The sequence below is a fragment of the Oncorhynchus gorbuscha genome, linkage group LG02 (assembly GCF_021184085.1).
Source record: "Oncorhynchus gorbuscha isolate QuinsamMale2020 ecotype Even-year linkage group LG02, OgorEven_v1.0, whole genome shotgun sequence".
NCBI classification, from domain to species: domain Eukaryota; kingdom Metazoa; phylum Chordata; class Actinopteri; order Salmoniformes; family Salmonidae; genus Oncorhynchus; species Oncorhynchus gorbuscha.
Window position 1 is genome coordinate 98,780,358 of NC_060174.1, and position 288,358 is coordinate 99,068,715.

Below are 288,358 nucleotides of genomic sequence, written 5' to 3' on the forward strand. Positions count from 1 at the left end.
AACATAAAGATATAAAACTGTATTTTTTTGTGAAGAATCAACAACAAGTGGGACACAATCATGAAGTGGAACGACATTTATTGGATATTTCAAACTTTTTTAACAAATCAAAAACTGAAAAATTGTGCATGCAAAATTATTCAGCCCCCTTAAGTTAATACTTTGTAGCGCCACCTTTTGCTGCGATTACAGCTGTAAGTCGCTTGGGGTATGTCTCTAACAGCTCGAGCTCAGTGAGGTTGGATGGAGAGCATTTGTGAACAGCAGTTTTCAGTTCTTTCCACAGATTCTCGATTGGATTCAGGTCTGGATGTTGACTTGGCCATTCTAACACCTGGATATGTTTATTTTTGAACCATTCCATTGTAGATTTTGCTTTATGTTTTGGATCATTGTCTTGTTGGAAGACAAATCTCCGTCCCAGTCTCAGGTCTTTTGCAGACTCCATCAGGTTTTCTTCCAGAATGGTCCTGTATTTGGCTCCATCCATCTTCCCATCAATTTGAACCATCTTCCCTGTCCCTGCTGAAGAAAAGCAGGCCCAAACCATGATGCTCCCACCACCATGTTTGACAGTGGGGATGGTGTGTTCAGGGTGATGAGCTGTGTTGCTTTTACGCCAAACATAACGTTTTGCATTGTTGCCAAAAAGTTCAATTTTGGTTTCATCTGACCAGAGCACCTTCTTCCACATGTTTGGTGTGTCTCCCAGGTGGCTTGTGGCAAACTTTAAACAACACTTTTTATGGATATCTTTAAGAAATGGCTTTCTTCTTGCCACTCTTCCATAAAGGCCAGATTTGTGCAATATACGACTGATTGCTGTCCTATGGACAGAGTCTCCCACCTCAGCTGTAGATCTCTGCAGTTCATCCAGAGTGATCATGGGCCTCTTGGCTGCATCTCTGATCAGTCTTCTCCTTGTATGAGCTGAAAGTTTAGAGGGACGGCCAGGTCTTTGTCTGCAATAGTGTCTGCTAAATGACTTAAATGTAAATGTAAATGCTTGCACAGTGCTCCTTGGGATGTTTAAAGCTTGGGAAATCTTTTTGTATCCAAATCCGGCTTTAAACTTCTTCACACCAGTATCTCGGACCTGCCTGGTGTGTTCCTTGTTCTTCATGATGCTCTCTGCGCTTTTAACGGACCTCTGAGACTATCACAGTGCAGGTGCATTTATACGGAGACTTGATTACACACAGGTGGATTGTATTTATCATCATTAGTCATTTAGGTCAACATTGGATCATTCAGAGATCCTCACTGAACTTCTGGAGAGAGTTTGCTGCACGGAAAGTAAAGGGGCTAAATAATTTTGCATGCCCAATTTTTCAGTTTTTGATTTGTTAAAAAAAGTTTGAAATAACCAATAAATGTCGTTCCACTTCATGATTGTGTCCCACTTGTTGTTGATTCTTCACAAAAAAATACAGTTTTATATCTTTATGTTTGAAGCCTGAAATGTGGCAAAAGGTCGCAAAGTTCAAGGGGGCCGAATACTTTCGCATGGCACTGTACTTTCCACCGTAACACATTTGGGGGGGGGGGGGGGGGGGGGGGGGGGGGTTACTAAGATTGCAATGTAATATGGGAATGGCTGGTAAAAGGAAGAAGTGGGAAATTGTCCATGATCGATATGAATTGGTGATGATTGAATGAATTAAACGGTGGGTGGATATGTAGTAATTTTGGTCTCCATTTTTCTGTATGATTGCAGTTCCATGCCTTGTTGATCTCTAGACATCCCCACCTTCCCACCATGGGTCCTGAGACTCAGAAGAGGCCTTGCTTCCAGGTAGCATTGTGGACCAGGCAGGTGCAGCACTGTATGGCCTGCCACCAGCTGTCGCATTTCAAAGGCTCCACACTGGTCTTGGCCATCATTACCTTGGAGTTGGAGAGACTCACCCCAGACTGGTTCTCCGTCTTCACCGATCTGCTGAGGAAAACACAGGTAAGACACGCAACGCCTCTCTTTGCTGCTATCGCCACCCCTCACACTGTTCAAAACGCTTGAGACTGTTTGGTGTTGTGCTTTAGTGTTTGCTGTGTAATTATTTGACCAAGTTGGTGCTCATGTAAGTAAATATTAGGTAAGTATGTTAGAGGTAGTATATATACAGTAACAGTCAAATGTTTCAGTCAAACCTACTCATTCCAGTGTTTTTATTTATTTCTTTACTATTTTCTACATTGTAGAATAATAGTGAAGACATCAATACTATGAAATAACACAGTAACCAAGAAAGTGTTAAACAAATCAAAATATATTTGGGATTCTTCAAAGTAGCCACCCTTTGCCTTGATAACAGCTGTGTACACTCTTGGCATTCTCTCAACCAGCTTAATGAGGTAGTCACCGGGAAGGCCTTATTAAAAGTTAATATCTGGAATTTCTTTCCTTAATGTGTTTGAGCCAATCAGTTGTTGTGACGAGTTTTTGTGACAAGGTAGGGGTGGTATACTAAACGATATCATAACCGCCATTGATAAAAGACAGTACTGTGCAGCCGTCTTCATCGACCTTGCCAAGGCTTTCGACTCGGTCAATCACCATATTCTTATCGGCAGACTCAGTAGCCTCGGTTTTTCAGATGACTGCCTTGCCTGGTTCACCAATTACTTTGCAGACAGAGTTCAGTGTGTCAAATCGGAGGGCATGCTGTCCGGTCCTCTGGAAGTCTCTATGGGGTGCCACAGGGTTCAAACCTTGGGCCGACTCTTTTTTTCTGTATGTATAAATGATGTTGCTCTTTCTGCGGGCGATTCCCTGATCCACCTCTACGCAGACGACACCATTCTATATACTTCCGGCCCGTCCTTGGACACTGTGCTATCTAACCTCCAAACGAGCTTCAATGCCATACAACACTCCTTCCGTGGCCTCCAACTGCTCTTAAACGCTAGTAAAACCAAATGCATGCTTTTCAACCGTTCGCTGCCTGCACCCGCACGCCTGACCAGCATCACCACCCTGGATGGTTCCAACCTTGAATATGTGGACATCTATAAGTACCTAGGTGTCTGGCTAGACTGTAAACTCTCCTTCCAGACTCATATCAAACATCTCCAATCGAAAATCAAATCAAGAGTCGGCTTTCTATTCCGCAACAAAGCCTCCTTCACTCACGCCGCCAAACTTACCCTAGTAAAACTGACTATCCTACCGATCCTCGACTTCGGCGATGTCATCTACAAAATGGCTTCCAACACTCTACTCAGCAAACTGGATGCAGTTTATCACTGTGCCATCCGTTTTGTCACTAAAGCACCTTATACCACCCACCACTGCGACTTGTACGCTCTAGTCGGCTGGCCCTCTCTACATATTCGTCGCCAGACCCACTGGCTCCAGGTCATCTACAAGTCCATGCTAGGTAAAGCTCCGCCTTATCTCAGTTCACTGGTCACGATGGCAACACCCATCCGTAGCACGCGCTCCAGCAGATGTATCTCACTGATCATCCCTAAAGCCAACACCTCATTTGGCCGCCTTTCGTTCCAGTTCTCTGCTGCCTGTGACTGGAACGAATTGCAAAAATAGCTGAAGTTGGAGACTTTTATCTCCCTCACCAACTTCAAACATCTGCTATCTGAGCAGCTAACCGATCGCTGCAGCTGTACATAGTCTATCGGCAAATAGCCCACCCATTTTTACCTACCTCATCCCCATACTGTTTTTATTTATTTACTTTTCTGCTCTTTTGCACACCAATATCTCTACCTGTGCATGACCATCTGTTAATTGTTTACTCCATGTGTAACTCTGTGTTGTCTGCTCACACTGCTATGCTTTATCTTGGCCAGGTCGCAGTTGCAAATGAGAACTTGTTCTCAACTAGCCTACCTGGTTAAATAAAGGTGAAATAAAAAAATACAGAAGATAACCATATTTGGTGAAAGACCAACTCCATATTATGTCAAGAACAGCTCAAATAAGCAAAGAGAAATACAGTCCATCATTACTTTAAGACATGCAGGTCAGTCAATCTGGAAAATGATGTTAAGTGCAGTCGCAAAAACCATCAAGCGCTATGATGAAACAGGCTCTCATGAGGACCGCCACAGGAAATGAAGACCCAGAGTTACCTCTGCTGCAGAGGATCAGTTCATTAGTTTCCAGCCTCAGATTGCAGCCCAAATAAATGCTTGTTTCTTGTATTTGTTTAACACTTTCTTGGTTACTACATGATTCCATATGTGTTATTTCATAGTTGATGTCTTCACTATTATTCTACAATGTATAATATAATAAAAAGAAAGAAAAGCCCTTGAATGAGTAGGTGTGTCCAAACCTTTGACTGGTACTGTGTGTGTATATATATATTCAGTTCACAATAACACCTTTGTTCTCACTTTATCAATAAGACAGGTCTGTCTATGTTCCTGGTTGGTTCATACCATACTATGTCTATCAATACATGTTATTTTTTTACAGTTGAGTTTAAAACATGGAACCCACACACAATTAACTACATCTGTCATGTGTTTTCATTTGACAAAATCTCTTGATGTTTTGTTTTTCTGCGCCAGATTCAGAGCATCCACTGCAAGGAGATGGTTGACAAATAAGACAGTACCTCACCAGCCTGGAGTTCTCCCTGCCAGCCACAGAAGTGTACATATTTTAACATGACCAAGCAGCACCAGGATGATGAGGGGGCCTGCAGGGAGACTGGGACTCAGGTAGACCGGGAGACACAAGTTCTACGATGGTTTTGGGTGCCTATACAATGACTTGTTGGCTCTGGAGGTCAGCGGGGTTCCCCATGAGGCCCACCAGAATGTGAGCCAATAGCCTGTTGGACTGATGAACAGGTCTGAGTGCATGTGTGGGGGATTGTGTTTATATTTTGCGATTGAGGACATAGAATACCTTTATCATGAATGTGGAACTGCCTCTTCCTTACCTATTTAGAGCTTTTTATATACAATATTTTTAGTTTTTACTTCCTTGTACTAAAACATGTTTGTTCTGTTGACCTCCAAGTTATTCACTAACTACTTTTACAAAATGCTTTATTTACAAGTGACAATGTGCTGCAAAGACATTTTATTATTCATTTAAAGGTGGTCACATCTCAGAAGCAATGTGAGGAAGTGTTAACATGTGCTTCTTTATCCACCACTAGCATTGCACTTAGGTTTGGGATACAGTGGAGTATTGTAATGCTGTCAAATACATTGTCATTGATGTTACGGTTTTCCAAATTGTGTGACGATCTCGTCGGCCGTTTCTGATAAAGCAGCAATGTTACTTTTTTGCCCCCAGAATGAAGCTATAACAGAGAAACATTACATTTCATGATCACACTTGTTAATGAAAATTATCCATAAGCCATCATCCCTTTCCACCTTTTCCAAACTGACAAAATGACTGAATTCCATACACATGATTACGCAATATAGTCTGCCATTTCGATTGGTCATGTTGGTAAATGGATGACAGAGCTCTGTTCTACTTTGGGTTGGGTTTTATAATCATGTTTTTGAATTTGCCCTCAGGAGAAAATAGAATTCATGCTCCAACCTCTTACAATCCAGTAAATAAATGTTCCCCCTCCCAAATCCAATAAGACATGTACAAAGCACATCTTTCATCCCATCATAATACAACTTGTGATTTGAAAAGGCAGTAGCTTAAAGCAAATGACATGGAATGAAATTGACATTTGCTCATAAAGGCCTAACAAATAATATGTTTCAAATGAAGTGGTTAAAAGAAACCTTAAATAGGGAAGTGCTTTGAGGTTCGCTGGGAGGAGTACGACAGGGTCATCAGTGAGCTATCTGGATGACACTGGCACAGCACGAACCTGAGGGCTAACCCACTGCAGAGGTCAGCATGTGGTGGGGTAGAGCACAGAGTAACATCCTCTTTCAACCATTGGTCATGGCCCATTTCCCAAAAGGAAAGGTTAAAACCAGAGGGCTACTCTTACTGCACGGATACCATGAGCTCTCCATTTCTATTGGCCTAAACTTACCTACTGAACAACTTCTCAAAGGGGTTTTGAGCAGATATGCAAAAATAACAGCTGTCGTCTCTCTCGAACTACACACTAGTTCTCTTAACAATCAAATCAATCATGGGATAGGGACACATCCAAGGCGAGAGCTTGCATTTATTTCCAATAAAGTGAGTGAGTACATCTTTCTTCTAGCCTTTCGATGTAAACATTTCTATTGTAAGTCGTGGCCTCTATTAGACGCTGCTTTGCATATGGGTAGTGTAAACTGACTTCTCACATCAATGGCTTATGGTACATCACAAACATACAGCATTATGTGCTTCATCATATACATTTTAATAAAACCACGTAAGCTCAAAATATTACCATACATGTTTCTGGATGAATATAAAAAGCACCAGTATTTATTGTATATTTTGGACTAGTTTACTCGATGGTACCTACATATACGTGTTTGCAAAAATATAAATATACAGGTATTGTACTTATCAGTTTTGTTATCACTATTCATGACTAAGGTCTGGTCTAATTTGGCACAGAATTCAGACCCCACTCTATAAGGTGTATCGCCACTGTCTAACGTCAGATAGCAGAACACTGGTGTATGGCCACTGTCTAACGTCAGATAGAGGAACCCTGGTGTATGGCCACTGTCTAACGTCAGATAGAGGACCCTGGTGTATGGCCACTGTCTAACATCAGATAGAGGAACCCTGGTGTATGGCCACTGTCTAACGTCAGATAGAGGAACCCTGGTGTATGGCCACTGTCTAACGTCAGATAGAGGAACCCTGGTGTATGGCCACTGTCTAACGTCAGATAGCAGAACCGTGGTGTATGGCCACTGTCTAACGTCAGATAGCAGAACCCTGGTGTATGGCCACTGTCTAACGTCAGATAGAGGAAACCTGGTGTATGGCCACTGTCTAACGTCAGATAGAGGAACCCTGGTGTATGGCCACTGTCTAACGTCAGATAGAGGAAACCTGGTGTATGGCCACTGTCTAACGTCAGATAGCAGAACCCTGGTGTATGGCCACTGTCTAACGTCAGATAGCAGAACCCTGGTGTATGGCCACTGTCTAACGTCAGATAGAGGAAACCTGGTGTATGGCCACTGTCTAACGTCAGATAGCAGAACCCTGGTGTATGGCCACTGTCTAACGTCAGATAGCAGAACCCTGGTGTATGGCCACTGTCTAACGTCAGATAGCAGAACCCTGGTGTATGGCCACTGTCTAACGTCAGATAGCAGAACACTGGTGTATGGCCACTGTCTAACGTCAGATAGAGGAAACCTGGTGTATGGCCACTGTCTAACGTCAGATAGAGGAAACCTGGTGTATGGCCACTGTCTAACGTCAGATAGCAGAACCCTGGTGTATGGCCACTGTCTAACGTCAGATAGAGGAAACCTGGTGTATGGCCACTGTCTAACGTCAGATAGCAGAACCCTTGTGTATGGCCACTGTCTAACGTCAGATAGCAGAACCCTGGTGTATGGCCACTGTCTAACGTCAGATAGAGGAACCCTGGTGTATGGCCACTGTCTAACGTCAGATAGAGGAACACTGGTGTATGGCCACTGTCTAACGTCAGATAGAGGAAACCTGGTGTATGGCCACTGTCTAACGTCAGATAGCAGAACCCTGGTGTATGGCCACTGTCTAACGTCAGATAGCAGAACCCTGGTGTATGGCCACTGTCTAACGTCAGATAGCAGAACACTGGTGTATGGCCACTGTCTAACGTCAGAGAGGAAACCTGGTGTATGGCCACTGTCTAACGTCAGATAGCAGAACCCTGGTGTATGGCCACTGTCTAACGTTAGATAGCAGAACCCTGGTGTATGGCCACTGTCTAACGTCAGATAGAGGACCCTGGTGTATGGCCACTGTCTAACGTCAGATAGAGGACCCTGGTGTATGGCCACTGTCTAACGTCAGATAGAGGACCCTGGTGTATGGCCACTGTCTAACGTCAGATAGAGGACCCTGGTGTATGGCCACTGTCTAACGTCAGATAGAGGAACACTGGTGTATGGCCACTGTCTAACGTTAGATAGCAGAACCCTGGTGTATGGCCACTGTCTAACGTCAGATAGAGGAACCCTGGTGTATGGCTGGTGGTGAGTTGAGTTCACCTACACTACCAGTAAATGCTTAGCCATTAACATTACATTAACTGACAACATGGGAGAACAAGGTAATACATGTCAGTACCAAAAAGCATTGCATGTTGAAAGTCCATGATTTGTTGTGCCTTCAGTCACAAAACCAGTGAGGGTGAGCAAAACAGATCAGTAAGTCTCAAACAAGAAAAAGAAAAACCGAACAAAATGTATTTAAAAAAAAGAAGACAAATCATAACATGAATGATCCAGAAGGGAATGGCCACTTTCAGCGAGTCAGCTCTCTCGCTCAATCTCTTCAGATCCTGTCCCATCAGCATCTTTGGTCCATGTGTACATTGTCATGAAGGAATGTATTTAAAAAAAAATGTCGACATCGCTATGATGATGGAAGACAAATCCATGGTTGGCTTGGGCCCATATATTAACTGAAAGAAAATGACAAAGGAAATGACAATGACAAAATAAAGTGAATGAAAACACTGCAGTGAAATGATGCAGTGAAAATGCATACCACATTCACATTCTTTCAGAAAAATGTCTGACTTCATGAAGGTAAAGTATAATGAAAGTGAAATGAAAGAATAGAGAAAATAAGTGGATTGTCCCTCAGAGAATCATAACTTCAGTACAGCAGAATAAATGAAAGAGAGGCAATTCTCAGAGCTCTCAAGGGAGGGAGCCCTTCAAACCCATTGTGAAGAAAAACACTTTATGGCACTGTAAATGTAAAGTTCTAACATAAAAACAGGGTTTCTCAACTAAACATTACTTTGGCCTACAATAATGTAGTTTAAAAAAATCCAAGCACTACCTCTGGAACTATAGAATCTGTCAGACTAACCCCAAAACGGATCAACTGTTTCACTAATATAACTGCCATTGCACATACACTACATGGCCCAAATTATGCAGACACCTGCTTGTCGAACATCTCATTCCAAAATCATGGGCATTAATATGGAGTTGGTCTGCCATTTGCTGCAATAACAGCCTCCACGGTTCTGGGAAGGTTTTCCCCTAGATGTGGGGATTTGCTTCCATTCAGCCACAAGAGCATTAGCGAGGTTGGGCACGGATGTTGGGCATTAGTCCTGGCTCACAGTCGGCGTTCCAATTCATCCCAAAGGTGTTCGATGGGGTTGAGGTCAGGGCTCTGTGCAGGCCAGCCAAGTTCTTCTACACCAATCTTGACAAACCACTTCTGTATGGACCTCGCTTTGTGCACTGGGGCATTGTGATGCTGAAACAGGAAAAGTCCTTCCCTGAACAGAATCATCTAGAATGTCATTGTATGCTGAAGCGTTAACATTTCCCTTTACTGGAACTAAGGGGCCCAGCCCGAACCATGGTCAACAGGCCCCAGACCATTATTCCCCCTCCACCAAACTGTACAGTTGGCACTATGCATTGGGGCAGGTAGCGTGATTCATCACTCCAGAAAATGCATTTCCACTGCTCTAGTGTCCAATTGCGGTGAGCTTTACACCACTCCAGCCAATGCTTGACATTGGGCATTGTGAACTTAGGCTTGTGTGCATGCGACTGCTCACAAAGCTCCCAACCAACAGTTCTTGTGCTGATGTTGCTTCCAGCGGCAGTTTGGAACTCGGTAGTCAGTGTTGCAACCGAGAACAGCAATCTGAGACGCTGTTCCTTCTAGAAGTTTCCACTTCACAATAACAGCCCTTACAAATGACCGGTGCATCTCTAGCAGGCCAGAAATTTGACCAACTGACTTGTTGGAAAGGTGGCATCCTATGACAGTGCCAAGTTGAAAGTCACTGAGCTCTTCAGTACAGGCCATTCTACTGCCAATGTTTAGCTATGGCTGTGTGCTAGATTTTATACAGCTGTCAGCTACTGGTGTGGCTTACATAGCAGAATCCATTCATTTGAAAGGAAGTCCACATACTTGTATATAAACTCAGTACCGGTACTCAGTTTATTAGGTACACCACAGTGTATTATCCACTACTTGATGTTGCCTCACAGAGAACCTGCCTCTCCAACCAACCTGCCTCTCCAACCAACCTGCCTCTCCAACCAACCTGCCTCTCCAACCAACCTGCCTCTCCAACCAACCTGCCTCTCCAACCAACCTGCCTCTCCAACCAACCTGCCTCTCCAACCAACCTGCCTCTCCAACCAACCTGCCTCTCCAACCAACCTGCCTCTCCAACCAACCTGCCTCTCCAACCAACCTGCCTCTCCAACCAACCTGCCTCTCCAACCTGCCTCTCATATTCACATAACGCTATTTCAGTATACAATAAACACTGCACCCTGGTATGCACCTTAGGGGGAGCAGAGAAGAATACCACATGGGATCTCGACACAGACTCAGCCATCTCTTTACAGCTTCTGCTTCTCACATAGTTTAAGTCAATCCACTACTCCTTGCGATCTCAATTCACTCCTCTTGGGGAAAAAGGAAGTGAAAGCTAAACCTAACCTAAGAGAGGTTGAGGTTTGGGAGGAACATAGGGAGAGAGAGTGAGATGAAAAGAGATGGAAAGCACTTACTTTTTTTTGTCCTTGTCCTTCTTGAGTGGCTGGGCTAAGGACAATGTCTCAGCTGCCACTTTCCTGCGGTTGAAGGCGTTCATTTCCTCCTCCAGGTCTCGCCTCTTCTCCTCCACCTTCCTCTTCTCCTCCTGGTGCATGTGCTTCAGCTGCTCAAACTTGTTGTGTAACTGATAGCGGCAGAAAGAGATGCTATCAGGCCAAGAGCAAAAACTTGATCCACAATCCAAACACATATTGAAAGTTCTGCACAGGTATAAACATGCCCTGTTACATTTTACTGTATGTACAGTGCCTTCAGAAAGTATTCACACCCCTTGAGTTTTTCCACATTTTCCTGTGTTACAAACTGTGATTAAAATGGATTTTTTTAATTTATTAATCAACGATCTACACAAAATACTCTAATGTCAAAGTGGCAGAACATTTTTTACTTTATTTTTTTATTAACCTGTTAAGACTCTAGGGGCAGTATTTCATTTTTGGATAAAAAGACATGCCCGTTTTAAGCGCAATATTTTGTCACGAAAAGATGCTCGACTATGCTTGGTTGATAGTTTTGGAAAGAAGACACTCTGACGTTTCCAGAACTGTAAAGATTTTCACTGTGAGTGCCATAGAACAGAATCTACAGGCAAAACCAAGATGTTTGAGTGACCAGGAAATCAACAGGATTTCTGGAGGCACGTTTTCCATGATCTCCTTATATGGCTGTGAATGCGACAGGAATGAACGGACACTTCCTATCGTTTCCCCCAGGTGTCTGCAGCATTGTGACGTATTTGTAGGCATATCATTGGAAGATTGACCATAAGAGCCTACAATTACCAAGTGTCCCGCACGGTGTCTGCGTGGAAATTGGTGCGCAAAAGTCAGGTACCAGTATTTTTCCATCCGAATCAGAGAAGAATGCACGCTTCCAGGGAAGGGATTTCAATGAAGAGATATATGACAAAACACCTTGAGGATTGATTCAAACAACGTTTTCCATGTTTCAGTCGATATTATGGAGTTAATTCGGAAAAAAGTTTGACGTTTAGGTGACTGAATTTTCGGTTAGTTTCGGTAGCCAAATGCATAGTAACAAAACGGAACGTTGTGTCCTACACAAGCATCTTTCAGGAAAAACTGGACATCTGCTATGTAACTGAGAGTCTCCTCATTGAAACATCTGAAGTTCTTCAAAGGTAAATTATTTTATTTGATCCCTTTGCTGGTTTTTGTGAATGTTGCGTGCTAAATGCTAACGCTAAATGCTAAGCTAGCTATCACCACTCTTACACAAATTATTGATTTTCTCTGGTTCTAAAGCATATTTTGAAAATCTGAGACGACAGGATTGTTAAGAAAAGGATAAGCTTGAGGATAGGCATATTTATTTCATTTAATTTGCAATTTTCAGAAATTGCTAATTTTGCGTTATGGTAATGAGCTTGAGGTTGTAGTCACGATCCCGGATCCGGGATGGGGCGGACTAAGAGGTTTTAACAGAAAATTAAACACTCATATCTTGATGAGATACATATTCAACCTCCTGAGTCAAGACATGTTAGAATCACATTTGGCTGCAATTACAGCTGTACGTCTTTAAGAGCTTTGCACCACTGGATTGTACAATATTTGCTCATAATTCTTTAAAAAAGTATTCATGCTCGGTCAAGTTAGTTGTTGATCATTGCTAGAAAACCATTTAAGTCTTGCCATAGATTTAAGACGATTTAAGTCAAAACTAACTCGGCCACTCAGGAACATTCAATGACATCTTGGTAAGCAACTCCACTGTATATTTGGCCTTGTGTTTTAGGTTATTGTCCTGCTGAAAGGTGAATGTGTCTCCCAGTGTCTGTTGGAAAGCAGACTGAACCAGGTTTTCCTCTAGGATTTTTCCTGTGATTTGCCCTTTTCCGTTTCTTTTAATCCTCAAAAAAACCTCCCTTGTCCTTTTTTAAAACCTTTATTTAACTAGGCAAGTAGTCAGTTAAGAACAGATTCTTATTTACAATGATGGTCTACCCCGGCCAAACCCTAACCTGGACAATGCTGGGCCATGGGACTCATGGGACTCCCGATCACAGCCGGTTCTGGAATCAAACCAGGAATCACTGATGCAGTGCCTTAGACTGCTGCACCACTTGGGACCCCACAAACATAACACTTTTATTCAGGACAAAAAGTTAATTTATTTTGCCACATTTTTTGCAGTATTACTTTAGTGCCTTATTGCAAACAGGATGCATGTTTTGGAATATGTGTGTTCTGTACAGGCTTCCTTCAATGTTGTTGATCCATCTTCAGTTTTCTCACAGCCATTAAACTCTAACTGTTTTAAAGTCACCATTGGCCTCATGGTGAAATCCCTGAGCAGTTTCCTTTCACTCTGAAAACTGAGTTAGGAAGGACGCCTGTATCTTTGTAGTGACTGGGTGTATTGATACACCATCCAAAGTGTAATTGACAACTTCACCATGCACATTTTATTTTTGACCCATCTACCAATTGGTGACCTTCTTTGCGAACCACTCACTGCTCGACCTTACATATGTGTGGGGTACAGAGATGAGGTAGTCATTCCAATTGTATTTTTAATTATTATTTTTTTTAAATGTACTCTTTATTTAACTAGGAAAGTCAGTTAAGAACAAATGTCTATTTACAATGACGGCCCTCCGGGGAACAGTAGCTACCTTGTTCATGGGCAGAGCGACAGAATTTTACCTTGTCATCTCGGGGATTTGATCCCCAATGCTCTAACCACTAGGCTACCTGCCGCCCCTAATAGTGAGTCCAAGCTACTTATGTGACTTGTTAAGCAAGACATTTCAGCTTTTCATTTTTTATTAATTTATAAACATTTCTAAAAACACAATTCCACTTTGACGTTATGGGCTATTGTGTGTAGATCAGTGACACCAAATCTCAATTTAATAAACTTTAAATTCAGGCTGTAACACAACAAAACGTGGAAAAAGTCCAGAGGTGTGAATACTTTCTGAAGGCACTGTAGGTTTCAATGTCAAGCTCACCTTATCTACATGTAACTGACAAAATAAAGGAAACCACCACAAACCACCACAGGAAACCACCACAAGCCAGAACAGCTTCAATGTATCTTCCATACATTCTACAAGTGTCTGGAACTCTATTGGAGGGATTCAATAAATTCCATAATTTTGTGTTTTTGTTGATGGTGGTTTCAGCTGCTGCTGTCTCAGGCGCCCCTCCAGTATCTCACCTAAGTGTTCGATTGGTTTGAGATCTGGTGACTGAGACGGCCAGGGCATATGGTTTACATCGTTTTCATGCTCATCAAACCATTCAGTGACCACTCATGCCCTGTGGATGGGGGCATAGCCATGATGACCAAAATAATGGCCTGCCCAGCATTTTTATACATGACCCTAAGCATAATGGTATGTTAATTACTTAACTCAGGAACCACACGACTGCTTTCAATATTCTTTGTATCCCTCATTTACTGCCAAAATAATGTTCCCATTATTTTTGGCAGTTACCTGTATGCACACATATTTACAGTATATGGAAGTGAATCCTCAATAAGACAGCAAACCCATTTACTGAACTACTTCACCCCCCCATTCCCAGCCAGCAGCTACACCCTCACCTCTCTCTCCTTCTCTTTCAGCTCTGCCTCAGTCTCCTTCACTTTGTTGACAAACATCTGTCGCATCTCCTCCTCTTTCTTCTGCAGGTCTCCCATGAACTCTTTCCTCTTGGCCTCATAGGTCTCCTGGAGACTGTGGACAGGGAAGAGAGAGAAGGAGAAATGGATTACTACATCTGAGCCTAACTACAGTACACCTCTGACTAACACAGGGTTCAAATCACTCACAGAAAGAGCATCTTTACATGCTGAAATCTGAGATTATTTGGTCCGCTTCCCCAGTAACATATCAAATCAAAATCAAATCAAATGTATTTATATAGCCCTTCGTACATCAGCTGATATCTCAAAGTGCTGTACAGAAACCCAGCCTAAAACCCCAAACAATGCAGGTGTAGAAGCACGGTGGCTAGGAAAAACTCCCTAGAAAGGCCAAAACCTAGGAAGAAACCTAGAGAGGAACCAGAGAGGAACCAGGCTATATGACTAGCTTGATTGTTAATTTCACAGACAAACTGAAATGGTCCCACCACACAGTGTGGTGAAGGCGCAATAGCGCCTCTTCAACCTCAGGAGGCTGAAGAAATTTGACTTGTCACCCAAAACCCTGACAAAGTTTTACAGATACACAATCGAGAGCAACCTGTCGGTTGTATCACTGCTTGGTATGGCAACTGCACCGCCCTCAACCACAAGGCACTCCAGAGGGTGGTGTGGTCTACACACCATCACCGGGGGCAAACTACCTGCCCTCCATGACACCTACAGCACCTGATGCCACATATCTTACATCATATGTATATTCTGTATTTTAGACCATCTACTGCACCTTGCCTATGCCGCTACGACATCGCTCATCCATATTCTTATATGTACATATTCTCATTCACCCCTTTAGATGTGTGTGTATTAGGTAGTTGTTGGTGAATTGTTAGATATTACTGCACTGTCAGAACTAGAAGCACAAGCATTTTGCTACACTCGCATTAACATCTGCGAACCATGTGTATGTGACCAATAACATTTGATTTGAGTTTGTGTGTTCTGTTCTCAGCCTTGCTGCCTCACCTGAACGGCTGACAGTCAGGGTCTGTATCTGTGAATCCCATCTCCTCCAGTTTGCAGCGGCGGTAGAGCTCGTAGTGTCTGGCATGAGTCTGCTCTCTCAGATCCTCCATGTTCACCCTGATCAGCATCTCACGCAGCTTCACAAAGTCACAGTGGCTCTCGTTCTCCACTGGACGGGACAGCACAGAGACAATACAATGTCAATGAGCCTGTTACTAATGTCTTTCGGGGGACACATGGCTCTTGACCTTCGCCTCTCCCAAATCTGTACTGGAGTTGCAGCGATAAGACAAGACTAACTACCAATTGGATACCACGAAATTGGGGGAAAAAAAGGGAGACAAAAATATATTTGTTTTTATTAATGTCTCGCGGGCCGGATTGAAGTGCCCGGCGGGCCGTAATTTGCCTCCCCCCTTCATCTAGAGGGTAGTGTACATTAATTATTACACTTCTGGATGTTTATGTTCCACTAACTCTGAGAAAAAGCTCTCTCATGCATCCCATTGTGTGGACTGGAACAGGAAGCATTTCCTGCTTTCTGACTGACATAAGTAGGGAAGAATTTGCCCTGGAGAAGACCAGAGGGAGCACATGGGCTACAGTGGTATATTGTAGGATATAGTGGAACTAAATATCAACCCCAGCTGTGAGCGCTGTGCTGGATGTAAGGATGTTGCTAAAAATAGTGCCAATTAGAGAGGCATTTCGCGCGGAACATGATTACATTCCACATGATAGCCACTACACCGTGAGGGTAAAACATCCTTCAGTAAACAGAGACTGTGAAAATACTGTTTGAGGGAGAAATGACACACAAACAAATTAACTCCACTTTGAAGAATTTGAGGAGGAAAAATGGTTGATGACATCTGGCATCTAACAACCTCTCTGGTAAACTCTCCCCGTTGAGATCTGAGGTGATGACCCCTGCCCAAAGCCCCCAGAAATCCTGAGCCGCCAGGGCAGGGGATTCACACATTACACACACTGTACAGAAATAGCTGGGAGGGAAGAAATACCAGCGGTCTGCTATCTGTCATAGTCGTCTGGGCGTCACAAAAAACAGCAGTGAGATCCTGGGGTGAGATTAGTAAAAGCCCTCAAAAGTCATTTTTGTTTTTGTAAAGACTTTCTCTGTTTCTGGGTTATAATAACCCACAAATTACTTAGGAAAACAATCAAAACAGTTTTCCTATGGGGTTCGGACTAAAACTGACTATCTTAGCGACGGAGATTCAATCAAGTAAACACAACATAACATGATTTCGACACCCACTATCTCATATACGATTAGCATTCGTGAAACATTATTTTGTTAAAATATTATTTGAAAATGTAAGTTAATTGATTGCTCCTGAACTGGCCATTTGAATTTATAGGATTCAGATAATATTCAATAAATATAGTACCAACATCCAAATTGGACCAAACTTCTTCCTACCAATGAGTAAGACATTAGGAATCCATTTTTTGTCAAAAGCCACCAACGTACCCCCCCACACCCCATGCCAATCCCACCTCAACAACCAGTACGCAGTATCAGTTCTCTGTTTGACAAGTATGAAGCTGCGGCTTGGAGTATTGCTTCTCCCTACTATGTAATGTATTCCCTGTGAATCTGGTGATGTATCACTCCCACTGAAATTAGTAATTAAAATCACATTTTTGGAGGGAGTCAAAAGCCACCCACGGACCAGACCCTCCACACCAATCTCACACCTACAACCAAATCAGTTCTCCATGTTTGACAAGTATAATGAAGCTGTGGCTTGGAGTATTGCATCTCCATACTATGTAATGTATTCCCTGTGAATCTGGTGATGTTATTTTCCCCTCGTCAGGGAATTAATAATTGAAGTCGCTTGCATTATTTATCATAAAGTACCGTAAAACTTAAATTAATAGCCCCAGCGTTGCCTAAATCACTGAACACAACAGGCGCTTAGAGACAGGCTTCTATTTAAGCTTGGTGTCTATTTCCTTAATGTACACATATTTTGCTCATTTGCATAGTTAACTGTTCAATTCCAGCATTCACTTCCAGCATTTTAATCAATGTCTTCTTTGCACATTGTCACGTTTCTTTTGTATGAGCATGCCTCCATTTCAGAATAATACTATTTTTCCTTGACAGAATAATTATTCTCCTCTGACTGTGCATGTTCGGCGATCTTTCTTTCGCCACTAGAGGGCGAACTAACACTTTCTGGGGGTCTGTACTCCCAAAGCTGTTGACTGTTTTTGTGCTTGCTGTTAGCAACCAATAGCTAGCTTTTTCTTACTGGTTAGTGCTATGCAGGATCCTTGGGACATCCCTACCCTAAACCCTAACCCCATGGCCTTACCCTAAACTCTTACCTAACCATTTACATTTTCAACTTCAAAATGGGGCTAAGGATGTCCCAAGGATCCCGGATAGCAAGGACCAGCTCTTACTGGCGATAAAAACCAACAGATGATAGCCATAATATTTTTGTCATTATTATTATTTTTACATTAAATAATTCAGTAACCATTACACCTCATAAACAATTCATGGTAACTTCATAAACACTTAATTTAGACTGTGTTAATTTGAAACAGGCTTTTATTTTCTGAAATGTGTGCCGTTGCACGGCTATTTAAAGGGATACTGTAGGCGGCTATTTGAGCCTCAGCGTTTAATTGAAGTTTTACTGTAATTTGAAAGAACCATGTTTTAATCACTAGATGCCGCTGTCCTGCTATACTGCCACACTCGTATTTATTAAATAGATCACAACATTTCCTTTTCAACTTGTAGAAAAGGGTTAGGGTTACAATTCAAGCCAGTCATCCATGAAAGCAATTCAGTTTGTCCTAATAGCAACCTGATGCTTCAACCCAACTCTACTTGAATAATCCAACAAGTGGCCGCTCTCTGAGATGGCTATCCCTATGCAATTGTCATATGAAGACTTTTCCTACAAGCTCAACACTTTGATGGAGAAATAGGCTAAGGACTAAAATGTTGTGACAACCTTAAAATAATTGATTGCATGATCTTGAGTTTTTCAATAAAATTATCAGGAAATAGCTCTCTATATGTTTGGTGAATAGTGACATTTATCATTTAACCCAATATCATTGCAAAACACTAAACAGTGTGTGTGTGTGTGTGTCTGTGGGGGCCTTTTACCATTGAAGATCATAACATTTAAACCATTAGAACTGCTGTAGCCTAATGGTTTGCTTGTTTTCCAGGAATGGCCTAACAGTAGCTAATCAATAACTTTTTTGAAGGGAATAAATCACACACAAAAGGGGCCGTTTCTTGGGCACAGTTTAAGCGTGAAAGGATGACATACGGAATTACGTTCATGGGGGACTGGCTTGCGCCACACCATTTCTTTTCATCATGATCCAAATCTATTGGTTCTCTACCCAAAGTTGCAAAGAAAATTGTGATTTATTTAATAAAACACAAGAGACAAGCAAAATAGATAAACGAGTGTAGCAGGTATAGCAGGAACATTGGCATCTAGTGGTCAAAACCTGTTACTTTTACACTACTTTATGGTAAATAACGCAAGTGATTTTAATTACTAATTTCAGTGGGGGGGATACATCACCAGATTCACAGGGAATAGATTACATAGTAAGGAGAAGCAATACTCCAAGCTGCAGCTTCATACTTGTCAAACAGAGAACTGATACTGTGTACTGGTTGTTGAGGTGGGATTGGCATGGGGTGTGGGGGGGTACGTTGGTGGCTTTTGACAAAAAATGGATTCCTAATGTCTTATTCATTGGTAGGAAACAGTGGAGTACAAATCAGATGTTTTGTACTATATTTATTGAATATTATATGTTGCATTCAATTAGCTTCATTTATCTGATATAAAACTACATTTCAACAAAATAATGTTTCTAGGAATGCCAATCTTACTTGATTCTAACTACAGAAGCCATTTTTGAACAATCAGTTGGCGGGCGTCATGGAACGACTGATTGGAATGCTCTCCTACGAGACCGGGTTCATAAATAAAACTAAACCACTGTCCTGGGAGGATTGGGGAATGGAAACAACAGGCACAGGATAATGGAGAGACCGTTCTGAATATGAAAACTCCCAGCTGAGTTAAAATAGTCTACCAGCAGTGCTCTGTGACATAATCTAATTATAACGTTTAGAGTCCCTGTCAACCACAGCTGAAGGTCTATAAACAAAGCAAACAATGTACTGTAGCAGTGTCCCTGTAGTAATACTACCAATAGTGCATTCATCGGCCTATGCCATTTCCCCAACACACTAGGGAATCTGTCTGAGCAGCAGTTCTCTCCTGAAATAGAAAGCCGGAGCCAAGAGGTACAGAAAGAGGAGAGATACTCACCTTGTACTACTCCCCAGGGGTACTGCCTGGCCCTCACCGTTTTGTTTCCCACTTTAACCTCCTCGACGCTCCCCACCACAGCGAAGGGGAGGTGAGCCTGAAGGAGTTCAAAAGGTCAACAGCTCTGACCAAAAGCTGCTTTCAAACAACAACCTGTCTCTCACACAGGTTACACTCCTTCCACAGCTTAGCCAACATATTTATTAGGCAGGTTTAACTGCTTAGACAGATTAATTTGATTTTTTTTTACCCCTTTTTCTCCCCAATTTCGTGGTATCCAATTGGTAGTTAAAGTCCTGTCCCATCGCTACAACTCCTGTACGGAATCAGGAGAGGCGAAGGTCGAGAGCCGTGCGTCCTTCGAAACACAACCCAGCCAAGCTGCACTACTTCTTGACACAATGCCCGCTTTACCCGGAAGCCAGCTGCACCAATGTGTTGGAGGAAACACCGTACACCTGGCAAACGTGTCAGCGTGCATTGCGCCCGGCCTGGCAAACGTGTCAGCGTGCATTGCGCCCGGCCCACCACAGGAGTCGCTAGTGTGCGATGGGACAGGAACATCCCTGCCGGCCAAACCCTCCCCAGGACGACGCTGGGCCAAATTGTGCGCCGCCCCATGGGTCTCTGGTCGCGGCCGGTTGTGACAGAGTCTGGACTCGAACCAGGATCTCTAGTGCCACAGCTAACACTGCGATGCAGTGCCTTAGACCACTGCGCCACTCGGGAGGCAAGATGCCATGTTTACTAGCAGGTGTAACTGCTTAGACAGACAGCCATGGAAGAGAGGAAAAAGACAACAGGAGAGAAAATATGAATGTTTAATTTAGAATACAACTTTGGTTGTAACAACGTTGCCATAGACAACACAAGAATAACTCCAAAACAGTGTTGACATGGGCTGTGTTTAACATCTGGCCAGCAGTATTTAGAGGCATGTCTTGTTGGCCTGATTAATAACATGGTTCTGTATTTCTCCCAGAATTACTCTGGCCAGTGAGATCCTACATCATGAGAAAAACACGTTCATCAAAGCAACCTCAAGAATGAAGTGGTCAGCCAAAACTGTCTAGAGCTCAGGTAATGAGGCCATCTACCCTGAACACAGAGCTATAGGGTGGGTCCCGTAGACACTAGACAGGCCAGACAGACCAGATCAACTGATTTGCTGCTCTACCAATTCTCCATCAATGCGGTACACAGAGGAAGTTTCAAAGGGCGGAAACTATGTGCAGCTATTAAAACCATAAAACCATATATTAAAACCACCTATAGTGAGGGAAAAACAGTGAGTGACTCACATTCATGGAGGAGTTGATCTCTGTGACTGCGTGGTCATCTGTGGGGAACTGATAGATCTGCACTCCGTTGCTCACCAGCTCACTCATGATTTTAATCTTGAATTTATGGAGCTCGCTCTTGGAGATTGTATCGGCTTTAGCGATGATGGGGATTATATTCACCTAAAAAGGAGAGAAAGGAGAGCATTCTGGCCATTAGGATAAACTCCATCTGGTTTGCTTTTTAGGTTTTTCTACAAATTGTACATCTTTAGAAATTCTGCTATAATTTAACAAAGGTTTCATGGCAATTGTATCTTAAAATTAAAGATCAACGCATATCAGAGAATCTGAATTTGTCAGAGTATCATCAACAAATACTTTTTGCCCGCTTTGAGGACAATACAGTGCCACTGACACTGCCCGCAACTAAAAACATGCGGACTCTCCTTCACTGCAGCCGACGTGAGGAAAACATTTAAACGTGTCAACCCTCACAAGGCTGCAGGCCGAGACGGCATCCCTAGCCACGCCCTCAGAGCATGCGCAGACTAGCTGGCAGGTGTGTTTACGGACATATTCAATCAATCCCTATACCAGTCTGCTGTTCCCACATGCTTCAAGAGGGCCACCATTGTTCCTGTTCCCAAGAAAGCTAAGGTAACTGAGCTAAACGACTACCGCCCCGTAGCACTCACTTCCGTCATCATGAAGTGCTTTGAGAGACTAGTCAAGGAACATATCACCTCCACCCTACCTGACACCCTAGACCCACTCCAATTTGCTTACCGCCCAAATAGGTCCACAGACGATGCAATCTCAACCACACTGCACACTGCCCTAACCCATCTGGACAAGAGGAATACCTATGTGAGAATGCTGCTCAGCATTTAACACCATAGTGCCCTCCAAACTCGTCATCAAGCTCGAGACCCTGGGTCTCAACCCCGCCCTGTGCAACTGGGTACTGGACTTCCTGACGGGCCGCCCCCAGGTGGTGAGGGTCGGCAACAACATCTCCACCCCGCTGATCCTCAACACTGGGGCCCCACAAGGGTGCGTTCTGAGCCCTCTCCTGTACTCCCTGTTCACCCACGACTGCGTGGCCACACACGCCTCCAACTCTATCATCAAGTTTGCGGACGACACAACAGTGGTACGCTTGATTACCAACAACAACGAGACGGCCTACGGGGAGGAGGTGAGGGCCCTCGGAGTGTGGTGTCAGGAAAATAACCTCACACTCAACGTCAACAAAACTAAGGAGATGATTGTGGACTTTAGGAAACAGCAGAGGGAACACCCCCCTATCCACATCGATGGAACAGTAGTGGAGAGGGTAGTAAGTTTTAAGTTCCTCGGCGTACACATCACAGACAAACTGAATTGGTCCACCCACACAGACAGCATCGTGAAGAAGGCGCAGCAGCGCCTCTTCAACCTCAGGAGGCTGAAGAAATTCAGCTTGTCACCAAAAGCACTCACAAACTTCTACAGATGCACAATCGAAAGCATCCTGTCGGGCTGTATCACCGCCTGGTACGACAAACGTAAGGCTCTCCAAGAGGGTTGTGAGGTCTGCACAGCGCATCACCGGGGGCAAACTACCTGCCCTCCAGGACACCTACACCACCCACCTACATCACAGGAAGGCCATAAAGATCATCAAGGACAACAACCACCCGAGCCACTGCCTGTTCACCCCGCTATCATCCAGAAGGCGAGGTCAGTACAGGTGCATCAAAGCTGGGGCCGAGAGACTGAAAAACAGCTTCTATCTCAAGGCAATCAGACTGTTAAACAGCCACCACTAACATTGAGTGGCTGCTGCCAACACACTGACTCAACTCCAGCCACTTTAATAATGGGAATTGATGGGAAATGATGTAAATATATCACTAGCCACTTTAAACAATGCTACCTAATATAATGTTTACATACCCTACATTATTCATCTCATATGCATACGTATATACTGTACTCTATATCATCTACTGCATCCTTATGTAATACATGTATCACTAGCCACTTTAACTATGCCACTTTGTTTACATACTCATCTCATATGTATATACTGCACTCAATACCATCTACTGTATCTTGCCTATGCCGCTCTGTACCATCACTCATTCATATATCTTTATGTACATATTCTTTAACCCCTTACACTTGTGTCTATAAGGTAGTAGTTTTGGAATTGTTAGCTAGATTACTTGTTGGTTATTACTGCATTGTCGGAACTAGAAGCACAAGCATTTCGCTACACTCGCATTAACATCTGCTAACCATGTGTATGTGACAAATAACATTTGATTTGATTTGAAGTACTGAATGTCGCCATAAGCAAACCACGACAGGTTGATCTCAGTCAAACCCACACAGAACAATAAAACAAACAGCAATTAAGAAAACAAACTGACCGGGGTCCCATCACAGCACTAAAACAGATGGGAAAATAAACACATTCATTTGACAGTATTGCATTGGCTCCTCAGAGTACTGGGACGATGTAGATGATTATCATAGATTAAAGTCACTGACGTCCTATAGCCAGGAGGTGATGAGAGACAATTTGTTAGGGTCAAAAAGGAGGCCTTGTTCCATGTAACCATTCAGCATCATTTTGCTACAAAGCAGATGTCATGGTTGTTTTGCATAGATGCCTCCGTCCTTTACACAACGTCTATTGAGGTAAAACAGCAGAGGCTCATCTCATCCCTAAACCAGACCACCTTACAATACTATATTTAGGTGTTGGTCCCTCAGTGCTGTGAACCTGTCAACATTCTGCCTCAATAGTCTTTATGGAAGTATAAGTTAAACCCCATTGCCTGTCTGCTTTACATCATAGACATATAGGCTGATTTTCAGTCTGCCCTGTGTCCCCTGTGAAAAGGCTCATTAGTGACAGCTCAGAGAGCGATAGAGCCATGCTGTTGCCTGAGGTAAGCTGCCATGCTGTTGGTTGAGTTATTGGCCTAGACTTGGGCGATATCCAGATTTATACAGGGGTATTTAAAAGGTACAGACCGTATGATTTCCAATACTGTTTAAAAAAACAAAATGTTATCTACACAGTATACAGTGCATTCGGAAAGTATTCAGACCCCCTGAACGTTTTACACATTTTGTTTAGGTTACAGCCTTATCCTAAAATGGACTAAAAATATACAATCTACACACAATAGCCCATAAAGATAATGATAAAGCAAAAACAGGTATAGACATTTTAGAAAACGTATTAAAATAATAAATAAAAATATATCACATTTACATAAGTATTATGACCCTTTACTCAGCACTTTGTTGAAGCACCTTTGGCAGCGATTACAGCCGAGTCTTCTTGGGTATGACGCAACAAGCTTGGAACACCTGTATTTGGGGAGTTTCTCCCATTCTTCTCTGCAGATCCTCTCAAGCTCTGTCAGGTTGGATGGGGAGCGTCACAGCACAGCTATTTTCAGGTCTCTCCAGATATGTTAGATCGGGTTCAAGTCCAGGCTCTGGCTGGGCCACCGAAGGACATTGAGACTTGTCCCGAAGCTACTGCTGCATTGTCTTGGCTGTGTGCTTAGGGTCGTTGTCCTGTTGGAAGGTGAACCTTCGCCCCAGTCTGAGGTCCTGAGCGCTCTGAGCAGATCTCTCTACCTTGCTCCATTCATCTATCCTGACTAGTTTCCCAGTCCCTGCCTCTGAAAAACATCCCCACAGCATGATGCTGCCACCCACGCTTCACCGTAGGGATGGTGCCAGGTTTCCTCCAGATGTGACACTTGATGCAAAGGAGTTCAATCTTGGTTTCATCAGACCAGAGAATCTTGTTTCTCATGGTCTGAGAGTCCTTTAGGTGCCTGTTGGCAACCGCCAAGTGTGCTGTCATGTGCATTTTACTGAGGAGTGGCTTCCGGCCAGCCACTCTACCATAAAGGCCTGATTGGTGGAGTGCTGCAGAGATGGTTGCCCTTCTGGAAGGTTCTCCCATCTACACATCGGGTTCTTGGTCACCTCCCCGATCAAGGCCCTTCTCCCCCGATTTCTCAGTTTGGCCAGCTCGTGGTCCTTCTGTAGCTCAGTTGGTAGAGCATGGCGCTTGTAACGCCAGGGTAGTGGGTTCCAACCACCCATACATAGAATGTATGCACACAGTGGATTCTGCTAAATGGCATATATTATATATTATTATTGGTGGTTCCAAACTTCTATACAGTGGATTCAGAAAGTATTCAGACCCCTAGACTTTTTCTACATTTTGTTAAGTTAGCCTTTTTCAACAGCCTCATTCTAAAATGTTTATCAATAGGTGTATAATGACAAAGCGAGAACAGGTTTTTAGAAATGTTAGCAAATGCATTAAAAATAAAAAAACAGAAATACCTTATTTACATAAGTATTCAGACCCTTTGCTATGAGACTCGAAATTGAGCTCACCTTACAGCAATAAAGTTAATTATAGAAAATGTGTTGCATAAAGCATGACGACCATTTCAGATATGAAAACCTTATTTTCCCTTTATGTAAGGTCACAACTACAGTACCTCTGTATTGGTATTGTTTTACCACAGAAAAGACAAAACAGTGCAGATAAAAACGGGTAGAAAGGTGCAGGTGAGGTTGGAAGACCAAAGAGGCTGATTTGAAAACCACACCACAAATACAAGTAAATCAGCCTAGAGCAATACCAAAGTATTTGATGCAAGAACTGCTAAAACCATGTGAGCCTCACAAAAGACCTCATCCAACATCATCCCATGTCCAGTTTGACATAAAAAGTCAGCAGGACCGTCAGAGAGCAGACAGACTTCGTGCAGCAATTTGATAAAGACTGAGCTTTAGCCAGAGTCTGGAAAGCTCTCAATCTCAAGTAGATCTAAGGATATCAACCATATAGTGTTTTGGATCAGCTACCACACACCCAACTTAAACCGAGAGAAGAAGAAAGCATTTGCTGGTTTGTATCGCAGACAGAGACACACACATTGACAGTTGGTTTCAGCTGTAGTGCTGAGACCCTAGAATGCACATCCTGTTATATTCCACAGACGTAGAGAAGTAATAGAAGAGAGGAAACACGTAGTACTGTCACCAATGACAATGTAGATGCACAAAACATGCATTTTCTTTAATAACGTTACATTCTTTGTTGCATTTATTTGTGTAATTACTACCTTTTAATTTTAATGATGTGTAATTACTTTTATTACAATCTTATGTACAGTTAACTTTCTTCCTGTTGTTCCTGTCTGAAAAACTGTATATAGGAATAGGTTTTACGGGCTGTGATGTGTGAAGCGTGTCAGAGCAGTAACAACTGCTATAGCCTAGCCTTTTCCAAATTCTCTGGGCCAACACCGGATAGCCCACACCTTTTCTACTTTGAAAGTTGCATTTGCCTTTTTTTGGATGAAATAAGTATCAAGTTAATTTACAATAAAGTCATACAATCATCTGAGCATTGATGTTTTCAAATCTGGATTATTTATTGAAGTCAAGTGAAGGAGAAAAGTGAAAGATTTAAAAAATATATATATACAGTTTATAAACAAGTAACTATGGGTGACAGGTTACACCTTGACGAACTCTATACTTTAGTTAGGGCCAAACTGAAAATTAGTATTAGAACAAATCTTTAAGCTAAATTATAAAATGTACTGTGTGTGTGTGTGTGTGTGTGTGTGTGTGTGTGTGTGTGTGTGTGTGTGTGTGTGTGTGTGTGTGTGTGTGTGTGTGTGTGTGTGTGTGTGTGTGTGTGTGTGTGTGTGTGTGTGTGTGTGTGTGGCATACATAATACTATTCCATACAGCTCAATGGCAAAAGGGCCCATTTCCACAACAATAAAGTATTTTAAGCAGACGAGACAATACTTACAGTATTTTTCAACATAGCATCTAAAAGGACTCATGTCAGTCATGTTTGCAAAAGCCCCAAGCTGTCCCAACACTGAATAGTCGTTATAATAATCATCACTCAAAAACATCAGTGATGATAGACAGGTGATGATAGACAGCCCCCCCCTTAAAGTCTAGCCCCATTCCCAGTGTAGAAGTAGCCATCACAACTCTGAGATGAAATGACTCATCTTCCAAGGCAGTGATGATGCACAGTTGTATGTGCTCGGGTATCTCTGAGTGGTACATGTTGAAAAGCCTGTTTTCCAGCCTGCCCTCTACTCCTGCTGGATGCACTGGAGTTCTCCAAGGAAATGCTGAAAAACAGGACCGTATGACAGTCCTTGGGGTTTCAGGCCCCTTTGACTCCACCTCTTGTGAGCAACCATGAAAACATCTCTACAGGGTCAGATGACACCTTCTTTCATCACTGCCTGTCTGATGGTGTCCCTGTCAGGACTTTTCACCACCCCCAACACATTGCTGCATGCCCAGTGTTCACCACCCCCAACACAATGCTGCATGCCCAGTGTTCACCACCCTCAACACATTGCTGCATGCCCAGTGTTCACCACCCTCAACACATTGGTGCATGTCCAGTGTTCACCACCCTCAACACATTGGTGCATGCCCAGTGTTCACCACCCTCAACATATTGGTGCATGCCCAGTGTTCACCACCCTCAACACATTGGTGCATGCCCAGTGTTCACCACCCTCAACATATTGGTGCATGCCCAGTGTTCACCACCCTCAACACATTGTGCATGCCCAGTGTTCACCACCCTCAACACATTGCTGCATGCCCAGTGTTCACCACCCTCAACATATTGCTGCATGCCCAGTGTTCACCACCCTCAACATATTGGTGCATGCCCAGTGTTCACCACCCTCAACATATTGGTGCATGCCCAGTGTTCACCACCCTCAACACATTGCTGCATGCCCAGTGTTCACCACCCTCAACATATTGCTGCATGCCCAGTGTTCACCACCCTCCTCAACATATTGGTGCATGCCCAGTGTTCACCACCCTCAACATATTGGTGCATGCCCAGTGTTCACCACCCTCAACATATTGGTGCATGCCCAGTGTTCACCACCCTCAACATATTGGTGCATGCCCAGTGTTCACCACCCTCAACATATTGGTGCATGCCCAGTGTTCACCACCCTCAACATATTGTGCATGCCCAGTGTTCACCACCCTCAACATATTGGTGCATGCCCAGTGTTCACCACCCTCAACATATTGGTGCATGCCCAGTGTTTCAACATATTGCTGCATGCCCAGTGTTCACCACCCTCAACATATTGGTGCATGCCCAGTGTTCACCACCCTCAACATATTGGTGCATGCCCAGTGTTCACCACCCTCAACCAGTGTTCACCACCCTCAACATATTGGTGCATGCCCAGTGTTCACCACCCTCAACATATTGGTGCATGCCCAGTGTTCACCACCCTCAACATATTGCTGCATGCCCAGTGTTCACCACCCTCAACATATTGCTGCATGCCCAGTGTTCACCACCCTCAACATATTGCTGCCCAGTGCCCATAGTGTGCCCAGTGTTCACCACCATCAACATATTGGTGCATGCCCAGTGTTCACCACCATCAACATATTGCTGCATGCCCAGTGTTCACCACCATCAACATATTGCTGCATGCCCAGTGTTCACCACCATCAACATATTGGTGCATGCCCAGTGTTCACCACCATCAACATATTGGTGCATGCCCAGTGTTCACCACCATCAACATATTGGTGCATGCCCAGTGTTCACCACCCTCAACATATTGCTGCATGCCCAGTGTTCACCACTCCTTATAGTCTTAGAAACACAATACAGGAATTGGTAGGATTGACCGCAGCTCGCCAACCATTCTCCACCACTTCTGAAAAGCAAGCTCCTTCCCCTGTGCCTTACCCCCTTATAGGAAATGGGATACAAACAAGACAATATGCATTAGTTGTCAAAAGGACTAACTAATATTTGTTTAATGACAACATTGTCATGTTGAAGGTAGAGCGTGGCCTGTGTGTTCATATAGAAGGAGGGTTAATTTTAAGAGAAGGTCCAACATTATTGATCCATACTAAAATGCACAACTGATCAAAGAATTAGCAGGTTTCACGCATGAGACAGTAGTTTTACAAGTCAAATAATTACCATACACCACATGGCAATAAAAACACATGGCATGTCTCCCACCCCAACCCACATAGCTGCAACCACATCCCCTTCTCCTGCTCTCACCACACAGCTGCACCTCCATCACCCCTCCTCTCTCCCCCGATATCGATAAGACAGTTTTAGTTAACTTAGCCAAAAAGATGCTCAACACATTTTTAGTTCCACACAAATAACTCACCATTGAACCTCATCGACACCCATTCCAATGAGACGCTCGCGGATCAATGACGTTTGAAGTAGGCCTCACCATTTCTCTGAGCCAACAAAAGTTTCAGGAGTCCTGGAAGACAATCGTATATTCACCCTTGGCAATTGTCTCGTCCTTCTCACTTTGACCAGTGAAAACGGCGGCAATTCCTTGAGAGTTCAGAACACGAACCTGATCCTCGATTATTGACTTCAGAGAACTACTATTACAGACGATTTCTCCACTTTCAATCAATCGCAGACTGTAGGCCACCCTTAATACACTAAACTTGTACCATAGCCTGTAGCTAGACACACCAAAATGTATATTTTCTTCAATAGAATGTTCAAGGAGAGGGGTTATAATGCCTTCATTGATTCGATGTTGTGTATAGAGCACGCTTCTGGCAAAACGGAATACAATTTTTCCTCCATATTTTCTCCACTGTTGAAAACTAGCTAGCATACGAAACAACTTTATACAAAATGTGTCCTACCCGGTTGGAAAACAGTGACGAACACATACCACCCTCTAAATATCCAGATGAAACGACTTCACTTGGAGTAACAAGGACATGCCCAGACAGTCAAGAATTGACTTCTGGTTGATTTATAATTCATTAGATAACACTGTAGTCAAGGTTTCCATTGAACCATCAATTTGTACTGATCATAAAGTTACATTCTTATCTTTAAATATTAATGGATCTGAAGTTAAAGCGAATTGAAGCTATTGGAAACTCAATAGTAGACTGTTGAAAGTTGTATAATATATTTTGCATCCATCTTGATATGATCAAGACAATTGGAGGAAAGCCCATCTATTTAAGTCTCATGGGAAATACTGGGAATTAATGAAGTATGAAATAAGACAAACAGCCATGAAGAGAGGTAAAGAAATTGCTGAACTTAAGATTGAGGGAAGATAAATGTATGTTTGAAATACTTTCTCTAATCTCTATGGAGGACCTTGGTCAGTTATTTTCTTTACAACTAGAAATGGACCGAATGTATGAAGAGAGAGTAAATGGGACATTTGTAAGATCAAGAAGGAGATGGTTGGAGGAAGGTGAAGAAAAAAAAACTTACGCAATTTAGAGAGAAAAAAATAATATCTGAATTTTCCTCCATTCATAAGCTTAATATAGATGACAAAGAAAATGAAAACATTTCAAAATAGGTTTCAGAATTCTATGGTCATCTTTTCGCCTGTCCTACTAGTGACATATCTCCCTTTCTAGACTCTGTCAAAGACTATGCAAAATTAATAGATGAAGACTTCCAAAAGTCTTGTAATACATTTTTTATTTCATTAATAGAAATAAATTAATCAGCAAGTTAAGCGAACAAATCTCCAGGGAATGATGGCCTTTAGTGAAACCTATAAATATCTTCAGGACATTGTTGAATTTATATTTAGTATTTTTAAGGAGGCAATTGATTTAGGGTTCCTGCCTGTTTCTATGACACAATGCCTCTTTCTGTAATACCCACACCAAACAAAGATCCTATGATGTTAGAAAATTGGAGACCAATCACATTAATGAACAATGATGGAAAGCTACTTGCATCCATCTTTGCAGAAAGACTTAAAAAAGGTCTTGACCAAATCATTGATGAAACCCAGTCTGGTTTTATGAAGGGCAGACATATCGGTAATAATATTAGACTAGTATTGGACTTGATAGACAACAATGAGCACATTATGGAAGATGGCTTTATTTTATGTGTACAAGGCTTTTGATACAGTTGAAGATTCTTTTATTTTTGAGACTGATTTTTGGTCAATATTTTCAAATCTGGTTTCTCTCTGAATATTAGGAAATGTGAATCATTTACATTGAAAAGATGTGACAAACTCAGTATGTAATATTCCTATAAAAGATGCGATTACATATTTTGTTATTAAACTTAGAAAAGATCAGAAAGAAAGGGCCAACTTAAATCTTTCCTTTTGTAGAGGACATTGGAAAGAGATTTAACTCCTGGTTATTAAGAGATCTGTCTTTATCTGGACGTGTACTTTTGTCCAAATCTGAAGGTCTGTCCAGATTAGTTCTTACCTCCCTTGGATGTAACTAAAATGGTTGATACTAAATTATTTAACTTCATATGGAGGAATAAACCTCATTATTTAAGAAAAGCGGTAATGTGTAGAACCCAAGGTGAGGGAGGGTTGAATGCTCTGGATATTAAAACCTCGACTATAATCTTTAAGATCAAAATGGATACAAAACTATTTAAGAAATAAGGATTGCATTTGGAATATAATCCCTAATTTAACATTCCAACAGATTGGTGGTCTAGAATTCTTACTCAAATGCAACTTTGATGTGGGTAAGATTCTTATTAAGCTTGCTAACTTTCATAAACAAGTACTTCACAAGCATTAACATCTGCTAAACACGTGTATGTGACCAATAACATTTGATTTCTAACTTGGAACCTCATGTACAAACATAAGTTTTCCCCACATAGGTATACAATCTGGAATAATAGAGACATAAAATACAAAAACAAGTCTATATTTTTCCAGAACTGGTTTGACAACAGCATTATCTGGGATAAACAATTATTGAATAATGATGGACAACTATATGATTATTCACTCCTGAGGAGTATGGAATTGTTGTTAGAGCTGTCCCTACAGGTGTTATTATTCTGTTAGGAGAATAGAGCAGTACTCAAAGTGGATATAACAGTACTGTTGAGGATTTTGTAGAAGGAATTGACATTTTGAACTATAAATGTAATAACACACACACACACACACACACACACACACACACACACACACACACACACACACACACACACACACACACACACACACACACACACACACACACACACACACACACACACACACACACACACACACACACATACATACACATACATACATACATACATACATACATACATACATACATACATACATACATACATACATACATACATACATACATACATACATACATACATATATATGGAAAACAGTCCAAATGTTGCTATTCCCTCAGCTAAAATGTACAGGAATGCAGCCCTAGGACAAGTGAACTGGAATGCAGCCCTAGGACAAGTAAACTGGAATGCAGCCCTAGGACAAGTGGACTGGAATGCAGCCCTAGGACAAGTGAACTGGAATGCAGCCCTAGGACAAGTGAACTGGAATGCAGCCCTAGGACAAGTGAACTGGAATGCAGCCCTAGGACAAGTGAACTGGAATGCAGCCCTAGGACAAGTGAACTGGAATGCAGCCCTAGGACAAGTAAACTGGAATGCAGCCCTAGGACAAGTGGACTGGAATGCAGCCCTAGGACAAGTGAACTGGAATGCAGCCCTAGGACAAGTGAACTGGAATGCAGCCCTAGGACAAGTAAACTGGAATGCAGCCCTAGGACAAGTGAACTGGAATGCAGCCCTAGGACAAGTGAACTGGAATGCAGCCCTAGGACAAGTGAACTGGAATGCAGCCCTAGGACAAGTGAACTGGAATGCAGCCCTAGGACAAGTGAACTGGAATGCAGCCCTAGGACAAGTGAACTGGAATGCAGCCCTAGGACAAGTGAACTGGAATGCAGCCCTAGGACAAGTGGACTGGAATGCAGCCCTAGGACAAGTGGACTGGAATGCAGCCCTAGGACAAGTACTCTGGAATGCAGCCCTAGGACAAGTGAACTGGAATGCAGCCCTAGGACAAGTGAACTGGAATGCAGCCCTAGGACAAGTGGACTGGAATGCAGCCCTAGGACAAGTGGACTGGAACAAAGCCTTGTTGTTGTCTGGCAAATATTGTTTATCTAATAAAAACTCATTCATAGAATCTACCCTGTAATGACCTTTATTATACACAGATTTAAAATAGCTATTGATAACAAATGTGTATTTTGTGGTTGTGACCCAGAAACTCTTGACCATTTATTTTGGGACTGTTCTTATGTCAGAAGATTTTGGAGCGAGTTAGATTTTATTTGAAACGAAACGACTATTAATGTTTATTTGAGAGGCTCTGATATTATGTTTATTTTGATCCAAATGATTTAACTTTCATTGTTAATTTGTTTATTTTTCCTAGCAGATTAGTTATCCATAAAATGTGGGCAGAAAACAAACCCCTCTTCACATTATTTAAAAAATGATCAGTAAGTGAAAAAACTAAAAAGTAATAACATAAAACTTTGACAAATTTAAAATGTATCTAGATATGAAATACCCGTCTGTTAGGTTTATGTACATGTTTGTGTATCTTTGAATTTGTTTTGTTCTTAATACAAATAAACAATAAATAATAAAAATAAAGACCCTTCAACGGGCGTATGGGGGAGGTTCTTAAAATGTAACATCAACTCCCAGCGGACAATTCAGAATGTTGCTGCTAAATTCTCCAGACCTCCAAGGTAGGCGTGACAACAATGTGATTTTGGAATTATGACAACTCCACCGCTTGTAAGTATAAGAAATCTAAGATGAGTCAAATAAATTATATCCAGCTCAGGTCTCCAGCTATTAATTTGGTTTGTTAACTTGCTAGCTGTGGCTAGATGTCAAGATCAAGCGTCTTGGTTACAGCAGAGACATTCAATCCCCTCCTGGACCAAGATCCATGTTGCCTCAATTGTTGTGTGCGTAAAAAATGTAATAAAACATTTATTTAAATACTGAGTGTACAAAACATTAAGAACACCTTAAAAACGCTGCTAGTTTTTGACATTGAGTTCAAATGAATTGAGGCTGTGGACTCGACAAGGTGTCGAAAACATTCCACAGGGATATTGGCCCATGTTGACTCTAATGCTTCCCACATGTGTGCCAAGCTGGCTGGATGTCCTTTGGGTGGTGGACCATTCTTGATACTGTTCTTAACACTGTCAAAACGGTGCGCCTGGCACCTACTACCATCAACCATTCAAAGGCACTTCTGTTTTGTCTTGCCCATTCACCCTCTGAATGGCACACATACACAATCCAAGTCTCAATTACCTCAAGGCTTAAAATTCCTTCTATAACCAGTCTCCTCTTCTTCATCTACACGGATTGAAGTGGATTTAATAAGTAACATCAATAAGGGATCACAGCTTTTACCTGGTCAGCCTGTCATGGAAAGAGCAGGTGTTCTTAATGTTTTGTACACTCAGTGTGTATGTATTTGACAGTATGAAAATCTGGATAACGCCCAACCCTATCATAACCATACCATCTGTTTGATATGAGTCATCGCATTTCTAGACACAAACAAGCCTGGCATTTCCTCTCCACCATTCCTAGAACAGCTTTATAGGCCATACAACTGGCCTGATACAGTGGGGCAAGAAAGTATTTAGTCAGCCACCAATTGTGCAAGTTCTTCCACTTAAAAAGGTGAGAGAGGCCTGTATAATTTTAATCATAGTTACACTTCAACTATGACAGACACAACTGTATATGAGCTTGGTAGGGTCGTAATAGGAGTTGGCGTACTGGATGTATTGTCTGGTTTGTCAAGTGTCAGCCGGAGTATTTCACAGATTTCACCTGCCCTCTTTGGGGTCAATAAAACGTGACTGCACTAGTAACTAGTAGTGACACTCTCTTTCCCTCACCCTCATTCATGCTTAAACTGCAATAGTGACAAGATTCATTCCACCAGTTCACTAATTGAGGCAATGATCATTCAGGTGTTTCCAATAGACCGCAGTCAATTTTAGGGATGGGTACAGTTAATCAATTAATCAAATATCCAAACGGAGGTTAGAATTAGACTACTTCAGTGAGTGTATATTTTTGGAAAATATAAATTGTAGGGCTATTTTATAACAATGTAAAAGCTAAATTATATTCAAATTATCCTAAACTATGGATCTGCTGCCCAATACTCAGTTATTCACATGAAAAGCAATGATCTTCATAGGGATAAATTACAACAAACATACTTGCTTATGTCTGCCAGATACATTAGGGAACGATATGAACCTAAAATTTGATCTGGAATGTCTGTCAGCTGGTCCCCACCCCAACATGAAGAGCTAGCTATTCCACAACTGTGAGAAATCCACACCAGTCAAAGTAAAAGGATTTCAGCATCTATACAAGTCAAACAATAGGATGGTGTGTGTTTTCTGCCCACAAGGCATTGGTGGTAGTGATCCTTTACCTTGCTGTCCAGTTTCTTCATGGTAACTAAATCCAAGGACTTCAGCGAATGCCCCGTGGGAGCGATGAAGTACAGACAGATGTGGATCCTCCCGTCGTGGTAGTTGAAGAGGGAGCGCTTGATTTTCAGCTCTTCCTGGAGGTACTTTTCAAACTGTGTGTCGATATAGTCCACTATCGGTTTATAACTGAAAAAAATTAAATAAATGTTGTTTTACTAAGTGGTTATTGGTTTGACATTTTGGTCCCACTATCTCGTGTTCTTTCTTTGTTTCTTTCAAAGTTGCCAATGGGGATTTCAGATGCCTGTGTGTGTACAGAAATAACCTGCATCAACTCATGTTAATCTGACCTTACACTATCAAGTATCACAAATTGTAAATACTTAAGAGGTCACAGAGAACATTTAATATGCCAGTGTGTTTAGTCTAGCATTCTACAGATGAAGTGAGACAAATAACATAGAAAGTCACTGATCAACCCTGGAAATCAGATGAAATCAAAAACCTAAAGTATTAGCCATCCCTGTGTCCATCATTATACTGTAGTTTGGAGGGCAGGTAAGTGATATGGAGGCTTTCCAAGAACATTTGTACAATGTTTAACCTTCCCCTCTTTACATCTATGAGCTATTTTCCCAGAATGCATCATTGATGACCTTTAAAAGGCTGTTTGGGATGTTTTCCCAAACACGATGAGTTACGGCCTGTTCCTCCCACTGTATTCTGGGGGGGTGTGAGCCCTCTTGCTGCAGAGGTTACACAAACACTCAGTCTGACAGCTGTAGTTCAAACCAAGAATGTCCTCATCATTCTGCACCCCCCCTCCATTCAGGGGGAGATTAAGTCCTCAAAATGACATTAGTTTAACTGTGCTTGTCTTGTCTACATTCCAGGCAATGTAAGCAATTTACTCCAAAAGATGGCATGCACTGTGAGAGTATGAACACGATAAAGAGCCTCCATACATCCAACTATTTATCAACTGAATATCTGATTCTCAGCATCAGCTGCTTACCTCTCCTCTTTGTTGATCTGGTCCCCGAACCCCACAGTGTCCACAATAGTCAGCTTGAGGTGGACGTTGCTCTCCTGGAGGTCATATGTTCTGGGCCGCATACACACGCCATTCTGGTAGTGGCTGGCCTCCTCATTCTCAAACATTGTGTTAAAAAGCGTATTCATTAACGTCGACTTTCCAATACCCGTTTCCCCTAGAAAGCATGAGAGAGAGAAAAGTGTTGTTAGGTCTCAGTAACTCTCAGGAGGGACATTCTGATTACAGCCTCTTCACAGCAGCACAGACATTTGTTCTCTTTCGAGACAAGGGCAGAAACAACCCTGGCTGCATACCAAATGGCACCCTATCCCCTACATAGTGAACTACCTGTACCAGAGCCCTATAGGTAGTGCACTACATATAGTAGGAAATACGGTGCCATTTGGGACACAACCGTGAGACACACAGTTAGTGTTCTAGCATGTGGTTTGACACTCACCTACACAGAGGATATTGAAGCAGAAACCCTGTGTCACCGATTTACTGACCAACTGATCGGGAAGGCTGTCAAAACCAACATGGCCACCCAAACTGAGATTACGCTTTTCTTCATTCTGAAAAAAATACAAGATTAAACAAATAAAAAATGACGGCAAAGCTGGAGATGCGCGAGGTGGAAAACAGAGGAAATGGACAGTACGTACTGAATCTAGAACTTAAGGATTATGGAATACTACTGCCACGCTAAATTGTTTCCCTGTGCATATGAAATGTTCTTATAATTCTACAGACATGTAGCTCCTCATAATGTGCCTTGAATTATGAGATGAGCACTCTGGCCGAGGTTGGTGGAATAATCCTTCAAAACAGGAGCTGGCATCTCTGCACTGAGAACAGGCACCAGAGATTCCAACAGTCAAATGACTTCGGTTTAATTGAGGTCATACCAAAGAAATCTGTCACCCGCAAAGGAAGTTAGCCTGCTACTCTCATGTGAACAGCACATCTCTAATTATGGATGATTTGTGGGGAAGCAATAATGTAGTCCCTTATCTTGATAGCACCTTGAGATCAATGGGTCCATCCATGTCTGGCTTAGCCTTTCCCACTAAGGCTGCATATTTGGGGGCTGATTTCACAGGACACAGCCTGAGAACTGAGCGGTGTAGGCAGGCAGGCCAATGTGTAACTAGAGTCGACTGAGGGCCACAAAGGAAATGCACACACAAAAACTACCCCAGTGTGTCATCTCAAGGATCATGCAAAACTTTGGACGTGGACACAAACTCCCCAGATATGAACTCTGATTGAATTACGCATGTCAGAAAAGCTGAGACAGAGGGATTCATCCTTGCGCTATAGTAAAGGAAAGAGGTCAGTATAGGAGTACAAAGTATGAGAGGAATGAGAAGGTGCCATTCAGAGAGCCTCTGTTTAAAAAAGTCCGTAGGTAAGGAAACAACACTTCCCATGTGAATCACTGGATCACAGAGAAATAGCTGAGCGTGAACGATGCCAAAAAATGTAAATGCTCCTTTATGGGAAACTTTGTACAGTCCCTTGCTTCATCCGTGACAATATATTACACAAATTACGAATAACTCAAACAAGGGCACAACCTGGATCTTTGAACCAGACAGACTGGCAGAGACCTCCAGTAGAGTAGGCCTGACTTGAAAAACTAATTTCCATCCCCAGCTGAAGTCTCTCTGCTTCAGTGAACTGAAACACGACAACCCATCAGCAACATCCGGACACCATTACTACCGTCACTACTACCACCATCACTACTACCACTGCTACCACCATCACTACTACCATCACTACTACCACTGCTACCACCATCACTACTACTGCCTCTACCATCACTACTACCACCATCACTACTACTGCCTCTACCATCACTACTACCACCATCACTACTACCACCATCACTACTACCACCATCACTACTACCACTGCTACCACCATCACTACTACTGCTACTACCTCCACCATCACTACTACCACCATCACTACTACCACCATCACTACTACCACTGCTACCACCATCACTACTACTGCTACTACCTCTACCATCACTACTACCACCATCACTACTACCACTGCTACCACCATCACTACTACTGCTACTACCTCTACCATCACTACTACCACCATCACTACTACCACCATCACTACTACCACTGCTACCACCAGCACTACTACTGCTACTACCTCTACCATCACTACTACCACCATCACTACTACTGCTACTACCTCTACCATCACTACTACTGCCTCTACCATCACTACTACCACCATCACTACTACCACCATCACTACTACTGCCTCTACCATCACTACTACCACCATCACTACTACTGCTACTACCTCTACCATCACTACTACCACCATCACTACTACCACCATCTCTACTACCACTGCTACCACCATCACTACTACTGCTACTACCATCACTACTACCACCATCACTACTACTGCTACTACCTCTACCATCACTACTACCACCATCACTACTACCACCATCACTACTACCACTGCTACCACCATCACTACTACTGCTACTACCTCTACCATCACTACTACCACCATCACTACTACTGCCTCTACCATCACTACTACCACCATCACTACTACCACCATCACTACTACTGCCTCTACCATCACTACTACCACCATCACTACTACTGCTACTACCTCTACCATCACTACTACCACCATCACTACTACCACTGCTACCACCATCACTACTACTGCTACTACCTCTACCATCACTACTACCACCATCACTACTACCACCATCACTACTACCACTGCTACCACCATCACTACTACTGCTACTACCTCTACCATCACTACTACCACCATCACTACTACCACCATCACTGCTACCACCATCACTACTACTGCTACTACCTCTACCATCACTACTACCACCATCACTACTACCACCATCACTACTACCACTGCTACCACCATCACTACTACCACTGCTACCACCATCACTACTACCTCTACCATCACTACTACCACCATCACTACTACCACCATCACTACTACCACTGCTACCACCATCACTACTACTGCCTCTACCACCATCACTACTACCACTGCTACCACCATCACTACTACCGCTGCTACCACCATCACTACTACCACTGCTACCACCAGCACTACTACTGCTACTACCTCTACCATCACTACTACCACCATCACTACTACTGCTACTACCTCTACCATCACTACTACTGCCTCTACCATCACTACTACCACCATCACTACTACCACCATCACTACTACTGCCTCTACCATCACTACTACCACCATCACTACTACTGCTACTACCTCTACCATCACTACTACCACCATCACTACTACCACCATCACTACTACCACTGCTACCACCATCACTACTACTGCTACTACCATCACTACTACCACCATCACTACTACTGCTACTACCTCTACCATCACTACTACCACCATCACTACTACCACCATCACTACTACCACTGCTACCACCATCACTACTACTGCTACTACCTCTACCATCACTACTACCACCATCACTACTACTGCCTCTACCATCACTACTACCACCATCACTACTACCACCATCACTACTACTGCCTCTACCATCACTACTACCACCATCACTACTACTGCTACTACCTCTACCATCACTACTACCACCATCACTACTACCACTGCTACCACCATCACTACTACTGCTACTACCTCTACCATCACTACTACCACCATCACTACTACCACCATCACTACTACCACTGCTACCACCATCACTACTACTGCTACTACCTCTACCATCACTACTACCACCATCACTACTACCACCATCACTGCTACCACCATCACTACTACTGCTACTACCTCTACCATCACTACTACCACCATCACTACTACCACCATCACTACTACCACTGCTACCACCATCACTACTACCACTGCTACCACCATCACTACTACTACCTCTACCATCACTACTACCACCATCACTACTACCACCATCACTACTACCACTGCTACCACCATCACTACTACTGCCTCTACCACCATCACTACTACCACTGCTACCACCATCACTACTACCGCTGCTACCACCATCACTACTACCACTGCTACCACCATCACTACTACCACTGCTACCACCATCACTACTACCACTGCTACCACTGCTACCACCATCACTACTACCACTGCTACCACCATCACTACTACCACTGCTACCACCATCACTACTACCACTGCTACCACCATCACTACTACCACTGCTACCACCATCACTACTACCACCATCACTACTACCACCATCACTACTACCACTGCTACCACCATCACTACTACTGCTACTACCTCTACCATCACTACTACCACCATCACTACTACTGCTACTACCTCTACCATCACTACTACCACCATCACTACTACCACCATCACTACTACTACCACCACTCCTGCTGCCGTCACTACTACTACCACCACTCCTGCTGCCGTCACTACTACTACCACCACTACTGCTGCCGTCACTACTACTACCACCACTTCTACTGCTGTCACTACTACTAATTCTACTGCTGTCACTACTACTAATTCTACTGCTGTCACTACTACTACCACCACTACTACTGCTGTCACTACTACTACCACCACTACTGCTGTTGTCACTACTACTACCACCACTACTGCTGTTGTCACTACTACTACCACCACTACTGCTGTTGTCACTACTACTACCACCACTACTGCTGCCGTCACTACTACTAATTCTACTGCTGTCACTACTACTACCACCACCACTACTGCTGTCACTACTACTACCACCACCACTACTGCTGCAGTCACTACTACTAATTCTACTGCAGTCACTACTACTAATTCTACTGCTGTCACTACTACTAATTCTACTGCTGTCACTACTAAATATGCCATTTAGCAGACGCTTTTATCCAAAGCGACTTACAGTCATGTGTGCATACATTCTACGTATGGGTGGTCCCGGGGATCGAACCCACTACCCTGGCGTTACAAGCGCCATGCTCTACCAACTGAGCTACAGAAGGACCACTACCACCACTACTGCTGCAGTCACTACTACTAATTCTACTGCAGTCACTACTACTAATTCTACTGCAGTCACTACTACTAATTCTACTGCTGTCACTACTACTAATTCTACTGCTGTCACTACTACCACCACTACTGCTGCAGTCACTACTACTAATTCTACTGCAGTCACTACTACTAATTCTACTGCTGTCACTACTACTAATTCTACTGCTGTCACTACTACTACCACCACTACTGCTGCCATCACTACTACTAATTCTACTGCTGTCATCACTACTACTAATTCTACTGCTGTCACTACTACTACCACCACTACTGCTGCCATCACTACTACTAATTCTACTGCTGTCATCACTACTACTAATTCTACTGCTGTCACTACTACTACCACCACTACTACTACTGCTGTCACTACTACTAATTCTACTGCTGTCACTACTACTACCACCACTACTACTACTGCTGCCACTGCCGCTACTACTACTACTGCCGCTACTACTACAAATACCACTACTACTGCCGTCACTGCTGCCACTGCCGCTACTACTGCCGCTACTACTAGAAATACCACTACTACTGCCACTACCTCTGCTGACAATACTACTACTACTACTACTACTACTACGCTGGTGCTGCTGCTAGTGCTGCTGCTGCTAGTATTGCTACTACTGCTGCTGCTACTACTACTGCTCATGCTGCATCTACCACTACTACTACTGCTATGCTGCTGCTACTGCTAGTGCTGACATTGCTGCTGCTGCTCGTGCTGCTGCTACTACTAGTGCTGAAATTGCTGCTGCTGTTGCTAGTCCTGCTGCTACTAGTGCCGCTGCTGCTACGAGTGCCGCTAGTGCTGCTACTACTAGTGCTACTGCTAGTCTTAAAATTGCTGCTGCTAGTGCTGGTGCTGCTACTACTGATAGTGATGGTGCTGAAATTGCTGCTGCTAATAGTGCTGCTGTGCTGCTGCTAGTGCTGCTGCCGCTACTACTACTCGTGCTGCTGCTGCTGCTGCTACTAGTGCTGCTGCTGCTACTAGTGCTGCTGCTGCTACTAGTGCTACTACTGCTACTTGTGCTGCTACTAGTGCTACTACTAGTCTTTCTGTTACTACTAGTGCTGCTGCTGCTCCTAGCGCTGTTACTACTACTACTAGTGCTGCTACTACTAGTGCCGCTGCTGCTACTAGTGCTGCTGCTCCTAGCGCTGTTACTACTACTACTAGTGCTGCTACTACTAGTGCTGCTGCTGCTACTAGTGCTGCTGCTGCTACTAGTGCTGCTGCTGCTCCTAGTGCTGCTACTACTACTACTAGTGCTGCTACTACTAGTGCTGCTACTAGTGCTGTTGCTCCTAGTGCTGCTACTACTACTAGTGCTGCTGCTGCTACTAGTGCTGCTGCTCCTAGCGCTGCTACTGCTACTAGTGCTGCTGCTCCTAACGCTGCTACTACTACTACTACTAGTGCTGCTACTAGTGCTGCTGCTACTACTAGTGCTGCTACTAGTGCTGCTACTACTACTACTAGTGCTGCTACTACTACTACTAGTGCTGCTACTACTACTACTACTACTGCTACTACTACTACTACTGCTACTAGTGCTGCTGCTACTACTACTACTACTAGTGCTGGTACTACTACTACTAGTGCTACTACTACTATTACTAGTGCTACTACTACTACTACTACTACTGCTGCTACTGCTACTACTGCTGCTACTGCTACTACTAGGGGAAAGGGGATACCTAGTCAGTTATCCAACTGACTAACCCAACCACTCTGAATCAGAGAGGTACGGGGGAGCCGCCATAGTCGACATCCACGTCTTCGCGCCCAGAGAACTGTGGGTTAACTGCCTTGCTCAGGGGAAGAAAGACAGATGTTTACCTTGTCAGCTCGGGATTCAGTCCAGCAACCTTTCGGTTACTGGCCCAACACTCTAACCACAAGGCTACTACTGCTGCTGGTGCTGCTCCTACTGCTACTGGCACTGAGTCTAATGGAGAAATCTTAACACGTGTTTTATTTTTTGTCAGTACATATGTAGATGGTTAAGATTGTGGTCATCGCATGGCACCAGGCATCCAAGGAAAGAGAGAAAAGAGAAGTCCATCTTTTCATTTGATCAAACACACTCGTGCACAGAGCTGTCTGTCTGGCAGCAACTTCTCAGTCTGTCTCCCGTCACACGCCTCTGCCCAACAGGAAAAACAGAAACAAGACAGGAGCCAGCAGAGGCCATTTTATAAGACAGAAGCACACCAATCTGTAGGTGTCACAAAATACAAATAGAGAGAATTATAACGCAGGTCACAAAGCACATTTTCATTGGAGTACATGTGCAGCTATAACATCAGAGGGGGAGTGGTGGCCTCCACAGGACAACACAGATCACTGACTCCCAATACACACAGCCTGAAATAATCCATGTTTTCCGACAGTGGATGTGACAGCCCTGCCTCCAGACTGTCCTGTGGTAAATATAAGACTGATGACGCAACAACAAGAAGCCGTCCTCACAATCTTTATCCAGAGACTGTTTGAAACATCATGGGGATATACATACGAGTGGCAAAGAAATAGTACATTTCCAAGACAATAATGGTACCAGTTTTCTAAGCGGATGATTTTATTTAGAGATTGTCTCATGTCAAAGATCTCACACTAACTTGTGGTACTTCACATATCTTTGAATCTAGTATCATATGCATCAATAAAGCCATAATTAGACAAATGTAAAGCAAAAAATTAAGTTCCAAGGAATATTGTGGCAATAAAGCTCATAAGCAACAATCAATGTGGCTCTAATTGCAAGAATATCATGTAGGCCTCATGATACAGCTGATGTTATTAGGGGTCAGTAAGAATCAAACATGCTACAGCTGCTATGGGCAATTCATTCATTCATTCATTCATTACCAGCAGCATACCACCCTGCATACCACTGATGGCTTGCTTCTTAAGTTAAGCAGGGTTGGTCCTGGTCCATCCCTGGATGGGAGACCAGATGCTGCTGGAAGTGGTGTTGGAGGGCCAGTAGAAGGCACTCTTTCCTCTGGTCTAAAAAAAATAATATCCCAATGCTCCAGGGCAGTGATTGGGGACATTGCCCTGTGTCGGGTGCCGTCTTTCGGATAGGACGTTAAACGGGTGTCCTGACTCCGAGGTCATTAAAGATCCCATGGCACTTATCCTAAGAGTAGAGATGTTTACCCCGGTATCCCGGCTAAATTCCCAATCTAACCATCACAGTCACCTAAAAATCTCCAGTTTACAATTGGCTCATTCATCCCCCTCTCCCCTGTAACTATTCCCCAGGTCGTTGCTGCAAATGAGAATGTGTTCTTAGTCAACTTACATATAAAAAAATGAAGGCCAAAATAGATCTCTATAGTAGAATACAATCGATGCACTCCTACTACTCCTTTTGTTTGGACACATTGATTGTTTCCCATAGCTATGTGCACCCTGCTGTGTTCAACCAGACATCCTCACTATCAAAAACCAGTCACAATGAACAGAGAGCCCCAGTTTGGCTGGGGTAGGCCGTAATTGTAAATGATAATTTGTTCTTAAACGACTTGCCTAGTTAAATAAAAGGTTAAATTAAACGATGAACAAAAATAAAGTGGAGAAAAAAATCATCAAAATGGCTATGTTCTGAGTATTTTTGAATTACTGAACAGAAAGATGCCAACCTTGTTTTCTACTTCAAATTATTAGACTGGCTTGCTGTAAATAGCAGTTCAATCTCCATCACAACGTTGACATAGTTAAGTACGTTGGTTAGCCTATAAGCATCATTTTAGACTGCTTAAACAGGAAGTTACAATGTAACCACAAGTCAACACCTTTGTTTTTCAAAAGGAACCATGTAAAACATAAAACCAACTAATGGTTAGTAAACCAATGTGCTATATTGTAGCCGGTGTGGGGTAGGCTAAATGCTTGACATAGGAGACTTTGGGAAAACTACAATTGTCTCTGCCATACGGTGGTAGAATATGTGAGCACCAATAAACATTTGATGCAACTCAATGAGGAATGATACTAATGCACATTTATACTGCCGGTATTAACTATCGACGGCCTATATGTAGGCCTATTCATTCAGAAACTCGCAAATAATTAATAATCCATGTCCTGAGCAGAACCCCATCAGGACCAACCAACGTGAATCCCTATTGATAGTCCACACTTCCAGGAATAATTAGAATGTACTTTATAATTCTGTATATTACTAATAGGCGGAACATTATATCAGTGTGTACTTACAGAAAATATGTCTACGTCCGTAGCAGCCATGGTGCGAAATGTATGCGTTTTAATGCCGATCTGGGCGAAAGGAAACTGCCCTCGTCTCACTCTCTCTGTAAACTAGCTGACACAGTGGAACAAGCTTGATTGCGCTTCCAATATGGCTACTTCCTGGAAACTCCCATTTGCCTTCGGAGCTACACAATCCAGAAGGACAGGACTGCGCGCTGAAAACATGGAACGTTCTTACGGTTGTAATTAAATCATCTTTGACAATTTGCAATGCTGTATCATTGACGTTTACGCGCTGATGATATGAAAAGCCATCGATGAACTATATTGCCTCGCAGGTCACTCATGGGATTTGTAGTTTGCAGAGCCTTAGCTGCCTTTTTAAAGTCAACGTTTTGTTTTGGCTACTTTAAAAACGATTAAACTATATTGAGTTACAAAATGTTACTTCTAGTGAATATCGAGACATGAACCCTAAAATATATTGCCTAAAAACGATAACTCGCATTCTACACCACTTCAGAAAAAGTGATGTGAGCCAGGTCTGAGGTCTTGAAACAGTGTAACCTGGCATTTCTACTGTTTTTGAAACATTGTATCACCTTTTCCTAAAATATTGTAACGCATAATTGTATCAATGTTTATCATTCTATGCATATGATATGTGAAATAAATATGAGAATGGTAACTTTTTGTTAGCTACAGTAACAGTTAATGTTAGACGATTACAGGCTACTGCCCCAGACACCTCTGAGCACCGCCCGAAGACAGAAGTCTGCACACATTATTCAAATTCATTCCACGTGTCACCGGAAACTGCAGGTAGGGCGAAGGTATAGTTTCTGACAGGTATCGCGGATTATATGTACGATAAGACTTTTCACTTTCGGTTGTTCCTTCTGAATTGACATTTTTGGTTGTAGGGTGCTCAAAATGGATTTCACTCAAGAAGCTATTATCTCGCTGTTGATAGAAGAAGGGGGGAAGTTGAAGAATTCCGAGTTGCTGACTAAATTCAAAGATTCCTTGAACTGCACTGATCCCGCAGAGAAGAAACAGAACAGGGATCTATTCAAAAGGTTTGTGAACACTGTTGCTGTCGTGAAAGAAATTGAAGATGTCAGGTATATTGTACTAAAGAAAAAATATCAGCATTTGATACAAGAAACAGAGGATGTTCAAAAGTCTGAAAGTGAAGAGGTCCCCGAGCCAGGTGAACCCTCACCTGTATGGAACAGCGAGAACAATGCACATTCTCAAAATGGAGGAAGTGAGATCAGTTCTGAGAATGTCCAAGAACCTGTTATTACAAGTGTCGGTGAATGTGTCTCAAATGACAGTGACATGCATTCATTTATAGAGCTGGCATTTAAAGAAAAAGTTGATTTCAAACCAAAAAGGTCACTGAATTTCAACATAGACCATACTTCTGATGCGCAGAGAGAATATATCTCCTCTGGTGGGGCTGTGTATCCTGAGAAGACAAAGAACCCTAGTGTGCAGAAGCCATTTGCACTGCCTTTACGAATGCCTCCAAACTTGGCCAGAGTAGAGATCCATAAACTCAAATCTGAGGATGACGATGGCCCTCCAAGGAGAGCTGGATCCACTGACCAGGATGCACACAGCTCCTCTAGAACCAAGAGAAGACCATCCACTATGAGTGTGGGTTTAAGCTCTCTGCTACCAAGGAGGGCTGTCAAGATCACCAACCCTTCTGAGGAGCCCAAGTACACATCCACAGTCCCCCTGGAAGAGGCAGAGCATGAGTGGCTGGTGAGGTCTGCTGCTGGACACTGGAGACGGGTGTACGGCCTGCTCCTCAAAGACACACAGCTGGCAGAGAAGAAGGACTTCATGTCCGGCTTCACAGCCCTTCACTGGGCAGCCAAGTGTGGTAACAGTGAGATGGTGGGTAGTATCATCAACATATCCAGGCAAGGTGGAATGGACCTCGACGTCAATGCCAGGACATATGGAGGGTACACGCCACTGCACATTGCTGCTTTGCATGACCAGGAGTTTGTGTTGGCCATGCTGGTGCATGAATACGGAGCGGATGTGAATATAAGAGACAATTGTGGGAAGAAGCCATATCACTACCTGCGCAAAGGGATTTCTGCTGAGGTGAGGGAGCTGCTTGGTGAAACTAAGGTCCAGCCCCAGGAAGTTCTCCAAGCGGAAAGGGAGGAGATAGATATCTTCCCAGACCTCTCCAAAAGCTTGCATACGATAAGTCGCCTCTTCAATCCCCATGTGGAAAAAAAGAAAAAGCACAAGCAAAGACCCTCTGTCTATTTGCTGGGTGTCAACCCGAGGGATGAGAGAGATGAGAGTTCATCCAATCACAGAGAGACCTCAGATGCATTTAAGTAACATAGTCTGATGTGAAATACAATAATACAGTTTGATATTTTGCACAAAATCTATTTAGCTTTTCATGGTTTTTACTCTGATATAAATACAAGCATATGGGGTTATGAGAGGAACATTCAGTTGTGTTGAACTTCGTTTTTTTATAAATCAACAAGTGCAACCATCATAATTTCATTACTCCCTTTTTAATCAAACAACCACTTACTAGTATGGAAGGTATAGTATGAAATGTGCTACTCTCTCTGTGTCGTGTAATCAATATAATTTATAATGTATCTAATCGTGTTAATATTGAATAAGTAATGCATTTTTTGCTCGATGGGATTTAACATCAATTTCAGCAGATCAACAAAACAAAAATCCATGGACACATTATTGTATGTGTCCCTGTACTAAACCTGTACATGAGAGATGAATATGATTCATGTCTGGATATTAACATTGCCTTCACTCTCAGGGGTCATCATTGGTGTCATATTTTTAGATCGATTTTCTGTCTAAGAAACACATTTGTTTTGAAGAGGTTGCCGCAGTACTGAATAATTGTGAAAGTGAACAATACTATGTGGCCTTACTGTTTAAGATTCCTGTAGTATGAATGTGTTATGATGAGTGAATATTGATACGTTGTTTAAAGGATTGATTTGGTGAAATGCAAAGATATACTCTGAAATATTTATCTGTGATTTTCAAGTCACATGCATCTTGTCTTTCTTCCATGTCGTATACAATACTTACTTTAGTAATAATCTAAGTTGTTAGTTTTAGTAAAGAAAACATTGTTTGATGTACAGTGCCTTCAGAAAGTATTCACACCCCTTGACTTTTTCCACATTTAGTTATTTTACAGCCTGAATTTAAAATGTATTAAATTGAGATGTTGTGCCACTGGCCGACACACAATACCCCATGTGGAACTATGTTTTCAGAAATGTTTACAAATTAATACAAATGAAAAGCTGAAATGTCTTGAGTCTATAAGTAAGTATTCAACTATTTTGATTGTGATAAGCCTAAAATAAATTCCGTAGTAAAAATGTGCTTAACAAGTCACTTAAGTTGCACAAACTCACTCTGTGTGCAATAATAGTGTATAACATGATTTTTGAATGACTACCTCATCTCTGTACCCAACACATATCTGTAAGGTCCCTCAGTCGAGCAGTGAATTTCAAACACAGATTCAACCAAAAACACCAGGGAAGTTATCCAATTCCTGGCAAAGGGCACCTATTGGTATAGATAAAAAGCAGACATTGAATATATTTTATTTTTGAATTAACCTTTACTTAACAAGGAAAGTCAGTTAAGAACAAATTATTATTTACAATGACCGCCTACCCCAGCCAAACCCTAACCTCGACAACACTGGGCCAATTGTGCGACACCCTATGTGACTCCAAATCACGGCAAGTTGTGATACAGCCTGGAAGCAAACCAGGGTCTGTAGTGACAGCTCTAGCACTGAGATGCAGTGCCTTACACCACTGCACCCCTCGGGAGCCTCTTGAGCATGGTGAAGTTATTCATTACTCCTTGGCTGGTGGTTCAATAGACCCAGTCACTACAAAGATACAGGCGCCCTTCCTAACTCAGTTGCCAGAAAAGAAGGACGGTTTCCTTCTCAGGGATTTGACCATGAGGCAACTGGTGCCTTAAAAATAGTTACAGAGTTTAATGGCTGTGATAGGAGAAAACTGAGGTCGGATCAACAACATTGTAGTTATTCCTGGGGCGGCAGGTAGCCAAGTGTTTAGACCATGGGGGCCAGTAACCGAAAGTGGATCAAATCCCTGAGCTGACAATGTAGAAATCAGTCATTGTGTCCCTGAGCAAGGCAGTGAACCCACTGTTCCCCGGGCGCCATGGATGTCGATTATGGCAACCCCCGCACTTCTCTGATTCAGAGGGGTTAAATGCGTAAAGCATTCAGTTGTACAACTGACTAGGTATCCCCTGAACAATACTTACCTAAATGGCAGAGTGAATAAAGGAAGGCTGTACAGAATACAATGTGTTGTGTGGGGCAAATCACTGAGCACCACAGTGAGGAGAAAAAAGCATTTGATCCTCTGCTGATTTTGTACGTTTGCCCACTGACAAAGACATGATCAGTCTATTATTTTAATGGTAGGTTTAATAAATGTTATAAATTGATTTGCATTTTAATGAGGGAAATAAGTATTTGACCCCCTCTCAATCAGAAAGATTTCTGGCTCCCAGGTGTCTTTTATACAGGTAACGAGCTGAGATTATGAGCACACTGTCTTTTATACAGGTAACAAGCTGAGATTATGAGCACACTGTCTTTTATACAGGTAACAAGCTGAGATTAGGAGCACACTCTTAAAGGGAGTGCTCCTAACCTCAGTTTGTTACCTGTATAAAAGACACCTGTCCACAGAAGCAATCAATCAATCAGATTCCAAACTCTCCACCATGGCCAAGACCAAAGAGCTCTCCAAGGATGTCAGGGAAAAGATTGTAGACCTACACGAGGCTGGAATGGGCTACAAGACCATCGCCAAGCAGCTTGGTGAGAAGGTGACAACAGTTGGTGCGATTATTCGCAAATGGAAGAAACACAAAAGAACTGTCAATCTCCCTTGGCCTGGGGCTCCATGCAAGATCTCACCTCGTGGAGTTGCAATGATCATGAGAACGGTGAGGAATCAGCCCAGAACTACATGGGAGGATCTTGTCAATGATCTCAAAGCAGCTGGGACCATAGTCACCAAGAAAACAATTGGTAACACACTACGCCGTGAAGGACTGAAATCCTGTAGCGCCCGCAAGGTCCCCCTGCTCAAGAAAGCACATATACATGCCCATCTGAAGTTTGCCAATGAACATCTGAATGATTCAGAAGACAACTGGGTGAAAGTGTTGTGGTCAGATGAGACCAAAATGGAGCTCTTTGGCATCAACTCAACTCGCCGTGTTTGGAGGAGGAGGAATGCTGCCTATGACCCCAAGAACACCATCCCCACCATCCCAAACATGGAGGTGGAAACATTATACTTTGGGGGTGTTTTCCTGCTAAGGGGACAGGACAACTTCACCACATCAAAGGGACGATGGATGGGGCCATGTACCGTCATATCTTGGGTGAGAACCTCCTTCCATCAGCCAGAGCATTGAAAATGGGTCGTGGATGGGAATTCCAGCATGACAATGACCCAAAATACACAGCCAAGGCAACAAAGGAGTGGCTCAAGAAGAAGCACATTAAGGTCCTGGAGTGGCCTAAGCCAGTCTCCAGACCGTAATCCCATAGAAAATCTGTGGAGGGAGCTGAAGGTTTGAGTTGCCAAACATCAGCCTCGAAACCTTAATGACTTGGAGAAGATCTGCTAAGAGGAGTGGGACAAAATCCCTCCTGAGATGTGTGCAAACCTGGTGGCCAACTACAAGAAACATCTGACTTCTGTGATTGCCAACAAGGGTTTTGCCACCAAGTACTAAGTCATGTTTTGCAGAGGGATAAAATACTTATTTCCTTCATTAAAATGCTAATCAATTTATAACATTTTTGACATGCGTTTTTCTGGATTTCTTTGTTTTTATTCTGTCTCTCACTGTTCAAATAAACCTACCATTAAAATTACAGACTGATCATTTATTTGTCTGTGGGCAAACATACAAAATCAGCAGGGGATCAAATACTTTTTTCCCTCACTGTATATTCAAGCATGGTGGTGTCTGAAAAGAAACAGAATAGAGCTAAGTACAGGCAAAAACCTGGTTCAGTCTGCTTTCCAACAGACACTGGGAGACAATTCTACCTTTCAGCAGGACAATAACCTAAAACACAAGGCCAAATATACACTGTGGTTGCTTACCAAGACGGCACTGAGTGGCCTAGTGTTATAATAAGGATTACATGGAGAAAACCGGACCTGTCTGAAATGAAAATGGATGACCTTCCCTTCAGCAAAATATATTTGACCTAATCCCTTCCTGAACACTGGAAAAAAAGTGCTGTTATAGATCACATTATATAATCGGATCCGTTTTATATTAATCAAAGTCTTCAGCTAACTAGTGCTTTTTGCAAATTTCTTTAATAATAAAAAGTAAGCCTATGGCATACCCTCTCATACCCCCTTAATTTGAGTCTTGGTTTTAACTTAACTGACCTTCACTGCTGTCTGTCGAACAGGTAACGTTAGGCCTAGCTCTTATTCCTTAAATAGGATTAAATAGACTCCAACACAAAGCCCTCTTGTTGTTAGTAAAGTCTAATTAAAATGAGATGGTTGAAATTAATTATGCCTACTCGAATTGTCCTACTTTCAGCACCATTAGCTGTCCATTTGTGATTGATGTGCTACGGCTGCTGCTTCACGTTTCAGCACCACAATATAATTTACTCAAATTTGGTTCATTTTGAGGTGAATAACTCTGATAAATAGGCCTACAACATGGGCAATAAACATCTTGTATTTGAATTTTAAAAATTATAGAAGTAGCAAGCTATCAAAGTTGACCTCCGACCTCTTCTAATCTTTGGCTCTCCTTATCAAACTGAACAAAACATAGGCTATAGGCTAGTCCCCACGCAAGACTAAACCTAATCAACAAGCCTTTGACTCTCCTCCTGAACTGCCACCATAGTCCTACACAGCAAAGCCATTGGTTAGGCAGCACACAAAACAGTTTTTGATCAGAAGAGCAGAGCAGGCTGGGGCTCAGGTTTGGAATATCCATTGCAGTGTGTAATGCAGCCTAGTTTTAATTACACCATTCCAGCAGCTATCTTAGAAATATAACTTTGCTCTGTGTTTCTTCGAGCATGCACTTCTTAGCCTATAGGCTATGGATCATTTGAGACCACACTAAGTAGCCTATAGGTGCACTTGATATTGCGCGCCCAGTGGAGAATCAGAGATTAGGGGCGACACCGATATATAGCCTAATAAGCAACTAATTCTAAAACACTGAGGAATATTGACATTTCATCAATTACAAATTACATGACCCTCTCAAGGACTAGTTTTTATTTTATTTTAAATACTAACCCTCCACTTGACTGAAATTAAAAAACATGACCCTCCCGCATTTTCTTCCAGGTACCCATTATGTAAATGTATTCCATCCCTATCTGTCTCATTTTCTCCAATAAATTTGCTAATATTTCTAAAAACATGTTTTCACTTTGTCATTATGGGGGATTGTGTGTAGATGGGTGAGAAACAAATATATTACATTTATTTTGAATTCAGGCTGTAACAACAAAATGTGGAATAAGTTAAGGGGTATGAATACTTTCGGAAGGCACTGTAGATTCAACCATCTACTGAACTCAGAAAACCCAAATATTAGCATGTGAAATGTCTCCCTGTTGGTTTCGTGGCTTCATACAGGCAGCACGAGATTGTGATTCAGCTAACTGAGCGTGGACACTGAGGCTGAAGAGATGAGAAGTGAACAGACTTACTCAAGCTATGTTCCTGGCATTTTCATGATGTCACCTCCCTCTGTGCCAACCCAGTCCTCACCCCGTGGTCAGAGCAAATGTTTCCACTGCAGCAAGGCCAGGGGCAAGAAGGACACAGTACTGGTTGCTGTTTAATACACAACATTCACTGGACCTCTAGCCACAGTCCTACACTTCTGTAGCCAGAATATTCACTGGACCTCTAGCCACAGTCCTACACTTCTGTAGCCAGAATATTCACTGGACCTCTACCCACAGTTCTACACTTCTGTAACCAGAATATTCACTGGACCTCTACCCACAGTCCTACACTTCTGTAGCCAGAATATTCACTGGACCTCTACCCACAGTTCTACACTTCTGTAGCCAGAATATTCACTGGACCTCTACCCACAGTCCTACACTTCTGTAGCCAGAATATTCACTGGAACTCTACCCACAGTTCTACACTTCTGTAGCCAGAATATTCACTGGACCTCTACCCACAGTTCTACACTTCTGTAGCCAGAATATTCACCGGACCTCTACCCACAGTCCTACACTTCTGTAGCCAGAATATTCACTGGACCTCTACCCACAGTTCTACACTTCTGTAGCCAGAATATTCACTGGACCTCTACCCACAGTCCTACACTTCTGTAGCCAGAATATTCACTGGAACTCTACCCACAGTCCTACACTTCTGTAGCCAGAATATTCACTGGAACTCTACCCACAGTCCAACACTTCTGTAGCCAGAATATTCACTGGACCTCTACCCACAGTCCTACACTTCTGTAGCCAGAATATTCACTGGATCTCTACCCACAGTCCTACACTTCTGTAGCCAGAATATTCACTGGACCTCTACCCACAGTCCTACACTTCTGTAGCCAGAATATTCACTGGACCACCAACTGTCACCCCCAGTAGCTTGAAATGAGATCTCAGTCTCTGAAATGTACCGTATCACACAGGTGTTGCCATCGTTGTATGCATTGTTTGTCAGTGCAGAATCCCAGTTAGTTGTATGTCCTGTTTGCTTCCGTAGGTCTACGCTAGGCGTGATCTCCTCTGGTGACCGTGGGAGTCAGATGAAAAGGTACTTTGTGATGGGAAGTGAGATAGTGGTTGGTGTATTCTGGAGTCTCTCCTTCCCCTTTGTTTCTAGAGTGATGGGACATTCAGCACCTCATAATAGGCATTTGTTGTTGTTCACTAACAAACTTGGTAGCATTCCATCAGAGATGCTAACGAGGCCAGAGAACATGGGGCGATGCCTCTCTTCAACGTGCCGATCCAATCCCACTGAATTAGAGCAACACAGCCTCTCTCCATATAACATGTAACATATTACGGAAGAGATACAGCAATAACTGTTATTAACTTCTATTAACCGTGTGAATCTGTTCAAGTTGTTTCAAAACGTCTAAACTAGTCAAATGTACTTCAGAACATTTTTTATTTAGCGATAGCAAACTCACGGTTTGGTGGAAGGAGAAAGTTTAATGTATTCACAATATAACAAACACCATGGAATTCAAAATTCCAAGCAACAAATGAAGCACTCTCCACAAGGCAAACAAAACACAAAACAGAGGGGTGACAGTCAGTCAGACACAATGAAGACAGCCAGAGGAAATGCAAGTATAAAGGCTCATTGTCATCACAAGACTGGGATTGATTGAAAACCAATGAACGTGTCATTCATTGTGATCATCTCTCTCTTTAATCGGGTCTCTGTCTCAGTTACAAAACCCTACCCCCACTAAACAAACAATTACATCTTTCAAAAACAACCCTTTTGTGGGGATTTTGAAAAAACACTTTTTTGATAAAAGTGATAAGTTAAACAATAACTCATGTTTATATACATAACAGGAAATAGCATGGGTCAGTTGAACGTAAGAATGTGCACTTCTGTTGGTCCTATGCTGTCTCTCTGCTCCCTATCATTGGTCTTTCGCCTGCCTCAGGAATTCCTTCATGCCATATAAAACAAGAAGTCTGAGGCAGAGTCCCACTCACTTAACTGTTGAGGCCTTCCTCTGTACAAAGTTTGTTTTACCAAACCGAAATGGACATCGTAAATCTACAAAGAAATGTTTAGGGTGAGAGATGAGCAGCATAAATCTATTTTTTTAAACTGCATTGTTGGTTCGGGGCTTGTAAGTCAGCATTTCACTGTTGTATTTGGCGCATGTGATTAATACAATTTGATTTGATATAGTACATGAGCACAAGTACACTGCATGACCAAAAGTGAACATCTCATTACAACATTTTTGGCATTAATATAGAGTTGGTCACCCCTTTGCTGTCATAACAGCCTCCACTCTTCTGGGAAGGCTTTCCACTAGATGTTGGAACATTGTTGTCATAACAGCCTCCACACTTCTGGGAAGGCTTTCCACTAGATGTTGGAACATCGCTGTCATAACAGCCTCCACACTTCTGGGAAGGCTTTCCACTAGATGTTGGAACATTGTTGTCATAACAGCCTCCACACTTCTGGGAAGGCTTTCCACTAGATGTTGGAACATTGCTGTCATAACAGCCTCCACACTTCTGGGAAGGCTTTCCACTAGATGTTGGAACATTGCTGTCATAACAGCCTCCACTCTTCTGGGAAGGCTTTCCACTAGATGTTGGAACATTGTTGTCATAACAGCCTCCACACTTCTGGGAAGGCTTTCCACTAGATGTTGGAACATTGCCTCCACACTTCTGCTTTCTAGATGTTAACAGCCTCCACACTTCTGGGAAGGCTTTCCACTAGATGTTGGAACATTGCTGTCATAACAGCCTCCACTCTTCTGGGAAGGCTTTCCACTAGATGTTGGAACATTAACAGCCTCCACACTTCTGGGAAGGCTTTCCACTAGATGTTGGAACATTGCTGTCATAACAGCCTCCACACTTCTGGGAAGGCTTTCCACTAGATGTTGGAACATTGCTGTCATAACAGCCTCCACTCTTCTGGGAAGGCTTTCCACTAGATGTTGGAACATTGCTGCCACAAGGGCAGGTGAGGTTGGGTGATTAGCGAGCCGGTCTGGCTCGCAGTAGGCGTTCCAATTAATCCCAAAGGTGTTCGCTGGGATTGAGGTCAGGGTTATGAGCAGGCCAGTCAAGTTCTTCCACACCGATCTCAACAAACCATTTATGTATGCACCTCGGTTTGTGCACGATGGCATTGTCATACTGAAACAGGAAAGGGCCTTCCCCAAGAAATACCTTTACTGGAACTAAGGGGCCTAACCCAAACCATGGAAAACAGCCCCAGACCATTATTCCTCATCCACCAAACTTTACAGTTGGCACTACGCATTGGGGCAGATATCGTTCTCCTGGCATCTGCCAAACCCAGTCGTCCATCACAATGTCAGAAGAGTGAATCCTAATTTCAGATAACGTGTTTCCACTGCTCCATAGTTCAAGGGCTGCAAGCTTTATACCATGGTGATCTTAGGCTTGTGTGCGGCTGCTCAGGCATGGAAACCCATTTCATGAAGCTCTAGAAATACAGTTATTGTGCCGACGTTGCTTCCAGAGACAGTGTGGAACTCGGTAGTGAATGTGCAACCGACAGACAAGACTATTTTTACGCACTATAGCACTAGGCGGTCCCGTTCTGGAGACCAACCACTTCGTGGCTGAGCAGTTGTTGCTCCTACACATTATCAGTACTTCCAGCTCTAGCAAGGCAGAAATTTGATGAACTGACATGTTGGAAAGGTGGCATCCTATGACGGTGCCCCATTTAAAGTCACTGAGCTCTTCAGTAAGGCCATTCTACTGCCAATTTTCTTCTATGGAGATTGCATGGCTGTGTACTTGATTTAGCCAAATCCACTAATTAGAAGAATGAGTAGGTGTTCCAAGGGTTTTTCCTTTATTATTATCAATATTATTACTAGAATAATAGTGAAAAGATCAAAACTATGAAATCACACATATGGAATCAGGTAGTAACCAAAAAGTGTCTAACAAAGCAAAATATATTTTACATTTGAGACTCTTCAAATAGTTACCCATCGCCTTGATGACAGCTTTACACACTCTTGGCATTCTCTCAACTAGCTGTATGTAGAGTATGAGGAGAGCAATAAAATATTTATCTGTGAATGAATAGGATTGGGAAAACAAACAAGGACCAAACACAAAGAAAACTCACGGTACTGTTACACAACAGGAAAAGGCTTCTCTCATCCTAATCCCCTCACAATGAACACATATCAATCAGAGTGCTGCAAGTAAGCCATGCTGGATCATCATTAAACACAGAATAATAACAGCTCTCTGTGCTTTCACTTGGTCAAATATTCAATAGAAATGAATAAAACCACAACATTGATCATATCAAAACAGAATGACATCACACAAGACATTCATTATTATGGAAATAATGTCTAAAATGAAGATTTATTGTAGTGCAACTCCACACAAGTCAAAACGAATAATACGTTCCCTCATGAGGAGGGCCTTTTCTGGGTAAGGCTGACATTGAAGGTCAGCATGGAGAATCCATATTATTAGAGTGAGAACAGAGTCACTGCTTCTAGAGTGCAGCCTAAAATAAAACATCTGGTGGAAGGAGGTAGAGGACCGACAGGGAGAGTTCTTGGGCATTTAATTTTGAATCATTTAAAGTAAGCATAGTTTGTGAGACCCAAAGGATATTTCAAGCAAATAATCTGGAATGGAAGTGCATCATTTCATTTAAAAAAAGAAAAGAGTTTTACCTCTTTAGTGGAACTTTGTGAGACCACAATACATGACTGTAGCCTAAATAGCACTGGTAATACTGTACATAATCAGCCTCGTTGAATGTGCTTATGTACCATATAAAACCCCATCATGCGGAAAATTCCTCTACAAATCAGTTGAAAAAAATAACATTGGCTGGATTAAGGCTTAGCGTTTGAAATAAGTGTTTTCAAAAGAAAACAGAAATATGCAGTTCCATATCAAAGTGCTTTTTCCATTCACCTTTTTGGTTTTTATCTATAGTGCCGTCATTTTAAATGCATTAAAAAAACTACAAATTTATGGAGATTAAATCTACTGCCTATTTTGACAGATATACAGCATTTATCACCCTCTTTCAGGCTCTGACAAACACATACAGTCTAGTTTGAATGATGAAAGAGACCACAAGGCCAGAATATAATCCTAAAGCTTATTTTATATATATATATATCTTTTATTTTATTTTTTAAATTGCAGGCAGAGGTGAAAAGGACATCAAATGAAAAGTGATACAAGGTGATGTACAGGACATTCCACATTGTAGTCCTAACTTCAAAACCCTTCTAAGACACATATATTCCTTATACATACAGACACCCATGTGATTGTGCTGGCTGGTAACAACCCAGGATGGAGGAAGCAGAGGGGGTTCAGGACTCTAAGCCCAGAGAGGTGATGGATGGCTGGGGGAAATGAGTAGAATGGGGACCTAATGGTGGTCCTCACGGAGGGAGGGTGTTGAGCAGGGACTCCAGCTGCTCTTCCCCCCAGACGCTGCGTCTCATCTAGGTCCTTCATCCTGATGAGGAGCGAGGCCTTGGTCTGGACGAAGTGCCGGTAGTCCTGGAGCTGCTCGGCTGTCAGACAGCGAGACAGGAAGGTAGACACCATCTGCTCCCGTCTGTCCAGGTTGTCCTTCAGGTCTTTGGCGTCCTCCCGTTGCTTACACAGTAGACTGTGACGGTTGTCCAGAGAATCCTGCCAAGGAAAAAAAAAAAAAAAAAGATTGGATGAAATTAAGCACAAGATTCCCTAAAATGTTTACTCATTATCCAATGTGTACTAGTAGTGTAAATGGAAAGGCGTTTTGCTGTTCATGGTGCAGTATTTCTTTAGGTCAACAGAGGGCAGGGTAGATAGAAATGTGCATGGAAACTGGTTGAGTTTCAGTGACTCAATGTAAATCCCAGCACTGCTGATAGCAGCAGAAAATACAGTGCACTAAAACACACTCAGGAGTCAATGTGAAATTCATAGAAAATAATTCAACTATGAGCCTATTGAATGCACATCTGTTCAAAGCATGTCTCTCTCACTTTCTCCCCTGCGTCGGTGTGCTGGTCCACGGTACTCAAGGCGTTAAGCACGCGGGCTAGCCGGGCGGACAGACACATCAGCAGGCTAACCACACGCTCCAAGTCTCCTACAAACAGGCAATAGCGCTCCACTTCCACCGCTGTACAGTGCTCCCGAACCAGGGCCTCCACGGCCTCGCCACGCAACCCGTTCTCCTCCACCTCCACCTGCAGGGCACCACGGGGCTCCTCCAAGGCCAACAGGCGCTCCTCAATACACGTCACTAGCAGCCTCTATAGGAAGGGGAGGAAACACTATACATTACAATACAGTCTGCTTGTTGGTGTGTGATTTGTGCAAGAGAAATAATAATAATAATAATAATATATGCCATTTAGCAGACGCTTTTATCCAAAGCGACTTAAATAGGAGACATAAGGCTTGTCACAGTCAGCTCAAAACAAACAGGATATAAGATAGGAGTCTGACAGTTTCTGGTATCTCAATAATCTGGTCAGACGTTAAACTGATGCCAAACATAGTTCAACTGCATCCAGGGCACAGTTTTTGAAATGTTTTATCCAGAATGATACAGATTCCGTAATCCTCTTTTTTGCTATCCAGGATCAGATCGATCTGGTATTTGAGCCAGTTTGAGGAAATAACCTGATAGGATCCTTTCTCACCCAGATACCACAATCACAGAATCCACATGTTCAGTTCTTTGAACAGGCCTCCACCTCGCCATCTACTGGGCAGGTTGTGGTACTACTTCCCAACTTTCAACAGAAAACAAAGCTGATTCAACTACACGAATAAAGGTTGATAAAAAAAACATGTATAAAAACATACAATCCTGATTAAAGCTCAGATTGGATTACCAAATCGTTATCCTAACCAGAGGATCAGAATATAACTTTTCAGTTTTGAAAAACCCAATTCTAACCTTTAATCCTATCCGATTGCCAAAATCCGATCTGAAAACATTTGAAAAACTGGGCCCTGATGATATTCAGATCACATGAGGTTGGTATCTGGAGCAGAAAAAGTGGAGTGTTATCAAACACATGGTTTCCATGGTTTCCAGGTGTTTGCTGCCATTCCATTTGCTCCGTTCCGGACATTATTATGAGCCATCCTCCCCTCAGCAGACTCAGATGACATCATCAACTGGAAGAGATCAAGTAAATACACTTCTATTACAAAGAAAGAATGCAGATCTAAATTACCTTCTTCTCTGTGACATCCATCTTGCTTTGTGGCTCTGGTTGGGGTTGGACTTTCTCATCAACAGGAGATGTGGGAGGTGCTTCAGGATCATCCACTGTTTTAGAGCTTTAGGATGACACACAGTGATATTGATGTATATGGATGAGATCAACCTTGGAATAATGTCCATGTGTCTTTAGCCATGCATTTGTCTTTACATGGACACATGTCTTTTAATCTGTCCAGGTGCAGTGAGGTAACAGCCGCTGATTCAGGAAGTGGCCATCAGACACCTGAACAGTACAATATAACAGCTGCTGATACAGGAAGTGGCCATCAGACACCTGAACAGTACAATATAACAGCTGCTGATACAGGAAGTGGCCATCAGACACCTGAACAGTACAATATAACAGCTGCTGATACAGGAAGTGGCCATCAGACACCTGAACAGTACAATATAACAGCTGCTGATACAGGAAGTGGCCATCAGACACCTGAACAGTACAATATAACAGCTGCTGATAAAGGGCGTGGCCATCAGACACCTGAACAGTACAATATAACAGCCGCTGATCCAGGAAGTGGCCATCAGACACCTGAACAGTACAATATAACAGCTGCTGATCCAGGAAGTGGCCATCAGAAACCTGAACAGTACAATATAACAGCTGCTGATCCAGGAAGTGGCCATCAGAAACCTGAACAGTACAATATAACAGCTGCTGATTCAGGAAGTGGCCATCAGACACCTGAACAGTACAATATAACAGCCGCTGATCCAGGAAGTGGCCATCAGACACCTGAACAGTACAATATAACAGCTGCTGATCCAGGAAGTGGCCATCAGACACCTGAACAGTACAACACAATGAGATACTCACCCGTCAGCAGCATGCAGTGTCATGATGTCTCTCTGCTTCTTCTTATAGTGCTCCTCCATCAGCAGAGTGTCTTCTGACAGGAGCTGCTCCATCAGCATCAGCGCAGTCTTACGATTGGTCAACGGGTACAGCACCCGTGCCAGCGATTGGTCCGTTGTGACCACCTCCTCCACCAGCTCCTCCCACTTTGTATCCTCGGTGGTGGGTGTCTTTTCTGGGCTCTCCGTCTCTCCTGCTGGGGTCTCCTCCTCCCCCTCCTTCTCGGTTTCCTTGTCTTCTCCTGGGTGTTGACCCTCTCCACTCTGGCAGGTGTCAGTGTCAGGGACTGGTGTGGTGGAGGAAGTTGTAAGGGGCTCACTAGCTGCTGGAACACGGGCTAGAGTTGGAGTCTCTCCCTCGGTCAGATTATCAGAAAGGGCTGGGCCCTCATCCTCCACTTGGCTCCCTGGTTCAGGTGGTATGACCCACAGAGTCGGGTCTGTGGTGACTCCACAGCTCAGGGAGACTTCCTGAGAGGCCTCGGGCTGAGGAGTCTCAATGGGCTCATCCACCGACTGCTCTCTCTCCGTAGTGTGTTGTATAGGAGGGGCGGTTTTCACACTGCTGGAATAAGAGCGATATTAGAAAATGGAATATCAACAGTGATCAATAGCCATTGATACTTTATACAATGCCCTCCACTAATATTGGCATCCTTGGTAAATATGAGCAAAACAGGCTGTAAAAAAATAAATAATCTTTGTTTATCTTATTGGTCATCCATTCAAAATATTCACAAAAATCTAACTTTTAAAAATAAATTATTAACTTCAAACAAATATTTTTCTCAAATATAGGTGTGCCACTATTATTGGCACCCTTTCATTCAATACTTTGTGCAACCTCCCTTTGCCAAGATAACTCAGAGCTGTTTTCTCCTGTAATGGGTAATGAGGATGGAGAACACATGACTAGGTATCTGAAACCATTTCTCCATACACAATCTCCAGATCCTTCAGACTCCCAGGTCCACTGGGAGCTCAACCCACAGGTTTTCTATGGGGTTTAGTACAGGGGACTGGGTTGGCCACTGCAAAACCTTCATTCTGTGGTCAGTGAACCATTTTTGTGTTGATGTGGAGGTGTGCTTTGGATCATTGTCCTGCTGGAAGATCCAACCAAGGCCCAGTTAAAGCTTCCTAGCAGAGACAGTCAGGTTGAGATTTAATATCTGCTGCTACTTGGAGTCCATGATATTATGTTTCCTAACAAGTTGTCCAGGTCCTTTGGAAGAAACACATGCCCACAACAAAGATAAACCACCATAATTCACAGTGGGGATGAGGTACTTTTCTGCATGGCTATCTTTCGGTCTACTCCAAACCCACCTCTGGGGTTTGTTTCCAAAAGCTATATTTTAGTCTCATCTGACCATAGAACCTGGGCCCATTGAAACTCTATTTTGATCTCATCTGACCATAGAACCCGGTCCCATTGAAACTCTATTTTGGTCTCATCTGACCATAGAACCCGGTCCCGTTGAAACTCTATTTTGGTCTCATCTGACCATAGAACCCGGTCCCGTTGAAAGTTCCAGTAACGTTTGGAAAACTGTAGGCGCTTGAGTTTGTTGTTTGATGACAGCAAAGGCTTTTTATGGCAACCCTCCTAAACAACTTGTGGTTACGTAGGTGGCGCCTGATTGTAGTTTTGGACCCAACTAAAACGTCTGCAATTCTCCATGCTGATTGTTAACATCTCCAGTTGCTTTAAACTTCTTAAATTATTGCCCTGATAGTGGAAATGGGCCTTTTCAACCGCTGAGCTGTTTTCTCAGTCAATTTCTGATCTGTGCAGCTCAACAACCTTTTGTCGCACATCATTACTGTATTCTCGGGTCTTTCCCATAGTGATGGATGACTATGGGAACTTGGCCTGTATGTCACCTCATATTTATACCCCAGTGAAACAGGAAGTCTTAGCATACCATTTAAGTGTTCCTCATCACTCAAGTGAACTTAAAAATGTAAAATAAGAATGGGAATATCCTTTAGTTAGGTTTTACTCATAAGATTTTTGAGTTTGAGAAAAATATTTATTTCATAATTTTACCTCAATTAAAAAAGGTTTGATTTTTTTGAATGAAGACCAAGAGGATAAACAGCAAAGACATTTTTTTATAGCCCGTTTTGCTCATATTTACCAATGGTGCCAATATAAGTAGAGGGAACTGTACATTAACTTAATGATGAGAATTGTTTGAGTGAGGGTCACTTTATCATAATATAGTTACATACTTCGAGCCAGTCTTGCTCCCGCCAGTGCCCCTGGGATGGGTATGTATGGAGGGAAAAGTTGAGGTGGACTTGACCAATCTCTCACTATACTGCTGACCGTTGAGGTACGGTGGGAGTGGGACATCGCAGGAGAGCCCAGTGGTCTCTACCACCTCTTTAACCAAAGGGACAAAGTTGTATGATCCAGGGGACCCATCTGAACGAGCCCTGACCTGAGACGATGTGTTTGATACTGGGGAGTTCGACGTAGTGGACTCCCTGGTGCTTTTTGTCATCTCCCTAGTTTTCTCCCTACTGCCCAGCTGTGGTGCAGAGTCCTGCTTGAAGAGGGGCTTCCTCTGGGTCTCGCTGAAGGACGGTACACTTCTTTTTTCCTGGCCTGGTCCTGGGGCTCCCTGCCTGCTGTGGAGCTGGCCTAGCTGCTCAGAGCTCTTACTGAGGACTGAGGAGCTGCTGACCTGGGACACACCCAACTCCTCCAGGGACTTTCCCCGCTTGACCACCATCCGGACCCGCCGACCCATCACCCGGACTCGCTGACCCTCAGGGACAATCTTCGCTTGGTCTCTCCTTACCACCACACTCTCCTCATCCACTGGCCTCTGAGTCTGAGCACTGAAAAGTTATACAGAGATTCTGATGAGCTAGAGATGCTTTGGAGACTTATATTCCTGGTTCCACTCAGATATTCTATGACTTTATCTTACCCTAACCATAGCTGATGAAAAAAAGACTCCCTGAACATAGCTGAAATGAAGTTTGATGTTTTGTCTACATAAGTCATAGAATGGAATGTTGGTATATGGGTGTTCACTTTCAGTGCTGCAATAAATCACATCTGAGCAAACATCCATGTTCAACAGCAAGGCATACAGTAAATCTCACAGGCGCAGATACTCCCACTTTCACAAACAAGTGAGGGCAACATACCTGGACGTGTCCATAGCATTGACTGGTGAGGGATCATTCATGTAGTTGTGACCCTGTAGCCAAACATACCAAGAATCCCCATTCACAACACCCTTTGAACATCTGTGTTACATTCAGTAAAGTGACATGGTCCTCTATAAAACTCAATACAAGTCTACAAATCCTATTCAATTATTTTAAATGCAATAATATCAACAGTTCTGATAAGGCTTACCTGAAATGCATGGGGTGTTGAGTTGAAGCGCTTTCTGAACAACTCAGGTGGTTCTGGTTGGTCCAGAAGACTCTCCTCAGAGGCAGACTTCCCCTGAGAGGGGCTGGGTGACTCTCTCCAGCTCGCCTGGTGGGAATGACCTCCGGACTGAGAGGAGCTGAACTGGGCATGCTTCATGGAGCTGGAGGTCGAGTCCAGGACGCATCCAGCGGAATGGGGCCTGTACAGCTTCTTCTTGGGGCCTCCTTCATTCCCAGACTGAGGCTTGGGACCCCAGTCAGATAGCTTCCCAGCCATGGAGTGCCCCTGTTTGGGGGATTGAGAGGCTTGAGGGGCAGGCTGCTGGGGCTCAGCCACCTTGAGACCCGTCTTGCGCTCCATGTAGGCCACCAGGGCCTTGTGCTGGAGGTGCTGCAGGGAGGTCTTGGAGAGGCTGGAGGTGGATAGGGCCCTGCCTTTGGTCTCAAACATCTTCCTCCTAGCTGCCACCAGGCCCTGTTCTCCCAGCTCCTCATCATCGCCTGAGAGTACCAGCAGTCCTACTTCCCCTGGGTCACCCAGCTGGTTCAGCTTCTCTGGCTCGGAGTAGCACAGCTCCTTCTGCTCTGGAGTCAGACGCCTCCTGCCCCCAATACGAGCCAACTGAGGCTGGGCAACGTTTGCTGGCCTCTCTTTCTCAACCTCCTTCAGCATTTCCTTGATGTCCTCCTTATCTGTCCCCTCAGACGGTGTTGGGGAGGGGGTGAGTGTGTCTGCTGAGGTCTCAGAGTCCTGTGAAGAGGAGACTGTGTGAAGTACCGTGGGCCTGAGCTCACTCTGCCTCACTCTGTGGGGCCAGGACAGCTGCAGGTCACTCCTCTTAAAGGAGGTCTCCCTGAGGACCTGATCCTGTGCGCCCTTCAGTTTCTCCTTGTAGTACATCTTAAAGGAGTCGTCCAGCGTGTTGCAGGGGTGGGCGATAGCCTCCGAGCTCTCCTCCTTGGATGTTTCACCCTGTGATGTCCCATCACTACAGCTAACGGGAGCTTGCCTTTCCTGATGAGCAGCATTGAGGCCTGCATCTTCACCTTGCATACCAACCTCAATGTCATTTTTGGGCATCAAATTCAAATTTAGGGCCGCCCTGTTGGCTCCAGTGAGGTGGTACAGCAGCGGGGTGTTTTCCTTGATCTTCTGGCTGGCAACGCCTCCTAATGGCCGCCTCCTCCCTGCGTTGACCTGTTCGTCTCTCTTGTGGTGGGTGGCCTGCTCCATGCTGATTGGTGGAGGGACTTCCTGGTTGTGGGAATTTGATAACAGTGGACAGTTCTCCTCTGGGCCGCAGGAGAAGATGTGGTGGTTAGGGCTGTGATGCCTGCCGATCTCTCTGCTCTGGATCTTGAGACTTTGTTGTAAAGCATCGGAACTGCGGGAGCGCCGGTTTAAAATGTGAGCGGGGCCATATGAAATCCTACTCTGAATCGGTTTCACCTCATCTTGGCTTCTGGAGTTTATATCTTGACGCTTGGTGTAAAACTCCCTGACATCGGTTTTTGTGGTGTCATGGGTGATATAGTTCCTCTGTTGGGTGTTCCTGAACATGTGGTCCATGGTGCTGTGCAACCTCTCCCTGTCCACAGACTCAGACACAGGGCTCTCACTGCCTTCTGACACTGAACCATGGTTCAGACTGGACTCTGATGACTTACAAACACCTGTAACGAAGTAGAACTGGCCCTTGTGTTGGATGCTGCTGTTGGCCATGTTCTGTGCCACATGCAAGGGGATGGCAGATGGCGGTGGCTCCGGCAGGAGGGACCCACGGGGCTCTTGCACCCGCTTACAGTGACCCTCCGAATGGCCACCACCGGCACTACCAGCCTGCTGATTAGGGTGCTGCTCAGGCTGACTCGTGCGAGGGGGTGATCGGCTTAAGACGTTTGCTGACGTTTGCTGCTCAGGGTTCTTATCCGTGTGGTCAGAGTTGACTGGGTCCCTGTGATAGGGCTGTGAGGCCCTACGACCATAGACTAGGTCAGGCCTGAGACAGGCAGCATCAGGATTATCTGTCCAGGGTCGTGGAGGAGACCTGTCTGCCAGCTGGCCCTCGGGACTGTGCTGCGCCCTGCAGTTCTCCAGGTTCCTGGTGGCTATGAAGCTGTCCAGGCGGTCGGGGGGCGAAGGAGGAGGCAGCTTTTCTTGATTCTGATCACAGTACTGTGTTGCACTCAGGCAGCCATTGTTGTTGCGATACTGGTTTGAGATGGCCTCCATGGAGCGGTAGAGCTGATCCATGCTCTTGGCGTCAGAGTCGAGGACGTTGGGGTGGTAGATGGCCTTCACATACTTCAGGTCAGCATAGTGCAGGCTGTGGTGCTGGAGGTCATCTGGAAGGAAGGGGGAGGAGTAGTCTGGGGCGTTGGAGCCCCCAGAGAAGGAGCTGTAGGCCGAGTCGCCCTTGCCGTGGTGGTATGTGAACTGGTCGATGCTGCTGGTGGACTTGGCTGGGGAGAGCCGACTCAATGGTAGGCTCAGAGGGTGCAGGTCCAGGTTGCTCATTTTCTCAAAGTTTAAATTATAGGAATCCATCTGGCTATTGAAACTGAAGCGTGGACACAGGTGAAATGGAGGTGACACCGACACATTCACCTTCAGTCTTTCACTTCAGAACTCAGGATCATTTTCTGCCTTCTAATCTTCCTCAGTATTGTGCTTCTTGAATAACTCTTGGAAAACAAAGAAAAGCAAAAACAGAAGGGTTATCTTAACAGAAATTAAATGTCATTTAACATGCTCCTATCCTCCTCCTACAGCTGGGAGGTGTGGAAAACCCAACCCAAATATAGTTTTTTCTTGCCAACAGAAAACTCATAGGAAATGAGCTGCTTTCTCAGCGTAGCGACTGTGTTGACTACTAATACTATGTTTGTGTTAGATTCTCAACATGGCATGTCAACTGGGGCAACACCCACTAGATCAAAAAAGGTACAACCACAGAGCCTTTAATCTACACACAATTAAAGAAATTCTCAGAGGATTGCAGGGTTTATCTGCATACAATTTCATTCCTGTGTTCCAATGACATGTTGTGTTAGCTAATCCAAGTTTATAATTTTAAAAGGCTAATTGATCATTTGAAAACCCTTTTGCAATTATCTTAGCACAGCTGAACTGGCCTTTAGACAGGCTGAGTATCTGGAACATCAGCATGTGAGTTCAATTACAGGCTCAAAATGGCCAGAAACAAATACCTTTCTTCTGAAACTCTTCAGTCTATTCTTGTCCTGAGAAATGAAGGTTATTCCATGCGAGAAATTGCCACTGGAGATCTTGTACAACGCTGTGTACTACTCCCTTCACAGAACAGTGCAAACTGGCTATAACCAGAATAGAAAGAGGAGTGGGAGGCCCCGGTGCACAACTGAGCAAGAGGACAAGTACATTAGAGTGTCTAGTTTGAGAAACAGACGCCTCACAAGTCCTCAACTGGCAGCTTTATCAAATAGTATCCGCAAAACACCAGTCTCAACATCAACAGTGAAGAGGCGACTCCGGGATGCTGGCCTTCTAGACAGAGTTCCTCTGTCCAGTGTCTGTGTTCTTTTACCCATTTTAAGATTTTATTTTTATTGGCCAGTCTGAGATATGGCTTTTTGTTTGCAATTCTGCCTTAAAGGTCAGCATCCCGGAGTCACCTCTTCACGGTTGATGTTGAGACTGGTGTTTAGCGGGTACTATTTAATTTGCAAATGTATTTAATATAAAAAACAGAAATACCTTATTTACATAAGTATTCAGACCCTTTGCTGTGAGACTCGAAAACGAGCTCAGGCGTATCCTGTTCCCATTGATCAATCAAGTTGTAGAAACATATCAAGGATGGAGTCCACCTGTGGTAAATTCAATTGATTGGACATGATTTGGAAAGGCGTACACACACACCTTTTAAAAGGTTCCAGAGTTGCCAGTGTATGATAGAGCAAAAACAAAGCAATGAGGTCGAAGGAATTGTCCGTAGAGCTCAGAAACTGGACTGTGTTGAGGCACAGATCTGGTGAAAGATGCCCAAACATTTCTGCAACATTGAAGGTCAAGAACACAGTGGCCTCCATCATTCTTAAATGGACGAAGTTTGGAACCACCAAGACTCTTCCTAGAGCGGGCCGCCAGGCCAAACTGAGAAATCGGGGGAGAAGGGCCTTGGTCAGGGAGGTGAGCAACCTTCCAGAAGGACAACCATCTCTGCAGCAGTCCACCAATCAGGCCTTTATGTTAGAGGCCAGACGGAAGCCACTCCTCAGTAAAAGGTACATGACAGCCCGCTTGCAGTTTGCCAAAAGGCACCTAAAGACTCGCAGACCACGAGAAACAAGATTCTCTGGTCTAATGAAACCAAGACTGAACTCTTTGGCCTGAATGCCAAGCGCCACTTCTGGAGGAAACCTGCAGAGAAGAATTGGAGAAACTCCAAAAATACAGGTGTACCAAGCTTGTAGCGTCATATCCAAGACAACGCTGTAATCACTGCCAAAAGTTAATCAACAAAGTATTGAGTAAAGAGTCTGAATACTTGTGTAAATGTAATATTTTTGTATTTGTAATAAATTGTGTAGATTCAGGGGGCAAAACTGTTGAATCCATTTTAGAATAAGGCTGTAATGTACAAAATGTGTCAAATCAAGGTGTCTGAATACTTTCTGAAGGCCCTGTACAGCATGGAACACCTGTTAGAGGTGCCTGTGATACCAGACCCGAATTACAACTTTGAGGTGTACATCAGAGCGACCAGAAAATGCCTGGAATTCCATATCTACTTGGCAAACATACTGTATTTGGGGATTAGTCGTGTGTACTGAAGCACTGCATGTTGCACCGTGTGTTGGTTTAACTTATCAGGAAACCAACCAAAAACATACACCGTACTCAATGAATGTGTTTGAATGACTAGACCTAATGAAAAACACTGACTACATTAAAACGTTTTTTTTTTTAACTGAAATTATATAATATGTTGAGTGTTTGGTGTTAGATACAGAAAGGATTTAAAAACATGCATTTGCTTAACAGGGTAAATCAGTTAAGAATAAATTCTTATTTACAATGACGGCCTACCCCGGACGACGCTGGGCCAATTGCGCCGCCCTATGGGACTTCCAATCACGGCCGGATGTGATACAGCCTGGAGTCGAACCAGGGACTGTAGTGATGCCTCTTGCACGGAGATGCAGTGCCTTAAACCACTGCACCGCTTGGGAGCCCCTGTAGTAATCTGGTTTATTTTATTGTTTCAATAGAATTGTATAAAACATACAAGTTCCCCTCGAGAGCTGCCCCTCAAACATCCAAGATCCAATCCAAAATCAAGGACATTTGAGCAATAACAAATAACAAGTCATTTCACGTTGGCCTGGTTTATGTTCCTGCAACGGAAGAGATTCACTAAGCTTTTATTAACAGTGAAACTTGTCTTTCTGCCCAAAATGGTGTTTACAATACAGATATTACCCAACATCAAAATAATGATAAAGTCCACCAACAGGCGGCCTTAATGTGGGGTGATGGTAGACTAAGAAGAATGCAGGCCTCCTGGCGATTAGTCACACATACAAACAGATCAGTGTGGCCAACACAAAGACAAAGCCAATGAGCACCACAGTCCTCCATGCCGACCAGGGTTCACTCCCTCATGGGCCAACACAGATAAACAAACAAATCGGTCAAATAGCCATTTTGAATGGTGGTTGAGGTAGCTCTGTTTTAAGTCCCACCACACCCCAAAGTGTGACAGAGCTCACCCTAGCCCCCTGGTTTGCAGCAGACTGTATGGAAATCTCCAGCTACAAGGTACACATGCACACGTATACAGACCTCCCAGGTCTAGTTAAAAGAGGTTTGTTTGTGTGTGTTGTGGAGGGACACCCGTTTCACCATGTGCAGCGGCTGCCTGGGCCTGCCAGGCTTCTCCCCAGTCCTGAACTGCTAGCTAGAACACTTGACGGGACCAAACAGGCCAGCGCTCATGTGGAAGTGATGGGAAGGACAGCCGGTGACAAAATGTACAGAGAGGACGGAGGCTAAATGTCCCAGACAAATACACTAACACGCACACCAGCAAACTGAACAAACCATCACAGTGACTTCCATTAGTCGACTCAACTCATACCAACAGATCTAAAATATAATTATCTTTGAAGAGCACCAGACGGAAACAACTTACCAAATCCACTGACCAATTTGTTCACGTTTTAGATTCCGTGAGAAAAAATTATAAATGACACCAAATTTCCAAGTTAAACACTTGACTTTAATAAAACTATTAGGGTTTAGAACGAGGACAATGGAGGAGCAAAACAAAAGAAGCTACCAGGAGAAGATGTAAAGAAGAGATCCAGAGAAAAGAGTCCTCCCCCCCCCCCCCCCCAAGAACAAGCAGAGAGCCGGCGATCGCATGCCTGTGACGTCTGTCCGCCTTGCTGATGCACAATGAGCTCTGTGGCAGAGGGAACATTTCACCACAGATAGCTAGTGCTGTCCGGGAAAAAAAAAGGTCATGCATTCCTCGCTGGCTTCAAAGAAAGACAGGGCCCAGGCACGATTCATTCCCAGGGTCCTCGGCACATGGACAGCAGCCAAGCAGCAGGAGTGCTGCTCTCGCCCAAACACTCAAAGACCCACAACCAGGAGGACCACAACACCATTTTCCATCCTCTCCCCTATTGCAGGCCCCCAAAAAACAAACATTTGTCTTAATTTCCAAACACATTGGGCCTAGAAGTTAGATTTTACTCACTTGTGTCAGTGAAAGGTCGTGCAGATGTTATGACATTATGCTCATTGCCTGACTGCTAATCATCTAGACCCATTTCACCAGCTTTCATAATGGTCAACAGAGTGCAAACTCACAGCTAGTCTAGAGATGTAGTTTTTTTTACTGTATGATAGTGGCCTGTATGTATTTATCTGACGAGGACTTGGTTGTTATGCTCAGCCCGTCCTTGGACACTGTGCTATCTAACCTCCAAACAAGCTTCAATGCCATACAACACTCCTTCCGTGGCCTCCAACTGCTCTTAAACGCTAGTAAAAACCAAATGCATGCTTTTCAACCGTTCGCTGCCTGCACTGTTCCGACCTTGAATATGTGGACATCTATAAGTACCTAGGTGTCTGGCTAGACTATAAACTCTCCTTCCAGACTCATATCAAACATCTCCAAATCGAAAATCAAATCAAGAGTCGGCTTTCTATTCCACAACACAGCCTCCTTCACTCACGCCGCCAAACTTACCCTAGTAAAACTGACGATCCTACCGATCCTCGACTTCGGCGATGTCATCTACAAAATTGCTTCCACTCTACTCAGCAAACTGGATGCAGTTTATCACAGTGCCATCCGTTTTGTCACTAAAGCACCTTATACTACCCACCACTGCGACTTGCACGCTCTAGTCGGCTGGCCCTCGCTACATATTCGTCGCCAGACCCACTGGCTCCAGGTCATTTACAAGTCCATGCTAGGTAAAGCTCCGCCTTATCTCAGTTCACTGGTCACGATGGCAACACCCACCCGTAGCACGCGCTCCAGCAGGTGTCTCACTGATCATCCCTAAAGCCAACACCTCATTTGGCCGCCTTTCGTTCCAGTTCTCTGCTGCCTGTGACTGGAACGAATTGCAAAAATCGCTGAAGTTGGAGACTTTTATCTCCCTCACCAACTTCAAACATCTGCTATCTGAGCAGCTAACCGATCGCTGCAGCTGTACATAGTCTATTGGTAAATAGCCCACACATTTTTACCTACCTCATCCCCATACTGTTTTTATTTATTTACTTTTCTGCCCTTTTGCACACCAATATCTCTACCTGTACATGACCATCTGATCACTTATCACTCCAGTGTTAATCTGCAAAATTGTAATTATTCGCCTACCTTCTCATGCCTTTTGCACACAATGTATACAGACACCCTTTATTTCTACTGTGTTATTGACTTGTTAATTGTTTACTCCATGTGTAACTCTTGTCTGTTCACACTGCTATGCTTTCTTGGCCAGTTGCAAATGAGAACTTGTTCTCAACTAGCCTACCTGGTTAAATAAAGGTGAAATAAAAAAATAAATATATATATTTTGGTTCATGCTGGAAGTGTCTGGTCTGAAGGGTGGTGTTTGGTGCTCCGTTGTTATGGTCACCTCTGTGACCTGCTGCCATTCTCACCTGTCAACCAACTGAATGAGTCCAAGGCTAAACACCACATGAGAGCAGGGCTATTCTTAACATCCACCACTGACAGACCCAGTACATCTACATGTTTTTGTGCAAGTATGCACATGACTATTGACACACACACACACACACACACACACACACACACACACACACACACACACACACACACCACTGAAGGGCAAGTTCAAATCAACATTTTAAGTGATTTAGTTTAAGACCCTGCAGTGACTTGATGTGGGACTGATGCAGTGCATTCGGAAGGTATTGAGACACCTTTACTTTTTCCACATTGATACATTTTAGAATAAGGTATTAAAAATCACCCCCCCCCCTCAATCTACACACAATGCCCCATAATGCCAAAGCAAAAACAGGCTTTTAGAAATGTATAAAAAAATGTTTTAATGAAACATCACATTTACATAAGTATTCAGATTAGAAGTTGGCCGATTTAAAAATCGGTGTGGCCGAATAATTAGGGCCAAATTCAAGTTCTTAACAATCGGTAATTGGCATTCTTGGACGCCAATTACATTGCATTCAACGAGGAAACTGCGTGGCAGGCTGACCACCTGTTACGCGAGTGCAGCAAGGAGCCAAGGTAAGTTGCTAGCTTGCATCAAACTTATTTTTTTTATCAATCTTAACATAATCACTAGTTAACTACACATGATTGATGATATTACTAGGTCAACTAGCTTGTTCTGCATTGCATATAATCAACGCAGTGCCTGTTAATTTACAGCCTACTTCGCCAAACGGGTGATGTTTTAACAAAAACATCAGTGCCTTAAAATAAATACACAGAAGTATATATTTTTAAAAACCTGCATATTTAGTTAAAATAAATTCATGTTAGCAGGAAATATTAAGGGAATATTTGGGAAAAATATTAGGGAAATTGTGTCACTTCTCATGTGTTCATTGCACGCAGAGTCAGGGTATATGCAACAGTTGGGCCGCCTGGCTCGTTGCAAACCAATTTGCCAGAATTTTACATATGTCATAATTATGTAATTAACAGCAATATTTAGACTTAGGTTGCCACCCGCCGTTCAATAAAATACGGAACAGTTCCGTATTTCACTGAAAGAATAAACGTTTTGTTTTCTAAATTACTTTCCAGATTTGACCATACTAATGACTAAAGGCTCATATTTCTGTGTTAATTATATTATAATTAAGTCTATGATTTGATATTTGATTGAGCGGTGGTAGGCAGCAGCAAGCTCATAATCATTCATTCAAACTTTACTGCGTTTGCCAGCAGCTCTTAGCAGATCCTCTCAAGCTTTGTCAGGTTGGATGGGGAGCTGCACAGACATTCAGTTCTCTCCAGAGATATTCATTCGGATTCAAGTCCGGGCTCTGGCTGGGCCACTCAAGGACATTGAGACTTGTCCTGAAGCCACTCCTGTGTTGTCCTGGCTGTGTGCTTAGGGTCGTTTTCCTGTTGGAATGTGGACCTTCGCCCCAGTCTGAGCACTCTGGTGCAGGTTTTCATCAAGGATCTGTACTTTGCTCCATTCAGCTTTGCAGCGGTCTAAGACACTGCATCTCAATTCTGGAGTTGTCACTACAGACCCTGGTTCGATTCCAGGCTGTATCACAAGCTGTATCCAGGCTGAGTCCCATAGGGTGGTGCACAATTGGCCCAGCATCGTCCGGGTTTGGCTGGGGTAGACTGTCATTGTAAATAAGAATGTGTTATTAACTGACTTGCCTCGTTAAATTAAAGGCTAAATAATAAAAAAATCCCGCGATCCTGACTAATCTCATAGTCCCTTCCGCTGAAAAACATCCCCATAGCATCCTTTAGGTGCCTTTTGGCAAACTCCAAGCGACCTGTCATGTGCCTTTTACTGAGGAGTGGCTTCCGTCTGGCCCCTCCACAATAAAGGCCTTATTGGTGGAGTGTTGCAGGGATAGTTGTCCTTCTGGAAGGATCCCCCATCTCCACAGAGGAACTCTGGAGCTCTGTCAGAGTGACCATCGGGTTCTTGGTCACCAACCTGACCGAGGCCCTTTCCCCACCGATTGCTCAGTTTAGGCGAGCGACCAACTCTAGGAAGAGTCTTGCCGGTTCCAAACTTCTTCCATTTAAGAATGATGGAGGCCACTGTGGTACCCTTCCCCAGATCTGTGCCGACACAATCCTGTCTCGGGAGCTCTATGGACAATTCCTTCAACCTCATGGCTTGGTTTTTGCGCTGACATGCACTGTCAACTGTGAGACCTTATATAGACATTGTGCCTTCCAAATCATGTCCAATCAATTTAAAATCACAGGTGGACTCCAATCAAGTTGTAGAAACATCAAGGATGAGCAATGGAAACAGGATGCACCTGGGCTAAATTTCAAGCAATGGTACAAGACTGCAACTCCCGAACAGACTCGGGAGAGGCAAAGGTCGAGAGCCAGGCATCCTCCAAAAACAAAAAACTCTGCCAAACCGCACTGCTTCTTGACACACTGCTGGCTTAACCTGGAAGCCAGCGGCACCAATGTGTTGGAGGAAAAACCGTACAACTGGCACCCGGCCCGCCACAGGAGTTACTAGAACGCCATGGGACAAGGATATCCCAGCCGGCTAAACCCTCCCCTAACCCAGAAGACACCAATTGTGCGCAGCCTCATGGGTTTCCCGGTCACGTCCGGATGCAACATAGCCCGGGATCGAACCCGGGACTCTAGTGAAGCCTCAAGCACAGCGGTGCATAAATAAGATATGTTCTTTATTTTTAATACATTTTTCAAATGTGTCAACAATTGGCTGTTTAAAAAAACCTTTTTAAAAATTAAAGGATGCAACATAACTAAATGTGGGAAAGGGTCTGAATACTTTCCCAATTAACTGTATGGCAGCTATACTGTATGTGGCACCATTCAGGACAGACTTAGTCTACTTTACATGGTAACAAACCATTTTATACCTGGCAACTAATCTCCATTGCACCCAATCATAGACAGGCATTCCATTAGGGAAGACAGAGAGAGGGAGGGTGCATGCATTAAGAGACAAAGAATTGGAGATACAGATTTGCTCATCCTTAATTCCAGGACTTTCCTCAAGGTCCCAAGATGAGAGAGAATGTCACTGTTAAGACAAAATCAGACCAACATTGAGAGGAAGAGCTTTGTGAAAAGGTGGAGATATTCAGCTACTGCAGAGCAGTCAGTGAGAAATGCCACAAAACGTCACCAGACCCTGGGTGATAGTGACAGGCTAACAGTCTCTAATAAGCACCACATTCTCACAAATTAATATTGGAATGTGCCCACCAAGCATGGCGGGGGTCATCAGCTTGACGCTGTGGGACGATTTCTGTCCACTATGGTAGGAGTGCCCAGTACCAGTTGATATTTTACCTTTTTAGCACACAGAGAGCAAGTTAGAACATTCTGCACTACAAAAAAATACCACAGTTAAGCATTCTGACTCATCCTAAAGCTGAAGCCGGTCAAACATTAACTTGTGAAGCCTACTCCCCCAGAGCTTATGGATGAAACAAGAGCAGGGCTGTAGCCTAGTGGTTAGAGCGTTGGGGATTTGATCTAGCAACCTTTCGGCTACTGGCCCAAGCTGAAAAAGGTTGTTCTGCCCCTGAAAAAGGCAGTTAACACACTGTTCCTAGGCCGTCATTGTAAATAAGAATGTTCTTAACCCTTTATTTAACTAGGCAAGTCAGTTATTACATCTTGTTACTTTCATGTACAGAAAAATATAGAGTTAAGTTTGTATTAAGAGCCCGAGGCAGAAAACTAGCAATATGACACTACGAAGGGGATAAACCTAGACATTGTACTCAGTACAAACAATGTGAAGCTGCGGGGCATGCCATATTCAGTGTGTTTATTTAGGGTAACAACCTAGCTAATCTCCAGCAAGCCCTACAGGACTTGTGTCAACCAGCCACACAGAATTAGGCCATCTTGAGGGAAACATAGAAAGTACAATGTGTCTTCACTTGGGTCGGTGAAACTCTGAAAAACACACAACCCTGGGCAGATCATTCACCATTTCATACACTGGATTAAATAATGACAATGTCAACATTAAGCATTACCTTGTGAACTAGAGGTGACACAACAGCAGTGACAGAAGCGGGCTACGGAATGTGTGAGGGGAGAGAAAGAACAGCAGGCTGTGGAAGACAAACAGCAAACAATTGAACCACTTCCTGACAGGAGGCTGATGTAGATTGAAAAAGCATGTCTTTTTCTCAAGACCTCACAGTACTCCTGTCCTTCCCAAACTCCTTCCTACGACAATGTTGTGCCATAGCCTCTACAGAACCAGTCCAATTCAGAAAGTATGGGAGAGTCATCTCTATAGCAGTCTCTGAGCATTTACACAACTGCCCCCCCCCCCCACACTGATGGTCCAGACCCTGCCATTGTGCCTGCTGTAGTATGCCTGACTTCCCAGATAATTTTATTACAGGGTAGTCAGGGAATAGGATACTCTTAGATAGAACATCTTATCCCACCACACAAACCCATTAGAGACAGAAACCCTGTCAGAGCTCAGAAAATTATCATATTAGAGATTATATATAAACTGTGGAGGAAATATGTACTATGTCAAATATGTAACTAGCCCTCACAACATACAATATTTTCCTCATTAAATGGTATACTTATTGTCCATTAGAAGCAATGTTCTTTCAGTTGGACGAATATGCATGATACGTTCCACGATTAAGCCAAAGTGGGAGGGCAAATGAATTACACTACATGTATTTATTTTATTTAACCTTTATTTAACTAGGCAAGTCATTTAAGAACAAATTTTTATTTACAATGACTGTCTACAAAAAGGCAAAAGACCTCCTGCAGGGACAGGGGCTGGGATTAAAAATAAATTACATAAAAGGACAAAACACACATCACGACAAGAGAGACACCACAACACCACGTAGAGACCTAAGGCAACATAGCATGGCAGCAACACATGACAACACAGCATGGTAGCAACACAAAACATGGTACAAACATGATTGGGTACAGACAACAGCACAAAGGGCAAGAAAGTAGAGATAACAACGCATCACGCAAAGCAGCCACAACTGTCAGTCAGAGTGTCCATGATGAGTCTTTGAATGAAGAGATTGAGATAAAACTGTACAGTTTGAGTGTTTGTTGCAGCTCGTTCCAGTCGCTCGCTGCAGCGAACTGAAAAGACAAGCGGTTCGATAGAGTTACGGGATTGACAAAAGCCCTTACAGGCCAAGTTTTAATGATTACGTGTAATACAGATGGTCATACGCACACCCTAAAAAAAACTAATTGCTGGGATAATGAAGTATACTGCACATTTTAAAACAACAGTTTGACCTCACAAAGACCCTTGTGGATCGAAACATTGGTCAATACAGGTGGTAATTGGAAGCATATTCAATATACAGGCCTTTTAACAGAGGGACACTGCAATCAAAGTGAGACAAGATTTACGGCAGAAAGCATTTAGTAATTGCAGTTCTCCCTTCATGACATAGTAATAAAATACCAAAAGTAAAGTAGGAAAATTAAAATAGGAGTAGCCTAGATTTCTGACAAGAGGAGAGAGCTCCCAAATTTGATCAAATCTGGCACATTCGCCTTAATCACTTTCACAATAGTACATCACGTTTGGGCTTTCACATTTTCCTTTGTCATCAGAGGTGGGAGCCTTCAGCTGTGTTTACACAGTGTAAACGCAGCCCGATTCAGCTCCCCCCACACACACACATCGGTCTTTTGACCAAACACATCAGATCTTTTTGTGACCTTATTGTGATTCAGAGGGATTAAGTTCAATGGGAAAGACACATTTCAGTTGAACACAGTACTCTCACCTTATTGCCAGGAGATGAAGGTCACTGTCTAGCTCCCTCCAATAACCAGTTTTCAGACAGGAAAGCTATGTAAAACAATAATGTACTTTTGAAGGACGAAATAACACAACTGTTACATTGTTAACAACACACCGAGACCTCTTTAACACAACCATGTTCGTAATCCTCAAGAGAGATTTGATGATTCAATTCAACTGTGTCCCTAGTCAGTGGACAACAGAAACCGAGAGGACAACAGAAACCTACATCAAAGTTGTGACAACTTCTGGTCCGGTGGCTGTCAGACATGGTGTTCTTTGTTAACGCTGCAATGGCATGTGCATGATCGCATTCATGGAACCCACTCCTTATCACGGACACTTTAGCCACGAGCACGAGCCTCATTAGCCACGAGCACGAGCCTCATTAGCCACAAGCACTAGCCTCATTAGCCACGAGCACTAGCCACGAGCACTAGCCTCATTAGCCACGAGCACTAGCCTCATTAGCCACGAGCACTAGCCTCATTAGCCACGAGCACTAGCCTCATTAGCCACGAGCACTAGCCTCATTAGCCACGAGCACTAGCCTCATTAGCCACGAGCACTAGCCTCATTAGCCACGAGCACTAGCCTCATTAGCCACGAGCACTAGCCTCATTAGCCACGAGCACTAGCCTCATTAGCCACGAGCACTAGCCTCATTAGCCACGAGCACTAGCCTCATTAGCCACGAGCACTAGCCTCATTAGCCACGAGCACTAGCCTCATTAGCCACGAGCACTAGCCTCATTAGCCACGAGCACTAGCCTCATTAGCCACGAGCACTAGCCTCATTAGCCACGAGCACTAGCCTCATTAGCCACGAGCACTAGCCTCATTAGCCACGAGCACTAGCCTCATTAGCCACGAGCACTAGCCTCATTAGCCACGAGCACTAGCCTCATTAGCCACGAGCACTAGCCTCATTAGCCACGAGCACTAGCCTCATTAGCCACGAGCACTAGCCTCATTAGCCACGAGCACTAGCCTCATTAGCCACGAGCACTAGCCTCATTAGCCACGAGCACAGCCTCATTAGCCACGAGCACTAGCCTCATTAGCCACGAGCACTAGCCTCATTAGCCACGAGCACTAGCCTCATTAGCCACGAGCACTAGCCTCATTAGCCACGAGCACTAGCCTCATTAGCCACGAGCACTAGCCTCATTAGCCACGAGCACTAGCCTCATTAGCCACGAGCACTAGCCTCATTAGCCACGAGCACTAGCCTCATTAGCCACGAGCACTAGCCTCATTAGCCACGAGCACTAGCAGTGGAAATTACTGCACACATGGAAAGGAATGCGCTTGATAAAGCTGACAGGTAGAGCAAATAGGCTCTACTGGTACAGGTTGTATTATGTCATATATCTCCATTTAACATCTTCACTGGGAGACGGGACTACAAAATACTAGTGTAAATCCCAACGGAAAAAAATGGCGCAGGGTAACCCTACCTAGCCTTCATTAAAAAAAAGAAAGTCCAGTCACTCAGGTTGCCCACCAACAGGTGTCCAGTCACTCAGGTTGCCCACCAACAGGTGTCCATCCAGGTGACATCCTCCAGCTACAACTCAAACGGACCCTCCATTCGATGGCTGAAACAGACTTCTTTCCTCTGACAACGGATGACATAACGGGATGGACGTCAATGCAACGTCTCAACATATTGACAGGCTGTTTTTACAGCGTCAGTCTGCTTCCTGATGAGAAGCAGAATTCCTGCGATTGTTGGCCACTCGTCACAGGGATATAAGCAGGGATTCTTCTGCTCTCAGTTGGCCACTCGTCACAGGGATATAAGCAGGGATGTAAGTCGCTTTGGATAAAAGCGTCTGCTAAATGGCATATATTATTATATATTATTCTTCTGCTCTCAGTTGGCCACTCGTCACAGGGATATAAGCAGGGATTCTTCTGCTCTCACTTGGCCACTCGTCACAGGGATATAAGCAGGGATTCTTCTGCTCTCAGTTGGCCACTCGTCACAGGGATATAAGCAGGGATTCTTCTGCTCTCAGTTGGCCACTCGTCACAGGGATATAAGCAGGGATTCTTCTGCTCTCAGTTGGCCACTCGTCACAGGGATATAAGCAGGGATTCTTCTGCTCTCAGTTGGCCACTCGTCACAGGGATATAAGCAGGGATTCTTCTGCTCTCAGTTGGCCACTCATTAGCGATAAAGCAGTGCTTAAATCACACCCCCATCACAATAAGACGCCTGAAAAAAATGACAATGTTGTCCCCTTAATTACAGCTCCACCTCCAGCCACAGTCCTGATTCTCAATTTATTCCCATTGTATGCCGCCAACTTCACTGTAAAACCATCATATGATGAAATTAGACTCCAAGCCACATAATGGCTTCTCTAATAAAAATCTTAACCATCGTTCCGAAGAGTCAAGTGATTTGTAATCTCCATTGTGTGCAGTCTGCCACCGTGGCTAATTTTGACTGGGTTCCTTCATACAGAGCCCAGGCAAAGAGAGGGAGAAAGCTGTGAAACAGAACCCATAGAGATTCAACTTCACCCCACAGCATTACCACAATGCAACACCGCCTGAACTGTGTAACATGAAATGAAAATGAGAGAACAGATGAGAAGAGGTTAAAAAAAATAGGGGAAAAATAAAATCTAAATTGAGTTAATCACGTTGTTGGTAAACAGGTGTAGACCAATAGTTAGCTGGTACTTTACAAACAGAGTGTAGTATTTAAAAGATAAACCATTTAGAAAAATACATAAATAGCGACAAGGAATAACAAGAGTAAAAATAACATAGCTATGTACAGGAAGTAGAAAATAACATGGCTACATACTCAAAGTACCAGGACGGAGGCAATGTGCAGGAGTGAGGTCATCGAGGTAGCTATGTGCATAATACACTTAGTGTAGAAAACATTGAGAACACCTTCCTAATATTGAGTTGCATCCCCCCTTTTGCCCTCAAAACAGTCTAAATTATTCGGGGCATGGACTCTACAAGCTTTTGAAAGCGTTCCACAGGGATGATGGCCCATGTTGACTCCAATGCTTCCCACAGTTGTGTCAAGTTGGTTGGATGTCCTTTGGGTGGTGGACCATTCTTGATAGACACGGGGAAAAACTGTTGAGCTTAAGAAAACCCAGCAGCGTTATATTTTACACCCCAATTTCGTGGTATCCAATTAGTAGTTACAGTCTTGTCTTATCGCTGCAACTCCCGTACGGACTCTGAAGAGGCGAAGGTCAAGAGCCATGCATCCTCCGAAACACGACCCAACCAAGCCACACAATGCCCACTTGACCCGGAAGCCAGCCACACAAATGTGTCAGAGGAAACATCGTTTGTACGTAGAGGTTACATTTTTTCCCCCTCATGATGACATCTATTTTGTGAAGCGCACCAGTCCCTCCTGCAGCAAAGCACCCCCACAACATGATGCTGCCACCCCCTTGCTTCACGGTTGGGATGGTATTCTTCAGCTTGCAAGCCTCCCCCTTTTCGCTATAAACATAACAATGGTCATTATGGCCAAACAGTTCTATTTTTGTTTCATCAGACCAGAGGACATTTCTCCAAAAAGTACGATCTTTGTCCCCATGTGCAGTTGCAAAATGCAGTCTGGCATTGTTATGCTGGTTTGGAGCAGTGGTTTCTTCCTTGCTGAGTGTCCTTTCAGGTTATCAATATAGGACTCGTTTTTACTATGGATATAGATACTTTTGTACCTGTTCCCTCCAGTATCGTCACTTTGCTGTTGTTCTGGGATTCATTTGCACTTTTCGCACTAAAGTACGTTCATCTCTAGGAGACCGAACGAGTCTCCTTCCTGAGCTGTATGACGACTGCGTGATCCAACGGTGTTTATACTTGCGTACTATTATTTGTACAGATGAATGTGGTAGCTTCATGCGTTTGGAAATTGCGCCCAAGGATGAACAAGACTTGGTGGTCTACAATTTCTTGGCTGATTTCTTTTGATTTTCCCATGATATCAAGTCTGTAAACATTTGTGTGAAAAATGACTTGTATCATGCACAAAGTAGATGTCCTAACAGACCTGCCAAAACTATATTTTGTTGACAAGAAATTTGTGGAGTGGTTGAAAAACAAGTTAATGAATCCAACCTAACTGAGGTAAACTTCCGATTTGAACTGTAAGCGTACAGAGGTCCACTATCAGCAACCATCACTCCTGTGCTCCAATGGTACGTTGTGTTAGCTAATCCAAGTTTCCATTTTAAAATGCTAATTGATCACTAGAAAACCCTTTTGCAATCATCTTAGCACAGCTGAAAACTGTTGTCCTTATCAAAGAATTTTAAAAACGGCCTTCTTTAGACTGGTTGAGTATCTGGAGCCTCAGCATTTGTGGGTTCGATTACAGCCTCAAAATGGGCAGAAACAAAGACCTTTCTTCAGAAACTCTTCAGTCTATTCTTGTTCTGAGAAATGAAGGTCTATTCCATGCAAGAAATTGCCAAGAAACTGAAGATCTCATACAATGCTGTGTATTACTCCCTTCATAGAACAGCTCAACTGGCTCTAACCAGAATAGAAAGAGTGGGAGGCCCCGGTGCACAACTGAGCAAGACGACAAGTACATTAGAGTGTCTAGTTTGACAAACAGAAGCCTCACAAGTCCTCAACTGGCAGCTTCATCCTCTTTCCAGTGTCGGTGTTCTTTTGCCCATCTTAAGATTTTATTTTTAATTGGCCAGTCTGAGATATGGCTTTTTGTTTTGCGAATCTCAGACTGGCCAATAAAAATAACATCTTAAGAGGGGCAAAAGAACAGACACTGGAAAGAGGAACTCTGCCTAGAAGGCCAGCATCCCAGAGTCGCCTCTTCACTGTCGACATAGAGACTGGTGTTTTGTGGGTACTATTTAATGAAGCTGCCAGTTGAGGACTTGTGAGGCGTACTTGTCCTATGTTAAGTGTCTCAAAGGCTTCCATTAACAAAAACCCTGTTCTATTAGATATGCAACTCCATAACCCAGTACCGAGCACATGGAGTGTCCTTCCCTATAAGCATGCTGAAAGTCTTGTCAAAACATTATGTAAAATATCTTTGTATTTGATCAAACAATCTTTCCCAAAAGTTTGCTAAGCACTTGTTATTTGCTGATTTGTTTTTAGTGCTATTCTGAGGTTGACATGGCAGTGACATTTCCATCAGTCAATGGTACTGAGTGGGCTGCCCACAGTGGGCTTCTTCCTTAGACAGTTTCAGTGCAAACAATTATTGCAGACAACACACTCGGAGCTAACAGTTTAAAGAAACATAGATTGGATTACTTTAATTTACTGCACTTCTATTTCTCTGGTATATAACACGATTTCCATGTCCATTGTTTGTTATAGTGACTGGGAGGACAGGAGTATTACCAATCCCAGACCATCAAGTCTCTTAAGCAGTTCACCATGTTGGAGATAATCCTGGAACCCCTGCAGTTAGGGTGAATCCCATCTCTTTTAAAGAGTTCTCCCACAGCAAGTCAAAATTGTCACAACAGAAGACCTTCCTGTCTTTGTAGAGTTTCTGACAGGGATTGGCAGCGCAGAAGCTGTAACATTCCAAACCATTTCTATAGCATGGCAGGGGGCCGGAGATGACTGTTCTCTTCCCTGTGCAAACAAGGGCGTTCAAGAAAATGTTGTAGTCATCCTTCAGTTTTCCAAAAGCGAATGCTGTTAAATCTTATGCGGGTGACAATTTTGCCAATGTTAGACTAGTTGGCTTGAACGGTGGGCAGGAAGGAGTTGATCTATTGAACACGGGCGCCTGGGCGACAGTGGACCTTGGTCGGACAACAGGCAGGTCAAAATCTATCAGCATCGAGCTGCCCACAACGATTGTGGTTGTGATGGAATCCGATGGGGAAGGTGTGCCTCAACTCACGCCAGCCTGTCTCACCACACATTTACCAGTAGCAGCAGATTGCATCAGAATCCTCTGGGAGATGGAGGGCCCAAGACCTTAATTTTTCTCTTTGGTCAGCAACCGTCTGACCTGTGGAGGGTGGCCCAGGAAGGCTGCTGGTCATTGGTGTACTCCAAGGACCAGAGCTGACGCCTAGGGCCGGTATGTCGGCCTCCAGAGGGGAAAAGCTGTTTAATAACCTAATCGGATCTTCTAGGATATATGGAGGTCGACCAGACTGCCTCCCACCCGACCTTCTTCCCATTGCGAGTGTCCAGTCTCCCACTGACCGCGGAGTTGAGCAGGTCAGTACCGCCCAATTCATCGACCCCTTGGCTGTAGGAGGCATTCAGAACTGACATTATGCATCTGAGCTGCTTAGAAAGCACATCTTTTTTTCCCCCTGCACCTGAACTACAGCTGGAAAATCTCTTCCCTAAGCTGCTTGATGATAATCTTCGTCAGTTCCAAATGTATTTAATTGTTAATTTATCAGTTCCACCTTATTATCAGTTCCACCTTATTTTCCTCCTCTTGCGTAGATATCTCGCACCTATTGCATTTGAGCCCAGAGAGACAAATACCACTCGTGTCTTGACTCTAGCACAGCTAGAGTGATCTTGCTCTGTTAGCATGATGGCTAACAGTTAACTATTGTGTATTTTTAGAATGCATAATGTAGGTATGCATGTAGGGTTGAGACGGACAATGTACAATAGAGGGAGAGGCAAAATGAGACAGAAAATAAGTGCTGGAGAGAATGTGGGGGACAATGAGTATGCTGCATTGGTTTAGCTAATGTGTGTGTTCTGTGCTGCATGCAAGTGTGTATGCAAACATGTTCCCTCACAGACCTGTGGTTGTCCTGACCACTGCGGAGTGTGCCGGACAGGACAAAGAGAGGCTGTTTCAGCAACAGGACAAAACCCCTGTGCCCGCCTTACATTATTTAACAAGCTCTAAGGTGACGGCATTCCTTCAAATAGAGATGTTGATAGACTGGCCTATTATTACACAACTACACCATAGTTTAGCTAGAATACAATAAACTCATAATTCACACCAATATAGCTGCGAACAGCAATGAACGGGGTTCACAGGATGTCAGAAAGGACACAAGATGAGTTGGATTGCAAAGCAAGCGCTCCATAATGTAGGAACTATTTTCCTTTGTGCAATCAGTGAAAACATTACCATGTTGATTTAAATCTCAGTTGGTACACTCCACATTAGCATTCCAAAATAATTAAATATATTTTCACAGCTGTAATATGCTGACTGCGCAAGCAGCAGTACTTTGAGTTTCTAATTTTACAGAATAAAATATCCACTTTTCACTACGTTCAGACCATATAATAGGGCAACAATGCGTGATTATACAGATCTACTAATCACAATGTCTGCATAACTTAAATCTAAAATTAATTAGCATGAGATGGCGTCTAGGAAGAGAGAGAGGCTTAACATTAGCACTGCCGAATCACTGACATGAGAGAAATGGAATTTAATCCCCACGTACCGACGCTCATGCTGTTGCCAGGCAGACAAAACCAATGAACAGTGAACAGACATCCCTATAGCATGCAAATACTGTGGAAATGCACACACGAGGCAAAGAGTACTGCCCTGCCTACAGAAAACCATGCAGAGCTTGTGGAACTAATAATCACGTCGCAAAAGTGTGTCTCAAAAAGCAAAAAGGGTGAGTGAGGGTGAGATTCCCTGTGTTGATGAGCAGAACATTGTGTGACATTTACATACATGAATCCATTGAGGCTGTACACTCAGAGGGAATAAATGGTTTGTGACAGTACGTTTACACAACAAGCTGCAACAATGTCAACTGGATTCCGGTGCTACGTGCATTGTAATGAGCTACAAAGACAACATGTATATTTTGCCCAGCGATACTAGACTAAAGCTGTACTCAGGAGAGCTAATGAGCATCTTTGAGACCTAACGTGTTATTTCAGGGACACAAACACAAGCTGGAGTTTGAGATTGTGAAAACCAGTCAACATCCTCTCCTCTCAGGCTCTACACGTGAACACCTGGGACTGATGCAGTTCACCGTACCAAATGACCTGCACATCGTGGAGCATGTCCAGCATTGACCCCTGTCCAAAGAACAGCTACTCAGCAAATATGACGATGTATTCAATGGGCCGTTGCATAGAAACCTGGGGAGGTACATTTTGAATTGGATGAGAGCGTCACTCCAGCCCAGTGTGCTTCTCACAATGTGCTTATTGCAATGAATGCCCAGCTAAAAGAAGGCCCAGCTAAAGTAGTATGAGGCCAATGGCCACATGACATCTGTGACTGAGCCAACTAACCGGATGAGCAATATGTTCATAGTGAAAAAGCCAGAGAAGCGGAGGGTCTGCATCGACCCAAAGCATCTGAACCAAGCACTGAAACGCTCACACTACTTCATGCAAACACTGGAGGATGTCCTCTACAAGCTTCCCAATGCCAAGACTTTCACCTTGGTGGACGCACGAGATGCATTTCTGCAATGCAAGCTGGACGCAGAGAGCATCTTTGTGACTACCTTCTGGACCCCCTGGGGTCGTAAAAACGTTGGCTTAAGCTCCCGTTTGGTGTCTCAGTGGCGCCTGAGGAATACCAATGCAAGCAGCATGAGTCACTGGCAGGGCTCAAGGGCTTTGAATGCGTCGCTGATGATGTTCTGATCATAGACTGTGATGACAGACGAAGAAGCAGAACGCTACGTGTTCCGGTTGGAGCGAGTGGTCGCATCTGCACTTCGCTCCCACGGGTAGTATAACTTTTTCATTATATTTCATTATATCACAACGGTTTCATTTGTCTTATCTTAGCAATTTCTTCTCAGCTAGCTACATAGCCGTCTTTGTATCAAAGATAATTGCGTAATTATCGTATTTCGCCGTCCTAACGTAGTCTTCACTAGCCAGCTAGCTAACGTCCACTGATTAGCTGCACTGGAGAAACTATTACACTCAACTGAACGACTTGATTAGTTTAGTGTTAGCTAGCTACATAGCTGTCTTTGCTGTCTTCGTATCATCGTATCCAAGATAATTGTGTTGTTTAGGTTTAGAGTGTGTAGTCTTAGAGTGATTATCTTAATTTACCGAGGTTAGCTAGCCAGCTATTTGTCGTCCTTAACGTAGGTGACTCTGCTAGCTAGCCAACGCTAGCCAACGTCTTCTGTATAGAACTCAACTACCCGGTCGCATTCACAGGTAGTATCACATTTTCACTTCATTTCATTACAGTACAACGGTTTGATCTGTTTGATCGTAGCTAGCTACTTAGCTAGCTACATAGCCGTCTTTGTATCAAAGATAATTGTGTAGTCTAGAGCGATTTTCTAGGTTCGCTAGCCATCTATTGTCGTTCTTTTAACGCAACGTAACGTAAACAACACTGCTAGCTAGCCTGCTAGCCCCCGAATAGCAACACTGCAGAAACTATTACACTCAACGGAACGACTTGATTAGTGTAGTGTCAACAACGCACCCACTGCCAGCTGGCCTCCTTCAGCAGTACTGTATCATTTTAATCATTTTAGTCAATAAGATTCTTGCTACGTAGCTTAACTTTCTGAACATTCGAGACGTGTAGTCCACTTGTCATTCCAATCTCCTTTGCATTAGCGTAGCCTCTTCTGTAGCCTGTCAACTATGTGTCTGTTTATCCCTGTTCTCTCCTCTCTGCACAGACCATACAAACGCTCCTCACCGCGTGGCCGCGGCCACCCTACTCTGGTGGTCCCAGCGCGCACGACCCACGTGGAGTTCCAGGTCTCCGGTAGCCTCTGGAACTGCCAATCTGCGGTCAACAAGGCAGAGTTCATCTCAGCCTATGCCTCCCTCCAGTCCCTCGACTTCTTGGCACTGACGGAAACATGGATCACCACAGACAACACTGCTACTCCTACTGCTCTCTCTTCGTCTGCCCACGTGTTCTCGCACACCCCGAGAGCGTCTGGTCAGCGGGGTGGTGGCACCGGGATCCTCATCTCTCCCAAGTGGTCATTCTCTCTTTCTCCCCTTACCCATCTGTCTATCGCCTCCTTTGAATTCCATGCTGTCACAGTTACTAGCCCTTTCAAGCTTAACATCCTTATCATTTATCGCCCTCCAGGTTCCCTCGGAGAGTTCATCAATGAGCTTGATGCCTTGATAAGCTCCTTTCCTGAGGACGGCTCACCTCTCACAGTTCTGGGCGACTTTAACCTCCCCACGTCTACCTTTGACTCTTTCCTCTCTGCCTCCTTCTTTCCACTCCTCTCCTCTTTTGACCTCACCCTCTCACCTTCCCCCCTACTCACAAGGCAGGCAATACGCTCGACCTCATCTTTACTAGATGCTGTTCTTCCACTAACCTCATTGCAACTCCCCTCCAAGTCTCCGACCACTGCCTTGTATCCTTTTCCCTCTCGCTCTCATCCAACACCTCCCACACTGCCCCTACTCGGATGGTATCGTGCCGTCCCAACCTTCGCTCTCTCTCCCCCGCTACTCTCTCCTCTTCCATCCTATCATCTCTTCCCTCCGCTCAAACCTTCTCCCACCTATCTCCTGATTCTGCCTCCTCAACCCTCCTCTCCTCCCTCTCTGCATCCCTTGACTCTCTATGTCCCCTATCCTCCAGGCCGGCTCAGTCCTCCCCTCCCGCTCCGTGGCTCGATGACTCATTGCGAGCTCACAGAACAGGGCTCCGGGCAGCCGAGCGGAAATGGAGGAAAACTCGCCTCCCTGCGGACCTGGCATCCTTTCACTCCCTCCTCTCTACATTTTCCTCCTCTGTCTCTGCTGCTAAAGCCACTTTCTACCACGCTAAATTCCAAGCATCTGCCTCTAACCCTAGGAAGCGCTTTGCCACCTTCTCCTCCCTCCTGAATCCTCCGCCCCCTCCCCCCCCTCCTCCCTCTCCGCAGATGACTTCGTCAACCATTTTGAAAAGAAGGTCGACGACATCCGATCCTCGTTTGCTAAGTCAAACGACACCGCTGGTTCTGCTCACACTGCCCTACCCTGTGCTCTGACCTCTTTCTCCCCTCTCTCTCTCCAGATGAAATCTCGCGTCTTGTGACGGCCGGCCGCCCAACAACCTGCCCGCTTGACCCTATCCCCTCCTCTCTTCTCCAGACCATTTCCGGAGACCTTCTCCCTTACCTCACCTCGCTCATCAACTCATCCCTGACCGCTGGCTACATCCCTTCCGTCTTCAAGAGAGCGAGAGTTGCACCCCTTCTGAAAAAACCTACACTCGATCCCTCCGATGTCAACAATTACAGACCAGTATCCCTTCTTTCTTTTCTCTCCAAAACTCTTGAACGTGCCGTCCTTGGCCAGCTCTCCCGCTATCTCTCTCTGAATGACCTTCTTGATCCAAATCAGTCAGGTTTCAAGACTAGTCATTCAACTGAGACTGCTCTCCTCTGTATCACGGAGGCACTCCGCACTGCTAAAGCTAACTCTCTCTCCTCTGCTCTCATCCTTCTAGATCTATCGGCTGCCTTCGATACTGTGAACCATCAGATCCTCCTCTCCACCCTCTCCGAGTTGGGCATCTCCGGCGCGGCCCACGCTTGGATTGCGTCCTACCTGACAGGTCGCTCCTACCAGGTGGCGTGGCGAGAATCTGTCTCCTCACCACGCGCTCTCACCACTGGTGTCCCCCAGGGCTCTGTTCTTGGCCCTCTCCTATTCTCGCTATACACCAAGTCACTTGGCTCTGTCATAACCTCACATGGTCTCTCTTATCATTGCTATGCAGACGACACACAATTAATCTTCTCCTTTCCCCCTTCTGATGACCAGGTGGCGAATCGCATCTCTGCATGTCTGGCAGACATATCAGTGTGGATGACGGATCACCACCTCAAGCTGAACCTCGGCAAGACGGAGCTGCTCTTCCTCCCGGGGAAGGACTGCCCGTTCCATGATCTCGCCATCACGGTTGACAACTCCATTGTGTCCTCCTCCCAGAGCGCCAAGAACCTTGGCGTGATCCTGGACAACACCCTGTCGTTCTCAACCAACATCAAGGCGGTGGCCCGTTCCTGTAGGTTCATGCTCTACAACATCCGCAGAGTACGACCCTGCCTCACACAGGAAGCGGCGCAGGTCCTAATCCAGGCACTTGTCATCTCCCGTCTGGATTACTGCAACTCGCTGTTGGCTGGGCTCCCTGCCTGTGCCATTAAACCCCTTCAACTCATCCAGAACGCCGCAGCCCGTCTGGTGTTCAACCTTCCCAAGTTCTCTCACGTCACCCCGCTCCTCCGTTCTCTCCACTGGCTTCCAGTTGAAGCTCGCATCCGCTACAAGACCATGGTGCTTGCCTACGGAGCTGTGAGGGGAACGGCACCTCAGTACCTCCAGGCTCTGATCAGGCCCTACACCCAAACAAGGGCACTGCGTTCATCCACCTCTGGCCTGCTCGCCTCCCTACCACTGAGGAAGTACAGCTCCCGCTCAGCCCAGTCAAAACTGTTCGCTGCCCTGGCCCCCCAATGGTGGAACAAACTCCCTCACGACGCCAGGACAGCGGAGTCAATCACCACCTTCCGGAGACACCTGAAACCCCACCTCTTTAAGGAATACCTAGGATAGGATAAGTAATCTCTCTCACCCCACCCCCCCTAAGTTTTAGATGCACTATTGTTAAGTGACTGTCCCACTGGATGTCATAAGGTGAATGCACCAATTTGTAAGTCGCTCTGGATAAGAGCATCTGCTAAATGACTTAAATGTAAATGTAAATGCTACCACAATGTGAAGCTCTTGGTACAGATGGAGTGCTGCCAATCAGTTAACTGCAGCTTCTTCAGGCCAATGCGCAGCTTCAAGGTGAAAGACTTCCACATTCTCTCGGCCAAAGGCCTGAAGCCGGACCCAAACAAAGTCAGAGCAATCGTCAACATGCCAAACTCGTCCGATGCAAAAGGAGTGTAGCGTCTCATCGGCTTCGCAAATTATCTTGCAAAGTTCATGCCACACCTATCGGCAGTCCATGAGCATCTGCGCCGGTTGCTGGACAAAGACACACCATGGCACTGGCTACCCAAACAAGAGGCCGTGGTGCAGGAGATTACATCTCTGGCTTCATCCATGGTAGTGTTGCACTACTATGACATTACGAAGCCTGACTCCAGCCAAAGTGGACTTGGATGCTGACATGCACGAAAGCAAGCCCGATGAGAAAGTGCCTCAGCATCGTCTTCTCCTGCCAGTGCTTACATCACTACTTATATGGCCGAGAGCTGGTCAACGCTGAAACTGACCACAAACCACTCATTGCCATATTCAGTAAACCTCTCCTCAAGGCGTTCAAGAGGCTTCAAAGCATACTCCTTACTCTACAAAACTACAGCATGAAGGTCGTCAGGACCAGAGATGTACATCAGCGACACACTGAGCAGGGCAAAAGCACAACTTAAAAGCCACTCATCTGTTTGCTACAGCAGGAACAAAATGGTCATTATCCCCAAATCACTACATCCAAAGATCAATCAAATGTATTTATAATGCCCTTTTTACATCAGCTGATGTCACAAAGTGCTGTACAGAAACCCAGCCTAAAATGCCAAACAGCAAGCAATGCAGAAGCACGGTGGCTTGGAAAAACTCCCTAGTAAGGCCGGAACCTAGGAAGAAACCTAGAGAGGAACCAGGCTCGAATACACTCCAGTCACGTTTGAGGTGACGCATGTTATCGCCAGGCACATGAAACATTATACTGGCCAACATGCATGCAGAAATTAAAGACGTTCTCAGCAGCTGTACAACATTCAACAAGTACGCTCATAAACAGCAAAAGGAAACCATGATGTCATATGAACTGCCCACAAGAGCCTGGCAAATCATCAGCATGGACTTAGTCCTTTTGTCTGTGACTGAATATCTTCTCATTGTTGATCACTACTCTGACTTTTAGGAAATTTAACTGCTCCCTGACTTGTCTGCAGAGACGGTCATAAAGCACTGAAAGGTGCAGTTTGCAAGGCAAGGCCAATCTGACAAGGTCATCATGGACAATGGCCCACAATTCACTGCACAGTTCAAGCATTTTGCCTCAGAATGGGAGTTTGACCATGTGACCTCACCTCCAAGGCACCCAAAGGCAGCTGTCAAGATTGCAAAAAACATCTTATGCAAAACCTTGCATGACAGCAACGACCCCTGATAGAAACCTGTTACCCAAGGCCTTGCGTGACAGCGACGACCCCTGATAAAAACCTGTTACCCAAGGCCTTGCGTGACAGCGACGACCCCTGATAGAAACCTGTTACCCAAGGCCTTGCGTGACAGCGACGACCCCTGATAGAAACCTGTTACCCAAGGCCTTGCGTGACAGCGACGACCCCTGATAGAAACCTGTTACCCAAGGCCTTGCGTGACAGCGACGACCCCTGATAAAATCCTGTTACCCAAGGCCTTGCGTGACAGCGACGACCCCTGATAGAAACCTGTTACCCAAGGCCTTGCGTGACAGCAACGACCCCTGATAGAAACCTGTTACCCAAGGCCTTGCGTGACAGCGACGACCCCTGATAAAAACCTGTTACCCAAGGCCTTGCGTGACAGCGACGACCCCTGATAGAAACCTGTTACCCAAGGCCTTGCGTGACAGCGACGACCCCTGATAAAAACCTGTTACCCAAGGCCTTGCGTGACAGCGACGACCCCTGATAGAAACCTGGTACCCAAGGCCTTGCGTGACAGCGACGACCCCTGATAAAAACCTGTTACCCAAGGCCTTGCGTGACAGCGACGACCCCTGATAGAAACCTGTTACCCAAGGCCTTGCGTGACAGCGACGACCCCTGATAGAAACCTGTTACCCAAGGCCTTGCGTGACAGCGACGACCCCTGATAGAAACCTGTTACCCAAGGCCTTGCGTGACAGCGACGACCCGATAGAAACCTGTTACCCAAGGCCTTGCGTGACTGCGACGACCCCTGATAGAAACCTGTTACCCCAAGGCCTTGCGTGACTGCGACGACCCCTGATAGAAACCTGTTACCCAAGGCCTTGCGTGACTGCGACGACCCCTGATAGAAACCTGTTACCCAAGGCCTTGCGTGACAGCGACGACCCCTGATAAAAACCTATTACCCAAGGCCTTGCGTGACAGCGACGACCGCTGGAAAGCCATCTTACAGTGGAGGACCACAGTCTGAAAGCACCACCCCAGCTGTCCAAACTACAATCCCCATAGCTAACAAGCTACTTGAGTCCTGTGTCATGGTTGGCGCCACAGAAAGCAACTCGCTAAGTGCTTCTACGACCGGACTGCTCGAGACCTACCAGAGCTGGAGGTGAAACGATAAGGATGAAACCTCTGCCGGGAGACAACACAGGACTTTGGAGGCTGGGAACATGCCTACAGAGAGTTGCACCATGTTCTTACCCGATGGATGTTGGTGGCTCCCTCTATCATTGTAGTCGGGTGGATCTGCACATAGCAGAGCAGACAACAAACCAGAACACGCCATACACTCACCTAGGTGAGCTGGATCATAGTCCAGGCAAGGGGCGCAGAATTGAGAAATGAGCCAACTGAAGGTGAGGCTTCTATCCCACCAAGCTCTCCAGCTCGTGGCCCTAATCCTACCCCTGTGAGAGACCACACTTACTCACGGGTGGGTAGGCTGTGTAAACCACCGGACAGGCTCACTCTGTAATCGGGGATACCATTTTATGTCTGTGTCCAGTATGAAGAAAGTTCAAGGTAGTTTTGTGTCTGGAATTTACTCATGGCCTCTAGTTTGTGTGTCAAATTAGAAACAAAAGTTCCCAATCTATGCTTCAGTTATTTGACCATGTCAAGGGGAATAACAGCTTCGCTTTGAACCCCAAATAAGTAAATGGTATACTGAAAGTGATCAATATATTGTTTTGGGATGATTTACAAATAGCCTGGCTGACGCGAACCACGTGACTACTCGAGAGCTGGTGTCAACCAGACTATTACAAATAAGCTTCCTTTGCACAATGAATTATCGATCTCAAATGCCTTAGTGCTATCAATCAGGCTATGATCATCTGAAAATACTGTAAGCCATCTGCCTAGCTATACAACGAAAAGTTTTACTTGGATGGTTACAATTACACAGTGTAGTTCTGTAATTTCACGATTTAATAAACATCACTATAACTAAAACGCTACATTATATTTATGTATATACAGTTTGGGAAATATTCCGAAAGCATTTCACAACTGATGATACATCAAGTGTAATTTTTGGGAGCTATAATCAAACTGTATGGTTAGGTTAAAAATCTGATTTAGACTTTGTGGCTGTGCCAACTAGTGAACACTCTGCAGAGCTGCATCCAGAACAAGATTCGTGACGAAAAACGCTAAACTGCAAAGAATTTCCTGACCAGGACCGAAACAGGTTGGTAGAGAATACAGCGAAACCGACACACCTGCTAAACTTCATAATAACACACATACCTGGGTGATCGACGTTGAAGGCATCTGCGAATCCTTGCGTCGCTCAGGTATGATGCACCTTCTTATTTTTAACTCAAACTGAATAAAAACAAAACCGTTTCCCCTCAATTCAAATATTAAATAAATCGACAAACGGTTTTCGAGGGAAAAAAACACAGCTAATAGGCTTCCCGTATAGTTACTGGCTACATTTAACAGCCACACAGGAAAGTCTGACAGGTAATAGAATTCCAGCCCAACCAATGAACAGATGAGTGGGCGGAGCTTTCTGAATATTAGTCCTTTTATTAAATATTCCTTTTACAAATTGATTGCAAGTCATGAAGTATGACTTAGAATTCTACTATCTTATTTCAAATAACTTATTCAAACATTAAGGGGAGTTAGTTTAGATGTTCTTTATCTCCAACCCATATAAATAGGTTATAAAAGCTAATGGTTTTATGAAATGTCTATGGGATGTTTGTACAAAAAGCAACAACTGCAGGTTTCTTACACACCATAACAAAAGACCAACTGTAGTCAAGGTTTCAAGTTTTAATGTTGCGTGCACAAGTACAGTCAAATGCCTTTCTTGCTAGCTCTAAACCCAACAATGTAGTAATCAGTATTACTAAAAATAACATAAGGTAGAACAAAAACACACAAAAAATAAGAAGAACATGGGGAAGTAAGTAAGATATTTACAGGGTCAGTTCCAATACAATATTTACAATGTGCAGAGATACTGGAGTGGTAGAGGTACAGAGCCTTCAGAATGTATTCATACATACCCCATGACTTATTCCACATTTTGTTGTGTTACAGCCTGAATTCAAATTTGATTAAATAGATTTTTTTCTTTCAACTCATCTATCTGCACACAATACTCTATAATGACGAAGTGAAACCATTTGTTGAAAATGAAATAGACATATCTCACTCACATAAGTATTCCCACCAGTCTCAATAGATGTTAGAATCACCTTTGGCAACGATTAGACTTTATGGGTAAGTCTCTAAGAGCTTCGCACACCAAGATTGTACAATATTTGCATATTATTTTTTACAATTATTCAAGCTCTGTCAAGTTAGTTGTTGACCATTGCTAGACAGCCATGTTCAAGTCTTGCCATACATTTTCAAGCATATTTGAATCAAAACTGTACCAGGCCACTCAGGAGCATTCAATGTCATCTTGGTAAGCAACTCCAGAGTATATTTGGCCTTGTGTTTTAGGTTATTGTCCTGCTGTTGGATTCAGCACATAAAGTTAATTTCCTTGCCACATTTTTTTACAGTTTTACTTTAGTGCAAAAATGATGTACGTTTTGGAATAGTATTATTCCGTACAGGCTTCCTTCTTTTCACTGTCATTTAGGTTAATATTGTGGAATAACTACAGTAGTAACTACAGTTACTATTATCACAGACATTAAACTCTGTAACTGTTTTAAAGTCACCATTGGCTTCATGGTGAAACCCCTGAGCGGTTTCCTGAGGTAGTCATTCAGAAATCACTATTATTGCACACAGAGTGAGTCCATGCAACTTATATGGCTTAAGAAATATTCTACTCCTGAACTTATTTAGGTTTGCCATAAGAAAAGGGTTGAATTCTTATTTATTCAAGACATTTCAGTTTATAATTTTTCATTCATTTGTAAACATTTAATTCCATGACATTATGGGTTATTGTGTGTAGACCAGTGACACAAATTCTCAATTTAAACTATTTTAAATTCAGGCTGTAAAACAACAAAATGTGAAAAGAGTCAAGAGGTGTGAATACTTTCTGAAGGCACTGTAGAAATGTATAGGGGTCATTTAATTTAACTTTTATTTAACTAGGCAAGTCAGTTAAGAACATTGTTATTTATAATGATGTAAGATAAGGTGAATAGGCATCAGGATATATGATAAACAGAGTAGCAGCAGCATATAGGATGATTGTATATGTGTGTATTCAGTATAAATGTGTGTGTAGGTTATGTGTGTGTCTGTGTGCGTGAGTGTGTAGAATCCTGGGAGTGTGCATAAAGACAGCGCAAGAAATACAATACAAGGGTCAACTCAGATAGTCTGTGTAGACATTTTGTTAGCTATTTAGCAGTCTTATGGCTTGGGGATAGAAGCTGTTCAGGAATCTGTTGGTGTCCGACTTGAGGCACCGGTACCACTTGCAGTTCTATGGCTTGGGTGGCTGGAGTCTAACGATTTTCCGGCCTTCCTTTCACACAACCTGATATAGAGGTCCTGGATGGCACGGAGCACAGCCCCATTGATGTACTGGGAAATGTGAACATAGAATCTGAACATCAGCGTCTATTCCCGTGGCACAAATGGGTTACTGTTTACCAACCAGAGAAATGTGGGTTGAAAGTTTATTATTTTAAGAGCTTTTGTACACTAGAGCTATACAAACCACTGTGAATACTTTCAGTAATGCACAACCAACACCTCTCATTCAAAAGACATCTCAGATCCATTTCAAAAGGGAAACAGCTTTCTCACATGCAGTAGAGATGTTTTTTTCTTTTGATCAACTGTACATCTCACGCCAACTTCCATTCAATCTGATCAACAATATACATTTAATGGATTTACATGTCTCCATATCAAATACAGAACATACATTAGCACTTGATTCTAAAGACATTGATGATGATAATGATGATAATGACAGAATGGTGAGCAGGAGACATGGCATACAATACAGTAACACAAATGATTGATATGGTTCAAAGACTTGTGTCATCGCTTACATTTTGGAAGAAAGCTCACAGATGTTCACAAATGTGCATATCCATCTTAAATGACACAGATGCATCAAAAAAAATGTTTAACTGTAGTAACAATTCTCCCTAAATGAATTGTTTTATATACAATTTGTACAAATTTCTATTTAAATAGCAACATGCAAGTGTTACGTCTCTCTATTTAATTTCATAACATTTTATTTTACCCTGGATGTCTTCAAGTTATAACTAATTATACTGACCATATTTAAATGTAACAAAACCCATACTACGATATCTTCTACACAAAATAGAAAGGGGCAGAAAAACTAATAAATATGAGTGAAAGACTTACGAGAAGTGTTAAAATGATCCCAATCATCTTTTGTACATCTAAATATATTGAACAAGCCTTGAAGCTGTACTTAAAAGTGTACCAGTGTATGAAAACATAGGAGTGGCTACACGAGCACGCACACCCAGAGGAATATCTATGAGAAAAGTGGCCTCCAGCTTAAGGTATAAAATGGCTTCATAAAGCCATCCATGTTTGGTTACTAAAACAGAGCTATATATACACATATACCAGTAACTCAGTGGACAAGCATGATGCACAAGCTAAAAGCATTGGACATTTGTCAAACCAAACAGGTTTTGACCGACAGTTAAAAACAAGAGCGGAAATTCCTGATTTCAAACTAAAAGCCCAAAAATGATTTAAAGATTTTAGTTTAAAAAAAAATCCTGCATAGATAAAAACAATCTTCCTCTACTCTTTGAGTGTAAGAAGAAATAACAGTTTTCCCCAAATGAAAGACAAGGGAGCCAATGAGGGGGAAAAGGTACTAGTGTTTCCAGCATTTGTATTCTGTAAGTGGGCTAATAAGAAAAGTCCTTCACAATACAATACCACTTATGAATTAAGTACATTTTCCTGTTCAAAATCACTTATGTCCACATTTGCCTTGCTGACAATACAAAATAACAGAAGAACAAGTAAATATTAGGCCAGTTTACCACTACATTAGGCCAGTTTACCACTACATTAGCGCAATTTGTTATATTATATAACCTGTACCATAAATATATAGACCATAGATTACTTAAGTTTTGTAGTACACAAATTACTATTATACTATGTAGAGAACCCAGTAATCACCTTTAAACATTTAAATATTAAATTTTCATATACAATAGAAATACTTTGCATCTCATAGCTCTTTCAACCCCGTTTTCAATCATTTTAATCTGAAAGTTTGAACAGCACTTTGAACAGAGCAACTGCTTGGTACATAAATAAAATCTATATTGGCCATGTATTTTTCGACTGAAATATAACACTCATGTAATCTGTGTATGGCTAATGAGCACCACCAAAGTGTATGCTACATCAATTATTAGAGGAATTGTTAATTGTGGTCTTAAAATGAGAGTGCATTTGTCATTCCTTGCACTAACTTCCTGCTTTCACTGGGCAACTTTTGCAGAAACTATACAAATAATTACACTGTGTTCCAAGGATAACATTTGCCATAACAACCACACCCTGCTGTGCCTTAAAAAAATACACTAACAGCAACCCTTTCCAGTACAGATCTATAAGGAATAAAAGGAACAATAACACCTTGTTTAGAAATGAACATCTCGCAGGGCAATTCATAGGAAGAACTCATTGACAGATAAGAAATATATTGTGGTGCTTCAGAACGATGAAAGTAACTTAAACAAAATCAATTGAATGGTGTATCACAGGCTAACACCAATATGGTCAGCCGCAAGCTACCTCTTCTTCAATGGCAACTGTTAGAGTAATGTGTGTATGTGTTAGGGATATCTGTCAGGCAAACCAAGCTCTCGTCACTTTACACACCATCAGTGCAGCCTTCAACCCACTGATCACAGCTTGAGTCCAGTACTATTCCAAAATCATGTTTGGAAGCTTAAAATTATTATTTAAAATATCTGGCTGGATCTACATTTCAACGTATGGTATATTCTAGTTCCCTGTATATCTGATACAAGGCACAAAAAAGATAAGAGACAGACCTTAGTTTTAAAGCACCTTTGGTTTGAGGGAGGTACTTTGGTAAAAATAATAACACATTAAAAGCCAAATGTGAATAATGTGCTTATAGCCTATAGAATAAAATGTATTTAGTGTGTTTCATATACAATAATTCAACAAAGGCATTGGGCCAAATAGAAAAATGGCTAGCCTTTGCACAATCCAAAGATATGACAAAGGAAAACGCTGATAGTGGATATAGCTAGAATGTACCAATAGATCTGGGCAGTTGGAATCCTCCTCCGTGTCGGACAGTCGTAGGTGCAAAGATGCTCCATATCGCTCAGTGTTTTTGGCAAGCTGGTGTAGAAAATGGACACAGTGTTATAGATATGTCTGAGGCAGATAAGTTCACATGTGCATGGAGGGGCAGCGGTGCGTTGCGGTGGGGTGGACGGTGTGTGTGTGGAGTGTAGTGTCCTTCAGGGAATGAGCTTAGCGTCCAGCCGTAGCCAGTGTAGGCCCTGCCGCGTGAAGCGCACCAGTTCAGTCATGCTGCTGGTGTTGAAGATCAAAGGGCCCATCACCTTGTCCAACTCCGCAAAGAACTCTACAAAACAGACAGGAGACATAACACGTGAGCAAGGTAAACACTTAAGAGACCTCTAGCCCAGGAATGGCTTGCCACGTCAACACATCCAGAACGAGTTTCATTTAGATTATGGATTAATCCTGGAGCCTAATATAACATCATAAACAAGCAGTAGATAGGATATTCATACCTTGGAAGTTGGACTAACACCCCCATATACATTCCATAGGAAAGAAGGAGACCCCCCCCCCGCTAGAAGAGAGCAAACGAGTCAGGTACCTTTCTGCTCTTTAGACAGCTGCTCTGCTTGGTCCCACACCTCAGTGGCGAACAGGAAGTTGGAGGTGACCTGGACGTAGCTGGCAGCCATCTGGTGGATGCGCTGGGGGATTGTTACAGAGGAGCTGCCGCTGGATGTGCCTGACGAGTAGCTACCAGCACTACCTGGGGACAGCTTGGGAGAGACTGGCGAGGGCATGCCTGCCGCTTTACTGGGAGACAGCGAGAGATAGATGGCTGGTAAGCGGGGGAATCGCAACCGCTCAAAACGAGATGATTCAGCATAACGTCTAGACCATTAATTGACAAGTGAAATACATTTAAGAAGACTGTTAGTCTCAAGGCAGCATACAACTAATGAAATGTCTTACCTTCCCATTCCAGGAGAGGGAGCTTGGGTGTTGCTCAAGGAATTCTGAAAAACAAATTGAAATGCAGAACAAAACATTTGCCATTTGTTAAACAAATAAATATAAGCAATGCAAATTGACTATCATTCTTCTCATCCATACAACACTTCATTCAAGGAACACACATTTCAAGTGACAATGTCACAATTCCTATGAACTTGCACCAAGGAAAATAAATTACCTTCAGATGCTCTGTGAGTGTTTTAGAGTATTTCAGTGCACTCTCTTTTCTCAGCTTGAACAGTCGCAGGTAGAGGAGGGACTGGCAACGCAAGCTGGAGTGGCAGGGACAGATGGATGAATGAGCATAAGCAGTGACTCAATGAGCAGGGGAACATCGACGCTCCAGTCCAGACACTCTAAATGGAATCTATCAAGCTATGAGTCAGGACACCTACCACAACACAGCTAGCCGTTTGTCTGCTGACGTAGCGTCTGGGGCCATGTAGCTCTTTAACTTCATAGTGTACCTGAAAGCACACACACAACGAGAGACCTTAAAGACCGGTTCCCAGCATTCTAAGGTTTCATAATAATAATAATAATAACATTAATACTGTAAATTCCGTGAATAATTTGTCCATTTATGCAATGCTGGGTCTATGGTGTCTATGAAATGTAATTGCTACCATGAAGATATTTGCTATTTGATACTGAAATGATGTCGTTAAAACATGTTGTAGAGAAGTTTGTTCTTACTTGATGAGCTCCACGGTCTCGGCATACATGGGGAAGGGGGACTTAGCCTCCTGGGCACTCTTCTCCAGTGCATTTCCACACTCGATAAAGGACACCACAGCATCCAGGTAGTACACAGCCTTCTCAAACCGGTCCATCTGCACACAGGAACACATTATGAAAACGGTCTCTTAAGCAACTGATTCCCTCTCACTCAAATTTGGGACAGTTAGTAGCAAGGGGAATGCTTCATTACCAGTGCTTGTGATGAAATTAAAATGTTGGTTGTCTTGAAATATCATTATGTAGATTTCAAAAATGTTTAACGGGTTCCCTGGATAGTGTAGAATAGGACGAGGCCGCATCCAGTCCCCCAATAAGGGCAGTGAGATGCACTTAGGCATCTGATGATAATCCCCAGGGTGCACTATTGATACCAAGTGTGGACAATTATAACTACTCTATCTGCTCCACTTTCAGTAGCCAGAGGAGCCAATAAGATGATGTAAAAGCATTACACAGTAAAACCATTGTAACTGTTCTGATTTCAGAGCGTGTGCAAAATAATGACTAAATTCCCAAGCTTTTCGTGGAAAAACAGTAAGCATACTCTTGGTTTCACATAACAGCTAACATACTGTACACATATGCAATCATTTCTTACCAGAGCATCTGCGTTGTGTTTCAGTTTCTTGGCCTCTTGTAAGTAGTGATCGGCAGAGTGAATCCTGAAACAAAACAGGTTCGCCCGTCAGCTTTTGCAATTATTTCCTGTACTTTGAAAAATTACATAAAAACTAAGTACTCCCCCCCCTAACTATTCCAATAGACTCTACGAACTACACAGCAATATATAGGCGGGGGGGTGACGATACTAGGCCATGTTAAGCGGCCTGTTTTATTTACACAGGCCCATCCCAGGGGCTTCACATCAAAGGCAACCCTATAACTAAAACTCTACACACTGGCTAACTGCAGGTTATCCACAGTGGAGAGGAGGCGGCTCTTCTTACCTGTCCTCAAACACCAATTTTGACCTCAGGGACTTTGAGCCGTCCGAGGAGAGTGGTGGCACAGCAACTTGGTTATCAGAGCCCTTTGAGGATTTCTCCTGCAGAGACAACAAAAAAAGTTCATAATCCTATAAGGGATATTTTATATGACCATATAACAAATCATGCAGTGGTGAAAGTGGTGAGCTACAAATGTCATATTTGTGTCCTTCCCAAATGTATTTGGAGGGCATGGCAGTGGGTGGACATTTTGTGCGAGATTTGAGCCAGCTTAATACTCAGTTCAGCTGGTAACGGGCACTCAGTGACATGTACGCACGTTTGTATAAAAATGGTGTCTAGTAGAGCAAGACAGTGGGACAGACAGCTAGACTAGACTGACACACAGACCTTTCCCTCCCGGGTGCTCTTGGCCTGCTTGTCCCCGCCTTTTGTGTGTTTGGAAGTGGAGCTGCTCTTGGTGCTGTGGCCTCCCTCCTTGCCGCTGCTGGCCCCGCTGGACAGGGAGGTGGATGACTGGCTGACCGTCCGCTTGCGGCTCTGATGCTCTGCCTTGGGCGTCCTCTGCAGCCCTCCTGACCCTGATATGGAGGGAGAGGGCACCGGCTCCTCCTTCACCTTGGCGTCCATGACCCTCTTAGACCTGGTGTGGGTGTTTATCAATGATTCCATTCAATGTTCACAATGTTGGAGTTTAAAATTTAACAACGTGATGTTTTGTTTGGATGAAAATACTCACTCTTTGCTGCTGGTCTTGTGGTGAGATGAGGATTTGTCTTCAAGTCTGGACTTCTTGCTATCAGACTTGGTGTTCTCGTCTTCATTCTAAGTTGATTAACAGAGGAGAGGAAAGGATGATTTATTGTGGGTGCATTTGAAAGGCTGTAAAATAGATAGATATGGTACTAGACTGGGTATCAGCTGAACATGTAGTATCACATCACTCTTCAAACTGCAGCTTATAAACTGCAGGAAGACAGCAAAAAAATAATTGACATTCAAGCTTAACGTACCCTGTCATAGCAATCTTTTTCACCAATTTGCATAGTAAACCAAAGTCAAGTCCAAACATGACATGAATAGCAGTGTGCTGTGGCAGGACATACCTTGTGTTTCCTCTTGCCCTTACTGGAGATCCTCTCAGAGGGTAGCTTCTGGAAGTCCTTGCTGTCTCTGTCCACGGAGCAGTCCCTCTCTACTTTGGGCTCTACTAGGTCTTTGTAAGGCCGTCCAGGGACACGGGAGAGCAGGGTCAGGTCAATCTTCACCATGAGCCCCTGCTGCTGCCTGACGGGGAAGCGGTCGTCTGGGTCGCTGAGAGGAGAGAGCAGCTCTTTCTCTTCCATAGGCGAGAACACACACACTGGAGTCCTGATGCTCTCTGTGTACTTGGGCGTCTGCGACAACGAGGGAATGCTGTCGTTCTCCTCTGATTCTGAGGAGGAAGAGTCCGTGTCCACAAACTTCCTGGACTTCTTGATGGGCGCCTTGCTCTTGCGCTTGTCAACAGCCGGTCTGGGTGAGGACTTGGGCTCCTTCTTGATGTTGGGTTTGCGGGAGCCTTTAGTGGCGGCTTTGGGCCGATGGGGAGGGATCTCTGGAGCAGGTTCACTCTCCACCCTTAGCCCCCCTTTAGGCTCCTCCACCACAGGGGGCTTCTCAGACTTTTTGGGCTGTTTTTTACCCACCGTCCTGCGCTGGCCTGCGCCACCCTCGCTCTGAGCCGGGGATTTCTGCCGGCCACGGCCGCTCTCGGAACCCTTCTGTGCTGCTCTTAGGTCTCTGCTAGGTGTGGGCACCCCTGAGTCCTTAGACCCTCCCTGCCCGCTGTATCCCCGGCCTGAGCTCTGGTCCCGCCCCTCCTTTTTGTACTTGGTGGGTACATTATTGTCCACTGGGGAAGCCGGAGAGAACTGCTTAGCTTTCTTGAACCAGTTGTCCAACTGCCATTTATTGGCGGTGGCTGGTTCAGGCTGTGAGGAGAAGTGTGGAGATAAGACTAGGATCTACAAAAGCATATTCTACACTCCTCAACAGGTCAGCTGCAAGAAGATAATTGTACTGAGCAGGAACAATTGTCATTGGTTATTATTATTAATAATGATAGGTCAAAGGTAAGAGAGTAGTTAAGGGTCTGAGCAGGCTTACCTCTGGTGATGCAGGGCGAGGTGGCTCATTGGCCTCGCTGTCCGTGGAACTGCTCTCGCTCTCACTGTCTGACCCAGAGCTGCTCTCTGAGCCACTGTGACTGCTCGAGTCGTCCCGCGAGTGCTCTGCTCCTTCGCTGTTATTACTGTTGTTACTGTGGGACAGAGACACGCAGTTAGATAGTGGACAGCAAGCTGGGGCTGTTCTTGTGAAGGCATCATCAGTTAGTAGTTACACATTAAAATAGTTAGCTATTCTTCTAGCATTTCTTTTCAGTTCTGAGTGGGGAGAATCATATCAACAATGGGAGCTCCAATGGGTCTCAGTCTGAGAAGCCACTACCTTGCCGATGCGTTTCTGGAAGCGTTTTTGGCCGAGTCATGTTCTCCATCACTGTCCTCATCACTGCTGAGCTTCAGGTCATCCTCCAGCAGAACATTACTGGAACATTACAATGCCGTGTATGTTACACATTAACACAAAGTATGGCTTCTTAATCACACAAACAACTATTGGGAGAACTAAGCAATACGGCTCCTATTCTGTGTCCCTCAATGCTTGCGAGTCTATGTCAAAGGCATGAAAAGACAAAGTGCTTGGAGGGAGAAACTGTCACCTGTCTGGATCATTAAGCAGCTGGCAGCTAACCATAATGTTCAGGGAGAAGGGGGAGGGACACTCACTTGGCCTGATCCGCGTCGCATGGTGCTGCCTTGGACTGGTGGCTGCTCAACGTTTTGGTTTGTCTCTCTGGAGGTGAGGAAGGGTGAGATGAGAACTCTTGAACATTACAACAATGGTGAAATCAACCTGTATCCACAGGTTCAAGATGCGAGAGACTTATCTTGTATGTAAAGTCCTGGGCAATACTTACTGTGTGTGCCTGGAAAACTTGCATGCTGGGTGTCCTAAATGTGAGACATGGTCAAGAAATGTTTAGATTATACAGAGACATAAGTCCAATAAACTACACTGTTCAATTATATTACAAAACAGCTGTTTATTGATTGTGCTATAGTGTTAAACTATTTACCATTTATGTATAGAGCATTCCAATATACACCCCCCCCCCCTCACCCAAAAGAAATCCATGAAAAATATTGATTTTACTTATTGTACCAATGACTTGGGCAAAAATAGTGCCGGCTGAATTCAGATCTTTGCAAGAGATGGAAATTCTCATATTTGAATAATCCTCAACCTCTGTACGTCACTAAGGCCTGCTCTGCAGTCTGACCTTGGAAGGGAATGAAAACTTTGAAGGCTCCGTTTTACAGGGGGTGTGGATGGCTGTCAAAGGAGGGGGCCAGGACTGAGTCATTTCCTGGAGGTAAAAATAGAAAAGGTAAAAGTGAAGACCTTAATGACTGGGTGAAAAAAAACTTGCATTTCTTAAAATACATGTTATCATCTGAAAAACATACTTACCTTTAAAATCTCATCAACACAATTAGCATCCCCAGTCATGGGACCCTACAAATAACAAAGATCATACCACTGTAAGAAAAGTTTTTAAAAAACGGCTTGTAAATCAACAACTGTTAGTGTGTCATCTTTCATCTTGTAAATTATTACGTGGCATGCTAACATAATTACATTGTAAATAAACAAGTTTTATTCTGTAGAATGTTCTACTCAGTCTAGTTCTGTGTTTTTACCTCAACAGGCTGCGAGGGAATCTTGAGCTTAGAGAGCGAGGCCTTGCCGTTAGACTTCATCTCCCCCATGGTGCTGCTGTGGGACTGGCCGCTGTACATCTCTGACGAGGTCTTGGGCTCCACCGTCTCCTGGCCATCCATGGGGCGCACATAGGCTGTGGGCTTCTGTAGCATGGAGCTGGGCTTGGACATAAGTGAAGGGGGGAAGGCCTGGCTGGAGTGCGGGCCGCTGGGGAAGGATGTGTGCACACGCGATGGGGAGTCCCAGTTGGCCTCGCGCTCGCGCGGGGACTTGGAGCGGTAGCGCTCTTTGCCGTGGTGCTCAGCGCCCAGTGAACGGGAGTGACTGGAGCTCAGGGAGCCCTTGGCTGGGCTGGACGTGTGGGACTTTGAGTGTTCTGAGCCATGCTTACTAGACTTCTTGTGTTCCCGCTCGTGTCTTTGGCTACTCCTGCTACCGCTGTGGCTGCCCTGGAGGCTGGATCTCTTGGAGGACTGGGAGGACGAGGTGCTGGCCGCTGGGCCTACTGGAGTCCATTTACTGTTCTGGCCACTGCCTCGCTGCTCCCCAAATAGAGACTGGCCCGACTTCTCCTCGGAGGATGAGCCTGAGGGTTTGCCACCGAGTTTTGGAATTGTGTCTCCGATAGGTTCCTTCATCTCGTCGTAGTTTCCAAGCATACTCTGGATACGACTGGACAGTTTATCTTCTTTGCTGGACTGCACAGACAAAAACAGAGAGAGCGAAAGAGAGAGGATCACCTTCAGGACAGCAGTTAAGGCCTTGAATTCATTTACGTAGTCAAATACAGTGCCTTTGGAAAGTATTCAGACCCTTTGACTTTTCCACATTTTGTTAGATTATAGCCTTATTCTAAAATGTATTTGTTGTTTCTCCTCATCAAGCTACACACACAACACCCAATAATGACAAAGCAAAAACAGGTTTAGAATTTTGTTTTACTAATTTATATAAAAATATCACATTTACCTAAGTATTCAGACCCTTTCCTCAGTACTTTGTTGAAGTACCTTTGGCAGCGATTATAGCCACAAGGCTTCTTGGGTATGACGCTATAAGCTTGGCACACCTGTATTTGGCAAGTGTCTCCCATTCTTCTCTGAAGATCCTCTCAAGCTCTGTCAAGTTGGATGGGGAGTGTTGCTACACAGCTATTTTCAGGTCTCTTCAGAGACGTTCGATTGGGTCAAGTTTGGGCTCTGGCTGGGCCGCTCAAGGACATTGAGGCTTGTCCCGAAGCCTCTCCTGAGTTGCCTTGGCTGTGTGCTTAGGGTCATTGTTCTGTTGAAAGGTGAACCTTCGCCCCAGTCAGATATTGTGCGCTCTGGAGCAGGTTATCACCAAGGATCTTGCTTCGTTCATCTTTGCCTCCCTGCTGCTGAAAAACATCCCCACAACATGATGCTGCCACCATCATGCTCCACCGTAGGGATGGTGTCAGGTTTCCTCCAGACGTGACGCTTGGCATTCAGGCCAAATAGTTCAATGTTGGTTTCATCAGACCAGAGAATCTTGTTTCTCATGGTCTGCAAGTCTTTAGGTGCCTTTTGGCAAACTCCAAACGGGCTGTCAGGTACCTTTTTACTGAAGAATGGCTTTCGTCTGGCCACTACCATAAAGGCCTGATTGGTGGAGTGCAGGAGAGATGGTTGTCCTTCTGGAAGGTTCTCCAATCTCTGCAGAGGAACCCTGGAGCTCTGTCAGAGTGACCATCAGGTTCTTGGTCACCTCTCACTAAGGCCCTTCTCCCCAGACTGCTCAGCTCTAGGAAGTGTCTTGGTGGTTCCAAACTTCTTCCATTTAAGAATGGAGGCCCCTGTGTTCTTGGGGACCTTCAATGCTGCAGACATTTTTTGGTATCCTTCCCCAGATCTGGGACTCCAATCAAGTTGTAGAAACATCAAAGATGTAAGGCTATATAAATACATTTGATTTGATGATCAATGGAAATAGGGTGCACCAGAGCTCAATTTTGAGTCTCATTCAAAGGGTCTGAATAGTTATGCAAATAAAGCATCTGTTTTTTATTTTTAATACATTTGCAAAAATTTCTAATAAACTGTTTTTGCTTTGTCATTAAGAGGGATGCGTGTAGATTGCTGAGGATTTATTTTTATTTAATACATTTTAGAATAAGGCTTTAACAAAATGTGGAAAAAGTCAAGGGGTCTGAATACTTTCCGAAGGCACTGCACATGAATGAAATATGCTACCCAAATGTATTTTTTGTGGCAAAACAAATTACGAATAACCCTTTTTTTCTTTTGAGGCAAGAGATCCTTCAATGTTTCTTATAACATAAAAAAAACTATTAGCCCTCTAAAAGCTTAATCAATATTGAAGAGAGCCCTATCAACTAATCAAACAAGGGATGATTGGCTTATTCAGCCGCCTCACGACCATTGGGGTCCATCTGCATAGAGAGATAAGGCCTTTCCATGGCTACACTAGAGGTTAATCAATCACTCCCACTACAGATGACAAGAGGTAAACCACAGAGTGTGGCGCATATCCAATTTCATATGGGGGCCCCAAACCAATTCTTTCTGACACATACAAGCTGTGGGGTGAGAAACACAAGCCAATATCTGTAACAGGAAATGTAAGAACACGTGCTACACAGAGCTTGTCTGACATGGATGGAAAGACAGCACTTGTGAGGAAAGGAGAAAAGATCCCATTCACACTAGTGATTGGGGGTTGCCTTGCAATATGTTGTTTGTGTACAATGCTTAAGTGTGCCACCATGCAAGGCCTACACTTTGATAGAAGGGCTTTTGGTAGCAAACAATAAAGCAAAAAAGGTCACATCGAATCTTATCTTTTACAATTCATGCACCAGTTTTAAAACAACATTTACAAAGTGCTCAGGAGATCACTTCAAAAATGATATCATCAGAGAGCAATATACTTCAAAGAGAAAAGCAACAGGCCTAAAGTCACAATGACATTTAAGATCAGCATTTTTCTTCTGACTGGGGAAAGCTGAGCTGCATCTGTTCTAGCAGTGTAAAAATGTAAAACTTCAATGGCAGCTTTGTTAAATGGATCTTTAAAGTAAGAGCCATGGAATTTAGAGGAGGACAAAGTAAACTAATTTTACTTGACCATGAATACTACTGGTCACGACTCATGTCACTTAACTCTCTAGAAAATATCACAAAGCGGCATTCTACTGCCCAGATGAGAAGATGGGAGTTTAAGTTTGCCAGTTGATGTTTCCCATTTCTACATTACATGCCTCATTTTGTAACGTCATGGGTAAACAGTAAACCCAGGGCTCTAAAAACTGAACACAACACGGCTGCCCTGGTTGTCTACGGATGACGGTGGGAGAGCCACTTCCCTGGGTCCTATTCTTAAAATCGGCAAATCAGCTGCTTACTTTTCACTATGTGGGGGCAAAAGACTTGGCTTTCCAGGTAGGACTCACCTTTCCATTTGCTACCTGTCAGGATGCATTCCAAGCCGTCCTTCATGGGTCCTCTAGCTAAGAGAGGAGCCACTAATCTCTGTTTAAATCTGGTTAGTGGCAAAGATTAGACTCAGCCAGAGGCTGAAATAATTGAGTTGGCGGGTTGAGAGCTCTGGCCCACATCAGTGCTCATGGTGAACGTTCATCCCTAAACCAACTTTACTGTTGTTTAGTTCAGTGGTTCCCAACCAGGGGTACTAGGTCTCCTGGGGATACTTGAGAAGAATCATGACACCATAGGCTTACTGGTCAAAATGCACATGGGGGGGTTCTTCAGGGGTACTATGGACAGAACAAAATTAAGTCAGTGGTACAGTAACAGAAAAAGGTTGGGAACCAGTGGTTTAGTTGACTACAGAGGCCTGGTAAGCATCAAAAACAATAAGTGTTTGGTCTACTAATGAACCGCGATATGATAGGGCACTGTGCCATACACGCATCCTACAGATATCAGTATGCAGGTCCCCTTTACATGTGGACTGTTTATTGCCCACAATGACCTTTGATGGGACAAAAGGGGCTAGGGGGTTATGCACTTACCTCAAGCTCTTTTGTGAGAAGGAGTAAGGAAGGAAAGACAAACTAAAAGGGCCTCAGCCAGCGAGGGCAGGAGGGCTCAGCCAGCGAGGGCAGGAGGGCTCAGCCAGCGAGGGCAGGAGGGCTCAGCCAGCGAGGGCAGGACACCTCAGCCAGCGAGGGCAGGACACCTCAGCCAGCGAGGGCAGGACACCTCAGCCAGCGAGGGCAGGACACCTCAGCCAGCGAGGGCAGGACACCTCAGCCAGCGAGGGCAGGACACCTCAGCCAGCGAGGGCAGGACACCTCAGCCAGCGAGGGCAGGACACCTCAGCCAGCGAGGGCAGGACACCTCAGCCAGCGAGGGCAGGACACCTCAGCCAGCGAGGGCAGGCCAGCCAGCGAGGGCAGGACACCTCAGCCAGCGAGGGCAGGACACCTCAGCCAGCGAGGGCAGGACACCTCAGCCAGCAGAGGGCAGGACACCTCAGCCAGCGAGGGCAGGACACCTCAGCCAGCGAGGGCAGGACACCTCAGCCAGCGAGGGCAGGACACCTCAGCCAGCGAGGGCAGGACACCTCAGCCAGCCAGCAGCCAGGGCAGGACACCTCAGCCAGCGAGGGCAGGACACCTCAGCCAGCGAGGGCAGGACACCTCAGCCAGCGAGGGCAGGACACAGCCAGCGAGGGCAGGACACCTCAGCCCAGCAGCCAGCGGGCAGGACACCTCAGCCAGCGAGGGCAGGACACCTCAGCCAGCGAGGGCAGGACACCTCAGCCAGCGAGGGCAGGACACCTCAGCCAGCGAGGGCAGGACACCTCAGCCAGCAGGACACCTCAGCCAGCGAGGGCAGGACACCTCAGCCAGCGAGGGCAGGACACCTCACACACCTCAGCCAGCGAGGGCAGGACACCTCAGCCAGCGAGGGCAGGACACCAGCCAGCCAGCCAGCGAGGGCAGGACACCTCAGCCAGCGAGGGCAGGACACCTCAGCCAGCGAGGGCAGGACACCTCAGCCAGCGAGGGCAGGACACCTCAGCCAGCGAGGGCAGGACACCTCAGCCAGCCAGGCAGCCAGCGGGCAGGACACCTCAGCCAGCGAGGGCAGGACACCTCAGCCAGCGAGGGCAGGGACAGGGCAGGACACCTCAGCCAGCGAGGGCAGGACACCTCAGCCAGCGAGGGCAGGACACCTCAGCCAGCCAGGGCAGGCAGCCAGGGCAGGACACCTCAGCCAGCGCAGGGCCAGGACACCTCAGCCAGCGAGGGCAGGACACCTCAGCCAGCGAGGGCAGGACACCTCAGCCAGCGAGGGCAGGGCAGGACACCTCAGCCAGCGAGGGCAGGACACCTCAGCCAGCGAGGGCAGGACACCTCAGCCAGCCAGCGAGGGCAGGACACCTCAGCCAGCGAGGGCAGGACACCTCAGCCAGCGAGGGCAGGCTCAGCCGAGGGCAGGACACCTCAGCCAGCGAGGGCAGGACACCTCAGCCAGCGAGGGCAGGACACCTCAGCCAGCAGGGCAGGACACCTCAGCCAGCGAGGGCAGGACACCTCAGCCAGCGAGGGCAGGACACCTCAGCCAGCGAGGGCAGGACACCTCAGCCAGCGAGGGCAGGACACCTCAGCCAGCGAGGGCAGGACACCTCAGCCAGCGAGGGCAGGACACCTCAGCCAGCGAGGGCAGGACACCTCAGCCAGCGAGGGCAGGACACCTCAGCCAGCGAGGGCAGGACACCTCAGCCAGCGAGGGCAGGACACCTCAGCCAGCGAGGGCAGGACACCTCAGCCAGCGAGGGCAGGACACCTCAGCCAGCGAGGGCAGGACACCTCAGCCAGCGAGGGCAGGACACCTCAGCCAGCGAGGGCAGGACACACCCAGCCAGCGAGGGCAGGACACCTCAGCCAGCGAGGGCAGGACACCTCAGCCAGCGAGGGCAGGACACCTCAGCCAGCGAGGGCAGGACACCTCAGCCAGCGAGGGCAGGACACCTCAGCCAGCGAGGGCAGGACACCTCAGCCAGCGAGGGCAGGACACCTCAGCCAGCGAGGGCAGGACACCTCAGCCAGCGAGGCCTGAGCCTTAAATTCCCCCTGAGCAGCAAGCAACAGCCTTGGGCCCACATTACCTGCAGCTGATGCAGTTCCCCCAAACAATGCACTTACCTCACTCTCTCCCTGCCACTGTTCAGATATAAAAACAAGTAGGGTCTTCTCTGTTTTAAAAAGAGTTATCAATCAATGAATCCTGCAAATCAATCATAGAATAAAGCGAATACTTAGACTATAGGAGAAACAAAAAGTCTGAACTCCAATAGTTAACTAAATGACAGAAGCAAAACAAAATGAATAACAAAATAAACTTACAACTTTATAAGGTTCAGGAAAGAGAGGGGAGTGAGCTGGAAAGGCCTCTCCTCCCTGCTGGATTTCTTGATTTCTCCTTTCTCTTTCTTTCATACGGAGCACATTCCGGTCTTCACGGTTCATGTTGCTAACAACAGAGACACAGTCACTAAGCGTGGAGAAGAGAAAATGGCAGCTTCCAAATACTTCTGTCTACATGAAAAAACACCAAGTGACACTGCAGAGTACACAAAGAAATACTGACACAACAACTTAGGGGAAGGGCATGTTCCAAATGGCTTAAAAGGGGACTAGAACATCTAAACAAGTCTATAGAGTTATTACAATGATTCATGGTGATCAAAAGGATACCATTTATTATGGTATATGTTGGAACAACTGTGGGACAGAGATAACACAGTTAAGTCAATAGAATGAATGAAATTAGCATTTGAACAGCTAGGCTATCTGCGTACACTGCTTCTTAACTACCCACTTCAATTTTCTACAGTACATAACCCACCCTCAATATATCAAGCCAATAAAAATATACAACAAATCATCATTTCATGTTGTTCATCATTTGTCTTCATCTATAGCAGTATAGTAGATAATATTTCTGATGACATGTGAAAACAAGCTTTTGGCCTTTATACGCAGCAGGTAGCCTTGCAGTTAAGAGCATTGGGCCAGTAACCGATAGGTCTGTTGATGTGCCCTTGAGCAAGGCACTTAACCTTAATCGCTTTGGATAAGAGCGTCTGCTAAATGAAAAAAAAAAAATCTACACTGTATGTGGCCAAAAGACTTTCTGCCAACAGGAACATCAATATAATTTCTACTAATGGCTGGTAAATCATCACTGCAAGAATCCCAGAGAAAATGTGTACACATTCTAATCCTGAGTTCTAAAAAAAAATCCTTCCACGAGAGATAAGGTGTGGCAGGTATCACCTGAACAGTGGGATCTATTAGAGATCTCCATGAAGTTAACTTTAAGGTTAGTTTGTAGTTTCCCAAAAATATGCTCACACTTTGACATACGCAGGCCTACCCTGGCCTCTCTGTTGCAGTGAAGAGCAGAACAATGATTTAAGGAGTGATGACAGTAAGATTACCCTGTCCCCCACCTCCACTCAAAACACAGCACGTGTGCTGTTTAACTGTTTCCTGGTTAGACTAGGCTACATAAGGCCTATGGCAATTCCCTGACTGCTCAATAAACTATACGCTACAGGGTTGAGTAATCACTGAAAGCAGATGGTTTTATACCTTCCATTAACCATACATGTCAGGAACGGGAAGTGTCAAAAGTCATAACTGGTACAGTCATGAAACTGCTTCTGTACAATGGCCACCATTAAAACAAAATGTATACCATTCAGTATCATCAACACATTTGACCCCATCACGTGGCCTTTTAGCGTATGGTCTGAATAATGAGGAACAGGAGATAGGTCAATAAAAACCTAACAACGTTTTCCCAAAGACCTTCAGATAAGGAGCAGGTGTTGCCTAACTAAAATGATTCAGAAAAGGATTCAGAAAATGATGAGGGAATGCTGTCATTAGTATTTATAGATGCATACTACTCATTTACTCAGTGGGACAATGCTGACTGATCAGATATACAAATGTCCTGGCCCTCAGTAAAAGCTCCCTCAATATTCATCCCATTAAATGACCTGCTGTATATTTTGAGGCAAGTGGGGGCTTAAAGAAAATTATCTGGAGAGCATTAACAACCCTACTACGGGTTTCAATGGCACCTGTGCATTCCTGTGTGCCGGCTAAGTACCCCAAGGCTCAATCCTATGCCCCAAGCTCGTCTCAATTTACATCAACAACATAGCTGAGGCAGTAGGAAGCTCTCATCCGTTTATATGCAGATACAGTCTTATACTCAGCTGGCCCCTCCACGGATTTTGTGTTAAACGTGTCCCACAAGCTTTCTCTGGCCTTAACCTTGTTCTGGACACCTCCAAAACAAAGATCATGCGGTTTGGTAAGAAGAATGCCCCTCAGAGGTAGTAATCACAGGTGTGATTACTACCTCTGAGGGTTTAGAGCCTTAGGTAGTCACCTCATACAAGTACTTGGGAGTATGGCTAGATGTCCTGCTCTCAGCACATATCAAAGCTGCAGGCTAAGGTTAAATCTAGACTTGGTTTTCTCTATCGTGATAACTCCTCATTCACCCCAGCTGTCAAACTAACCCTGATTCAGATGACCATCCTACCCATGCTCGATTACAGATATGTAATTTATAGATCGGCAGGTCAGGGTGCTCTCGAGCAGCTAGATGTTCTTTACCATTTGGCCATCAGATTTGCCATCAATGCTCCTTATAGGACACGTCACTGAACTCTATACTCCTCTGTAAACTGGTCATCTCTGTATACCCGTCGCAAGACCCAGTGGTTGTTTATAAAAACCCTCTTAGGCCTCACTCCTCCAGATCTGAGATATCTACTGCAGCCCTCATCCTCCACATACAACACCCATTCTGCCAGTCACATTCTGTTAAAGGTCCACAAAGCACACACATCCCTGGGTCGCTCCTCTTCAGTTCACTGCAGCTAGCGACTGGAACGAGCTGCAACAAACACTCAAACTAGACAGTTATCTCAATCTCTTCATTCAAAGACTAAAATCATGGACACTCTTAATGACAGTCGTGGCTGCTTCACGTGATGTATTGTTGTCTCTAGCTTCTTGCTTTTTTCTGTTCCCAATAATGTTTGTACCATGTTTTGTGCTGCTGCCATGCTGTTGTCTTAGGTCTCTACGTAGTGTTGTGGTGTCTCTCGTCGTGATGTGTGTTTAATCCCAGCCCCCATCCCCGCAGGACGCCTTTTTGGTAGGCCGTCATTGTTTCTTAACTGACTTGCCTAGTTAAAGATGAAATAAAAAAATAATTAAATACCGGTAATCAACAAGCCAATAAAATACATGACACTGGAATGAGGCCTTATACTTAACTTCGACTTATGTTTAGCATGTCAGTTGTCAAGTTTCAAGATATTGGACTTTCAAAAAGCAGTGTTACTTGCCACCTCATGATGATGTGGCAAGTGACACTTCACTTCTTGAAAGTCTAATATCTTAAACTTCACTGCTGACATGCCAAACACTTTGGGACCGTATCAACAGTGAAACAAAAACAGAAATATAGTTTGAGTGGATTTTTCCTTCAAATTGAAACGGGGCCAGTAGAGGCTGCTGAGGGGAGGACAGCTCATAGTAATGGCTGGAATGGAGTCAATGGAATGGCATAAAACACATGAAAAACATGGTTTCCATGTGGTTGATACCAGTCCGTTGACTCCATTCCAGCCATTATTATGAGCCGTCCTCCCCTCAGCCGCCTCCACTAAACAACACACTGTAGCAATACGTGGACCAGCTTAATCTGATCTATACTGAACAAAAATACAAAACATGTAAAGTGTTGGTCCCATGTCTCATGGGCTGAAATAAAACATCCCAGAAATGTTCCATAAGCACAAAAAGCTTTTTTCTCTCAAATTACAGGCACACGTGTTTACGTCACTGTTAGTGAGCATTTCTCCTTTGCCAAGGTATTCCATCCACCTGACAGGTGTAGCATATCAAGAAGCTGATTAAACAGCATGATCATTACACAGGTGCACCTTGTGCTGGGGACAATAAACGGCTACTTTAAAATGTGCCGTTTTGTCACACAACACCACAGATGTCTCAAGTTTTGAGGGAGTGTGCAATTGGGATGCTGACTGCAGGAATGTCCACCGGAGCTGTTGCCAGAGAATTTAATGTTAATTTCTCTACCATAAGCCGCCTCCAACGTGGTTTTAGATTATTTGGCAGTACATCCAACTGGCCTAACAACCGCAGACCACATGTATGGCATCGTGTGGGTGAGCAGTTTTCTGATGTCAACGTTATGAACAGAGTGCCCCATGGTGGCGGTGGGGTTATGGTATGGGCAGGCAAAAGCTAGAGACAACGAACACTATTTTATTTTATCGATGGCAATATGAATGCACAGAGATACCGTAGCAAGATCCTGAGGTCCATTGTCGTGCCCTTCATCTGCCGCCATCACCTCATGTTTCACCATGATAACGCACGGGACCATGTCACAATTCTGGTTCTGTACACAATTCCTGGAAGCTGAAAATGTCCCAGTTCTTCCATGGCCTGCATACTCAGACATTACACCCATTGAGCATGTTTGGGGTGTTCCAGCTCAACATTTACAACAGCGTGTTCCAGTTCTTGCCAATATCCAGCAACTTCGCACAACCATTGAAGAGGAGTTGGACAACATTCCACAGGCCACAATCAAAAGCCTGATCAACTCTATGCGACAGAGAAGAGTCTCCCTACATAAGGCAAATTGTGGTTACGCCAGATACTGACTGGTTTTATACATACCTTTTTTTTAAGGTATCGGTGTTCCTAGTCATGTGAAGATTAGGGCCTAATGAATTCATTTCAATTGACCGATTTCCTTATATGAACTGTAACACAGCAAAATCTTTGAAATTGTTGCATGTTGCGCTTATATTTTTGTTCAGTACATATTACTAATACTGAAGACACTGCTACCAAACATGAAAGACTATACCTGTGTGTAATGTGTTACCTTGAAAAGGTTCTTTTTACTCATATTTTAGTACTGATTTAAATAAAAAAAAGCTGTGCTACCAAAGAAGACCTACTGTACTGGTAATAAGGCTTCCTGAACTCACTTCTATATGACAAACCGATACAATAACAGGTGTCTGAAGACCATGAGTTTAGGGCCATGCTTCTTTGAGAAACTGACAATTCCACCCTTCATATCGCCAACTATCACAATTTGATAATGAAGTTTGGTGACAGTCTGACTAGCACAACAGCTAGACAAACTCTTCACAGGAAATGTAGACGGAAAGCCAACAAGAGAAACCAACTAGTTGTGTTGCTTACCCTGACAGAGGCAACAGGGCGCAAACCACTGAAACATTAGAAAGGGGATTCAGTGAAACTCCAGGGGATTCAGAAGTGTTGTCATGCTCTGCCAGTCTGCTCTCTGGTAGTATTCCTTTAACGAGGAGACGTTCTCAAAACTGGGTTTCCTGATCTACAGAGGACATTACAGTAATTCCTTGGAGTAGAGATAAATCTGACTCAGGGAGAGGGAGGTTACTGCTAGTTCACGGGAGATACCACCCTGCCGAACAGCGGGTGTGCCAAAGGCAGGGGACAATAGGTGAAGTTGAAAGGAGGCTCTGTGTGTGAGAGAGAGGGGGGGGGGGGGGGGTTGTCTGCATGAGTGCACAATGTGTCATACACTCTTGTAGGCGTTTGAGTGTGTGTATATATATATATATATAAATAAATAAATTTGGGATAAATGAGTTGTAATGCAGTAACGCAAAATAGTACTGACAAGAGGTTACGGGTCTTTGTAAATGTTAATTAAGGAAATAATTGGAACAGCGAATAATTCTTACAAGATGGAATGACATGCCTATCACTGTGCTAGGACAGGATCATCAAGTGTGCCTATACATCACAAGCCCAGCAGTAGACCAGAAGAAAAAACACAGCCCTTCTCAACTAATTCATCTAATCTAAACAAAATCAATAGAGTAAAAAGACAATCAAAGGAAGATGAATAGACGGGAGCAAAACACCTGGGTCTAAAATAGTGGAACAATCACAATAGTGAATGTCTTCGCCTACACTTTAGGAGGAAAAATATGGAAAGTGTCAACAGGAGAATAGCAACCTCTTCCTGGAAAATGGAACAGTCCATTTAGTTCCATAAAAGGAAAGGTTATGCCATTGAGCCTCACCTCTTTGTGATGTCATGACTGAGGATGCCAAAGCCAACCAAAGTCTTCATGACTGAGGATGCCAAAGCCAACCAAAGTCTGTTTTCCCATCAACAAACTCCCTCCCCCACTATGCCCTGGAGCACTGGGTAAACTAGCAGCAATGTGTTTAAAGTAGGGCCCATTTCCTACTAGTAGATGGGTCAGCCCTGCTCAAAACACACTTCAGGCATTTCAAGACAATACATTTTTTTTATCAGCAATATGACGACATAGGCCTAAAATCCAGAAGTGTAAATAAAAAAATGTTCACCTTTATTTAACCAGGTAAGCTAATTAAGAACAAGTTCTCATTTGCAACTGCGACCTGGCCAAGATAAAGCATAGCAGTTCGAACACATACAACACAGAGTTACACGTGGAATGAACAAAACATAGTCAATAATACAGTAGAAAAAAAAGAAAAAACAAAGTCTATATACAGTGAGTGCAAATAAGGTCAAATAAGAGAGTTAAAACCTATAGTGACTCCCCATCCCGCATGCAGGAGTGTAATCATCGCCTGACACTAATTAGCATAACGCAACGGACATAAATATCCCTAGAAAATATTCCTATTCATGAAAATCACAAATGAAATATATTGAGACACAGCTTAGCCTTTCGTTAATCACCCTGTCATCTCAGATTTTCAAAATATGCTTTACAGCCAAAGCTAGACAAGCATTTGTGTAAGTTTATCGATAGCCTAGCATAGCATTTTGTCCAGCTAGCAGCAGGTAAATTGGTCACAGAAATCAGAAAAGCAATCAAATTAAATTGTTTACCTTTGATGAGCTTCGGATGTTTTCACTCACGGGACTCCCAGTTAGATAGCAAATGTTCCTTTTTTCCAAAAATATTATTTTTGTAGGCGAAATAGCTCCGTTTGTTCTTCACATTTGGCTGAGATATCACCCGGAAATTGCAATCACGAAAACAGCGAAAACTATTCCAAATTAGCTCCATAATACCAACAGAAACATGGCAAACATTGTTTATAATCAATCCTCAAGGTGTTTTTCAAATATCTATTCAATAATATATCCATCGGGACAATTAGTTTTTCAGTAGGACCGATTGGAGTAATGGCTACCTCTGTATTATACGCGAGAATCTCTCTGGGAGCATCAGGTGACCACTAGCGCAATGTAGCCGCTTACAGGTATTCTTCAACATAAATGCGTAAAACTACGTCACAATGCTGTAGACACCTTCGGGAATACAGAGAAAGAGTAATCTGGTTGATATCCCATTCACTGCTCAATAGGGACGCATTGGAACGCAGCGCTTTCAAAACAGGAGGCACTTCCGGATTGGATTTTTCTCAGGCGTTCGCCTGCAACATCAGTTCTGTTATACTCACAGACAATATTTTTACAGTTTTGGAAACTTTAGAGTGTTTTCTATCCTAAGCTGTCAATTATATGCATATTCTAGCATCTTGTCCTGACAAAATATCCCGTTTAAAACAGGAACGTTTTTTTCCCCAAAAATAAAAATACTGCCCCCTCGTCACAACAGGTTAAGGCAATAAATAGGCCATGGTGGCGAAGTAATTACAATATGGCAATTAAACACTGGAATGGTAGATGTGCAAAAGATGAATGTGCAAGTAGAGATACTGTGGTGCAAAAGGAGCTAAATAAATAAATACAGTATGGGAATGAGGTAGATAGATGGGCTGTATACAGATGGGCTATGAACAGGTGCAGTGATCTGTGAGCTGCTCTGACAGCTGGTTCTTAAAGCTAGTGAGGGAGATGGGAGTCTCCAGCTTCAGTGATTTTTGTAGTTCGTTCCAGTCAGTGGCAGGAGAGAACTGGAAGGAAAGGCGACCAAAGTAGGAATTGGCTTTGGGGGTGACCAGTGTGATATACCTGCTGGAGCGTGTGCTACGAGTGGGTGCTGCTATGGTGACCAGTGAGCTGAGATAGGGTGGGGCTTTACCTAGCAGAGACTTGTAGATAACCTGTAGCCAGTGGGTTTGGCGATGAATATGAAGCGAGGGCCAGCCAACGAGAGCGTACCGGTCACAGTATATGGGGCTTTGGTGACAAAACAGATGGCACTGCGATAGTCTACATCCAGTTTGTTGAGCAGAGTGTTGAAGGCTATTTTATAGATGATGAAGTCAAGGATCGGTAGGATGGTCAGTTTTACGAGGGTATGTTTGGCAGCATGAGTGAAGGAAGCTTTGTTGCGAAATAGGAAGCCGATTCTAGATTTAACTTTAGATTGGAGATGTTTGATGTGGGTCTGGAAGGAGAGTTTACAGTCTAACCAGACACCTAGGTATTTGTAGTTATCCACGTATTCTAAGTCAGAGCCGTCCAGAGTAGTGATGCTGGATGGGCGTGTAGGTGCGGGCAATGATCGGTTGAATAGCATGCATTTAGTTTTATTTGCGTTTAAGAGCAGTTGGAGGCCACGGAAGGAGAGTCGTATGGCATTGAAGCTCGTCTGGATGTTAGTTAACACAGTGTCCAAAGAAGGGCCAGAAGTATACAGAATGGTGTCGTCTGCGTAGAGGTGGTAATAACTAGACCTACTTGAGTGGAAGTAGAAGAAACCAGAACCTAGCCTAATTCAGATGCCCTAACCAATAAATAGCCCTATCAAATCAGATGTTTAAAAATACTTGTCTATGACCAGTAGGCTAATTGAATGCAATGAGTGTTTTAGACCAATAGACCACTTTCTGTGCTTAGAAACATTGCAGCACAAGGGCGATGCGTGCATGTTGGTGGCAGAAGGGTGAGTTCTTATATATAAAAAGCTTCTATGTATGAGTGCATTTCAAACTAATTTTGGATTATAATTGGATTTTAAGGCTCTTATGAATGTCGTGCTTAATATGTTTGTGTCAACATTGCAAATCAACCACATTATATACTTTTTAAAAAACACTTCAACCAGTAAAATGGAATCTTTGGCTAGCTTTCGCTACAGCCTATATCAGCGAGCGTTAGCATACTAGCTAACTGCTGCTGCATCCAAAACAGTTATTTTGCAAAGATCACAACCAAATATAATCTTAGTGACGTTCAAGCAAGAATCAAAACATAATTGTAAGCGCATGAGAACCCAAAAAAGTTATTTTGTTTAGAAGTATCAAAAATGTAAATCTAGGCTGTTGAATGGCTGCAAATGGCGATGGCTTTATATTTGACATTTTAGTCATTTAGCAGACTCTCCTATCCAGAGCGACTTAAGAGGAGCAATTAGGGTTGAGTGCCTTGCTCAAGGGCACATCGGATTTTTCACCTCGTCAGTTCGGGGATTCAAACCAGCAACGTTAGAGTTACTTGCCCAACGCTCCTAAACGCTAGGCTACCTGCCGCCTTCTTACTGCCGCCAAGAATCACTTGCATCTGTGTCTCGTGTACGTGAAAAGGGTCTATAGCCGACACCTAGTCAACTTTAGCCTGATCCCAGTTCTGTTTGTTTTTGCCCATTCCATTGCTCATTGTCAAGCCAAGGCAGCCTGAAAATGAAATTCCTGGAAAACCGTTAGAGACGACAACGGCTGAAATCTGAGGAAACCACTCAACTGCGCGCAGCAGGATGTGTGCCACTCTCCGAATGGAAACACTAGGCCTAAGTGGACATTAATGACTTGAGCAAATCCATTAACACAGCTTGGGAAATACTATTTCCGATGCTTTAAATATAAAAATTAAGGTGAACAGTCAGAAGCAGTTTGGGAGAGTCAATTGTTCGCAGGACTTTATCCTGCTAACTGTTCCAAATGTCTGAACAGAATTTGGTAAAAGGGTTTTTATGTACTCTGCACCATTGGCTTGGGGCGCCTTAACAAATACTTTTAAACTGGAAGAACTTGTCCCGTTTCTTTTTTAAATCATTGATGAAGGATTGAGGCTGATTCCCTGACCTGTCAATGTTCTTCATTTGCCGTTTTATGATTTTTTTATACTCTTGTGAATTGAATGTTTTTTTTACTCGATGACCTGTAGTTTTTCATGTTGTTCGTCTGTAATTGTGTAATGACTTGGTGCTGCCCATCTTGTCCAGGACCCTCTTGAAAAAGAGATTTCAAATCTCAATGAGCCCTTCCTGGTTAAATATAATGGTAAATCAAAATATGCTTATACATTCAATGGATTTAAAAAAAATTAAGATTGGCCCATTTCGAAATGGTAAAGGGGAAGTAAGATCATTCCTAACTCTTCAAATAACGCCAAGCTCTTTTTTACTAACATATTGATTTAAAGCTATCTTAGTTTTAAGTCGATTATGTAAGTAACGCAGTCTTAAATGTAGCTGAGAGTTCATGGCTATTTGTTTTAGAAGACCCTCAAACTTTTACAGATGCAAGCTGACTGTAGGTTTTTGAATATCTATTTAAAATATTAGCAAATGTTATTAGACAAAGACAACCAGAGAAACATACAGCAGGGAGTTCCAATATGATCAGAAAACTAGTCAAGTTATATACACTGCTCAAAAAAATAAAGGGAACACTTAAACAACACAATGTAACTCCAAGTCAATCACACTTCTGTCCACTTAGGAAGCAACACTGATTGACAATAAATTTCACATGCTGTTGTGCAAATGAAAGACAACAGGTGCATATTATAGGCAATTAGCAAGACACCCCCAATAAAGGAGTGGTTCTACAGGTGGTGACCACAGACCACTTCTCAGTTCCTATGCTTCCTGGCTGATGTTTTGGTCACTTTTGAATGCTAGCGGTGCTTTCACTCTAGTGGTAGCATGAAATGGAGTCTACAACCAACAAGTGGCTCAGGTAGTGCAGCTCATCCAGGATGGCACATCAATGCGAGCTGTGGCAAGAAGGTTTGCTGTGTCTGTCAGCGGTGTCCAGAGCATGGAGGCGCTACCAGGAGACAGGCCAGTACATCAGGAGACGTGGAGGAGGCCGTAGGAGGACAACAACCCAGCAGAAGAACCGCTACCTCCGCCTTTGTGCAAGGAGCAGGAGGAGCACTGCCAGAGCCCTGCAAAATGACCTCCAGCAGGCCACAAATGTGCATGTGTCTGCTCAAACGGTCAGAAACAGACTCCATGAGGGCCCAACGTCCACAGGTGGGGGTTGTGCTTACAGTATTTCCATCGATAATTTGTGTGATTTTGTTGTCAGCACATTCAACTATGTAAAGAAAAAAGTATTTAAGAAGAATATTTCATTCATTCAGATCTAGGATGTGTTATTTTAGTTTTCCCTTTATTTTTTTGAGAAGTGTAGATAGATAGCTAGCTGAAAACGACTGGCCATAAGTCATTTTATTAGTCACCTCAGGGATCCTACTTGAAAACATCACAGATAAGCCATTTCCAGTTTTGCTAATCGCTCATCAGTCAATAGACATGAAATCACACAATTACACTAAAACTGTGTAGGACATCAAATACTTCATAATAACCCAAATGTTACATGGCAAAGTTGCCCTTTAACAAAACCCACCTCTGATTGTTCTTGTCATTTCACTAAACAGACAAGACTAACAGACTAAACAAACAAGCATTATCTAGCCAGAGACAACATGTCACATTTGAACATAAAGTAGTAGGCCTAGACTTTATGATGTAGCTTGCATGATATGCTGTCATACAACTTTATTGTATCCAGAGTCCAAAGGAACAAATGCTGCATCATGGGCTGTTGAGCTCATGAAGCAATGAGCAGCATATGTTTTGCTGTGACCGGAAAAGCCCTTATGAAGCAGCTGATGGCTTATAAGTTTAACCAAGAGCTTGCCATTGGTGATGTAAGGGCCTCAAACTACTATCCTATGACTAGCCTACAGTATGCAGCATAAAACAAATTGACAAGGCTAGATTGTTCGTAAAATGCACAGTGTAGAAAACATTGTTCCAAGGCCGTCATTGAAAATAAGAAATTGTTCTTAACTGACTTGCCTAGTTAAATAAAGGTAAATAATTAGAAACAACTTCTTAATATTGAGTTGCATCCCACCCTTTTGCCCACAGAACAGCCTCAACTACTCTAGGCATGGACTCCACAAGGTGTCAAAAGCGTTCCACAGGGATGCTGGCACATGTTGACTACAACGCTTCCCACAGTTGTCAAGTTAGCTGGATGTCCTTTGGGTGGTGGACCATTTCTGATGCACATGAGTAACTGTTGAGCATGAAAAACCCAACAACTTTGTATATCTTAACACCAACTACAATAACCCATTCAAAAGACACTTAAATAGTTTGTCTTGCCCCCCATTCACCCTCTGAATCGCATAAACACACAATCCATGTCTCAAGGCTTAACACGCCTCCTTTAACCGCTCTTCTCCCCTTCAGTGACATGAATAAGGGATCATAGACTAACCAGGTGAATGCTGTAATGGAAAGAGCAGGTGTTCCTAATGATTTGTACACCAAGTGTATATACGAATATAAACTAGTCTGACTAACAATAAAGAAGCCCTATGCACAGCAATGCATCTAGGTTGAGATGCTGGTTTTGGTAGGAATATATATATATATTTTTTAAAGAGTCTGACTAATAGTCGAGTCTGAATACTTTAGAGACGGGGATTTGAAGCTGCTTTTTTGCTGCCACCCGGTAGGCCAAATCTGCAGTTTCATCAACCCTTGACTGCAATCACATCGAATCTGACAGGTGTAGACTAACATGATGACCAAGCCAGCTCTGCATGTGTGCATGTGGAATTTGTCTATACGCACCAGATGCAATCAGGACACGCTGGTTGAAATACCAAAACAAACTCTGAACCAACTATATTAATTTGGGGACAGACCATAACATATGAAACATTAATGGACATTTAGCTAGCTGTTGCCATCTAATTTGTTTTAAGAAACATTGAGTAGTTATTTTACCTGAGATGTACAAGGTCCTTTTTTTCTGGACCTTTGACAAATATTGACCCATTGAGTCACACAAAGTCATGTGTTCTCTACTTTGACCATTAATCCACAGAAAAGGGGAAACCTAGTTAGTTTCTAGTAATCTCTCCTAATTCAGTCATCTGTGAATTGTATATGGTGGTTGGCAACCAACTTTAAAGTGCATTACTGCAACCAACTGGACTGAAGCGTGGACCTCGTTCATCTTTCAAACACCCATGTGGGTATATGCTCCTAAAAACCAATAAGGAGATGGGAGAGGAAGGACTACTACTGTGATTATTATTATTTGACCATGCTGGTTATTTATGATGATATTTGAACATCTTGGCCATGTTCTGTTATAATCGCCACCCGGCACAGCCAGAAGAGGACTGGCCATCCCCTCATAGCCTGGTTCCTCTCTAGGTTTCTTCTTAGGTTTTGGCCTTTCTAGGGAGTTTTTCCGAGCCACCGTGCTTCTACACCTGCATTGCTTGCTGTTTGGGGTTTTAGGCTGGGTTTCTGTACAGCACTTTGAGATATCAGCTGATGTACGAAGGGCTATATAAATACATGGATAAGAGCGTCTGCTAAATGACTTAAATGTAAATGTACATTTGATTTGACTAGCAGCACGTCAAGCATCTAAAATAGAACCAAGACGCTTGTTGACGCGCACGAGCAGTTTGGAAGACTTGATTGAATAACATGTGTACAATTCTTTAGCAACACAGCCTGTGTGTTCAGCATGTAACAGTGACATACTTACTTACGGGCCGGGCCCTTCCCAACAACGCAGAGAGAAATAACAATATTATTTCCAACCTGAAACCCGCTATTTAAGCTTACAGATGTAAAAAAATAACTATAGCCTAAACTTAGGGTTGTCTAAGTTTTTGCCATCTTGGATGGATGATTGCCCTGTGCATTCTTGAAAAATGCAAAAAAACAACACATTTAGGCTACATTCACTCACTGACAGACCATCTGCGGGTATGACATTTGTTAAAACAAACTCTACAAGGGTTGAAAAATCCTTAACTCACCACCAGATAAAATACCCTAAAAATGTCTGTCATAACTCAGCTGTAAAGGCACACTTGAGAAGCTCACACTTCGCCTCAACAGTTAGGTTAGCTGACACCACTGAGCAAACTTAAACGGTGTACATATCACCAACAAACTGAAATGGTCCACGCACACAGACAGTGTGATGAAGAAGGCGCAATAGCACCTCTTCAACCTCAGGAGGCTGAAGAAATTTGGTTTGTCACCGAAAACCCTCATTAACTTTTACAGGTGCACAATCAAGAGCATCCTGTCAGGCTATATCACCGCCTGGTAGGGCAACTGCACCACCCACAACCACAGGGCACAATGCATCACCGGGGGGAAAACTACCTGCCCTCCAGGACATCTACAACAACTAATGCCACAGGAAGGTAAAAAATATCATCACATACAATAACCACCCGAGCCACAGCCTGTTCACCCATCTAGAAGGCGAGGTCAGTACAAGTGCATCAAAGCTGGCACAGAGACTGAAAAACAGCTTCTAGCCATTAGATTGTTAAACAGCCATCACAAGCACAGAGGCAGCTGCCTACCTACAGACTTGAAATCAGTAGCCACTTTAATAAATGGAACACTAGTCACTTTAATTCCACTTTAAGAATGTTTACATATCTCGCATTACTTATCTCATATGTATATACTGTATTATACACCATCTATTCTATACTATCTATTGCATTTTGTTAATAAACAGAACTGCCCCACTTTACATTGAAACAAGAACAACGATTAAAACTTACTGTCTACTGTACCAAGAATTATGCTTGCCACCAGAGGGCATGTCTCGGTGAAATGTGTAATTATGTAGCAACTATTAAAACTTGAGGCTTGCCCTTCCCCCACTAACACTTAAAATGGCTTCCTAGACCCAGAAAGTCAACTGTCGTTGGAGAAAAATTAAGATATTTAGCTCAGTTTTGCTTTTTTTAATTAAATGGGACATAAGTGAAGACACTGGGGTTCACATTGAAGAAAGTATAAATAAACACATGATTATTGTTACAGCAGTGCTCATAAAGGGAACCCCCCCCCACAAAAAAAATTTTTAAGGGTATAGTACTACATGACCACTAAGCCAGGGATGCATGTAACGTCATCATGCATTGGTCTGGTTTGATATAAAAATTCAGAAAAATACCTTCAAATAAAAATAGATTCGTTTGTGTATCAACACCCAGTGAGTGGGTCATTTAGGCAGAGAGGGTTCTCAAACCTTTTTTCTTTTCTCTTTTTTACAGGCAAAGGCTGATGAGTGCCTTGATATATTTTTATATTTTTTTTTGTTGCAACGACAGAATCAAAGTATTGACTTTATTAGTTGTAAACATTACAACAACAAAAAAATACTAATTTACTTCGGACACATTCCTGTCTAACTTGTTTACTGCAATAAAACAAGTGAATTTATTAAATCACATGTTCAACGACTTACAAACAAAAATGCCGAGAGATTATCGCTGAATGTCTGACTCGCGGCTTCAGACAGTTGACTAAACACTCATGAACGACACCGTTAGCCAACTTGCTAGTTGTCCCAAGCTTCCACGCAAACTTACATATCAACTAGTTAACTACAATAACCACAAATGTAAATTAAATATGTTCCCCTTAAAGTCGGAAAAAAAGACTTGATTCTGTCAACAAATGTTAACATTTGAATAACATTGTCAACGGTACGAAAACTTTCAATGGGACGTGACCATGGATTGGTAATTAGCTTGCTAGCATTGGCTAACGACGTACAACGTAAACTAGAGATATCCTGTTGCTCGCTAATAGTAACTACCACTTGCTCGATATTACTGGCAACCTAGCCACCTTTCATATACACACAATAGCTAAATTGCAATGCAAATAAATTGTTACCATAACAGCTAACTAGTATAACAGTAAACATTTGAACTAATGTTAGTTGTTTATTACCTCTTGTCTTCTTTTTAGGCCCAAACCATTATAGCTATTGGAAAGCCCTTTCTCTTTGTCTTTTCCACTTTCCAGTTAACGAAATGGACCCGACAAAAATGTAACAATAATAGTAAAAATACTCAAAACGTGTGAACAGGCTACATCCTCTATCAAGTATTGCTGTGATATCAGCAAAATAATTAGTCATTATTTTTTCTATCCATTTTTGTAACAAAAGCTAGCAAGGTGCCTAACTAGGCAGCGATGAGTAGATGCATGAAAGCCAGCAGCTGGGATGAATTCGGTTCCCTAAACTTGATCACGTGATCATGGCGTATTCTCAGGATTCGGATCATGAATACTATTTTTAGAAAGTCATATTGTTATTGTGTTTTTAATAGATACATCAATGAATTAATTAATCAGACAATAAAATTGCTAAAAGGAAGTTATTCTGAATGCGTTCAACGAATTTAATCATTTGACCCAGGCGTCTTCTTCTTCAAATGTCTGTTGTCGGGTCGCAACCAACTGAAAGGTGTTGCATACACCGCTTCCTACTGTACTGGAGTATGATTGGTTAGTTGCCCTACCAACTAAACCTACACTAATTTTTTTTTTAACTCACCACTATTCCACTACTTGGCCCTATTTGACGGGACAAAATCGTTCAAAACACCCTGTAACCCATCTACAGTAAAATCTCATACACAAATCAAATCAAATCAAATTTTATTTGTCACATACACATGGTTAGCAGATGTTAATGCGAGTGTAGCGAAATGCTTGTGCTTCTAGTTCCGACAATGCAGTGATAACCAACAAGTAATCTAACTAACAATTCCAAAACTACTGTCTTGTACACAGTACCCAAGTACTTCTCTGCAGCTGCCACCACCACATCTATTCTCTGTGATTGACCTTCCATTTCTGTGGTACAGCTGATAACCATGGCTATAAAAGCTCAGAAACCAACCTTACTGAAGCACACATTATTCCTATCACTCTCTTTAGGCCTCATGCCCTGTATCAGTCTTCCTCTCATTTTCACTGCATCAGCATATGACACCTGTACTACTCTGATCCTGGCAAACTCAACCTGCGTTTCTCCCACCAGACAATTCTGACCATGGGTATCCCTACAGTTAACACATTCTACATTTTAATTTGAGTCATTTAGCAGATGCTCTTATCAGAGCGACCTACGGGAGCAATTAGGGTTAAGTGACTTGCTCAAGGATACAGACAGATTTTTCACCTAGTCGTCTCGGGGATTCGACAAAGTGACCTCTCAGCTACTCGCCCAAACACTCTTAACCGCTAGGTTACCTGCCGCACACACAACTGTTTCCACCGATACTACACATTATGTGGTGTCACCCAACCTGACACCACAAATGGATCAGCAAGACTGCAAGAATCCATTCTCCCCATAAATCTCACTGGGCCAGAATCATCTTTATCAACATCAGGACGAGGCTCGACCTTGGGCATCTTCAGCCACCTGCCACCACAGGTAATTCGTAGTACATTATTTTTATTACTGTACATTACACCAATCTTCTTCCCAACAGTGCTTCCCTCTTGCAGTATTGACATATTCAACAGCGCTTAAGATTTCTCAGTTTGGCCAGCTCGTGGTCCTTCTGTAGCTCAGTTGGTAGAGCATAGCGCTTGTAACGCCAGGGTAGTGGGTTCGATCCCCGGGACCACCCATACGTAGAATGTATGCACACATGACTGTAAGTCGCTTTGGATAAAAGCGTCTGCTAAATGGCATATATTATTATTATTATATTATAAATATATTACCTTCAACGGTGTTATCTTGTGATCGAGCCATTAATGATTTGTGATTGGGTTATTATAGGGTTTTTATTGGGTCCGATGTTCCTTTCCTTCTTACTCGCTGTCCATTTCCACATCTTCACACTTTTTCAGCTCATCCATTATAGTAGCAAACTGTTCAAATTGTTATTTTCTTACACTTTCCTCCTTGTTGTGTCGCCTCAAAAACCCTGCAAACATTCTAGTCGTAGGTCCCACACACCTCCACCATACTTCAATAAGAGAAAATCATGTGACCTCAAACAGGTCATAGGCTTCATTATGTTTTGCAACTTGTGTGTTATGTTTTCTGACCTTAGGCCCATTGGAGTGCCATCCCACCGATCAGGACTCAAACTCAGATCACAGATTAAAAGTATATTTACCCAGGGGTGGCCTGATCAGGACTAAGTCCAACACATTACTGCAGTTCCCCAACTCCTCAACTACCCCCAACAGCACATATGTGTTGTAGCCCCAGACAAGCACACCTCGTTCAACTTGTCAACTAATCAAGCCCTAAATGAGTTGAATCAGTTGTGCTGTTGGGAGTACTCGAGGACCGGAGTTGGGAAACACTGCCTTATGGAATTGTAGCCATTTTATTTAAGATTGCTACAACATGATATTGCAGCAAATTTGGGGGTAACAAACTGGAACTTGAATCATCCTAACATCTTAGCCGTTACACCAAGAGATCCATTCACTACCCTCTACACTACCTGGCCCTTCCTTTGGGAAAACACAACCCCAGACTTCTCTATCATTAGCCCCACGCCCGGGCACACATTCGATTGCCCTACAGTGCTGCCATCCTCTACAGAAAAAAATATTACAGTCAGAGTGCAGTATAAATGGTTGACTTTATTCCATCTGAGAAAAAAATAACATGAAAAATAACAAAGTGAAGACACTTGCAACTGCCAATTTATTCAAACATGATTAAATGATTTGGCACTAGGTAACAAACCAATCAAAAGCACAACTAACAGGGGGGCAGGGGGATTCATTGGCATGATCACCGTTTGGCTGTGCCAAACAGAGTCCATGCTAAATTCCTAAAATGGCAGTTTATCAACAGTCAATAACATTTCTGTTTATAATCATCTGGGGGTAAAACATGTTTTAATAATAAAAATAATCAATAACACGGTTCACACTACAACCAGATCCAAGTTGTACTGGGCTGGTTGTTTCAGGAATCGTACTGGGAGAAAAACAACATGAAAAGAAAATGTCTGAGCCAGTACAGTACAGTTCTGGTTAGCATGATAGTGTGAAAAGGGTCAATGCATCTAATGCTGCAGGCCCTCCAAATTATGCATTACATATCTTTCAGTAGCTACATAACTGCACATTTGAAGTGTCACTCAAAAGCAATAGAAGGAAGTACAGCAGGTTACGTAAAATGCACATTTTTAAATCTAGACCAATTATCAAACTGATTTGAAACTAAGTTGAGATATGACCACACTTCTACACCGACTGTACCAGGGAGAAATTTAGGAGAGAGAACACATTCTGGGAAATACAAAATTCCTCACTGTTTGTCAGGGTTGGGGAGTAACGGATTACATGTAGTCAAATGCAATCTTAATTTTAAAACAATTTAACCAATCAGTTACGTTACCAGCAAACATATTGTAAATAGATTACAGATCCTTCTGAAACTAGATTACTTCTTGGGTTACTTTTAAATTCTGAAAGGACCTCGATACCTTTCTAGTCTCACTAAGCAGGTTTCCAGTAAAGTACAACAACAAAAAAGTCACGACAGGCTCATGTAAACAGCAAATGTCAAACATCCAAAATGTCAACAAAGCTAAATACGCTAGACATGGGGGGGGGTCTGCAAAATTCATTGTGTGAGAAATGGTGCTTTTATGTTCAACTATTGACTAATTAAGCATTATATCTAAGTAAACTTGGAGTCACGCAATGATATTTTGTGTGGTCCTCCCATTACGACTCAGGAAAACATGCAGTTTACTAGGCTACAGATTATTACTTTTTTTAAATGTGTGATCTTCACAGGGTGGTGAATGTACAAGGTGATGAGCTTGTTGCTCCTTTCAATAAATAGAGGGTGTTATTCTGGTGACATGATGACCGATGTTTGACAAATTAAAATAACCTTGCTCTTTTGTCCATAATAGTCACATCATATAGGCTACACCTGAACTCTTATCTGCGAGCTCTTGTCTAGAGGGCACATTCCCTATATAACTCAATATTGTTTCTGACAACTATCAGACGAGTTGAAAATTCAACGGAAATCAATCTAACTTATTTTCTATTCGGTACATGAAAATTTAACTGCAAGAGTAATTTATGTGCACTACGTCATCACACACAGGCTTTTATCCACAAAAAGTCAATTTGATGGAAACATTTCTGCTGAGAGAATGCAGAAATGTTATTTATGCAGCTTTTTTAATATTGGCATTAAAATCTGTTGCCAATTGGATGGAAACCTAACTAATGACATTCAATTTAGCATTGAAAAAAATGCGCAAGTTTAAGTTTGTTCCACCTGAGCGAGTCTGGTCCCTGACTTGTGAACACTACCATGACACACGAAATGCATTTGATGGATCCCCTTATTAAATGCCTCTTAAGAAAGTTATCCAAAAGTAACCAAAACTAATCAGATCACATTACGGATTACAATTGGACAGGTAATTAACTAGTAACTAACGGATTACATTCAGAAAATAACCTACCTAAACCTGCTGCTTGTTCATTACAATTTACACTGTATGCTTCGTAAGACAACTCCTGAACAGCTAGAGGGTCAGAGTGGAGCTCAGGTTAATGTCATGGTGGAACACAATACATAAATCCTTTTCATTTCTTCTTTTTCTTCTTGGGAGGACCTTGATCTGAATCACTTCCTTCTGATGAATCAGAGGCCGAGCTGCTTGAACTGCTCGAGGAAGAGGAGCTAGAGCTGTCAGAACTGTCACTACTGCTGTCACTGTCGTCCGACGAAGAGCTTGAGGAGTCACTACTGTCAGACGATGAGTCACTGGAAGAGCTGTCAGAGTCACTGCTGCTGCTACTACTACCACCACCACCACCACTTGCATCCTTTGACCTGAAAGCAAGCGGCACAATTTACAAAACCATTATTACATAAGCAGAATAGTGAATACATTACAGAAGGCATATAGCAGGCATAGCCTAGATCTCTCCTGCATATTTAAGATAAGTGTGTCGAGTGGACTATGCTCTACCCATTTCAGATCTAAACTCAGCAAAAAAAGAAACATCCTCACTGTCAATTGCGTTTATTTTCAGCAAATTTAACATGTGTAAATATTTGTATGAACATAAGATTCAACAACAGACATAAGCTGAACAAGTTCCACATATGTGACTTAACAGAAATGGAATAATGTGTCCCTGAACGGGGGGGGGGAACTGGACCTAGCACTCAAGATCCGGGCTCGTCACTGGCCATGGCAGAACACTGACATTCCTGTCTTGCAGGAAATCACGCACAGAACGAGCAGTATGACTGGTGGCATTGTCATGCTGGAGGGTCGTGTCAAGATGAGCCTGCAGGAAAGGTACCACATGAGGGAGGAGGATGTCTTCCCTGTAACGTACAGCATTGAGATTGCCTGCAATGACAACGATCAGTCTGACGACGCTGTGACACACCGCCCCAGACCATGACAGACCCTCCACCACCAAATTGATCCCACTCCAGAGTACAGGTCTTTGTGTAACGCTCATTCCTTTGACAATAAAAGCGAATCCGACCATCACCCCTGGTGAGACAAAACCATGACTGGTCGGTGAAGAGCACTTTTTGCCAGTCCTGTCTGGTCCAGCGACAGTGGGTTTGTGCCCATAGGCAACGTTGTTGCCGGTGATGTCTGGTGAGGACCTGCCTTACAACAGGCCGACAAGCCCTTTCTCAGCCTATTGAGGACAGTCTGATGGAGGGATTGTGCGTTCCTGGTGTAACTCGGGCAGTTGTTGTTGCCATCCTGTACCTGGCCCGCAGGTGTGATGTTCAGATGTACCAATCTTGTGTCAGTAGAAAGGCCTCTTAAAAGTCCTAATTTTCATAACTGTGGCCTTAATTGCCTACCGTCTGTAAACTGTTAGTGTCTTAACGACCGTTCCACAGGTGCATGTTCATTAATTGTTTATGGTTCATTGAACAAGCGTGGGAAACAGTGTTTAACCCCTTTACAATGAAGAGCTGTAAGGTTACTTGTATTTTTACAAATTCTCTTTGAAAGACAGCAAAAAAAGAAAACTGCCCTTTTTGAGGACCCTAAGTTTATCTACAACAGTCATAATGTTGGAACAATTTTATGGGTTTTAGAGCTAAAAAAGTGACGCTGTGACAATTACCTTTTCTTCTTAGTTTTTTTCTCATTGGAGCTTTCCTTTCCTGGTCTGAATAGTGAATAGAGATGGAGTTAGTTACAACATGCCATGGCTGAAAAAAATTCCAAAGATTATTCTAAACCAACCAGGGGAAAATAAAAGTGAAAAGAAACTTGGCAACATTTGTGAATCATTGTACAGAGGAAATGAACTCCCAATGACGAGTTATACTGCATCTCCTCTAGATGGCAGTACTAGACAGTTCAGGCTGCGTTACAGTAATAGCCTTGTAAATACTGTCACAGACTAATTACCGCTGTAACCATACAGCAAACCATCTGTAAGCTCAGGCTATTGCAGTAGACTGTAGCCACAAAATACAGATTTGAAGTCATCAAAATCATGACTATGCAGCCTATTCAAAAGTCACATCAAATGGTAGACACCAGGGTCACGTTCATTAGGGTAAATGTTTTTGCAATAGAAAATGAAAATGTTTCTTATTGGAAATGCTCAAGTAGTAGGCCTACCTCTCCGTTTTCAAAAAATGTCTCCCTAATAGACACGACCAAGGTGACTTTCCACAGTGTTAACATCTTCCGAACTCAAAAGTGATCTTCTATCAAGCTGACTTAATAGTAAGACAGCAGTCACCCAGTACAAATACATACTTGTGGCTGACTTACCCTGTGGCATTGACCTGTTTATTTTTATTTTCTTTCAGTTTATTTTTCATTTCTGTTGTCCTTGATGGCCTGTGAAGGTATTTTCGTTTGCCAGTACACTCATATGTCCAGTGTCCAAACTCCAAACACTTCTGACACCGAACATGTTGTTTATTTGCCTCCCTGTTTGGGAAAAAAAAGAGACATGAGTAAGAGTTATTTATAACTGTAGGTAGACTTTAACATAGTGTACACCCCACCCCCTCCCTATGTTAATGGAACCTGGCCCCTCACTACAATGGTAGCAAAATGTGGATAATCCCTGCTGTTTCTTGGGCCAAATCAGAATAAGTGGAGTCAGGACACTTATCCAGAAGAATTGAGTAGCTTCCCTGACTATCTAAAACCTTTGTTAAGAGATCTTGAGACCAATGTAGCACAGGTAGTTGCTGGCTCAAGCACTATGCCTGTTCCCCAGTCACTAGTGTGGTACTTGAGTTTTTAGGAAAAGGCTATACTGGCACTCCTGACTTGCAAACCAGGGTTAGTCTCAGGATTTGAGCATGAAATACTTACACTCTTGTCTCTAACATGTAGGCTCAGCATTTTTATGAACAGCCCCATTACAAGTCAATGTTGAACTAACTAGATGTCAACTTATTTTTCACAGGGAAGCGTTATTGACCCGACCTTCAGTATGCTGGTCTGTATATATTTTTCCTCACACGCAACAAACAATATGGCCGAGCCTAACCGAACTACAGACCAAATGTTGTCCCAAGCAATCAGTGTAAATATTTTATTCAACATACTGGTTTGTAGAGACTTGCATCTTTTTAAGGCAGACTTCTTTCAAACTGAATATCCATGGGGTAACCATGGTAATGGGCTGATGTTTAGTCACGGTCAAGTTCTGTTTTAGATTTTGGTTAGTTGTTTTGCAAGTCAGCAGTGTCCTTGAAGTCTCTTCCGAGTAGTTTGTTAGCTGGTTGTAATAAACAAATGAACACCTGAGCTCAATTTCAAGTCACATAGCAGAGTCTGAATACTTATGTAAATAAGGTTTGATTTTAAACATTTGCAGAAATTTCTACTGTTTTCGCTTTGTCATTAATGGGTATTGTTTTGCAGAGAAATGTTATTTGTAATGCATTTTCAAATAAGGCTGTAATGTAACAACATGCGGAAAAAGTCAAAGGGTCTGAATACTTTATATATGCTTTCGTACTGAAGTAAAGTTAGTTTTACATTGAATATTCAGTTCTCTCGCCAATAGCTATTGAACAAAGCACGCCATGACAATTGTATATCCTAAATCACCAGACATCTTTGTGTGAATTGTTTTATTTATTCAGATTTCAAATGGATTGTTCTCCATCAGAGACAATAGTCGGGTGAACCATACCTTCCTGTGGATATTATGTCTCGACTTTTAGTTACCTAGCTAGATAGTTAACGTTAGTATGTGGATGCCTTAACTATGTTCGGTTTGCTCCTAGCAGAACTTGGCTAGGTAAAGTTAACATCTGACTCGCATACTCCTTAAAGACATTCGCTTGAAAAATGAGAAAAAAGCTTCAATATTACTGTGCCACGCTTGAGACGCCGTAGCCAGTATACGCTTCCTCGAAATAGATTTTAAAAGTTATATATTTCTTTAGTTCTGGTTTTGCCGAGCAGTTCTTTGTCACAATTTTACATCTAAGATGTTTGGTGCAAGATCTCTCAAGCAAAAAAAGTTATAAAAATCCCTATTGACCAATTACTGACAAAGAGGTGTAGGTTTTGGCTACCAAACTTCAGCTTGCCTAAAGAAAGTGCACAAACAAGTAGGTCCATCTGCTGACCAAGTATTACATTCCGCGCCCACTACGCTTAACTTACCACATGTCGTGCTCACCGCTGTGAACCAGTGTTATATTTTTTAAATTTAATTCGGCAAGTCAGTTAAGAACAAATTCTTAATTACAAAGAGGTCTACTGGGGAACAGTGCCTTGTTCAGGGGCAGAGTGACAGATTTACCTTGTCAGCTTGTGGATTCGATCCAGCAACCTTTCGGTTACCGGCCCAAAGCTCTACCAACCTTACTGCGAGGGAAGTTGCTAACAGAACCGCAGGAAGGCAAGTTGGTGCTCGATAATAATAACTAATAGGAGTTGGCAGGGTGAAAAATGCGGCCTGTTTTTTTCATGATTACTTCAAAACTACAGCAAGCAGCTGGGCCATATGGTATATGAAACTGGGCTCCACAGCAGATGCAATTAACTAGTTTTTAATCAGAAAAAGCATTGTTAAAAATGTCATAGTTCCGGCCTAACATTATTGTGCATTAGCGCCACCTACTGTACTGGAGCACCCACACCTGTCCTAGCTTAAACATTCACCCAGATATAATGGGGATTCCAAACGCCCCAAATTGCAGGCCGCAATTGCACCCTTCCACGAACAGCCAGAAAAAAAAACTTTGCTTAGACCAAAACGTCACAATTTAGTCATAAATACATGAACCTTTCGGATGGGAAGCATAAGGACGCTTTTACCCAGCTAACGTTAGCGCTAGCTAACGTATGTGTCGGCTATCCAACGTGCAAGACAGTACATCTCTGCTTGTTAGCCAAATAGACATATAATATTTCTTAAATGTAACCATTTAATAAGTTAATTTTGTACATAATTATTGCCTACATCTCTAACAACGTTGTAGGTAACGTTACAGTAGCTAGTTAACGTTGGCTAACTAGTGTTCAGTAATAATATTGTTGTTAACTAATGAGCCAAATATTCGCACCTCAGCATTACTTATTACTCCAAGTAAACACGGTGATCACTAAATACGCTGAATCGAGTAAGTACACCAAATTTCTTAAGCATTTTAGTAACAACCAAACTTACGCTTGCCGACGGGCAATAATTCTGTGCATGGGTGTCGCCATGTTGCAATTTGGTTGAAATGTAGCTACTTCCGGGATGGCGAAACAAAGATTCCGATTGGGCGACATGAGGACACCGCCAACCAATCAAAAGCCTATGGTTGATGCCAACGATGTGTATAAACCCTGGATGATGTCCCAGGGGAGCTGTATTGAAGCCCCCACGCAACCATCTTGGTACTCTTCATTTGTAAAAAATATTTTTGAATCTACAGTTTGGAAGCTATAGAAATGTATTCAATAATGTCTACATTCGTTTTTGACACATTGATTTATTCTATTACAGAAACCTTAATGCATACTTTTACATTAAATTATGTGAGCAGCACACATATATATATATATATATATATATATATATATATATATATATATATATATATATATATAAATATTAGAGAGTACCCTTTGTTACTGTCCCCACCACAACAAAAAAATACGTAAATATATGTACTTTTGTCCTTGAAACACTTAAGTGAATTACTGTAGAATTCCATTCATTCCTATGGAGAACTGCTCCAACTAGGGAGTGCCAATATGGCCGACCGGTGGCTTCAAAGCCACTCAATGGCCAATAGACAGCATTAGCAATTCAGGGTTTATTATAATTATTTTACCAGGTAAGATTTTACCAGGTAAGTTGACTATGAACACATTCTCATTTTACAGCAACAACCTGACACAGCCTGGTATAGATCAAATCAAATCAAATGTATTTATATAGCCCTTCGTACATCAGCTGATATCTCAAAGTGCTGTACAGAAACCCAGCCTAAAACCCCAAACAGCAAGCAATGCAGGTGTAGAAGCACGGTGGCTAGGAAAAACTCCCTAGAAAGGCCAAAACCTAGGAAGAAACCTAGAGAGGAACCAGGCTATGTGGGGTGGCCAGTCCTCGTCTGGCTGTGCCATGTGGAGATTATAACAGAACATGGCCAAGATGTTCAAATGTTCATAAATGACCAGCATGGTCGTATAATAATAAGGCAGAACAGTTGAAACTGGAGCAGCAGCACGGCCAGGTGTAAGTTGAAACTGGAGCAGCAGCACGGCCAGGTGTAAGTTGAAACTGGAGCAGCAGCACGGTCAGGTGGACTGGGGACAGCAAGGAGTCATGTCAGGTAGTCCTGGGGCATGGTCCTCGGGCTCAGGTCCTCTGAGAGAGAGAAAGAAAGAGAGAATTAGAGAGAGCATATGTGGGGTGGCCAGTCCTCTTCTGGCTGTGCCGGGTGGAGATTATAACAGAACATGGCTAAGATGTTCAAATGTTCATAAATGACCAGCAGAACAGTTGAAACTGGAGCAGCAGCACGGCCAGGTGGACTGGGGACAGCAAGGAGTCATCATGTCAGGTAGTCCTGGGGCATGGTCCTAGGGCTCAGGTCCTCCGAGAGAGAGAAAGAAAGAGAGAAGGAGAGAATTTGAGAATGCATACTTAGATTCACACAGGACACCGAATAGGACAGGAGAAGTACTCCAGATATAACAAACTGACCCTAACCCCCCGACACATAAACTACTGCAGCATAAATACTGGAGGCTGAGAGGGATCAGGAGGGGTCAGGAGACACTGTGGCCCCATCTCAGGACACCCCCGGACAGGGCCAAACAGGAAGGATATAACCCCACCCACTTTGCCAAAGCACAGCCCCCACACCACTAGAGGGATAACTTCAACCACCAACTTACCATCCTGAGACAAGGCTGAGTATAGCCTACAAAGATCTCCGCCACGGCACAACCCAAGGGGGGGCGCCAACCCAGACAGGATGACCACATCAGTGAATCAACCCACTCAGGTGACACACCCCTTCCAGGGACGGCATGAGAGAGCCCCAGTAAGCCAGTGACTCAGCCCCTGTAATAGGGTTAGAGGCAGAGAATCCCAGTGGAAAGAGGGGAACCGGCCAGGCAGAGACAGCAAGGGCGGTTCGTTGCTCCAGAGCCTTTCCGTTCACCTTCCCACTCCTGGGCCAGACTACACTCAATCATATGACCCACTGAAGAGATGAGTCTTAAGTAAAGACTTAAAGGTTGAGACCGAGTTTGCGTCTCTGACATGGGTAGGCAGACCGTTCCATAAAAATTGAGCTCTATAGGAGAAAGCCCTGCCTCCAGCTGTTTGCTTAGAAATTCTAGGGACAATTAGGATGCCTGCGTCTTGTGACCGTAGCGTACGTGTAGGTATGTATGGCAGGACCAAATCAGAGAGATGGGTAGGAGCAAGCCCATGTAATGCTTTGTAGGTTAGCAGTAAAACCTTGAAATCAGCCCTTGCTTTGACAGGAAGCCAGTGTAGAGAGATCCTGGTATAGATCCTGGATGGCAGGAGGCTTGGCCCCAGTGATGTACTGGGCCGTACGCACTACCCTCTGTAGCGCCTTGCAGTCAGATGCCGTGAAGTTGGCATACCAGGTGGTGATGCAACCAGTCAGGATGCTCTACATGCTACAACTGTAGAACATTTGGAGGATCTGAGGACCCATGCCAAATCTTTTCAGTCTCCTGAAGGGGAATAGGCATTGTCGTGCCCTCTTCACGACTGTCTTGTTGTGTTTGGACCATGATAGTTCGTTGGTGACACCAAGGAACTTGAAGCTCTCAACCTGCTCCCCTATAGCCCCGTCGATGAGAATGGGGGCATGCTCGGCCCTCCTTTTCCTGTAGTCCACGATCATCTCTTTTGTCTTGATCACGTTGAGGGAGAGGTTGTTATCCTGGCACCACACTGCCAGGTCTCTGACCTCCTCCCTATAGGCTGTCTCACCTGCTCCCGATAGGCTGTTTCATCATTGTCTGCAAACTAAATGATGGCGTTGGAGTCGTGCTTGGCCATGCAGTCATGGGTGAACAGGGAGTACAGTAGGGGACTGAGCACTTACCCCTGAGGGGCCCCCGTGTTGAGGATCAACTTGGCAGATGTGTTGTTACCTACCCTTAACACCTGGGGGCGGCCCGTTAGGAAGTCCAGGATTCAGTTGCAGAGGGAGGTGTTAGGTCCCAGGGTCCTTAGCTTATTGATGAGTTTTGAGGGTGCTATGGTGTTGAACGCTGAGCTATGGTCAATTAATAGCATTCTCACGTAGGTGTTACTTTTGTCCAGGTAGGAAACGGCAGTGTGGAGTGCAATAGAGATTGCGTTATCTGTGGATCTGTTGAGGCGGTAGGCAAATTGGAGTGGCTCTAGGGTTTCTGGGATAATGGTGTTGTGAGCCATGATCAGCCTTTCAAAGTACTTCATGGCCTTTGAAAGTACTTCAGTCATTCAGGCAGGTTACCTTGGTAACCTTGGTGTTCTTGGGCACAGGAACCCTGGTAGTCTGCTTGAAACATGTTGATATTAAATATTCGGTCAGGGAGAGGTTGAAAATGTCAGTGAAGAAACTTCACTGACATTTGGTCAACGCATGCTCGGAGTACACATCCTGGTAATCCGTCTGACCCTGCGGCCTTGTGAATGTTTACTTGTTTAAAGGTCTTCCTCACATCGGCTATGGACTGTGATCACACAGTCGTCTGGAACAGCATGCTTCATGCATGCTTCAGTGTTGCTTGCCTCGAAGCGTGCTTAGAAGTTATTTAGCTCATCTGGTAGGCTGGTGTCACTGGGAAGCTCGCGTCTGTGCTTCCTTTTGTAGTCCGTAATGGTTTGCATGCCTGCCACATCCAACGAGCGTCGGAGCCGGTGTAGTAGGAGTCAATCTTAGTCTGTATAGATGCTTTGCATGTTTGATGGTTCGTTGGAAGGCATAGCACGATTTCTTATATGCATCCGGGTTAGCGTCCTGCTCCTTGAAAGCAGATGTTGCCTGTAATCTATGGATTCTGGTTGGGGTACGTACGTACGGATACTGTGGGGACAACGTCAACAATGCACTTATTGATTAATCCAGTGATTGATGTGGTGTACTTCTCAATGCCATCGGAAGAATACTGGAACATATTCCAGTCTTTACTAGCAAAACAGTCCTGTAGCTTAGCATCAGCGTCATCTGACCACTTTCGTATTGAGCGAGTCACTGCAACTTCCTGCTTTTTTTGCTTGTAAGCAGGAATCAGGAGGTCAGATTTGCCAAATGGAGGGCAGTAGCACATGGGAGAGGGAGTCTAACAGAAAGCGGGTGCGGGTGGGAGCGGGATGATGAAATCTGTCCCGCTCAATGTTGAATAAGACCATAGGCTATTTCGAAAGCGCAAACCTGAGTGCAATTTCGGTTGGTAATGGTGGAAGTGGTTTTGCCAAATGGAATCATGGGAGTTTGAGCCTTGAACAACAGAAAAAATATTGGAGTAAACTGACTATAAATATCAAGCTGTAGGTTTTTGAGCATTTATTTAAAATATTTACAGATGTTTTTAGACGCAGACAACGAGAGCAACACATAGCAGGAAATTCCAATATGAGCAGAAAACAAAAGACAGGTTATATACTGTAGGTAGCTGAAAATGACTATCCATAATTGATCTTTGATATTGGGGATCCGTGGGATGGCCAAACTCTGACGTTACCCCATTGAAGTTGACATTTAAAATGTTTAAGGTAAGAGTTAAGGTAAGCGACTCACAGGCGGTTGGTGGCACCTTAATCGGGGAGGACGGGCTCGTGGTAAAGGTTGGAATGGTATCAAATACATCAAACCAATGGTTTCCATGTCATTCCATTCACTCGGTTCCCGGCTATTATTATGAGTCGCCCTCCCCTCATCAGCCTCCTGCAGGGGGTTAGGGTTTGGGACATCCCAAGGATTCTGTATAGCACTAACCGTCCATCATAATTTGTAGAAGGCCAGCATTCCGGGGGTTTGCTCTTCACTGTTGGTGTTTTGCGGGTATTATTTAATTCAGCCGCCAGTTAAGGACTTGTGAGGTGTCTGTTTCTCAAACTTGACACTCTAATGTTTTTTTTAAAATTATTTTTTTGAACCTTTATTTAACCAGGCAAGTCAGTTAAGAACAAATTCTTATTTTCAATGACGGCCTAGGAACAGTGGGTTAACTGCCTGTTCAGGGGCAGAACGACAGATTTGTACCCTGTCAGCTTGGGGGTTTGAACTTGCAACCTTCCGGTTACTAGTCCAACGCTCCAACCACTAGGCTACCCTGCCACCCCAAACCATGAATTTTTAAAAACTTTTCTCCAACTAATGATATGTAGTACTCACATATGGCAGTATATTAACTGCTGCTAAGTCAAAGTTAGCATGTAAAATGCGTATATATTATACTTGTCCTCTTGCTCAGTTGTGCACCGGGGCCTCCCGCTCCTCTTTCTATTCTGGTTGAGCCAGTTTGCACTGTTCTGTGAAGGGAGTAGTACACAGCGTTGTACGAGATCTTTTGTTTCTTGGCAATTTATCGCATGGAATAGCCTTTATTTCTCAGAACTGCTGAGTTTTCAGAAGAAAGTTATTTGTTTCTGGCCAGTTTGAGCCTGTAATTGAACCCACAAATGCTGATGCTCCAGATACTCAACTAGTCGAAAGAAGGCCAGTTTTGTTGCTTCTTTAATCAGAACAGTTTTCATCTGTGCTAACGTAATTGCAAAAGGGTTGTCTAATGATCAATTAGCCTTTTAAAATTATAAACTAGGATTAGCTAACACAACATGCCATTGGAACACAGGAGTGATGGTTACTGATAATGGGCCTCTTAACGACCTATGTAGATATTCCATAAAAAATCAGCCGTTTCCAGCTACAATAGTCATTTACAACATTAACAATGCATACACTGTATTTCTGATCAATTGTATGTTATTTTAATGGACAACAAAACATGCTTTTCTTTAAAAAACAAGGACATTTCTAAGTGACCCCAAACTTTTGAACGTGTGTGTGTGTGAACATGAAAGTGTGTGTATATATATATATATATATATATATATATATATATATATATATATATTTATATATATATATATATATTTATATATATATATATATTTTATATATTTTATATAAAATATATATATATATATTTTATATATATATATATATATATATTATATAAAATATATAAAATATATATATATATTATATAAAATATATAAAATATATATATATATAATATATATATATATATTTATATATATATATATTTATAATATATATATATATATTTATTTATATATAATATATATATATATATATATATTTTATATAATATATATATATATATATTTTATATATATATATATATATATATATATATATATATATATATATATATATATATATATATATATATATATATATATATATATATATATATATATATATATGCATCGGGACGCTAACCCGGATGCATATATATATATATATATATATATATATATATATATATATATATATATATATATATATATATATATATATATATATATATATATATGCATCCGGACGCTAACCCGGATGCATATATATATATATATATATATTTTATATAATATATATACGCATTTTACATGCTAACGTTGACTTAGCAGCAGTTAATATACTGCCATATGTGAGTACTACATATCATTAGTTGGAGAAAAGTAAAAAAATTCATGGTTGAGAACGACATCTTTCTGATAGAAAGGTCCAGAGCCATCGAGAACTATTCAATTCTCGCGATATTGCATTGAGATTCCGCGTGAACTCACAAAACCACCTTGTAGTTGTAGCAGATCTTGCTATCTACCGCCCGGTGTGCACAGCTATCAGATTATTCAGTACAGTGCCGTGGATTATGATTTGAAGTACACTTCTGATTTAACGATATCCACTGACTTTTGTACGTCTTTCCAAAAATAATTCAAACACGTTTCTGTTATTTTAAGGAGTAATTGACGTCAACATTTCATAAAATAGTAGAATACAGGCAAGGTAACGTTAGCGTGGAAGATGTCAGTGGTGGGAATTGATGTGGGCTTTCAAAGCTGCTATGTTGCTGTAGCTCGAGCCGGAGGAATTGAGACCGTGGCTAACGAATACAGCGACCGAAGTACACCGTAAGTAAAATATTTTAAAACTCGTTTCCCTAGTCTAGACTAGCCATACACTTGAGACAAATACAATTGGTTTGTGAGAGTGGCCAGTTTCTGCGGCCTGGACAACTAGCTGCTAGCTAGTTAGTTAACAGTTGTGTGTACAGGGTACTGCACGTGAATTCAACTGCATTACGTTAGCGAGCTAGCTAACGCAATGCAGCCATCTACTCCATTTCATTTCAACCATCCCGCTTTTATCAGATGGATTTATTTCACATGTGTATTGAACTAGTTAATGGTTGCTATTAAACTAGCAGTTACTTATGAGTTCGCCTGCTATCATAGTTAGCCAGTTAGCTAGCTCACCGTTTTACTGTACTGGCTCACTTGCTATGACGACATCCGTCAGTCGCCGGTAGGAATATTCTAGCAATTTTGCAGTGCGTATAACTGTGTGGTAAAGTACACCATCCAATGAAATGTTTTTTTTTAAACCTTTATTTAAAAAAAATATATACCATATTATTAGTTCATGGCACCACTGGCCACTTACTATCAGATTTAAGTCAATATTAACATTAACTTGTTAAGCGATCTTTATATTTTGTGGCATTTTTTTCTTCAACATTTTAAGAAAGTTGATAGAAAATTACATGCGATAACTGCCTAAAACGGTCATAAACTAGGTTCCATCAAACCTATGCAAGTAAAGTACATGTCGGACAAAACATGTAATGACCGGCCTGATGGCAACATAACATTTTTCGTTAAACTTCCGGACGTTGACAAAAAAATACACTAGACAAGTTGGTATCTTTTATTGTCGATAAAATTAATTATGCGAGAAATGACGGTGGAATTGCTTTTATGCGCAAATATTAACATAGCCATCATATCGAAGTACACTTGGAGTCACGCGATGACATTAGTGGTCCAACCACTACTACTGAAGGGAAAACATGCAGTTTATTCGGTTACATATAATACCAGTTTTGATTCATTTCACAGGGTGGTGAAAGTTAAATATTCGATTCCCACGTGGGACCAGTACAAAAAAAAGTATGAAAAACGTATGCACTCACTGCTGTAAATCGCCCTGGACAAGAGTGTCTGCCAAATGACTAAAATGTAAATGTCTTAATGCGCCTTTCTAATAAATATAGGGTCTTATTCTGGTGACATGATAATCGATGATTGGTTGCCGTTTGATAAATAAAAAATAACGCTCTTTTGTCTATAATGATAATATAGGCTATACATCCGCAGGTAGCTAGAGTGCACGCCCAATACCAGAGTGCACACTGGATATATAATGCAACATATTTTGTGAGAGAACCATCAGTACAGATGAAAATGTAACTTGTATTTTTTATTTGGTACGTGGGAATTGAACGGCAAATGGTATTTTTATGTGCACCAAGTCAACACGCACAACCTTTTTTTTATTTTCAAGAAGTCAATTTGATGGAAACATCTCTGATGGAAAAATGCGCAAATTGTTGTTATGCGGATTTTAGAATATTCTAATGAAAATATGTCGCCAGTTGGAACTAAACTAAAAAAAAATGTCTGACTTGCTAAATGGTTGTAGTTATACACGTGCCGCGTTCTATCAATTAGCAAATTTACATGCCTGAGTTTGCTAGATCCGTCTAGCTTGTGAACATAGCATTAAACCAGGGGTAAGTTACGTTTCCATTGGGGGGGGGGAACGAAAGAAACAGCCGAACGTCATGACGTCACACCTTGTCGACTTCTAGAGTCTTCTTCAGGCTGCATGGATAGAATGAAATAATTGATTGCATAACACCGGTGAAACTTGCTTCCCCATAGATAAGAAATAACTGGATGTTTAAACTTGCATCCAGTCAATCAGAAATAAAAGTCGAAGCAATACAGGCACTTTTGAAAGTCGGGACAATCGTTGTCCAGAAAATAACATTATTTTTCTAGTTTTTTCCCCCCTCAAATCAAATTTTATTTGTCACATACACATGGTTAGCAGATGTTAATGCGAGTGTAGCGAAATGCTTGCGCTTCTAGTTCCGACAATGCAGTAATAAGCAGTTGGTATTGAGAAAAAGAAATTCTGTAAATTGAAAGATTCAAATTTAAATGTCTTACAATTTTCAAGGATGTATAGATTTTGTAACACAAAAACAGAAACACTGGGTTTTTACATTCAAAGACAAGAGTATCAATTGATTTCATTACCTTATTCTTACAGAGCATAGTATTCAATATGTCAAAGGAATAAGTTAAATCTACTGTAAAATATATTGAATAGGATGTTTTAGATTTGTTTTATGGATGTAATATTTAGCAAGAATCATTGAATTCATCACATACTTTTCATTAGTGGAGGATCTTGGACAATCTAAAACAAAAAGAACATCACAAGCTTGCAGATGGATGTCGCTACCCTATATTTTACCAAGTCCAACACTGGAAAAACAAATGTTCAAGATTCTGTCCCAGATTGAAATGTATATTTACAGGTACTTGTTGGATGTGTAATATCTGAGTTACTTTAGTGTTTCCATCACTTTGTTAGCACGTACAGTGCATGCGTAAACTATTCAGACCCCTTGACCCTTTTCAAAACATTTTAAGTTAAAGCCTTCTAAAATTAATTCGTTTTTTCCCCCTCATCAATCTACACACAATACCCCATAATGACAAAGCAAAAAGGTTTAAAAGGGAAATATCACATTTACATAAGTATTCAGATCCTTTACTCTGTACTTTGTTGAAGAATCTTTGGCAGCCTTGAGTCTTCTTGGGTATGATGCTACAAGCTTGGCACACCTGTATTTGGGGAGTTTCTCCCATTCTTCTCTGCAGATCCTCTCAAGCTCTGTCAGGTTGGATGGGGAGTGTCGCTGCACTCCTATTTTCAGGTCTATCTAGAGATGTTCGATCGGGTTCAAGTTTTTTTAACGTGCAAAATAAATTTATGCAGCAGGGATCTTGATCCAGGAGGGGATTGATTGTCTCTGCTGTAATGCTAGAAAACCAAATGCATAGTTGGAGCCCTGAGCTGAACATAATCTATTTGGCACATCTTCGATAGAAATCTTGTCCGAACTTATAAGTAGTGGCGTCGCACACACTTTTTTGTTGTTGACAGTGTTGAAAATCATACTGTCTGTATTTCAAAATACCCTGATATACGATATATATAACTGCCCAAGCTTAATGTGGGCTAAACAATTTAATGTGATGACTTGCTAAGTTATAGATTACTTTACTTCTCTCAGTCTCTGAATTTTACATAGGCTAATTCACACTAAGATATGGGATGCCATAGAATCTAAAGCAGCATGCACACAAGGAAGGATCTTATCAATGATCTTGTTCACCTTTTTCAGAGCATGTGTGTCCTTTGGACCACGGAATCGTTCAGTAGGCGCGGCAGCGAAAGGCCAGGTAAGCCTTGCTTTAAGACGTATCCCTAATATAAGTCATTTGTGAAAATAAAGTAGCATGTTATTTGACCATGGCATTTGTTCTTTTTTCTTTTTGAAAGGTTGTAACAAATTGTAAGAACACTGTTCAAGGGTTCAAGCGATTCCATGGCAGGGCATTCTTAGACCCCTACGTCCAGTCAGCAAAATCTAGCTTGGTTTACGACCTGGCCCAGATGCCTTCTGGGATGACCGGCATCAAGGTAAATGATCAGAAGTGAGGATGCGGCTGAACAGGGAGCTGGTTTGAGATATTCATTTTTACTTCATTGCTCAATTTATCTACTAGGTGATGTACATGGAGGAGGAGAAAGTCTTCAGCATTGAACAAGTCACTGCCATGCTGCTGACCAAACTGAAGGAGACTGCTGAGACGGCAATGAAGAAACCTGTGGCTGACTGTGTCATCTCTGTAAGAAATTTTACTCTCTTCACGCCTGTCTAAGTAGATGTATTATTTTGGGGGTTAACAACCCCTCATGCCTACAGCGATGTCTATGCCCTATAGAAAATATGCAGTTACATGTTTAGGCAGTCACGGGCTGTGTTTTTGTCAACTGTCATAATTTCTCCTAATGTCCTCCAGGTCCCCAGCTTCTACACTGATGCAGAGAGGAGGTCTGTCATAGATGCAGCTCAGATTGCAGGGCTCAACTGCCTACGACTCATGAATGAGACTACTGCCGGTAATGCCATTACCATGCCAACACTGAACAATGTTATCCCATGTAAATCTTGGTCTGAACCAATTTCTCTGTCTATTCCAGTTACACTGGCATATGGGATCTATAAACAGGATCTCCCTGCCCCTGAGGAAAAACCAAGAAATGTGGTATTTGTAGATTTGGGCCACTCTGGTTATCAGGTCTCTGTCTGTGCATTCAACAAAGGAAAGCTCAAGGTATGTTTTTGATATGTTCAAAGACAACGTAACACAAAACAAACAAAAAGATAGAATAAGGCATTAAATTAAGTAAATTGTTTTTGTTCTCTTTCAGATGCTAGCTTCTGCGTTTGATGCAGAATTGGGTGGCAAAGACTTTGACGAGGTGTTGGTGAACCATTTCTGTGAAGAGTTTGGCAAGAAGTACAAGCTGGATGTGAAGACCAAGCCCAGAGCCCTGGTTCGTCTCTACCAGGAGTGTGAGAAGCTCAAGAAGCTGATGAGCGCCAACTCCTCTGATCTGCCACTCAACATCGAGTGCTTCATGAATGACATCGACGTGACTGGGAAACTCAACAGGTTAGTGGAGCGTAAAACAAGTCCTTTCATTTATCTCGGTACGTCTACATTACACATTTGGCCATCCACAGTGGAAAAGCCATGTTTCAGGAAGTGGTTTCATTCGGTGCATGTGTATCATCATGATACAAGCAGCTGCATGTGTGTACGGTATCTATTAATATCCCATGACCACTGTTGTTCCAGAGGCCACTTTGAGGAGATGTGTGCAGGGCTTCTGGCCAAAGTGGAAGCTCCCCTGCACAGCGTCATGGAACAAGCCAGTGAGTAGCTGTAGTAATAGTAGCTGGAATATCCCTGAGCCGCGTGCACAAGCACAGGCTGTTCATGTTCTTGCTAAGACCTGGATTGGCTGTTTAAATCTGACTACTAATATGTTTCATACATTGTCCAGAGCTGAAGAAGGAAGACATCTACGCTGTGGAAATTGTGGGCGGGGCCTCCAGGATCCCTGCCGTCAAAGAAAGGGTCAGCAAATTCTTTGGAAAAGAGCTGAGCACGACATTAAACGCAGACGAGGCTGTCGCGAGAGGATGTGCACTGCAGGTATGTCATGACTCACTGTCCCCAATGATTTCTTCAGCAAATGTCTAAAAATGTCACGCCCATGTCTCTCACTCATGGAACTGGTCGGTATCGCTGTAGTTGTTGACTTGATGTTTACTGGCATAGCACAAACAATTAGCAGGTAATAACTTTTCCTGTTGACATACCATTAAGTACAGTTGTTAAACACTTAGCGAACATATTATAATGCAGGTAGTTTATCTCCTTAGTGTGCAATCCTGTCCCCTGCCTTCAAAGTCAGAGAGTTTTCCATCACGGATGTCGTCCACTATCCCATATCCTTGAAGTGGAACTCTGCCGCCGAGGAGGGGTTAAGGTAATGATTTCTTCTTCACATTTGACATTGCCTTATTTAACACTGATTGCACTGAACTCTGATTGGCAGTGACTCACGTCATCTTCTGGTCTACTCTCCTCCGTCAGTGATTGCGAGGTATTCCCAAGGAACCATGCTGCACCCTTCTCCAAAGTGTTGACATTCTACCGGAGAGAGCCCTTCTCCTTGGAGGCGTACTACAACAACCCCAAAGAGCTGCCGTACCCGGACCCCACAATAGGTACCAGAACAAACAGTCCTGAAACTTTAAATGCTTCTAATAAGCTATAAGCTTGCACCTGTTCAATTCATTTTGTACTTTTAATGGTTGTCTCTGAGGCCAGGTTACTGGGTGTCTTCTAATACTCCACTTGTGAACTCGTCAGGTCAGTTCATCGTCCAGAAAGTGGTTCCCCAGGCAAATGGTGAGAGTTCAAAGGTCAAGGTGAAGGTCAGGGTGAATGTCCACGGGGTCTTCAGCGTGTCCAGTGCCTCTCTAGTAGAGCTCCTGAAACCTAATGAGGGAGAGGAGCCAATGGAGACAGACCCAGCCGGGAAGGAAGAGGAGGTTTGTGTGCACTGTTTTCGCACAGCGCTTACATAGGCTATGGCCTCTACCAGGCTTTCACCTCACCTTCGTTATAAAAGCCTGTGGAAGTTCCTGTCAGAAAGAAAGTGGAGGGTATCCAGGTTGTTTGCCCCTCCCAACAATTAGAATAGGCACTTTCAAACAGGCAGCGATTGGAAACCGAAAGCCAATCATTTTCTTTGTTGCCCATGTGGGGTCGTGTCATTTCAACCAAATTATAAATATTCATGGGGGATAATTGTAGTATGCTTGCACCATTCATTAGTTTATCTGTATAATTAGCACTTCTGATGAGGAATGGAAGGGGTGGTTGTTTTTGAATAATCATCTACTCACACCCAATCAGTCAACAGCCGCTGGCAATCAGCGCTCCACTCATATCCACTTTTCCAATATGAACTTCCCCAGGTTCTGGAGAACAACTTGAGGGAGGCCTGGAAGCCTAGGCTACATCGGCAATAATGCCTATACTTTACCCACACCCAATTTATTGGACAATGAATCAACCAAGACATATTCAGTAAAAGGGCAACTAATTAATCTGTCATATCTCAACAAGTTAAACCTGCTTCAGAAAATATATGACTGTATTGTCCTTTGCCTGCTTGTTTTTCTTGTGTTATCTGACCATCTGTGCATTGTGATGTCAAGCTAACGTTTGGTGTTAACGCCACATGAATGGAGAGATAATAAAATGTTTGTCTCTTCAGAGTAAGATGCAGACTGAACAAGATGACCAAAAAGCCAAAGGTGATGGACAAAAAGACGACTCTGACAAGAAGTCAGAGACTGAGGAAATGGAGGTAACTGACTACATATTTTCAACATTCTGAGGAGATGTGTTTTGTGTGTATGTATTCATGATAAAGGTATGGGACCAGTGCACATTTACCTAAAACGTAGTGTGTGTATCTATATGGGCTTATAAATGTATGTATATATATATGTGTGTGTGTGTGTGTGTGTTTTTATCTCAGACATCGGAGGATGGAAAACAGGAGAAGAATCACGCTCCATCGGCAAAGAAACCCAAAGTGAAAACGAAGACTGTTGAACTCCCAATCGAAAACAGCCTGCACTGGCAACTAACCAATGACCTGGTCAATCTGTTCATGGAGAATGAGGTAATATTCTAGGACACCATAACTAGTATCAACATTGATACATTTTTTCCAGTATTATCTGATTGGCTTAGCATCACTGAGACAGGATATTTTTCTGAATTTTGTTCTCATTAGTTGAAAACCTGTCCTGTATTGATATAAACCATGTATTATTGTCTGTTATTGTTTTACAGGTATAATTTTAACATGCAACACTATATCATACCACTATTGTACAGTATAAAGAATTTCTCAACCTTTTTGTCTGCAAAATCAGGTTTAATGGGTTGCTTAAGCATGTTCATCTGTGTCTATCTGTGTACTACTGAGTTGTAGTAGGAAAGAAAGTAACACACTTGTTTTTATTTAAATGTTGCAATTTAGCAGGTGCTCTTATCCGGAGCGACTTAGTAGTGAGTGCATACAAATGTATATTTGTGTCCACCTCAGGGTAAGATGATTATGCAGGACAAGCTGGAGAAGGAGAGAAACGATGCCAAGAACAATGTAGAGGAGTATGTCTATGAGATGAGGGACAAACTGCACGGAGTGTTGGAGAAGTTTGTCAGTGAATCTGTGAGTATAGTCCCTCAAGCTGGCTGAATAGAAAAGCACTAGCTAACAGCGAGGCTAAGCCACACTTATTTGTATTATTCCCAGTGTATTATATAACCTTTACATGTATTGTGGAGTTACTAAAAGTTTTTACTAAATGTAGGACCGAGACACCTTTGCATTAAGACTTGAGGACACAGAGAACTGGTTGTATGATGACGGCGAGGACCAACAGAAACAAGTGTACATCGACAAACTGGCTGAATTAAAGGTAACATTGCCGGTCAATTCCTGTCTCTGATTCTAGGGTGTATTTTGTTATGTGACTGAACCAATTGTCCCTTTGACAGAAACTTGGGCAGCCCGTCCAGGAAAGATACATCGAGGCTGAGGAGAGACCAAAAGCATTTGATGAACTCGGAAGGCATATCCAACAGTACATGAAGATTGTAGAAGCTTACAAAACAAAGGTAACTTCTAAGATATTGTTATTCCATAGTTGTGCACATGTAGTTTTATCAACTGAGTCACTGGACATGTAATGATATATCTCAATGTCTCCCAGTATTGAAATGTTCCTTATGTCTGTCTTGACACCCAGGAGGAGCAGTATGAGCATTTGGACGAGTTGGAGATGTTGAAAGTGGATAAGCAGGTGAACGACGCCATGATTTGGATGAACAGCAAAATGAATGCACAGAGCAAACAGAATTTTACCCAGGAGCCTGCCGTCAAAGTCCAGGAGATTCAGGCGAAAACAAAGGTTAGTGCAGACAATAGGTTTGTATAGTCTGTCAAGGACTCCGTTCTGCCTGGTGAGGTCATATGGTCGGGGACAACTCCAGGTCCTAATATGGCATATGGTCATCCAAAGTTCAGAATGTCCCTAAGCTCACTTTTTAATGTTCATATTCTGTCAACTCGTACCCAAATAATGTTGTGGACTTACTGTATACTCCTATTTGTGGCCAAAGCATAAATTGGAGAAGAAAAAAAAACACTTCAAAACCCCCACCTCAAACAGACAGTTTCAAAAAGGTTTACTATTTCCCCATTGAGGATGATTTCATCCTGAGGATGATGAGCTGGCCATCAGTGGTCTACTCATGTGAATATTTTTGACCGGCATCCTTCTGTTGTTGGGGTATGCCTAGAGAATTCCAACACAAAGCTCCTTTTTAATATACTTAATGCTGTAATATTGAAATTTGGGGGGGGGTCGAACCTGACCACGTTCACACAAATGTTAGTTGTAGATCTGTCATTCTTATTGAAAGCAAGTCTAAGAAGTTGTATATCTCTTCTATGTGCTCTATTTCTATGCTTTTTGCTCTTACATTTTCATGTTTGCATCTTGGTTTTATACACCAGCTGAAAATACAATAGTTGGAGATATTGAAAATATTTTTCAAAGGGGTTTAGATGGTACAATGATTCTCTGCACTAGACATTGCATGTTTTGTCACAATTTCCATGTTTTGGAAGGAAGACCATTTCACTAATATTGTAATTCATCCTAGGTAATATTTCAAAAAGTTCATTTAACATCGTCTTTCCATCTGTTTAGGAGCTTTACTCAGCTTGCAACCCTATCGTCTCAAAACCCAAGCCCAAAGTGGAGATCCCCAAGGATGAGAAGGAAGAGCAGAATGGACCTATTAATGGACAGGAGGACACAGATGCCCAGCCAGGCAGCCCAGAGAAGGGTGCAGCAGGGAGCACGGTGGCTCCTGAATCTGCAGAGGGCAACAAACTGCCTGAGATGGACATTGACTAACTGCTGCAGCTGCCCCAGCCTTCTCTCCCCACCTGCCTCGCACCTCTGAGTTCTTACTGATTATAGCCTTTCTTTTGATGACACAGTCAAACTATTCTTATAAGTACTGTCAATCAGCCTTCTTGGCATGTTCCACTATTTTTTGCTGAATACAATGAATGCATATTGATCAAGCTGTTTGACATCAAATATTGTGAGTGCCGCAGGATGGAAACTTGCTTTCTGTGTATTGCTTCAATGGCCATTTAGTAAGGAATGTTCTCAGCATCTCTTTAGCCTATTTCCACTGAGATTGAAATATTAAGAGGTCGTAAGCAGTGAAAAAACGAGTACAGAAGTTTAGTGAAAAAATGTTAAATTATGTTTGAATGGGGAAGGGGGTTGACGCTTGAAATGTATGCTTATTCCCTGTTGGATAAATGTTGAGGACACCCTGATGGGAGAGAAATTGGATGGAATAAAGGTTAGTGTATTCAGAGATGATAGCGGCACCAATTATCTGTCTACTATATGTTTAATTAGATTTGAATTACTGTCATGCAATATTTCAATATAAGGCTGTCACATTTAAAGGCAATGGTCTGTGGGTTGTTCTCTGGTATAGCCTTGTTTTGTTTTTCTACTCTGTACAATGGTGTGAATGAATGGTGAATACCAATTTGGTGCTGTTACCACTCACCAAAAGCAAAATAAATACATTTGTGTATGAGAATTATGTTCAAGTGCGTAAAAGATTATTTGAAAATGCAATGAGGAACATGTTGATTTGGGTGAGAGAATACTCCAAGGGACCTGGAGTGGAACACATTGAATTCCACGAAAGGAAAAGGATTATACAAAGTTCTGGTTTGCTGTTATTATACTGTCAAATTCATGGCCAGTGGTGGTTTTGATGAACAAATAGGCCACTTAATAGGCATTATTTTTGGGATCGCCCCAGTACATAAAACCAACAGGTGTGTGCAGAGGGTGAGCCCTCATACCCACTAGCTGGGTTTCTTTTTCTCTGTTCCAACCACCATGACCTACAGACGGATACACTGGTTAACCCTTAAAGCACCAACATATTTTTTTGCTGATTGCAAAAAGACTTTCAAGCAGTAGCACTATTTTATTAACCTTTTGTAACAATTCATTGGTTTAAAGTCCCAAAATTAGCATATACTGCTAAAAAAAAGGGAACACTAAAATAAAACATCCTAGATCTGAATGAATGAAATATTCTTATTAAATACTTTTTTCTTTACATAGTTGAATGTGCTGACAACAAAATCACATTATCAATGGATATCAAATTTATCAACCCATGGAGGTCTGGATTTGGAGTCACACTCAAAATTAAAGTGGAAAACCACACTACAGGCTGATCCAACTTTGATGTAATGTCCTTTAAAACAAGTAAAAATGAGGCTCAGTAGTGTGTGTGGCCTCCACGTGCCTGTATGACCTCCCTACAACGCCTGGCAATGCTCCTGATGAGGTGGCGGATGGTCTCCTGAGGGATCTCCTCCCAGACCTGGACTAAAGCATCCGTCAACTCCTGGACAGTCTGCGGTGCAATGTGGCTTTGGTGGATGGAGCGAGACATGATGTGCTCAATTGGATTCAGGTTTGGGGAACGGGCGGTCCAGTCCATAGCATCAATGCCTTCCTCTTGCAGGAACTGCTGACACACTCCAGCCACATGAGGTCTAGCATTGTCTTGCATTAGGAGGAACCCAGGGCCAACCACACCAGCATATGGTATCACGAGGGGTCTGAGGATCTCATCTCGGTACTTAATCAGGCTACCTCTGGTGAGCACATGGAGGGCTGTGCGGCCCCCCAAAGACATGCCACCCCACACCATGACTGACCCACTGCCAAATCGGTCATGCTGGAGGATGTTGCAGGCAGCAGATCGTTCTCCACGGCGTCTCCAGACTGTCACGTCTGTCACGTGCTCAGTGTGAACCTGCTTTCATCTGTGAAGAGCACAGGGCGCCAGTGGCGAATTTGCCAATCTTGGTGTTCTCTGGCAAATGCCAAACGTTCTGCACGGTGTTGGGCTATGAGCAAAACCCCCACCTGTGGACGTCGGGCCCTCATACCACCCTCATGGTGTCTGTTTCTGACCGTTTGAGCAGACACATGCACATTTGTGGCCTGCTGGAGGTAATTTTGCAGGGCTCTGGCAGTGCTCCTCCTGCTCCACCTTGCACAAAGGCGGAGGTGGCGGTCCTTCTGCTGGGTTGTTGTCCTCCTACGGCCTCCTCCACGTCTCCTGATGTACTGGCCTGTCTCCTGGTAGTGCCTCCATGCTCTGGACACTACGCTGACAGACACAGCAAACCTTCTTGCCACATCTGGCATTGATGTGCCATCCTGGATGAGCTGCACTACCTGAGCCACTTGTGTGGGTTGTAGACTCCGTCTCATGCTACCACTAGAGTGAAAGCACCGCCAAGCATTCAAAAGTGACCAAAACATCAGCCAGGAAGCATAGGAACTGGTCTGTGGTCCCCACCTGCAGAACCACTCCTTTATTGGGGGTGTCTTGCTAAATGCCTACAATTTCCACCTGTTGTCTATTCCATTTGCACAACAGCATGTGAAATGTATTGTCAATCAGTGTTGCTTCCTAAGTGGACAGTTTGATTTCACAGAAGTGTGATTGACTTGGAGTTACATTGTGTTGTTTAAGTGTTCCCTTTATTTTTTTGAGCAGTGTATTTTAAAATGTTCACATTTATAGTGAAATTTGATGTTTTTTAAAATATTTTTCATGTTAACAGATATTTTGATAAATTACATCCTAGCCTCTTATGAACATTTGTCTGTCACACAAATGCAACACTTTGAATGAATAACAGTCAGAGGCTGAGAAATTGGCGATTGAGCTAATGTGACATACCGGTATGACCTAAGATGGCCAACGATATGGGTGCCAGTTAGACTTTTAGCTCTAACTTTGGAAAGAAATGGGTGCCGGTGACAGACTTTTAGCTCTAACTTTGGAATGATATGGGCTATGAACTCAGTTCCAATTGCATCTGAAAGATGAGACTCCACTCGGTATAGAGACCTTGACTGGAAGCTAAATATATATTTACATCTTTGAGTTATTTTTTAGTTATAGTGGCTGCCACACCCATCTCTTTCTACATATGTGCGAAATTTGGTGCTTTTATCACACAGTTTACAATTGAGTCCACATTTTCAGTTTAGTGGCACCACTAATATACAAAATATATTCATTTTAATTCCTCAATATTACTACAGAAATCATTGTAAATAATGTTTTTTGTTGTTGTCAGTAACTAGTTGTTTGACAAAGGCCTTGAATTGCAGGATCAAAAAAAGGGTTTCGAAATTATGACGTTTGGCCACTTGGGGTCATAATTTACCCTTGGGTTAAGGCTGCACTCCACAACATGGTCACTCCGCACCAGCATCCTACGGGTCAGGCAGCCAGTGGCATCTTAATTGGGGAAGACGACTCACAGTAATGGCATCTAACACATACATGGTGTCCATGTGTTTGATACCATTCACTCCACCCATTACCTGGCAGATCTAAGGACGCTCCATTATGCGTGCCAACGACTTTGTTTCCGGGTCCGAAATGTCCGATTTGTCTTGAACGCAGCATAATCTTCCAACGAGTTTCCAGTCGGGAGTTTCCGCAATGTCTGGAACGCGACAGAAGTATGTCATCATCCAAAAGTCTTTAGTGAGGCTGGAATATAAGGTAAATAATACATCGTTACATTACCACGATCTAAGAAAATGCTTGTAATCTACATCTTTTAACCAGTGACTGATTACTCATGATAGCTACTATAGCTAACAAATGAAGGTGTGTAGGCCAACATTTCTAGCCTAACAAACGGTAACAAGTGAGTTACCTACTAGTATGCTCTTAACATTAGTTAGCTAATTTAGCTACTATCAATACGACGGTCAAGGCAGTTAGCCCTTGAGATCGTGTTAGGGCCTTGGGTTGTTACTGAGCCACTCTAGAACATAGTTCACCCATGACTACGTGGCCATGCACGCCTTCAACTCAATCATCAAGTTTGCAGACGACACAACAGTAATGGGCTTGATTACCAACAACGACGAGACAGCCTAAAGGGAGGCGGTGAGGGCACTCTGAGTGTGGTGTCAGGAAAACAACCTCTCACCCAATGTCAACAAAACCGATGATTGTGGACTTCAGGAAACAGCAGAGGTAGCACCCCCTTTTTAAGTTCTTCGGCGTACACCACAGATGATCCCAAATGGTTCACTCACACAGACAGCGAGGTGAAGAAATTTGGCTCGTCACCTAAAACCTTGACAAACTCTTACAGATGCACAATTGAGAGCATCCTTCCGGGCTCTATTGCTGCCTACAGACTCACTTGTCACGTTAAACAATGACACTTTAATAATGTTTACTTATCTTACATATGAGATGATAGTGTATATACACTGTATCTTATACCATCTATTGCATCTTGCCTATGCCGCTCAGCCATCGCTTATCCATATATTTATATGTACATATTCTTATTCCATCCCTTTAGATTTGTGTGTATTAGGTAGTTGTTGGGGAATTGTTAGATATTTACTGCGCTGTCGGAGCTAGAAGCACAAGCATTTCGCTACACTCGCATTAACATCTGCTAACCATGTGTATGTGACCAATAAAATTTGATATAACTTTAGCTGGCTAAGTGCCTTCAAATACATTGTTCTGATTTGCTGTTAGTATAATGTAAAATTCACAAAGGTGGCATAAACAAAATGCAATGTTTAGATGTTCTATTGCTTTAAATCTCAAATCGGCAAATCCCTTCTATCGCCAGTGGTGGTTTTGAGGAACAAATAGGCCACTTAATAGGCATTATTTTTGGATCGCCCCATCAGCTCAGTACATAAAACCAACAGGTGTGTGCAGAGGGTGAGCCCTCATCCCCACTACCTGGGTTTCTTTTTCTCTGTTCCAACCACCATGACCTACAGACACAGCTTCACCAGTGCTATTCTGGATACGCTGGTTAAACCTTAAAGCGCCAACATATGTTTTTGCAGATTGCAAAGAGACTTTCTTTCTTTACATTTTGTAACAATTAATTGGTTTAAAGTCCCCAAAATTAGTATATAAACGCAGCCTCTGACTGACAACCAGTTTCAGAAAAATTTCAATTAATGTGGGGCTGCAGCCTGATGTCCGAGTCATGCACAGGAGGTTGTTGGCACCATAATTGGGGAGGATGGGCTCGTGGTAATGGCTGGAGCGCTGTTGGTGGAATGGTATCAAACCCATTTGCTCCATTCCAACCGTTATTATGAGCCGTCCTCCCCTCAGCAGCCTCCACTGCCATCCATCCCACTGGGAAGGAGAGAGAGGAGATCCATCAAGAGTTCATTTTTATTTGACTATTAATCAATCAATAATTTGTTAGTAATAGAGTTAATTGGTTCCTCTCTGGCCTCACCTCTGCGCGCCACTCTCTCTCCTGACTTAAATTTGATGGCCAATGTTAGCTAGCTAGCTTGCTGGATACAGGGCTCGATACTATTTTTTTTTTTTTGTCACTGTCCCAAAGTGCAATTTTAATCCGTCCCAAACTGAAGATGAACCATCCTAAATTTAAAAAAATGTTTTGATATGCTAACATGGGTCCACTCTTAGGACTGAGGTCTTTCATAGTGGTTTAAAAGGCAAATAAGAGTAGCATACTACTGACAGATAAATGGTGCTGTCAACTGAGTCAGAAATTCACATTTTAATTTATTGTTTCTAAAAAATCCAACATTGGAATAATATTTTTATACATTTTGCATAATTATATAAATAATTAGGCTACATGTAAAATTATAGCCAAAGATTTTCCGGAATAATGCCAAAGAAGCCAGTGTTTGGAGGAAATATTGGCACGGGTGTTATGCCTGAGATGAAGTTGAGGGCAGGGAATATCCTCAACACCGGCTTTGCGGGCATTATCAATTTTATACAATGGGTTACCAACATATTCAAGTGATGACTGACAAATTTTCAAACTATTTCATCCTTCCACAAGATCTAGTCCCGTCACAAATCTAGGGTTTCTAGAGACACGACCCAGTCGTTCATTCTAAATATTCCATTGCCATACTGGCTGGCAATGTTCTTATCCCATGCTTGCTATCTAGCCAACTACGGCTAACTTAGTCATGTCAAAAAGTACAGCCAGAATAACAGCAAAGTATCTGCATTTGTTTAAGCTGTTTTCTTGTGACATTTATTTGGATGCATCCATAACAATGAGCTAATGAGGCGCGATTTCACCTGGAATAGAAAATGCTCACTCGTCAGGACACTGTTGTTCAGGGGAGCTAGCCAACTAACACAGCTACAGTAACACAATCATTTCAAACTGAAGCTGGAAAGATGGCAAACAAGCTGCGTTTCATTGTACCTTTTTTTTAAATTGACTTAAATGTTTTATATATCCATAAAAATGATGCCAGCTGGTTCATGATTTCGACTGGCTGAGAAACACTGTCTCTTCCCGACCCCCGACACGTTCGTTACTATGGGACAGCAGAAGATTGAATATGTAAACAAATTCAATGTTGCAAATGTCAGAGAAACGTATTTATACAAATCTTCTCTGTTGAAATCAAATCAAATCAAATTTTATTTGTCACATACACATGGTTAGCAGATGTTAATGCGAGTGTAGCGAAATGCTTGTGCTTCTAGTTCCGACAATGCAGTGATAACCAACAAGTAATCTAACTAACAATTCCAAAACTACTGTCTTATACACAGTGTAAGGGGATAAGGAACATGTACATAAGGATATATGAATGAGTGATGGTACAGAGCAGCATACAGTAGATGGTATCGAGTACAGTATATACATATGAGATGAGTGTGTAGACAAAGTAAACAAAGTGGCATAGTTAAAGTGGCTAACAAAATGTTAGTCTAAAAGAAATGTGAGATGTCTAGATGCTTTTTATAATGGAGATCAAGTTTATAAGTTGCCTGGCTGGGCTGATAGTGGATTGCGCAGTCAGATGGTGCAGAGTTAATAGGCATTTTTTTAACATCATATATTTAGCTGGTGTCAACTTGTGGAATGGACACCGGCTGGAATGCGGTTTTAACCAATCAGGATTAAACCCACCTGTTGTATAAATGCATATTGATTACAGCCTCATGTTCACACCAATGCTAACTGACATGAGGGAGGTGCCAGAGAATGTAGCCGAACTATAACAAGACTTTTAATTACATAAATAGTGGCCAAAGGCCAGTCATGTTTGTCATGTCCGTGATTGAGTCTTTGAATGAAGAGATTGAGATAATTAGACTCGGTCAGGGAGAGGTTGAAAATGTCTGTGAAGACACTTGCCAGTTGCTCCGCGCATGCTTTGAGTACACGTCCTGAAAATCCTTCTGGCCCAGCGGCTTTGTCAATGTTTTTGTTCACGTCGGCTACCAATAGCGTTCATGTTACCTCATGAAAATGCTGTACAATATGATCTTGTTGCCATCTGATGCACATTCAGATGTCATAAAACAGCACCCTAGAGCTCTCCCTGTCCTGTGCCATGCCTTGATTGCATTGTTTGTTATCTGGAAATGTGCATGTACACCCTGGCCCATCTACTGTTGTTAGCCCCAATTCTGATGTGTGCTCTGATATCCGCTTCACTGATTTCTGCTTTTGTAAAAGCCTGGGTCTTCTGCACGTTAACACTAGAAGCGTATTACCTAAAATAGATCAATTGAAAGTGTGGGTTCACAGCTCCAATCCAGATGTGTTGGTGATTACTGAGATGTGGTTAACACAGGGGCCCCTCAGGGGTGGGTACTTAGTCCCCTCCTGTACTCCCTGTTCAGCCACGACTGCATGGCCAATCACGGCGTCTCATTAAGTTTGCTGACGACACATTAGTGGTAGGCCTGATCACTGACAACGATGAGACGGCCTATAGGGAGGAGGTCAGAGACCTGGCCGTGTGGTGCCAGAAAAACAACTTCTCCCTCAATGTGAGCAAGACTAAGGAGCTGATCGTGAACTATAGGAAAAGGCTTTCCGAACAGGCCCCCATTAACATCGACTGGGCCGTAGTGGAGCGGGTCGAGAGCTTCAAGTTCCTTGGTGTCCACATCACCAACAAACTATCATGGTCCAAACATACCAAGACCGGTATGTCTATATAATAGGTGGTGTCAGACTCCAGTCACCCAAGTCAGACTGTTTTCTCTGCTACCGCATGGTAAGCGGAACCGGAGCACCAAGTCTAGGACCATGAGGCTCCTCAACAGCTTCTACCCCCAAGCCATAAGAATGCTGAACAATTCATAAAATCGCCACCGGGCAATTTACGCTGACCCCCCCCCCCCACCTCAACTAACCTGTACCCCCGCACACAGGCTCAGTACTGGTGCCCCCTGTATATAACCTCATAATTGTTATTTTTATTTATTTTTTATTACTTGGTAAATATTTTCTTAACCAACAGTGCAGTTCAAGAAGAGTTAATAGCTTTGTAAGTAAGCATTTCACGGTAAAGTCTACACTTGTTTTATTCGGCACATGTGACAAAGTTTGATTTGAATAAAAAAAGCTGACGAGAGGTGGTTAGAATAGGATAGGAGGCCAAAAGTATGTATCCAATAGTCAGTCTCAAGTGTGGGAACAAACAGTCTGTCCCACGGTTGGGTAAGAAAGTTTGTAGTCAACAACGTATGGAGTCATGAGGCAAAATGCACAAGAAAAAAATGTGAATATATAACTACTTAGAGCTAGCCATTGTAAGTTCAGAGTCACTCAGTGCGCACGTGCTGGAGTCGAGCGAAAGCTCGGGAGAGAGGGGGGAGTGTGGTGGGGGTACCTGTACCAGACAGGGGGAGACGGGCCAGTGCAGACGGTGAACAGATCGCCAGGTGGCATCCAAGCAGCAGGCAACGGGAGAATCTTTTATTTCTGGAGGCAGAAATGTATAAAATGGCAGTAAATGGTCTTTGAACAGCAGGAGGGGGCTTCAAAGACTCCTGACACTTGTTGGGCCCAAAGGCCTCGACACCTTTTAATTCACACCTTAGTGATGATTGAATTTGTCCTTGGATTGAATTTGTCCTTGGAGCCTTAACTCAGCATTCAGTCCCAGTAAAGTAAAATATTATTGTCATGTACTTATTTTTATTTTTTTCTTCTTCTGGGCTTTCAAAATACCATCAAACAACACTATTTACTCAGTTCCAGGTTGGTTGGTGTCCTCAGGTCTCTGTTTGTTTGCTAGAGCACCCTCTGTATAGCTTGGAAAAAGGAAACCTTGGCAGCAGTAATCTCTGGTTAATTTTGGTCAAAATGAGGTTGTAGGTTTGGAGTTTTGATCTGGAGCGAAGGCCATGCTGTGGAGGTTAGCATCCTGGATATGTACCTGCTGAAAAATCCAAGTTTCTCTCTCTCTCTCTCTCTCTCTCTCTCTCTCTCTCTCTCTCTCTCTCTCTCTCTCTCTCTCTCTCTCTCTCTCTTCTCTCTCTCTCTCTCTTTCTCTCTTTCTTTCTTTTTCTCTCTCTCTTTTCTCTCTCGGGGGGTTGTTTTTGTAGGCGATAGTTCAGCACAATTCGTAATATCGTTCCAGAACATTCCCACAATCTGAACCGTCCCAGACCTATTTTGTTTATCCATGGACGACAGGACACTCATTAATTTTGAGCCCTAACTATATACCCAGAGAGAAAGCACACCGTTTGATCCTCTTTCTGAAATTATTTGATTGTTTCTCAGTTTCTCTCCCTTATTGTGTTGGCTCTAATAATGATTGGTAGGACTGAGGGGTAGTGAGGATGCAAAGAAAGAGGCAAACAAAAATTAGAGCAAGAAGTAAGCTATCAAATCCAGCTTTATTTATACAGAACATGTCATACATGAAATGCAATGTGCAGCACAGGAATACATTTTTTTTTAAAAATCCTATGAAAATAAAAGCTGAAATATTTACTTTCAACTCGCTTGCATTTTAATTTCAGCTTTGGTCCAACAGAATCTGTCATATGGACGCCAACACATTGAGACATTATTTTAGTGTAATAAAGGATAAGTACACTTTTCTAACAATACCCTTTTTATGTCTCAACTACTCAAATTGTGTGCAGAGCAGACACTACTAAAACAAGTATTAATGAACATTGATTCTGGAAAAATGAATTCTCAGTTTGTCACTCGCAGCATTGGGGTACCACGTACTGCTAGCAGTATTTTAGCCAAAGATTGTTATACTAGCTGTCTAGTCAAGTTGGCTAAACTTGAAATCTAAAGATTAGCTGGCTAATCACTGTCACGTGGGCTTGAGGAATAGTTGAGACCTGTGTTCATTCTCTATAGCCTAATGACTGCTACAATAATTTTGTCACTATTAGTGAATGTGCATTGTGCATGGTTCTAGTTAAATTTGTAACAAAAAATGACATTTTCAGAGACCGACTTGAAAGCCAGATTAGTGACTATTGCAAAAACAAAAAAAGCAGGAGAAATGATTAATTACATTATTATTGGGCCTTGTGGTTGTGGAAGGCTTATATTTAGCCTAGGTATAACTATTTTCCAAGATGGCATAGCAGTTCAGACGTCTTTTGTCCTCGTCTTGTCGTGTCCTATATATATATATATATATATATATAATATATTTACAACTTTTTTTCACATATATTTTATTTTTCATCAACTCATCTTCAAAACACTCTCCTGCAACCCGCCTCACCAATTTATATTTATAAAAAAGTATTATTTACCTCAAATCTGTAATCCTCCAAGAAGCTAGTGTTGATAATGGGATATGTAGATGGGGCGAGTCGGTCAAGGATCGATTCGGACAAGGTGGTAAATTGTATGACAAGCGACAGTTTATTCAGAGTAAAGATATCTGGTACAACGTATACGGGCTCATTCATTTGGCTCACAAGGAACCAGCAGAAAGAAGCCCCGATAACAGATTGCAAGCATGTTATGTACAGTACAGAAAGTAGGTTGAGTCTGGAAGTCCTGGTCTTCTGGTTGGCCCGGGTTGGGGTGCCGTCTTCTCGGATTGGTCCTGTTGGGCCGTCCGTCATTCCTCTGAGTCGTGCCGTTCTCAGTCACACCATGTTCAGCTAAGAAGGAGATTATGTGTGTGTGTGTTTGTCTCTGTCTCAAGGCTGTGTGTCCTCCTCCCAATGTGTGGGTGTATGTCTTATCTGTGTGTCCTCTGCAGTTAGTGTGTGTATGTGTGTGTGGGTGTGGGAGCTATCCTGTATGGGACCTGACATGTTTTACTGTGAAAATACGTTGTCTCAGTTATAGCAATGTAATAGCAGTAAGCTGGTCATTTGCATAAGAAATAGCACTTCCTTACACTAGCCAGAAACTAGCCAGCAGCTAGCCAGAAGCTAGCCCAGAAGCTAGTTCAGAAGCTAGTTAGCTTCTTTACTGGCAAATCGTTAGTATTCAGCTAACCACTGTTTGTGGTCATCAGCTATCCTTTAGCTCGAAAATCTATCGCCAGTTTTGTATGGCGCAGCGCGGCTCGGAACGGAACATACCAGACCAATTTTTCTCTCCATGTCCCTGGATTTCAACTGCTCTCTGGACATTCATACCTGGATCTCACAGCTAGCTAGCTGCTATCCGTGTGACTTTTGGCTTTCGTCGATTCCGGAGCAAAGATCAATTATTCCGGAGCTAGCCAGCTCCGACAATCACTCCTGAGTTCCAGCAATCACTCCTGGGCTGCACTCGCCTATCCGGACCCGTTTTACTACCTACGCGGAGCCCCACCGGGCCCTTCACAACTGGACTGCCGACGTTATCTATCCAAAGGAGTTATCTGGCTGGCTCCTCCGTCGCGACGTTACCTGAACTCCATCTGTGGCCTGCTAACCGTTAGCTGTCTTACCGGCAGCTATCTGAATAGACAATCTGACAATTTATTTATTTTTCATTATTATTATGTTTTCTTCTTGGGCCTCTATAACTATATCTATTGTTTTTATTTTTGTTGTTGTTGTGTGATTTGGATTAATCCCCTCTACCACACGGAACCCCACTAATCTACTGACTGAAGGCAAGAGGTGGCTAATAACAGACCTCCATCCTATGCTAGCTTGCTACCGATGGCCTGGCTAGCTGTCTAAATTGCCGTGACCCCCAACCAACCTCTCCACTCACTGGACCCTTTTGATCACTCGACTAAGCATGCCTCTCCTTAATGTCAATATATCTTGTCCATTGCTGTTCTGGTTAGTGTTTATTGTCTTATTTCACTGTAGAGCCTCTAGTCCTGCTCACTATACCTTATCCAACCTATTAGTTCCACCACCCACACATGCAATGACATCTCCTGGTTTCAATTATGTTTCTAGAGACAATATCTCTCTCTTCATCACTCAATACCTAGGTTTACCTCCACTGTATTCACATCCTACCATACCTTTGTCTGTACATTATACCTTGATGCTATTTTATCGCCCCCAGAAACCTCCTTTTACTCTCTGTTCCAGACGTTCTAGACGTCCAATTCTTATTGCTTTTAGCCGCACCCTTATTCTACTCCTCCTATGTTCCTCTGGCGATGTAGAGATGAATCCAGATCCTGCAGTGCCTAGCTCCACTCCTATTCCCCAGGCGCTCTCTTTTGACGACTTCTGTAACCGTAATAGCCTTGGTTTCATGCATGTTAACATTAGAAGCCTCCTCCCTAAGTTTGTTCTATTCACTGCTTTAGCACACTCTGCCAACCCGGATGTTCTAGCTGTGGCTTAGGAAGACCACCAAAAATTCAGAAATTTTAATTCCAAACTACAACATTTTCAGACAAGATAGAACTGCCAAAGGGGGCGGTGTTGCAATCTACTGCAAAGATAGCCTGCAGAGTTCTGTCCTACTATCCAGTTCTGTACCCAAACAATTTGAACTTCTGCTTTTAAAAATCCACCTCTCTTAAAAACAAGTCTCTCACCGTTGCCGCCTGCTATAGACCACCCTCTGCCCCCAGCTGTGCTCTGGACACCATATGTGAACTGATTGCCTCCCATCTATCTTCAGAGCTCGTGCTGCTAGGCGACCTAAACTGGAACATGCTTAACACCCCAGCCATCCTACAATCTAAGCTTGATGCCCTCAATCTCACACAAATTATCAATGAACCTACCAAGTACCTCCCCAAAGCCTTAAACACGGCACCCTCATAGATATCATCCTAACCAACTTCCCCTCTAAATACACCTCTGCTGTCTTCAACCAAGATCTCAGCGATCACTGCCTCATTGCCTGCAACCGTAATGGGTCAGCGGTCAAACGACCTCCACTCATCACTGTAAAACGCTCCCTGAAATACTTCAGCGAGCAGGCCTTTCTAATCGACCTGGCCGGGGTATCCTGGAAGGATATTGATCTCATCCCGTCAGTAGAGGATGCCTGGATATTTTTTTTAAATGCCTTCCTAACCATCTTAAATAAACATGCCCCATTCAAGAAATTTAGAACCAGGAACAGATATAGCCCTTGGTAGAAACCATTATACACAGGCAGTTAGAAAAGCCAAGGCTAGCTTTTTCAAGCAGAAATTTGCTTCCTGCAACACTAACTCAAAAAAATTCTGGGACACTGTAAAGTCCGTGGAGAATAAGAAAACCTCCTCCCAGCTGCCCACTGCACTGAAGATAGGAAACACTGTCACCACTGATAAATCCACCACAATTGAGAATTTCAATAAGCATTTTTCTACGGCTGGCCATGCTTTCCACCTGGCTACTCCTACCCCGGTCAACAGCACTGCACCCCCAACAGCAACTCGCCCAAGCCTTCCCCATTTCTCCTTCTCCCAAATCCATTCAGCTGATGTTCTGAAAGAGCTGAAAAATCTGGACCCCTACAAATCAGCCGGGCTAGACAATCTGGACCCTTTCTTTCTAAAATTATCTGCCGAAATTGTTGCCACTCCTATTACTAACATGTTCAACCTCTCTTTCGTGTCGTCTGAGATTCCCAAAGATTGGAATGCAGCTGCGGTCATCCCCCTCTTCAAAGGGGGGGGGGGCACTCTTGACACAAACTGCTACAGACCTATATCTATCCTACCATGCCTTTCTAAGGTCTTCGAAAGCCAAGTCAACAAACAGATTACCGACCATTTTGAATCTCACCATACCTTCTCTGCTATGCAATCTGGTTTCAGAGCTGGTCATGGGTGCACCTCAGCCACGCTCAAGGTCCTAAACGATATCTTAACCGCCATCGATAAGAAACATTACTGTGCAGCCGTATTCATTGATCTGGCCAAGGCTTTCGACTCTGTCATTCACCACATCCTCATCGGCAGACTCGACAGCCTTGGTTTCTCAAATGATTGCCTCGCCTGGTTCACCAACTACTTCTCTGATAGAGTTCAGTGTGTCAAATCGGAGGGTCTGCTGTCCGGACCTCTGGCAGTCTCTATGGGGGTGCCACAGGGTTCAATTCTTGGACCGACTCTCTTCTTTGTATACATCAATGAGGTCGCTCTTGTTGCTGGTGAGTCTCTGATCCACCTCTACGCAGACGACACCATTCTGTATACTTCCGGCCCTTCTTTGGACACTGTGTTAACAACCCTCCAGGCAAGCTTCAATGCCATACAACTCTCCTTCCGTGGCCTCCAATTGCTCTTAAATACAAGTAAAACTAAATGCATGCTCTTCAACTGATCGCTACCTGCACCTACCCGCCTGTCAAACATCACTACTCTGGACGGCTCTGACTTAGAATACGTGGACAACTACAAATACTTAGGTGTCTGGTTAGACTGTAAACTCTCCTTCCAGACCCATATCAAACATCTCCAATCCAAAGTTAAATCTAGAATTGGCTTCCTATTTTTCATCAAAGCATCCTTCACTCATGCTGCCAAACATACCCTTGTAAAACTGACCATCCTACCAATCCTCGACTTTGGCGATGTCATTTACAAAATAGCCTACAATACCCTACTCAACAAATTGGATGCAGTCTATCACAGTGCAATCCGTTTTGTCACCAAAGCCCCATATACAACCCACCATTGAGACCTGTACGCTCTCGTTGGCTGGCCCTCGCTTCCTACTCGCCGCCAAACCCACTGGCTCCATGTCATCTACAAGACCCTGCTAATGTCCCCCCTTATCTCAGCTCGCTGGTCACCATAGCATCTCCCACCTGTAGCACACGCTCCAGCAGGTATATCTCTCTAGTCTCTCTAGTTTTATTTCTACTTTGCATATTCTTCCATTGCAAAACTACCATTCCAGTGTTTTACTTGCTATATTGTATTTACTTTGCCACCGTGGCCTTTTTTGCCTTCCTTCTCACCTCATTTGCTCACATTGTATATAGACTTGTTTATACTGTATTATTGACTGTATGTTTGTTTTACTCCATGTGTAACTCTGTGTTGTTGTATCTGTCGAACTGCTTTGCTTTATCTTGGCCAGGTCGCAATTGTAAATGATATATATATATTAGTGAATCGCCCATAAGTTTGAAAAAAAAATGATTCAATTTTTAGCCCGTATTGCCCAGCCCTAGTTGAAACCGCTTGTCAGAGAGGAAGATGTGATCTCTCAACTTTGTTGGCGTGAGAGGCAGGGTCAGGGGCTTGGTGCGTGTAAACCAAAAAGGAAGAGGCGCAGTGAGAGGTTTCACTCTTGCTAAAATAAGGCCAATGCATTTCTATGGGCTTATTTTTTTGGACCTAAGCTTATATTCCCTGCCTTCCCGCATTTGGGACAACGACTCCCATTGTTAGGGTGGAGATATGCATCTCGTCATTATATACAGATCTCTGGTGTAAATGGCAAGGTGCCCAGAAGAGCAAAGGAGTTTAGACAACATGAGAACAAGCAGATATAAAAATGAAAAATAACAAAACCTTGATTCTTGCAAAACAGGCATTTTGGAATTTTGCGCAAAGACATACATTTGAATTTATTCAATATATCACCCAGCCCTAATTTATCATGCCATCAATGGCCGAGAAGAGCACTCTCTAATTAGTCTGAATAATAGTGATGAAGTTAGAAAAATGTGCACGTCTGACATTTCTAATTGCCTTGTTATATTTGCCTAGTTGCGCTATCAGAATATCATACTGGACTTGCAACTATGACTTTCTCCACTTCTGCTCTGTCTTTGTGTAATTTATCTTAATTTATTAGTTTCCTCATCCAAGGCGCTCTCCGATTGGAAGTGGCCTTTTTCAACCGTACTGGAGTTATGGCATCAATGGTTGCCCTTAATTTACTATTAAAGTTATCAACTAAATCATCACGAGAGGCAGGCATAATAGGTGATTCTGTAGCAACTTCAGAGATAAGATAGTGTTTCTTAATAATGCGTTCAGTATTACCCTGTGCTATGGGCAACAAGGTAGTAGAAAAGACAGTGGTGATCAGATAAAGCAACATCAACAATAGAGGATATATCAATAGAAAGCCCCTTGGTAATAACCAGGTCCAGAGTACTGTCGCGGTTCTGGGTGGGCCCAGTAACATGTTGGATAAAGTCCATAGAGCTCAAAAGATTTATCAATTCAGTTGTCTTTGAGTCAGTCTCTTAGTCAACGTGAATATTAGAGTTGCTGGCGGATCTGCCCTCTCATTGGCTAAAATGGTCCCACCTAATCTTGCCTCCTGACTGCCTTCCATTTTTGAAGACTTTTCTTTTCATTGCTAGAGTGGCCACTACAGTGTCAGGTGTATATATAACGGATCATCTGTGGTTGACTGAAGACATCACAGCACAGATTGATAGGTAAACTTCCTGCTTTGCTCCTATAGGTACACTCGCAATGGCCACCAGTCCACCCATCATACCATCATTGACATGAATGGCGACGTTCTATTCATTCTTCTTTCTATGGTTTAGTTTTACTGTTGTTGCCTCACAGAATGTGAATGTCGGAGGACCAGGCAGCGCAGAAGGATGAGCTGCTTGCTCTAGCGAGTATTTACGACGAAGAGGAGTTTCACGGAGCTGAATCGGCACAAGGTGGCGAAATACAACTATGCCTTGAACTTCCTCCTAGTTTCAAGTTGATAGTCAAAGGTAAGGCTGTGTTTCCTTTCCTCTACATTAATACTACTTATTAGTCAACATTAACCTGAAATTGAATGTGTTTCTTTCTGTCAGGAGACAAGCACACAGAATATGACGTATCTTTCCTACCTCCCCTGGTGCTTAACTTTGAACTTCCTGCCGACTACCCTTCCTCCTCATCGCCGGTCTATACACTAAGTTCCAAATGGCTGTCAAGGGACCAGGTGAGGCAGACGCACCATTGTAAGAAATCAAATAACATCTTTCAACAACATTCCCCTTGTCTTCCTGACAAACCCTTTTTTTCTACCCCTCAGATGACTCCTCTCTGCAAGCGTCTGGATGAGCTGTGGGGGGAGAACCAGGGCTGTGTTGTCCTCTACACATGGATCCAGTTCCTCAAGGAGGAGGCGTTTGCCTTCCTGGATGTCAAGTCTCCACTAGAGGTTGTTAAGGCAGGCAAGGCTCTGGTTGACTCGAAGGGAAGCAAGGCTGCTGTGAAGCGGGCGGGGACTATAATCGGGGAGGAAGGCAAACTGGAGTCTCTGCTGGAGCTGGACCCCCGTGCTGTGCTGGTGGTGGATCCCCGTACTGATATCCTACCTCAGCTACTGGACTTTGACGAAGCTCAAAGGCAGAAGGTGTTTGACGGCAAGGCGTTCTGCTGTAGCATCTGCTTCATGGAGAAGCTGGGCTCAAGCTGCCTGTGCTTCAAGGAATGCCAGCACGTGTACTGCAAGGCCTGCATGACAGAGTACTTCGGGATTCAGATCCGCGACGGCAACGTTCAGTGTCTTAACTGCCCCGAGCCCAAGTGCACCTCCTTGGCTATGCCCTCACAGGTAACTTTTGACTCCACTCTTAAATGAGCTCTTATGACAATAATGAGCTCTTATGGTCCTCTTATGAGTACTGACTAATACACTGCCCCTTGTACAGGTCAAGCTCCTTGTCGGGGAGGAGTTGTTTACTCGTTATGACCGTCTCCTGCTTCAGTCCAGCCTGGACCTGATGGCTGATGTGGTGTACTGCCCTCGCCAGTCATGCTGTCAGGCTGTGATGGTGGAGCAAGACACCACCATGGGCATCTGCCCTGCCTGTCAGTACGCCTTCTGCACCCTCTGCAAACGTGGATACCACGGCCTGTCTCACTGCAAGGTCACAGCAGGTAAAGGAAATAATTGTACATTGTATTACATAGTCTATATTATATTACCTGACATGTTAATAAGTTATATGCTGTGCACAATCTAAATGGAGGTTAGAATAATGGTTTTGGTATTAAGAGGGGCCTCTCTCTCCTGCCATGTAGATGAGCTGCGAGGCCTAAGGGATGAGTATATCTCTGCCAGTGCCGAGGGGAAGAAGTTCATGGAGCAGCGTTTTGGGAAGCGGGTTATCCAGCGTGCCGTGGAGGAGTCCTTCAGCAGGGACTGGCTCTATGAGAACTGTAAAGGCTGCCCGCGCTGTGGCACTAACATACAGGTATGTTGCGCTCTGCACAAGAAGACTGTTATTTAGTTTGGAAATGTTTTGCTGCTCCTACATGAGGTTGCAAGTAGCCTAGCGGTTAGAGCGTTCGGCCACTAACCAAAATGTTAAATGAATCCCCAGTAAAACACATTTTTTGATTTGCTATTGAGCAAGGCACTTAACCCCAATTTCTCCCGGGTCGCCATCATTAATGGCTGACCCCATGACCCCAATCGGAGTGTCTCCAGGGGAGTTTGATTTTCAAAAAACACATTTCCATTTCACACCACACAGTGTACAGGTTACACACTTGTACATGTGTGAAACAGGACAGATATTAAACACCCTCTCTTTGACCCAATCCCAAGGGTTAAAGTTCCATCATAAGAAAGACTGGGTCCTAGTTTTCCATTGCTTCCATGTTTTATTTATCTTCTCCTTCAATTGCATGTTTGGCATTGTTTTACAACCAGAGTTTCCAGGAGCGTGGTTTAGGAGTTTCCAGGAGCGTGGTTTAGGAGTTTCCAGGAGCGTGGTTTAGGAGTTTCCAGGAGCGTGGTTTAGGAGTTTCCAGGAGCGTGGTTTAGGAGTTTCCAGGAGCGTGGTTTAGGAGTTTCCAGGAGCGTGGTTTAGGAGTTTCCAGGAGCGTGGTTTAGGAGTTTCCAGGAGCGTGGTTTAGGAGTTTCCAGGAGCGTGGTTTAGGAGTTTCCAGGAGCGCGGTTTAGGAGTTTCCAGGAGCGCGGTTTAGGAGTTTCCAGGAGCGCGGTTTAGGAGTTTCCAGGAGCGCGGTTTAGGAGTTTCCAGGAGCGCGGTTTAGGAGTTTCCAGGAGCGCGGTTTAGGAGTTTCCAGGAGCGCGGTTTAGGAGTTTCCAGGAGCGCGGTTTAGGAGTTTCCAGGAGCGCGTTTTAGGCGTTTCCAGGGGCGCGGTTTAGGCGTTTCCAGGGGCGCGGTTTAGGCGTTTCCAGGGGCGCGGTTTAGGCGTTTCCAGGGGCGCGGTTTAGGCGTTTCCAGGGGCGCGGTTTAGGCGTTTCCAGCAGCGCGGTTTAGGCTCAGCTGCCCAACAGAGCTCTTAAAGGTAATGACATACTTTGTAATAGAAACAAACAAAAATAAAAACAAACTGAGTGAATAATGGTGATGGTTATTCATTTATTATAAATATACACATCAGGATGTGTCCAATGGAGTAAATGCAGACTATGCCTGTATGTGGTAAAGTGAAAATCTGAGATCCCAAGGCTACAGTCCGAGACTGGAGGAAGATATCTTTACATCGGGCTTGCAGGATTTGATGTTGACTTTAGATATGTTTCATCTTAGAATTTCTGACATTTTTATTAGGCTGTAAATTTATAATTATATACATGCAGCTTAGAAATGTACTTTTAGGGACTTGGGAGAAAATGAGGTATGTGTACATGCATACATGCATACATACATACATACGCGCACACACGCACACAATTGAAGTCTGACGTTTACATACACCATAGCCAAATAAATTTAAACTCAGTTTTAGACAAATCCTGACATTTAATCCTAGTAAAAATGCACCGTCTTAGGTCAGTTAAGATCGCCACTTCATTTTAAGAATGTGAAATGTCAGAATAATAGTAGAGAATGATTTATTTCAGCTTTTATTTCTTTCATCACATTCCCAGTGGGTCAGGAGTTTACATACACTCAATTAGTATTTGGTAGCATTGCCTTTAAATTGTTTAACTTGGGTCAAATGTTTTTCAGGTAGCCTTCCACAAGCTTCCCACAATAAGTTGAGTGAATTTTGGCCCATTCCTCCTGACAGAGCTGGTGTAACTGAGTCAGGTTTGTTGGCCTCCTTGCTCGCACAAACTTTTTCAATTCTGCCCTCAAATTTTCTATAGGATTTAGGTCAGGGCTTTGTGATGGCCACTCCAATACCTTGACTTTGTTGTCCTTAAGCCATTTTGCCACAACTTTGGAAGTATGCTTGGGGCCATTGTCCATTTGGAAGACCCATTTGCGCCCAAGCTTTAACTTTCTGACTGATGTCTTGAGATGTTGCTTCAATATATCCACACAATTTTCCTCCCTCAAGAGACCATCTATTTTGTGAAGTGCACCAGTCCCTCCTGCAGCAATGCACCCCCACAACATGATGCTGCCACCCCCGTGCTTCGTTTGGGATGGTGTTCTTCGGCTTGCAAGCCTCCCCATTTTTCCTCCAAACATAACGATGGTCATTATAACGATGGTCATTGTCCCCATGTGCAGTTGCAAACCGTAGTCTGGCTTTTTTTATGGCGGTTTTGGAGCAGAGGCTTCTTCCTTGCTGAGCGGTCTTTTTTAGGTAATGTCTATATAGGACTCGTTTTTACTTTGGATATAGATACTTTTGTACCTGTTTCCTCCAGCATCTTCACAAGGTCCTTTGCTGTTGTTCTGGGATTGATTTGCACTTTTCGTACCGAAGTACGTTCATCTCTTGGAGACAGAACACGTCTCCTTCCTGAGCGGTATGACGGCTGCATGCTCCCATGGTGTTTATACTTGTGTACTATTGTTTGTACAGATGTACAGATGAACGAGGTACCTTCAGTAAATTGCTCCCAAGGATGAACCAGACTTGTGGAGGTCTACAATTTTTTTTCTGAGGTCTTTGCTGATTTCTTTTGATTTTCCCATGATGTCAAGCAAAGAGGCATTGAGTTTGAAGGTAGGCCTTGAAATGCATCCACAGGTACACCTCCAATTGACTCCAATGATGTCAAGTTAGCCTATCTGAAGCTTCTAATACATAATTTTCTGGAATTTTCCAAGCTGTTTAAAGGCACAGTCAACTTAGTGTATGTAAACTTCTGTCCCACTGGAATTGTGATACAGTGAAATAATCTGTCTGTGAACAATTGTTGTAAAAATGACTTGTGTCGTGCACAAAGTAGATGTCCTAACCGACATGCCAAAACAAACAGCCCAACATGTTTCTGGTAAGATTTTAGTTCTGCTTGGATGCATATTTTGTAGTTGAAATGCTATCTGTTTTTATAATACTGATAAAGATGGCACCTCCTACAGACTATAGGCCAAGCTAACAGCTCATTCTCTCAAGATGCTGAAGTAAATAAATCATATTTCTCCACTCCTGTTCCCAAGTCAAAATGTAACCTACATCTGGTGTATCATTTTACCGCAATAAATACTTAATTCTGCAGGAGTTAATATTAAGGCTATGTGAGCAGTTATAGACACAGTGTTAGGGTCGCATCAATTTGAATCTGCTATCAGGATAAATATGACAATGAGTCACTGATTGTATGCTATGTATTTTTATTAGCTAAGCAATAAGTGGTAAATGCAATTTTTGTATATACGGGCTCTCTGTCCCACCTCGCAGGGCAAACAGAGAACTGACTTGTTCTTTACAAAGATATTATAAATATACTCTTGACAGAAATAGTTCCTGCTTCTGAGCTGCCTGTCAGAGTAGAGACTGGGCGTGGTTTAGACTCACCCAGCCTATCGTTGATTGTTGGCGCAGAGCTGGTCCCAGCCCCCTAAGCGCTTCAGCGGTCAGTGTTGTAGCTGTGTAGAATATACAGTTATAAGGAACCTGGCTCCTGTTATCTAACAGTTTGTTAGTTTGACAGTTTGTTCTCTCAACACTACGTTCTGAATGTGCCCCCCCAACTGAATGTGCCCCCCCAACTCATTGCACAGGTCCTGTCTTCATGTTATTCTGTATTTCTCCATCATGAGAAAGGCCCATGGCCCTGAAACCGTTAACAAGTCCGCTATGTTGCATAACACATACATACATCCACACTAGCCAACAGCAGATAATATTCAATCACATATATGGTAACGGGCTATAGAGCATAACACAGAATCCTCATAACAGTCAGTGTCTAGATTTTAGTTTCCATTTAACCCTTCTGAACAGTAGTAGGCTACAGTTCCCTTGACGTGGCATAGGCCTGTTTGAAGTCCCCATCTTTTTAAAAACTTTAAAAAATATATTTTATTTTTGCATTTTCCAATTAAGAACATTCAAAACAAAAGTGAAAAGATATTAGACAACGATAGGACAAAGTGACAGTAACAGACGAATGTAACAAAAATAAATTATAATTATAGTTATATAAACAAACATAAAATAATAACAATTTAAAAAATAATTAAAAAAAAAAGAATTGAGACATTGGATCACCTGCCGTAGGCTACATAATATACATTACGTGTGAAACATTATGTGAGGATTATATATAGATTCAATCAATGAGATGTGGGGGGAGATTCTCCATATAGTCAATAAAAGGTTGCCAAATTCTGTAAAATGTCTTTAACTTATTCCTCAAGCAGTAAGTGATTTTCTCCAAAGGGATACAACTATTAACTTCCGAAAGCCACATTGCAACTGGCAGGGAGGAATCCAATTTCCATTTCAAGGCAATACATTTCTTGGCAATCGCTAGCAATATTTCTGTTAGCTTTATAGTATGGCTTTGCCTAAGATTGGTGTTAGTAAAGTAACCCAGTAGCCAGACCTCCGGGTCTAAAGGAAATGCAACCCCGTGAATTGAGGATATGGTATCGCCTACCCCCTGCCAGAAACCGTGTAGTTTTGAACACTGCCAAGTGGAATGGAGGAATGTTCCTTCATCTGAGCCACATCTAAAACATAGGGAGGAGATATCTGGGTTGAACCTGTGCAGTCTAGATGGGGTGATATAGAGCTGATGGAGGAAATTAAACTGGATCAGTCTGTATCTGGAGTTCAATGTGGATGTAACCCCATCCCTGCATAGGTCACTCCATAGATCCTCATCAAGATCAATACCCAGATCTCTCTCCCATCTAAGTCTGGGTTTATCTAGCCCAGGCAGTGTTAGTCCTGACATAAGAGCATTGTAAACACGGGAAATGGTCTTGAACAGTGGTTGGTCTGCGTGGCAGAGTTATTCAATAGGTGACATCTTAGGTAGGTTCCATTGTCCCTTGAGAGTCACCCTAATAAAGTTTCGTAGTTGTAGGTAGCTAAAGAAATCCCTGTTAGGCAAGTGGTATTTCTGTTTCATCGGATCAAAAGACATAAGAACTCCCTCCTCGTAACAATGTTCCAGAAGAGTGATCCCCTTATCAGACCATGGTCTAAAGTTACTATTCTGGAAAAACATAGGGATCAATCTATTGTTCCATAAAGGGGTTTTAGGGGAAAGGAATCCCCCTCGTCCGAACAGCTCATGCAGTTTGCACCATGCCAGGACAGAATGTATGACTAAAGGGTGATGGTTTTTATAGATTTTCTGTCCCATTTGTAAAACAAATCTGCCCCAGTGTCATCATTTACCTCAAGCTTTTCAATGTTAAACCATGAGGGAGAGGGACCATTGTCAAACCTCTGAGCCAGAAACCTAGACTGTGCAACCCAGTAGTACATTCTAAAATTGGGGAGGTTTAAGCCCCCTTGACTGTAATCAAGGGTCAGTTTATCCAGGCCAACCCTAGGGGTTTTGCCGTGCCAGATAAACCGCCTGGTCAGCTTGTCGAGAGAGGAAAAAAAATGCTGCGGGAACAGGGATAGGGAGAGATTGAAACAGATATAGAAACCTGGGCAGGACATTCATTTTAATTACATTGATTCTACCCAGTAGAGTGAGAGGTAAGTCCATCCATTTACAAAGGTCAACCTCCACCTTTTGCAACAAACTGGCCAGATTGAGTTTATAGAGGTTGTTCAGATTACCATCCACCATTATGCCCAAATATGTGAAGCCCATAGGCGACCATCTAAAAGGAAACCTGTGCTTGATGGTATAATGGTCAAAGACAGACAACGGTAAGATTTCGCTTTTATCAAGATTGACCTTATATCCAGAGAAATAACTATAACACTGTAGTAGGATCTGCAAGTGAGAGAGGGAGTGTTCTGGGTTTGTTAGGAATAACATAAGGCCGTCCGCAAAGAGTGATAATTTATGGGTATGGGGGCCCACCTCAAAGCCATGTATGTCAGGGCACGTTCTAATGGCCTCAGCCAACGGTTCGATGGCGAGGGCAAAGAGGTGGGGGCTAATTGGGCAACCGTGTCTGTTCCCCCTAGAAAGAGGGAAAGAGGAGGAAGTAATCCCATTGGTAGCAATCCTAGCTTTAGGAGATTTGTAGAGTGATTTTATCAAATTTACAAACACGGTACCTAAACCGAACTTTTCCAAGACGCGACACCAGGTATTTTGTTTTTGTTAGCAAGGTGAATTATATCAAAGAACCTTCTGAGATTATTGGAGGACAATCTATTAATTATGAAGCCAGTCTTATCTGGGTTGACCAACAGGGGAAGACATGACTCCAGTCTCTTAGATAGCATCTTGGTGACCAGTTTAAAATCTGTGTTAAGGAGAGAGATTGGTCTATAGGAGGCGCACTTTAGCGGGTTTTTCCCTTTCTTTTGGATTACAGTAATCACTGCTTGAGAGAAGTACTCTGGAAAGCAGTTGTCTTCTCTGGATTTTTTAAGTACCTCCATAAGGTAGGGGACCAACAGCTCCCTAAATTCTTTATAGAACTCTGGAGGGAAGCCATCCTCCCCAGGAGATTTATTAGAAGGTAAGGATTTAATGGCCTCCAACAATTCAGGGACTGAGAAGTGTTCACTCAGGCGCTCGCTGTCTTCCCCTGACAGGCATGGGAGGTTGAGAGAGGAGTCTATCTCTGATAGATCATCGCTTGATTGGGAAGGGTAGAGGTCTTCATAGTATTTCTTTAAAGTATTATTAATTTCAGTAGGGTCGAAAGAGATCTCTTTAGTGAGAGTTTCTATGGCATTAATTGTCCTCTTACTTTCCTCTGCTTTCAGTTGCCATGCCAATACTTTGTGAGCTTTCTCTCCAAGCTCATAATAACGCTGTTTTGATTTAGTGATGGCCCTCTCAGCTTGATATGTGTTCAGAATATTATATTTAAGTTTTTTATTTACCAAAAGCCTGTATAGATCTTTAGTCGGGCCTCTTTGGTAGGTTTTCTCTAGCTCGGAGATTTCAGATTCAAGAGCACTCAGTTCCGCACCGTGTTTTTTCTTCAGCCCTTTAGTATAGGAAATAATATGTCCCCTCAGGTAGGCCTTCAATGTGTCCCAAAGAATGAAGCTGTCAGGAGCAGAGGGTTTGTTTGTCAAAGTAAAAATATTGATCTGCTCTTTGATGAATGCACAAAATTCAGGTTGCTTTAGAAGTGTAGAATTTAGTCTCCATCTATATGCTCCATTTACCTTGGTAGGAATGGAGATTGATAATACCAGAGGAGAATGGTCACTAAGCAATCTGGGGAGATACTCGGCATCTAACACTCTATGAAACAGTTGTGTCGAGAGTAAAAAGTTGTGTGGGTGTGTGTGTCTTGTGTGGGTGTGAATAAAAAGAGTAGTCCCTATCCTGTGGGTGCAACTGTCTCCAGATGTCTAGTAAATTGAGATCTTTCATGAATGACATGGTGAGCTTGCCGGCTTTGGTAAGAAGTGAGGGTTTTTCAGAAGACCTATCAAGAACTGTATCTAAGCAAAAATTAAAATCTCCTTCAACCAGTAGCCATCCTGGTGGTGCTTGAGCAACCTGAAGGAAGACATTCTGATTAAACATATGGTCATCGAACTTAGGAGCATAAATATTCAATAGGGTCCAAGACTCTGAAAACATATGTCCCTGCACCAAAAAAAACCTGCCAGAGGGATCAGAGATGGTGTTGTTGACGCAGAAGGGGATGTGTCTACATATCAAAATTGCAGTTCCTTGCACTTGCTTTGGAGTTACCCATTCCCTCTTCAATTTCTTGTGTTCACTGGCTGTAAGATGTGTTTCTTGTAAAAACACAATGTCAGCCTTCAATTTCTTAAGGTATGTATAGACTCTTTTCCTTTTCATCGGGCTGTTAAGACCTTTCACGTTGAATGTGACATATTTTAGTGGATTAAGCATAGGTTGGGTTTCAAATATGTAACTGAATAGAATTATATCATATGCAGATAGTTAGGAAATGTTTCAACTTTGGTTTGAGCACAAAAGTGACCTGTCTCTCTCTTTAGGAAGGAAACAATAAACATAGAAAAAAAAAATCCCACCCACCCCGATTGTCAGACTAGAACAACAGTCCCAACAATCAAACATGAATACACTTGTAGAGATACATTGCTGCTCGCTTTCCATCTTGCTCTTACTAGCTAAACCTTGGCGTAAACTAAAACCTGCGAGCTCTCTAAATTGAAAACAAACGTTGTGAATAGATATTTATGTCTGAATATTTACTGCCCACTGTTTAGGGCTGCTTGAGTCTCTTTACAAAAGATGAACATAAATGAGGGGGAAAGCAGTGGGCCTAAACCCACTTATTGCTTCGCCCAGTAGATATTGACTAAACCAAAATATACTCTCCTGTAAATGTAATAGAACTCACCCCGGGAAGATACGGTTAGTTGAAAATGTACAAATCAATTAAAGTGACCAGGAGATACCAGCAGTTCAATCCGGATAAGAGGAAACAAACAAACTGCATTTTATCCCCCAGAGAGACTGTCCTGGCTCAGACTCAGACGTTGCTCAGTTCTTTGAGAAAAGTGTGCACTTCTCCCGGTGTGTTGAAGAGATGGCTTCGGCCTTTGTACTGAACTTTCATCCGCGCAGGGTGGATGAGGTAGCCGGTGATGTTCTTCTCCTTCAGTACTTTGGCGGCAGGTCTGAACTGCTTGCGTCGTCTGGCGAGGTCCGCGCTCATATCCGGGAAAAGGCTGACCCTCTTCCCATCGATGGCGATGTCCCCTTTGGCTCTTACGAGTTGCAGTATCTTCTCTCTGTCTTGGAAACGGAGGAACCTGATCAGGACGGCTCGTGGGGGCTCATATGGCCGGGGTTTCGGCGCTGATGTTCTGTGGGCGCGTTCGATTTCCAGCGGCTTGGTGAAGTTGGTTGTGCCTAGGACCTCCGGGATCCATTGAGTGAAGAAACGGACCGGGTCACGGCCCCCGCTGTCCTCTTTCAACACCACCACACGGATATTACTACATCTACTCTGGTTCTCCATCTGATCTACTTTGTTTTTCAGGTAGGCATTGTCCTTTTGCAGTTGTGTCAAGACCTGGTCATGTCTAGCGATGGTATCTTCAACTGTGCTAATGCGCAGCTCTGCCTCAGTCGTTCTCAAAAGGAGATCATTCATGGAGGATTTCAGGTTGTCAATGGAAGAATGGAGTTCAGGCGATTTCTTATCGATTTTCAGAGAAAGACCTCTGTTACCATCCTGAATTTCCCGGAGGAGAGTAGCCAGCATGTCGGCAGGCTCGCAAGAGGCTGCTGAGAGCAACAGTCTGGAACTGTCGTCTGAGTTATGAGGGCTAATGCTAATCTTGCTAGCTGTAGCGTTATCGTTATCTTGGGAATCAACGACGTTTTGGTCGTCCTTCTTGCCTCTCGGTCGGAGGTCCATGGCTCTTTGGGAAGGTAAGTACTTGACAATTTATCAGCCGATGTTAGAATATTGTTTCAACGTTGTTATTTAGGTAAAAATAGAATAACTTTGAAGAGCTCGGTTTGTCAATGTCTGCTCAGCTCCGCGGCATCACGTGTCTCCCCGAAGTCCCCATCTTTGAATGTCAAATTTGTATAGCGCTTCACAACCATCACGTACTGTAACCTCACTGCTATCATCCTCTTTTACAACTTCACCAAATCTTTCCCAAACATTCTTTTTTTTTGCCCTCTTTATTGTCAACTCTGACATTGTCCTTTTTGCCTCTGTGGATCGACATGAACTTTTTCTGCGCGTCTCCAAAAGTGTAGGCTATTTTGCGGGCATACAGTTAGGCCCTAAAGTTTAGGCTTAAGCACTATTGCCAGACAGCTGAAAATGTTGTAAGAAAAAATCTATGTAGCATATAAATTGAACAAGAATGATAGATTTATGGATTATTGATGGTCGTGACTTTCTAACATGAAGGGGAGGTTAACTTGGACCCAGACAATTGATCTGACAAGTTTCAGTCATTGGATTTTTTTGGGTTGTTTTAACCCCCATGATTCTATCTATAGGTTAATTTGATTGATCATCTTCTCTGGTTTCTCTGTGTAGAAGGTAGATGGCTGCAATAAGATGACTTGCACCTCATGTAAGCAGTACTTCTGCTGGCTGTGTCTGGGCCAGCTCACACTTGTCAACCCCTACAGCCACTTCAATAACCCCTCCTCGCCTTGCTACAACCAGTGAGTAGCTTTGTTATTGTCCTCTTTCCTTTTTTGGAAGGCTTCATTGACGTTTGGCTTTGTGTGGCCATTTAGATGTACGATAAATCAGGATTATGCTCATAGAATGTTTATCTGACCTTTTTATTGACTTCATAATTAGTTAAAATGACATTTTACTTATGTGTTTCTTTGGTGTTTTCTAGGCTGTTCCAGGGTGTGGATATTGATGAAGATGATGCCTTGAGTGATGAAGAGGACTGATGTGTGCAATACCTCAGTGTGCTTCGTTTGTTTGCAATTTATCTCACCCTCACGACACAAACTGCATATGGAATTTACCAACGCCACCATTTCTCACCATCATTGATCAGGCATTTACTATGCCAAAATATATATCAGTCATTTCTAATGGTTAACTGGCTAGCAGAGAGCAATTCCCAGCTTATACAGGCACATTACCTTACGCCATACAGAAGTCAAATACTCAGGGCCAGTATTTTTCTGAAAGCATGCTCGTGAAGACGGCGTTCTAATGTGATGGGTTACAGGTCTAATGCTTAGTTTAGATGACTTGAACAGATAATGTTGCCATGTTTTATCAATCTCAATTTAAAAATAAAATTATGGGATCTTGGGTGAAATCTTAATATCAAGATATATATTTAAGGTCTCAGAGCGAGTGACGTCACCGATTGAAATGCTATTTAGCACGCACCACCGCTGACTAGCTAGCCGTTTCACATCCGTTACACATAGAATCACATAGTTTATCCATCTCTTTATGTCCGCCGAGAACTTCAGAACAAAGTTGACCACAACTACAATGTTCCCAATGTCTTTGCAATTCATACAATCAATCAAATGTATGTATAAAGCCCTTTTTACATCAGCCAAAGTTAAAGTGCTTTACAGAAACCCAACCTAAAACCGCAAGCAATGCAGATGTAGAAACACGGTGGCTAGGAAAAACTCCCTAGAAAGGCCAGAACCTAGGAAGAAACCTAGAGGAACCAGGCTATGAGGGGTGGCAAGTTCTCTTCTGGCTGGGCCAGGTGGAGATTATAACAGAATATGGCCAAGATGTTCAAATGTTCATAGATGACCAGCAGGGTCAAATCATAATAATCAGTGGTTGTAGAGGGTGCAACAGTTCAGCATCTCCAAGACTTGATGTCAGTTGGTTTTTCATAGCCGATCATTGAGTTAGAGACAGCAGGTACGGTAGAGAGAGAGTCGATAACAGCAGGTCGGGACAAGGTAGCACAAGGTGAACAGGACAGGGTTCCATAGCTACAGGCAGAACAGTGGAAACTGGAGCAGCAGCACATCCAGGTGGACTGAGGACAGCAAGGAGTTATCAGGCCAGGTAGTTCTGATGCATAGTCCTAGGGCTCAATTCCTGAGAGAGAGAATTAGAGGGAGCATACGGACACCGGCTAAGACAGGAGAAATACTCCAGATATAACAGACTGACCCTAGCCCCCTGACACAAACTATTGTAGCATAAATACTGGCGGCTGAGACAGAAGGGGTCGGGAGACACTGTGGCCCTGTCCGACGATATCCCCGGACGGCCAACCAGGCAGGATATAACCCCACCCACTTTGCCACTAGAGGGATATCTTCAATCACCAACCTACTACCCTGAGATAAGGACGAGTATAGCACACAAAGTCCTCCCCCACGGCACGAACCCAAGGGGGGTGCCAACCCGGACAGGAAGATCTTGTCAGTGACTCAACCCACTCAAGTGATTCACCCCTCCTAGGGACAGAATGGAAGAGCACCAGTAAGCCAGTGACTCAGCCCCCGTAATAGAGTTAGAAGCAGAGAATCCCAGTGGAGAGAGGGGAGCCGGCCAGGCAGTGACACCAAGGGCGATTCGTCGCTCCAGTGCCTTTCCGTTCACCTTCACACCCCTGGGCCAGAATACACTCAATCATAGGACCTACTGAAGAGATGAGTCTTCAATAAAGACTTAAAGGTTGAGACAGAGTCTGCATCTCTCACATGGATAGGCAGATCATTCTATTAAAATGGAGCTCTATATGAGAAAGCCCTGCCTACATCTGTTTGCTTAGAAATTCTAGGGACAGTAAGGAGGCCTGCGTCTTGTGACCGCAGCGTACGTATAGGTATGTACTGCAGGACCAAATTGTAAAGATAGGTTGGAGCAAGCCCATGTAATGCTGTGTAGGTTAGTAGTAAAACCTTGAAATCAGCCCTTGCCTTAACAGGAAGCCAGTGTAGGGAGGCTAGTAATTGGAGTATTATGATCAAATTGTTTTGTTCTAGTCAGGATTCTGGCAGTATTCTGCATCATTTTTGGACCGAAAGTTTCTGATTTTTGAAATGTTACCAAGATGGAAAAAATCTTTCCTTGAAATACTCGTCAAAACAGAGATCAGGGTCCAGAGTAACGCCGAGGTCCTTCAGTTTTATTTGAGATGACTCTACAACCATCAAAATTTATTGTCAGATCCAACAGAAGATCTCTTTTGTTTCTTGGGACCGAGAACAAGCATCTCTGTTTTGTCCGAGTCTAAAAGTAGAACATTTGCCGCCATCCACTTCCGCGTGTCTGAAACACAGGCTTCCAGGGAGGTCAATTTTAGAGCTTCACTATGTTTCATCGAAATGTACAGCTGTGTATTGTCCGCATAGCAGTGAAAGTTAACATGTTAACGAATGACATCACCAAGAGGTAAAATATATAGTGAAAACAATAGTGGTTCTAAAATGGAACCTTGAGGAACACTGAATTGTACAGTTGATTTGTCAGAAGACAAACCATCCACAAACTGATACCTGTCTGACAGATAAGATCTAAACCAGGCCAGAACTTGTCCGTGTAGACCAATTTGGGTTTCCAATCTCTTCAAAAGAATGTGGTAATCGATGGTATCAAAAGCAGCACTAAGGTCTAGGAGCACGAGAACAAATGCAGAGCCTTGGTCTGACACCATTAAAAGGTCATTTACCACCTTCACGAGTGCAGTCTCAGTGCTATGATGGGGTCTAAAACCATGAAACCAGACTGAACTGTTTTGTATACATTGTTTGTCTTCAGCAAGGCGGTGAATTGCTGCGTAACAGCTTTTTCCAAAAATGTTGAGATGAAATTGAGATTCGATTTATTTAATTTTTTTCGGGGTCAAGGTTTGGCTTTATTACTGCCACTTTTAGTGAGTTTGGTACACATCCGGTGGATGGGGAGCCGTTTATTATATTCAACATAGGAGGGCCAAGCACAGGAAGCAGCTCTTTAAGTAGTTTAGTTGGGTCCAGTATGCAGCTTGGTTTAGAGGCCAAGACAAATTTTCATCAATGTGTCAAGAGATATTGTATTAAAAAACTTGTCTCCCTTGATCCTAGGTCCTGGCAGTGTTGTGTAGATTTAAAGTGGAGTCCGTAATTTGCTTTCTAATGCTCATGATATTTTCGTCAAAGAAGTTCATTAATTTATCACTGCTGAAGTGAAAGCCATCCTCTCTTGGGAATGCTGCTTTTTAGTAAGCTTTGCGACAGTATAAAAAATTCAGTTTGGATTGCTCTTATTCTCCTCAATAGGAAAAATAGGATGATGGAGCAGCAGTGAGGGCTCTTCAAAACTGCACAGTACTGTCTTTCCACGCTAGTCGGAAGACTTACAGTATGGTGTAGTGCCACTTCTGTTCCGGTTCTCTGGATGCTTGCTTCAGGGTTCTGGTATTTTCTGCATGCTTGCTTCAGGGCTCTGGTATTTTCTGTATACCAGGGAGCTAGTTTCTTATTACAAATGTTTTTTTGCTTTTAGGGAGCGACTGCATCTAGGGTATTACACAAGGTTAAATTAAGTTCCTCAGTCAGGTGGTTAACTGATTTTTGTACTCCGAGATCCTTGGATAGGTGGAGGGAGTCTGGAAGGGCATCTAGGAATCTTTGGGTTGTCCGAGAATTTATAGCACAGCTTTTGATGATCCGTGGTTGGGGTCTGAGCAGATTATTTGTTCCGAAAGCAAATGTAATAAAATGGTGGTCCGATAGTCCAGGATTATGAGGAAAAACATTAAGATCCACATTTATTCCACGGGACAAAACTAGGTCCAGAGTATGACTGTGGCAGTGAGTAGGAGACATGTTGGACAAAACCCACTGAGTTGATGATGGCTCCAAAAGCCTTTTGGAGTGGGTCTGTGGACTTTTCCATGTGAATATTAAAGTCACCAAAAATGTGAATGTTATTTGCCATGACTACAAGGTCCGATAGGAATTCGGGGAACTCTGTGAGGAACGCTGTATATGGCCCAGGAGGCCTGTAAACAGTAGCTATAACACAATGCTTCAAATGAAAACCGAGATGACTGCATTAAATAGAAATAGCCTAAAGTAGGCTATAGGCCTAGTTCATTCATATTGAAATACATTTCATGTTCAATACACTGACTTCTATTTCGCTACTTTTAGGCTATTGTCTGAAATGTCTCTATATTTCATGACGTGTATCCTAACATTGGGGATTTAATGTGCATTTTTTTATGGGTAAGCATTAGAATAAACCGCCTCAATATTTGCAACCGTAGATGTTCATCTCTATAGGAGCTGATCTGTCATGTGAAATAGTAATATTCGATTTTTAGATCTGATCAGCAACGCTATCTGTATCGACATTCCGACTCACTAGCAACTGTTCTCTACATGCTGTTTTGGAAAACGCATGTTACATCTTCGGTTGTTGTAAGAAAGATGCATCGTTAAAACAGTCGTGTGCCTAAATTCCATCGCTATCGGGAAACTGAGCCAGGTCTATTTCCTATGCTTGTAAAGGTGCTCCTTGTAAAAATTATCCTTTTTTTTATTTTTAAGGTACTTTACTATTTTCATTGCCTTTAGTAAATTAACTGATAGATTTGCTGAAAAACTGACATTTATGAACTAGTGATGAGATGAGACTCCAAAGCATTCAACATTTCTCACAAGAACATACAATGCCTTTTCCTTCCACAAGAGTGTGCAAGGGCTGCGCTGTCATAGTCTTTAACACAGAAGCCAGTGCTGAGTCATACAGGAATCCAAAAATGATTAAAAACACAAATCATTGTTGGACCAAAAGTACTGAACTAACATGATACGTTTTTATACATTTTGATGATTATGTTTACATTCTTACATGGAAGGTTCTGACTTCAATTAAATCCCGAGTGGTACACTAGCCTTCAAAGCAGGACCAATGAGTTATCTTTGATAAACAAACAAAATAGCTACAGATTTTCTGGTTCATTAGGAGCTAAAATAAAATGTTTGTTAGGTCAATCAAACCATGCTTATTTCAAGCTTATCGTATATATGTGGGGCAAAAAAGTATTTAGTCAGCCACCAATTGTGCAAGTTCTCCCACTCTCAACCCCATAGACAATCTTTGGTAGGGAGTTGAAAGTCTGTGTTGCCCAGTAACAGCCCCAAAACATCACTGCTCTAGAGGAAATTTGCATGGAGGAATGGGCCAAAATACCAGCAACAGTGTGTGAACCTTGTGAAGACTTACAGAAAACGTTTGACCTCTGTCATTGCCAACAAACGGTATATAACAAAGTATTGAGATAAAATTTTGTTATTGACCAAATACTTATTTTCAACCATAATTTGCAAATAAATTCATTAAAAATCCTACAATTTGATTTTCTGGATTTATTTGAAGTGTTACCTATGATGAAAATTACAGGCCTCTCATATTTTTAAGTGGGAGAACTTGCACAATTGGTGGCTGACTAAATACTTTTTTGCCCCGCTCTGTATATATAAATAAATCTGAAGTTTACATACACTTAGTTTGGAGTCATTAAAACGAGTTTTTCAACCACTCCACAAATTTCTTGTCAACAAACTATAGTTTTGGCAAGTCTGTAAGGACATCTACTTTGTGCATGACACAAGTAATTTTTCAAACAATTGTTTACAGACAGATTATTTCACTGTATCACAATTCCAGTGGGTCAGAAGTTTACATACACTAAATTGACTGCCTTTAAACAGCTTGGAAAATTCCAGAAAATTATGTAATGGCTTTAAAAGCTTCTGATTGACTCAAATGATGTCAATTAGCCTATTGAAAGTGAACCTGTGGATGTATTTCAAGGCCTACCTTCAAACCCAGTGCCTCTTTGCTTGACATCATGGGATAACGAAAGAAATCAGCCAAGACCTCAGACAAAAAATTGGAGACCTCCATAAGTCTGGTTCATCCTTGGGAGCAATTTTCAAACGGCTGAAGGTACCACGTTCATCTGCACAAACAATAGTACGTAAGTATAAACACCATGGGACCACGCAGCCATCATACCGCTCAGGAAGGAGAAGCATTCTGTCTCCTAGTGATTAATGTACTTTGGTGCAAAAAGTGCAAATCAATCCCAGAACAACAGCAAAGAACCTTGTGAAGATGCTGGAGGAAACCGGTACAAAAGTATCTATATCCAAAGTAAAACAATGTCCTATATCGACATAACCTGAAAGACTGCTTAGCAAGGAAGAAGCCACTGCTCCAAAACCGCCATAAAAAAGCCAGACTACAGTTTACAACTGCACATGGGGACAAAGATTGTACTTTTTGTAGAAATTTCCTCTGGTCTGATGAAACAAAAATAGGACTGTTTGGCCATAATGACCATTGTTATGTTTGGAGGAAAAAGGGGGAGGCTTGCAAGCCGAAGAACACCATCCCAACCGTGAAGCATGGGGGTGGCAGCATCATGTTGTGATGGTGCTTTGCTGCAGGAGGGACTGGTGCACTTCACAAAATAGATGGCCTCATGAGGGAGGAAAATTGTGTGGATATATTGAAGCAACATCTCAAGACATCAGTCAGGAAGTTAAAGCTTGGGCGCAAATGGGTCTTCCAAATGGACAATGGCCCCAAGCATACTTCCAAAGTTGTGGCAAAATGGCAAAAAAAAACACTCCCTCTGGCTAGAAACTTGTTGCAGGTTTTTTTAAGTCAGTTTTTCTTATTTTGAATCGTACCCTGTGATGTCACAGAGAAGCATTTTTTAAATTTATTTTTCTAACCACAGATCATAGAAACACTGTTTTCACATACGCTGCATGGCCAAAAGTATTGGACACCCCTTTCAAAGTAGTGGGTTTGGCTATTTCAGCCACACCCCTTACTGACAGGTGTATAAAATCGAGCACACGGCCATGCAATCTCCATAGACAAACAGCAGTAGAATGGCCCGTACTGAATAGCTTATTGACTTTCAACATGTCACCGTCGTAGGATGCCACCTTTCCAACAAGTCAGTTTGTCTAATTTCTGCCCTGCTAGAGCTGCCCCTGTTAACGGTGAGTGCTGTTATTGTGAAGTAGAAACCTCTAGTAGCAACAACAGCTCATTTGCGAAGTGGTAGGGCCACACAGGCTCACAGAATCTGACCGCTGAAGGCGCAGCACACAAAAATTGTCTGTCCTCAGTTGCAACTACAGAGTTCCAAACTGCCTTTGGAGGCAAAGTCGGCATAATAACTGTTTGTCGGGAGCTTCAGGAAATGGATTTCCATGGCCGAGCAGCCGCACACAGGTCTAAAATCACCATGCGCAATGCGAAGCGTCGGCTGGAGTGGTGTAAACGTGTTCCTGGAATGATGAATCACGCTTCACCATCTGGCAGTCCGACGGACTAATCTGGGTTTGGCGGATGCAAGGAGAACGCTACCTGCCCCAATGCATAGTGCCAACTGTAAAGTTTGGTGGAGGAGGAATAATGGTCTGGGGCTGTTTTTCATGGTTTGGACTAGGCCCCTTAGTTTCAATGAAGGGAAATCTTAATGCTACAGCATACAATGACGTTCTAGACAATTATGTGCTTCAAAATTTGTGGCAACAGTTTGGGGAAGGCCCATTCCTGTTTCAGCATGACAATGCCTCTGCACAAAATAGTTTGTCGTGATCAGTGTGGAAGGACTTGACTGGCCTGCACAGAGCACTGACCTCAACCCCATCAAACACCTTTGGGATCAATTGGAACGCAGACTGTAAGCCAGGCCTAATCACCCAACATCAGTGCCCAACCTCAATGCTCTTGTCGCTGAATGGAAGCAAGTCCCTGCAGCAATGTTCCAACATCTTGTTGAAAGCCTTCTCAGAAGAGTGGAGGCTGTTATGGCAGCAAGGAGGGGGGGGGGGCTGTAATCTGTGCTTCATCATAAACCGCTCTGGACTGGTCTCCATGCCTTTCATAAGGCCCTATTTATTATACACAATAACCTTATTTCTACACACACTTGTGGTGTATTCACAATGCAGTACTAAAGAAAAAAGGGAGCTGACATTGTAGCAAGTTATTCAAAAGCAGTCAGTACGGCTAGAGTTGCTGACAGTGGCTAACCCTTTAAAATGGCCCCTGTCCTACCTCATGATGTTGGAGCGCCCCCTGTCTTTATAAATAAAGATACCTGCTTTCAACAGGCCAGTTTCACCCGCACAAATCCTCCCACAGGACTGAATCGCCTTGGCTTCCCCAAACACACACAGCAGGCCAAAGCCGAACAAGGTTAGTGATATTTGAGACAGATTGATGAGTAGCTTGCATTGATGGCAAAATACTGGATGGATGATAGTATCAATCAAACCTGGATGTTAATGAACTCAAACTGTTACATGTAATGATTTCAGACTTCAACTATATACACAGCTCAAAAAATAAAGGGAACACTTAAACAACACAATGTAACTCGAAGTCAATCAAACTTCTGTGAAATCAAACTGTCCACTTAGGAAGCAACACTGACAATACATTTCACATGCTGTTGTGCAAATGGAATAGGCAACAGGTGGAAATTATAGGCAATTAGCAAGACACCCCCAATAAAGGAGTGGTTCTGCAGGTGGTGACCACAGGCCACTTCTCAGTTCCTATGCTTCCTAGCTGATGTTTTGGTCACTTTTGAATGCTGGCGGTGCTTTCACTCTAGTGGTAGCATGAGACGGAGTCTACAACCCACACAAGTGGCTCAGGTAGTGCAGCTCATCCAGGATGATACATCAATGCGAGCTGTAGCAAGAAGGTTTGCTGTGTCTGTCAGCGTAGTGTCCAGAGCAGGAGACATCAGGAGACATGGAGGAGGCCGTAGGAGGGCAACAACCCAGCAGCAGGACCGCCACCTCCGCCTTTGTGCAAGGAGGAGCAGGAGGAGCACTGCCAGAGCCCTGCAAAATGAACTCCAGCAGGCCACAAATGTGCATTTGCCAGAGAACACCAAGATTTGCAAATTCGCCACTGGCGCCCTGTGCTCTTCACAGATGAAAGGTTCACACTGAGCACATGTGACAGACATGACAGAGTCTGGAGACGCCGTGGAGAACGATCTGCTGCCTGCAACATCCTCCAGCATGATTCGGCGGTGGGTCAGTCATAGTGTTGGGGGGGGGGGGGGGGTTTCTTTGGGGGGGCCGCACAGCCCTCCATGTGCTCGCCAGAGGTAGCCTGACTGCCATTAGGTACCGAGAAGAGATCCTCAGGCCCCTTGTGAGACCATATGCTGGTGCGGTTGGCCCTGCGTTCCTCCTAATGCAAGAGGAAGGCATTGATGCTATGGCCTGGTCCGCCTGTTCCCCAGACCTGAATCCAATTGAGCACATCTGGAACATAATGTCTCGCTCCATCCACCAACGCCATGTTGCACCACAGACTGTCCAGGAGTTGGCGGATGCTTAGTCCAGGTCTGGGAGGAGATCCCTCAGGAGACCATCCGCCACCTCATCAGGAGCATGCCCAGGCGTTGTAGGGAGGTCATACAGGCACGTGGAGGCCACACACACTACTGAGCCTCATTTTCACTTGTTTTAAGGACATTAGATCAAAGTTGGATCAGCCTGTAGTGTGGTTTTCCACTTTCATTTTGAGTGTGACTCCAAATCCAGACCTCCATGGGTTGATAAATGTGATTTTCTTTGATAATTTTTGTGTGATTTTGTTGTCAGCACATTCAACTATGTAAAGAAAAAAGTATTTTAAGAATATTTCATTCATTCAGATCTAGGATGTTTTATTTTAGTGTTCCCTTTATTTTTTTGAGCAGTGTATATTTTATCTAGAAATGTGATTTTAAAAAAATGCAGAGGACAGAGGGACCAACCAGTCACGTCATGATTGAAGCTGACCGAGAGCTGTCAGTCATGGTGCAGGAAATATAGGATAAAGACGTCAACAGACTGAAACCAGGGACAGACTACCGGATCTCTCTGCAGGTAGAAAAACTATCCGAACGGGACTACTGTATGTGGATGACATTTTAAAAAAAAAAAAAAATACTGACTACATTCCGTGACGGATTGTGCAAATATATTTTACTCCAAAATAACTTGTATGTTTTTGCTAATAGTAAGGTCACAGCACATTGAACAAATCCAGACCCCTAAAATGCTCTATATTGTTGCTGTTGTGGTCTTCCTAAAGCAGGGTTCAGCAACTGGCGGCCCACGGGCCGGAAATTGGCCCGCTTTTGATTTGGCCCCCCAAGACATTTCTGTTGTTGTTGTTGAGAAATCACTTTTTTTCCCCCCATTGTTGGACATAAGACTGTAAAAACATCAGCAAATCAGCTCCAAGTGATGTTAATTTTGTATATCTGTTTCAAAGTATTTCCATGCATAATAGCGAGATATACTGTATGTGATCGTACACAAATGTTTCAAGGTTTCAAATTATTATTATTATGTTTTAGTCAAATATATTTGTTTGGGGTTCTTGTGTTACATTTTTTGGTTTACAAATGATTTATAATTATGTTCCGGCCCCCTGACCATCCGCTCAAGAAAAAAAAATGGCCCCCTACTGAATCTAGTTTATGATCCCTGTTCTAATGGACACAATAGCATGTTAGACACTGTGCCACAGATAAATGGAGAGTGCAAGTACAGTGAAAACATGCTGCTGTGGGAATCTCCTGACACATAAACAAATGTTTAGTTGCAGCTTCAAAGGGCACTTGGTCATGCTTCATTTATTTCAAGAGGATACAATGTTTCTAAACAAAAGTGGACAGCTTCATCCCTAGGTCATTGGTGGGAATGCTTACATATTTGTAATGTGTAACTGATTTCCTCTTCCTCTGCTGTGCTTTGTGCAGGGGAAAGCCAGGACTGAATGCTGACATGAATGATGACAGTGATGGAGCTGGATATCCTCTATTCTCGTTTGTCGATGGAAGAATTTTCAAAAAGGAGTCTTTCTTCGGTAAACGCTTGAGGTGTGAGAGTTAGCGCTTCCATTTTTATGAACTTTTGATTTCAACCGTTTCCTGTGTGTTACCATTATTTTCCTTTGGAAATCTTCTCATATCTGCAATGTATTACGTACGTAGAGAGTAGCAGGAGTTCAAGTATAATTGAACATGATACAAACAGGATGTGTACTGACATCCAGGAGGATTGGATAGACAAAACAAAATATTCCTTTTGTATGATCAGAACACATGCTACCCTCGAAACCGATCTGCATGTCCTCTTCCAGCCTTTATCTCTCTACTGGATAACTATGAAAGTGATACTGGTGAGCCTGAGACTGTAACCCTAGAGGAGGAAGCAGAAAACCACAAGTTTCTGGACTGCATGCTTCGAATGCCCACCCTGAAGTTATCAGTTAAAACATATGGTGGAGAGGTCGGTAACAAGAATACTGTATCTTTATTTAGTCTGGTGAGTAGGAACATAAGTCAAATCACAGATGCATGCAGAAAAAGTTAAAAACCATTTTAATATCACATCAATTCACAGGGAGAACCATGGCCAAGTTGGAACCTTTACAAGCTAAAGTGAGTCAATCAACACCCCATGATTGAAATTGTCTCCATATGTTTCTCTCATTTTTAGATTGCACATAAGTACCTAGTAGAGAAACAGCTCTCCCCAGAGGGATTACCGGAATTCAAGGAGCAGCTCTACCGTATCTGGTTTGTGCTGTACGCCAGACGAGGAACTAGCGGGTGGGTATAAAACTCTTCTCTTATGTAACTGTTACTTTTCAGATGGCAAAATAGTTCTTCATTAGGCTGCTAAATGTTTTCTCCTCACTGGTTAGGGTTATGTTTTTTCAATGTGAAATCCATTTACAATTAAAGAAGGCTGTATTGTCACCTCAGTCTCCCATTTATTTAGTCTTTATGCCTGTCTTTTCAAAGGGCATACAGTGTGGACTTAGGACTCGAGACTTGGCCCGACTCAAGGCACACATTTGATGAATTGAGACTTGACTTGGCAGGAAAGAAAATAACTTGAGACTTGGAGCCTCGAGACTCGGGACTCAACTTGAGATTGATGTCTCCAAAGGCTTGTTCTGGCCTGTTTCTGTACCGCTTAGTCAGAATTTGATAGCTTATCTTACTATATGACACAATGAAAATGGCCTGTTGCTGTTTCATTCAATGACTAGACAAAATATAGTTATAATATATGCCATTTAGCAGACGCTTTTATCCAAAGCGACTTACAGTCATGTGTGCATACATTCTACGTATGGGTGGTCCCGGGAATCGAACCCACTACCCTGGCATTACAAGCACCATGCTCTACCAACTGAGCTACAGAAGGTTCAATAGTCATCATTACATCTAGGGAAAATATGACCAATTACTCAAGCCTGAGACTTGGGAGGAAAAAACAACAACTTGTGACTCCACATGATTTGAGATTACAATGACTTGTCTTGCCCTTAGCTTTTGTGTATTCCTAGGAGTAGAGTAGTCTATTTTCACTTATGCTGTACCGTATGTGAAGCCGCAGATTGTGCTATCATGTCATCGTGTGCATCACCAAGCTAATCTAAGTGGTGGATGACCTCCCATTACTCTTCAATATCATCCCTTCAGGAAGAGGGTGGAAAAGCAGTGGTGTTCTATGTTCCAGCCTCATAATGTTCCTCCAGGCCGGACTCCTCGGGGTTTGAGCATGTCTTTGTAGGAGAGACCAGAGGGGGCCGCACAGTCATCGGCTTTCATAACTGTATCCAGTTATATATGCAAGTGAAGCTGGGAAACATTGATTAAAGTGTGAATGCAAATTCTCCCTAGGTTAGATTTGTTTTAAACTGGCTTGATGAATGTATGTTTTGATTATCATGTTGAATCAGATGTGCGACGTTGATGAGTTGACAGTTAACAATTCCAGAGTATTCTTTAGAAATGATGTGATATACACTGCTCAAAAAAATAAAGGGAACACTTAAACAACACAATGTAACTCCAAGTCAATCACACTTCTGTGAAATCAAACTGTCCACTTATGAAGCAACACTGATTGATTGACAATAAATTTCACATGCTGTTGTGCAAATGGAATAGACAACAGGTGGAAATTATAGGCAATTAGCAAGACACCCCCAATAAAGGAGTGGTTCTGCAGGTGGTGACCACAGACCACTTCTCAGTTCCTATGCTTCCTGGCTGATGTTTTGGTCACTTTTGAATGCTGGCGGTGCTTTCACTCTAGTGGTAGCATGAGACGGAGTCTACAACCCACACAAGTGGCTCAGGTAGTGAAGCTCATCCAGGATGGCACATCAATGCGAGCTGTGGCAAGAAGGTTTGCTGTGTCTGTCAGCGTAGTGTCCAGAGATGGGAGACATCCGGAGACGTGGAGGAGGCCGTAGGAGGGCAACAACCCAGCAGCAGGACCGCTACCTCCGCCTTGGTGCAAGGAGGAGCACTGCCAGAGCCCTGCAAAATGACCTCCAGCAGGCCACAAATGTGCATGTGTCTGCTCAAACGGTCAGAAACAGACTCCATGAGGGTGGTATGAGGGCCCGACGGTAGAGTAAAGAGTGAGACCAGGCTGCTGAAATAGCAAATGCTACCAAGTTTTGGAGTCTTGATGTCACAAGCTCGCAAGAGAGGGACAGTGAGTGGGTGTGGCCTTGTATTTATTTTACTAGGCAAGTCAGTTATGAACACATTTTATTTTAAATGATGGGGAAGATGTGGAAGATTGGCATCTAACATGGGGTTTAGGATGCCTGTGGCCAAGTCCTGCTTTATGGTGTATTCTAGGAGAAAAGGTATATATGTTAGGTTGTAAATATACAGTCAGGATATAGGTAGGGTGTCTGAGTTTAAGTATTTAGGTATGTGGTTTGATGAAAGGCTTACGTGGAAGAGACATGCTGGGCATATTTAAATGAAGTGCATGAAGGTGCTGAACCTCATGAGGGCAGTGGCAGGATAGGGGGTCGTATAGACAAACATTGTTGTATATATACCAGGCATTGATCAGGTCATCTTTGTGTGTTATGAGTGCTTTGTATATGGCTCAGCAGCCAAAACAGTACTACAGCGCCTGGATAGGATACAGTCAAGAGCCCTGAGATTATGTGTGGGTGCCTTCAAAATGATACCTGTTGAGGCATTGCAGGTGGATAGTAGGTAACTGCCACTGAGGATAAGATGGGACAAACTTGCATTAGCGTACTGGGCGAGGTTGAAAGGGAGCTAAGAAGGACATCCTGCAGTCAAGGCAACTGGGGAATGCTGAGAGCGAGGAGTGGGTAAGCAGAAGGTGGTAGAATATGGACTGGGGAAGAGAGAGAGAGGGCTGGAAATTGCATTGGGGAAGGTTCCTCCGTGGTTTTTTCCGAAACCAAGTGTAGATGTGGACATGATTGAAGGCAGGAGAGAATGGGGTGAGGACGTGAGACGGTGTGTGGAAAGATATATAGATGGTCCTGTGTAGCTCAGTTGGTAGAGCATGGCGCTTGTAACGCCAGGGTAGTTGGTTCGATCCCCGGGACCACCCATATGTAGAATGTATGCACACATGACTGTAAGTCGCTTTGGATAAAAGCGTCTGCTAAATGGCATATATTATTATTATATTATAATCGGTTTTATTTGTTTTTAAGGACATATACAGATGGTTCAAAGGCTACAGTCAGTGGTAGGCTGGGGTGAGGGGTGTATATCCCCGATTTCAATATTAGAGTATGTAAGCAGGTTAACTGATTATGTGTCAGTGTATGCGGCCAAGTTGATGCCAATTGGTTTGAGATGGGTGGAGGAGGTGAAACCACTCCGTCTGTTAATGGGATTGGAGAGGATAGGAGTGGTGGTAAGCTTTTACTGGGTTCCTGCCCATGTGGGTGTGGAGGGTAATGAGAAGGCCGATTTGGTGACTAATGCTGCATTTAGACGAGGGACGCTAAAACGTCATACCTGTCAGCATAGTGGGATGAGAAATCAAGAAAGAGAGTGACAGCAAAATAATGCAAACACGACAGTACGTGTTGCTATGGTGATTTCAGTAAACAATCGGTGCAAATCAATATCTGAAAGAAAACAACCCGACAGCAGACCAGACGACAAAAGTAGAAATATCCTAACATTGGCGGCAAGTCCTGTCTAGTGGTGGCTGACAGCATTCACCGCAAGCTTCAATGGCATTTACCGTTGTGCTCTCATTGAAAACAATGGCACCCGGTTTGCTGCTTATCATCATCTATCTCGTACCATGTGAACGCAGCATAGGCAGATAGATATTTCACCAGATGTAATAGTGAGCATCCGGTTGGCGTTTCCACTCACTACCAAACATGTGGGCCGGCAGTAGGAGAAGATGGAACGAGATGGATTTTGGCTGACATTCTGCTAATTCAAATAAAATGTGCGTTTAGTAGGAATTCCCCAAAGGAAATTTGCAAACGAATGCGCTAATAGGACATTTGCAAATGAATGCGCTAATAGGACATTTGCAAATGAATGCGCTAATAGGACATTTGCAAATGAATGCGCTAATAGGAAATTTGCAAATGAATGCGCTAATAGGACATTTGCAAATGAATGCGCTAATATGAAATGTGCAAATGAATGCGCTAATAGGATCTCTCTAGCTCCTGCTTGGTTCTGCTAACCCCATTGCTTGTGTTGCCGACTATGGCTCATTTGTTCCCGTTTGAAACGACAGTTTGAGGTCTATCTTGGTTTAGAAATAAAACATATTTGATATAAGTGTGCTGTGAGGAGGGAGGGAGTAGATTTTCAGGTCCCGCTGGGCCGCAGGGAAGTCAAGTCCTTGATCCAGGCAAAAGGGCTCAGTCTTTGGCAAAGGGAGTGGGATGCTTGTAGTAAGGGAAGGCAGTTTCATTGTGCGCACCAGTCAGTAAAGGAAGAGGTGGGGAGTATGGGATGTAGGAGAGAGGAAGTTGTGTGGAGTAGACTACAGTTTGGGATCGCAGGTTTGAATGCAACATTGTGGATGATAAGGAGACATGAAACAGGTCTGAGTGTTTAGTGGAGGAAACAGTGGAGCGTGTGTTGATATTTTGTGAACTGTATGAAGTAGATAGGGAGAGATTATGTGAAAGGGTTGTAGTTTGGGGGGAGTGAAGTGGTGTCTAGGACTCTGTTTCACTTTCTTATAGGAACAGGATTAATGAAGATAAGGTGATGTAAGTAGGCCGTGATTGGCCTCACACTCCAGTACAGTAGGTGGCGGTGTATGCACCTTAAACGTTGGATGCGATCTGCCAGCCCAATCACAAAGAAGAAGAACAAGACGAAGAAGAAACAACGAGGGGAGGGACCTGAGCAGAGACAGTGTCCCGAGGAAAGAGTTTACATTACAGCTATAATTTCAGAATTGAATAACGTTACATTGGTGATAATCTAATTGATTTATTGTTTAAATACAAGGAATTTCCTCTGTTCATATCAGGATGTCTGAGCCAAGCGCTAGATATCAGCAGGTGAGTAAAACGTTTGTCGTGTCTTTGAGTTAACGTTGGCAAGCATTAGCTAACAGCTAGCAAACGTTAGTTACGAGGTTTGCAAGAAACACTGGTGATGGGATGGCTCTAGCTAGGCCTCGTTGTTTTGAATGGCACCATGATTGAAACGTCAGTTAACAAGTTAATATAAACACGTCATGATGCTTTATAGCTACATTAACATGTTAGTCGTTTTCTTGGTTAGCAATGCATTTTTGCTAACTTGGTCAACTTTCGTAATGGTAATGTTTTGATAGTGTAACTAACGTTAGCTAATAATGCTAGCTAACAAGCTACACTACATTTTATTTTATATTTTTTACATTTACTCCCATGTCTCCCCAATTTCGTGTTATCCAATTGGTAGTAGTTAGTCTAGTCCCATCGCTGCAACTCCCGTACGGAGAGCCATGCGTCCTCCCCCGAAACATGACCCTGTCAAGCCGCACAGCTTCTTGACACACTGTTCGCTTAACCCGGAAGCTAACCACACCTATGTGTCGAAGGAAACACCATATAACTGACGACCGAGGTCAGCGTGCATACGCCCAGCCCGCCACAAGGAGTGGCTAGAGCGTGATGGGACAAGGACATCTTTGCCGGCCCAACCCGGACGACACTGGACCAATTGTGCGCTGCCTCGTGGGTCTCCCGGTCATGGCTAGCTTCTGCCTAGGTTTGAACCCAGGTGTGTAGTGACGCCTTTAGCACTGAGAGGCAGTGCCTTAGGCCGCTGCGCCGCTCAACATGACCAAAAGTATGTGGACAACTGCTCATAGAACATCTCATTCTAAAATCATGGGCATAATATGGAGTTGGTCCCACCTTTGTTGCTATAGCAGCTTCCACTCTTCTGAGAAGGCTTTCCACTATATGTTGGAACATTGCTGCAGGCCTTGATGTTAGTTGATTAGGCCTGGTTTGTAGTTGGTGCTCCAATTCATCCCAAAGGTGTAAGATTGGGTTGAGGTCTGGGTTCTGTGCAGGTCAGTCAAGTTCTTCCACACTGATCTCGACAAACCATTTATCCATGGACCTTGCTTTGTGCACGGGTGCATTGGCATGCTGAAACAGGAAAGGGCTGTCCCAAAACTTGCCATAAAGTTGGAAGCACAGAATTGTCTAGAATGTAGTTGTATGCTGTAGCTTTAAGATTTCCCTTCACTGGAACTAAGGGGCCTAGCCCAAACCATGATTCCTCCTCCACCAAAGTGTACATTTTGGCATTATGCTTTAGGGTAGGTAGCGTTCTCCTGGCATACGCCAAACTCAGATTTGTCCTTCTGACTGCCTGATGTTTAATTAAGCGTGATTCATCACTCCAGAGAACACACCTGCTGGACCCTTTATGGAGAACAACATAGGACAATGGGTTGAGTCTTGCGATGCTAACAGATTGGCAACGGCCCTTCTGAATCGTGCCCAGATATTGCCACTACTGTGAGATATATCCTCCAGTCTGAAGGAAGTGGACCTCCTCTGGAGAGAGGCCTGCTGCCTGATTCTCCACCCCTGGCAGGTGTATTTGCCAGCAGCAAACCACCCTGCATACCACTGTTGGCTTGCTTCTGAAGCTAAGCAGGGTTGGTTCTGGTCAGTTCCTGGATGGGAGACCAGATGCTGCTGGAAGTGGTGTTGGATGGCCAGTAGGAGGCACTCTTTCCTCTGGTCTAAAAAATAAATAAAAATATCCCAATGCCCTAGGGCAGTGATTGGGGACATTGCCCTTTGTCGGGTGCCGTCTTTCGGATGGGATGTTAAACGGGTGTCCTGACTCTCTGAGGACATTAAAGATCCCATGGCACTTATCGTAAGATTAGGGGTGTTAACCCCGGTGTCCTGGCTAAATTCCCAATCTTGCCCTCAAACCATCACGGTCACCTAATAATCCCCAGTTTACAATTGGCTCATTCATCCCCCTCCTCTCCCCTGTAACTATTCCCCAGGTCGTTGCTGCAAATGAAAACGTGTTCTCAGTCAACTTACCTGGTAAAATAACTGATAAATAAAATATTGCTCTGAAGAATGTGAGGTGTCTGTTTGCCCAAAGCAGTAGTTACCTGGTGCAGTTGATGTGTGAAACCACCGGTTGTGTTCTCTGTCCCGTATCCGTCCTCTCAGTACTGGGAGGAAGTGCCAGAGTGCAAAGTGAATCACCTTGAGCTCCAGCTCATCGATGTGAGCCTTTGTCCATGGTGCTGACTAGAGGTTGACCGATTATTACGCCGATACCGATTATTGGAGGACCCCAAAAAAAAGCCGATACCAATTAATCGGCCGACTTAAAAAAATAAATAATAATAATTAACAAAATGAATAATAATAATACTAATAATAAATAAATAAATAAAATATATATTTTTTAAATTAAGAAATTGTTTGATTTATTTGTAATAATGACAATTACAACAATACTGAATGAACACTTATTTTAACTTAATATAATACATCAATAAAATAAATTTAGCCTAAAAATAAATAATGAAACATGTTCAATTTGGTTTAAATATTGCAAAGTGTTGGAGAAGAAAGTAAAAGTGCAATATTTGCCATATAAGAAAGCTAGTGTTTAAGTTTCTTGCTCAGAACATGAGAACATGTTAAAAGGAACCACCAGCTTTCATATCAGTCTTCAATATTCCCAAGTAAGACGTTTTAGGTTGTAGTTATTATAGGACTATTTCTCTCTATACGATTTGTATTTCATATACCTTTGACTATTGGATGTTCTTATGGGCACTTTAGTATTGCCAGTGTAACAGTATAGCTTCCGTCCCTCTCCTCGCTCCTCCCTGGGCTCGAACCAGGAACACATCGACAACAGCCACCCTCGAAGCAGCGTTACCCATGCAGAGCAAGGGGAACAACTACTCCAAGTCTCCGAGCGAGTGACGTTTGAAATGCTATTAGCGTGCACCCCGCTAACTAGCTAGCCATTTCACATCGGTTACACCAGCCTAATCTCGGGAGTTTAGGCTTGAAGTAATAAACGGCGCAATTCTTGAAGCATTACGAAGAGCTGCTGACAAAACGCACAAAATTTCTGTTTGAATGAATGCTTACGAGCCTGCTGGTGCCTACCATCGCTCAGTCCGACTGCTCTATGAAATAATAGACTTAATTATAACATAACACACAGAAATACGAGGTCATTAATATGGTTGAATCCGGAAACTATCATCTCGAAAACAAAACATTTATTCTTTCAGTGAAATACGGAACTGTTCCATATTTTATCTAATGGGTGGCATCCATGAGTCTAAATATTCCTGTTACATTGCACAACCTTCAATGTTATGTCATAATTACGTAACGTTCTGGCAAATTAGTTCGCAATGAGCCAGGCGGCCCAAACTGTTGCATATACCCTGACTCTGCGTGCAATGAACGCAAGAGAAGTGACACAATTTCACCTGGTTAATATTGCCTGCTAACCTGGATTTCTTTTAGCTAAATATGCAGGTTTAAAAATATATACTTCTGCCTATATATTTTAAGAAAGGCATTAATGCTTATGGTTAGGTACAGTTGTGCAAATATTGTGCTTTTTTTTTCGCAAATATTGTGCTTTTTTTTAAATCAACCCCCGTTTGGCGACGTTGTCTCTTTGTTAGGAAGAAAGTCTTCACACAGTTCGCAACGAGCCAGGCGGCCCAAACTGCTGCATATCCCCTGACTCTGTTGCAAGAAAAGTGACAAAGAAATTCACGTTAGCAGGCAATATTAACTAAATATGCATGTTTAGAAATATGTACTTGTGTATTGAGTTTAAGAAAGGCATTGATGTTTATGGTTAGGTACACGTTGGAGCAACGACAGTCCTTTTTCGCGAATGCCTACCGCATCGATTATATGCAACGCAGGACACTCTAGATAGACTAGTAATATCATCAACCATGTGTAGTTAACTAGTGATTATGATTGATTGTTTTTATAAGATTAGTTTAATGCTAGCTAGCAACTTACCTTGGCTTCTTTACTGCATTCGCGTAACAGGCAGGCTCCTCCTGGAGTGCAATGAGAGGCAGGTGGTTAGAGCGTTGGACGAGTTAACTGTAATTTTGCAGGTTTGAATCCCCCGAGCTGACAAGGTAAAAATCTGTCGTTCTACCCCTGAACAAAGCAGTTAACCCACCGTTCCTAGGCCTTCATTGAAAATAGGAACTGCACACACTGAGAGAACTATTTTCCAAGTTCATTGTTAGTCCCAACTCAGAGGTGGTGGGACCATGGATGTGTGTGCCAAGACTTTGTGACCCTGCACATATTAGCCAATCGTCTAAGTAGTTCAGGACCCTGACACCTGCTTGGCGATTGGGGGGGGGGGGGGGCTAGCGCTTCACTTATGCACTTGCTGAAAGGCTGAAGGGTAGAACTCAAATCTCAGATTTGGCACCAAAAAATATTGCGTAGATCCTGCAGTTTTGTTGTGCTGGTTCTACTTCTTCAATTCCATGTTTTTTCAGGAGCAAGGAGATTTCTGAGCAAAGGGTTTGCTTTTGAGCAGGGTTGTGAGCTGATGTTTAAGACCCTCCTAAAGTGTGGGAGTCAAAATATGTTCTAGTGTGTAGCCTTACGTAGAGTGTGTAACACTCGTTGACCTTTTCCAGCTGGAAAGGTGGTGCTCAAGGAAACAGTGTTTCACTACATAGCCCAAGATGCAGAAACGCACCATCAGGACCGAGGCTCTGCACGCTGTGGTGCAGAGGGGACGCCGCCTGCATATGGTGCGCTTCTGCATCTTGGTCTATATTGTGCTCCACCTCTTCGGTAGGGCTGAGTGTTTGAGACTGGTTTCTTGGAATCCCAGTTAAAGCTCCATCTGTGCTTCTCTGCGTTCCTGCAGTTCCTTCTAATTGAAGGCCACTATCGCTGCTGAATTGCTAAGCCTTTTGGCTGAAGCAGTGCTGTCATGTGTCCTGCGTAGGATGCAATCAGATGCCCTGCATTGTTTGTTAGGCAGCTCTTTGTCTGAAAAGAGAGAAAAGCAGGCAGGACAAGTGAAGCAAATGATTTATCCACATGGGGGAAATGGCCAAAACCAAGTGCCTTGGAGTAGGCTGAATTTTTGAAGGGGATGATGTCTGTCTTTTAAAAAACTGAATTAATCAAACTTGGATGTGGATGCCATGGCAGTAGGTGCATGTTCCACGTTGAAGTTCCTGCTTGCCATCTGAAATATTTCAGACAAATGTATTTTCTGGTCGACCGTCGCTACCAGACCGGCAGGCTTAGACGATACTAGAGCTATGGTACATGACAGCAGCATCATCATCATCATTAGTGCTCATAGTCTGTCATAAGAGTAGGAGGCTCTTTTGGACAGTACGTCAGTGTCATCCGATTCCGCAACCACGCTCTGTTCAGATGTAGGGGTTTGGTACTAGCATGGGAAGCCTGGCCAGGATGTGCTTAAGGGTAGACCTTAGACGGTGTAAGGCACTGCATCTCAGTGCAAGAGGCATCACTACAGTCCCTGGTGATACAGCCTGGATTCGAACCTCAGGCCGTGTTTTTTTTTTTCACCTTTATTTAACCAGGTAGGCTAGTTGAGAACAAGTTCTCAATTGCAACTGTGACCTGGCCAAGATAAAGCATAGCAGTGTGAACAGACAACACAGAGTTACACATGGAGTAAACAATTAACAAGTCAATAACACAGTAGAAAAAAAAGGGGAGTCTATATACAATGTGAGCAAAAGGCATGAGGAGGTAGGCGAATAATTACAATATTGCAGTTTAACACTGGAGTGATAAATGATCAGATGATCATGTACAGGTAGAGATATTGGTGTGCAAAAGAGTAGAAAAGTAAATTAATAAAAACTGTGGGGATGAGGTAGGAGAAAATGGGTGGGCTATTTACCAATAGATTATGTACAGCTGCAGCAATCGGTTAGCTGCTCAGATAGCTGATGTTTGAAGTTGGTGAGGGAGATAAGTCTCCAACTTCAGCGATTTTTGCAATTTGTTCCAGTCACAGGCAGCAGAGTACTGGAACGAAAGGCGGCCGAATGAGGTGTTGGCTTTAGGGATGATCAGTGAGATACACCTGCTGGAGCGCGTGCTACGGATGGGTGTTGCCATCGTGACCAGTGAACTGAGATGAGGTGGAGCTTTACCTTGCATGGCCTTGTAGATGACCTGGAGCCAGTGGGTCTGGCGACGAATATGTAGCGAGGGCCAGCCGACTAGAGCATACAAGTCGCAGTTTGGGAGTCCCATAGTGCGGCGCACAATTGGCCCAGCTTTGTCTGGGTTTGGCAATACAAGTTAGCTAGTATGGGCCAGCACAACAACGACAGAGGGGGTCTAGATTAGATCAAAATCAACAATTCCTAAAACTGGGAAGTGATGGCTTGTGAACCCATTTAGTTCTGTGTTGTAGCTTGTGAGATACACAATCAAATAGTATGTGTGCTATGTTGGAGGATATGTCTGGATGTCCATGCTCAAAGTTCTTACGCTGTACAAAGTTTTATTTGTATTTTTTTGTGTGTGGGGGAAAAATACATCTAACTTTTTAATAACAAAACAAACCAATAAATCAACTACTCACAGCCAGGGCTCGAAATTAAGGGCGTCCTAAAATGTTTAAAAACCATTCTCTAACACGTACCTGATGCGAGCAGTTTTTATAATGCAACAGGGACGGATATACAGACTAATGGTAGAAACTTAGAGAATATCTGAAGATGCAACAATAGAATTCTGCCTTACTGACTTTGGGCAGTAGAAGAATGCTTTCAATGGCATATCAGAAAGTCTGCTTTGTTTCTGTGGTCGGATTTGGGATGTAGTCTATTAAAAGCAAGGTAAGATATGCATTGTAAAACGTCCAGGTTTCAAACAGTGCTATGTCTGGCTCGGCATCGCATATGTAATGATTTAGGTTATGAAAATGTATAATATTAGAATATCATTCCAATGTTGGGCAAGTAGGTCTATTAGAATGGACATTTGACTGTCCCAGCTCGTCTGCGGGTCCGCCAGCGGATATTTCGCGTGCAGGGAGTTGCTGTGCCATTTGCATTGTCTGTATGCTATGGCTAGCTACTATGGTATTCTAGAGAATATGGTTGTATCTCCTGAACCGACTGCACACGGTAAAATGTTGAAAGCATTTCTGCCTCGCGCTGCAACACTGCCTGGCTGAGGATTGTGTGCGCACACGTGAAGTGCTGAGTGACAGATTCATTTTTAGAATTGCTGCGCACAGGCATACAGTCTACAGAAGTGAGACTTTGAGCTTGTGTTCCTTGGCTATTTATATTGTTTTGTTCACAAGCTAGGTTGTTTTTCAATGTTTAGTTTCAACTGCTAGGGAAGAGAAGCACCCCGGATACTAGTCAGAGGCACAAACATTACTGGAGTCACATTACTACGGTAACCTCCCGCCCTTAAAGGGGCAGGTGAACATTTGTCTCATCTGTGATATTTTGATATAAAAGACTCATGTCACAAAATAAATTAAACAATATACCACGAGATGCTAAAAGTTTTTCTTAACAAATGAAGGTTATGACATAAACACCAATTACCTTAAAAGCCCTGCAAATGACCTAGTCCTAGCCCCATGTTGGCATATCTAAACATCAAAATAAAAGAAATTGTATTTTAATTTTGGGAATGATCAAGTTCTGTTTGGGGCAGTTGAAGTTGCACTCCGGGATGGTGAGGAAAACAGTTAGTCGCACCATACCTCATTTTATAGTGATCGTCACCTGGGTACTGTAAGTGCGTGGCGTGACTAAACTTCTTTGATATTATGCTTTTTCAATCATATCACGTGAAGGGGAAGGAGTTCCCATAGATCGTTCAGCGACCTGTTATGATAATGAAAGAAATAACAGCCAAAATGGAACTGTCTGCTTGCCATTTTGTCAAATAAGTAGGTGGTCGTGTGAGTTTCTGTCAAAGCGTGATGCTGAAACCGAGTGTGACCACTTCTACTTTTTATTAGACGAGAGGGAACGAAACAGCAAACATCAGCAGTGCACAGCCTCGTCTCTTCTGATTACAGAACATCAGCCTTCATTTTCTGTTAATTTCCTGATGATTCTACATGCTGAATCGCGACAGTTCGTCACCCAGCAGGTGATCTACTGAGAACGGCCAGTGTTCGGTATTTTGTGCTCTGGTCCAGAAGTCTGCTATAATATGCACTCGCCTGACCCTTTAGCTTAGAGCCTGAATAAAACAAGAGCAGTATCTCCAGGGCTTGAACTGATCTCTTCACTAGGTCATGTTGATGTTCTCTGTCAGCTAGGCATAACCAGTTTATTGACTCTTCCCCTATTCAGCTGCCCAATGAAGAGGAGCCAGAGGAGGTTCTCCAGGTGGCAGCTGAAGCCCCACCCCCTTACAGCAGCATTGCAGCAGATAATGCAGGTAATAGTTCAATGCATACACAAATACTCCCATCACAGTGGAGTGTTATGGGTCGGCCTGGGGTCAATGTCTTTACCTTTGCCCCCAGAGTCATTGGACATTTACAGTATAGAACTAAACTAGGACAAGTCATAAAAAAAGATGCTTGACAGAGGAGATTTCCCTGCTAGCCTAGCATTAGGTTTACTTATGGTGTTATAGCAATTAGCCTACCAAAAAGGGATATATGGCACTCAAGTGTAACACAGTAGCTTATTTAACTTATTTACCTCTCTTAGCTTATTTTGACTACAAAGAGGACGGGGGGTTCCCCAAGCCACCATCATACAACGTGGCCACAACTCTCCCTTCCTATGACGAGGCAGAGAGAACCAAGGCTGAAGTCCATGTTCCCTTGGTTTCTGAAAGGGTGAGTCTTCCAGCACTATAAACTCCACATAGACATCCCTTGTGGTTTTGCTGGACTATTTTCTGTTCATCCAGATTCTGTGTTGTTCCTCAGTGTTGTGGGTGTGGCAGAAAGGAATTCAGTCCCTGTCTATTGGCGTGGCTGATTTCCCAAGTAACTGAACTTGCCTCAGTTTTTTTGTGTACTATTTACATTGAGTTGGATGCAGGCTCGTTTCTGAAAGTGACTCCATTAACCCCATTGCACATAATATAAAAGTAGGCCTGTTTAACCATGGATGTGTGTAGGTATACAGTGCCTTCTGGAAAGTATTCAGACTTGTTCCACATTTTGATACGTTACAGCCTTATTCTAAAATGGATATCCTCGTCAATCTAAACATAATACCCCATAATGACAACGCAACAACAGGTTTTTAGAAATGTTTGCAAATGTATTAAAAATAAAAACACATATTATTTACATCGGCATTCAGACCCTTTGCTATGAGACTTGAAATTGAGAATCAGGTGCATCCTGTTTCCATTGATCATCCTTGAGATGTTTCTACAACTTGATTGGAGTCCACCTGTGATTTAAATTGATTGGACATGATTTGGAAAGAGGCACACCTGTCTATATAAGGTTCCACAGTTGACAGTGCATGTCAGAGCAAAAACCAAGCCATGAGGTCGAAGGAACTCTCTGTAGAGCTCCGGGACAGGATTATGTCAAGCACAGGTCTAGGGAAGGGTACCAAAACATTCCTGCAGCATTGAAGGTCTCCAAGAACACAGTGGCCTCCATCATTCTTAAATGGAAGAAGTTTGGAACCACCGAGACTCCTCTTTGAGCTGGCCGCCCGGCCAAACTGAGCAATCGGAGGAGAAGGTCCATGGTCTCTCTGACAGATCTCTAGAGTTCCTCTGTGGAGATAGTTGTACTGATGGCAGATTCTCCCAACTCCACAGCAATCTACTAATCCGGCCTTTATGGTAGATTGGCAAGACGGAATCCATTCCTTAGTAAAAGCCACAGAGCCTCCTTGGAGCTTTGCCAAAAGCCACCTAAAGACTCTGACTCTGACTAGGAGAAACAAGATTCTCTGGTCTGATGAAATCAAGATTGAACTCTTTGGCTTGAATGTCAAGTGTCTCATGTGAAGGAAACCTGGCACCATCCCTACGGTGAAGCATGGTGGTGGCAGCATCATGCTGTGGGGGTGTTTTTCAGCGGCAGGGACTGGGAGATTAGTCAGGATTGAGGCAAAGATGAGCAGAGCAAAGTACAGAGAGCTCCTTGACGAAAACCTGCTCAGGACCTCAGCCTGGGGTGAAGGTTCACCTTCCAACAGGACAACGGCCCTAAGCACACAGCTAAGACCACGCAGGAATGGCTTTGGGACAAGTCTCTGAATGTTCTTGAGTGGCCCAGCCAGAGCCCGGACTTGAACCAGATCGAGCATCTCTGGAGAGACCTGAAAATAGCTGTGCAGCAATGCTCCCCATCCAACCTGACAGCGCTTGAGAGGTTCTGCAGAGAAGAATGGGAGAAACTCCCCAATTACAGATGTGCCAAGATTGTAGCGTCATATCCTAGAAGACTCAGTGCTGTAATTGCTGCCAAATGTGCTTCAACAAAGTACTGAGTAAAGGGTCTGAATACTTATGTCAATGTGAGCTTTTTAAGGTTCGTATTTTTAATAAATTAGCAAAAATGTCAAACGGTTTTTGCTTTGTTATTACAGGGTATTGTGTGTAGATTTAATCCATTTTAGAATAAGGCTGTAATGTGTAAAAAGTCACGTGGTCTGAATACTCTCCGAAAGCACTGTATACTGTACTCGGTATAGGTCGAGTCTGTTTTGAAATGGTGGGTCACGCGTTGTTGGCAGGCACGCCCTAATAATCACTGTCGGACACGCCCTGAGAGCGATGGCTCATCTATGCCCTCTAGTGGGAAAGTTTTTGCCTTACCAGCTTACTTGTCGTCCATTTAAATGACTGTCTGTATTTTTGCCACACTGCGTGCTATGTGTACAGCATGGAACGGTTGGAGACTTTTGATGTACTCACTCTACAGTAATGCTGTGGACGTGTGTGGAATAGAATAGTACCATAAGAAAAGGATGTGGCAGCCATTTGCAGAGACCCGTTTGTCGGCCTGTAGAGCGGTAGTGCTGTATTTCCTGATGGGACATTAAATGTTATTCTTAGAACTACATTGACTCCCGAGTGGTACAGCCGTCTAAGGCACTGCATTGCAGTGCTAGAGGCGTCACTACAGACCCTGGTTTAATCCCGGGCTGTAACACAACCAGTAGTGATCAGGAGTCCCATAGGGCGGTGGTGCACAGTTGGCCCAGCGTTGTTAGGGTTTGGCCGGGGTAGGCCATCATTGGAAATAAGAATTTATTCATAATTGACTTGCCTAGTTTAAATAAAGGTTAATTTAAAATGAAAATGACAATTTGAATTGAAACATCTCCAGCTGAATAACTTGTACATCCACTACATTAGGGCAATGTAAAGAGAAGAGCGTGTTCGTAGCATAAATGTTTGCTGTCTTGGTTGATATAGTGCTATGAGGTTTCCATCATTAAAAATGCCTTGATGATATTCTCCACCATTTCTTTATCTCTGCAGGATGATGACTTTGCAGCCAGGGATGACTTTGAGGATGCGGACCAGTTACACATGGGCAACGATGGGATTTTCATGTTGACCTTTTTTAGTAAGTCACATCTTGACGTTGAATCTTCTCCACCTTGGTGAAGACTGGGTTTAGTATAATACACCCAGCAAAATGAAGAGGCGCGTCATGTATTTATTTGATGATAAAGGTATTGATGTGATCTAAGAATAGTATTTGTGTTGAAACAGCCCATCCTATTCGACCATATGCACAGGTCTGTTTTTAAAGCCCCTTCTCTCTACTCTTCAGTGGCATTCCTCTTCAACTGGATCGGTTTCTTCCTGTCCTTCTGTCTGACCACCTCAGCAGCTGGCCGCTACGGAGCCATCTCTGGCTTCGGCCTGTCACTCATCAAGTGGATCCTCATCGTCCGGGTAACATATCACTAACATTTCAGTTTACCCATTCAACTATTGGGAGCATATTTACAGTAGCCTGACAACACCCGCTAAATGATTCCGCTGTTCTGTAGATTGCTACATTCTTTAGTCTGAGACTGCAATCATTTGAAGTTGTTTGTGGTGACTAGGGGCACGATTTGGATCGTCTCTAACTAATCCGTGTATCAAAGCAAATAATGCATTTTCTAACCTCCGCTTTACCCACGTGGCTTTGTCCCAACCCATGGTGAAGGGTCAGGGAGGTACTCAGATCCAGACTCATTGCAGAGGAGAAACTACCGTCTGTGGGTGTGGCCAGGCAATATTTAGTGCGTGCCTATATATATATATTTATTTATTTTACACAAGATAACACTACCAACGCCCTCTGAGCTTTAGTTTCAAGTTTTATTGTCACATGCACAGGATACACAGCGAGTGTAAAACACTGCAGTGACATGCTTAACTTGAGCTCTTTCCCAACAATCAAAGTTGGCATCTTGGAGTAGTGATCGGATGGCAAAGTACTTCAGTTTGATGTAGGTTTCCCTCTTCCAGAACCCAAGATCATGTTCATGTTTACTCTGAGTGGTCAACTTATCTGTTAATGTTTGTTTTTTTACCCAGTTTTCCACCTACTTCCCTGGGTACTTTGATGGGCAGTACTGGCTGTGGTGGGTGTTCCTGGTAATGGGTAGGTACAACCACTTCTCTGTTTATTGTTTTCAATTGTAGTACTAGACATGTAAATGCATTGTTGCATTGGTTTAGAGGGGTCTTATAAATTAGGGTACCAGTGAGGATTTCCTACACTGGACAACTTGTTACAGCTGTTAAGTCATTGATAATAATCTTCCAGTTTATTTTCATTTACATTAATAAATAAATGGGGATCAGAGCTATTTTCAATAAAAATTCATGAGTTGCTTTTAAAACCTATGTTGATGGATTTGTCATTGTTACATAAAACATAACATAAACCGTGCGTTTAAGGCAATGTAAATGATATCATATATTAAGCAATAATCAGTTAACTATCGGACAGTTTTTTTATTTATATACACTGCTCAAAAAAATAAAGGGAACACTAAAATAAAACATCCTAGATCTGAATGAATTAAATATTCTTATTAAATACTTTTTTATTTACATAGTTGAATGTGCCGACAACAAAATCACAAATTATCAATGGAAATAAAATGTATCAACCCATGGAGGTCTGGATTTGGAGTCCCAGGCAAAATTAAAGTGGAAAACCACACTACAGGCTGATCCAACTTTGATGTAATGTCCTTAAAACAAGTCAAAATGAGGCTCAGTAGTGTGTGTGTGTGTGGCGTTGGTGGATGGAGCGAGACATGACGTCCCAGATGTGCTCAATTGGATTCAGGTCTGGAGAACGGGTGGGCCAGTCCATAGCATCAATGCCTTCCTCTTGCAAGAACTGCTGACACACTCCAGCCACATGAGGTCTAGCATTGTCTTGCATTAGGAGGAACCCAGGGCCAACCGCACCAGCCTATGGTCTCACAAGCGGTCTGAGGATCTCATCTCGGTACCTAATGGCAGTCAGGCTACCTCTGGCGAGCACATAGAGGGCTGTGCGGCCCCCCCAAAGAAATGCCCTCCCCACACCATGACCGACCCACCGCCAAATTGGTCATGCTGGAGGATGTTGCAGGCAGCAGAACGTTCTCCACGGCGGCTCCAGACTGTCACGTCTGTCACGTGCTCAGTGTGAACCTGCTTTCATCTGTAAAGAACACAAGTCGCCAGTGGCGAATTTGCCAATCTTGGTGTTCTCTGGCAAATTAAAAACGTCCTGCACGGTGTTTGGTTGTAAGAACAACCCCCACCTGTGGAAATCGGGCCCTCATGGAGTCGTGTTTCTGACCGTTTGAGCAGACACATGCACATTTGTGGCCTGCTGGAGGTCATTTTGCAGGGCTCTGGCAGTGCTCCTCTTTGCACAAAGGCGGCGGTAGCTGTCCTGCTGCTGGGTTGTTGCCCTCCTACGGCCTCCTCCACGTCTCCTGATGTACTGGCCTGTCTCCTGGTAGCGCCTCCATGCTCTGGACACTATGCTGACAGACACAGCAAACATTCTTGCCACAGCTCGCATTGATGTGCCAACCTGGATGTGCTGCACTACCTGGGCCACTTGTGTGGGTTGTAGACTCCGTCTTATGCTACCACTAGAGTGAAAGCACCGCCAAGCATTCAAAAGTGACCAAAACATCAGCCAGGAAGCATAGGAACTGAGAAGTGGTCTGTGGTCACCACCTGCAGAACCACTCCTTTATTGGGGGTGTCTTGCTAATTGCCTATAATTTCCACCTGTTGTCTATTCCATTTGCACAACAGCATGTGAAATGTATTGTCAATCAGTGTTGCTTCCTAAGTGGACAGTTTGATTTCACAGAAGTGTGATTTGACTTTGAGTTACATTGTGTTGTTTAAGTGTTCCCTTTATTTTTTTGAGCAGTGTATATTTATATATATATTTTTTTCTATAGAGATCTCAGAAATTCAGTGTAACTACTTAACATTTTGTGTCTCCTTATGTTACGGGGTGAAAACTGTTTTCATGGGCACATAATCATGTATGCATTGCGAAATCAAATGCTTCTAACTGGAAGTCACCTTTGATGCTTAAAACCTAAATCTATACTGTCATTAACGTGGTTTTTCTTTAATTATGCATAATACTTGTTGGATGCGCAGTTGGGTGTCCAGCTGATTAGTTACATGGTGATACAGGAAGACATTTTCAGAATGACAGTCACGTGATGAACAGCTGTTGTGGAAGCACATGCGATGCAACAACAGTCCAAGTGCTGGGAAAAAGGTGCTTGTGAGGAATGTCCAGAATATTTAAGTGTTTCATTCGTTATGCCGGTGAAGACAGTTGTGCCTGGATCCACGTTGGATCTAATATCCCTGGAGAATTTATGTTGATCTGTTGTCTGTTTGATTTACAGCAGGGTCTCGTTAGATTAAACAAAAGAGCAGCAAATTAACCCAGTATTTCCCGCTAAAAAAATGGAAGTGTCATTCAAAAGCATTAAATAATAATTAAAGCATATAAATAGGTACAGTGGGGCAAGAAAGTATTTAGTCAGCCACCATTATTGTGCAAGTTCTCCCACTTAAAAAGATGAGTGGCCTGTATTTTTCATCATAGGTACACTTCAACTATGACAGACAAAATGAGAGAGAAAAAAATCCAGAAAATTACATTAGGATTTGTAATGAATTTATTTGCAAATTATGGTGGAAAATAAGTATTTGGTCAATAACAAAAGTTTCTCAATACTTTGTTATATACCCATTTGTTGGTAATGACAGAGGTCAAAAGTTTTCTGTAAGCCTTCAAGGTTTTCACACTGTTGCTGGATTTTGGCCCATTCCTCCATGCAGATCTCCTCTAGAGCAGTGATTTTTTTGGGGCTGTTGCTGGGCAACACAGACTTTCAACTCCCTCCAAAGATTTTCTATGGGGTTGAGATCTGGAGACTGGCTAGGCCCTCCAGGACCTTGAAATGCTTCTTACGAAGCCACTCCTTCGTTGCCTGGGCGGTGCTTAAGCAGGGGGACACGTCTGGCACTGCAGGATTTGAGTCCCTGGCAGCGTAGTGTGTTACTGATGGTAGACTTTGTTACTTTGGTCCCAGCTCTCTGCAGGTCATTCACTAGGTCCCCCCCAAGTGGTTCTGGGACTTTTGCTCATCGTTCTTGTGATCATTTTGACCCCATGGGGTGAGATATTGCGTGGAGCCCCAGATCGAGGAAGATGATCAGTGGTCTTGTATGTCTTCCATTTCCTAATTTTGCTCCCAGAGTTGATTTCTTCAAACCAAGCTGCTTACCTATTGCAGATTCAGTCTTCCCAGCCTGGTGCAGGTCTACAATTTTGTTACTGGTGTCCTTTGACAACTCTTTGGTCTTGGCCATAGTGGAGTTTGGAGTGTGACTGTTTGAGGTTGTGGACAGGTGTCTTTTATACTGATAACAAGTTCAAACAGGTGCCATTAATACAGGTAACAAGTGGAGGACAGAGGAGCCTCATAAAGAAGTTACAGGTCTGAAAGCCAGAAATACTTATTTTCCACCATAATTTACAAATAAATTCATTAAAAATCCTACAATGTGATTTTCTGGATTTTCTTTTCTTATTTTGTCTGTCATAGTTGAAGTGTACCTATGATGAAAATTACAGGCCTCATCTTTTTAAGTGGGAGACCTTGCACAATTGGTGGCTGACTAAATACTTTTTATATGCCTGGATTTGATTAATTCAAGCCTGAAGCTTCCTGAGCCATACATGAATGACATTTTAATGAGCTCAAGCCCAAATGATTGTAGTGTTATCCAATACATATATGATTTTCTGCACAACAGAAAAGCCCATAGATGTATCTTATATGTTCTCTTGGGTAAATCAATTAAATGAAACTATCTTCAGTAGGCCAATCTTTTTGAGTGTGAACTGTATTACTGTATTATATGGACTTGAATTAGGCACATCGTTCAAACCATGATAACGCAGGGAGAGAACATGCGATTCTGGGTCCGCACATGTGGCCTACAAAGTTAGCTAGAGAATTCGATTTTAATTTGGAAATATAGTAGGGCCTATTTGTATAATTGGTAAGCTGACACACACACTACCATTCAAAAGTGGGGTCACTTAAATATCCTTGTTTTTGAAAGACTCACCTTTTTTTTGTCCATTTTAAAATAACATTGATCAAAAATAGTTTAGACATTGTTAATGTTCTGAATGACTATTGTGGCTGGAAACAACTTTTTTTTTTTTAAAGGAATACCTAAATAGGTGTACAGATGTATGTACACATTATCAGCAACCGTCACTCCTGTGTTCCAATGGCACATTGTAATAGCTAATCCAGGTTTATAATTTTAAAAGGCTAATTGATCATTAGAAAACCCTTTTGCAAGTATGTTAGCACATCTGAAAACTGTCCTGATTTACAGAAGCAATATAACTGTCCGCATTTAGGCTCGTTGAATCTGGAGCATCAGCCCTTGTGGGTTCGATTACAGCCTCAAAATGACCAGAAACAAAGTACTTTCTTCTGAAACTCGTCAGTCTATTCTTGTTCTGAGAAATGAAGGCTCTTCCTTGTGAGAAATTGCCAAGAAACTGAAGATCTCTTACAAGCTGTGTTCTACTCCCTTCACAGAACAGCGGAAATTGGCTTTAACCAGAATAGAAGTGAGAGGCCCCGCTGCACAGCTGAGCAGGAGGACAAGTACATTAGTTTCTACTTTGAGAAACAGATTCCTCACAAGTCCTCAACTGGCAGCTTCATTAACCTCTTTACAGCCCCCCCCCCCCCCCTATTTTGTGCAATTTCTGCCTGAAGACATACCCAAATCTAACAGCCTGTAGCTCACAGAACCAAGGATATGCATATTAGTGGTACCATTTGAAAGAAAACACTCTGAAGTTTGTGTACATGTGAATTGAATGTAGGAGAGTATAACACAATAGTTCTGGTTTAGATAAAAAATAAAAATCATATTTTTTTCATTGTTTTATTTTTGTATCTTTAAAATGAACAAGATAAAACAAACATTCAGATAGGATGATGAGGACAATTTCAGTGAAAAATATATGGGGACAATTTCAGTGAGAAATACAAGAGGGCAACAGTACTTGTGCAAAGTTTCAGAATGATAACTTCCAAAATGAGTGTGCTACATGACATTTATCATGAAGTCACCCAGGTGTCCCACACAAGTAGCCCAAATGTACCCAAGTGGCCAAATTGGTGAAGGTATACATTTTGAAACAAATATCTATATACAAAATGCCAAAATGGTATTCTAATAATTATTGATTAAAAAATATATGAAAAATATATATATATAATATATTTTTTTGTATACATACATACATTTACAAAATAACATGGGTATCTATTTACACACGTTCAATATTTGGAAGACTCTCAGTCCTCAATCAAATCAATTTATATAGCCCCAGCCTAAAACCCCAAACAGCAAGCAATGCAGGTGTAGAAGCATGGTGGCTAGGAAAAACTCCCTAGAAAGGCAAAAACCTAGGAAGAAACCTAGAGAGGAACCTGGCTGAGGGGTGGCCAGTCCTCTTCTGGCTGTGCCGGGTGGAGATCACAGTGGTTGTAGAGGGTGCAACAGGACAGCACCTCGAGTAAAAATGAACAGTTTAGGGTTCCGTAGCCGCAGGCAGAACAGTTGAAACTGGAACAGTGGCAAGGCCAGGTGGACTGGGGACAGCAAGGAGTCATCATGCCAGGTAGTCCTGACGCATGGTCCTAGGGATCAGGTCCTCCGAGAGAGAGAATATACTTAAATTCACACAGGACACCGGATAAGACTCCCATTCGGTGTCCGTGTCACTGTGAAAGAAAATGTTCAGTTAGAATGGTTTCACATATGAGCTCTGTATCAACAGGTATAATAAACAGATATTTTAATTTTACCTTTATTTTACTAGGCAAGTCAGTTAAGAACAACTTCTTATTTTCAATGACGGCCTAGGAACAGTGGGTTAACTGCCTGTCCAGGGGCAGAACGACAGATTTGTACCTTGTCAGCTCGGGGATTCGAACTTGCAACCTTTCGGTTACTAGTCCAACGCTCTAACCACTAGGCTACCCTGCCACCCCATATATAGAGAGTTGAAGGTTGAATATATTATCTTATTATTATTATTATTACCTGCTAGATCTACTGTCTCTATTATATTATGACAGACCAGCTGTATCTACCGTCTCCATTTCACTTTGGCCATTGATGTGGTCCTGCCTTCTCCTAAACAGCCTCAAATAGGCTATTTCATGTGGGTTGGGGTGGGGCGGTAGACACACGCATCTCACATTTCATGACATTACATGTTTATATATTGCTTCTAAAAAAAATTTTTTTAATGACAATATTTTATATTATTAATTTCAAATAGCATTAGCATGATAAGAACTTACCAGTCCAAAACGATGTCCTCTCCCGTTCAAAAAATATTCCTCCACAATCGCAAAATGAATCGTCCTACAACAATCTGTCACACCTTCCCAATCAATTTATTCTAAAATTGTGTGTACATCTGTATATCTAGACTTAGATTTAGCTGTCCCTGACTTAGTCGCAGTAATGCTTGATATATAAACAGCTGAATCTGCGCGTTCACCAAACAATGCAGTGCGTAACGTGTTTCTCCTTCCGGTATGAAACTTCAATAGCAAATGACTCACTTTACGCTGGAGCTTACTACATGGGTTGGTCTTGCAACACATAAACATGGTGTATTGCCGTTTAGCTCAGCTCATTGGCTATCTACCCAGCTAGTTTTCAAGACGACCAGTGGTCATTGGGTTAACAGACAGTCAATCAACGAAACAGCGGGCAAATCATTGGAGCACAATGATGTCATGACTTGTTGTCTTCAAATCGGTTTCTTTCAGTCAATACATCCCGCGAAATGGCCCATCACATTTGATTGTGTTACGAACAAACGAGTTGATTGCAGTGAGACCAAACATGACTAGAAAAGTCACGTTCTGTGTGGGTTATTTACCTGGAATGTGTCACAAGCGGTTCAACAAAATGTTTTGTGTCATGCTATAAAAACTGATTCTATCAAGCAAAGGGTAATGAGCATTGGAATTGCAAACAGACGAAGATCGTCAAAGGTAAACTATTTATTTTAATGCAGTTTGGGATTATGTTACGCCTGTGCTGGTTAAAAAAAATGTTTTATGGGGCTCTATGCTCAGATAATCGCATTGTATTCTTTCGCAGTAATTCCTTTTTTAAATCTGACAACGCAGTTGGATTAGCAAGATTCTAGGTGTTCGATACATGTGAGACACTTGTATTTTCATGAATGTTTAATATGACTATTTATATAGCGATCACTGTATGTTGTGGAATTTCTTTCCTTAATGGATTTGAGACAATCAGTTGTTGTGACATGTTTGGGGTGGTATACAGAAGATGGCCCTATTTGGTAAAAGACCATATTAAGGCAAGAACAGCTCAAATAAGGAAAGTGAAATGACAGTCCATTACTTTAACTTCTTGCAGATTAGTGGTACGCTAGTGTTTTCGAGAATTTCCTGTGAATTTGAGAGCGACAAATTCAAATTATATTTCGATAAATATTAAACTTTTCATGAAATCACAAGTGCAATACATCAAAATAAAGCTTAACTTGTTAATCCAGCCGCCGTGTCATATTTCAAAAAGGCAGAAAGCAAACCATGCGATTATCTGAGGACAGCGCCCAGCACACAAAGCATAACAAATCATTTTCAACCAGGGAGTTGAAAGTCAGAAATAGCGATATAATATCTGCCTTACCTTTGAAGATATTATTCTGTTGGCACTCCAAAAGGTCCCAGTTACATTACAAATGGTCCTTTTTATTCCATAAAGTCCTTTTCTTATATCCTTAACTCAGTTTAGCTGCCGCGCATCAGTCAATAATCCACCAGGTTTCCCTCCTTCAGAATGCATACAAAATGAATCCCAAACGTTACCAATAAACTAATCCAAACAAGTCAATCAACGTTTATAATCAATCCTTACGTACCCTAATACGCAAATAAACAATACAATTTAAGACGGCGAATCGTTGTCTTTACAGGAGAAAAGTACCAAAGAACGCGCTCGCATTCACGCGCGTGGAAACACTACAGCCAAAATGGGAGCCACCTAGAAAAACAAAAATTTCTGGCTCATTTTTCCAAAAAACATTCTAAAACGCTTTCTAAAGACTGACATCTAGTGGAAGCCCTAGGAACTGCAATCGGGCACAATTTCCCCTATTATAAAAGTGCCAGGCATTGAAATCAGTGGTAGGATTACTTTTCGGGTGGTGTGGGGGGTTTGTCCTCTGGGTTTCGCCTGCCATTTCAGTTCTGTTATACTCCGACGTTATTTTAACAGTTTTAGATTTTCTATCCAAATCTACTAATTATATGCATATCCTAGCTTCTGGGCCTGAGTAGCAGGCAGTTTTCTTTGGGCACGCTTTTCATCCGGACGTCAAAATACCGCCCACTATCCCAAAGAAGTTACGACACAAAGGTCAGACATTCTGAAATATGTCAAGAACTTTGATAATTTCTTCAAGAGCAGTTGCAAAAACCATCAAGTGCTATGATGAAACTGTCTCTCATGGGGACCGCCACAGGAAAGGAAGACCCAGAGTTACCTCTGCTGCAGAGGATCAGTTCATTAGAGTTACCAGCCTCCGATAATGGCAGCCCAAATAAATGCTTCAGAGTTCAAGTAGCCTACACATGAACTGTTTAGAGGAGGCTGTGTGAATCAGGCCTTCATGATCAAATTGTTGCAAATAAACCACTACTGAAGGATGCCAATAATAAGAAGACTTGCTTGGGCCAAGAAACACAAGCAATGGACATTAGACCGGTGGAAATCTGTCGTTTTGGTCCGATTTGTCCAAATTTGAGATTTTTGTTTCCAACTGCTGTGTCTTTGTGAGAGACCGAGCAGGTGAATGGGTGATCTGATGTGTGGTTCCCACCATGAAGCATGGAGGAGGTGGTGTGGGGGTGCATTGCTGTTGACACTTGTGATTTATTTAGAATTCAATGCACACTTAACCAGCATGGCTACCACAGCATTCTGCAGAGATACGCCATCCCATCTGGTTTGCACTCAGTCCCACTATCATTTGTTTTTCAACAGGACAATGACCCAACACACCTCCCAAGTGGCGCAGCAATCTATGGCACTGCATCTCAGTGCTTGAGGCGTCACTAGAGACACAGCCTGGATTCGAACCAGGGTATCACAACCGGCCGTGATTGGGAGTCCCATAGGGCGGAGCACATTTGGCCCAGCGTCGTCCGGGTTTGGCTGGTGTAGGCCGTCATTGTAAATAAGAATTTGTTCTTATCTGACTTGCCTAGTTAAATTAAACGTTTTTTTGACAAAGAATAAGAGTGATGCAGTGCTGCAGCAGATGACCTGGCCTCCGCAATCAGCTGACTTCAACGCAATTGAAATAGTTTGAGTTGGACAGCAGAGTGAAGGAAAAGCAGCCAACAAGTGCTCAGCATATGTGGAAACTCCAATACTGTTGAAAAGCATTCCAGGTGAAGCTGGATGAGATAATGCCAAGAGTTTGCAATTCTCTCAAGGCAAGGAGTGGCTACTTTGAAGAATGTGTATATATTTATCACAATATTCCTAATGTTATTAGCCTAGTAGGCTCTCTCTATTGTTTAATTTCTTCCTCGCTTTCAACAGTTAAATTATATGTTTTGTTGTCCTTATCTTCGTCATTCTAATGACATCCTTGAATATTATAAGTCTAGAATCAGATGGAGAAGGATCTCACTTCTCTTGACGAAGGTAATTGAATAGTTATGGGTCTAAATATATAACTGCTGTAGCCTACTGCAATCGTGCGTTTGCTCTTTCAAACTACCCGTAATTTCTATTGGCTGCTTTATTTATCATTCAGCATACAAAATTGCTACCTCTTTGAATAGTCTATTGCTATAAAAAATGTCCAGCAAGCTATTCTAGTCTAGCTTTTCCTGCATGGGACTCCAAGAGCTAAGGAGCGTTTTTTTTTTACGAGGCTAGTGGAGCACAGGTGCTTGCATATTGCACAAGAGACGGAGGCTATAAGTTAGAAGCTTATTATTCATAAGCCATCATTAATTATAAAACATATAAGGCTAATACCGCATTAAATGTAATCCCTGAAAGAGGTAGGCCAGGACATATAGGGCTATATATCACTCTAGAACTGGATTATCTCTTTTGGATGCAATGAGAGATTTAAAGCAACGATATTTGAGTGATGGGCTGTTTTTAAAACTCTGCAGCTGCAATAAATTAAATCTCTACATTAAATAAAATCTGACCCTGAAAGCCAGGTGGAGTTGGGTAAATTAGATGCACATTCGATCTTTATATTATAGACTATGCTGCCGCAAATGTAGGCCTACCCGTCACAAGAAAAACAGTTAACATGATGAGAAGATCTGCATGCATTTGTGAACTGCGCTCCAATCTGAGATGGGTCTGTGCCCATCCTGAGCGTTGATGATTCATCATGCAGGGGCTGTAGAGAAGACCGATTTAGACATCTCATATAATTTAACAGTTCCAGCTCACGCCCTGCTGTTCATATAAATAATGTATTATAATTTACCGGTTTCTTGCAGTTATTTTTCCCAGGAAAAGAGTGGTTTGGGGAGGTAAATCTCGGTAACCGTGTTCCCACCATTCAACTCTAGTATCTATTGAATGGACAGTATGCATGGAGATTTAACACTCACACTAGCAAGAATGCCTTGTTTGATGCTGGGAGTTGACTTGCTGCCCCAAAAAAACATTAGAAAAATGACTCCTGTATTCTGTCTTCCAGGATTCCTGCTCTTCCTCAGAGGATTCATCAACTACGCCAAGATACGCAAAATGGCTGACTCGTTTTCTACTCTCCCGCGAACCAGAGTCCTTTTCATCTACTAAAAGTGGAAATCTGACTTCTATAGAGAAGTTTGCTCTGGCTTCTAAACTCCGTCACGGGAGGCTGAGAAATGTTTTGCTGCCGTTGAATCAGACGATACACTTTCGGTCTCTTGATGTAAACTGGTGGATGCTGACAATTCTGTAACTATTCAATCATTAGTGGTTTGTCAAGTGCTATTTGCAATCAAGTCTGTGATGTATAAATAATGCCTTACATATTATTATAAGTTTGTAGCAATGGTTATGTACTGTGCCCCTTAGCCAATAGGGGGTAGTCTTGTCTTTTTCTGACCTCTTTCAAAGTGTTTGATATGGAGACTGCTCAGCTGTATGCTGAACCTGTGACACTACCATTGAGTTCTGTCTGTGGATCGGAGCATTGAGTCATTTATCAAAAGCAGTGCTTTTTTCTTGATGTGTATATGATAATGAAATTAAAGTGTCTTAAGATGTTTCTTCAATGTGTAGAAAACTGAATGATTTTGTATTCAAGCGTCATTTTCACTTTGGAAATCCTAGACAATACAGTGATCGAGGTAGGCATTGGAACCTTGTTGCTAGGGTTCGCCAGTGCATTTCAGACATTTTAAGGAGTATCCGAGGAATTGATTTAACCTTTTTATTTAAGCAGGGAGTCACCTTGAGACAAAGCTCTTCTTTTAAGGGGGAGGCCTGCATGACTACCAAAAATTGGTTGAACTGTTCAGGTTTATGTACCAATCGTATTTGACACTCATCAATCCTGAACTTGCATCGATGGTTTTGATTGGCACAGGTTTTTGTACACAACCCTTGTAAATCAGTATTCGGTTTATTATCACCATAATTACCTATCTCTACAGTCTACTGCATTTTGTTATTTAACAATCGTTCTGGGGTATCTAATGTATTACTGCGGGTAAGACGGAGGTAGTTGAGATGGATGTTGGCGTAGTAGAGTACACATCTGCAGTGAATAGTTCCCTCCATGTTTGGGGTTGCTCAGTGAATCTGGTGTAATACACATGAAGATATAGGTGCTGAGTGGTTCCTTAATGTATCGTATGATCAATTGAGTTACCTGGTGTTTTCACTACCCTATCTATAAGGACAGTGTGAGGGAGAAGCTGATGTGCTTATGCCCTGATTCCTTAATTTGGCTGTAGAGTGAAAGAGCCTTCACCAAAAGAATGTTTGATGGTTTGAAGTGCACTTCTCCCCGATGTTGCAATGTTTACCTAAATTGCTCAAGTCTGAAGATTGCAATAGCTAATCTTCAAGAACAGCTAGCCTACCATGGCTGAACTGTGGTACACCTACAATTTGTTCAACACATTTATTTATAAACATTTGAGGGACTGAAATAATGCATCACCAAATTGAAATCCCACGCTTAAATAATGTAAGCCTGAATGTACCCTTCAGAGAATCTGTGTGTTCTAGATTTCATTAAATAAATCACTTTGTCAAAATATGTTGACAACGTAGTTTTATTCAGGAAAGTTCTGACATATGTGGTTTTACCTACTGTAGTTGAATGCACTGGCTGTAAGTAACTGAATAAGAACACTTTCATTGAGGTCTTCTCTTCTGCATTTTGAGTTAACATGGTCTACACCCCATAGCATCACGTCGGCAATAAAGTAGGCAGAGGTGAGGGGGTGGAGCTTGTTACTTGTCATCTAAAAGAGTATCTTCTGTCAACTTGTATCCTATACCTAGCCTGGGTTAAAAAAAAGTAAATATAGATAACATTCCACTTCTTGTTCACATATGCCTAAGATATAGCATTTAGCATGGTTAGCGTTTCCATCCCAGAACAAGCACCAATTTAACTTGAAGCTAGCCCGGCCAGGGCTCCTGTGCTACCACCGAAGCATACTACTGCAAAGATCGACCTGGCCGGGGTATCCTGAATGACATTGACCTCATCCCGTCAGTAGATGATGCCTGGCTATTCTTTAAAAGTGTCTTCCTCACCATCTTAAATAAGCATGCCCCTCTCAAAAAATGTAGAACTAGGAATAGATATAGTCCTTGGTTCACGCCAGACCTTTCTGCCCTTGACCAGCACAAAAACATCCTGTGGCGTTCTGCATTCGCATCGAATAGCATGATATGCAACTTTTCAGGAAAGTTAGGAACAAATATACACAGGCAGTTAGAAAAGCTAAGGCAAGCAAGGCAGAAATTTGAACTCAAAAAAGTTCTGGGACACTGTAAAGTCCATGGAGAATAAGAGCACCTCCACCCAGCTGCCCACTGCTCTGAGGCTAGGAAACACTGTCACCACCGATAAATCCACTATAATTGAGAATTTCAATAAGCATTTCTCTACGGCTAGCCATGCTTTCCACATGGCTACCTCTACCCCGGTCAACTGCCCGGCACCCTCCACAGCAACCTGCCAAAACCCCACAATTTCTTCTTTACCCAAATCCAGATAGTCGATGTTCTGAAAGAGCTGCAAAATCTGGACCCCTACAAATCAGCTGGGCTAGACAATCTGGACCCTCTTTAAAATGATATGCCAAAATTGTTGCAACCCCTATTACTAGCCTATTCAACCTCTCTTTCGTATCGTCTGAGATTCCCAAAGATTGGAAAGCTGCAGTGGTCATCCCCCTCTTCAAAGGGGGTGACACTCTAGACCCAAACTGCTACAGACCTATATCTATCCTACCCTGTCTTTCTAAGGTCTTCGAAAGCCAGGTTAACAAACAGATTATTGACCATTTCGAATCCCACCATACCTTCTCCGCTATGCAATCTGGTTTCAGAGCTGGTCATGGGTGTACCTCAGCCACGCTCAAGGTTCTAAACGACATCATAACCGCCATCGATAAGAGACATTACTGTGCAGCCGTATTCATCGACCTGGCCAAGGCTTTCGACTGTCAATCACAACATTCTTATTGGCAGACTCGACAGCCTTGGTTTCTCAAATGATTGCTTCGCCTGGTTTACCAACTATTTCTCTGATAGAATTCGGTGTGTCAAATCGGAGGGCCTGTTGTCTGGACCTCTGACAGTCTCTATGGGTGTGCCACAGGGTTCAATTCTCGGGCCGACTCTTTTCTGTATACATCAATGATGTTGATCTTGCTGCTGGTGATTCTCTGATCCACCTCTACGCAGACGACACCATTCTGTATACTTCTGGCCCCTCCTTGGACACTGTGTTAACTAAACTCCAGACGAGCTTCAATGCCATACAATTCTCCTTCCGCGGCCTCCAACTGCTCTTAAACGCAAGTAAAACTAAATGCATGCTTTTTAATCGATCGCTGCCCGCACCTGCTCGCCCGTCCAGCATCACTACTCTGGACGGCTCTGACTTAGAATACATGGACAACTACAAATACCTGGGTGTCTGGTTAGACTGTAAACTCTCCTTCCAGACTCACATTAAGCATCTCCAATCCCAAATTAAATCTGGAATCGGCTTCCTATATCGCAACAAAGCATCCTTCACTCATGCTGCCAAACATACCATTGTAAAACTGACCATCCTACCGAACTTCTACTTCGGTGATGTCATCTATAAAATAGCCTCCAACACTCTACTCAACAAACTGGATGCAGTCTATCACAGTGCCATCCGTTTTGTCACCAAAGCCCCATACACTACCCACCATTGCGACCTGTACGCTCTCGTTGGTTGGCCCTAGCTTCATACTCGTCGCCAAACCCACTGGCTACAGGTTATCTACAAGTCTCTGCTAGGTAAAGCCCCGCCTTATCTCAGCTCACTGGTCACCATAGCAGCACCCATTCGTAGCACTCGCTCCAGCAGGTATATCTCACTGGTCACCCCCAAAGCCAATTCCTCCTTTGGTCGTCTTTCCTTCCAGTTCTCTGCTGCCCATGACTGGAACAAATTGCAAAACTCTCTGAAGCTGGAGTCTCACATCTCCCTCACTAGCTTTACGCACCAGCTGTCAGAGCAGTTTACAGATCACTGCACCTGTACTTAGCCTATCTGTAAACAGCTCATCTATCTACCTACCACATCCCCATACTGCTATTTATTTATTTTGCTCCTTTGCACCCCAGTATCTCTACCTGCACATTCATCTTCTGCCGATCTACCATTCCAGTGTTTAATTGCTATATTGTAATTACTTTTTCCACTTTGGCCTATTTATTTCCTTAACTTACCTAATTTGCTCTCACTGTATATAGACTTTTTGTTTTCTTTTGTTCTACTGTATTATTGACTGTATGTTTTGTTTATTCCATGTGTAACTCTGTGTTGTTGTATGTGTCGAATTGCTACGCTTTATCTTGGCCAGGTCGCAGTTGCAAGTAGCCTACCTGGTTAAATAAAGGTGAAATAAAAAATCAATATAAAAACAAGCGCATTAGTGAGGTCGGGCACTGATGTTGGGCGATTAGGCCTGATTCCCAGTCGGCGTTCCAATTCATCCCAAAGGTGTTCGATGGGGTTGAGGTCAGGGCTCTGTGCAGGCCAATCAAGTTCTTCCACCGATCTCGACAACCCATTTCTGTATGGACCTCGTTTGTGCATTGTCATGCTGAAACAGGAACCCAAAATGTTGCCACAAAGTTGGAAACACAGAATCGTATAGAATGTTATTGTATGCTGTAGCGTTAAGACTTCCCTTCACTGGAACTATAGGGCCAATCCCGAACCATGGAAAACAGCCCCAGATCATTATTCCTCCTCCACCAAACTTTAGAGTTGGCACTATGCATTGGGGCAGGGAGCGTTCTCCTGGCATCTGACAACCCAGATAAGTCTGTCGGACTGACAGATGGTGAAGCGTGATTCATCACTCTAGGGAAGGCATTTCCAATTGCGGCTTTACACCACACCAGCCGACGCTTGGCATTGCGCATGGTGATCTTAGGTTTGTTTGCCACTGCTCGGCCAAGGAAACCCATTTCATGAAGCTCCCGACTAACAGTTATTGTGCTGACGTTGCTTCCAGAGGCAGATTGGAAGTCTGTAGTGAGTTGCAACTGAGGACAGATTTTTACTCACTACACGCTTCAGTACTCGGCGGTCCCGTTCTGTGAGCTTTTGTTCCTCCTGGACTTTTCCACTTCACAATAACAGCACTTATAGTTGACCGAGACAGAAATTTGAAGAAAGGTGGCATCCTATGACGGTGACACTTCGAAAGTCACTGTGCTCTTCAGTAAGGTCATTCTACTGTCAATGTTTGTCTATGGAGATTGCATGTCGGTGTGATTGATTTTTATACACCTGTCAGCAACGGGTGTGGCTGAAAATGTTCAAATCCACTCATTTGAAGGGGTGTCCACATACTTTTGTATAAATAGTGTATCAAGGGACATTTAGATTTGATGGAAATGAGCCGGGTTACTCTTCCTGCTTCAGTGTTATGGCCCATGTGTACTGGCTCCCAGGTGCTAAGTGGCCATCACCTCATTCCCCTGTCCTGTGTGACTTCCTTGGGGAGAAGCACTTAGTACTTGCTATTGGTAACAACCCACATCAGCCTCATGTAAATTGCGGGCAGTCAAATGACCTCATTGTAAAAAATAAACAGATTTCAGGGAAAGGGATTTAGCAAGCAGGTTGGTGTGGAGGTAGGTGTGTCGCCTGTTACCACTGACATGTGAGTCATCCTGGCCCTCCCCATCTCCCATTCCCTCGCTCCCTTCATATGGGTACTGTGGTGTGTGTGTGTGTGTGTGTGTGAGAGAGAGTTTGTTGGGGGATGGGAGGCAGGGGCTGTGAAAGGGGCTGACTACTGATAAGGTCAGCCTGACAGTGGGAGGAGAGGAGAGGATGCTAGCTAGCACTGGCTGGTGGGTGGAGAGGAGAGGATGCTAGCTAGCACTGGCTGGTGGGAGGAGGGAGGGAGGGCTGGTCGCCGGGGGTTACGGATGAGCAGCGGTGACTCATTGTCGAGCTGCCGTTGCCACGGGGGAAAGACAGCAGAGACGCTCTACACCCCACATGCTGGCTTGGCGCTCCGCTCAGCACACCCCCTCAGCTTCGTTTTCATCTTCATCCTCACCTGCTCCTCATCCTCACCACTCTGACTCACTCCCCCTCAGCCTCGCCTACCCCAGTGGCATCATTTCAAAACAGGCTGACATTGTTAAAGTGAATCATGCCTTTTTGTCTCTGTGCTAAACCTGGCAGGAAACATCTGAATGTTGCTCATGAATGAAGTTATTTTGGAGTGTCGCAACCCTTGTCTTCCGCATCTCATTTGTTATTTCGCTGGTGAGGATGATTGTGTGTTTGTGAATGACACTTGCTCTGTGGTGTTGGTGTGTGTGTATGTGAGACAGAAAGCTGGTTCAGTCGGGGGGCAGAGACGGGGGGGGACGTCACACTATGCTTCTGCAGTGCATCAAGGGAACTGGCCTGTCTGACTCATACTAGAGGAGCAGGGTGAGGGAGGGGGTCTGCTCTTTTCTCCTATCCCTCCCCCCTCTGCTCTAGCAGTGATATAATCCAGGTGAATTATTCATATACAGTACCAGTCAAAAGTTTGGACACACCTACTCATTCAGGGTTTTTCTTGATTTTTACTATTTTCTACATTGTAGAATAGTGAAGAAATGAAATATGAAATAACAAATATGGAGTCATGTAGTAACAAAAAAAAGTGTAAAAACAACTCAAAATATATTTTACATTTGAGATTCTTCAAAGTAGCCACCCTTTGCCTTGATGACAGCTTTGCTCACTCTTGGCATTCTCTCAACCAGCTTCATGAGGAGTGCTTTTCCAAAAGTCTTGAAGGAGTTCCCACATATGCTGAGCACTTACACAGCCTGAAGGTGTGTTTTGGGTCATTGTCCTGTTGAAAAACAAATGATAGTCCCACTAAACTCAATCCAGAATGGATGGCATATTGCTGCAGAATGCTGTAGTACCCATGCTGGTTAAGTGTGCCTTGAATTCTAAATAAATCACAGTGTCACCAGCAAAGCACCATCGCACCTCCTCCTCTATGCTTCACCCTGGGAACCACACATGCAGAGATCATCCGTTCACCTACTATGCGTCTCACAAAGACACTGCAGTTGGAACCAAAAATCTTTCATTTGGACTTATCAGACCAAAGGGCAGATTTCCACTGGTCTAATGTCCATTGCTTGTGTTTCTTGGCCCAAGCAAGTCTCTTCTTATTATTGGTGTCCTTTAGTATAGGTTTCTTTGACCATGAAGACTTGATTCAGGCAGTATCCTCTGAACAGTTGATGTTAAGATGTCTGTTGCTTGACATCTGTGAAGCATTTATTTGGGCCCCAATCTGAGGTGCAGTTAACTTTAATGAACTTATCCTCTGCAGCAGAGGTAACTCTGGGTCTTCCTTTCCTGTGGCGGTCGTCATGAGAGCCAGTTAAATCATCGCGCTTAATGGTTTTTGCAACTGCACTTAAAGAAACTGTCTAAGTTCTTGACATTTTCTGCATTGACTGACCTTCATGTCTTAAAATAATGATGGACTGTCATTTCTCTTTGCTTATTTGAGCTGTTCTTGCCTTAATATGGACTTGGTATTTTACCAAATAGGTTTATCGTCTGTACACCACCTCTACCTTGTCACAATACAACTGATTGGCTCAAACGCATTAAGAAGGAAAGAAATTCCACAAACGAACTTTTAACAAGGCACAGCTGTTAATTTAAATGAAGCTGGTTGAGAGAATGCCGAGTGTGCAAAGCTGTCATCAAGGCAAAGGGTGACCACTTTGAAGAATCTCAAATTAATTTGGATTTGTTTAACACTTTTATGGTTACTATGTGATTCTACAATGTAGAAAATAGTAAAAATCAAGAAAACCCAGATATTCACTGTGTGTGTGTGTGTGTGTGTGTGTGTGTGTGTGTGTGTGTGTGTGTGTGTGTGTGTGTGTGTGTGTGTGTGTGTGTGTGTGTGTGTGTGTGTGTGTGTGTGTGTGTGTGTGTGTGTGTGTGTATAAATAGCAAAAAAAGAAACGTCCTCACTGTCAACTGCGTTTATTTTCAGCAAACTGAACATGTGTAAATATTTGTATGAACATACCAAGATTCGACAACAGACTGTAAACTGAACAAGTTCCACAGACATGTGACTAACAGAAATGGAATAATTTGTCCCTGAACTAAGGGGGGTTCAAAATCAAAAGTAACAGTCAGTATCTGGTGTGGCCACCAGCTGCATTAAGTACTGCAGTGCATGGCAGAACACTGACATTCCCGTCTTGCAGGAAATCACGCACAGAAAGAGCAGTATGGCTAGTGGCATTGTCATGCTGGAGGGTCATGTCAAGATGAGCCTGCAGGAAGGCTACCACATGAGGGAGGTGGATGTCTTCCCTGTAAACGCACAGCACTGAGATTGCCTGCAATGACAACAAGCTCAGTCCGATGATGCTGTGACACACCGCCCCTGACCATGACGGATCCTCCACCTCCAAATCAATCCCGCTCCAGAGTACATGCCTCTGTGTAACGCTCATCCCTACGATGATAAACGCGAATCCAACCATCACCCCTGGTGAGACAAAACCGTGACTCGTCAGTGAAGAGCACTTTTTGCCATTCCTGTCTGGTCCAGCGACGGTGGGTTTGTGCACATAGGCGACGTTGTTGTCGGTGATGTCTGGTGAGGACAGGCCTACAAGCCCTCTCTCAGCCTATTGCGGACAGTCTGAGCACTGATGGAGGGATTGTGTGTTCCTGGTGTAACTCGGGCAGTTGTTGTTGCCATCCTGTGCCTGTCCCGTAGGTGTGATGTTCGGATGTACCGATCCTGTGCAGGTGTTGTTACAAATGATCTGCCACTGCAAGGACGATCAGCTGTCCGTCCTGTCTCCCTGTAGCGCTGTCTTAGGCGTCTCACAGTACGGACATTGCAATTTATTGCCCTGGCCACATCTGCAGTCCTCATGCCTCCTTACAGCATGCCTAAGGCACGTTCATGCAGATGAGCAGGGACCCTGGGAATCTTTCGTGTTTCAGAGTCAGTAGAAAGGCCTGGCCTTCTGGCAGAGTTCCTCTGCCCAGTGTCTGTGTTATTTTGTCCATCTTAATATATCTTAATTAATTTTATTGGCCAGTCTGAGATCTGGCTTTTTCTTTGCAACTCTGCCTAGAAGGCCAGACCCACTCTTTCTATTCTGGTTAGAGCCAGTTTGTGCTATTCTGTGAAGGGAGTAGTACACAGCATTGTATGAGTTCTTCAGTTTCTTGGCAATTCCTCGCATGAAATAGCCTTCATTTCTCAGAACAAGAATAGATTGACGAGTTTCAGAAGAAACTCTTTTTTATATGATAAACTTGGATTAGCTAACACAACGTGCCATTGGAACACAGGAGTGATTGCTGATAATGGTCTTCTGTACACCTATGTAGATATTCCATAAGAAAACTGCCTTTTCCAGCAACAATAGTCATTTACGACATCAGCAATGTCTACACTGTATTTCTGATCATTTTGATGTTATTTTAATGGACAAAAAAATGTGCTTTTCTTTCAATAACAAGGACATTTTTAAGTGACCCCAAACTTTTGAACGGAAGTGTGTGTGTGTGTGTGTGTGTGTGTGTGTGTGTGTGTGTGTGTGTGTGTGTGTGTGTGTGTGTGTGTGTGTGTGTGTGTGTGTGTGTGTGTGTGTGTGTGTGTGTGTGTGTGTGTGTGTGTGTGTGTGTGTGTGTGTGTGTGTGTGTGTATTTTGGCCCATTCCTCCTGACAGAGCTGGTGTAACTAAGGCAGGTTATTAGGACTCCTTGCTCGCACATGCTTTTTCAGTTCTGTCATCAAATTTCCTATAGGATTTAGGTCAGGGCTTTGTGATGGCCACTCCAATACCTTGACTTTGTTGTCCTTAAGCCATTTTGCCACAACTTTGGAAGTATGCGTGGGGTTATTGTCCGTTTGGAAGACCCATTTGCACCCAAGCTTTAACTTCCTGACTGATGTCTTGAGATGTTGCTTCAATATATCCACATAATTTTCCTCCCTTATGAGGCCATCTATTTTGTGGAGTGCACCAGTCCCTCCTGCAGCAAAGCACCCCCACAACATGATGCTGCCACCCCCGTGCATCACGGTTGGGATGGTGTTCTTCGGCTTGCAAGCCTCCCCCTTTTTCCTCCAAACATAACCATGGTCATTATGGCCAAACAGTTCTATTTTTGTTTCATCAGACCAGAGGGCATTTCTCCAAAAAGTACGATCTTTGTCCCCATGTGCCGTTGCAAAACGCAGTCTGGCTATGGCGGTTTTGGAGCAGCGTCTTCTTCCTTGCTGAGCGGCCTTTCAGATTATGTCCATATAGGACTTGTTTTACTGTGGATATAGATACTTTTGTACCTGTTTCCTCCAGCATCTTCACAATGTCCTTTGCTGTTGTTCTGGGATTGATTTGCACTTTTCGCACCAAAGTATGTTCATCTCCAGGAGACAGAACACGTCTCCTTCCTGAGTGGTATGGCGGCTGCATGGTCCCATGGTGTTTATACCTGCATAACATTGTTTGTACAGATGAACGAGGTACCTTCAGGCGTTTGTAAATTGCTCCCAAGGATGAACCAGACTTGTGGAGGTTTACAATTGTTTTTCTGAAGTCTTGGCTGATTTCTTTTGATTTTCCCAAGATGTCAAGCAAAGAGGCACTGAGTTTGAAGTTAAGCCTTGAAATACATCCACAGGTACACCTCCAATTGACTCAAATGATGTCAAGTTAGCCTATCTGAAGCTTCTAAAGCCATGACATAATTTTCTGGAATTTTCCAAGCTGTTTAAAAGCACAGTCAACTTCGTGTATGTCAACTTCTGACCCACTGGAATTGTGATGCAGTGAAATAATCTGTCTGTGAACAATTGTTGTAAAAATGACTTGTGTCATGCACAAAGTAGATGTCCTAACCAACTTGCCAAAACTATAGTTTGTTAACAAGAAATTTGTGGAGTGGTTGAAAAACGATTTTTAATGACTCCAACCTAAGTGTATGTATACTTCAACTATGTATATATATATATACAGTGGGGAGAACAAGTATTTGATACACTGCCGATTTTGCTAGTTTTCCTACTTACAAAGCATGTAGAGGTCTGTAATTTGTATCATAGGTACACTTTAACTGTGAGAGATGGAATCTAAAACAAAAATCCAGAAAATCACATTGTATGATGTTTAAGTAATTAATTTGCATTTTATTGCATGGCATAAGTATTTGATACATCAGAAAATCAGAACTTAATATTTGTTATAGAAACCTTTGTTTGCAATTACAGAGATCATACGTTTCCTGTAGTTCTTGACCAGGTTTGCACACACTGCAGCAGGGATTTTGGCCCACTCCTCCATACAGACCTTCAGGTTTCGGAGCTGTCGCTGGGCAATACGGACTTTCAGCTCCCTCCAACGATTTTCTATTGGGTTCAGGTCTGGAGACTGGCTAGGCCACTTCAGGACCTTGAGATGCTTCTTATGGAGCCACTCCTTAGTTGCCCTGGCTGTGTGTTTCGGGTCGTTGTCATGCTGCAAGACCCAGCCACGACCCATCTTCAATGCTCTTACTGAGGGAAGGAGGTTGTTGGCCAAGATCTCAAGATCTCTTCTCCAGACCATTTCCGGAGACCTTCTCCCTTACCTCACCTCGCTCATCAACTTATCCCTGACCGCTGGCTACGTCCCTTCCGTCTTCAAGAGAGCGAGAGTTGCACCCCTTCTGAAAAAACCTACACTCGATCCCTCCGATGTCAACAACTACAGACCAGTATCCCTTCTTTCTTTTCTCTCCAAAACTCTTGAACGTGCCGTCCTTGGTCAGCTCTCCCGCTATCTCTCTCAGAATGACCTTCTTGATCCAAATCAGTCAGGTTTCAAGACTAGTCATTCAACTGAGACTGCTCTTCTCTGTATCACGGAGGCGCTCCGCACCGCTAAAGCTAACTCTCTCTCCTCTGCTCTCATCCTTCTAGACCTATCGGCTGCCTTCGATACTGTGAACCATCAGATCCTCCTCTCCACCCTCTCCGAGTTGGGCATCTCCGGCGTGGCCCACGCTTGGATTGCGTCCTACCTGACAGGTCGCTCCTACCAGGTGGCGTGGCGAGAATCTGTCTCCTCACCATGCGCTCTCACCACTGGTGTCCCCTAGGGCTCTGTTCTAGGCCCTCTCCTATTCTCGCTATACACCAAGTCACTTGGCTCTGTCATAACCTCACATGGTCTCTCCTATCATTGCTATGCAGACGACACACAATTAATCTTCTCCTTTCCCCCTTCTGATGACCAGGTGGCGAATCGCATCTCTGCATGTCTGGCAGACATATCAGTGTGGATGACGGATCACCATCTCAAGCTGAACTTCGGCAAGACGGAGCTGCTCTTCCTCCCGGGGAAGGACTGCCCGTTCCATGATCTCGCCATCACGGTTGAAAACTCCATTGTGTCCTCCTCCCAGAGCGCTAAGAACCTTGGCGTGATCCTGGACAACACCCTGTCGTTCTCAACTAACATCAAGGCGGTGGCCCGTTCCTGTAGGTTCATGCTCTACAACATCCGCAGAGTACGACCCTGCCTCACACAGGAAGCGGCGCAGGTCCTAATCCAGGCACTTGTCATCTCCCGTCTGGATTACTGCAACTCGCTGTTGGCTGGGCTCCCTGCCTGTGCCATTAAACCCCTTCAACTCATCCAGAACGCCGCAGCCCGTCTAGTGTTCAACCTTCCCAAGTTCTCTCACGTCACCCCGCTCCTCCGCTCTCTCCACTGGCTTCCAGTTGAAGCTCGCATCCGCTACAAGACCATGGTGCTTGCCTACGGAGCTGTGAGGGGAACGGCACCTCAGTACCTCCAGGCTCTGATCAGGCCCTACACCCAAATAAGGGCACTGCGTTCATCCACCTCTGGCCTGCTCGCCTCCCTACCACTGAGGAAGTACAGTTCCCGCTCAGCCCAGTCAAAACTGTTCGCTGCTCTGGCTCCCCAATGGTGGAACAAACTCCCTCACGACGCCAGGACAGCGGAGTCAATCACCACCTTCCGGAGACACCTGAAACCCCACCTCTTTAAGGAATACCTAGGATAGGATAAAGTAATCCTTCTCACCCCCCCCTTAAAATATGTAGATGCACTATTGTAAAGTGGCTGTTCCACTGGATGTCATAAGGTGAATGCACCAATTTGTAAGTCGCTCTGGATAAGAGCGTCTGCTAAATGACTTAAATGTAAATGTAAAACATGGCCCCATCCATCCTCCCCTCAATATGGTGCAGTCGTCCTGTCCCCTTTGCAGAAAAGCATCCCCAAAGAATGATGTTTCCACCTCCATGCTTCACGGTTAGGATGGTGTTCTTGGGGTTGTACTTATCCTTCTTCTTCCTCCAAACACGGCGAGTGGAGTTTAGACCAAAAAGCTATATTTTTGTCTCCTCAGACCACATGACCTTCTCCCATTCCTGCTCTTGATCATCCAGATGGTCATTGGCAAACTTCAGACGGGTCTGGACATGGCTTGAGCAGGGGGACTTTGCGTGCGCTGCAGGATTTTAATCCATGACGGCGTAGTGTGTTACTAATGGTTTTCTTTGAGACTGTGGTCCCAGCTCTCTTCAGGTCATTGACCAGGTCCTGCCATGTAGTTCTGGGCTGATCCCTCACCTTCCTCATGATCACTGATGCCCCACGAGGGGAGATCATGCATGTAGCCCCAGACCGAGGCTGATTGACCGTCATCTTGAACTTCTTCCATTTTCTAATAATTGCGCCAACAGTTGTTGCCTTCTCACCAAGCTGCTTGCCTATTGTCCTGTAGTCCATCCCAGCTTTGTGCAGGCATACAATTTTATCCCTGATGTCCTTACACCCTCTCTGGTCTTGGCCATTGTGCAGAGGTTGGAGTTTGTTTGATTGAGTGTGTGGACAGGTGTCTTTTATACAGGTAACAAGTTCAAACAGGTGCAGTTAATACAGGTAATGAGTGGAGAACAGGACGGCTTCATAAAGAAAAACGAACAGGTCTGTGAGAGCCGGAATTCTTACTGGTTGGTAGGTGACCCCACCTCTTCAAGGAATACCTAGGATAGGATAAGTAATCCCTCTCACCCCCCCCCCCCCCTTTAAGATTTAGATGCACTATTGTAAAGTGACTGTTCCACTGGATGTCATAAGGTGAATGCACCAATTTGTAAGTCGCTCTGCATAAGAGCGTCTGCTAAATGACTTAAATGTAAATGTAAATGTGATCAAATACTTATGTCATGCAATAAAATGCAAATTAATTACTTAAAAATCATACAATGTGATTTTCTGGATTTTTGTTTTAGATTCCGTCTCACAGTTGACGTGTACCTATAATAAAAATTACAGACCTCTACATGCTTTGTAAGTAGGAAAACCTGCAAAATCGGCAGTGTATCAAATACTTGTTCTCCCCACTGTATATATATAATGTTTATATATATATATACTGTATATGTTCGTCACAGCCCTCCCCCATTTCCTCTCTCTCCCAGCTGACTGAATGCATGAATGGACCTCTCTCCTTTCGCTGGGTGGAGGATGGGAATGAGGGAGGGGGGACACACGGAGCCAAGCAGCAGTGTCACACATTCATTCACAACTAAAAAAAGGCAAGCTAGAGCTCCCAAAGCAGCTGGGCTGAATATGTCTGGAATGAGTTATATTCTGATCTCATCCATTGCCACCTACGTAGGCTGTTTCTATGTGTACAGTATTTGTGAATGGGTGTTGTCCTTTATTCATTCATACTGAAATGCCTGTAGATATTTGCCATCTTGTATCATGTATGTGAATTTCTGTAATTGTCTTTTGTCAAATACCGGCGCAACCTGCATGCATTCCAGTGCCACATTAACTGAAAGGAAGTGGGTCAAGGTAAAGAGTCTAGAATGGAAAGAGCCCAGCCTTTAGCATCTTCGTCAATGAATTTTGGATACACTTCTGTTAATGTATCCCTGGATAACCAGTTGGGCTCTGTAGACTGTGTGTGTGTATGTGTGTGTGTGTGTGTGTGTAGGTGTGGGTGCGTGGGTGTGTGCGTGATGCTAATAGAGGAATGTATTTGCGTGTGCTCATTGTCAGTCAGCAGAATCTGGCCATCTCTGCCTTGATCGTGTATGAGTCAGTGCTGCAGTCCTCTGTGGGAGGGGCTAGGATTCAATCTCCTGCTGGAAGCCTAGCCAAACACACACACCAACGCTGCATGCTGTCACATCCGGCCCTCCGCTCCAAAGTGTGGCCTATAATTAGCTGCCTGCATAGCTTATAGCTTTGCGATGATCTAACCGAATGGATTTGGATGCTGCTCCTTAGAGAGCTGGAGGAAGAGAGTGAGAGAGAGAGAGAGAGAGAGAGAGAGAGAGAGAGAGAGAGAGAGAGAGAGAGAGAGAGAGAGAGAGAGAGAGAGAGAGATGGAGGAGGCTTGGGCAGAGAGTGTGTATGTTTGTGTGTGTGTATGGGGAGGTGGGGTGGATATACAGCTTGTAGGAGGGAGTGTCTTAAGAGCATGCTCAGTTGGAGTTTGGAATGTCACAAGCAATGACAATCCTATCCCTGTGCCTCTATTGTCCTGTGTCAATGCTCTTTGATCTTCATGTCCCTCCCTCCCTCTGCCCATGGAATACAGCAACCACAATGTAATGGCTTCAGGATGATTTCATAGATGCCAACAATGATAGGCAATGTTATATTTGGATACAACAGGATGTTCTCAACACCTCTTGTACACAGTACAGAGAAACACTTATAAGCACTCTCCATAAGAGAGCCTTGGCTATGACTCATCCATCCATTCCCACTGTCATCCCATTTGTCTCCCATTGTCATCCCACTGCAGAGGTGGTCAGTCATCAGTCAGTCCTTCCCCACTGCCGGCCTGCCTCCCCCCTACTGCCTGCCTGCCTCCCTCCCTACTGCCTGCCTGTCTCCCTGCCTGCCCTTCCCTGCTGCCTGCCTCCCTACTGCTTGCCTGTCTCCCTCCCTACTGCCTGCCTGGCTGCCCCCCTATTGCTTGCCTGTCTCCCGCCTGCCCTTCCCTGCCGGCCTGCCTCCCCCTACTGCCTGCCTGCCTCCCTCCCTACTGCCTGCCTGGCTGCGCTCCTACTGCTTGCCTGTCTCCCTGCCTGCCCTTCCCTGCTGCCTGCCTCCCTCCCTACTGCCTGCCTGGCTGCCCCCCTACTGCTTGCCTGTCTCCCTGCCTGCCCTTCCCTGCTGCCTGCCTGCCTCCCTACTGCCTGCCTGGCTGCCCCCCTACTGCTTGCCTGTCTCCCTGCCTGCCCTTCCCTGCTGCCTGCCTGCCTCCCTACTGCTTGCCTGTCTCCCTGCCTGCCCTTCCCTGCTGCCTGCCTCCCTACTGCTTGCCTGTCTCCCTGCCTGCCTCCCTACTGCTTGCTTTCCTTCCCCTTTACTGGCTCAAATAGCCAACCAATCAGCCTGTTACCAACTCTTTGAAAATGTTTGGAAAAAATGGTGCTTGAGCAGATACTATGCTATTTTTCAGTAAACAAATTGACAACAGACTTTCAGCACACTTATAAGGAAGGTCATTCAACAAGCACAGCACTTACACAAATGACTGATGATTGGCTTAGAGAAATTGATGATAAAAAGATTGTGGGGGCTGTTTTGTTAGACTTCGAAATGAAATCAAATGTTATTTGTCACATGCGCCGAATACAACAGGTGTCGACCTTACCATGAAATGCTTACTTACAAGCCCTGAACCAACAATGCAGCTCAGTAAATAGAGTTAAGAAAATATTTACTGAATAAACCAAAAAAAATCTACGAATCTAAAAGCAACATTTAATTGTTCTGCAGTCTTATGGCTTGGGGGTAGAAGCTGTTAAGGAGCCTTTTGGTCCTTTACTTGGCACTCTGGTACTGCTTGCCGTGCGGTAGTAGAGAACTGTCTATGACTTGGATGACTAGAGTCTGACAAATTTTTGGTATCAACCTCTGACACTCTGGCCAAGCATATAGGCCTAGTATTTAGGTCCTGGATGTCAGGAAGCTTGGCCCAAGTGATGTACTGGGCCGTACATACTACCCTCTGTAGCGCCTTACGGTCAGATGCCGAGCAGTTGCCATACCAGGCAGTGATGCAACCGGTCAGGATGTTCTCGATAGAGCAGCTGTAGAAATGTTTGAAGATCTGGGGACCCATGCCAAATATTTTCAGTCTCCTGAGGGGGAAAAAGTATTGTCGTGCCCTCTTCACAAACTGTCTTGCTGTGTTTGGACCATGATAGATTGTTGGTGATGTGGACACCAAGGAACTTGAAACTCTCGACCCGCTCCACTTCAGCCCTGTTTATGTTAATGGGGGCCTGTTCGGCCCTCCTTTCCCTATGGTCCATGACCAGCTCCTTTGTCTTCCTTACATTGAGGGAGAGATTGCTGTCCTGGCACCACACTGCCAGGTCTATGACCTTCTCCCTATAGGCTGTCTCGTCGTTGTCGGTGATCAGGCTGTTGTGTTGTCAGCAAACTTAATGATGGAATAGGAGTTGTGGGTGAACATGGAGTACAGGAGTGGACTAACCACACACCCCCGAGGGGCCCCAGTGTTAAGGATCAGCGTGGGAGATGTGTTGTTGCCAACCCTTACCACCTGGAGGTGGCCCATCAGGAAGTCCAGGATCCAGTTGCAGAGGGAGGTGTTTAGTCTCAGCTTAGTGATGAGCTTTGTGGGTACTATGGTACGCTGAACTGTAGTCAATGAACAGCATTCTCAAATAGGTGTTCCTTTTGTCCAGGTGGGAAAGGGCAGTGTGGAGTACAATTGAGATTGTGTCATCTTTGGATCTGTTGGGGCGGTATGCAAATTGGAGTGGGTCTAGGGTTTCTGGCATGATGGTGTTGATGTGAGCCATTACCAGCCTTTCAAAGCACTTCATGGCCACTGATGTGGGTGCTACAGGGTGGTAATCATTTAGGCAGGTTACCTTCTCTTTCTTGGGCACAGGGATTATGGTGGTCTGTTTGAAACATGTAGGTATTACAGACTCAGTCAGGTAGAGGCTGAAAATGTTAGGGAAGACACTTACCAGTTGGTCTACGCATGCTTTGAGTACACGTCTTGGTAATCTATCTGGCCCCGCGGCTTTGTGAATGTTGACGTGTTTAAAGGTCTTGCTCATCGGCTACGGAGAATGTGATCACACAGTCATGCAGAACAGCTGATGGTCTCATGCATGCTTCAGTGTTGCTTCCCTCGAAGCGAGCATGAAAGAAATGTAACTCATCTGGTAGGCTCACGTCACTGGGTAGCTCACGGCTGGGTTTCCCTTTGTTGTCAGTAATAGTTTTCAAGCCCTGCCACATCCGACGAGCGTCAGAGCTGGTGTAGTAGGATTCAGTCTTAATCCTGCATTGACGCTTTGCCTGTTTGATTGTTTGTCTGAGGGCATAGCGGGATTTCTTGTAAGCATCCGGATTAGTGTCCCACTCCTTGAAAGTGGCTGCTTTGCCTTTAGCTCGGTGCGGATGTTGCCTGTAATCCATGGCTTCTGGTTGGGATATGTACGTACGGTCACTGTGGATTTGATGTCGTCGATGAGCTTATTGATGAAGCCGGTGACTGAGGTGGTATACTCCTCAATGCCATTGGATGAATCACGGAACATATGACAGTCTGTGCTAGCAAAACAGTCCTGTAGCGTAGCATCTGCGTCACCTGACCCTTTCCCTGTTGAGCAAGTCACTAGTACATACTTCCTGCTTTAGTTTTTGCTTGTAAGTAGGAATCAGGAGGATAGAAGTATGGTGTGGTCCTGTGTTTGGGCCGGTCTTTTGTATGCGCCTGGCTTTTGGCGTGACCGTTTTTGTACCGGAATACATTATAAGATTATCCTAAAACCTCTGCTCTCTGCGCCTGACTCCACACCCACTACTCCTGGAAGACGTGACAGAAGCCCTCACCCCATTCCATGGAGTCAGCAGAAGCAACGACCACCCCCCTTCCATCTATGGAGGAGCGCGTCCTCCATCATACGGCCATCCTCCATCGTATCGGGTCAGCGATGGACCAAATGATGGAGAGAATGGACCGATGGGAGAGGAGTGGTCTCCCTACCTTGCCTCCAGCTCCTCCTTTGATGACTCAACCCACTCCTCCAGCGGTTTCCGGACCCAGCGCACTCCGTCTCGTTGGACCGGCTGAAGGGTGCCAGGGATTTTTGCTCCAGCTCGAACTCTACCTGGCTACCGTTTGGCCGACGCCTTTGGATGAGGAGAGTGTGAGCGTCCTCGTCTCCTGCCTGACGGGCAGAGCCCTGGAGTGGGCCAACGCTGTTTGGAATAGCCCAGACTCTGCCAGGGACCACTACTCAGAGTTCACCCTCCAGAGGGCCGAGGGGCAGGTGAACGGCTGTTACACCTTAAGCTGGAGAAGAGGAGCACGCAGGACTTTGCTCTGGAGTTCCGGACCGTGGCTGCTGGGGCGGGGTGGAATGACAGGGCCCTGATGGATCACTACCGGTGTAGTCTCCGGGAGGACATCCGCAGGGAGCTAGCTTGTCGGGACGTCAGTCTCTCCCTCGATGACATGTCGATCCGACTGGACAATCTGCTAGCTGGTCGCAGGCGTTCAGAAAGGGTCCTGTCAGTTCCACTTCCTGGTCCTCCCACTCCCATACCTATGGAGTTAGGGGGGGGTCACATTGAGGGGGACCGGAGGAGGAGGCTCCTCCTGCACCAGCTGTGGTCGGAGAGGACACTTCCGATCGGTGCTGGAGGAGCTCATCTGGGAGTCGAGAGGGCACACTTCTCGGTCACCCCAGGTGAGTCAGCACCAAACTCACCCAGAGCTCCCCGTTGGTCACCTGTTTGTATAAAAAAATAAAGTTTTCTACCTCTCTCCAGCATACGGCGCTAGTCGATTCAGGCGCAGCTGGGAGTTTTATGGATCGCGGACTCGCCCATAGGTTGGGGATTCCGCTGGTGCCGATAGATCCACCCTTCCCCGTGCACTCCCTAGATAGCCGACCGTTAGTGTCAGGGCTGGTCAGGGAGGCCACAGTTCCATTGGACATTGTTACGCAGGGGGATCATGGGGAGCGGATTAGTCTCCTCCTTATCGATTCACCAGGGTTTTCCAGTGGTGCTGGGGATTCCCTGGCTGGCTAGTCACAATCCCAGGATTTCATGGAAACAGGGGGCTCTCCAGGGGTGGTCAGAGGAGTGTTCAGGTTGATGTATAGGAGTTTCCATCGGTGCCACGTCGGTGGAAAGTCCAGACAGGTTTCCACTGTGCGCATCCCCTCAGAATATCTGTAAGAAGAGGGCGACCAAATTATCACCTCATCAACGGGGGGATTGCGCGATAAACCTCCAGGTAAACGCTACACTTCCCAGGAGTCACGTGTACCCATTGTCACAGGAGGAGACATTGGCTATGGAGACATATGTCAGTGAATCTCTGGGACAGGGGTACATTCGGCCTTCCAAGTCACCCGTCTCCTCAAGTTTCTTTTTTGTGAAAAAAGGGAGGTCTGCATCCGTGCATTGATTATCGAGGTCTCAATTCCATCATAGTGGGGTTTAGTTACCCGCTACCTCTCATCGCTAAGGCGGTAGAATCATTTCACGGAGCGCATTTTTTTCACAAAACTGGACCTCAGGAACGAGTATAATCTGGTGCGTATTCGGGGAGGAGATGAGTGGAAAACCACGTTTAGTACCACATCTGGCCATTATGAGTACCTGGTCATGCCGTATGGGTTAAAGAATGCTCCAGCCGTCTTTCAATCCTTTGTACACGAGATTCCCAGTGTGGTGGTGTACATTGATGACATCCTGATCTATTCCGCCACACGCGCCGCACATGTGTCTCTGGTGCACAAGGTACTTGGGTGACTGCTGGAGCGTGACCTATACGTTAAGGAAATGTGTGTTCTCCAAACAAGTCGTTTCTTTCCTGGGTTATCGCATTTCTACCTCGGGGGTGGTGATGGCGTGTGACCGCTTTAAGGCCGTGCGTAATTGGCCTGCTGCGACCACGGTAAAGGAGGTGCAGTGGTTTTTAGGGTTTGCCAATTACTACCAGAGGTTTATCCGGGGTTTTGGTCAGGAGGCGGTTCCCATTACCTCACTGCTGAAGGGGGGGCCGGCGCGTTTACGGTGGTCGGCAGAAGCGGACAGAGCTTTCATTCGGTTGAATGACCCCTCTTTGGCGTTCATAGTGGAGGTGGACGCATCCGAGGCTGGGGTTGGAGCTGTGCTATCACAGCGCTCCCGTGTTGGCACATCCAGACCCCTCTTTGGCGTTCATAGTGGAGGTGGACGCATCCGAGGCTGGGGTTGGAGCTGTGCTATCACAGCGCTCCCGTGTTGGCACATCCAGACCCCTCTTTGGCATTCATAGTGGAGGTGGAAGCATCCGAGGCTGGGGTTGGAGCTGTGCTATCACAGCGCTCGGGCACGCCACCAAAGCTCCGCCCCTGCGCTTTCTTTTCGAAGAAGCTCCGTCCGGCGGAGCGAAACTATGATGTGGGGGACCGGGAGTTGTTAGCTGTGGTAAAGGTCCTGAAAGGTGTGGAGACACTGGCTTGAGGGGGCCAAGCAACCTTTCCTCATCTGGACTGACCACCGTAATCCGGAGTATATCCGGGCAGCGAGGAGACTGAAACCGAGTCAGGCAAGGTGGGCTGTTTTTTAAAACCAGATTTAGGTTCACTCTCTCTTACAGACCAGGTTCCCTCAACACGAAGGCCGATGCGATGTCCCGTCTCTATGACACCGAGGATCGGCTATTCCAAAGTCTCACCATACATGCCTTCCATCTCACCGCACAGGGTTCCCAGCCCATGGCCCCAGTTACTGCAAGTATAGGCACAGACTTGTGGACACCTAAAAAGTAATGTACTGCCCAATATGGACATGTTTGTTTTTGAGATACCTCTTAGCACCCCACACTCCTTCTGAAAATTCCTGCAGTATCAGTGGAGGAGAGAGTGACTTCATCACTACCTGTATTTGTGAGCGGTATTGTTGTAGGAGGTATTGACATGTTGAATGCACTGAGGTGTCTGTTTGAACTACTGGCACACAGCTCGGACACCCATGCATACCCGACAAGACATGTCACAAGAGGTCTCTTCACAGTCCCCAAGTCCAGAACAGACTATGGGAGGCGCACACTATTACATAGAGCCATGACTACATGGAACTCTATTCCACATCAAGTAACCCATGCAAGCAGTAAAATTAGATAAAAAAAAACAGATTAAAAAACACCTTATGGAACAGCGGGAACTGTGAAGCAACACAAACATAGGCACAGACACATGCATACACACACATGATAACATACGCATTATCCACACACGTACAAATGGATTTTGTGTTGTGGATATGTGGTAGTAGAGTAGGGGCCTGAGGGAACACACTTAATGTGTTGTGAAATCTGTTGTGAATGTATTATAATGTTTTAAAAAATGTATAACTAACTTAATTATTCTGGCCCCCAGGAAGAGTAGTTGCTGCCTTGGCAACAGCCAATGGGTATCCATAAATACAAATACATAATACAAATGGCACTTGCTCATGCATGTTAGGTGCATCTATTTTCTGCCTTCCTATCAGAACTAATGATTTCACTTTGACCCATTTAAAAGGTTGGAAAAGGAGACACAGACTCTGTAACGAGCAGTTCATTCATGGTCATTATCAATCAAGGCTCCGCTGGGATCCTTCCATTGGCCTCAGATCAACATTTACAGTGGGACACAGTGAAAAGCCATTGGGGTTGTTTTAGTTCTCTGTACACACATTCCACTCCCATGACATCGTGCTCAGGAGGGTTGTGTCCTCTTGATATCTTCACTAAAGAGGCATGAGGAGAAAAAAAACAAGGAAGTAGAATTCTAGTGAGCCTATAAAATAATGTGATTGACAGATGACAGTTGACATGTGTTGTGCTTGGTGCAGGAAGAGAGGTGGTGTGGTGGATGGGAGCCTGTTGTGCTTGGTGCAGGAAGAGAGGTGGTGTGGTGGATGGGAGCCTGTTGTGCTTGGTGCAGGAAGAGAGGTGGTGTGGTGGATGGGAGCCTGTTGTGCTTGGTGCAGGAAGAGAGGTGGTGTGGTGGATGGGAGCCTGTTGTGCTTGGTGCAGGAAGAGAGGTGGTGTGGTGGATGGGAGCCTGTTGTGCTTGGTGCAGGAAGAGAGGTGGTGTGGTGGATGGGAGCCTGTTGTGCTTGGTGCAGGAAGAGAGGTGGTGTGGTGGATGGGAGCCTGTTCATCAAGGCCTACTCTGTGCTCCAAGGAAGCTGTCAGCAGCTGAGGTGATGGAGAAACAGCCAGTCATTGTGAAGTGTTGCATCGTTGAGAGGAAGTGCTGGCCTGAGGAGGAGAGTGAGGCGGAGGGCCAGGAAGGGTAATGAAGGTGTAATTTGGGAACCATCTGTGAGGTGCCTGAAGGGGTTCCTCTCCGGAACTCCCCCTATGGAGGGGCACAGGTGCTGGATGCCGGGTAGGTGCACCCGGGGTGCGAGGGTTGAGCTGGAGCTGAGCGTGTCAGTGTGTAGTGAATAGACAAAGGGAGAACCTGTGGGCGAGGCTGGAGGTCCACTCCATGCATGCTGGGTGTGTATAGAGAGAGTAGAGAGGTTTAATCAGTGAGAGAATTTGGGCTGCGGTTCCTCTTTATTGCTGAGACCCTCCTGGGTTGATTGTGTGTATTGAGACCCAGGGCTGAGCCCTAATTGGCAGTGACCTCACTTGAAAAAAGGGCGATTTTTGCGGATCCCCTCTCGCATGGATGGTTATGAGGTGGTGTGCCGGCTGTCCTCTTCTGATCTTTGATGTGGGGGATAAAGATGGGAAATGGGAGAGGTCCTAATCTTAAGTGGTTAAGCTGGAGTCTTTGAGTGGCCTTTAATGGTCTTAAATTAGCACAGATGACTGAGAAAACATGGACAAAAGAGAGCATTATTAAATACACAGACACTGTTTTCACATGTTCCTGCTGCCTTCCTTGGCCTGTGGAATAATGGTGCTTTTGTTTAGCTGTGCATTTAGTTTCAGGAAAGGCGTTACAATATTCTACACAGAGAAAGGCTGTGTATTTTTTAAACTTTCTAAATGTATAGGCAGTGGAAATCCTTGTTAATAAATCTGGGGGCTCTGCATCCATGATAATACTGATATCCCAGGGTTCCTCACCTCTCACATTTCATGAATGACCCATCAGTGTTATGGGCTTATGGCTGTGGATAGCAACCAATAGCACATTTCTTGATTACAAGTTTGGGAGTGTGTATGTGTTTGTTTATGTAAATAACCCATGAAGAAGTGGATAGTGAAGAAGAGGATGGTGAAGATGAAGATAATCAGTTATATTTCTTATTGTTTATCATATGATCAAATCATTTTAGCAAATTGGCCTTCTGTGAGCAATGGATGAATAACACCACCAAGTTCTGTGCAGAATCGATCTCTTCCTCTCTAACGATTAATTTTGTCTCTTCTCACTCACTTACACATTCAGAGAAGGGATTCTTCCCATTCTGTAAGCTATAGGAAATCTGCCCAAACCCAAAACGCCCGCCCACTACCTCTGAGGTGAGGCAGGTGTGGGAGCTTGCCGGCGAGTTTAATGCTTGTTTTTAATCCTTTCGTGTCCGCCCCCCCCCGCCCCTCCCCCACCTCCCCTCCTACCCCCCCTACTTCCTCCTAAATGTGTACGGTGGCGGCTAGCTCCTTCCTGCTTTGAAACGCTCAAGTCAAGCGTGCTGGCTCTCTCACTGGTAATGAGTTTAAGAGGCTCTGCTGAGCCACCCGGGCTTCCTGAATAATAGTCCTTCCGCTGGCTCTGTCCTTACTGGGGAATGTGGCAGGTGGCTGGGTTGGGCAGACTTTTGTCTGTCTTGTTTTCTCCCTCCTTTTTGGACAGGACAGAACAAGGCCTTTAAACCCCACACACCAACCCTACTCCAGCCACAGTGTGTCTGTCTCTCTATAACCTGTGTTGTAATCAGCAGCTTCAGCTTTGGAGGACTGTGAAGTCAAAATAAAATCCAACTTTATTTGTCACATGCGACGAATACAACCTTACAGTGAAATACTTACTTACAAGCCCTTAAAGAACAATAAGTGTTAAGTAAAAAAATAGATATGTAAAAAATAGATAAGTAAAAAATAAGTGATTTGTTTAATGGAGATGCTTTAACTAAAGTATTGTAATTGTTTATAAATAAACTTTTAACACTCTTAACTTTCAAACAAGATACTGAATGTAGCCTAAAGTATATTGATACTTGTTGTTATTCTCCTTGTACTTGCCTGTAGTTGAGTGTTGGTAATGACCCCACTCACTGGATCGATTCCCAGAGCTGACAAGGTAAAAATCTGTCGTTCGGCCCCTGAACAAGGCAGTTAACCCACTGTTCCTAGGCTGTCATTGTAAATAAGAATTTGTTCTTAACTGACTTGCCTAGTTAAATAAAGGATAAACAAACAAACAAACAAACAAACAAACAAACAAACACGACTAAAGTGGCCACAGTCTCCGCTGTCTCCTGGGGCCGGAGAGAGCCTTTCCCCTGGAGCAGGGCTAGTTGTTTTCCCAGGGAAGAGGATTGTGTTCATCTACAGGGGCACAGATTTCCTCTAATCTGGCATGCCTCACATTCCCAATTTCCTACACTGATCTGTGACTTTTCCCCACTCTGTGATGCTGCTGCCATGGTCAGGGCCTCAGGGCCTGCCTCCCTCCCTCCATGCATGCTCATATATAGCCTACCACGGCCATGGATAGGCCTCCCATAGTCCTCTCACACCATGAGGAATTTCTCTTTTCCCCCTGAGGCTGTACATTTCCATCTACTAGTAGTCTGTCGGTCTGTCTCTGTCTGTCTGTTTGAATAGAGCTTTTATCATGTGTAATTCTACAGTCAATTATTCTATGTTCCTGCTGCAGAACTGACAAAAACAAGTAGAAGACGTGCTCTCTGCTTATCACAACCCCCATAGAAGTCCCTATGCACATCGACTTTATTCCCATGGTCCGATAGAACACAATGGTTCTTTGGTCAAGAGCATGACAGGGTGTCCCTGGCAGTGAAGCGTGAGAGCTTTTGTCTGGTAGCCCTCCTCCTTCACGCCATGGCTCTTTATTCACCGGTGCCTGGGGATGGAATGTGGCGACACCGAGTGCTGCGATGATGGAGACGCTGGCTGCTGGGATCGTGGTGCAAGTCCTCTTCCTATCAGAGTGCATCCTGAATGGCACCCTACATTCTATATAGTGAAATACTTATCCTATGGGCCTTGGTCAAATGTAGTGCACAAAATAGGAAATGGGGTTCCATTGTGGAGGCAGATCGGTCTCCATTAATGTTGCTGTAGCCAATGGGGAAAAATATCAGAAATCTGAAGTATGAGCATACTGGAATTATCTATGTTCAGATCCCTCAGGCATCATACAAGTCAAGACCTCTCCAAGCCCAAAGCCAGAGACACTGTGGATGAATTAACATTAGCCTTTAATAAGTTTGAGTTGTCTGTCTGTCTCCTGCCCTCCACGTGCCTCGGCAGCAGCAGCTCTCCGGTGATTATTAAAGTGTGTGTGGTTGGAGGTCCTACCGGATATTTTCCCACAGTTCAACTCTGGGATGTTAATTGCTATTTTCTTTGTACATGAGAATAGATGTTCTGGGCTCAGCTTGGTTGTGCTTTCATTACGACTGATTACCTTGTGGGACGGGGATCCACGTCTGTCTCCCTGGGCCACGTGTTCAACCTGAGGAAAGGAGAGGAGAAGAGAAGAGAGGAGGGGAGAAGGGAGGAGGGGAGAAGAGAAGAGGGGAGAAGCCTTACAAGCACCACCGTCTGACCTTGCCTCTAACTTTGATGTCCATCTCACAATATTTGCACTCCAGGTGGAAATGGGACCCATCTGCAGCAGGCTTTTTGCTCCAATTGGCCAGTGTGCACCACACTGCACAAAAATACAGGCCCACGCACAGACACACACACACAGGCATACACACACACATATACACATTTAAAGGCATGCACGCACACACACATGCACACGTGCACACGAGCACACATGCAACCCCCACACAGCACACAGCTCGACATGGCTTATTGGCCACTTCATCAGATGGTAAATAGAAGGTAGCGGAAGCATGGGAACACTCTATCAGCACAGTATCGCCAGTCCTGTTTACTCTGCCAGTCTTTATCTGTCACATGAGTGCGGCCCGGTCACATAAACATTGCCCTAGAGTGGAGCACCCTGGGATAGCGGCGGATGCCACGTGAACACTGGAGATATGCTCTCTATAAAGCCTCTTGGACCGAGTCGTTTTCCATTTACATTATACACGTGTCCTTCCCAAAGCAAAACACAAACAGTGCTTTTCATGTCCAAATCAACATCTGTATTCTGAGAGGAAATAAAGTAATCCAATGTGTCATTGATTTAAATAATTCTTGTTGTTACAGCAGCTTCGAACTAGGTAGATGTGAGCTCTAATTCAACCTTTAGCTTAATGTGACTTTGATCAGTCAAGTTTTATTTTCAGGCCTTAACAGACATTACAGAAGTGTATACAACATGATTTCTGTGGTTAACCTTTTCTCTTTCCCATCTTACATCTTGATTGAAAAACAGACCTCTTGGCTAATCAAGATGTCCTCCAATGAGTGAAACCTATGAGAGGAATAAACAGAGAGCTCCGATGCCCGGGGATAACTCCCAGGACAAGCCCCGCTGACTGAAAGGAATGATATCAGCATCTCCCTTTGACCCAACCTGCGTTTTCACTATCATCCTCCACAGAGGATGGGGGAGGGATGGAAGAGGAGGCGGGTTGAAAGGTGGTGGGTTTGAGGATGGTAACAAGCACAACCCTTGCTTGTTTTCCTCTGAATGACAAGTAAATAAAAGAAGTGGCAGTAAAAGGAACTACGAGACAGGTCCAACAGGAATCCCTCACGGCACTTCCTGCCGCTCAGAGGCCATAATCAAGTGTGGCTGGCTCCAGCTCATATCCCACGGCAACAGGCCAGGGTCACGGCAGCTAGGATACCCGCTGCTGCCTAGGCTAGGCCGCCAGCGGTAAGGACGGTGACGGGAGAGGTGGGAAAGGTTGCTAATGTTCAAGCTGGGTGGACCTCTTAAAGCAACTGCTGGTAGTCTGTCTGCCTCACTGTGGCAGATGATGGTCGCCACCTGCGGTGCAGTGGAAAATCAAGCTTTATGGGGACTGTAGGAGAGATGGGTTCATTAGATGGAGCTCAACAGTGTAATGTATGTTAATGATAATGGCCTTTGTAAAATAGGGCAGGGTTAAACCTGTGTCTGATAGCTAAGCTAGGTTGTTTGGTTGGATATTGAATCACTATAAGGCTGCAGGGTAGAGCAGTATGGATGGTGTCTTAACTGGCTTGTCAATTCACCACCATCAACCAAACACTGGTACTCTTTTTATTTTTTTTCTTGTGGTATCCAATTGTCACAGTCTTGTCTCATCGCTGCAACTCCCCTATGGACTCGGGCGAGGCCACTGCTTCTTGACACACTGCTCTCTTCACCCGGAAGCCAACCGCACCAATGTGTCGGTGGAAACACAGTAAAAATACACAGGAAACACAGTAAAAATACACAGGAAACACAGTCCAACTGACGCCCGAAGTCAGCTTGCAGGCGCCTGGTCTCACTAGAGCACGATGAGACAAGGAAATCCATTCAGTATGAGAAACATGACATATTCTTACTTACTTTTAGATGCACACACAAATACGGTTAAACATGCTGCAACTTGTCTTCTTATTACTTCTGTGGATAATCACAAACTGTCTGTTCTCTGTCTTCACCGAAACTCACAGGCTGGAGGCGGGATTTACAACAAGCAGGCTAAATTGATTGTCTCTGATTGGATTAAAAGTTAGGGGTGATTGAATGATGAGCTGTCGGACATTCTAACTAAAGGGACAAACTAGGGGTGCATAGGGAAATACTAAATCTGAAGATCTGGCTTTTTCTACAACCTTAGATGACCTGAGACTCATATCCGTGATGGAATCCTGGGCTGTCATTGGAGGGCCAGGAGTTTTTTCCTGACCATGTGTGACCTGACCAGGAACAACTCTGGGGTCCTAGTTATAGGGTATAAGCCAGGCCGCTGGAGTTTTTCCTGTGACAGTCAGTCACGTAATCAGGAAAGACCCCTAGCCCAATAGCCTAGTCATTACACGTTTCTTGTCGTTGACATTTCCAAACCATGGTCAGAGCTAATTTCTCCTCTCCTCTCCTCTCCTCTCCTCTCCTCTCCTCTCCTCTCCTCTCCTCTCCTCTCCTCTCCTCTCCTCTCCTCTCCTCTCCTCTCCTCTCCTCTCCTCTCCTCTCCTCTCCTCTCCTCTCCTCTCCTCTCCTCTCCTCAGTGCTTTCTAAGTTTACTCCTGGAGCCTGTGAACTCTGGGAGTGTGTCTGGGTCCCACAGTGAGTAGACTGGAGACAGACTGCCAGTGGGGAGGCTAACTGGCCAAGTGCTGCTGAGGAGTAGGGAGGGATGGACCCTCTACTGGACTGGAGCATTACAAACTAGTGCTCCATTTAAAAACCTATCCACCAGGGCCTAGGCTAAACAAACAGAGAGAGACTGGCTGACTGACCCACCACAGGGAACTGGTGGCAGGCTGGAGATATGCTGCTGATGTGATAGACATCCGCTGAGCGATTCACCATTCATCAGCATCTGGAATATTAACATGCCCTTGAAATATATTCCTGACAGGCCTGAACCACGTTTCTTCTCAATGCCAAGGTGTCGTCTTACAGAGAAAAGTTGTGACAGTGAATCTGGAGATCGAAGGACTTTACAGTTGTAAACGTTTTATTTTTCACAAACCACTTTTTTTTTCTTCCGCAACAGTTTTCCATTTGTAGTGAGGGAGCAGCGTTGACAGTATTTATAGCCTGGTGTTCTACCCGAAATGATCAGTGTACCACAAAATAACTTCCTCAGTCCTCACCGCAAAATAACAGGATGCCTTCAATTGTGTGTATTTATTAATTTTAGCAAGGGATCACTAGATTTATAAATAGCCATATTCCTGCAGCACTCCAGTCAGCTGTGTAAACTTCCTCTTCTGAGTGTTTGTCTCTCTCTCTCTCCCCCTCACTCTGCTCGCTCCTGAGGAAAAAAAGAGTAGGTGAACACAGAGTCCCAAGACAGCGGTGAATTGTCCGCTAAGTCGAGCCGAGCCAAGCGCCCCCACAACTCCTGCCCACTTGGCGCTAGCGTCTGGCCTCCATTAAAAATCCATTCTGGCAGGTCAGGGGTCAGAGGTGAGAGGTCACAGCGTGTTAATGGTTAAGGTGGGGGGTCCTTTCTGCTTGGCTGGTCATCATAACCATACACAAGCCCTCAACCTCCCCATACTGTGTATTTAATATCCAATCAACACATGACAAATCCCAGGTTACACTGTTAACTGTCCCTGCATCACATATGACTGGTACTGTTGTATTGCATCAAAAGTATTTGTCTACAACCAATGCACTGAAAAGGATGAAGGATGAGTACTTGACAAACCCAGTAGTAGAACTGAAGTGATGTGCTTTACTGGATGATATGTACTTGACATTTTCATTGAACTTTCTAACTGTACTATCTTTCAAAGTCTCTTGCAAAATAAGATGCATGATAGATCAGGTCAGAACCACCATAGTATTATGTGAATGCTCAGCTCATAGTACTTTAAGTAAGGGCCCCTCTCGCTACACCTCTCTTTTTCCCTCTCTCGCCACCCCTCTCTCTGCCTCCCTCTCTCGCTCCCTCTGCCTCTCTCTCGCTCCCTCTCTCTGCCTCTCTCTACACCCCTGTCTCTATCTCCCCTCCCATCTCTCTGCCTCTCTCTCCACCCTCTCTCTCCCTCTCTCCACCCCTCTCACTGTCTCGCTCTCCACCTCTCTTTCTCTCTCCACCCCCCTCTCTCTCTCTCTCTCTCTCTCTCTCTCTCTCTCTCTCTCTCTCTCTCTCTCTCTCTCTCTCTCTCTCTCCACCCCTCTCTCTCGCCCTCTCTCTCCACCCCTTTCACTGCCTCGCTCTCCACCTCTCTTTCTCTCTCCACCCCCTCCCTCTCCCTCTCTCCACCTCTCATTCTCTCTCCACCCCTTTCACTGCCTCGCTCTCCACCTCTCTTTCTCTCTCCACCCCCTCCCTCTCCCTCTCTCCACCCTCTCTCTCCCTCTCTCCACCCCTCTCACTGTCTTGCTCTCCACCTTTCTTTCTCTCTCCACCCCCCTCTCTCTCTCTCTCTCTCTCTCTCTCTCTCTCTCTCTCTCTCTCTCTCTCTCTCTCTCTCTCTCTCCACCCTCTCTCTCCCTCTCTCCACCCCTCTCACTGTCTTGCTCTCCACCTTTCTTTCTCTCTCCACCCCTCTCTCTCTCTCTCTCTCTCTCTCTCTCTCCCTCTCTCTCTCTCTCTCTCTCTCTCTCTCTCTCTCTCTCTCTCTCTCTCTCTCTCTCTCTCTCTCCACCCCTTTCACTGCCTCGCTCTCCACCTCTCTTTCTCTCTCCACCCCCTCCCTCTCCCTCTCTCCACCTCTCATTCTCTCTCCACCCCCCCCTCCCTCTCCCTCTCTCCACCTCTCCACTCTCTCTCTCTCTCTCTCTCTCTCTCTCTCTCTCTCTCTCTCTCTCTCTCTCTCTCTCTCTCTCTCTCTCTCTCTCTTCCCTATCTCTCTCTCCCTCCCTCTATACCTCTTTCCACCTCTCTCTCTCTCTCTCTCTCTCTCTCTCTCTCTCTCTCTCTCTCTCTCTCTCTCTCTCTCTCTCTCTCTCTCTCTCCCTATCTCTCTCTCCCTCCCTCTACACCTCTTTCCACCTCTCTCTCTCTTTATCTCTTGCTATCTCTCTCTCCCTCACTCTTCACCTATCCACCTCCCAAGCTCCAGCACATCTCCACATGGGGCCTGTGGGTCAGTAAATCACAGGAACAATATTTCAGCACAGGACAAATCTTGTCCGGGAACAGCCTAATATAATAGCAGACACTCCACCTGGAGAAGATGTTTGACTGTGGCTGTACACTGCAGCCCTGCAACCCTCTGCCCTGCAGCCCTCCCCATTCCAGTTCTGAGTCTGACTCCACTTAGTTACCCCTATGATCGTAGATGGAGATGTTGTCTTCAGACTGCAACTATCTCCCTGAGCTTAACAGTATATGTCTGTTTGTATTAATCACCCTGTTTTTCTAAAATGTAGGTATAGCTATTACACCAGCTTCGCTATGGTGTACCAGCGACATGCTTGAAACTAATAAATGTGTGTGCTACTGTGGGTGATTGGAGGGTTTCCTTGTTATGTTGATGTGATGATGTGAAATTAATAGGTGTAGAAGTGTGTGTGTGTTTGTGCGTGTGTGTGTGTGCGTACTGTACATGCATGTGTGTGTGTGTCAGAGTAGTTGCCTGGTTGTGCAATCAACATGTGCCTGGGTGCCTAGGGCCCGGTGCTTGTTAATCTGCTCTCCTTCCTGCTGTCACGTTAAACAAAACAAACAGGGAATTTATCTGCCCTTCTCCACGAAGCGAGCGAAGCTTGCTGGGAGCCGACACACGTCACCAGAGGCTCACTTCAGCCAAGAGAGGGGATCATATATCTCCCCCTGATCACAGGCGGCTCTTTTATTTATTCTGCAGAGAGGATGTTGCACTTAGGATATGATACAACATGTCACTGAGGAATTGTCCCTCCTCGACCATACCGCTGATTTAAAAACAAGCTTCTTAGACTCATCATCGACCGTGCCAGCTCCTCCAGGACAATGTTCCCTCCCTGGTGTCTCGCTGCTACCTTCCACTGCCAAGTTCTCCTCTTCCTCCTACTCTTCCTCCTCCTCCTCCTCCTCCTCCTCCTCCTCCTCCTCCTCCTCCTCCTCCAGGACAGTGCTCCCTCCTCCTCCTCCTCCTCCTCCTCCTACCCCTCCTACCCCTCCTTCTCTAGGACAGTGCTCTCACCTGCCCCTCCTCCTCCTCCACCAGGACAATGCTCCCTTCCTGCTCCCTACCATCACCACGCCCTCCTCCTTACATCAGAGAGATGGTCCCTCTAGGGTAGATGGGTGGGGGCCTCTGGAACCCTCTAGAAGAGACGGGTGGGGGCCTCTGGAACCGTCTAGAAGAGATGGGTGGGGGCCTCTGAAAACCTCTGGAAGAGATGGGTGGGGGCCTCTGGAACCCTCTAGAAGAGATGGGTGGGGGCCTCTGAAAGCCTCTAGAAGAGATGGGTGGGGGCCTCTGGAACCCTCTAGAAAAGATGGGTGGGGGCCTCTGAAAGCCTCTAGAAGAGATGGGTGGGGGCCTCTGGAACCCTCTAGAAGAGATGGGTGGGGGCCTCTGGAACCCTCTAGGAGAGATGGGTGGGGGCCTCTGAAAGCCTCTAGGAGTGATGGGTGGGGGCCTCTGGAAGCCTCTAGAAGAGATGGGTGGGGGCCTCTGGAACCCTCTAGAAGAGACGGGTGGGGGCCTCTGAAAGCCTCTAGGAGAGATGGGTGGGGGCCTCTGGAACCTTCTAGAAGAGATGGGTGGGGGCCTCTGAAAGCCTCTAGGAGAGATGAGTGGGGGCCTCTGGAACCCTCTAGAAGAGATGGGTGGGGGCCTCTGGAACCCTCTAGAAGGATGGGTGGGGGCCTCTGAAAGCCTCTAGAAGAGATGGGTGGGGGCCTCTGAAAGCCTCTAGGAGAGATGGGTGGGGGCCTCTGGAACCCTCTAGAAGAGATGGGTGAGGGCCTCTGGAACCCTCTAGAAGAGACGGGTGGGGGCCTCTGAAAGCCTCTAGAAGAGGTGGTTGGGGGCCTCTGGATCCCTCTAGAAGAGATGGGTGGGGACCTCTGAAAGCCTCTAGAAGAGATGGGTGGGGGCCTCTGGAATCCTCTAGAAGGATGGGTGGGGGCCTCTGTAATCCTCTAGAAGAGATGGGTGAGGGCCTCTGGAACCCTCTAGAAGAGACGGGTAGGGGCCTCTGGAACCCTCTAGAAGAGACGGGTGGGGGCCTCTGGAACCCTCTAGAAGAGACGGGTGGATGCAGATTATGAAGCTGTAAAACCAAAGGGACTGCTGCTACTCTGCTCGAGGAAGGAGCTGAATTTGGGTGAATCACCCTGGGGTGATGTGGTCTCCATGGATGTAAACCTAATGTCCGCATGTGTTCACAACGTTTATGTCTTCAAGTTGCTCTGCACTGTCATTACTAGCTATCCAAGATGAGCTGTAAATCTCTGATGTGTACAGACAGGCATTCCCAGTACACCCAGGCATCCCCTTCCCAGTACTATCCTCAATCTCCATGCAGTAACTCTTGAATAACTTCATTTAGTTGATAGTGTTGCAGTTCAGATCTTTATATTCATTGTAGCAAACTGCAAAGTCACTTTCACAACCCTCAGCTTTGACTGAGCTATTCTTCCTGTACATAAGTGGGCCACAAGCACAACATACTCATTACAGTAAAAGCCACATATCAACCATATGTAGAAAAGCCACATCAAACATCCATGTTTGCTTCAGAAAAAATCATAATAATGACGAAACAAAAAAAGTTAGTACTTAAAATGCTTTTATCCCCATTTAAAAAACATTGAAACATGAAAAATAAGTAATTCAAGGAATAAATAAATAATGTATGTATGTTACATGCCCCCTCCAGAGCCAGACATGCTGACTTTGTTAGGCGACCATAAAATACACGGCCTGCTCCTGGGTTAGGGCCATTATTTCCTTATGTTAATTTTTTCTCTCTACCCTTCTCTCTCTTTCTGCCTCTCTCTCTCTCTCTTTCTTTGTCTCTCCCCTCTCTTTGCCTCTTTTCTCTCTCACACCTTTCTCTCTATTCACTCCTTTTTCTCTATCTCCCTTTCGTTCTCTCCATATCTCTCTCTCCCTCTTGTTCTCTCCATATCTCTCTATCACCCTCCCGTTCTCTCCATATCTCTCTCACCCTCTCGTTCCCTCCATCTCTCTTTCTGAGAGGTCAGGGGTCATGTTGCCTCTTACAGTTTCTCACTGTGCACCAGTCTAATAAATAGGGCAGTGAGGTGTAGAGGACATGCTTATCCGCTGCTCGGCTCACGGAATCAGCGCTCCCTTTTCCAGAGCCAATACATTTGGGAATTAGTTTGTGTGAAGGAAGTATGATCCGTAAAGTGCTAACCCAGCTAGCACATTTGGTTCCTTGGGTATTGTGGGAACCTACGTTTTTGGTTTCCCACTGATTCTGGGAATGAAGCCATAGGTTGCCTGTTCTAGGAACTCACATTTTTAGGTTACAGGGAGGTTTTGAAAACATGGTTTTCCTGGGAGGTTTTATTAATGTTGTGAGAACGGAAATGATAGGTTATGTTTCAATAAGCCTTTTAATAACACTTCTATCGTAGTTTGGGTTAACTGTTTTGACCTCCAAACGCAGATCGGACAGATGGAAATGAATCTGCTTAGGTATTAATCATGGACACACATTTATTTTTTATTGAGCAAAATATTAAAGTGAACTATCGTTTGTTTTTCAACAGGTCAGTGACCCAACACACCGCCAGGCTGTGTAAGAGCTATTTGACCAAGTAGGAGAGTGATTGAGTGCTGCATCAGATGACCTAGCCTCCACAATCACCCGACATCAATCCAATTGAGATGGTTTGGGATGAGTTGGACCACAGAGTGAAGGAAAAGCAGTCAAAAAGTGCTCAGCATATGTGGGAACTCCTTCGAAACTATTGGAAAAGTATTCCAGGTGAAGCAGGTTGAGAGAATGCCAAGAGTGTGTGAAGCTGTCATCAAGGCAAAGGGTGGCTACTTTGAAGAATCTCAAATATAAATATATATAATATAACACTTTCTTATTTACTACATTATTCCATATGTGTTATTTCAAAATGTTTCTACAATATAGAAAATAGCAAAAATAAAGGAAAACTCTGGAATGAGTAGGTGTGTCCAAACTTTTGACTGGTACGGTATATATATTTTGTTGTTGTATCTTCCTCCCCAATTTTGGGATATCCAATTACAATCTTGTCTCATTGCTGCAACTCCCCAATGGGCTTGGGAGAGGCAAAGGTTGAGTCATGCGTCATCCGAAACATGACCCGCCAAATCGCGTATACTAAGTCCTATGAGTTAGGTTAGATTGCAGTAGTTTATGTCTTAGGTAGAAGGAGCAGGTATGAGCATTTATGAGCAGGTATGAGCATCTCTGTGACCAATGGTTCTCCTCAATTTCTTCCTTTAGATCTGTTTCCCATGTTTTCCTTTTAGGTTCTGAACCACCAGGCAGAGTTTCAATCAACCCTTGATATAACTTGGTAATTCACTTCTTTGGCGTAGCAGCTTCTTTCAGTATTTTTTTCTATGGTAAAAGCTTTTGGTTCATCCAGATTCTGTTGCGATTAAATACGATTTCTGATCTTAGGGACTAAAAGGTATTCCAAATAGGGGTGCCTGGCTATATTAGTTCTTTCCACCTCATTAATTTATCTACATTTTCACAAATACTAATGGAATTGAGAATCATTGGATTGTCTGTTTTTTATTCAATGCCTTGGACCTGAAGTAGTGAATATATTCATAAGGTATTACATTTATGGCTTCATGCACAAGGATAGTCTGCTGTCCATTGTTGAAGTGAACACAGTTATGAAGCCCAGTAATACATATTCATCTGAGGTAGTCCAAGACCTCCAGCTTTATAAGTGTAGTGTAAAACAGTCAATTTGACTCTTGAGGTCATTCCTGGAGAGCAGGCCATTTATTTTCTTGAAAAAGTTGGATGACCATGAGTGCACGTTTCCGTGGCCAACAGTTCGTAGATCTGATTTTTTCAGATGTCCAGGAGGAATGAGAGAACAATGATTTAGAAGAGGAGGAGGTTTCTGAAGAAGAAGATGGGGAAGAATTCAACCCAGAGCACGATGCATCATCTTCAGATGAAGAAATCCTCCAAGCTGAAAGAGAGAACCAGAGCAGGATGGCAGCACAAAATGTCATAAGGATGACCTCAGGGCCCACAAGACATGTAGTTGCCCATGCCCAGGACATCGCCTTAACATTCTACATGTTCATCACACCAGCCATCGAAAAAATCATCCTGGAGATGCCAAATTTGGAAGTTTTCCGTAAACATGGAGACAACTGGAAAATGATAGATGAAATTTACCTGCGTGTCTACATAGGGCTGCTAATTTAATCGGGTGTGTATAGGTCCCGAGGCGAGGCTATGTGTAGTCTCTGGGATGCAGAGAGTGGAACGGCGATTTTCCGTGCCACGATGCCACTGAAAGTCTTTCACACTTTCTCATGAACGCTACGATTTGTTAACTGTGAGTCAAGACCTGCAAGACATGTGAGAGACAAACTGGCGGCCATAAGAGAGGTCTGGGAGAAGTGGGTGGAGCGTCTGATGGAAGAGAGGGTCCTCCATCATACCAGCGTGCTTCACCGGATTGGTTCTGCTATGGACCAAATGATGGAGAGAATTGATTGATGGGAGAGGAGTGGCCTCCCCACCTCATCTCTAGCAACCCCTTCTCCAGCACCTCCTGTTTCTGCGACCACATCTGGCTCTGGGGCTCTTCGGCTGACACTCCCACGGGAGTTTGACGGATCGGCGGCTGGGTGCCAGGGTTTCCTCCTTCAGCTGGAACTATACCTGGCTTCCGTGTGTCCTGCTCCCTCTGGAGAGGAGAGCGTGTGCGCCCTCGTCTCCTGCTTGACTGGGCGAGCCCTCGAGTGGGTCAACGCTGTGTGGAATGGTCCGGACTCGGCTAAGGATAATTACCCAGAGTTCACCCGCCGATTCCAAGCTGTTTTTGACCATCCACCCGAGGGTCGGGCGGCGGGTGAACGGCTGTTTCACCTGCGTCAGGAGACGAGGAGCGTACAGGATTTTGCCCTAGAGCTTAGGACTTTGGCAGCAGGAGCAGGATGGAACGACAGGGCCTTGATTGATCATTTTAGATGTAGTCTCAGGGAGGACGTCCGCAGGGAGCTGGCATGTCGGGACACCACATTCACATTGGATGGACTTATCGATCTAGCTATCCGTCTCGACAACCTGCTGGCTGCGTTCGGATCAGGTCCTGTCGTTTCCAATCCCCAGCCCCCCTGTTCCTATCCCTATGGAATTAGGAGGTACGGCTTCGAGGGGGACCGGAGGAGGAGTGTCCTCCTGCACCAGTTGTGGTCGACGAGGGCACACGTCCGACCGGTGCTGGAGGAACTCGTCTAGGAGTCGGGAGGACAGGCAGAACACTGCTCGATCACCCCAGGTGAGTAAGCACCAAACTCATTCAGAGCTTCCTGTCAGTCATGTGTTTGTATTGATTTATTTCCCTGGGTTTTCCCCCTCTCTACAGCATAAGGCGCTAGTCGATTCAGGCGCAGCTGGGAATTTTATGGATCGTGGGCTTGCGTTAAGGCTAGGGATTCCCCTGGTGTCGTTATATCGACCTTTCCCCGTGCACTCCTTAGATAGCCGACCATTAGGGTCAGGAGTAATTCAGGAGGCTAGGGTGCCGCTGGACATGGTAACGCAGGGTGATCATAAGGAGCAGATTAGCCTGTTCCTTATAGATTCACCTGCGTTTCCAGTGGTGTTGGGGGTTCCCTGGTTAGCTCAACACAACACGGTGATTTTCTGGCGACAGGGGTGGTCAGCTCTTAAGGGGTGGTCAGAGGAGTGTTCAGGTAAGTGTATAGGAGTTGCCATTGGTGCGACTACGGTGGAGAGTCCAGACCAAGTTTCCACCGTACGCATTCCCTCTGAATATGCCGATTTGGCTATCGCCTTCAGTAAAGGGAAGGCGACCCAATTACCACCTCATCGTCGAGGGGACTGCGCGATAAACCTTCTGGAAAACGCTGCACTTCCTAGGAGTCACGTGTATCCATTGTCTAAATTCCATCACAGTGGGGTTTAGTTACCCACTACCTCTCATCGCTACGGCAATGGAATCATTTCACGGGGCGCGATTCTTCACAAAACTGGACCTGAGGAGCGCGTATAATCTGGTACGTATACCCGGGGAGGAGATGAGTGGAAAACCGCATTTAGTCATTATGAGTACTGCGTCATGCCATACGGGTTGAAGAATGCTCCAGCCGTTTTCCAAACATTCGTAGATGAGATTCTCCGAGACCTGCTCGGGCAGGGAGTGGTAGTGTACATTGATGACATCTTGATCTATTCTGCCACACGCGCGGAGCATGTGTCTCTGGTGCGTAAGGTACTTGGGCGACTACTGGAGCATGACCTGTATTGCAAGGCGGAGAAATGTGAGTTTTTCAAACAGTCCGTTTCCTTCCTGGGGTATCGTATTTCCACATCCGGGGTGGTGATGGAGGATGATCGCGTTACAGCCGTGCGTAATTGGCCGACTCCGACCACGGTGAAAGAAGTGCAGTGGTTTTTAGGGTTTGCCAATTACTACCGGAGGTTTATCCGGGGTTTTGGTCAGGTGGCTGCTCCCATCACCTCACTGCTGAAGGGAGGACCGGTGCGCTTGCGCAGGTCAGCAGAGGCGGGCCCGTGTTGGCGCATCCGGACCCCTCTTTAGCGTTCATAGTGGAGGTGGATGCGTCCGAGGCTGGGGTTGGAGCCGTGCTGTCCCAACGCTCGGGCGTGCCATCCAAACTCCGCCAGTGTGCTTTCTTTTCGAGCAAGCTCAGCCCAGCGGAGCGAAACTATGATGTGGGGGACCGGGAGTTGTTAGCTGTAGTCAAGGCTCTGAAGGTGTGGAGACATTGGCTTGAGGGGGCTAAATACCCTTTTCTAATCTGGACTGCCCATCGTAATCTCGAGTACATCTGGGCAGCTAAGAGACTAAATCCACGTCAGGCTAGATGGGCCATGTTTTTTACTAGGTTCCAGTTTACCCTCACATATTGGCCAGGCTCCCAAAACACCAAAGCTGATGCACTGTCTCGCCTCTATGATACCGAGGAACGGTCAGTAGAGCCAACTCCCATCATTCCACCGTCATGTCTCGTGGCTGAGATAGAGAGGGCCTCACGGTCAGAGCCGGCTCCTCCTAACTGTCCAGTAGGGACCAAGTACGTGCCGAGGGTGGTCCGGGACAAGCTGATTAGGTGGGCTCATACTCTTCCCTCCTCGGGTCATCCTGGTATCAAGAGGACAGTGCAGAGTCTGAGAGGGAGATACTGGTGGCCCACACTGGCTAAAGACGTGAGATTTTATGTCTCTTCCTGCTCAGTGTGTGCTCAGTGCAAGGCTCCTCGGTACCTACCTAGAGGGAAATTACAACCCCTCCCCGTTCCACAACGGCCGTGGACACATTTATCGGTGGATTTTCTTACCGACCTTCCCCCGTCCCAGGGAAGTACTACGATCCTGGTCGTTGTGGATCGGTTTTCTAAGACCTATCGTCTCATTCCGTTGCCCGGTCTTCCTATGGCCCTGCAGACTGCTGAGGCTTTGTTTACCCATGTCTTCCGGCACTATGGGGTGCCTGAGGACATTGTCTCTGATCGGGGTCCCCAATTCACGTCCAGAGTGTGGAGGGCATTTATGGAGAGACTGGGGGTCTCGGTTAGCTTAACCTCAGGTTTTCACCCCGAGAGTAATGGGCAGGTGGAGCGCGTTAACCAGGATGTGGGCAGGTTTCTACGGTCCTATTGTCGGGACCGGCCTGGTGAGTGGGCAAGGTATGTTCCATGGGCCGAACTAGCCCAGAACTCCTTACGCCACTCCTCTACTAACTTGTCTCCTTTTGAGTGTGTGTTAGGTTACCAGCAGGTCCTGGCTCCATGGCATCAGAGTCAGGCCGAGGCTCCTGCGGTGGAGGAATGGGTACAGCGCTCCAAGGACACCTGGAAAGCCATTCAGGACTCATTACGGTTAGCGGGAGAACGGCAGAAGAGGAGCGCTGACCAGCACCGCAGTGAGGCCCCCGTGTTTGCACCGGGGGACAGGGTCTGGCTCTCGACCCGAAACCTGTCTCTCCGCCTGCCCTGTCGGAAGCTGGGGCCGCAGTGTGTGGGGCCGTTCAAAGTCCTGAGGAGAATAAACGAGGTGTGTTATAGGTTACAACTTCCTAGGTATTACCGTATTAACCCCTCGTTTCATGTGTCTCTCCTCAGGCCGGTGGTGGCTGGTCCCCTGCAAGAAGGTGAGGTGTCTGAGGTCCCTCCGCCCCCTCGGGCCCCCCGGCGTATACAGTTCGAGGCATTCTGGATTCGAGACGCCGGGTGGGGGGCCTACAGTACCTCGTGGACTGGGAGGGGTACGGCCCGGAGGAGAGATGCTGGGTTCCGGTGAGGGACATTTTGGACCCTTCTCTCCTGATAGAATTCCACCGCCTCCACCCGGATGGCCCAGCACCTCGTCCTCCGGGTCGTCCTCGAGGACGGTGGCGGCACGCTGCGGGAGTCGCGGACCAGGGGGGGGGGTACTGTCACGACTTCCGCCGAGGTTGGCTCTCCTGCCCGTTCAGGCGGTGCTCGGCGGTCGTCGTCACCGTCCTACTTGCCACTACCGATCCCTTTTCGTGTATCTGTTGGTTTTGTCTGATTGGTTTCACCTGTGTGTTGTTTAGTTAATTAGTATCTGTATATAATGTAGGTTGTCCCGCCCTTGTTTTGTGCGGGATTGTTTATTTTGTCATTAATTTAGTCTGTCGGTGTTATTGTGTTTCTTATTCTCCGGTTAGTCTGTTATCCTGTGTTGGATAATTTCACCCTGTGTGTATTTGGGTTGACCGGGTTTATTTTGTTCACCGAAGAATACATTTTATATCGCTATCTGATCTCTGCGCCTGATTCCACCCACCTTGATTAGACGTGACAAGAAGGCAGAGCATCGCTTTATTATAGACAGACTTCTCCCCATCTTCGCTACTACTGCCTCAACATGTTGTGACCATGAAAGTTTACATTCTAATGTTACTCCAAGTTTAGTCATCTCAACTTGCTCAATTTCCACATGATTTAATACAATATTTAGTTGAGGTTTAGTGAGTGTTTTGTTCCAAATACAATACTTTTAGTTTTAGAAATATTTAGGGCTAATTTATTCCTTGCCACCCACTCTGAAACTAACTGCAGCTCTTTGTTGAGTGTTGCAGTCATTTCAGTTGCTGTAGTAGCTGACGTGTATAGTGTTGAGTCATCCGCATACATAGAAACTCTGGCTTTACTCAAAGTCAGTGGCATGTCATTAGTAACAATTGAAAAAAGCAAGGGGCCTAAACAGCTTCCCTGGGGAAATCCTGATTCTATCTGGATTCTATCTGATAGGCTTCCATTAAAGAACACCTGCTGTGTTTTGTTAGACAAGTAACTCTTTATCCACATTATAGCAGGGGGTGTAAAGCCATAAAACATACGTTTTTCCAGCAGCAGACGATAATCAATAATATCAAAAGCTGCAATGAAGTCTTACAAGACAGCCCCCACAATAATTGTATCATAAATTTCTCTCAGGCAATCATCAGCCTTTTGTATAAGTGTTGTGGTGTTGAATGTCCTTCCCTATAAGCATGCTGAAATTATTTTGGTGGCTTGTCATTATTGATAGACAACAATAATGTTTTTCACCTCTTCCACACTGACTTTACGGAATTCAAAAGTATAATTCTTGTCTTTCATAATTTGGTCCAATATACATGGATGTGTAGTGTCGGCATTTGTTGCTGGCATGTCATCACTAAGTTTGCTTATCTTGCCAATGAAAAAGTAATTAAAGTAGTTTGCAATATCAGTGGGCTTTGTGATGAATGAGCCATCTGATTCAATAAATGAAGGAGCCGAGTTGGCTTATTTCCCCAAAATTTAATTTAAGGTGCTCCGACGCTTCTTACTATCATAGTGTAGTTTCTTTCTCTTTTTATTTCGTTTAGTCACAGGATTTCTTCATTTGTAGGATGTTTGCCAATCAGTTGAGCTGCCAGACTTAATTGCCATACCTTTTGCCTCATCCCTCTCAACCATACAATTTTTCAATTCCTCATCAGTCCAAAGGTATTTAACAGTTTTTACAGTCATTTTCTTAATGGGTGTGTGCTTATTAGTAACTGGAATAAGTAGTTTCATAAATGTGTCAAGTGCAGCGTCTGGTTGCTCCTCATTACACACCACAGACCAACAAATATTCTTTACATCATCAACATATGAATCACTACAAAACTTCTTGTATGACATCTTATACACTATATTAGGCCCAGCCTTTGGAACTTTGGTTTTTCTAGATATGGATATTATATTGTGATCAGTACATCCTATGGATTTGGAAACTGAACTAAAGCAAATATTAGTAAAATGTGATCAATACATGTTGATGATTTCATTCCTGTGCTGTTTGTAACTACCCCTCGTAGGTTGACTGACAACCTGATCCAGGTTGCAGGCACTGGTTACAGTTTGAAGTTTTCTCATGAGTGGGCAGCTTGATGAAAGCCAGTCAATATTTAAATCACCCAGAAAATATACTTCTCTGTTGATATCACATACATTATCAAGTATTTTGCACATATTATCCAGATACTGACTGTTAGCACTTGGTGGTCTACAGCAGCTTCCCACACGAATGGGCTTTAGGTGAGGCTGTTGAACCTGTAGCCACATTACTTCAACAGTATATAGACCGCAACACCGCCCCCGTTGGCATTTCTGTCTTTTTGGTAGATGTTATAACCATGTATTGCTACCACTGTATCATCAAAGGTATTATCTAAGTGAGTTTCAGAGATAGTCAGAATATAAATCTTTTACAAGCAAGTTATTGACTTCATGGACCTTGTTTCTTAGGCTACATATAGCCTAAGAAACATATGGGCTATTTTTAGCACTTTTCTGGGTTGCTTGATTGTTTTTAATTCTTTACTGGGAAGCTTATCAGAGGTAGACTTACTCGTGCTATTTACATTGAAGCTGATAGTGCAGGGTGAGCTGCATAAAGTTGTCTTCCTACTATTGCACACCGCCTCAGTGCCAACAGTGTAACTCTGGTTTATAGGCTCATGATTACTGCTTACAACAGCTGTAGGATAAACAGATGTATTCAGTGCAATTAGGGGTACATAAATTAAATTACTTACATTGTGTTTGCCAATGTCCCTAAGATCATGTACATTTGATTCAGCATTATGACGACTCATTGTCACAATGGTCGGGATTAATTTGGGGCGGCAGGTAGCCTAGTGGTTAGAGAGTTGGACTTATAACCGAAGATCGAATCTCCAAGCTGACAAGGTAATAATCTGTCGTTCTGCCCCTGAACAAGGCAGTTAACCCACTAGGCTGTCATTGAAAATAAGAATTTGTTCTTAACGGACTTACCTTGTTAAGTAAAGGTTTTAAAAAAAGAGCTGGTCTTGGATCATTTACCATTTCAACGCAGCCTTGAAACGCATGGAAAGAGTCCAGGAGCCAAGATGATTTGGATGGACTCTTGTCATTCCTGTAGAGTATCTTCTGTTTCCAGAAGTTGTCAAAGTTATAAATAAAAGTGACTCCAGCAGAGCTACAGTAGTCTTTTAGCTAGATGTATAATGCCAGCAGTCTGCTGAATCTTTCACACCATGGTCCAACGATGGTCCAACGATGGTCCAACGATGGTCCAACGATGGTACTGGACCTGAAATTATTGGCTGTTTTTTGGTGTTTTTTGGTGTCTTTTAATGTTAAAAGCAGTTCTTTAAAATCCATTTTCAAATGTTCCGAACAAGCCCTGCTGATGATGGTTGACTGCTCTGGATGGTACGTTCCTCATCCACTTTCTTCAATTTCCAAGCAAGCATTTCCCCTGAACTTTCATTCACCTTGCTCAACATATTGTAGCATGGATTTCATGGCCGAAATCTCAGCAGAGCAGGTGTTTATTGTGTTATATTCAAGCTTCAACGTGTTCAACTGTTGAAGGGTGTCAACATTTCTATCTGAACTGTGTTTTCTTTCTAAGTCGTGAATTTTCTGTTCTATTATTTCTAATTCTTCATGGGTCTTGTTTTTCTTATGTGAAGAGTAAAACAGGACACAATATCTCATATATGCTTTAAGAGCTTCCCAGACAACAATAGGGCATACTGCATTATCTACATTTATTTCCAAAAACATGTCTATCTGTGTGTTGAGATATGAGGTAAACTGCTTGTCCTCAAGTAGCATTATGTTGAATCACCATGTATTTGTTATTAGCATAGGAGGTTTGAGCTTAAATGTGAAAGACAATGTGCTATGGCTCATTATTATTCTAGGAAGGCATTTACATTGAGTCAGTTAATGAGTTTACAATAAAAAAGTGAATTCTTGAATATGAGTATAGGACGTGAGATTAGTAAGTGTATTGTCTTTCAGTTTCAGACCCCTCTCTTTGATGTTGTGGTTTAATACCTTAGACATGATAGGAAGAGGATATAGTTAAGATGATGACTTGCACACAGTTAAAATATCCCCCATATAATGTTCCCGTTACATTGCTATAGTTTTAGTATAAAGTCATTAATGAACTCTGGGTTGTCTTCATTTGGTCATTAACATTTCAGTAAAATGACTTTATTGTGCCAGGTTTCCTTTTACCATTATAAAACTTACATTTGGATCTTTAGTAATTTCTGTAGACTTAAATGGGACATTTTTTTAATCAATGAGAATTGATACTCCTCTAGACATTCCATGTCACACATGTTAATGTATTCAAATCTCAAGCATTATCCACAACAAGTGATATTGAGATAAATCCATATCAGTGGAAGCTGCTGAAGGGAGGACGGCTCATAGTAATGGCTGGAATGGAGTCAATGGAATGGTATCATACACATCAATCACATGGTTTCCATACCATTCCATTGACTCCATTCCAGCCATTATTATGAGCCGTCCTCCCCTCAGCAGCAGCGCGCATCCAACCCGGAAGCCAGCCGTGCACCTGGCAACCTTGGTTAGTACGCACTGCGCCCGGCCACTACAGGAGTCGCTGGTGCGCGATGAGACAAGGACATCCCTACTGGCCAAGCCCTCCCTAACCCGGACGATGCTAGGCCAATTGTACGTAGCCCCACGGACCTCCCGGTCGTGGCCGGTTACGACAGAGCCTGGGTGCGAACCCAGGCTCTCTGGCGTTGCAGGACAGCGCCCTTAACTTGTTTTTTTAAATGTCTTATTTTATTTAAAAAAAAATTGTCAGTGTGTTATCTCTGACAGTAGAGGGGTCTGGGTTGCTGAGTGATCAGCTACCTTACACATTCCCAACCACTTCCGAGTGAGTGTCAGTACTAAGTCTCCATGCTATGTGCGGTGAATTAGTATAATTAATTTTTTATGAAGTAAATATAGTGATTATTATTGAGGAGTCCTGTCGAGGGCTGGTTCTGCCTTCTGAGATACAGTAGATGAGACACTTCTAAAGTACGCATTGATACTGTCCTTTTGGCCATGTAGTGTAATTTGTCCAGGCCAGCGTGATAGGCCTGCCTCTGTTTTTAGTCTTAAGCCAAAGGAAAGGAATAGGTTATTCCTCTCAATGTCAATAACAATAGGAAAACACTTGCCAACACTGTGTTAATTGAGATCATAATTAATTAGATCATTTAGGCATTAGGCATCACTATAGTATATTAAAGAGATCAATTATTTCAACTCTCCATATAATTATCCAATGCAATAAACGCAAACAGATGCAGGCCTATAACCACCGGTGTAGCCTATAGTTCCGTTCTGTACTGCACACAACCTTGATGTGGGGAGCACTTGTTCGGGGGACAGAGCAGCAGATCACTAAGCACTGGGTGGTATAATGACTTGTAACATCAATGCAATATCTGTCCACTCTGGGAACCCGTAGAGCCAATGTATGGAGTCATATCCGATTCAAACGTCGAACTGGAACGAAATGGTCTATCCAATTCTAAATTCAGTCACTGCTTGACTGCTCTCTAACCAAAAGTATAACCATAGAAGATGAAAGGGGATGTTGAAAGGTGAATGATGGCTGATAGTGAAGAGGGTGAATAGTTTTTCAGTAGAGAAGCTTACCAACCAACTAGCTAGCTAGCCAACTATGATTTTAATATTGAAACTGAAGTAGCCTATTTAGCCTAGCAGGGTATTGATGAGGCAAGCTAGGTTAACGCCAGCAAGCTAGGAAGCTAACTAGTTAACGTTAGCTAACCAGCTAGCTTACTAACGTTTGACCCTGTGATTTAACCAAATGTGATTTTGTTCTCTACCGTCTCGAAAAGGGATTTAGTAGAGGAGGAGGACTTGGAAGGTGTTAGGAAAGTGTAAGAGGCCGGGTGAGAACAGACAGGGAAGACCCTCACTGGGGAAGAGAGCTGTGATTGAGGAGTAAGTGTAGCCAAGAGCCAAGTAAGTAGCCAATATTGTAGCTAAACCGCTAACTGCATACTTTGAGATAGTCTGATCGAAATACATATTTGATCACTTTTACGCTATCAGTTTTTGTGCAGTTACAATACATTAGAATGACCTCTGACCATAATTCTATCCTCATGATTCCTGCTTACAAGCTCAAATTAAAGCAGGAAGCACCAGTAACACTGAAACATGCATGAGAGCATCAGCTGTTCTGGACAACTGTGTGATCACACTCTCCGCAGGTGATGTGAGTAAGACCTTAAACTGGTCATCATTCACAAGGCCGCAGGGTCAGATGGATTACCAGGATGTGTACTCCGAGCATGTGCTGACCAACTGGCAAGTGTCTTCACTGATATTTTCAACCTCTCTCTGTCTGAGTCTGTAATACCAACATGTTTCAGACAACCATAGTCCCTGTGCCTAAGAACACTAAGGTAACCTGCCTAAATGACGTCCGTAGCCATGGAATGCTTTGAAAGTCTGGTCATGGCTCACATAAACACCATTATCCCAGAAACCCTAGACCCACTCCAATTTGCATACCGCCCCAACAGATCCACAGATGATGCAATCTCAATTGCACTCCACACTGCCCTTTCCCACCTGGACAAAAGGAACACCTATGTGAGAATGCTATTCATTGACTACAGCTCAGCGTTCAACACTATAGGCCCTCAAAGCTCATCACTAAGCTTAGGACCCTGGGACTAAACACCTCCCTCTGCAACTGAATCCTGGACTTCCTGACGGGCTGCCCCCAGGTGGTAAGGGTAGATAACAACACACCCTCAGGGGTGGGTGCTCAGCCCCCTCTTGTACTCTCTGTTCACTCATGACTGCACGGCCAGGCATGACTCCAACACCATCATTACGTTTGCCGATGACACAACAGTGGTAGGCCTGATCACCGATAACGATGAGACAGCCGATAGGGAGGAGGTCAGAGACCTGACCGTATGGTGCAAGGACAACAACCTATCCCTCAACGTGATCAAGACAAAGGAGATGATTGTGGACTACAGGAAAAGGAGGACCGAGCACACCCCCATTCTCACCGATGGGGCTGTAGTGGAGCAGGTTGAGAGTTTCAAGTTCCTTGGTGTCCACATCACCAACAAACCAACATGGTCCAAGCACACCAAGACAATCGTGAAGAGGGCACAACAAAACCTATTCCCTCTCAGGAGATTGAAAAGATTGATTTAGCATGGGTCCTCAGATCCTCCAAAGGTTTTACAGTTGCACCATCGAGAGCATCCTGACAGGTTGCATAACCGCCTGGTATGGCAACTGCTCAGCCTCCGACCGCAAGGCACTACGGAGGGTAGTGCGTACGGCCCAGAACATCACCAGCCAAGCTTCCTTCCATCCAGGACCTCTATACCAGACGGTGTCAGAGGACGGCCCTAAAAATTGTCAAAGACTCCAGCCACCCTATTCATAGACTGTTTTTTCTGCTACCGCACGGCAAGAGGTACCGGAACGCCAATTCTAGGTCCAAGAGGCTCCTAAATAGCTTCTACCCCCAATCCATAAGACTCCTGAACAGCTAATCAAATGGCTACCCAGACTATTTCCATTTCTCTCCATCCCTTTTTCCATGCAAGTCCGCTGTCACTAATATGTGGTGGTGAAGTTGTCCCCTGTTCAGTTGACAGAGACAGGAGCAATAGGAGTCCATTCTGTTCCAAGTTGGATATCTTGTCTCTCCTCTATGCATATCACTCTGGGGACTTCCTGCGGGTAACCATGACATCCACCAATCACTCCCGTAACTTAACCATTAGTGGTACTGAGAGTTCCTAATTTATTTGACGCTGTATGAAGGCATTGTGCATAGGACATTTGTCACTTTGACAGGATGATGACCAGCTGCTGTCTATTACTGGTTAGGAAGATGATTCTCGACTGAATGCATGTGATAGTAATTTATTAAGCAATAAGGCTTGAGGGGGTGTGATAACTGCGTTGCGCCTAAGAACAGCCCTTAGCAGTGGTATATTGGCCATATACCACAAACCCCCAAGGGGCCTTATTGCTATTATAAACTGTAATTAGAGCAGTAGAAAAAAATGTTTTGTCATACCCCTGGTATACCATCTGATATACCATGGCTGTCAGCCAATCATCATTTAGGGCTCGAACCATCCAGTTTATAATGCTAAACAATATGACTAGTGTAGGTAATGGATGAAGTGAAAACCTATAGGAGGATGGCTCTCCACGAGGTCAATTGGGCATTAGATGAAAGCAGGCTGTTCAATATTGAGCCATACTGACTGACATTTGGCATGGATTGTTACAAGGCAATTCCATGGTAACAGATTTTTCACTTTAAAATGTATTTCAAACAAAAACCAATGATTGCAAAGTTAAACAAGCCATACAACTTCATGCACAAGGACTAATTTGAACAATTTACACTTTTTTTTACCGAAACACATTTACTTGAAGAACAGTGCAGATGCAAAGTTTGGTACAGAATGACTGTGCTGTTTGTACTGTCATTTGTTACCAAATTTTGCATCTGCACTGTCCTCAGATGGGCTCAGTCCCACATTGTGTGTTATCACTTATTTGGCTAAATGATTATCCATAGTTGCCTCTTTTGATACAGCCACAGCAGTCTTAAAATGGACTCTTACCTTCAATGCAACATTAAGATGTTAAAACGTTGAAACTTTATTGAACTTTGTCTGTGACATTCCCTGACAGGAGACAGGTCAGTGTGTGTAGAGAGAGCAGGTTTGATCAGGTGGAGTCAAGCTTCTACATCATCACCCTGGACCACTACACCGACGAGGCAGAGGATGCCAAGCTTGGACCAACTCATCTTATGCCTTACACAACTCTGAACATATGTATCGCTTCACCTTCCTTAAACTCCAGTGGTGTACTTTTTACCTTTACTTGTACCTTTTTACCAATGTCTATGGATTGTACAAGGATTCTATTCTATTGTACAATGACTCTATACCAAATCTAATTACATCTCTTGTATAGGCCTGCCCTCTCCGTAGATAATGCTGATGCCCCACTGTGAGAACCTAGAGATCTTCACTGGTTCTGAGGGAGGTGATGTGGCCACTAACAGTACCTGGGATACTTTCCAACGCTACCACTGACTGGAGAACAGCCAGAAGGTGGTCAAGACATCTGACTGGAGAACAGCCAGAAGGTGGTCAAGACATCTGACTGGAGAATAACCAGAGGGTGGTCAAGATATCTGACTGGAGAACAACCAGAGGGTGGTCAAGACATCTGACTGGAGAACAGCCAGAAGGTGGTCAAGACATCTGACTGGAGAACAGCCAGAAGGTGGTCAAGATATCTGACTGGAGAACAACCAGAGGGTGGTCAAGACATCTGACTGGAGAACAGCCAGAAGGTGGTCAAGACATCTGACTGGAGAACAGACAGAGGGTGGTCAAGACATCTGTCTAGAGAACAGCCAGAGGGTGGTCAAGAAATCTGACTGGAGAACAGCCAGAAGGTGGTCAAGACATCTGACTGGAGAACAGCCAGAAGGTGGTCAAGACATCTGACTGGAGAACAGCCAGAAGGTGGTCAAGACATCTGACTGGAGAACAGCCAGAAGGTGGTCAAGACATCTGACTGGAGAACAGCCAGAAGGTGGTCAAGACATCTGACTGGAGAACAGCCAGAGGGTGGTCAAGACATCTGACTGGAGAACAGCCAGAGGGTGGTCGAGACATCTGACTGGAGAACAGCCAGAAGGTGGTCAAGACATCTGACTGGAGAACAGCCAGAGGGTGGTCAAGACATCTGACTGGAGAACAGCCAGAGGGTGGTCGAGACATCTGACTGGAGAACAGCCAGAAGGTGGTCAAGACATCTGACTGGAGAACAGCCAGAAGGTGGTCAAGACATCTGACTGGAGAACAACCAGAGGGTGGTCGAGACATCTGTCTGGAGAACAGCCAGAAGGTGGTCAAGACATCTGTCTAGAGAACAGCCAGAAGGTGGTCAAGACATCTGTCTAGAGAACAGCCAGAAGGTGGTCAAGACATCTGTCTGGAGAACAGCCAGAAGGTGGTCAAGACATCTGACTGGAGAACAGCCAGAAGGTGGTCAAGATATCTGACTGGAGAATAACCAGAGGGTGGTCAAGACATCTGACTGGAGAACAGCCAGAGGGTGGTCAAGACATCTGACTGGAGAACAACCAGAGGGTGGTCAAGATATCTGACTGGAGAACAGCCAGAAGGTGGTCAAGACATCTGACTGGAGAACAGCCAGAGGGTGGTCAAGACATCTGACTGGAGAACAGCCAGAAGGTGGTCAAGACATCTGACTGGAGAACAGCCAGAAGGTGGTCAAGATATCTGACTGGAGAATAACCAGAGGGTGGTCAAGACATCTGACTGGAGAACAGCCAGAGGGTGGTCAAGACATCTGACTGGAGAACAACCAGAGGGTGGTCAAGATATCTGACTGGAGAACAGCCAGAAGGTGGTCAAGACATCTGACTGGAGAACAACCAGAGGGTGGTCAAGACATCTGACTGGAGAACAACCAGAGGGTGGTCGAGATATCTGACGGGAGAACAACCAGAGGGTGGTCAAGACATCTGACTGGAGAACAGCCAGAGGGTGGTCGAGACCTCTGATGCAACTCCCTCTTTAGAGTGTCAGCTCTGCTGCACCTGGGAGCTGAAGGTAAACCACTCTCAAATTAATAGACAGAGCTATGGGTAGAAGGACTGTCCATCGCACCTCCTTCTAAAACCCCACTGGAGGAGACAACCCAACGTTCCTCACCTCAGACCTCCTCCAATGAGTTTTTCAGAAGGGATGCGAGTAGAGAGGAATGAGGAGTTGAGCAGAGATTAATTGGGACAGAGCTCATGTCATTGTTTTAGGTGGAATCTTATGTTGAATGTTTGCACATATCTTTGTTCTACTTGGGTTCTTTCCACAGATGGCTCTAGCTTGCTGAAAACATCTGATCTGATGAGACTCCCTATGCGATTTCACTCCTGTATAACTGACTTTATTACATAAAACTTCAAATGCCAAATTGAAATGTTTTGGGATTCTGTAATTGATAAACAATGCTAGTTCCCAATCTGACAATTACGATAAATCAAATTTGTTATCCATAGCGCAATGTTTGGTGAATGTCTGGTGTTGTTTTGCCTCAGTCCTCCTTTGAATACTTTGTGTACTGATTCAGTTAATATATAATAATAATATATGCCATTTAGCAGACGCTTTTATCCAAAGCGACTTACAGTCATGTGTGCATACATTCTACGTATGGGTGGTCCCGGGGATCGAAACCACTACCCTGGCGTTACAAGCGCCATGCTCTACCAACTGAGCTACAGAAGGACCAGTTCTAAACGACCATCATCGAGTCCATTCTCACCTGCTCCATCAATGGAACTAATTGTTCAGTCTGCTGAGAGGGTCATTGGCTGTGTAGGAAAGTTCATCGCCGACACCTTCCACCCCCTCTTCCACACTACCCTTTGGCAAATGGTTCAGGTCAGTCACAACCAAAACCTCACACCACCTGAACAGTTTCTTCTCATGCTCTGTGGCCCTCACCAACCGGCTACCTGGTCCACGGTGATCCTCTCATCAATGGACTTTGCACTCTGCACTATTTATCTACAAACTATGCACACTGCACTATTCATCCACAGACTATGCACACTGCACTATTTATCCACAGACTTTGCACTCTGCATTTTTCATCCACAGACTATGCACTCTGCACTATTCATCCACAGACTATGCACTCTGCACTATTTATCCACAGACTATGCACACTGCACTATTTATCCACAGACTATGCACTCTGCACTATTCATCCACAGACTATGCACACTGCACTATTCATCCACAGACTATGCACACTGCACTATTTATCCACAGACTATGCACACTGCACTATTTAGCCACAGACTATGCACACTGCACTATTTATCCACAGACTATGCACACTGCACTATTTATCCACAGACTATGCACACTGCACTATTTATCCACAGACTATGCACTCTGCACTATTCATCCACAGACTATGCACTCTGCACTATTCATCCACAGACTATGCACACTGCACTATTTATCCACATACTATGCACACTGCACTATTCATCCACAGACTATGCACACTGCACTATTTATCCACAGACTTTGCACTCTGCACTATTTATCCACAGACGTTGCACTCTGCACTATTCATCCACAGACTATGCACACTGCACTAATTATCCACAGACTTTGCACTCTGCACTATTTATCCACAGACTATGCACACTGCACTATTTATCCACAGACTATGCACACTGCACTATTTATCCACAGACTTTGCATTCTGCACTATTTATCCACAGACTATACACACTGCACTATTCATCCACAGACTATGAACACTGCACTATTTATCCACAGACTTTGCACTCTGCACTATTCATCCACAGACTATGCACTCTGCACTATTTATCCACAGACTATGCACACTGCACTATTCATCCACAGACTATGCACACTGCACTATTCATCCACAGACTATGCACACTGCACTATTTATCCACAGACTTTGCACTCTGCACTATTCATCCACAGACTATGCACTCTGCACTATTCATCCACAGACTATGCACACTGCACTATTTATCCACAGACTTTGCACTCTGCACTATTTATCCACAGACTATGCACACTGCACTATTCATCCACAGACTTTGCACTCTGCACTATTTATCCACAGACTATGCACACTGCACTATTTATCCACAGACTATGCACACTGCACTATTTATCCACAGACTATGCACACTGCACTATTTATCCACAGACTATGCACTCTGCACTATTCATCCACAGACTATGCACACTGCACTAATTATCCACAGACTTTGCACTCTGCACTATTTATCCACAGACTATGCACACTGCACTATTTATCCTCAGACTATGCACACTGCACTATTCATCCACAGACTATGCACACTGCACTATTTATCCACAGACTTTGCATTCTGCACTATTTATCCACAGACTATACACACTGCACTATTCATCCACAGACTATGAACACTGCACTATTTATCCACAGACTTTGCACTCTGCACTATTCATCCACAGACTATGCACTCTGCACTATTTATCCACAGACTATGCACACTGCACTATTCATCCACAGACTATGCACACTGCACTATTTATCCACAGACTTTGCACTCTGCACTATTTATCCACAGACTATGCACACTGCACTATTTATCCACAGACTTTGCACTCTGCACTATTTATCCACAGACTATGCACACTGCACTATTTATCCACAGACTATGCACACTGCACTATTTATCCACAGACTATGCACACTGCACTATTTATCCACAGACTATGCACTCTGCACTATTCATCCACAGACTATGCACACTGCACTAACACAGAACTGCAAATGGCTCTTTTTGCCACATCTCTTACATGCATAATTTGTAATGTAGCTTATAGTGTTCATAGTGTACATATTGTATGTGGAAATTCTGCGTCTATATATTTTTGTCTGTATATCCTGTTTATCGTCAGTCTGTATATTCTGTTTATTGTGGCAGAACCATTTCACAGAGTCAAATTCCTGTACATGCAAATGTATTTGGCTAATAAAGCTGATTCTGACATGTTAAACTGAGTTTATCTGGTTTATCAGCTTCATGTCCATTTATATTGTATTATATGGGACTGGTTATGTACTGGATGAACTGTAGCAGGTAGCAGATTCTCCCTTTCCTCTTCATTTTATTCAAGATGCCCATGTGCTGTGTGTGTGTCCTTGGGTTTAATACCCTGAATATTGGATCCTGCTGCAATTAGTGAACTCATTTTATGGTGTTTGCTAGAGCTGACTGTCTGCTTTTCGTTGTACATACATATTTTGCTATCTGACAAGTAATTAATTAGCTAACTTAAGCAAGTAGATTCCACTCGACTGAATGTATAGCCTATAGCTATATGAATTTAATTCCCAATTAATTTGGCTATCAATATTCTTGGTTTCCCAAGTCTTCTGGTGCTTACTGCTTAGCCAGCATGCTAGCTAAACAGACAGCTCTGCAGTGCACCTGTTTGAAGACACGCAAACAAGGGTTGTAATAGCCAATCACAACACTGAAATGGCCAAGTGCAGGAATTAGTTAGTTCATCCATCACGCCAGTGAAAATGACCTATCTGAGGTTTCTAGATGCACCCGCCTTTAAGCCCGCCCCCCATCCGCTTGAAATCAAACCCAAAGGTTCCAAGACTTGAAAGAGAGTGACTTAAGAAATTGAGAGTGAAAACTTGACAATGACAAGAGACTATTGCTGGTGGACAATTGAATGCGTTACAATGTAAAAATGTTTACACATTTGAATCACGTTTAATTGCTATCAGTTGTATGTGTATTATTTAAGAAATATTTATTTTTGATCTGTGACAATGACGTTCGCCTCACTCAAAGGCACACTTGCAAGTGCTGAAGTTTAATTTGCGCTCTCGACTGGCCTGTGCACTCGCTGGAGCTGTCCCCTGTTCGCTCGAGCCATAGACATTAAAACCAGTGGATTGTGATAGTGCTCTCCTCATCCATATATTCCTATGGAAAACCGCTGAGCTATAATAAGAACTAGAGACAGCCTCCAAGATGGCCGACTGTTGTTTTCAAAGTCATCTATTCGTGGGGGCTGACATCTTGCTAGTTCCAGTTTCAGGAGGCCCTTTAGTACATGCACACTAGTACTGGAGCACAGCCTGAGGCCCCCTGAGCCCTGCGCATGCAAGAGCGGGGACGTGCATTCCAGCACAAGCTAGAGCTGGGTCGGGAATCTAGATTAGTGGGGGAGGGGAAATCTGCAGGCATGATGCACCACCACACAACCCTGACACAACCACTGAAAACATGAAGAATATTTTGTGTATTCAAGTAAGTTATTCAGGACTTCTAACACAACCCATAACAACAAACAACTTAATGCAGCCATAGCTTGGTAACATCAGGTGTACTGTAGTCCTGTACTGTAGTTCTGTGCTGTAGTCCTGTGCTGTAGTCCTGTACTGTAGTCCTCTACTGTAGTCCTGTACTGTAGTCCTCTACCATAGTCCTCTACTGTAGTCCTCTACTCTAGTCCTGTACTGTAGTCCTCTACTGTAGTCCTCTACCGTAGTCCTCTACCGTAGTCCTCTTCAGTAGTCCTGTACTGTAGTCCTCTACCATAGTCCTCTACTGTAGTCCTGTACTGTAGTCCTCTACTGAAGTCCTCTACTGTAGTCCTCTACTGTAGTCCTGTACTGTAGTCCTCTACTGTAGTCCTCTACCGTAGTCCTCTTCAGTAGTCCTGTACTGTAGTCCTCTACCATAGTCCTCCACTGTAGTCCTCTACTGTAGTCCTGTACTGTAGTCCTCTACTGTAATCCTCTACTGTAGTCCTCTACTGTAATCCTCTACTGTAGTCCTGTACTGTAGTCCTCTACTGTAATCCTCTACTGTAGTCCTGTACTGTAGTCCTCTACTGTAATCCTCTACTGTAGTCCTGTACTGTAGTCCTCTACTGTAATCCTCTACTGTAGTCCTGTACTGTAATCCTCTACTGTAGTCCTGTACTGTAGTCCTCTACTGTAATCCTCTACTGTAGTCCTGTACTGTAGTCCTCTACCATAGTCCTCCACTGTAGTCCTCTACTGTAGTCCTGTACTGTAGGCCTCTACTGTAATCCTCTACTGTAGTCCTGTACTGTAGTCCTCTACTGTAATCCTCTACTGTAGTCCTCGATTCTAGTCCTGTACTGTAGTCCTGTACTGTAGCCCTCTACTGTAGTCTTGCACTGTAGTCCTGTACTGTAGTCCTCCACTGTAGTACTGTACTGTAGTCCTCTACTGTAGTCCTGTACTGTAGTCCTCTACTGTAGTACTGTACTGTAGTCCTCTACTGTAGTCCTCCACTGTAGTCCTGTACTGTAGACCTCTACTGAAGCCCTCTACTCTAGTCCTGTGCTGTAGTCCTGTACTGTAGTCTTGCACCGTAGTCCTGAACTGTTGTCCTCTACTGTAGCCCTCTCTCTGAAGCCCTCTACTCTAGTCCTGTACTGTAGACATCTACTGTAGTCCTCTACTGTAGCCCTCTACTCTAGTCCTGTACTGTAGACCTCTACTGTAGTCTTGTACTGTAGACCTCTACTGTAGTCCTCCACTGTAGTCCTGTACTGTAGTCCTCTACTGTAGTCCTCCACTGTAGTCCTGTACTGTAGACCTCTACTGTAGTACTTTACTGTAGTCAACTACTGTAGTCCTCTACTGTAATCCTGTACTGTAATCCTGTACTGTAGTCCTGTACTGTAGTCCTGTACTGTAATCCTGTACTGTAGTCCTCTACTGTAGTCCTCTACTGTAATCCTGTACTGTAGTCCTCTACTGTAGTCCTCTACTGTAGTCCTCTACTACAGGTTCTGACTCGGTCCCCTTCCCGGTGGGTTTGTTTTTAGATCAGAATACTTTCCCTTACATGTAGAAGATGAATAGTACAGGAGTGTAATGATGCTGTGTCTGGTGCTCACCATCCTGACCTGTCCTCACTAACTGAGTTGACCCTGCCTCTTAAGTGCACTGAAGTGCCAGTGCATCAGTAGATCCATGGATGAAATGTTGCTTTTCATTTGCACTCAAATGGTTTGAGATGTTTCCTCTGCCTTTCAATAAAAGCTCTCAAACATGATTTTGTTTTTCTGATATTTTATATATATTTTATTTTATTGAACCTTTATTTAACTAGGCAAGTCAGTTAAGAACAAAAACGTATTTACAACGACGGCCTACCCCGGCCAGCGCTGGACCAATTGTGTGCCGCACTTTGGGACTCCCAGTCACGGCCGGATGTGACACAGCCTGGATATTAGGGGGGGAGTCATAGCCCAAGATGTACTTTTAAGGAGCCTAACGTTGCTGTTACTCCTTAAGGTCCAAGGACCTTATGTTATTTTCAGAGGTAGACTGGCTCATGCAGCCAAAATAGCCAAATACTCCATCTAAACAATGAATCGATTCTCAATTACGATATGGATCTAGAAACATTAAAGCACTTTACTTTCATATCACATCAAAATCATTTCAAAAATGTCCGTGGTAGCACGTTTCAGATGGACTTCTCCCATTACACGCAGGTGTTCGGAGCATGCTAATTAGTATAGGTGGTCCCTCCATCTGCAGTCTGTCTTCTGTAATCAAGTGCTGTAACATGGAGATGTGGCCATGTGGGAACACTAATCCTAACACTGTGGTGTGTATCCATTTAATGTTTTGTTTTAAGTTATTTTTTTTGCTGATATGAAAGATACACTCCTTATGCTTCTGGAACCATATCGCAATTCAGAACCGATTCACGTATAGATGGGATTTTTGTCTGTTTCCTGTTAATGTTCAGACCGAGCATAGAGGCTCTTGACAAAACTCCCCCGTACAGAAGTCGCCTTCGTTCAATGACTCTTATGTGTAATGTAAATGGAACTGAGAAGCATGATCAAGGGCTAGGAAAGTCAATGCTGTCTCAGTCTGCCTTGCAAGATGGTCTGGGGTATTAATACACACATAATTGTGTTATTCAAAGGCTGTCACATTCCTAGGATATCCGGGCAGCAACGTTATCCAAACAATAGCATTACTTGTTGAGTCAGATGAGCATCAGCATAATTTCATTTAGATCTTTATTCTTATAAATATATGGGTTGATCACATCAGACCCAAAGCAAATGAGCAGTTACTGGAATTATCACTATAAGATAAAGTGAATAACAAATATTAAACATGGGAGACATACAAGACATGAAATAATACATTTTATTTAATTCACACCAAATGACATAAGGGTAACTCTTGTGATTGCCATAGCAACAGAGTTTATTGGGATTTGTTTCAATACAGCTCACGCAAACAAACAGTAAAAAATAAAAAACAAAACATCCATAAAAGCATTCATATTTGATCATTACTCTAGATCTCAAGGCCCATCTGCTAACCAGAATAGTATTGCTAACTGAAGTGCCTCTGAAAGGAAGCTACTAGACTATTGAGACACAGCCACAGTGTGTGTCTTCGATGTGAAGAGGTGTTTAAGGTGCCCCCCGGGGGTCGGCGGAAGGCTAAGAAATCCTTGCGGGCATACACGATGATGTCGCTCGGTTTTCGTAGGAACTGCAAGATGTCAGCCATAATGACGATGAGATCCAGGTGCTGCCGCAGGTATGAGGCATGCTCCGCCTTCAACTCCTCCTGTAACACTACGTGTAACACACACAAGTCAGGTCACGTTGGAAACTTAGGGGTTAGTAGTTTGAGAGTAAGGGGCTAGGCCAGGGTGACAGTAGGGGGTAATGGGTAGGGTGTAGGGAAAGACAGGAAATTGGAATGCCTCTGCATTTCCTACTAACACACCAGACGGCTCTTATCAAACACTGGCTTATCATCCCTCACCTCTGACACACATACGCCCAAACATGTAAACAGGGGAACACGCCTAATAGTGTGTGTGTGTGTGTGTGTGTGTGTGTGTGTGTGTGTGTGTGTGTGTGTGTGTGTGTGTGTGTGTGTGTGTGTGTACAGTGCCTTGCAAAAGTATTCATCCCCCTTGGCATTTTTCCTATTTTGTTGCATTACAACCTGTAATTTAAATGGATTTCTTGGGGATTTCATGTAATGGACATACACAAAATAGTCCAAATTGGTGAAGTGAAATTTAAAAAATAACTAAAAAGTGGTGCGTGTATTCACCCCCTTTGATATGAAGCCCCTGAATAAGATCTGGTGCAACCAATTACCTTCAGAAGTCACATAATTAGTTAAATAAAGTCCACATGTGTGCAATCTAAGTGTCAGATGATCTCAGTATATATACACCTGTTCTGAAAGGCCCCAGAGTCTGCAACACGACTAAGCAAGGGGCACCACCAAGCAAGCGGCACCATGAAGACCAAGGAGCTCTCCAAACAGGTCAGGGACAAAGTTGTGGAGAAGTACAGATCACAGTTGGGTTATAAAAAAAATCGGAAACTTTGAACATCCCAGGGAGCACCATTAAATCCATTATTAAAAAATGGAAAGAATATGGCACCACAACAAAACTTCCAAGAGAGGGCCGCCCACCAAAACTCATGGACCAGTTCAAGAAGGGCACTAATCAGAGAGAACCCTGAAGGAGTTGCTAAGCTCCACAGTGGAGATTGGTGTATCTGTCCATAGGACCACTAAATCAAATCAAATCAAATGTATTTATATAGCCCTTCGTACATCAGCTGATATCTCAAAGTGCTGTACAGAAACCCAGCCTAAAACACCAAACAGCAAGCAATGCAGGTGTAGAAGCACAGTGGCTAGGAAAAACTACATAGAAAGGCCAAAACCTAGGAAGAATCCTAGAGAGGAACCAGGCTATGAGCGGTGGCCAGTCATCTTCTGGCTGTACGGGTGGAGATTATAACAGAACATGGCCAACATGTTCAAATGTTCATAAATGACCAGCATGGTCAAATAATAATATATATACCACAGTAGTGGTTGAGGGTGCAGCAAGTCAGCACCTCAGGAGTAAATGTCAGTTGGCTTTTCATAGCCGATCATTAAGAGTATCTCTACCACTCCTGCTGTCACTAGAGAGTTGAAAACAGCAGGTTTGTGACAGGTAGCACGTCCGGTGAACAGGTCAGGATTCCATAGCCGCAGGCAGAACAGTTGAAACTGGAGCAGCAGCACGGCCAGGTGGACTGGGGACAGCAAGGAGTCATCATGCCAGGTAGTCCTGAGGCATGGTCCTAGGGCTCAGGTCCTCCAAGAGAGAGAAAGAAAGAGAGAAAGAGAGAATTAGAGAGCATACTTTAATTCACACGGGACACTGGATAAGACAGGAGAAGTACTCCAGATATAACAAACTGACCCTAGCCCCCCGACACAAACTACTGCAGCATAAATACTAGAAGCTGAGACAGGAGGGGTCAGGAGACCCTGTGGCCCTATCCAATGATTCCCCCGGACAGGGCCAAACAGGAAGGATATAACACCACCCACTTTGCCAAAGCACAGCCCCCACACCACTAGAGGGATATCTTACATTTAACATTTACATTTAAGTCATTTAGCAGACGCTCTTATCCAGAGCGACTTACAAATTCAACCACCAACTTACCATCCTGAGGCAAGGCCGAGTATAGCCCACAAAGATCTCCGCCACGGCACAACCCAAGGGGGGGCGCCAACCCAGACAGGAAGATCACGTCAGTGACTCAACCCACTCAAGTGACGCAACCCTCTTAGGGACGGCATGTAAGAGAACCAGTAATCCAGTGACTCAGCCCCTGTAATAGGGTTAGAGGCAGAGAATCCCAGTGGAAAGAGGGGAACCGGCCAGGCAGAGACAGCATGGGCGGTTCGTTGCTCAAGATCCTTTCCGTTCACTTTCACACTCCTGGGCCAGACTACACTCAATCATATGACCAATACACTCCACAGAGCTAAGCGATACACTCCACAGAGCTGGGCTTTACGGAAGAGTGGCCAGAAAAAAGCCATTGCTTAAAGAAAAAAATAAGCAGACAGATTTGGTGTTTGTCAAAGGGCATGTGGGAGACTCCCCAAACATATGGAAGAAGGTACTCTGCTCAGATGAGACAAAAATATAACTTTTTGGCCATCAAGGAAAACACTATGGAAAACCAACACATCTAATCACCTCGAGAACACAATCCCGCAGCATCATGCTGTGGGGATGTTTTTCCATCGGCAGGGACTTGGAAACTGGTCAGAATTGAAGGAATGATGGATGGCGCTAAATCCAGGGAAATTCCTGAGGGAAACCTGTTTCAGTCTTCCAGAGATTTGAGACTGAGGTTCACCAGAGGTTCACCTTCCAGCAGGACAATGACCCTAAGCATACTGCTAAAGCAACACTTGAGTGGTTTAAAGTGAAAGGGTTAAATGTCTTGGAATGGCCTAGTCAAAGCCCAGACCTCAATCTAATTGAGAATCTGTAGTATGACTTAAAGATTGCTGTACACCAGAGGAACCCATCCAACTTGAAGGAGCTGGAACAGTTTTGCCTTGAAGAATGGGCAAAAATCAGAGTGGTTAGATGTGCCAAGCTTATAGAGACATACCCCAAGAGACTAGCAGCTGTAATTGCTGCAAAAGGTGGCTCTACAAAGTATTGGCTTTGGGCGGATGAATAGTTATGCACGCTCAAGTTTTCTGATTTTTTTTGTCTTATTTCTTGTTTGTTTCGCAAGAAAAAATGATTTTGCATCTTTAAAGTAGTAGGCATGTTGTGTAAATCAAATGATACAAACCCCCCAAAAATCCGTTTTTAATTCCAGGTTGTAAGGAAACAAAATAGGAAAAATGTGAAGGGAGGTGAATACTTTCCAAAGCCACTGTACCTGTGTGTATTTGGGGCGGGAGTATTTTGACAGAGAGCCAGCAAGGGCAGTTCGTTGTTCCAGTGCCTTTCCGTTCAACTTCACACCCCTGGGCCAGACTACATAGGACCTACTGAAGAGATGAGTCTTCAATAAAGACAAAGTTTGAGACCAAGTCAGCGTCTCTCACATCGATAGGCAGACCATTCCATAAAAATGGAGCTCTATAGGAGATAGCCCTGGCTCCAGCTGTTCGCTTAGAAATTCTAGGGTCAATAAGGAGGCCTGCATCTTGTGACCGTAGCGTACGTGTAGGTATGTATGGCAGGACAAAATTGGAAAGATAGGTAGAAGCAATGTAATGCTTTGTAGGTTAGCAGTAAAACCTTGTAATCAGCCTTAACAGGAAGCCAGTGTGGAAAGGCTAGCACTGGAGTAATATGAGCACATTTTTCGGTTCTAGTCAAGATTCTAGCAGCCATGTTTAGCACTAACTGAATTTTAGTTGGAAGTAGCTCTTTCAGTAGTTTAGTTGTAATAGGGTCCAGTATGCAGCTCGAAGGTTTAGAGGCCATGATTATTTTCATCAATGTGTCAAGAGATATAGATTTAAAGACTTGTGTGTCTCCCTAGATCCTAGGTCCTGGCAGAGTTGTGCAGACAACTGAGCTTTGGAGGAATACGCAGATTTAAAGAGGAGTCCGTCATTTGCTCTCTAATGGTAATGACCTTTTTGTCAAATAAGTTAATGAATTCATCACTGCTGAAGTGAAAGCCATCCTCTCTTGGGGTATGCTGCTTTTTAGTAAGCTTTGCGACAGTATCAAAAATGATTTTTGAATTGTTCTTATTTTCTTTAATTAAGTTGGAAAAATATGATGATCGAGCTGTAGTGAGGGCTCTTAGATACTGCACGGCACTGTCTTTACAAGCTAGTCGGAAGACTTCCAGTTTGGTGTGGCGCCATTTCCGTTCCAATTTTCTGGAAGCTTGCTTCAGAGCTCGGGTATTTTCTGTATACCAGGGAGCTACGTTTTTATGACAAATGTTTTTAGTTTTTAGGGTTGCGACTGCATCTAGGGTATTACGCAAGGTTATATTGAGTTCTTCAGTTAGGTGGTTAACTGATGTTTGTACTCTGACGTCCTTGGATAGGTGGAGGGAGTCTGGAAGGGCATCTAGGAATCTTTGGGTTGTCCAATAATTTATAGCACTGCTTTTGATGATCCTTGGTTGTGGGTCTGAGCAGATTATTTGTTGTGATTGCAAATGTAATAAAATGGTGGTCCGATAGTCCAGGATTATGAGGAAAAACATTAAGATCCACAACATTTATTCCACTAGACAAAACTAGGTCCAGAGTATGACTGTGGCAGTGAGTAGGAGACATGTTGGACAAAACCCACTGAGTTG

General features: G+C 43.8%; 8 protein-coding genes across 26 annotated transcripts; 4 read left to right on the plus strand and 4 right to left on the minus strand.

Moving 5' to 3' along the window:
- Positions 1-1,581: 1,581 nt before the first annotated feature.
- Positions 1,582-45,917, minus strand: LOC124014020 (septin-8-A-like). Of its 4 annotated transcripts, XR_006834955.1 has the most exons (11): positions 45,724-45,913; positions 36,856-36,970; positions 36,375-36,570; positions 35,359-35,545; positions 20,976-21,137; positions 19,675-19,771; positions 15,320-15,488; positions 14,252-14,384; positions 10,630-10,799; positions 6,881-8,531; positions 6,108-6,608 (listed from the first exon to the last, which is right to left on the minus strand). XR_006834955.1 is itself a non-coding variant. In XM_046328662.1 (10 exons), exons 1-10 carry the CDS (start codon positions 45,751-45,753, stop codon positions 1,774-1,776), a joined length of 1,422 nt encoding a protein of 473 aa, XP_046184618.1. In that variant the 5' UTR covers positions 45,754-45,917; the 3' UTR covers positions 1,582-1,773. The 4 variants fall into 4 exon arrangements, 3 of the variants coding, with proteins under 3 accessions (XP_046184618.1, XP_046184627.1, XP_046184634.1); XM_046328662.1 differs by lacking the exons at positions 6,108-6,608; positions 6,881-8,531 and adding an exon at positions 1,582-1,936 and having other exon boundaries at positions 45,724-45,917; XM_046328671.1 differs by having other exon boundaries at positions 6,108-8,531; positions 10,626-10,799; positions 45,724-45,915.
- Positions 45,918-46,515: 598 nt separating this feature from the next.
- On the plus strand, positions 46,516-48,998 carry sowahab (sosondowah ankyrin repeat domain family member Ab). Its single transcript, XM_046298153.1, has one exon. The coding sequence runs from the start codon at positions 46,651-46,653 to the stop codon at positions 48,091-48,093; it is 1,443 nt and encodes a 480-aa protein (XP_046154109.1). The 5' UTR covers positions 46,516-46,650; the 3' UTR covers positions 48,094-48,998.
- Positions 48,999-57,909: 8,911 nt separating this feature from the next.
- On the minus strand, positions 57,910-95,708 carry LOC124014034 (protein Shroom3-like). Of its 2 annotated transcripts, none has more exons than XM_046328704.1 (8): positions 95,513-95,708; positions 65,074-67,778; positions 64,860-64,912; positions 63,930-64,544; positions 61,654-62,253; positions 60,790-60,895; positions 59,581-59,853; positions 57,910-59,242 (listed from the first exon to the last, which is right to left on the minus strand). In XM_046328704.1, exons 2-8 carry the CDS (start codon positions 67,639-67,641, stop codon positions 58,817-58,819), a joined length of 4,641 nt encoding a protein of 1,546 aa, XP_046184660.1. In that variant the 5' UTR covers positions 67,642-67,778; positions 95,513-95,708; the 3' UTR covers positions 57,910-58,816. The 2 variants fall into 2 exon arrangements, with proteins under 2 accessions (XP_046184660.1, XP_046184651.1); XM_046328695.1 differs by having other exon boundaries at positions 61,654-62,256.
- A 3,352-nt stretch (positions 95,709-99,060) lies between these two features.
- LOC124014045 (AF4/FMR2 family member 4-like) lies at positions 99,061-129,362 on the minus strand. Of its 4 annotated transcripts, none has more exons than XM_046328719.1 (20): positions 129,073-129,362; positions 113,393-113,519; positions 107,013-107,732; positions 106,783-106,827; positions 106,592-106,678; positions 106,229-106,262; positions 106,038-106,104; positions 105,697-105,795; positions 105,355-105,508; positions 104,313-105,179; positions 103,946-104,031; positions 103,597-103,849; positions 103,207-103,304; positions 102,858-102,921; positions 102,215-102,351; positions 101,914-101,985; positions 101,697-101,790; positions 101,477-101,520; positions 101,106-101,317; positions 99,061-100,844 (listed from the first exon to the last, which is right to left on the minus strand). In XM_046328719.1, exons 2-20 carry the CDS (start codon positions 113,513-113,515, stop codon positions 100,717-100,719), a joined length of 3,384 nt encoding a protein of 1,127 aa, XP_046184675.1. In that variant the 5' UTR covers positions 113,516-113,519; positions 129,073-129,362; the 3' UTR covers positions 99,061-100,716. The 4 variants fall into 4 exon arrangements, with proteins under 4 accessions (XP_046184675.1, XP_046184691.1, XP_046184684.1 ...); XM_046328735.1 differs by lacking the exon at positions 129,073-129,362 and adding an exon at positions 120,006-120,229; XM_046328728.1 differs by lacking the exon at positions 129,073-129,362 and adding an exon at positions 118,328-118,503.
- Positions 129,363-131,725: 2,363 nt separating this feature from the next.
- On the minus strand, positions 131,726-138,907 carry LOC123994986 (zinc finger CCHC domain-containing protein 10-like). The gene is made up of 4 exons (XM_046298165.1): positions 138,787-138,907; positions 135,915-136,076; positions 135,253-135,297; positions 131,726-133,978 (listed from the first exon to the last, which is right to left on the minus strand). Exons 1-4 carry the CDS (start codon positions 138,891-138,893, stop codon positions 133,729-133,731), a joined length of 564 nt encoding a protein of 187 aa, XP_046154121.1. The 5' UTR covers positions 138,894-138,907; the 3' UTR covers positions 131,726-133,728.
- Positions 138,908-145,478: 6,571 nt separating this feature from the next.
- On the plus strand, positions 145,479-156,123 carry LOC124014063 (heat shock 70 kDa protein 4-like). Its single transcript, XM_046328756.1, has 19 exons — positions 145,479-145,815; positions 149,166-149,223; positions 149,324-149,464; positions 149,551-149,673; positions 149,848-149,947; positions 150,029-150,162; positions 150,260-150,504; positions 150,691-150,767; positions 150,899-151,050; positions 151,281-151,387; positions 151,495-151,628; positions 151,774-151,955; positions 152,687-152,779; positions 152,954-153,100; positions 153,530-153,655; positions 153,798-153,905; positions 153,985-154,104; positions 154,236-154,397; positions 155,202-156,123. The coding sequence occupies exons 1-19, from the start codon at positions 145,709-145,711 to the stop codon at positions 155,409-155,411; spliced, it is 2,526 nt and encodes an 841-aa protein (XP_046184712.1). The 5' UTR covers positions 145,479-145,708; the 3' UTR covers positions 155,412-156,123.
- A 2,707-nt stretch (positions 156,124-158,830) lies between these two features.
- Positions 158,831-197,337, plus strand: LOC124014072 (E3 ubiquitin-protein ligase RNF14-like). Of its 12 annotated transcripts, XR_006834969.1 has the most exons (9): positions 158,831-159,141; positions 172,320-172,477; positions 172,562-172,692; positions 172,786-173,310; positions 173,408-173,636; positions 173,781-173,953; positions 195,249-195,780; positions 195,991-196,103; positions 196,299-197,337. XR_006834969.1 is itself a non-coding variant. In XM_046328778.1 (8 exons), exons 2-8 carry the CDS (start codon positions 172,327-172,329, stop codon positions 184,402-184,404), a joined length of 1,398 nt encoding a protein of 465 aa, XP_046184734.1. In that variant the 5' UTR covers positions 158,831-159,141; positions 172,298-172,326; the 3' UTR covers positions 184,405-185,105. The 12 variants fall into 12 exon arrangements, 5 of the variants coding, with proteins under 5 accessions (XP_046184734.1, XP_046184725.1, XP_046184757.1 ...); XR_006834965.1 differs by having other exon boundaries at positions 195,249-196,103; XR_006834970.1 differs by having other exon boundaries at positions 195,249-196,103; positions 196,986-197,337.
- A 3,312-nt stretch (positions 197,338-200,649) lies between these two features.
- On the plus strand, positions 200,650-224,706 carry LOC124014116 (NEDD4 family-interacting protein 1-like). The gene is made up of 7 exons (XM_046328839.1): positions 200,650-200,848; positions 209,173-209,260; positions 209,539-209,669; positions 212,294-212,381; positions 212,592-212,716; positions 213,350-213,416; positions 224,142-224,706. The coding sequence occupies exons 1-7, from the start codon at positions 200,819-200,821 to the stop codon at positions 224,243-224,245; spliced, it is 633 nt and encodes a 210-aa protein (XP_046184795.1). The 5' UTR covers positions 200,650-200,818; the 3' UTR covers positions 224,246-224,706.
- The last annotated feature ends 63,652 nt before the right edge of the window (positions 224,707-288,358 follow it).

What these genes read in the sequence shown, in the direction of transcription:
- sowahab (XM_046298153.1), top strand. Translation starts at nt 46,651, where the DNA reads ATGGATTTCACTCAAGAAGCTATTATCTCGCTGTTGATAGAAGAAGGG.
- LOC124014045 (XM_046328719.1), bottom strand. Translation starts at nt 113,515, where the DNA reads ATGAACCGTGAAGACCGGAATGTGCTCCGTATGAAAGAAAGAGAAAGG. An exon ending in AGAGCACCCGGGAGGGAAAG is followed by an intron (nt 103,305 to 103,596) that starts GTCTGTGTGTCA and finishes TTGTCTCTGCAG; the next exon opens with GAGAAATCCTCAAAGGGCTC. An exon ending in CCCTCTCCTGGAATGGGAAG is followed by an intron (nt 101,318 to 101,476) that starts GTAAGACATTTC and finishes GCTGTCTCCCAG; the next exon opens with TAAAGCGGCAGGCATGCCCT.
- LOC124014020 (XM_046328662.1), bottom strand. Translation starts at nt 45,753, where the DNA reads ATGGCTGCTACGGACGTAGACATATTTTCT. An exon ending in CGGACGTAGACATATTTTCT is followed by an intron (nt 36,971 to 45,723) that starts GTAAGTACACAC and finishes TATTTTTTTCAG; the next exon opens with AATGAAGAAAAGCGTAATCT. An exon ending in CTTCAATATCCTCTGTGTAG is followed by an intron (nt 36,571 to 36,855) that starts GTGAGTGTCAAA and finishes CATGCTTTCTAG; the next exon opens with GGGAAACGGGTATTGGAAAG.
- LOC123994986 (XM_046298165.1), bottom strand. Translation starts at nt 138,893, where the DNA reads ATGTCGCCCAATCGGAATCTTTGTTTCGCCATCCCGGAAGTAGCTACA. An exon ending in ATTATTGCCCGTCGGCAAGC is followed by an intron (nt 136,077 to 138,786) that starts GTAAGTTTGGTT and finishes TTTCCCAAACAG; the next exon opens with GGAGGCAAATAAACAACATG. An exon ending in AAACAGGTCAATGCCACAGG is followed by an intron (nt 135,298 to 135,914) that starts GTAAGTCAGCCA and finishes TTCACTATTCAG; the next exon opens with ACCAGGAAAGGAAAGCTCCA.
- LOC124014034 (XM_046328695.1), bottom strand. Translation starts at nt 67,641, where the DNA reads ATGGATTCCTATAATTTAAACTTTGAGAAAATGAGCAACCTGGACCTG. An exon ending in CAACACCCCATGCATTTCAG is followed by an intron (nt 64,913 to 65,073) that starts GTAAGCCTTATC and finishes GTTTGGCTACAG; the next exon opens with GGTCACAACTACATGAATGA. An exon ending in ACACCGACGCAGGGGAGAAA is followed by an intron (nt 59,243 to 59,580) that starts GTGAGAGAGACA and finishes TTTCCTTGGCAG; the next exon opens with GATTCTCTGGACAACCGTCA.
- LOC124014072 (XM_046328778.1), top strand. Translation starts at nt 172,327, where the DNA reads ATGTCGGAGGACCAGGCAGCGCAGAAGGATGAGCTGCTTGCTCTAGCG. An exon ending in AATGGCTGTCAAGGGACCAG is followed by an intron (nt 172,693 to 172,785) that starts GTGAGGCAGACG and finishes TCTACCCCTCAG; the next exon opens with ATGACTCCTCTCTGCAAGCG. An exon ending in CCTTGGCTATGCCCTCACAG is followed by an intron (nt 173,311 to 173,407) that starts GTAACTTTTGAC and finishes CCCCTTGTACAG; the next exon opens with GTCAAGCTCCTTGTCGGGGA.
- LOC124014063 (XM_046328756.1), top strand. Translation starts at nt 145,709, where the DNA reads ATGTCAGTGGTGGGAATTGATGTGGGCTTTCAAAGCTGCTATGTTGCT. An exon ending in CTGGGATGACCGGCATCAAG is followed by an intron (nt 149,465 to 149,550) that starts GTAAATGATCAG and finishes TTTATCTACTAG; the next exon opens with GTGATGTACATGGAGGAGGA. An exon ending in ATCTGTTCATGGAGAATGAG is followed by an intron (nt 153,101 to 153,529) that starts GTAATATTCTAG and finishes TGTCCACCTCAG; the next exon opens with GGTAAGATGATTATGCAGGA.
- LOC124014116 (XM_046328839.1), top strand. Translation starts at nt 200,819, where the DNA reads ATGTCTGAGCCAAGCGCTAGATATCAGCAG. An exon ending in TTCCCTTGGTTTCTGAAAGG is followed by an intron (nt 209,670 to 212,293) that starts GTGAGTCTTCCA and finishes TTATCTCTGCAG; the next exon opens with GATGATGACTTTGCAGCCAG. An exon ending in AGTGGATCCTCATCGTCCGG is followed by an intron (nt 212,717 to 213,349) that starts GTAACATATCAC and finishes TTTTTTACCCAG; the next exon opens with TTTTCCACCTACTTCCCTGG.